Source organism: Capra hircus, chromosome 1, assembly GCF_001704415.2.
Source record: "Capra hircus breed San Clemente chromosome 1, ASM170441v1, whole genome shotgun sequence".
Taxonomy (NCBI): Eukaryota; Metazoa; Chordata; class Mammalia; order Artiodactyla; family Bovidae; genus Capra; species Capra hircus.
Window position 1 is genome coordinate 87,417,816 of NC_030808.1, and position 228,617 is coordinate 87,646,432.

The 228,617-nt window shown below is 38.6% G+C and overlaps 3 protein-coding genes and 1 pseudogene across 7 annotated transcripts; 1 reads left to right on the forward strand and 3 right to left on the reverse strand.

Annotated features, from left to right (window-relative positions):
• ZNF639 (zinc finger protein 639) lies at positions 15,198-28,601 on the reverse strand. Of its 3 annotated transcripts, none has more exons than XM_018047556.1 (6): positions 28,320-28,601; positions 24,033-24,104; positions 19,999-20,067; positions 18,885-18,995; positions 16,700-16,834; positions 15,198-16,560 (listed from the first exon to the last, which is right to left on the reverse strand). In XM_018047556.1, the coding sequence occupies exons 3-6, from the start codon at positions 20,054-20,056 to the stop codon at positions 15,407-15,409; spliced, it is 1,458 nt and encodes a 485-aa protein (XP_017903045.1). In that variant the 5' UTR covers positions 20,057-20,067; positions 24,033-24,104; positions 28,320-28,601; the 3' UTR covers positions 15,198-15,406. The 3 variants fall into 3 exon arrangements, with proteins under 3 accessions (XP_017903045.1, XP_017903046.1, XP_005675345.1); XM_018047557.1 differs by having other exon boundaries at positions 28,098-28,601; XM_005675288.3 differs by lacking the exon at positions 28,320-28,601 and adding an exon at positions 24,939-24,964.
• Positions 28,291-134,116, forward strand: KCNMB3 (potassium calcium-activated channel subfamily M regulatory beta subunit 3). Of its 2 annotated transcripts, XM_018047560.1 has the most exons (6): positions 28,291-28,381; positions 29,622-29,791; positions 104,494-104,685; positions 106,474-106,672; positions 107,628-107,918; positions 133,805-134,116. In XM_018047560.1, the coding sequence occupies exons 3-6, from the start codon at positions 104,600-104,602 to the stop codon at positions 133,967-133,969; spliced, it is 741 nt and encodes a 246-aa protein (XP_017903049.1). In that variant the 5' UTR covers positions 28,291-28,381; positions 29,622-29,791; positions 104,494-104,599; the 3' UTR covers positions 133,970-134,116. The 2 variants fall into 2 exon arrangements, with proteins under 2 accessions (XP_017903049.1, XP_013819969.2); XM_013964515.2 differs by lacking the exons at positions 28,291-28,381; positions 29,622-29,791; positions 133,805-134,116 and adding an exon at positions 96,271-96,410 and having other exon boundaries at positions 107,628-116,734.
• On the reverse strand, positions 94,407-95,189 carry LOC102188444 (annotated as a pseudogene).
• PIK3CA (phosphatidylinositol-4,5-bisphosphate 3-kinase catalytic subunit alpha) lies at positions 112,910-197,839 on the reverse strand. 2 transcript variants are annotated; one of them, XM_018047551.1, is made up of 21 exons: positions 197,385-197,839; positions 145,860-146,287; positions 145,150-145,359; positions 143,677-143,927; positions 141,587-141,832; positions 140,828-140,913; positions 137,001-137,106; positions 136,381-136,533; positions 136,155-136,289; positions 128,915-129,039; positions 127,954-128,035; positions 127,013-127,177; positions 126,693-126,796; positions 125,482-125,653; positions 123,630-123,736; positions 122,984-123,105; positions 122,085-122,163; positions 118,984-119,154; positions 118,328-118,445; positions 118,071-118,222; positions 112,910-117,286 (listed from the first exon to the last, which is right to left on the reverse strand). In XM_018047551.1, exons 2-21 carry the CDS (start codon positions 146,209-146,211, stop codon positions 117,016-117,018), a joined length of 3,207 nt encoding a protein of 1,068 aa, XP_017903040.1. In that variant the 5' UTR covers positions 146,212-146,287; positions 197,385-197,839; the 3' UTR covers positions 112,910-117,015. The 2 variants fall into 2 exon arrangements, with proteins under 2 accessions (XP_017903040.1, XP_005675346.1); XM_005675289.3 differs by lacking the exon at positions 197,385-197,839 and adding an exon at positions 157,950-158,041.

Consider the following 228,617-nt stretch of genomic DNA (forward strand, 5'->3'; position numbering starts at 1 on the left):
TAGACTACTTTAGCTCTGTGTGTGTGTGTGTGTGTGTGTGTGTGTGTGTGTGTGTGTGTGTACGTGTGCGCGCGTGCGCACGCGCGCCCTCACTTACTCGTGTCCAGCTCTTCGTGTGGACCCCGTGGACTCTAGCGTTCCAGACTCCTCTGTGTACAGAATTTTCCAGGCAAGAATACCTGACAAGGTTGCCATTTCTTACTCCTGGGGCTCTTCCAGGTCCAGGGATCCAACCTATCTCCCGCCTTTGCAAGCGTATTATTTATCACGGAGCCACTCCTTGACTCAGTTCAGTTCAGTGTTGTCCCCATGGACCGCAGCACGCCCAGCCTGCCTGTCCATCACCAACTCCCGAAGTTTACCCAAACTCATGTCCACTGGGTCGGTGATGCCATCCAACCATCTCATCCTTTGTCCTCCCCTTCTCCTCGTGCCCTCAATCTCTCCCAGAATGAGGGTCTTTTCAAATGAGTCAGCTTTTCACATCAGATGGCCAAAGATTTGGAATTTCAGCATCAACAACAGTCCTTCCAATGAACACTCAGGACTGATGTCCTTTAGGATGGACTGGTTGGATCTCCTTGCAGTCCAGGAACTCTCAAGAGTCTTCTCCAACACCAGTTCAAAAGGACCAAGTCTTCAGCGCTCAGCTTTCTTTACAGTCCAACTCTCATATCCATACATGACTACTGGAAAAACCAAAGCTTTGATTAGAGGGACATTTGTTGACAAAGTAATGTCTCTGCTCTTTAATTTGCCGTCTGCGTTGGTCATAACTTTCCTTCCAAGGAGTAAGCATCTCTTAATTTCATGGCTTCAGTCACCATCTGCAGTGATTTTGGAGCCCCCCCAAATAAAGTCCCCATTGTTTCCCCAACTATTTGCCAGGAACTGATGGGACTGGATGCCATGATCTTAGTTTTCTGAATGTTGAGCTTTAAGCCAGCTTTTTCACTCTCTTCTTTCACTTTCATCAAGAGGCTTAGTTCCTCTTCACTTTCTGCCATAAGGGTGGTGTCATCTGCATATCTGAGGTTATTGATATTTCTCCTGGCAGTCTTGGTTCCAGCTTGTGCTTCATCCAGCCCAGCGTTCCTCATGATGTACTCTGCATATAAGTTAAATAAGCAGGATTAAAATATATAGCCTTGATGTATTCCTTTTTCTATTTGGAACCAGTCTGTTGTTCCATGTCTAGTTCTAACTGTTGCCTCCTAACCTGCGTACAGATTTCTCAAGGGGCAGGTCAAGTGGTCTGGTATTCCCATCTCTTGAAGAATTGTCCACAGTTAGTTGTGATCCACAGAGTCAAAGTCTTTGGAATGGTCAATAAAGCAAAAATAGATGTTTTTCTGGAACTCTCTTGCTCTTTTGATGATCCAGTAGATGTTGGGAATTTGATTTCTGGTTCCTCTGCCTTTGCTAAATCAGCTTGAACATCTGGAGGTTCATGGTTCACATATTGCTGAAGCCTGGCTTGGAGAATTTTGAGTATTACTTTACTAGCGTGTGAGATGAGTGCAACTGTGCAATAGTTTGAGCATTCCTTGGCATTGCCTTTCTTTGGGATTGGTTTGAAAACTGACCTTTTCCAACCTGTGACTAGTGCTTCTCAAACTTTGTACTCAGGAATTTTGTACTTGAGGATCTTATTAAACTGCAGATTCTGATTCATTGGGTCCAAGTGTCCATTTCTAACATCCCTGGAGTGTTGCTGCTCCTGGTCTGCATATGACTCAAAGGAAACTCCTGGGACTTTCTAGAGTTGGCAAGTTACACAGTTTTGCAATTAAAGGCACTTCATCCTTCTGAGCCTCAGGTACTTCATCCACAAATGCAGAATACTAATACCTACTTCATGGTAAGAGTGAGTATCCAGTTATTCAACCAAACACTAACCCTAGGTATTTCTGGGAGATTATTTGTGATTAACATCTATAATCAGTTGACTATGTAAAAGATGGAGAAGCTCTATACAGTCAGCAAAAACAAGATTGGGAGCTGACTGTGGCTCAGGTCATGAACTCATTGTCAAATTCAGACTTAAATTGAAAAAAGTAGGGAAAACCACTAGACCACTCATAGACCATTCAGGTATGACCTAAATCAAATCCCATATAATTATACAGTGGAAGTGAGAAATAGATTCAAGAGATTAGGTCTGATAGACAAAGTCCCTGAAGAACTATGGACGGAGATTCATGACATTGTACAGAAGGCAGTGATCAAGAACATCCCCCAAAAAAAGAAATGCAAAAAGGCAAAATGGTTGTCTGCTGAGGCCTTACAGCTATGAAATGAAGAGAAGAGAAAGGCAAGGGAACATTTCATGCAAAGATGGGCACAATAAAGGACAGAAATGGTACAGACCTAACAGAAGCAGATATTAAGAAGAGATAGCAAGAATACACAGAAGAACTGTACAAAAAGATCTTCATGATCCAGGTGACCACAATTGTGTGATCACTCACCTAGAGCCAGACATCCTGGAATGCAAAGTCAAGTGGGCCTTAGGAAGCATCACTACGAACAAAGCTAATGGAGGTGGTGGAATTCCAGTTGATCTATTTCAAACCCTAAAAGATGATGCTGTGAAAGTGCTGCACTCAATATGCCAGCAAATTTGGAAAACTCAGCAGTGGCCACAGGACTGGAAAAGGTCAGTTTTCATTCCAATCCCAAAGAAAGGCAATGTCAAAGAGTGCTCAAACTATTGCATAATTGCACTCATCTCACACACTAGTAAAGTAATACTCAAAATTCTCCAGGCCAGGCTTCAACAATACATGAACCATGAACTTCCACATGTTCAAGCTGGATTTAGAAAAGGCAGAGGAACCAGAAATCAAATTCCCAACATCCACTGGATCATTGAAAAAGCACGAGTTCCAGAAAAACGTCTATTTCTGCTTTATTGACCATGCCAAAGCCTTTGACTGTGTGGATCACAACAAACTGTGGAAAATTCTGAAAGAGATGGGACTACCAGACCACCTGACCTGCCCCCTGAGAAATCTGTATGCAGGTCAGGAAGCAACAGTTAGAACTGGACATGGAACAACAGACTGGTTCCATATTGGGAAAGGAGTATGTCAAGACTATATATTGTCACCCTGCTTATTTAACTTATACCCAGAGTACATCATGAGAAACCCTGGGCTGGATGAAGCACAAGCTGGAATCAAGATTGCCAGGAGAAATATCAATAACCTCAGATCTGCAGATGATACCACTCTTAAGGAAGATAGCAAAGAAGAACTAAAGAACCTCTTGATGAAAGTGAAAGCAGAGAGTGAAAAACTTGGCTTAAAGCTTGATATTCAGAAAAATAAGATCATGGCATCTGGTCCCATCACTTCATGGCAAATAGATGGGGAAACATGGAAACAGTGAGAGACTTTATTTCCTTGGGGCTCCAAAATCACTGCAGATGGTGACTGCAGCCATGAAATTAAGACACTTGCTTCTTAGAAGAAAAGCTATGACCAACCTAGACAGCATGTTAAAAACCAGACACATTTGCCAACAAAGATTTGTCTAGTCAAGGCTATGGTTTTTCCAGTAGTCCTGTATGGATGTGAGAGTTGAACTAGGAGAAAGCTGAGCACTGAAGAATTGATGCTTTTGAACTGTGGTGTTGGAAAAGACTTTTGAGAGTCCCTTGAACTGCAAGGAGATCCAACCAGTCCATCCTAAAGAAAATCAGTCCTGAATATTCATTGGATGAATATTGATGTTGAAGCTGAAACTCCAATACTTTGGCCAACTGATGGGAATAACTGACTCATTTGAAAAGACCCTGATTCTGGGAAAGAATGAATGTAGGAGGAGAATGGGATGACAGAGGATGAGATGGTTGGATGGCATCACTGACTCGATGGACATGAGTTTGAGTAAGCTCCAGGAATTGGTGATGGACAGGGAAACCTGGTGTGCTGCCGTCCATAGTGTCACAAAGAGTCAGACACGACTGAAGGACTGGACTGAATGTAAAAGAGGTTAGTTCAAGTAATCTAGGTGATCCAATCAATCAAAAGATTTTAGAGCAGAGCTGATATTTCCTTAATAAAGGCATTCTGCCTGTGGACTGCAGGATCAACTGTTAGTTCCTGCCCAAGCCTTACTGATGACTTGCCCTAAGTGCTTTTTGTTTTTGTTTTAAACAAAATTTTAATTCTCTCACAGTCATATGGAGGCCATATGTCTACAATCTAAACGTCTGCAGGACTAAGTTCTCTCTGGAGGCTCTAGGGGGAGGTTCCTTCCTTGCCTGTTCCAGTTTCTAGTGGCTAGAGGCATTCCCTGGTTTACATCTCCTGCATTGCAGGCAGATTCTTCTACCATCTGAGCCACCAGAGAGGCCCTGCCTTAAAGATACATGGCACCCATCCATCTCTGCCTCTATCTTCATACGACCTTCTGCCCTTGTCTCAAATCTCTCTCTCCTTTCTTTTATATGGCCACTGGTCAGTAGATCCAGTATGGGAATTGGGATCGTGGGTCCTAAATCCAGGTTGATCTCATCTCAAGATCCTTAACTTAATTATATCTTCAAAGGTGCTATTTCTGAGTAAGATCGTATTCACAGATATCAACAGTTAGAACTTGGACACATATTTTGGGGAGATACTGTCCAACCTATTATTACACTTGTATTTTCTCTAGACCATGGTTTGCTTTTTCACCCTTTAGAAAATTCTGATAAGGAAAATCTTAACTATTCTGTGGAAGAACAATCAGACTAAAATAAAGGAAGACAAATGTCATGCTCCCTTCGTGTCAGACATTTCACAATGTGCATTGTGCATCTACAAACAGACCTTCTCAAAGCAGGAGGTTGAAATCACCCTATGAGAAAAGGTTGGCCCCTTTCTTCACAAGACAGAATTACATTGTAATTCTATATTTAATGTATTTTTTTCATCTCAGACAAGGGTACAAGGGGTGGCACTGACCAAAGCCTTGTCTGCATATTTGTAATTGAAAAAGAAAAAATACTTGGTTGATTGAACTACTTATCGATACAATGCTAACCTGTCAATGTGTTATATAATTTGCCTCAAAAATCTATAAAACTGCATCTCTAACTCCTGAACAATGGAGCAGTTCTTGGAGCTTCTGAGAATTTGTTTCCTGGGTTATAATCCTCAATTTGGATGGATTAAATTTTCTTTTCTTCTTAGCTTATTTTTTTGTCAACAAATTGAAGTTTAATTGATGTATGATGTTTTGTTAGTTTCTGGTGTATAGCAAAGTGATTCAGTTGTATATACATATATATACACACATCCGGAGAAGGCGATGGCACCCCACTCCAGTACTCTTGCCTGGAAAATCCCATGGATGGAGGAGCCTGATGGGCTGCAGCCCATGGGGTCGCGAAGAGTCAGACATGACTGAGCGACTTCACTTTCACGAATTGGAGAAGGAAATGGCAACCCACTCCAATGTTCTTGCCTGGAGAATCCCAGGGACAAGGGAGCTTGGTGGGCTGCTGTCTATGGGGTCACACAGAGTTGGACACGACTGAAGTGACTTAGCAGCAGCAGCAGCACACACATACATATACAATTCCTTTTTCAGATTTTTTCTATTACAGTTTATTACAAGATACTGAATTATTGAATATAGCTCCCTGTGCTATACAATAGGACATTTCTGTTTATCTCTTTAATAGTTTGTATCTGCTTATCCCAAACTTCTAATTTATCCCTTCTTCCCTGCTCTTTTCCCCTTTGGGAATCATAAGTTTTTTTTCTATGTCTGTGATTCTTTTTCTGTTTTATAAATGTTTATTTGTATCATTTTTTTAAAGCTTTCACATGTAAGTAATATGATATTTGTCTTTCTCTGACTTATTTCACTTAGTATAATCTCTAGGTGCACCTAAGTTGCTACAAATGGCATTACAGTATTTCATTCTTTTTATGGCTGAGTAATATTCCAGTATATGTATGGATATATAATATATATGTATATCCCTATATATTTTGGATATATATCTATATATAAATATATATATTTATGTCTATATCTATATATTTATATCTATATATAGATATATATTTACCCCTATATATTATGGATTTGCCTAGCCAGCAGCCCTCAATTCCTTGCAATAAATTTCTTATCCTCTGAACCCTAACTGACACACACTGTAACCCAGCTGACATGGAAGTAAGAGACTATGCTTGGTCTTTGTTGTAAAGCAAATTTTGATAGAAGTACAATTCTAAGGATTCCTAGCAGAAATAATTAGCATACTGTTATGTAAACATTTTGTTTATGGTGTAGGGAGGGAGGTTAGGGAAAGAGATAAAGAATTAAAAAGCACAAAACACTCTGAAATCAAAAGACTTCTGTTGTACTTCCCTGACCTATAAGTACTATAATTTAAAATCATGTTAAGGCATTAAGCAAAAAGCAAGGAAATTTTAAGGATGAATTTCAAGCATCAACCAGCATGCGAAAGGTGAAAGCTGTTATCATCCTGAGATTTTCATGTTTATTCAACAAATATATATTGAAGAAGAAATCTTTTAAAGAAAGAGCATGTAACTTAATCTGAAGACCTTGAAAGTGAAGTCACTCAGTCGTGTCCGACTCTTTGTGACCCCATGGACTGTAGCCCACCAGTCTCCTCCGTCCATGGGATTCTCCAGGCAAGAATACAGGAGTGTGTTGCCATTTCCTTCTCCAGGGGATCTTCCCAACCCAGGGATCGAACCCGGGTCTCCCACATTGCAGGCAGACGCTTTAACCTTTGAGCAGACCTTAGTTCGTATCTATACTATGCCAGTTAGTAGCTATTTGAAATCATGCTGCTGCTGCTAAGTCACTTCAGTCATGTCAGACTCTGTGTGACCCCATAGACGGCAGCCCACCAGGCTCCCCTGTCCCTGGGATTCTTCAGGCAAGAACACTGGAGTGGGTTGCCATTTCCTTCTCCAATGCATGAAAGTGAAAAGTGAAAGTGAAGTCGCTCAGTCATATCCAACTCTTCGCGACCCCATGGACTGCAGCCTACCAGGCTCCTCCATCCATGGGATTTTTCAGGCAAGAGTACTGGAGTGGGTTGCCATTGCCTTCTCCGATGTGAAATCCTAAACCACTCAAAATCAGTTTTGAACACAGGGAATCTCAAAGGTAACTTTTGCTTTATTTATATTATTTGAATTTTTAAAATCATAATAGTATCACTTTACAAATAACAACTACATGTTTAATATAATTACTGTATTTCAAATAAAAGTGACATTACATGTTATAGATTATAAAAATAAGTGTTTTCATATAAGTAACTTAATCCATCATTTTTCTTATTATGGAAGACTCATAGGCAAAAACCACATGAATAAACATAAAGAAGAAAGGAGAAAAAAATTAAATATAATGGCTAAATAAAACAAATAGAGATGAACAAAAACTAAAATTCAATTATTTAAAAACTTATGAAAAACTAGTAAGTATTCAAAAAATTGAAATGGCAATTTCCCATATATAACAAAAACAAGCCAGCCTAAATGACTTTAGAGATAACCCTTTACTAAATCTTTCAAGAAAAGATTAATCTTATCTCATACAGGTTTTTGTAAAGCATAGAACAAGAGAAAAAAACAGCCCAACTCACTTATAAGACTAGAATAACCTTAATACCACTTATAGGAGGTGTAAGTAAGGAAAATCACATGTATGACTATAGAGGCAAATATCCTGTGTGAAATATTAGCTAACTGAATCCAACATTGTATTAAAAATTTTTTTCTACAGGTACAGTTTTCCTAGAAATACAAAGATAATTCAATATTAGAAAATCAACCAATGAAATTCATATTAGCAGACTTATAGGAGAAAGCCCATGTTTATCTCAATAGCTATAGAAAAAAATCACTGCTAAAGTTTAATCCTACTTACAATAAAAAGTCTTCAAAACTAAGAAAACTGCTAAAGGCAACTAAAGAATCTAGTTATTGACTAGAAAATATACTTGACAGGGAGATTAGAGCAGTCTTACACTTAAGGCTAGGAACAAAAAAAGGAATGCCTGCTAATGCTATTCCTGCTGTTTATGGGAGTGGAGGAACTGACAAATTCTGTGATAAGAAAAAAAGAGCCATTCGGGACTCGCAGACTAGGAGTAAAAAAGCAAGTATATAATTTATGACAATTATATGATGATTTACATTAAAAATTAAGGAAAGACAGCTATTAAAACTAAAAAGATTAAAACCCAAACATTTCTATATGCAAAATCAATATTTCAAAATTCAGAAGCTTTCCTGTAAACATGCAGTAACCAATTAGAAAACAAGAAAGCATGTCAAAGCAACCAAAACTAAAGAATCTAGTTATTGACAACAAAAACTGCATACAACCTTTATGGAGAAAATTTTAAAGAACATTAAAAGAGACCTAAGTAAATGGAGAAAAATACAATGTTTATGAAAGCTAAGATTTAACACTATAATGATGTCAATTCCCTATAAAATGATCATAATTGTAATGCAATTCCAACAAGACTTTAGATAGAATTTGGAACTGATTCTAAATTTACATGGAAGAAGGAAAAGTCCACCAATAGCTAAAACAATTCTCAAAAGAAGAGCAAAGAGAATAAATTCACGCTACCTGATATTAAGGCATACTGTACTGAGCTGCACACTACTTGATATTAACACATACTGTACTGAACTGAGCTTTCTGTGCTTTATAGCAGTTTCCACTACCTATTTATTTTACACATGGGATGGGGATTGGGGAGTGAGATCCAAAAGGGAGGGGATATATGTACACATAGAGCTGATTCATTTTATTATACAACAGAAACATAACATTGTAAAGCAATCATACTCCAATTAAAAGAAAGACATACTGGAAAGCTATAATGTTTGAAGTACTGTTAAAACATGTGATACTATTGCGGGAACAGCTAGGAATATAATGAGTACAGGCACAAATTTGTATGCCAATTATGCCCATGGGGAGTGATATACGGTCAAATTGTTATCATGAATCACTGGGAGAATGCATTATTTAACAAATAGTACCGATGAAATTGGCTCACTTGAATGAACAAAAAACTTGAATCATTCTTACACACAGAGAAATTCAGACCTAAACACAAAAGTTACAACCAGAACATTACTAGGAGAAAATGTAGGAAAACAGTTCTGTGACTTTGGGTTTACAGAGGAGTTTGTTAACAAGACTGTAGAAAGCACAAAGTTGTGCTTTCTAACAAGGTGGTAGAAAGCACAACCTGTAAGGTAAAACGTGATGGATCTATCCACATGAAATGTAAAGATTTGTGTTCAACAAAAGACATCAGCAATGGATGGCAATCTGGGAATCTATTCTTTGCAGTGTGTATCATCAACAAAGGACCAATAATTAAAATTTTTAAAGAACTTCTCAAAAGTAACCAGAAAACCCAACAGAAAAGCGGACAAAGGGCAATTCCCTGGTGGTCCAGTGGTTAGGTCATTGGGCTTTCACTGCAAAAACAAACAAACAAAAAAACAAGGCATATGCAGAAGCACTTCACGAAATGAGAAACCAAAGTGTCTCATGAACATATTGAGACATTTCCAATCTTGTTAGTAATCAAACAATGCAAATTCAAACAATAGTAACATACTGCTGTATGCCCTTCAGATTTACCAAAATCAATTCACTTTATTGTCTATAAGGATGCAGGGAAACATGATCATCTGATGGGTGTATAAACTTGAGCCAGTCTGGATAATATTTTGGACGTATTTAATCACAAGCATACAAAACATATTTACAGAAAGCCCACATCCCTCCAAGGGAAAAAAAAAAAATCCCAAACACCTTAACACATACAAGAATGTTTATGGTAGCATTATATAGAAAGTGAACAGTTAGAAACACAAAACGCACTCCAGCTTCATATTTAACTGGAGTTCTGAAGAATGACAGAGAAGAGTTTCCTGCCCTGTATGATAAATGCATATGGCTCGAGAAGAGACATTCCATAGTTGTTAAACAGACTAGTAGTGAAACAGGTTTTTAAGGAGTTGAAAGAAAAACTTGGTAACATTACATCCATTGTCCTTGGTTACTCACACAATTTATGGTTAGCTAACAGGGACTAGAAAATAAGGTCTAATGCCAATGACATTAGTACCCTCCATTATATTATTTTCTCTCTTCAGTTGTCTGATATGACATTTCACTGAAAAAACAGGATACATTTTCACTTTTTCTAAAATTCTTTGAAGAGTGGTAGAGAGTTATGTCTTATTTATTATAGTTTAAAAAGCATTCGACTAACGACGTTAGAGAACCATTTTTTGAGCTATAAATAAGAAGTTTAGATAAGGATTTTGTATTCTCAAATTTGTCATCCATGTTTTACCTGCCTGTTTTTTTCCATGTCAGTGTATCATTATTTACTTCATTTTCCTTTAAACGTTTGCTTAAAAAAAAAAAATCAGTTCTGTCCTAAGTAAAAATATTCATGAATGAGATTGGATGTTACACTTTACAACATATAATTTAAAACCATAAAATAAAATTATGTACTATATACAATTATTTTTATGTAATGGGCTTTATGGGTCTAGATTAGATGATTTCTGAGGTTCCTTCCAAATTAACATTCTGTCATTCTGTGTTAGTTTTTCTACTTCGGCAATTTAGTTGTTCAATAAAGAATGCAATTAACTATAATCTTACAACCATAAAGAAGTGTTATGAGGGAACTCCCTGGCGGTCCAGTGGTTAGGACTAAGCGCTTTCACTACTGTGGCCTGGGTTCAGTCTCTGGTTGGGGAATTAAGATTCCACAAGTACAGCACAGCCAGAAAGAAAAGTGCCATGATATTCTGCTTCTTAAAAATCTAAAATAGACACATTAAAACTTACAAATTCACTACTTCTGTTAGACAGGAAATTATAAAATATTTACAGGGTGTAGAAGTGAGTGATGAGGTATATGGTATGAAAGGAGTAAGTTAACAGATTGGAGAATAGAGAGAAAGGAGAATTAAGACATCCACTGTCTCCTTGCTAACTGGGAATATTTTACTCTCTTGAGACTTTCTGAAAATCTAAATGAGGTGAGAAAGGGTTGCAAAAAGAAGGGTAATCAGTCATAGAATATAGCTTGAGCAATATATTTCAGAAACATAAGGTTATAGCAGAGAAGTGATAACCCTAAATAAAATGTGCAAGGTAGGCAAGAAAAAAGAATTCAGTACTTTCATATTTCAGCCAATCAAAATCATGGTAAATGGTCTTTAGGCAGATGATCAAAAACAAAAACTAACACCCCTCCCCCAAACAAAACAAAAAGCAACCCCATCACCCACCAGAAATGATGCTTCTGTGTTATTTTCATTTGATTCCAATTCCTAATCTTAGCTTACTCTGACGAATAAGTGCAAAAGTACCAACTAGTTCATCTGTAATGTTTTTCAGTAGCAGACACTATCTAGATATTAAAAACCAGAAAACATTGAGTTTTTATGCAAAATATACTTTTCATTAAAATTTTCAATGTATTATTCATTCAGTTCAATATTTTTAGCAGCAAAAAAAAAGATTTTCCAGGTCATATCTGTTTGCCTATTTAAAACTCAAAATAAACAACAATAAACTTAACAGTCATGATAAAAAAAATTCCTTTAAAAAAAGAATTTAGTCATTTTTAAAAAAATATGTGAATAAAACCAGTAGATAATACAATATTCCTATTTAGCAATGTTTCTTTTTACAATAAAGAAATTAATTTTCACAAATGTGATTTATTTTAGGTTCAGGGAGTTACTAGTTTAATATCAAGGTTATTAAAGAGGATGAACTTAGTAAGGAAGTCGTGGTGATGCTTTAATATGGGAAATCTTTGTATAGAAAATTATTTCAAATCACTAGTATAGAGCAAACACCATTAAAATTTTTTTAAACTTGTAAATTGAGCATGTAATTTCATATAAACATGTAAATTACATGTGACAACTTTAAGCTTTATGTATTTATATTTTACATCATAAATGTACATATTTCTTTCTCTTAGATTTGAATGTTATCTTAAGATATTAATTTATGGAAAGCTAAACCAATACAAGGTATATTTAAAATTCATAAACACAATGCCATGAATAGAAATTCTAATAGATATTCTGTATCTTCAGTCATTAGAACTGAAAGTTACAAAAGACTGTATCTTCAAAAGTTCATTTTTAATTTACAGGGATGAGACTGTTAATTGTAGTGTAAAACTGACTAACCAAATTTGCTTCTCTGTTGGGATTTACAATTAATCGTTAACTATTTATTTTCAGTTAAGTAAGTAGTATTGATTATTTTAAGTCAACCTGCTTCCCAGGAGGATTGTGGCTGGTTGATTTTTATTAGCTTTTTCAAATTATGTCACTTTAGTGCTTTTAAGTCATCAGAATTCCATTAAAAATTAATCACAGTAGTTTGGGGGATATATTAACCTGCTTGTAAAAGGTAGTAAGACTGAGAAAACAAGCTAAGACAAACTGTAAAGTGCCAGGAATTAATTAAATGCTTTGAAAATCAGATTTAAAAATTAGGAATATTATTAGTTTACTAGGGAGAACCCCCCCCCCCCGAAACCTGTATGTGCTACACCTGTGAATAATTCAGCAATCACCTAACAAGCTGTGGACCCTGTGAAAAGAAGAAACTGGTTAGTATGTGATGACACATATTCAGAGGAACCCAAGAAAGGCGATTTAAAATGTGAAAACTGGCAGATTTACAAGCAGGAAGAGAGGCTTTTGAATACCACACAACCATTTTCAAATAACACTCATTTCAAGGTGAAGATGAAAGGAAAAAACCAAAAGATCCATCACTGTTGTTCACTGCTGACAATAATTCTATTGTGTACTCTGTTATGTATTCTTGAGTCACAAGAGTACAGTGGAATTTGAGTAGATAAAGTCCAGAAGCAGTTAGAAAATTTTTTCAGGTAAGTTTGTTTTTCCAAAGAAGTTCATTAAACTAAAAATATAGACTTGCTACCGCAGCAATTTAATGGTCACTCATAGGCTTATTTGAAAGCTGAGTCAAAGCAAAAAGATTTTATTGGACAAACTGGCAATAAAATGTGGCCTCAAGCTGCAGATTCATCAAAAAAACACCAAATTATACGGTTCTAAAACTTGGATTTAATGCCTCTTGAGTTGTTCCATTACAATCTCTAATTTGATTACTAATGCCTGACCAAAAATGTAATGCTTATAAGATACACAACTAGAAAATAAAAACAAACCAAGTCATTACTTAAGGTTTGTTTTCTGAAAATCAAATTCCTGAAGCTGAATGGATATTGAAAAAGTATAAAAACTGAATTACCAAGAAGGCAATTCTTGGCTAGGATAGTCATGAAAAATATCCCAAGGACAAAGCTCAGATTTTTATAACATGGTGTAATGGAAACATCACTAGACTGGAAGCCAAATAACTTGGATTCCACTCCTGTCTGCTCTAACTGGTTTTGTGACCTCGGCCTAATGATAACCTGTTTCTATAAGAAACATAGAAAACAAGAGGATATAGATCAGATGGCTTCTAAGGTTTTCTTCCAATTTAATTACAATTTTAAGTCTTCTAAGAAACGTTTTTATCAGACAGCCCTACCTGGAACGGTATAATCAGATGGAATGGTGATTTCTAGGAATATAAGTATGCATATATGACAAAAGGGTGGAAGCTTCCCTGGTGGCTCAGAGGTTAAAGGGTCTGCCTCTAATGCGGGAGACTGGGGTTCGATCCCCATCCCCTGGAGAAAGAAATGGCAACCCCCTCCACTATTCTTGCCTGGAGAATCCCATGGATGGAGGAGCCTGGTGGGCTGCCAGTCCATGGGGTCACAAAGAGTTGGACACGACTGAGTGACTTTATTTACTTACTTAAAAATGGTTTTGAAAAACTTATTGCTGTCACTGTTTACAAAACAGACTAAACTCCCATGGGTCTCAAGGTGGGAAAACCATAGGTCACAAACCAGTCTTTTCAAATATATTAATATTCCTGAGTGACAGTAGTTTGCTAGTAGCAGTGTTTATTTTATTTGAGGCCAATGATGCGCAAAATACCATCCTCTTGATACTATTTAAGAAGCTGTTACTGAATTGTGGTGGTTGTGTCTCCCTCAGTCTCCCCGGTTCATATGTTGAAGTAATGGAATATGACCTTATTTAGGGATAGTGTCTTTATTAGGTTAAAATGAGCTTGGCAAGGTAGGCCTTAATCCAATGACTGCTTGATTCCTTGTAAAAGGGAGACAGACTTGGACACAGGGAGACCATGGGAACATGAAGATGACCACATATAAGTCAAGGAGAGTAGCCGAGAACAGATTCTTCCTTTACAGCTCTTGGAAGGAACCAACTATGCTAACATTTCAATTTTGAATTTCTAGCCTCCGCAACTGTGAGACAATAAACTTCTACTTTTTACGCCACTCAGTTTGTGATAATTTGTTATGGCAGCCACAGAAAATACAGACGCTAAGACTGATTCACCATTATCAAAAGTAATTTATACCTTCTCATAACAGCAACCCCAACCTTTCATACCTTCCTATTTCTATTTTAATACTTCAGAGGGTTTTCTCAGAAAACAAATGATTTGGTATCAGAAGTTCAGGCATGACTTTGCAGTTGCATAACTGAAAATGAACAGATTACAAATGACCTGTTTCATTTATAAATGAGTTATGAAATGTTCCTTTATCGTTTAACCCCTTTATCAGTTCCTCCCCATCTAAGATTATTTAGCACATGGATAGGGGCTAAAATAAGGATTACCAAAAAAAAGGATTGCATAGAAAATCAGATCTTTCCCTCTTACCGTAACACGGGGCTCCTAGTGTCACTGAAAGGCTCCCACAGATGGAGAGCACTGACTGTCCTGGGGATAGGAACTACTGGGGAATGCAAAAGCACGGTCTGGATCTTCTGAACGGGAGTATCAGTTGGCCTTAATTGTGCATATGTTGCACTTTAGCAACTGCACTGGAAGTGCAGTACTTTAATGACTTCATCCATGACAGACTGATCTTGTTTTGAGTTTAAAGAAGAAAAAGTTTGTAACACCTGTATTTATGGAAGGAAAACTACAGTTTCTTTAGTGTATATTTCCTATCAACTCATAAAATCAGAGCACATGCAAGAAACACAATGACAGTTACCAAAAGTGGTTAAAATCACAAATGCATTGAAAATATCACATTTAGGATACAACTATATACTGAAAAGGCAGCAATGCCAAGAAAACTGGCAATTAAAAAGATCTTGTTAAAGACAATTCTCACAAGTTGTGTTTAAAATCATTCATTTTAACATTTTCAAAATAGTTGAATTTATTACTTCACATCAACATTATGGAAGTTAAAGGAGAACAATCAAGTTGTTTCATGGACTGGAAGGTGACTTATTAATTCCCTTTCATTTCCAAACCTCATCAAGCAGTCACTACATTTATGAGGTAAATCAGCCGAATGCTTGAAATCTAGATGAATTTTAAGATCTTCAATCTGTCCTGTTGAATATTCACAGTATTGACATAAATAAATCCCTTCAGATAAATGTGAATTTAAATGTTTGCAATATTCTAGCATACTTGAGAAGCCTTTCCCACAGTCATCACAAACATGAGGAAAAATTTTAGTATGTTCAATGGCAACATGTCTGTTAACATTTGTATGAAGTCTACTCCGAAACCCACATACTTGACAAACAAAGAAGTTTTTACATTTGTCAAATGTGATTTTGCTTAAGAGGCTATACTGTCCATGTTCTCCATTGTTATACTTATCACTTAACTCTATTAATTTACATGCATGCTCATTTACCACATGGCTATGCAAGTCTTCTGGATCATTCGTTTCATGTTCACAGAACTGACACAAGTACTGTTCATCACAGCTGTGCTCCTGGAAATGTAGGTAGAGTTCACTGCTTGAGGAGAACTGTACGTCACATTGCTCACACCAATAAAGGTGATCACTAAAATGGGTGTCTGCAATGTGCTGGCTGAGGTTCTCAAAAATTACTGTCTTATAATCACAGTATTTACATATGTAGGGGTCCTCTTCATGGAGTTTGGCATGTTCAATCAGAAGCATGTTGGTAGAGAAACTCTCTTTGCATACTCGACACACGTTTGAATCAGTACGCTTGTGCTTCAAGATCATATGCTGCTTTAAATCAGAAAAATATTTGCTGTTGAACTCACAAAGTTCACATTTATAGAGGCCACTGCTGTTAGCTCTCAGTAAAGGCCATTTCTGCTGGGCAGTCACATTCAAAGCTTGGCTCTTGTCAACAATTTTGCAAAGTTTAGCTGGTGGTTCTTCATCAGTTTGGTCTTGGAGACTCTCAGAGGAATTGTTTTCTGTCTCTATATCATAGTCTTCAGAAATTGCATGCACTTCCGCGGCAATTGGAACATCTTCAGCAGTGTGAACTTCTATGGGGCTCTCCTCTTGGGTTTGCTGGTGGACTGATTCAGGGGAGTCACAGTCTTCATCACAAATTTCAATATCAGCAGATTTTTCTGAAAAACAAAGCAAGACTATTATTATTATTACTAAATAAAACCTATTAAATAGTAATTGGCAAAAAGAAATTTATTTTACTTATTATTTTTTTCACTGAACTATACAAAATATGCAGATGCTATTAGTTTCTCTTACCTGTAGGAAAGGCAGCGTGGTCTAGAATTCTAAGTACAGGACTGGGAACCAAGTAGTTTTGATTTCTATTTCTGGCTTTGATTCCATCTGTAAATTTTGGCAATTCATTTGATGTCTCTGTATCAGAATCATCATCTGTAAAAAAGAATTTGGAAAAATACCTATTATTTATATCAATCAAAACATTAAACATTACATGGATAAACTGAAATGCCAGTCACTAGAGAAAACTGGGCTTCAACATCATGTCTTTTTAAAAAAGACTGTATTTTTCAGAAGTTTCAAATTTACAAAGTAAATAAATAAATAAGAAAGTTAATACAGAGAATTCCCACATATCGCGCATTCAGTTTCTCCATTATTAACATCTTACATTGTTTGTTATAACAATGACCAAATGCTGGTAAGCGATCATTAACTAAAGTCCATACTTCATCCCGATTTCCTTAGTCTTTATCTACTATCCTTTTTCTGTTCCAAGGTCCCATCCAGGATACATAACATTTATTTGTCATATCTCTAGGCTACTGTTAGCTGTGGCAGTTTCTCAGACTTCCCTTGCTTTTGATGACCATGACAATCCTAAGGACACTGGTCAGGTATTTTGCAGGATGCCTCACCAATTAACTCTGCTTTTTCATGATTAGACTGGGATGGCTCAGACGGTAAAGTGTTTGCCCGAAATGCGGGAGACCCGGGTTTGATCCCTGGGTTGGGAAGATCCCCTGGAGAAGGAAATGGCAACCCACTCCAGTACTCTTGCCTAGAAAATTCCATGAATGGAGGAGCCTGGTGGGCTAAATTCCATGGGGTCGCAAAGAGTTGGACACGACTGAGTGACTTCCCTTTCCCTTATGGATTATTTGAAGGTAAACACAGAGGCAAACTGCTTTGTTTTAAAAATCACATCATATAGAGAGTATAAACTATTAACATTATTATGACTGCTGACATTGAACTTGATAACCTGGGGCTTTATCGGGTTTCTCCATTGTAAAGTCATGGTTTTACTTTCCATACTCTACAGTCTGGAACTAAGTTACTGAGTGCAGTCTGTACTTAAGGAGTGGAAAGTTATGCTTCACCTCCCTGAGGGAGCATTACCTACGTAAATAATCTGGAGTTCCTCTGTACAGATTTGTTTCTTATCCCTTATTTATTTATTCTATCACTTATTTATATCACTATGGACTCATGGATATTTATTTTATACTTTGGGTTATAGTTCAATTTCTCCCCCTCTCAAACTGTTTCAGCTTTGGCTACTGGGAGCTCTTTTAGTTGGCTTCTTATGCTCCTTTGGCATACTTGTATTGAATGACTCTATATGTTGAGTACTTTCTTATTTTCTGGCATAACAAAATGCTCCAGGCTCATCTTTTAGGTTTCCTGCTCCAGAACTAGAATCAGCCATTTCTCCAAGAAGCCCTCATTCTTTTTATTGGAAAATGGTATTAGAAACCAGGATCAGGGCACGAGATGTGCTCATTGCTACTGGGATGTCATTTCTGTTAGATTCTCAGTTAACAGAGCAAAAAATACGTGCATGTGCACTACTACAAATTTACTGACATCCCATAAATGTTTCTGTATGTAACTGTGTCTATATTAAGCCAAATATGAGCTCATACTGATGTCTCTGACTGAATGTTCTTTAAATGACCACATCCTTCACCTTGTGTTCTTTCCTTCCATTAGCCCTCCAAACAGAAATGTACAGCTGAGCAGAACAACTGTGTGTAACACTGTTCTTTCTGTGTGTGTTTTTTTTTTTTTTTTTTGCCACTCTACACGGCACTTAGGATCTTAGCTCTCTAACCAGGGATTAAACCTGCACCCCCCTGCAGTGGAAGTACAGCGTCTTAACCACTGAACCATCAGGGAACTCCCTGAAATACCACTATTCTTAACTTTTCATCATAAATACTCAAAACTCTGGGTCACTCCTGCTTCGCCACGAATTCCTAGCTGACTAAAACTGATAGAGGAGGATGTGTTTTTGATGTATATGTTTGAAATAATGTTAAAAATTAAAATTCACTTACCCAAAAGTCTCTTGTTTTCTTAAAACAAGTTTAGATACTTGCTCATTTTGAAATCATCACTTTCACCCACATTTTCAAATAGGAAATGAAAAATTATAAAAGCAATTTGAATGAAACTATTTTGGAAAATTTAAATATACCTTTGTTGTCAAAATATTTTAAGTCTGGTTGTCTCATAGAACAAACACTGTAACAATGATCAGAAAAAATTCCATTGAATCCATCTGCAATTCTGCTTATTCCAGAGGAATCTGAACATAAAACAAAATTTAAAAATTTTCAAGCACACCAAACACATAAACATCTAATGACAGCCATCTCTTTATCCAACATAAATACATTTTCATAGTATTGTAATAAGGTATTAATATTTCCTTCAATTCTGAAGGCTTTCATAATTCAGATATTGACTTTGAGCTTTGAAAGAACCATAAATTATACAATTTAAAATATAATACTTAGAAACACACTAAGATATAATTTTATGGTCAAGAGTCCCACAAAATATGAATATGCAATAAATGTGTTAATTGCAAAAAACGCTGAATTAACTACCAAGCAGATCTGCCATGTACTGCAGAGAAAGCATAATACACGGAGGAAGGTCTGAGGACCAGTTAGGGCTTCTGAAGACAGTCATTTCAACTCTTGCCTCGGAAGGGCCAGTTAGGTAGACCAGGTTTAATTTCCTCAGATATGAAAAACAAGTAGGCTTGGGTTGGTTACCAGGTATACCTGAGACAGCCCCAAGTATACATGTGCATAGCATAAGAGGTCAAGACCTCTTATTTGCCAAGATAGTAGAGCCATACTCAAAGAAAAGATCTAAAATTATATAATCAAAATGAAACTTAAAACATTTCTGAAAATAATGTACAGGATGAAGTTTTTTTCCAATGATGGAAAATTACTTCCATCAAGGTTATTATTAAGACTTAAGCACAAGCTTGGGAAACACAGGCAAATCTCAATTATGCTATGTAAGTACGTAACTTGGATATCTAATCTTAAATATCTATAAACTATGAAGTTGTGAGAATTAAAATAAATGTCTGTGAAATTTTGATGTCTGCCTAGCATACAGCAGATATTGAGAAATATATTTTGAAAGAATTTACTTAAAGTTTCCTCTTAGCTGAAAGTTAACCCAGATATTTAACTCTAATCAGATCATTTATGAGAAAATGGATGGAAACACAACTGCATGGGAATTGAACATGGCCTAACTTTTAAATAATTTAATCGTACACTGACCTGAATAACGAGAAGGATGTAAAGTCTTCCTTTTTCTTTTTTTAGGATATTCATTCATATCTTTTTAATCTAAAAAATGGAAAAATTTAACAAATACATCACAAATAACAAGTGTTAATATTGTTATGCAAATTTCTTCTAATAAAAAAATTGGCTGGCGATAGGAAATGTGTCATAAAAATCGACTTCAAGAGACAAATGTTAAACAATCCGGCTTATATTTTAGAATTACTTTTCTGATCAAGTTTAAAGGCTGTGTTCTGTTTTCTTTCTTCCTGAGGTTGAGAACGTTTCAAATGTTGATGTAATTGCGAAAACTAAATAATTACATAAGCCGCAAGGAGATCCAACCAGTCCATTCTAAAGGAGAACAGTTTTGCGTGTTCTTCGGAAGGAATGATGCTAAAGCTGAAACTCCAGTACTTTGGCCACTTCATGTGAAGAGTTGACTCATTGGAAAAGACCCTGATGCTGGGGAGCGATTGAGGGCAGGAGGAAAAAGGGACGATAGAAGATGAGATGGCTGGATGGCAACACTGACTCGATGGACTTGAGTTTGAGTGAACTCCAGGGGTTGGTGATGGACAGAGAGGCCTGGCGTGCTGCGATTCATGGGGTTGCAAAGAGTCGGACACGACTGAGCGACTAAACTGAACTGAATGCTTATTTTCTATAAAAGAAAAATTGTACCTATGATACCAAAAAAAGTTTTATAGGTATATTTCTTACAGTTGGGAATATTTTGACAGTTTTGAAGCCACAGTTCAGTTCAGTTATGTCCGACTCTTTGCAACGCCATGTACTGCAGCACGCCAGGCCTCCCTGTCCATCACCAACTCCCAGAGTCCGCCCAAACCATGTCCATTGAGTCGGTGATGCCATCCAGCCATCTCATCCTCTGTCGTCCCCTTCTCCTCCTGCCCTCAATCTTTCCCAGCATCAGGGTCTTTTCAAATGAGTCAGCTCTTTGCATCAGGTGGTCAAAGTTTTGGAGTTTCAGCTTCAACATCATAACTACCAATGAACACCCAGGACTGATCTCATTTAGGATGGACTGGTTGGATCTCCTTGCAGTCCAAAGGACTCTCAAGAGTCTTCTCCAACACCACAGTTCAAAAGCATCAATTCTTCAGCGCTCAGCTTTCTTCACAGTCCAACTCTCACATCCATACATGACTACTGGAAAAACCATCGCCTTGACTAGAAGGACCTTTGTTGACACAGTAATGTCTCTGCTTTTCAATATGCTGTCTAGGTTGGTCGTAACTTTCCTTCCAAGGAGTAAGTGTCTTTTAATTTCATGGCTGTAATCACCATCTGCAGTGATTTTGGAGTCCAGAAAAATAACGTCTGACACTGTTTCCCCAACTATTTGCCATGAAATGATGGGACCGGATGCCATAATCTTAGATTTCTGAATATTGAGCTTTAAGCCAACTTTTTCACTCTCCTCTTTCACTTTCATCAAGAGGCTCTTTAGTTCCTCTTCACTTTCTGCCATAAGAGTGGTGTCATCTGCATATCTGAGGTTGCTTATATTTCTCCTGGCAATATTGATTCCAGCTTGTGCTTCTTCCAGCCCAGCGTTTCTCATGATGTACTCTGCATAGAAGTTAAGTAAGCAGGGTGACAATACACAGCCTTGACCTACTCCTTTTCCTATCTGGAACCAGTCTGTCCCATGTCCTGTTCTAACCATTGCTTCCTGACCTGCATACAGGTTTCTCAAGAAGCAGGTTAGGTGGTCTGGTATTCCCATCTCTTTCAGAATTTTCCATAATTTATTGTGATCCACACAGTCAAAGGCTTTGGCATAGTCAATAAAGCAGAAATAGATGTTTTTCTGGAACTCTCTTGCTTTTTCGATGATCCAACAGATGTTGGCAATTTAATTTCTGGTTTCTCTGCCGTTTCTAAAACCAGCATGAACTTCTGGAAGTTCACGGTTCACGTATTGCTGAAGTCTGGCTTGGAGGACTTTTAGCATTACTTTACTAGCATGTGAGATGATGCAATTGTGCGGTAGTTTGAGCATTCTTTGGCATTGCCTTTCTTAGGGATTGGAATGAAAACTGACCTTTTCCAGTCCTGTGGCCACTGCTGAGTTTTCCAAATTTGCTGGCATATTGAGTGCAGCACTTTCACAGCATCATCTTTCAGGATTTGAAAAAGCTCAACTGGAATTCCATCACCTCCACTAGCTTTGTTCATAGTGATGCTTCCTAAGGCCCACTTGACTTCACATTCCAGGATGTCTGGCTCTAGGTGAGTGATCACACCATCGTGATTATCTGGGTTGTGAAGATCTTTTTTGTACAGTTCTTCTGTGTATTCTTGCCACCTCTTCTTAATATCTTCTGCTTTTGTCAGGTGCATACCATTTCTGCCCTTTATTGAGCCCATCTTTGCATGAAATGTTCCCTTGGTATCTCTAATTTTCTTGAAGAGATCTCTAGTCTTTCCCATTCTATTGTTTTCCTCTGTTTGTTTGCACTGATCACTGAGGAAGGCTTTCTTATCTCTCCTTGCTATTCTTTGGAACTCTGCATTCAGATGCCTATATCTTTCCTTTTCTCCTTTGCTTTTCGCTTCCCTTCTATAGAGAGCTATTTGTAAGGCCTCCTCAGAGAGCCATTTTGCTTTTTTGCATTTCTTTTTCTTGGGGATGGTCTTGATTCCTGTATTCTGTACAATGCCATGAACCTCCATCCATAGTTCATCAGGCACTCTGTCTGTCAGATCTAGTCCCTTCAATCTATTTCTCACTTCCATTGTATAGTCATAAGGGATTTGATTTAGGTCATACCTGAATGGTGTAATGATTTTCTCCACTTTCTTCAATTTCAGTCTGAATTTGACAATAAGGCCTTCATTACCTGAGCCACAGTCAACTCCCGGTCTGGTTTTTGCTGACTGTATAGAGCTTCTCCATCTTTGGCTGCAAAGAATATAATCAATCTGATTTCGGTGTTGACTATCTGGTGATGTCCTTGTGTAGAGTCTTCTCTTGTGCTGTTGGAAGAGGGTGTTTGCTATGACCAGTGCATTCTCTTGGCAGAACTCTACTAGCCTTTGCCCTGTTTCATTCTGTACTCCAAGGCCAAATTTGCCTGTTGCTCCAGGTGTTTCTTGACTTCCTACTTTTGCATTCCAGTCCCCTATAATGAAAAGGACAGCTTTTTTGGGTGTTAGTTCTAGGTCTTGTAGGTCTTCATAGAACTGTTCAAGTTCAGCTTCTTCAGCATTACTGGTCGGGCATAGGCTTGAATTACCGTGATAATGAATGGTTTGCCTTGGAAACGAACAGAGATCATTCTGTTGTTTTTGAGATTGCATCCAAGTACTGCATTTCAGACTCTTTTGTTGACCATGATGGCTACTGCATTTCTTCTAAGGGATTCTTGCCCACAGTAGTAGATATAATGGTCATCTGAGTTAAATTCACTCATTCCAGTCCATCTTAGTTCACTGATTCCTAGAATGCTGATGTTCACTCTTGCCATCTCCTGTTTGACCACTTCCAATTTGCCTTGATTCATGACCTAACATTCCAGGTTCCTATGCAATATTGCTCTTTACAGCATCGAGCCTTGCTTCTATCACCAGTCACATCCACAGCTGGGTGTTGTTTTTGCTTTGGCTCCATCCCTTCATTCTTTCTGGAGTTATTTCTCCACTGATCACCAGTAGCATATTGGGCACCTACCAACCTGGGGAGTTCATCTTTCAGTGTCCTATCTTTTTGCCTTTTCATACTGCTCATGGGGTTCTCAAGGCAAGAATACTGAAGCCACACATCCTCTTCAAAAAAAATAGTCACAAATTTGTATTAATCCTCTGGCTTCAGAGGGGGTAAAAAAAATCACCCTCATCATTCAGAGGCTCAGAATATAATTTTCAAGAAAATATCCTTTTCTTACTCATGAGGTCACACTCAACATTCCACTGAGAACAAAAGAGATGTGGCAGCTACTGAGTAAATATCCATAGACTGTTATAAAATTGACTAACTAGTTTTACCACATCCCACTTACTTGGTGTAATTCTTAATACTGGAGTGAGGAAAACTGAATTACAGGGAAGTTTTCGCAGATGGTGAAATATGCCTGTAGGAAAAACAGGACAAAAGTGTTAATGAGCAAAAATGTAGTTCATTTCTGAGACTCAAGGTACTGGATGTGTTTACTGGAAAGCTATACAGAATTAACTCAAGTACAACATGTTTTTGAATACATACTGCATTAAGTACTAAAACTTGTATAACTTGATAAATATGTCACTACATATAAATATGTGTCATATTTCTTTGAAGTGAATTTACCTTCTAAAGCTATTTTAACACCGAAAAAGGAACATAAATAAATACACATGAATATAAATCTCATTAATTTATTTGTGCGTGCTCAGTTGAGTCCAACCTCTTGAAACTCCATGGACTGTAATCTGCCAGGCTCCTCTGTCCATGGGATTTTCCAGAGAAAAATACTGGAGTAGATTGCAATTTCCCACTCCAGGGGATCTTTCCCACCCAGGGACTGAACTTCCTTCTCCTGCCATTAATTTATTCAGTCACAGTGAAAGCCAATATAATGAAAGCTGACAAATTAGTACAGGCTTTTTTTGGTCTCATTTTTGGCTGCACTGGGGTGGCTTGTGGGATCGTGATTCCCTGATCAAGGATAGAACACGTGCCCCCCGCTGTAAGAAGCACAGAGTTCTAATCACTGGACCACCAGGGAATTCCCAAATTACAGATTTTAAACTGTTTAAATCCTCCTTATAGATTATTAGTAGAATAATAATGATGATCATTAATTGGGCACCAATTATGTACCAGGCTGTGAACATACTTTTTTATTTAAACCTATGATTAGAAAAATCTATAACACGCTCTCCAAATCACTATTATCTATCCGTTGTTACTCATAAAGAGGGCTTACCAGGTGGCTCAGTGGTAAACAATCTGCCTGCACTGTAGAAGATGCAGGAGATACAGGTTGGGACCATGGGTCAGGAAGATCCCCTGGAAAAGGAAATGGCAACACACTTCAGTATTCTTGCCTGGAAAATCCCATGGACCAAGGAGCCAACGCAGAGTCTGACATAAAATGATGGCTAAACAACAACTGATAAGGAAATTGAGGCATAAACTTAAGTCAGGGGAATAGTAAGTAAGTGACAGGGTTGAACAGAGATCTAACTTGAACATAAGATTTTCTATGCTTTTAATCTCTTTTATTTAGGGAGATAAAGTGATTAGTCCAACTGAAGAAATAGTGTTAGAATGAGAACTCTTTCTTCCATTTCAGATTAGTGTTCTTTCTACTATAGCAGTGGGAAAATAAGGAATGTCAGAAAAAAGTGCATTGTAAAGTTTTTTCTGTGAACTTATAAGCTTCTTTTCTTATCACCATGGTGATACAGGTACACAGCAGGTAGAACTTGGCATTGTTATTTCTCATCTCAATTCTAGCAATAGGGAACTTGAGATGCACATACTATTTTTGCTGCTTTATTAAGTGCTGGGTATATCATTACTGGACTTCCTAGGAGGTTCAGTGGTAAAGAAACCACCTCCCAATGCAGGAGAATCAGGTTTGATCCCTGGGTCAGGAAGAGCCTCTGAAGAAGGAAACAGCTACCCACTCCAGAATTCCTGCCTGGGAAATACCATGGACAGAGGAGAATGGTGGGAAATACACAGTCCATGGGGTCGCAAGAGTTGGACACGACTTACCTACTGAGCAGTAACAGATTATCAGCACTATACATAATGTAATCATACACATAAAGTGCTGCTGAATTTACTGAGAATTTTCTTTACTTGATTTTCACAACAATCCTGTAAGGTAGATAGAAGGTCTACTATCAAATCTACTCCAATTTTACTGAGGAGGAAACAAATTCACTGAAAGTGAAGTCAACTAATTAGAAGAGCCAGTAATGAAAAAGTGTGTCTTCTGACTTCTGGGTTTACAATTGTGTGATTAAATCTTCATTTCTAATCACTGTCACCAGCAAGTTACATCTTGCTTCCAGTCCTTAGTCAGCCACCAACTGGGAGGAGGGTGAGGGAATCACTCAAAGAAACTGACAACCATGATATTTGCAGAAATGGTGTCAACAGGTATAATGCCTCATCTAACAACACAAATTAGCATTCCCTGAGCTCACCCCATCAAGTGCATTAAAAAAAAATAAACAGCTGTTTTCATATTTATGTAGTAAAAATCTTGACTTATTTCTACTACTTCTTTTGTACAGAATTTACACAGCTGAAAGCTTTATACTTCATGTTCTAAATGCTTTACAAGTATCAGACGGAACACTGAAAACTGTCAGTCGAGCATTTTAAACACTTCAAACTCTTTCAAAAGAGCAAGGAAACCAAGCATGGCATTAGAATTAATGTTGCAAGCTGGCTAGGATTCAGACTGTCAGGTGAAAAGAACAGGATTACCTTGATCAGGAAATGTTTGACTCCTACCTAGGGCTGAACAATATCCAAAAGTTTACCAGACCTCCTTTAAGCAAGATGGTAAAATGCCCACTCAAGACCAAAAATGCTAACCACCCTTCATTTCAGCAAATGTTTTTACGTGACTTTTGTGTGTATAACTGCTCTGATGAACTCTGGCTTTTTACCTAAGGATGTCATACACACATTTGCTCACTAGTCCTCCTCTTTTAATGGGAAGATTCTGAACATGCAATTTTTCACTCAAGTCCTCTTCCTCACTTAAAAAGCTACAGATAAAATTAATATGTCACTGTAGTAAACTCAGAAAAATAAAATAATTAAATCGCTTAGAATCTATTCATCCAGAAAAACACTGTTAACATGGTCTTCCCTGGTAGCTCGGTGGTAAGGAATCTGCCTGTAATGAAGGAGACACAAGAGAAATCGGTTGGATCCCTGGGTTGGGAAGATCCCCTGGAGAAGGAAATGGCAACCCACTCCGGTATTCTTGCCTGGGAAATTCCATGGACAGAAGAGCCTGGTGGGCTACAGTCTTTAGGGTCGCAAAAAAGCTGTACAAGGCTTAGCGACTAAACATTCCAAAGTATAGACATGTAGACATTTTCTCATGCTAAGGGATTCATACATACTTTAAATTTACAAAAAGCTAACCATGCCATCTAAAACACTCATTGAAAAAAAAAAGCAACTTAGAAGACACTTGTAATCATCTTTCCAGCTGTCACTTTTTCAACAAGACCGTCTAAGTACAAACCACAATACAGATCGGCAGACTCCTACCCGCAGTCAGCACTTGTATCAAAGAGTTCAATCTTTTTAAGACCTTTCATGCAATGTAAATATATATAAGACAAGCATTTACAATAAAAAGCGGTTCTCTACTAAAGAGTTTTAGAAGCACGTTGTTCCCCAGCCTCATTTTGAAACAAGTGTATCTTTTCCAGATTTTGAAAGACAGGAGAAAACAAAAATGCTGCAGGAAACTTTAGAACCCACCACACGTCCCATTTAGTGTCAGTGTTTGCTTTATCTCTTTGCTTACAGATAAACTGCCTCAAAGCACTCTTGTCCCTAGACTGTACTGAAAAACAAAACCAAAATGGGTTCGAAGTACCCTAATAAGTGCCTTAGACTATACTGGCTGGGGGCTTAAGAGCCTGAAGGTTGTGACTCCCGGCGCGGGCAAAGGATGCGCCGCCGGAGGGTCACCACGCCAGCCGGCAAGGCCTGAGGGCCAGCGTGGCACGGATGGGGGCCCGCGGCCCAGAGAGGCCGCGCAGGAGCCATCGGGACCCGGCTTCTCCACCCGCGCGCCACGTACTGGCCCCATTCGGGCCCGGCGACTAGCCAGGAGTCCCAAGTCCCGACCCCAAAGGCACCACTCGGAAAAAAAGCAGCGGGGGACCGAGGCCAGCCGGGGCCGAGGTGCCCTCCGCAAGGGGTGGAACTGCCTTCGGGATGGGGGAGGGGCGCGCCATCCCGCCAGAAAACGAAGGCAGGGTTTCAGTTTTAAAGGCGCCATCCGGCCTTCCCTGCCCTCTCCCGCAGGAAGCTGCGCCCGCACGCCCGCGGCCCGTGCAGCAGTCCGGCGCCCGGGCCGCTCCGCCCTCACACTCACCAGTCCCCGGGGCCCGCCCGGCGCAGCTGCGAGGCGGCGGCCGAGACGCCCGAGCGCGGGCGGAGGGGTAGCGCAGCCCTGCCCGCAGGCGCACGGCGGCGGGCGGCGCCGCTTCTGGCCCTCGAGCTCCCCGGCGCTCCGCCGGGCCGGCCCCACTCCCTCCCCGCGCGCCCTACGCCCAGCCTGCGAGGCCCCGGGCCCAGGCTCCGCGGCCACACTCACCGCCGCGCTTCGCGCCTGCGCCGCACGCCTCAGGCCCGCCGAGAGGGCGGGGAGGTGACGAGGTGAGAGTGGGGGCTGGGGAGCGAGCGGCTTGGCCTCGCCTCGCTCCCGGGCTAGGGGGCTAGGAGGGACCACCGGCCTCCAGCCCCCGGGGCGGCCCGGCGGCCCGCGCCCCCTGCAGGCACTCCGCGCCTTCGCGGGTGCCTTCCGGGAAGGGTACCGCGCGTCCCGGAAAGAGCGGGTGATTCCACCCTCTAGAATTGCTCCTAGCGAGGCTGCCGAGGGAACTCCCTCCACCACCACCGCCCCGCTCTCCCTCCCGCCCAGAGGAAGTGGGAGCAGCAGCGCGCGCCAGACACCCTCTTCCCACCAAGTTCCTCCATGGGGACAGGGGAGAATGGTCTTGGTCGGGTTAGGCAAGGCATGTGGCATTTCAAACCCCACAGAGTGGAATGCCGCCTGTTGGGGACGAAAAGGGCAGCCGTCCGCAGTGCAGAAGGGGAAATATAAAAGATCGCGGGTCAGTCTTTATCCGAATTCCCTGCCTCAAAAAATGTTGGTGGAATGAATGTGAAATTATGGCGGATTGGATTAGATGATTTCACTTGTTCTGACCTTGAGTTTCTAGGAGCAGATGTAGAGAAGATTACATTAAGTGAGCATAAATAAACTTGGGAACGGGGTGTGATCACACGTTTAATCTTTTTGACAAAGAGTTAAGGTTGTTAGTCCAAATTTACAAATTAGTAAAGTGAGCTTGTGAGGGTGTAGAGACTAGGTTTTATTCATTAATGATTGTTAAGTGGATGATGCGGCCCTGCTGGATTATCATGTGCCCAAGGTCACTAGTAGGACTGCAATGCGTGTTTTTTTCCTTTCATCGTGTGTGTGCTTTTCTTGGTTATCACATACTAACCGATCAATCACCAGATAATAATAATCATAGACCTTACTCTGACCCCATCAGCTAACTCCCAGGAGATAAAATCATATTTGAAAGAGACGCTAGTGTGTGAGGCTCAATTTTTACAATCTCATAACGTTATGTGTGTGCTCAGCCCAAATGAATATTTACGAATGCTGACATGGCCTGAATAAAGTACGAAGAGGTTTAGAGGCAGCTTTTAATCCTAGTATAGTTAGTTATGGCACGGAATAGGGAATTGACACAGGTTTCTGGAATTTGTAAAGAACAGGGTGTTTCATTCCCCTCTCTCCCGGAGGGTTGTTTCTTGACCAGATTCGGTGGAGGCCACAAGGGGGTGGTATGGAACCACCTTTAACGCTCCTCTTTGCCTGCAGTGATGAAAACCAGGCGGCGGTCCTGGGAAAGAGGAGGTGGTTTTGCCCGCCAGCGCCTTGGTTCCACTAGCGGCGTGCTCTGGCCTCGAGAGCCTTTCGCGCTGGCAGCAGCTGGACATCAGCTCACTGTTGGCTAAACCGACTCTTCTGAGAACAAGCTCATAGAAAAGGTACACCACAACTAAATTTGGACTTTATTTCTTTCACCTCTTCTCTGCCTGGGACAGTAGTGTAATGAATCTATCTTTGATTTGGAGTATGTTTCTGTTTTCTATTGCCTTGTGAATAATGACAATTCCTACAGCGAGCCCGTGTTAAATAAATTACTGACAAGGAGTCTCACGCTCTGAGCATAGTTTGCCAAAAACCTGAGCACTTTATTTTTTGTAAACTTGAATATTTTCTCATATGATTCTTGGCCATTTGTATTTCTTTTGTGAATGATCAGTTATGTCCTTTGCCCATTTTTCTAAGTTTGTCTTTAAAAAAAATTAAGGTTTTAAATGTTTTATCTGAGATATATGTTACCTGTGTCTCTTCCTGGTTTGTTTTTACTTTTTAATTTCTTTAATGGCACAAACATTTAAAATTGTGAAATCAAGTCTATTAATCTTTTCCAAGTTCTGTTGTTGCCTTACACTGAAATAACCTTTTCTCCTACACAAGATCTGGTTGCATTTTTTACTTTAACTTTTTAATTGATCTGTAATTTATTTTGTGAGATGTGATGTGAGATGAGGAAAACTTTTTCTCTGTCATTTCTTTTTTCTTATTTCTCTCCATTTTGTATAACAGCCTGAAATAAAATTTCTGAGAATAACTTCATCTGATGTTCAAGTAACTTCCTAAGGCATTCTAATTTCAACTGCATTAGCATCACTAGGAGGTTACTGTTAAAGTATAGAGGCCTGTGCTCTAGCCCAGGAGTATCTAACTGGGTAAGTCTGAGATGGAGCCTGTTCAGTTGCTCAGTTGTGTCTGACTCTTTGTGACCCCATGGATGCCAGGATTCCCTGTCCTTCATCATCTCCCAGAGCTTGCTCAAAGTCATGTCCATTGAGTCAGTGATGCCATCCAACCATCTCATCCTCTGTTGTCCCCTCCTCTTCCTCCCTTGAATCTTTCCCAGCATCAGGGTCTTTTCTAATGAGTCGGCTCTTTGCATCAGGTGGCTGAAGTATTGGAGCTTCAACTTCAGCATCAGTCCTTCTAATGAATATTCAGAGTTGTTTTCCTTTAGGATTGACTGATTTGATCTCCTTGCAGTCCAAGGGACTCTCAAGAATCTTCTCCAACACCACATTTCAAAAGCATCAATTGAGTTTCTAGCAAGTTCTCAGGTGATGTTGCTGCTGGTGGTGCAGGATCAGACTCAGAACCACTAGCCTTTAAGGATTTCCCCATCCAACCTCTCATTAGTTAAACAGTACAGTACTTTTCACTATTCCATAGACAGACACTGATGCTGAAGCTCCAATACTTGGGCCACCTGATGCGAAGAACTGATTTATTTGAAAAGACCCAGATGCTGGGAAAGATTGAAGGCAGGAGGAGAAGGGGACCATAGAGGATTAGATGGTTGGATGGCATCACCAATTTGATGATGGGTTTGAGCAAGTTTGAGCAAGCTCTGGGAGTTGGTGCTGGACAGGGGAGCCTGTGTCCATGGGGTCACAAAGAGTCGGACATGACCGAGCGACTGAACTAGATAGGTCTAACTCTTTTCTCTTTTATGTTTCTTCTATGTTTCTTCCACCTGCAGTTCCTTTCTTTTGTTTCTGTCCATAAGATCAAGCTCACACTTTATCTCTTTTCTATGAAATCTTTGATTTTTCCTAGCAGAGATCTCTGATCACTCTTCTGAGATTTTATAATATTTGGTGCCTTAGTCCTCTTACCACCAAAGATGTATTTATTGTGAAAATGATGCAGCTTTAAGCTTCAAGTCTCTGCCACTGCATGAACTTCTTCTAGGATAAGGTACTTAATTTTGCATTTATAATTTTGTTCTTTTTCTTAAATTAGTCCCCCCAATTTGCATAAGCTTCTGTCCTGACAAAATTTGACTTCACCCCTGTTTATCATATCATCTCTCCACAGGCTTTGAATTCTGGTTTTGTTATATTCCGGTCTGTTCCATTTCCCTGCTTAGCACAGTGTCTTGCATAAAGCCTCAATAAAATTATTCACTCTTTATCTACCTTATGTCCAGTACTGTGCTAGGTACTGGGGATACAGTATGAGCAAGATGGACATGGTCATTACCTTGCTAGTCTTTCCATTAGAGGAGATAGGTAATTAAACAGCACTGGAATGTGATGACTCTCCTGTGAAGAGGCTAAGCCATGTCAAGGGAAATTGAGATTAATAAAGGATGAAAAAAGCATTTCCCCAGTAAGAAAGTATATTTGATATCCCTGGGAAGAAAACTCAATGATTGTTTAGGTCTATGGTGGGCATTACTAATGTCAACAATCTCCCAGTTTCTGGTGCTCTCTACACCAAGGCATATATTTCACCCCTCATACCACTGAAGTTGGATAGAGCCGTATAACTTGCTTTGGTCATTGAAATGTCAGTAGACTTGCTGGGTTAGTCTTACACAGAGGCAGTTCATTTCTGGTGCTTGCTTCTCTAGCCCTCTCTTCCTCTGTCTGGAGAGCTATCAGGACACAAAGCAGATGAAACGAGAGCAAGAAACACACCTTTGTTGTGTTAAGTTGATAAGTTTTGGGGATAATTTCTTATAGAAGAATTATTTTTCATCACTGACTAAGACAAGTGCTAAATTTATACACCCATTCCATTAGGTCCAAGGCTTGGGAGAGGGATCCAGGTGGTTACAAAGCTGCCTAGTGGCTGCAGAGGGGGACTTCAGGCAGAAGTCCTAACACCAGAGGGGCTCCTCAAAGGCTTCTGGGCGTGGAGGCTCCTAGCTGTGCTTGCGTGCTAAGTCATTTCAGTTGTGTCCGACTCTTTGTGACCCCATAGACTGTAGCCCACCAGGCTCCTCTGTCCATGGAATTCTCCAGGCAAGAATACTGGAGTGGGTTGCCATGCCCTCCTTTCAGGGGTCCTTCCCAACCCAGGGATTGAACCCGAGTCTCATATCTCCTGCATCGGCAGTCAGGTTCTTTACCACTAGCCCCATCTGGGAAGCCCAGTTGTCCTTGAGGGTGAACCTTTCCAGGAAATACTGGCCCAACCCAGCCTGGGGTCCAGCCAGAACTGTGAAGGTTGGTCAGGCGGTCACCCATCTTCTTGATGAGTTTCGCCTGCTTTTCCAGGAAGTAGCTCTCTAGGAAGTCACAAAGGTGGGAGCCTACAGGGGCAGAGCCCAGGGCATGCAGATCTGAAATGGTGGTTCAGGTTCTTCTTGAGAGTGGCGGCTTCCATAGTGTCCTGGGTTTTACCCTACTCTTCTTGAGATGGCTTTTGCACAATCTGGAAGAGGGTGCGGCTGCCGAGCTGGTTTTGCCTTTTCAAGAGATACTTGATGTCCTTGTGCTTCTCTTGTCCAATTCATGGAGAAAGTGGCCCATATCCTCCAGAGCCACATTCTAGCAGTCAAAATATCAATAGAAGCCCAGAAAGAGATGGGGTGTAGAAGGCCAGATGTAGGTTGACCAGATGGTTGATGGTGGCTTCCACCTTGGTAGAATAATTCTGGTGAATCTGGGAGCTCATGGTTGATTGGTAATGAGGAATTAAGCTCAAAAAATGGTGTTGGCTGGTCCTGGTGACCAAGGATAGCTGAGTGGCTGATTCCAGTGGTTGCCACTGGAAAAAAAGGTCCGAGGGTGGTCAGAGGCTGGAACAAGAAGGCCTCTCTCCGTCTATTCCATCCAAACAGTATTGAAGCAAAAGAGATCTGTGGGGCTGCCAAGTGTACCAAGTGTGTAGCAATCTTATCAGGCCACACTGAAAATCTATATAAATCTGTTAGAGCTGTAATTTTCTTGGAGTATTTTCATGTAGCTCTTCTCATGTCTTATACCAAATGGTACCAAATTCTAAATGGTGACTATGGGAGCTGCTTCTGATGCCAAAAGCTCAGCTTCTTTGTACTCCAATGCTGAATCAAATCTTGGGACAGAGTTTTGGGTGAAGTAGAAAAGGATCATTTTATTGGTTTGCCAGGCAAAGGGAGACACCCTCAAAATCATGTGTCCTTCCCTTGGGGAAGATAGTGAGAAGGTTTATATTTTCCAAGAGGGTGTGATCAGTTTATGGACATTCTTCTGATGGGTTCTAGTGAGGTAAGTAGGAATCAGCATTGTCAACCTTCAGGTCCAATTCATCTGGTGTCTACATGTTTGTAGGTAGCATACCGTCATAATTATTGACTTCTTCCACCGAGAGAGGGTTTCAGTATGTGCAAAACAACTCAAACACATTGTTGTGTGGATCCATTTTGGGGAAACAGGTCCTTGCCCCAAGGCTGCTCTTGAATGTTTCTCCTGGTCTTATATCTCCTCCCTTCCTTAATTAATAACTACTTGAATCTGCCCATTGGAACCCAAAGAAGGTCATGAAGGCTAAATGAAATCTGTTTCCTATGATCAAAGAAGTGGGGACGGGGGCACAGAAAGGCTCTGTTCCCAAGAGCCCCATAGGATCCTACACGGCATCACTTTTGATGATCAGGAATATCCAGAGTTTACCTGTTTCGAACTTCGGTTAGTCTAAACTGACTAGCATTGCTTTTCCTGTTGGCAATGGGAGTGAAAAAATCAAAAGATATGATTATTTATAATGGTCGCTAATCACAGTAAAACGCCGCCTCCTAGCAGAAGTGGTTAGGAATTCTCTGGGGTCTTCCTCAGTAGACTGTGCGCTTAGTGAAGGTAAGAAATATCTGTCTCATTGACTGCTAATCTCTAACGCTTGCCTAGCGCAGTGCTGACAGAATGATCACCTAATATTTACTGTAGGAATGAAGCACAAAAGTAAAGGATGCATGAAAAACTTATGCAGTATAAATATTTGTACAAGGTTTAGTCCATTTTGTGTGTTCGAAGTATGTTTAATAGTAAAGATTACTTACCAGGCATTCCTCTCATATTCAATTTCCCCCTCAAATCTGTTTTGAAATGTTAAATCTGTTTTGAAATAGGAAAACTGATGTGAAGTCTTAAGGGGAAGGGTAACATCAAAACAAGCTTAGCTCAGTTACCCTTAAAGCTACAAGATTTTCAGGTACTTTGAAGCCATTAAGAAAAGAAAAATGATTTAAGGAGGAACATCAAAAGGAATGAAAGTCAGGATTTTTCTGTGCTTCACAGATGTAAAATCCCTTTGAGAATTTTTATGGATTGTGTATCATTGATTTACTCATAAAAATGATGAGGTTTGGCATATTCAAAGGGTAGTTTACTTGGAGAGTAATCTCACTTAAATTTATTGTTTCCATTTTTAATCTGATGTCTTTTGGATATTTTTCTTGACTTTTATAGATTTTCCAAATGTATATAAGAATAGAGAGAAGAATAAATGTACCCTCATATACTCATCATCCCATTTTCAATAATTACCAAACCATATGCTACTTGTCTTTTCTTTTTTCCTTTGGTTGTCCTGCCTTCTCTCCCTCCTTTTTTTTTTCCTTTTTCAAGCTTTTTGAGGAAATCCCAGGTATTTTACTCCTACACATTTCTCTATAAAATATGGACATCTTCTTATGTAAACGCATTTCATTTTCATACCTAACAAAAAGAACAGTTATTCCTTAATGTCATCAAGGACACAGATTTCTGTCTCAACACATGTCCTTTTTTTCAACTTGTTGAAAAACAAGATCGAAGCAAGGTCTATAGTCAAGCCTACTTGTCATGTTTTTTAGGTACGATTAACCTGGAAAAACCCACTTCCCACTTTTTTACTTTTGTTGATTATGGAAGATGAACTTACATTTTTTTAAATTTTCAAATATTGTAAATTTTGTTACAAATATAATCCCCAAAATTTGCACTTTAAGGAATTTTGCATCTCTTAGTCTTTGCTAGCTTACAAAAAGAAGGGAGACTCACAAAACAAAACAGCCAGGCTTATGGGGTGGGAGGGAGAAACTTGTGAGCTTTTGTTAATTTATCTGGCTCTGTAATATTAAACTGATTGAGAGGTCTCATTTTTCAAGGAAAAACAAAACATTATTGAGTACAACTAAGTAATTCAGTGGAGGAGGAAATGGCAACCCACTCCAGTATTCTTGCCTGGGAAATCCCATGGACAGAGGAGTCTGGAGGGCTATAGACCATGGGGTTGTGAGGGTCGGACATGACTTAGCAACTAAACAACAACAAGTGATTCAGTCACATTTTCTAAGCTTATCACTATTAACATTTCTTGTTTCTTTGGCTAATTAATTTTTATTTCTGTAAGGGCCTCTGAAAATTAGAGGTTAAAATTAAAATCATTGAGACTGAGATTTTCAGTTCCCTGTATACATATATCTAACCTTCTTCCTTATGAACAAAACCCCGACTTGAGACAGAAATGTGTCCAACTTAAAAACTGCTTTCCAAACAGTATGGTTCCTCAGAAAACTAAAAATAGAATGACCATATGATCCAGCTATCCCACTCTTGGGAATATGCCTGGACAAAACTATAACTCAAAATTATACATGCACCCTATGTTCATAGCAGTACTATTCACAATAGCCAAGACATAGAAACAATGTCTTAAATGTCTATCCACGATGAGTGAATCAAGAAGTGATATCTATCTATATGTATATCTAGATATACAACAGAGACAGAAGTCCGTATAGTCAAAACTATGGTTTTTCCAGTAGTCATGTATGGATGTGAGAGTGGGACCGTAAGGAAGGTTGGGCACCGAAGAATCGATGCTTTTGAACTGTGGTTCTAGAGAAGACTCTTGAGAGTCCCTTGGACTGCAAGGAGATCAAAACAGTCCATCCTAAAGGAAATCAACCCTGAATACTCACTGGGACTGATGCTGAAGCTGAAGCTCCATTACTTTGGCCATCTAATCAGAAGAGCCGACTCATTAGAAAAGACCCTGATGCTGGGAAAGATTGAAGGCAGGAGAAGGGGACGATAGAGGATGAGATGGTTAGATGGCATCACTGACTCAATGGACAAGAGTTTGAGCAAGCTCCAGAAGATGGTGAAGGACAGGGAAGCCTGGCATGCTGCAATCCATGGGGTCACAGAGAGTCAGACACAACTAAGCAACTGAATAGCAACAAATATATATATATACATACACAATGGAATATTACTCAGCCATAAAAAGAATGAAACAATGCCATTTGCAGCAACATGGATGGACCTTGAGATTATTATACTTAGTGAAATCAGACCAAGGCAAATATGATATCAGTTAAATGTGGAGTCTAAAAAATAATACAAAGGAGTCAACATACAAAATAGAAACAGATTCACAGACATAGAAAACAAACTTACGGTTACTAAAGGGCAAAGGGACAGGGGGAGGGGTAAATTAGGAGTATGGGATTAACAGATATAAACTACTATGCTTAAAATAGACAGGCAATAAGGATTTTCAGGGAACGGTATTCAATATCTTATAACCTATAATGCACAGGGAACCATATTCAATATCTTATAACCTATAATGGAAAATAATCTATAATAATATAATTGAATCATTTTTCCATACCCTGAAACTAATATTATAAATCACCTATACATCAATAAAAAATTTTTGCTAAATTCTTTGAAGAGAAATTCCCCAGCTATTACTGTATTGCTGTGTGTTTCTTTTTTTAGTTCAGTTAGTGCTTGCTTTATATATTTAGGTGCTCTGATATTCAGTACATAAATATTTAATATTGCTGTGTCTTCCTGATGAATTGACCCTTTTGTCTTTATATAATAACTGTTTTGTCTCTTTTGACTGTTTTTAGCTTAGAATCTTGGAGAAGGCAATGGCACCCCACTCCAGTACTCTTGCCTGGAAAATCCCATGGACGGAGGAGCCTGGTAGGCTGCAGTCCATGGGGTCGCTGAGAGTTGGACACAACTCAGTGGCTTCACTTTCACTTTTCACTTTCATGGATTGGAGAAGGAAATGGCAACCCACTCCAGTGTTCTTGCCTGGAGAATCCCAGCGACGGCGGTGGTGGGCTGCCGTCTATGGGTCGCACAGAGTCGCACACAACTGAAGTGACTTAGCAGCAGCAGCAGCAGCTTGGAATCTATTTTTTCTAGAATTTGTCTCTGCCTTTTTTTTTTTTTTTTTTTTGATTGCTGTTTGTTTAGAATATCTTTTTCCATCTCTCACTTTCAGTCTTTGTGTGTCCTCAAGGCTAAACTGACTGGTTTTAGAAAAGGCAGAGGAACCAGAGATCGAATTGCCAACATCCACTGGATCATGGAAAAAGCAAGAGAGTTCCAGAAAAACATCTATTTCTGCCTAATTGACTATGCCAAAGCCTTTGACTGTGTGGATCACAATAAACTGTGGAAAATTCTGAAAGAGATGGGAATACCAGACCACCTGACCTGCCTCTTGAGAAATCTGTATGCAGGTCAGGAAGCAACAGCTAGAATTGGACATGGAACAACAGACTGTTTCTAAATAGGAAAAGGAGTATGTCAAGGCTGAATATTGTCACCCTGCTTCTTTAACTTCTATGCAGAGTGCATCATGAGAAACACTGGGCTGGAAGAAACACAAGCTGGAATCAAGATTGCTGGGAGACATATCAATAACTTCAGATATGCAGATGACACCACCCTTATGGCAGAAAGTGAAGAGGAGCTAAAAAGCCTCTTGATGAAAGTGAAAGAGGAGAGTGAAAAAGCTGGCTTAAAGCTCAACATTCAGAAAACGAAGATCATGGCATCTGGTCCCATCACTTCATGGCAAATAGATGGGGAAACAGTAGAAACAGTGTCAGACTTTATTTTTTGGGGCTCCAAAATCACTGCAGATGGTGATTGCAGCCATGAAATTAAAAGACGCTTACTCGTTGCAAGGAAAGTTATGACCAACCTAGATAGTATATTCAAAAGCAGAGACATTCCTTTGCTGACTAAGGTCCGTCTAGTCAAGGCTATGGTTTTTCCAGTGGTCATGTATGGATGTGAGAGTTGGACTGTGAAGAAGGCTGAGCGCCGAAGAATTGATGCTTTTGAACTGTGGTGTTGGAGAAGACTCTTGAGAGGCTCTTGGACTGCAAGGAGATCCAACCAGTCCATTCTGAAGGAGATCAACCCTGGGATTTCTTTGGAAGGAATGATGCTAAAGCTGAAGCTCCAGTACTTTGGCCACCTCTTGCGGAGAGTTGACTCATTGGAAAAGACTCTGATGCTAGGAGGGATTGGGGGCAGGAGGAGAAGGGGACAACAGAGGATGAGATGGCTGGATGGCATCACCGACTCGATAGACGTGAGTCTGAGTGAAGTCCGGGAGATGGTGATGGACAGGGAGGCCTGGCATGTTGCAATTCATGGGGTCGCAAGGAGTCGGACACAACTGAGCAACTGAACTGATTAACTGACTGAAGGCTAAGCTGAAACTCTTTGTGCAGCACATCACTGGGTTTCTTTTATCCATTCGTCCCTTCCATGTCTTTTTTTGGGGGGAGCGGTGGGACTGTGGCTCTAAGAGTCTCAGTTTCTTGAACAGGGATCAAACTCAAACCATAGCAGTGGAAGCCTGGAATCCTAACCATTAGGTCACCAGGGAACTCCCATTCCATGTCTTTTGATTGGAGCATTTAATCCATTATGTTGAAAGTAGTTCTTGATAGGTGGGGACTTCCTACTTCCATTCTGTTAATTGTTTTCTGAGTTTCTGTAGATCCTTTGTTCCTTGAGTGCTCTCTTGCTGTCTTCTATTGTGATTTGATAACTATGACAGTAGGCTTTGACTCCTTTATTATGATTGTCTGTGTATCTACTGAAGCTTTTTCCTTTGTGGTTACTGTAAGGCTTACAAAAAATATCATATAGTTATAACATTTTATTTTTAAGTGAGAATTATTATTTACAGAATAATATTATTATGTGCCTGTGTGTGTGCTACTCACTGGGAAGTACAAAGTAGAATAAAAGAAAGCCCCCAGTCATGAGAAACTGTCTGGGTTAGACAAATGTTATCTGAGCTGGGGAGTGCAGGGCAGACAGGGCTTCTTGGAAGATTAGTAGGAATCAGCCATGTTACAAAGATGGGGATGTTTGTTGGCCAGAAGAAATACATATACAAAGGAGAAGAGAAACAACAGATTTGGTTTTTCTGGGATAAAGTATAAAATTTGAAGTTGGATGTGTTTTTAGACTGGATAAATGGACAGGGACCAGGTCCAGGAGGGTTTTGTTTGTCTTGATAAGGAGCTTAGACATTATCCTGTAGCCAGGAGGAAGCCATTGATAAGCAGTAGCGTAAACATCAGATTTGCATTTTAATGGTAGCTTCTAGCAACAACAGTATGAAATAAGGGTTGCTTCCCAGGAGGTAGAGAAAACAGTTAGAAGCTGTATTATTCTAGGTGGTAGATGATAAAGACTTTGAAACAAAGCGACAGTGTTAAGGACAGAGGAAGTGGACAAATTCAAGGAGTATTTAAGAGGTAAATTTGTCAGAACATGGTGATAGGATGTTTGGAGATGAAAAAGTGGAAATAATATAGAATGAGTTTCCAGTGTCTGCCTTGTGTGGCTGATTAAATGGTAGATTAACTGGCGTAGAGAATGCAGAAAGGGGAGCAAGTGTGCTGGCAACAGAGAATGAATTGGGTTTTGATACTGTTAAAACCTAGAGGAAATCAACCCTGATTATTGGAAGGACTGATGCTGAAGCTGAAGCTCCAATGCTTTGGCCAGGTGATGTGAAGAGCCTACTCATTGGAAAACTGATGCTGGTCTAAATTGAGGGCAGGAGGAGAAGGGCACAACAGTGGATGAGATGGTTGGATAGCATCATCAATTCAATGGACATGAGTTTGAGCAAATGCTGGAAAATAGTAAAGGACAGGGAAGGCTGGTGTGCTGCAGTCCGTGGGGTCACAAAGAGTTGGACATGACTGAGCCGCTGAACGGCAACAACAGTTGTTGAATTTGACATACAGATGGAGTTAGTTAGGCACATGTGATACTTTGTAGAAGGACTTGATCTCAGTTCAGTTCAGTTCAGTTCAGTCGCTCAGTTGTGTCCGACTCTTTGTGACCCCATGAATCACAGCATGCCAGGCCTCCCTGTCCATCACCAACTCCTGGAGTTCACTCAAATTCATGTCCATTGAATTAGTGATACCATCCAGCCATCTCATCCTTTGTCGTCCCCTTCTCCTCCTGCCCTCAATCCCTCCCAGCATCAGAGTCTTTTCCAATGAGTCAACTCGTCACATGAGGTGGCCAACGTATTGAAGTTTCAGCCTCAGCATCAGTCCTTCCAATGAACACCCAGGACTGATCTTCTTTAGGACGGGCTGGTTGGATCTCCGTGCAGTCCAAGGGACTCTCAAGAGTCTTCTCCAACACCACAGTTCAAAAGCATCAGTTCTCCGGCACTCAAGTTTTCTTTATACTCCAACTCTCACATCCATACATGACCACTGGAAAAACCATAGCCTTGACTAGACAGACCTTTGTTGGCAAAGTAATGTCTCTGCTTTTGAATATGCTCTCTAGGTTGGTCATAACTTTCCTTCCAAGGAGTAAGCGTCTTTTAATTTCATGGCTGCAATCACCATCTGCAGTGATTTTCGAGCCCCCCAAAATAAAGTCAGCCACTGTTTCCACTGTTTCCCCATCTATTTCCCATGAAGTGATGGGACCAGATGCCATGATCTTCGTTTTCTAAGAATGTTGAGGTTTAAGCCAGCTTTTTCACTCTCCTCTTTCACTTTCTTCAAGAGGCTCTTTAGTTCCTCTTCACTTTCTGCCATAAGGGTGATGTCATCTGCATATCTGAGGTTATTGATATTTCTCCCAGCAATCTTGATTCCAGCTTGTGTTTCTTCCAGCCCAGCTTTTATCATGATGCACTCTGCATAGAAGTTAAAGAAGCAGGGTGACAATATACAGCCTTGACGTACTCCTTTTCCTATTTGGAACCAGTCTGTTGTTCCATGTCCAGTTCTAGCTATTGCTTCCTGACCTGCATACTGATTACTCAAGAGGCAGGTCAGGTGGTCTGGTATTCCCATCTCTTTCAGAATTTTCCACAGTTTATTGTGATCCACACAGTCAAAGGCTTTGGCATAGTCAATAAAGCAGAAATAGATGTTTTTCTGGAACTCTCTTGCTTTTTCCATGATCCAGCGGATGCTGGCAATTTGATGTCTGGTTCCTCTGCCTTTTCTAAAACCAGCTCGAACATCTGGAAGTTCATGATTCACCTACTGCTGAAACCTGGCTTGGAGAATTTTGAGCATTACTTTACTAGCATGTGAGATGAGTGCAATTGTGTGGTAGTTTGAGCATTCTTTGGCATTGCCTTTCTTAGGGATTGGAATGAAAACTGACCTTTTCCAGTCTTGTGGCCACTGCTGAGTTTTCCAAATTTGCTGGCATATTGAGTGCAGCACTTTCACAGCATCATCTTTTAGGATTTGAAATAGCTCAACTGGAATTCCATCGCCTCCACTAACTTTGTTCGTAGTGATGCTTTCTAAGGCCCACTTGACCTCACATTCTAGGATGTCTGGCTCTAGGTGAGTGATCACACCATCGTGATTATCTGGGTTGTGAAGATCTTTTTTGTACAGTTCTTCTGTGTATTCTTGCCACCTCTTCTTAATATCTTCTGCTTTTGTCAGGTGCATACCATTTCTGCCCTTTATTGAGCCTATCTTTGCATGAAATGTTCCCTTGGAATCTCTAATGTTCTTGAAGAGATCTCTAGTCTTTCCTATTCTGTTGTTTGCCTCTATTTCTTTGCATTGATCGCTGAGGGAGGCTTTTTATCTCTCCTTGCTATTCTTTGGAACTCTGCATTCAGATGCCTATATCTTTCCTTTTCCCCTTTCCTTTTTGCTTCTCTTCTTTTCACAGCGATTTGTAAGCCCTCCCCAGACAGCCATTTTGCTTTTTTGCATTTCTTTTCCATGGAGATGGTCTTGATCCCTGTCTCCTGTACAATGTCACTAACCTCCGTCCATGGTTCATCAGGCACTCTATCAGATCTAGTCCCTTAAATCTATTTCTCACTTCCACTGTATAATCATAAGGGATTTGATTTAGGTCATACCTGAATATTCTAGTGGTTTTCCCCACTTTCTTTAATTTCAGTCTGAATTTTGCCATAAGGAGTTCATGATCTGAGCCACAGTCAGCTCCCGGTCTTGTTTTTGCTGACTGTATAGAGCTTCTCCATCTTTGGCTGCAAAGAACATAATCAATCTGATTTTGACGTTGACCATCTTATGATGTCCATGTGTAGTGTCTTCTCTTGTGTTGTTGGAAGAGGGCGTTTGCTATGACCAGTGCGTTTTCTTGACAAAACTTTATTAGTCTTTGCCCTGCTTCATTCCATATTTCAAGGCAAATTTGCCTGTTATTCCAGGTGTTTCTTGACTTCCTACTTTTGCATTCCAGTCCCCTATAATGAAAAGGACATCTTTTTTGGGTGTTAGTTCTAAAACGTCTTGTAGGTCTTCATAGAACCGTTCAACTTCAGCTTCTTCAGCGTTACTGGTTGGGGCATAGGCTTAGATTACTGTGATATTGAATGGTTTGCCTTAGAAACGAACAGAGATCATTCTGTCATTTTTGAGATTGCATCCAAGTACTGCATTTTGCTCTCTTTTGTTGACTATGAGGGCTACTCCATTTCTTCTGGAGGAAGGGATTCCTGCCCACAGAAGTAGATATAATGAAGGGATTCCTGCCCACAGAAGTAGATATAATGGTCATCTGAGTTAAATTCACCCATTCCAGTCCATCTTAGTTCACTGATCCCTAGAATGTCGATGTTCACTCTTGCCATCTCCTGTTTGACTACTTCCAATTTGCCTTGATTCATGGACCTGACATTCCAGATTCCTATGCAATATTGCTCTTTACAGCATCGGACCTTGCCTCTATCACCAGTCACATCCACCATCCCTTCATTCTTTCTGGAGTTATTTCTCCACTGATCTCCAGTAGCATATTGGGCACCTACCGACCTGGGGAGTTCCTCTTTCAGTATCCTATCATTTTGCCTTTCCATACTGTTCGTGGGGTTCTCAAGGCAAGACTATTGAAGTGGTTTGCCATTCCCTTCTCCAGTGGACCACATTCTGTCAGACCTTTCCACAATGACCCGCCCGTCTTGGGTGGCCCCACAGGGCATGGCTTAGTTTCATTGAGTTAGACAAGGCTGTGGTCCATGTGATTAGATTGACTAGTTTTCTGTGATTATGGTTTCAGTGTGTCTGCCCGCTGATGCCCTCTCTCAACACCTACTGTCTTACCTGGGTTTCTCTTACCTTGGATATGGGGTAGCTCTTCACGGCTGTTCCAGCAAAGCATAGCTGCTGCTCCTTACCTTGGATGAGGGGTATCTCCTCACGGCTGCCCCTCCTGACCTTGAATGTGGAGTAGCTCCTCTCGGCCCTTCCTTGTGCAGCCGCCACTCCTTGGATGTGGGGTTGCTCCTCTCAGCTGCCTCCCCTGATCTCGGGCGTGCAGTAGCTCGTCTCAGCTGCCACCCCTGACCTGCAACGGACCGCGCAGAAGCGTGGCCAAGAGGAGCTACCCCTCTACCAAGGTCAGTGGTGGTGACTGAGAGTGCCAGGCTGCATCGGCACAAAAGCGGCCAAGAGAAGCTACCCCACGTCTGAGGTCAGGGGCAGCAGCTGAGATGAGCTACCCCACATCCGAGGACTTGGTCTGAAGATACACATATGCTCAGCATTCAAAGTCATGGCTTATCCATGTACCATGAGAGGTGCTATCTCAGATTTATTCATTCCTGGATTTTTTGCCATTAACACACTCAGAAACTTGTTGCGTGATGGAAATCTGAATTTAATTTTAATTTTAGGCACTAGAATATTGGCTCACAGCAAGTGGAAGAGGAGGATCCAACTTATGGCCACCCCAGAGAGAGAGGCCAACAGTATTTTAGAACCTGGAAAATAGATACACAGGGCTTAACAAACCACAGAAAGCTGATTTCTGTCAGTGTTCACGGAACAGAGATCATCAGGGCCACACCTGGAGTTAAACAAAGTTGTTTGGTTCGCTGTGGCAAGGGAGAGCACACCCCAGAGGAGTCTTGGAAGCATCTCAGTAAGGGAGAATTGGGAAAGATTTTTTTTTTAAATTGGTGGATAATTACTTTACAATCTTGTGATGGTTTTTGCCATACATAAACAGGAATCGGCCATAGGCATACGTGTGACCCTTCCTTCTTGAATTCCTCTCCCACCTCCCTCCCTACCCTATCCCTCCAAGTTGTCACAGAGCACCAGCTTTGTGCCCTGTGTCATACATCAAACTCTCACTGGTTATCTATTTTACGTATGACAATATGTATGTTTCAATTCTTTTCTCTCAAATTGTCCCAACCTCTCCTCCCACTGAGCCCAAAAGTCTGTTCTTTATGTTTGTGTCTCCTTTGGTGCCCTGCACAGAGGATTGCCCATACCATCTTTATAGATTCCATATATAGGTGTTAATATACAATATTTGTCTTTCTCTTTCTGACTTACTTCACTCTGTATAATAGGCTCTAGGATCACACACCTCATTAGAACTGACTGAAATGCATTCCTTTTCATAGCTGAGTAATATTCCATTGTGTGTATGTACCACAACTTCCTTATCCATTCATCTGTTGATGTATGTATAGGTTGCTTCCATGTCCTAGCTATTGTAAGTAGTGCTGCAGTGAACATTGGGGTACATTTGTCTTTTTCAGTTCTGGTTTCCTCGGGGTATATGCCCAGTTACAGGATTGCTGGGTCACATGGTAGTTTTATTCCTAGTTTTTTAAGGAATCTCCATACTGTTCTCCATAGTGGTGGTTTCAGTGTGCATTCCCACCAGGAAAGAATTCTTATAGAGTTGGGTTTTTGCTGCATGATTCTGAGGAGGGATGGGAACTGCCATTTCTGGATGGGATATTGTTGAGAAATGGGGACATTTCAGCAATTGGATATCTCAGAAATCTTTCTTCCAAACACTGAAAGAAAAAAGCAGACCGGGAATTTCATTGGTAGGAAAGCACTTAGAAGAAAAGATGGTTAGTCGTTCTGTGGCATGGCCTTATATAGAAATGCTGTTTAGATAACCTTGTTCACGTCCGTTGGAAACATTGTTTATGTTCTGGAGGGATATCACAATCTGATTGCCAGCAGGACTGTTTTTCACTTTCTCAGATCTAACTGCCTGTAAGAGGGTAACTTCGAGGAGCAAGCCAGTTTTCACAGCAGTATCCTGGGAAGCTCAAATTAAGCACAACAGGCACAGGTATGAGTGGGACTGGAAATGTGAGAATGTCTATATGAACATGAATGTTTACATAAGAAGCCAGTGAAGACCTTGTTATGGACTGAAAACTTGTGTTCCCCACTTAGGACTTCCCTGGTGGCTCAGACGGTCAAGCGTCTGCCTGCAATGCGGGAGACCTGGGCTCGATCCCTGGGTTGGGAAGATCCTCTGGAGAAGGAAATGGCAACCCACTCCAGTACTCTTGCCTGGAAAATCCCATGGACAGAGGAGCCTGGTGGGCTACAGTCCATGGGGTCGCAAAGAGTCAGACACGACTGAGCAACTGCACTTCACTTCTAAAATCATATGTTATTAGTAAGTCCTAACCCACAATTTGATATTGTTAGTAGGTAGGGCCTTTTGGAAGTGATTCAGTCATGAGAGTGGAATCTTCATCTTTGGGGTTAGTGTCAAAGAGCTCCCTTGTCCATCCTTCCATCATGTGAGGACACAGTGTGAGAAAACAGTTTATCTATGAAGCAGGAAGCAGGCTCTCACCAGATACCAAATCTGCTGGCATTTTTTTTTTTAAAGGAGAACCACCACTTTATTTTGAATAGTAAACGAAACTCTATTTAAAACATGATAAACAAACCTTCCCTCAGTTTCTTCACAGTTAGTCCAAAGAACAAAGCCTCTGACTTGACTAGAATTTACATTTAATCTTAAATCTTCTAAAATCCATTCATGTCAACTTTGGAATTTTAATCTTGCCTGATACTATGAAATGGGGGCAAACCTTGATGGATGGTCAAATTCCTAATTTTTGTTGTTCAGCCATTTCTTAACCTTGCTCTCAGATTCTGTACATTCCAGGGTGTTCCGTAGAAATTTGTAAAAACTTCCGAGATGAAGAGGAATTTCTTGCTGTTTATTTGCCTGACATCTTCGCTTGTGTTCATCTTCTTAAAAAATATGCTTCAAAAATGCCTACAAGTTCAGCTACTAAAACATCCTTTCAAGATCTTTGGCAGTGGATCCATACTCTGTGCCATCCCTGGGGTGTGTCCTTGTGGGGCTCTGCTAGCATCTTGATCTAGACTTCCCAGCCTCCAGAAATGTGAGAGACAAATGTTGGTTGTTTAAAGCATTCGGTCTTCGGTAATTTTGTTATAGCAGCCTGACTGGACTAAGACAAACCTCTAGAATTTTTTCTGTTCTTTGCATGTTGTTTTTGTTGTTCAGTTGCTCAGTCATGTCTGACTCTCTGTGACCACATGGACTGCAGCACACCGGCTTCCCTGTCTTTCAAGGTCTCCTGGAGTCTGCTCAGACTCATGTCCATTGAGTTGATGATGCCATCCAACCATCTCATCCTCTGTCACCCCCCTTCTCCTCTTATCCTCAGTCTTACCCAGCATCAGGGTCTTTCCTAATGAGTCGGCTCTTTGCATCAGGTGGCCAAGGTATTAGAGCTTCAGCTTCTTTACATAGCCAGGCTCCAATTCACTGGCCCAATAGAAGACTGAAAAAATTTACTCCTCAGAAAGGTTGACTCAGAGACTGGATTCGGAAACATGGGAAACAGCAAAGGAAGGGAGGTCCTACTGAGAGTGGGCACTGGGGGAAAGTTTGCAGAGTTAATGGTTAGACTCCAGCCTCTTTCCCTCACACAGCTGTCAGGAGATTGATTTTCAGGCTTAGAAATGGGATGGTTCTTCTCTTGGGAAACCAAGGAAAACAAACTTACAGATGTTGGCAGTAGAGAATGTGAACACCCAGGGAAATAGCTGCTTTCCAGCCTGATTACTTTATAGTGAAGCCCACGCTTAGCTTCCAACTAGCTTTTTCATGCCTTACTCTTACATATGGATGGCACCCAAAGACCATGAGAGATTTGGGAAAAGCATTTAACATGAAAGAGAAAATAAAAGAAACATTTAAAAAATTTAGAAGAAGAGAGATAATCCAAGGAGCAAAACATGACATTGAATCTATGAAGGGAGTGAAAAAATACTCTTAAAGGGAATATTCATCAGTTAAGGAAGAGCTTTTGGAAAATAAAAAGGTATTAGTTAAACTAAAAAACCATTTCTTTATTGAATTATAGTTGATTTATAGTATTAGTTTCAGGAGTATAACATAATGATTTGATATTTTAATAAATTATACTCCACTTAAAGTTATTATAAAATAATGGCTATAATTCCTTATGCTATAGAAAAAAATTCTATTAAGTGAATAGAAGCTTTGGGAGATAAAGTTGAAGACATCTTCAAAGTAGGAAAAAAGAGAACTGAAGACAGAAAATATAAGCAAATAAAATCATTTGAGCGGGTCCAATATCCAAATAACAGAGTTCCAAAAAGAATAGAAAAGAGAGAAGTTAATCAAGGGGAAAAAATAAAGGAGATTTCTCAGAAGAGAAGTTCATGAATCTTCAGATTGAAAGGGTTTGCTGAATGCCTAGCAAAATGAATGAAACAAACAAAACAAACAAAAGCATCGTGAGGTTTTAGAATACTGTGATTAAAGAGAAGAGTCTAAAACTCTGAGTTTGGGAGGGGAATAGATCACATACAGAGGAGAGGAAAGCTGGCCCACAGTAAAGCAAGGCCTTCAAAATTCCAAGGAAAAATGGAAGCTAATCTAGAATTCTGCACCTACCATACTACCAATCAAATGTGAGGGTAGAAGATAAAGACTTCAGAATCCTTATGGCAATGTGCTCTTCTTCAAAAGCTCTAGAGAATGCACTCCATTAAAGTAAGTAAATCAGAAAGGAATATAAGGACCTCAGTAAATACATAAGGACACAACATAAGAGAAAGGTGTGAGTTCCCAGGATGATGGGGAAAAATCCCAGAGCACTGTAATGTAGCAGGCCTAGGGTAAAAATAACCCAGATAGAGCAGGAAGGTGGAGGGTTCCAGACATGTCTACATTTAAAAATTAATAAGTAAGTAGTACTCTACCCAGTAGACTACCAGCTATCTTTTAAAGGAGTTTGACACAGAACTTGAAAGGAATTAGAAGGTTATGCCTAATGAAGCATTTAACTCCAAGGAAAATTATAAGCTCATGAGAAAGGAAATGGCTCAGATGAGAGTCACAGTTATTTACAATGTTGTTATAAATGCTAAATATTTAGCCAAAAATCTGTATTAGGGAGTGTGTGTGTATGTGGTGGAGGGAAGTTGTTCCCTGGAAATAGATGGAGAAGCAAGAGATCTAAACACTTGTGATTAAGAGTAGAATGCCAATAAAAAATAACTGAATCTGAAAAATGAAGTTCCCCTATAATTGTGCTGTTTAGAAATACAGAGAGAAAAAAAAAGAAGCTATAAAAAAAAAAATACATAGGAAAGCATCAGGTCCAAAAAAGTTGGATTGCTTTGGGGCCAGAAACTGGGTATGGGGAGGGCTGAAGCAGGAGACTAGTTATATTAGACGCCTAATAAAACAATTTAACTTAAAAATATGCACATATATTACTTTGATATAAGTAAAACATTATTTTGAAAATCATAATAACTGAGAAAGGAAGGTGGTTAGGTGCTCTCTCTCTCCTGTTTCCTCTCTATGCAACTGCATCATTTCCCTCACTGTGAATCAGTTATGAGTGTGGAGTGAGAGGCAGGGGGATGGAGGAGTTAGGGAGAGGTGTGGCTACTAGCAGATGCATCTTAGCTAGAGATGGCTCCTAGCAGCTCTCATTATTCTCTGGCATGGCTAATTTAGAGCAAAGGATTCTTCCTCCCAACTCCAGTATAAGGATGACCTATATTTTTTCTCCATTACTCTCCTCTGTGTCTGTGACATTTAGTTCAGTGTCTTTCGGACCTTTCCTCCCAGTGCAGGTACACCTGATGAATATGGAAAAATTTGTAAAAAAATATATAGATTTTATTTGCTTGTATTTGCAAATATATTTCATTTTTCAGAACAGCTTGGAACCTCATAATGCTTTCCAGTGATAGCAGTTGCTACTACTGTTTTGGTAAGGAGATAAAAGAAAACAAGTAGACTAATGATTAGTTTTCTGATACATATTAACAAAAGCATCTCACTTATGTGATACTACATTTCAGTGTAGTGGTGATCCCTTCTGGGCGGGAATTGGTCTTTGCTTACTCACCTAACATCTTGTCGCTCAGTTGCTAAGTCATATCTGACTCTTTGTGACCCCGTGGACTGCAGCACTCCAGGCTTCCCTGTCCTTCACTATCTCCCAGAGTTTGCTCAAACTCATGTCCATTGAGTTGATGATGCCATCCAACCATCTCATCCTCTGTCACCCCCGTCTCCTCCTGCCCTCAATCTTTCCCAGCATCAGGGTCTTTTCCAGTGAGTTGGCTGTTCACATCAGGTGCCCTAAGTATTGGGGCTTCAGCTTTAGCGTCAGTCCTTCCAATGAATATTCAGGGTTGATTCTTTTAGGGTTGACTGGTTTGATCTCCTTGCTGTCCAAGGGGCTCTCAAGAGTCTTCCCCAGCACCACAGTTGGAAAGCATCAACTCTTTGGCACTCAGCCTTCTTTATGGTCCAACTTTCACATCTGTACAGGACTACTGGAAAAACCATAGCTTTGACTATGTGGACCTTTGTTGGCAAAGTGATGTCTCTGCTTTTTAATACACTGTTTAGATTTGTCATAGCTTTTCTTCCAAGGAGCAAGCGTCTTTTAACTTCATGGCTGCAGTCACCATCCACAGTGGTTTTGGACCCCAAGAAAATGAAGTCTGTCACTGTTTACCATTTTTCCCCATCTATATGCCATGAAGTGATGGGACTGGATGCCATGATCTTTGTTTTTTGAATGTTGAGTTTTAAGCCCGCTTTTTCTCTCTCCTCTTTCACTTTCATCAAGAGGCTCTTTAGTTCCTCTTGCTTTCTACCATAAGGGTGGTGTCATCTGCATATCTGAGGTTATTGGTATTTCTCTCTGCCTTCTTGATTCCAGCTTGAGCTTCATCCAGCCTGGCATTTCGCATAACGTTAAATGCATATAAGTTAAATAAGCAGGGTGACAATATACAGTCCTGACATACTCCTCTCCCAATTTTGAACCAGTCCATTGGTTCAACTTAATGAAACTATGAGCTGTGCTGTGTAGGGCCACCCAACATGGACGGGTCATAGTGGAGAGTTCTGACAAAACATGTTCCACTGGAGAAGGGAATGGCAAACCATTTCAGCATTCTTGCTTTGAGAACCCCATGAACGAACAATCTGAGCAAATCATAATTCTGTTCCTCTTCCTTTAATATTTCTTTTTTTTTTTAACTTTTGGCTAAACTGTGTGGCATGTGGAACTTCCTCAATGAAGGATTGAACGCGTGACTCCTGCAGTGGAAGTGCAGAGTCTTAACCACTGGACCAGCAGGGAGGTCTCTATTTAATATTTCTAATAGAGTTAACTGGAAAATTCTGAAAGAGATGGGAATACCAGACCACCTGACCTGCCTCTTGAGAAACCTATATGCAGGTCAGAAAGCAACAGTTAGAACTGGACATGGAACAACAGACTGGTTCCAAATAGGAAAAGGAGTCCGTTAAGGCTGTATATTGTCACCTTGCTTATTTAACTTCTATGCAGAGTACATCGTGAGAAACGCTGGACTGGAAGAAGCACAAGCTGGAATCAAGATTGCTGGGAGACATATCAATAACCTCAGATATACAGATGACACCACCCTTATGGCAGAAGGTGAAGAGGAACTAAAAAGCCTCTTGATGAAAGTGAAAAAGGAGAGTGAAAAAGCTGGCTTAAAGCTCAACATTCAGAAAATGAAGATCATGGCATCCAGTCCCATCACTTCATGCCAAATAGATGGGGAAACAATGGAAACCATGTCAGACTTTATTTTTTTGGGCTCCAAAATCACTGTAGATGGTGACTGCAGCCATGAAATTAAAAGATGCTTACTCCTTGGAAGGAAAGTTATGACCAACCTAGAGAGCATATTCAAAAGCAGAGACATTACTTTGCCAACAAAGGTCTGTCTAGTCAAGGCTATGGTTTTTCCAGTGGTCATGTATGGATGTGAGAGTTGAACTGTGAAGAAAGCTGAGTGCCAAAGAATTGATGCTTTTGAACTGTGGTGTTGGAGAAGACTCTGGAGAGTCCCTTGGACTGCAAGGAGATCCAACCAGTCCATTCTGAAGGAGATCAACCCTGGGATTTCTTTGGAAGGAATGATGCTAAAGCTGAAACTCTAGTACTTTGGCCACCTCATGCGAAGAGTTGACTCGTTGGAAAAGACTCTGATGCTGGGAGGGATTGGGGGCAGGAGGAAAAGGGAATGACAGAGGATGAGATAGCTGGATGGCATCACCGACTCGATGGATGTGAGTTTGAGTGAACTCCGAGAGTTGGTGATGGACAGGGAGGCCTGGCATGCTGTGATTCATGGGGTTGCAAAGAGTCGGACATGACTGAGCGACTGAACTGAACTGAACTGAACGGAGTTAACAGAAAAAGGGGTATTTCTAAAAACTGTGATTCTGTAAGTCACCTGGAAGTCTTATTTTTTTGAAAATTCTTCACAGGAGGTTGCACACACAATATAGAGAGGTCCTATGTACCCATCACTCAGTTTCTCCAAGTGGTTAAAGTTTTTGTTAAATTTAGTACAGTGCCCCAAGCAGGAAGTTGATACAGTGTGTTTGTATAGCCCTATGGCGTTTTATCAGCTATGGACATTCCTGTCACCATAACTGCAATCAAAATACAGAACTATACCATAGCCATAAAGATGCCCCCTTATGCTACCTCCTCAAAATCACATGCGCCCCTCTCCTCCCACTTAACATTTAACCTCTGAAAGTGAGTAATCTATGCTCCATCTGTATTGATTTCATTTAAAAAATTTTATATACATGGGATCATACAATATATAGCCTTTTGGGATTGTTTTCCTCATTCTGCCTAATGCCCTTAAGATCCAAGTTGTTGGGTGCAAAAGAGTTTTCCTTCTTATTTTGAAATAAATATAAATTCACAAGGTATTGCAAAAATAGTACAGAGAAGCCCTGTGTATCTTTCACCCAGTTTTCCCCCTGGTGCCATCTTAGATAATTATAGTATAATATAAAAAGTTGCAATCCACAGACTTATTTAGGTTTCACCAGTTTTATTTCCATTCTTTTGTGCATGTTTGTGTCTGTGTATAGTTCTATGCAATATTTTTAGCTTGTGAAATTTTATTTTACTTTTTAAGATTATACTGTACTACATTTAAATTTATTATAGTATATGCTTGTAGTTTACTTGTCTTGTACATGGTAGTTTGTACCTCTTAATCCCCTACCCCAATATTACGTCCCCCTTTCCCTCTTTTTCCATTGATAACCACTAGTTTGTTCTCTAGAAGTCTGTTCTAGAAGTCTGTTTTGTTATATTCATTCATTTGTTTTATTTTCTAGATTCCATATGTGTGATATCATATAGTATCTCTGTCTGACTTATTTCATTAAGCATAATACCCTCTAGGTCCATCCACGTTGTTGTGAATGGCAAAATTTCACTCTGTTTCTGGCTGAATAGTATTCTAGTGTGTGTGTGTGTGTGTGTGTGTGTGTGTGTATTCATATACCACGTCTTCATTTTATCTGTTGGTGGACACTTAGGTCCATATCTTGGCAATTTTAAATAATGCTGTTGTGAACTGTTGGGGTGTGGGTATGTTTTGGAATTCATGTTTTCATTTTCTTTGGATATATAACCAAGAATGGAATTGCTGTATTGTGTGGTAGTTCTATTTTGTTTTTTTGAGGAAACTCCCTACTCCTTTCCATAGTAACTGTATCAAGTTACATTTCTACCAACAGTGTACAAGGGTTCCGTTTTGCCACACACTCTCTAGCATTTATTATTCATAAACTTTTTGATGATGGCCATTCTGATCAGTGTGAGGTGATAGATACTTCATTGTGGTTTTGATTTGTATTTTTCTAATAATTAGTGTTGATGAGCATCTTTTTATGTGCCTGTTGGCTATCTGTATGTCATCTTTGGTGAAATGTCTGTTTAGGTCTTTTGCCCATTTTTTGACTGGGTGGTTTTTTTGTTATTGAGTTGTATGAGCTTTTGATGTATTTTGTTTAATTAAGCTCTCATACTGAAGCGACTTAGCAGCAGCAGCAGCAGTCACATTTGCAAATATTTTCTCCCATTCCATAAATAAGTTATTTTTTTGTTTTGTTGATGGTTTCTTTTACTGTGTGAAAACTTTTAAGTTTGATTAGATTTAATTTGTTTGTTTTTACTTCCATTTCTTTTGCCTTGGGAGGCTCATCTAAGAAGAGATTACTAAGATTTATGTCAAAGAATGTTTTGCCTATGTTTTCTTCTAGGAGTTTTATGTCTTACATTTTCATCTTTAACCTATCTTTTAAAAAATATCTATTCATTTATTTGGCTGTATTGAGTCCTAGATGCAGCTGGATGTCGTCTTCCTAGACTAGGAATTGAACCTGCATCATCTGCACTGCAAGGCGGATTCTTTACCACTGAGCCACCAGGGAAGTCCTATTATGTTGTACTCCTGAAACTAATATAGTATTATATGTCACTTACATCTCAATAAGAAGTCTTTTCCCTAGAGATATTGTTAAGCATTCTGTATCTTGTGATTCAAGAGAGAAAAATGTATTTGATGTTTCTTTTTTAAACCCAAGAAAGTATTTTAAGATAAGAATCTTACAAAGTAAAAAATCCCACAACTCATGGATTATAAATAAAAAAAGGTTTAATCTTTAAAACAATATTTTATGTAATTAGGGACCAAGTGAACTTAGTTATCATGTGAATGATTCAGAAAGGCAAATTAACTGAAGTAGGAAAAATTTTGGTCTAGTGTGGTCCTCTATATCCATGCAACTCAAATCATATGTGAAAAAGGAAATCTCTTTCTGGGGACAGCTGCATTCATTGAGCAAGCTACCTAACTAAAGTCTGTGGCCCAAAAGAAAGTGAGGGAGATAGACTCAGAAATCTCTTTGAGTAGATTATTTGAGGAGGCTGTGTGAGGGATGGTAGGGAGCATGGGATATTCATGGACTGACTTGATTTTTGGCCTGTTGTCAGATGGTTTGAAAAAGAGAGAGAGAACAGTTAGGGCTGTGAAGTTCACACTGTGAGCCCGCCCAACCTTCCCTTCCTGTCTGCTTGTCCAACAGATTTCAGATTTGCTTAGACAGTCTTCATAGTCAAATAAGCTAATTCCTTGTAGTAAATCACACATACATACCACACCCTGAAAGGGAAAGGATTAGTGGGAGCAGCAGTTTGGGGAGGGAAAATCAGGAATTTTCTCTCCGATGTGTTCAGTGTGAGATAGTTTAGACCTCCAAGTGAGGTCTAAGTAGGAGAGGTCAAGTAGGCGTTTAGGTAGCTAGTAAACGTGAAGGCTGGAGATATAAATTTTGGGATGCTTATGTTAAATCACAGATCTCCCGAAACTGGATGGGATTACCAAGGGAGAAAGTGTATGTAGAGAAGATAAGGGGAACCATGACTGAGGCCTGGGTGGTCCAACCTTTAGAGCCCCAACAGTGCAGGGGGACAAGGAAGCTACATGGAAGAGGAGCAGTCCCTGGGGTAAGAGGCCAGGGGACTGCCACATTAGAGAAGCAGAGAAGGCCGTGTTTCAGACAGGCGGAGGCCAAATAAGTCTTATGCTGGAAAGCTGTTGAGGAAAACAGGTGACCATTGGATTTGATAATAACAGGACATATTTTGGAGCACTTTTGTGAAATATGGAATGTCAGTTTTTTCTCTCACACGAAGGTATTGGGAGGTATTTATGATTATCACTATCCCTCTTTTCTTACCAAGGAACCGAGGCTCAGATAGAGTTCAGGGAATTGCTCAAGATTAAAGTAGTAGGTTGGGCTTCCCTGGCAGCTCAGTGGTAAAGAATCTGCCTGCCAATGCAGGAGATGTGAGTTCTATCCCTGGGTCGGGAAGATCCCCTAGAGAAGGAAATGACAACCCACTCCAGTATTCTTGGCTGGGAAATCCCATGGACAGAGGAGCCTGGTGGGTTACAGTTCATGGGTTCTCAAAGAGTCAGACATGACTGAGCTTGCATGCATGCAAAGTATAATAGCTAGTTATGGCAAACCTGGTTAGAAGCCGATTTCTTCATTCCAAATCTGATTCTGAATCCTGGTTGGCGTAGGAATCACTTGTCCCATTTTCTAAAAATACAAACACTGGTGACCTACCTCAAATATGTTTCATCAAAGCACTCTCAGATAAAGGCTAGGGAATGAGCATTTAAAATAAAGTAAATATGTATGACTCAAGTTGTTTTAAATGAGAGACCAGGGTTGAGTATCACTCAGTCTACAGTGTATTCTAAGCAACCTTTAAATTAGACTTCGAAGGATTAAAGTCAATGCAGAGTTTGGTTAACCAAGTTCACAAAGGTCAGTTGAAACTTCTTTGAGTTTCCTCAGGGTGGAAATGCTCAGTAACCCAGTATGTTAATGCCTCAGTTCAGTCTGCTGAGGTGTTTTCTTATAATTAGTCTCCTGCTTCTGAATGGAGAAAGCATTTCCCAAAAGACAATTCTTTCCTTTGTGGCTGAACTTCCAAATTAGACTTCATCATTTCATTAGGTGAATTTCCATGACTGGTTCCTCCAGGTTGAAAACCAGATAGTGTAGTGAGAGATATAACTGATGGAAATGTGTGGAGATAGTCACCTGCAAGTTAACGAAATAAGGATAATGTCCAAAGCATGAGCACGTCTCACCTACTACAAAAGGCAAAATTGTGCCTTACATGTAATTTTTTTTTTTTTTTTGGTTGAGCTGCATGGCTTGTGGGATTTTAGTTCCTCAACCAGGGATTGAACCCAGGGCTTCAGCAGTAAAAAGTGTGGAGTTCTAACTACTGAACTGCCAGGGAATTCCCACTTTACAGGTGATTTGAAGCAGGGACACAAACTTACTAAATTTGAAGGTACTTTTTGTCAAATTTCAGAAGCATGTGCTCACTCACTGATGGGTATTTCCAGTCTTCCCCTAGGTGTCTCTGCTTCACCTCTTCTTTCCCTGGGGTGTAGTCAGTCCAGACCAGAGTGACCCCAGCACTAACCTTGCTTAGACACAGCCACTTAGAAGGACCCTCTTGCATCTGTCTATCATTCATTATTCTCCAATATATTTCCTATCTCTTCTTCTAAGAGCCGACTGCACATTAGAATAATCTGTGAGCTTTAAAAAAAATAAAATTGATGCTTAGGCCCCTACTTCCAGGACTTTAATTTATACTGCTTCTATTACCATGTATTTAGACCTCTACACATTTAGTCTCCTACCAAACTAATCCAGTCTACTTATTCCTGACAGGTTACTCTGTCTAAAACCCATCTTGATGAATTTAGAAGATTAAAGAGTTAAAAAATGACCTGCCTCCTCACACCATGTGTTAATATAAAAATTAACTCAAAAAGGCTAAAGCTGTAAAGTCCTTAGAAGAAAACATTGGTGTAAACTTTGTGGCTTTGGATTAGATAGTGGTTTCTTAGATATAAGTACAAGAAATAAAAGCAAAAATAAATAAATCAGGCATCATTAAAGTTAAAAACTTGTGTGCCTCAAAAACATCCTGTTTACCACAGACTGGAAGAAAATTTTTGCAAATATACTCCTGATAAGGGACTTGTATCTAAAATAGAAAAAGAGTTAGAGACATTACTTTGCTGACTAAGGTCCGTCTAGTCAAGGCTATGGTTTTTCCTGTGGTCATGTATGGATGTGAGAGTTGGACTGTGAAGAAGGCTGAACACCGAAGAATTGATGCTTTTGAACTGTGGTGTTGGAGAAGACTCTTGAGGGTCCCTTGGACTGCAAGGACATCCAACCAGTCCATTCTGAAGGAGATCAACCCTGGGATTTCTTTGGAAGGAATGATGTTGAAGCTGAAACTCCAGTACTTTGGCCACCTCATGCGAAGAGTTGACTCATTGGAAAAGACTCTGATGCTGGGAGGGATTGGGGGCAGGAGGAGAAGGGGACGACAGAGGATGAGATGGCTGGATGGCATCACTGACTCGATGGACGTGAGTCTGAGTGAACTCCGGGAGTTGGTGATGGACAGGGAGGCCTGGCATGCTGCGATTCATGGGGTCACAAAGAGTCTGACACGACTGAGCAACTGAACTGAACTGAACAACTTAATAATAAAAGGACAAATAGCTCAGTTTAAAACAGGCAAAGGAAGAGATATTTCTCCAAGGACATACACCCTACTCAGTGAGCACATGAGAAGATCCTCAATGTCATTAGTCGTCAGGAAAATGCAAATCAAAACTGTGATGAAATATCAGTTTATACTTAGTAAGATGGTTATAATAATAATAAAAAAGATAATGTCAAGTGTTCGTGAGGATATGGAGAAGTTGGAACCCTCATACATTGTGATGGGAATGTAAAATAGTGAGATATCTTTGGAAAATGTTTTGGCAGTTTCTCAAAAAGAAACAGGAGTCATATGACCCAGCAATTCCACTTCTAGATGGGAGAGAGTTGGAAACCTGTGCCCACGCAAACACTTGCATATCAGTGTTCAGAGCAGCATTATTCATAATAGCCAAAAATATGGAAACAGTCCAAGTGTCCATCAACTGATGAATGGATAAATGAAATGCAGTATATCTGCATAAGGAAGTGTTATTCATCAATAAAAAGAAAGGGTGAGGACTTCCCTTTTGGTCCAGTGGCTAAGACTCTGCGATCCCAATTCAGCGGACCTGGGTTCGATCCTTCGTCAGGGAACTAGATCCCATATGCTGCAACTAAGAATTCACATGCCGCAACCAAAGATCTGTGTGCTGTAACAAAGATTAGGCACAGCCGGTTCAATAAATAAATATTAAAGGAGAGTGTACTGGTACATGCGGCCATATGAATGAATTTAGAAAACATGCTATTTGAAAGAAACCAGTTCCAAATGACCATATACTGTATTTACAGTATATGAAATGTCCAAAATAGGCAAACCTATAGTTAGAGAGTAGATCAGTGGTTGTGTAGGGCTGGAAGATACCAAGGGAACATTTCATGCAAAGATGGGCTCGATAAAGGACAGAAATGATATGGACCTAACAGAAGCAGAAGATATTAAGAAGAGGTGGCAAGAATACACAGAAGAACTGTACAAAAAAGATCTTCACGACCAAGATAATCACGATGATGTGATCACTCACCTAGAGCCAGACATCCTGGAATGTGAAGTCAAGTGGGCCTTAGAAAGCATCACTACAAACAAAGCTAGTGGAGGTGATGGAATTCCAGTTGAGCTATTTCAAATCCTGAAAGATGATGGTGTCAAAGTCCTGCACTCAGTATGCTAGCAAATTTGGAAAACTCAGCAGTGGCCACAGGACTGGAAAAGGTCAGTTTTCATTCCAATCCCAAAGAAAGGCAATGCCAAAGAATGCTCAAACTACCGCACAATTGCACTCATCTCACACGCTAGTAAAGTAATGCTCAAAATTCTCCAAGCCAGGCTTCAGCAGTATGTGAACTGTGAACTTCCAGATGTTCAAGCTGGTTTTAGAAAAGGCAGAAGAACCAGAGATCAAATTGCCAACATCTGTTGGATCATTGAAAAAGCAAGAGAGTTCCAGAGAAACATCTATTTCTGCTTTATTGATTATGCCAAAGCCTTTGACTGTGTGGATCACAATAAACTGTGGAAAATTCTGAGAGAGATGGGAATACCAGACCACCTAACCTGCCTCTTGAGAAACCTATATGCAGGTCAGGAAGCAACAGTTAGAACTGGACATGGAACAACAGACTGGTTCCAAGTAGGAAAAGGAGTACGTTAAGGCTGAATATTGTCACCCTGCTTATTTAACTTCTATGCAGAGTGCATCATGAGAAACGCTGGGCTGGAAGAAGCATAAGCTGGAATCAAGATTGCCGGGAGAAATATCAATAACCTCAGATATGCAGATGACACCACCCTTATGGCAGAAAGTGAAGAGGAACTAAAAAGCCTCTTGATGAAAGTGGTAAAGGAGAGCGAAAAAGTTGGCTTAAAGCTCAACATTCAGAAAACGAAGATCATGGCATCTGGTCCCATCACTTCATGGGAAATAGATGGGGAAACAATGGAAACAGTGTCAGGCTTTATTTATTTGGACTCCAAAATCACTGCAGATGGTGATTGCAGCCGTGAAATTAAAAGACACCTACTCCATGGAAGGAAAGTTATGACCAACCTAGATAGCATATTAAAAAGCAGAGATATTACTTTGCCAACAAAGATCCGTCTAGTCATGGCTTTGGTTTTTCAGTGGTCACGTATGTATGTGAGAGTTGGACTATGAAGAAAGCTGAGTGCTGAAGAATTGATGCTTTTGAACTGTGGTGCTGGAGAAGACTCTTGAGAGTCCCTTGGACTGCAAGGAGATCCAACCAGTCTATCCTAAAGGAGACCAGTCCTGGGTGTTCATTGGAAGGACTGATGCTGAGACTGAAACTCCAATATTTTGGCCACCTCATGTGATGAGTTTACTCATTGGAAAAGACCCTGATGCTGGGAGGGATTGGAGGCAGGAGGAGAAGGGGATGACAGAGGATGAGATGGCTGGATGGCATCACCGACTTGATATACATGAGTTTGAGTGAACTCCAGGAGTTGGTGATGGACAGGGAGGCCTGGCGTGCTGTGATTCATGGGGTCACAAAGAGATGGACACTACTGAGTGACTGAACTGAACTGAACTGAGGGCTGGAAGGGGAAGGGGTATTGAGGAGGTTATGGTTAGGTGTGTGGGTTTCTTTTTAGGGTAATGAATATATTCTACAATTAATTGCAGTGCTAAATGCCCAACTTTGTGCATGTACTGAAAGTCACAGGATTGTAAGCTTTTAAAACATGAGCTTCTGAGTTATTTTGAGTGCCCCCGGCTGGTTTTCACTATCTACCACTGGGGCTTCTACTGTGTTCAAACTTAAGTCTTATTTCTTTTATTTTCCACCTCTGTGGTAGGTCACAGTGAAACTGAATTTCTCAGGGTTTCTTCAAACAGGCCTTACATTTCGTTTCTCCTTGTAATTTTCTGTCTGCTCCCTTTAGCTGCCAGTCTAACCTTTGAAAGTCCAAGTGAGACACCTCCTTCTCCATCTCTGCTGCTGCTGCTGCTAAGTCGCTTCAGTCGTGTCCGACTCTGTGCGACCCCATAGACAGCAGCCCACCAGGCTCCCCCGTCCCTAGGACTCTCCAGGCAAGAACACTGGAGATCCCTCTCAATTCCCATAATATTTTTGCTCAATCTTCTAAGCACTCAATTATGATAGAATATGGGGAAAACCTTGCCTCTACCTTTTTATTTTCCAGGCTGCCTCCATTTGATTGCTTTTACCCTCTGTTCTTAATTACTACAAAATATGTGAGTAATATAGGCATAATTACTTTTGGCAGAGGGAAGAGTTGAGAGAACACTTGTATTTTCTGTTTTGCTTAAGCTGTTTGTGGGGTGTTTGTATGTTGGATAGTGTGCTTTTAGAATATGACCATCAAGGTCAGGTTGGCCCAACAAGAACACATCTGGGGAGAGAGAAATGTTTACTATCTCCTTTTATCCTTATACCAATTGTTTCGGGAATATTGCAGATGTGGAAACAGAGTTAGAAAGATTAATAAATTAACCACAGGGAAAACACCCTATAGGCTAGAATCTGTGCTTGGTTGGCACTTGGTTAAGTTTCAGTGGTTGAGAGCTAAGTAGGGAAGTGTATGCAGATGTTCTGTACTCAGTCGTAAGCCCTTTCAGGATAGCTGCCTTGTCTTACTCAGTCCCCAGAGTGCCCAATAGGAGCAGAGGCTCAATAAATGTTTGTTGAATGAATGAGTGATGGTTTATTTGAGTCTCTGATATACATGAATAATACATTTTGACAGTGAGATTTTATGTCTTTTTTCCTACGTGGTTTCCATTTTTTCTGAAGTCATTTTGTATTCAGACAATATTTGAAAGAGGGTTCCAGAGCTTGCCTGTATCAGGTACTTCTTAGTCAGAGAATCCTTCAGAAATAAGAAGGAGAAAAACAGATTTTGCCCTCAGAAACTAAGACCTTACTTTAAAGTTGATTGCTTGTGTTTTATAACTATAATACTATTCTTAAGGATTCTCTGACTTAGAAATGCCTAGGCTCTGTACGCAGAAGCTTGTCAAATAAATATGCAAGGATAAATATTGTTTCAGCAGTTTACCTGGAATTAAAATTTAATTCATTGCAAAGAGACACATTCATTGCAGCATTTTTTGCCTGTTGAAAATAAGCTCTGAGGCAGGAAGTGCGTAGGTGGAACAGCAGCCCATTTGTCTTGGTGCTCTCAGTGCATGTCACCTGGGATAGGACTTGGTCGTGTTGCATGAATCAACCCTGTAATGAAGAGTTGAGGACACTAAGGATGACTAAGTTGGAGAAGTCTTTGGAGAGTTGACAAGACTGCTATCTTTGTTTTTGTTTTTGTTGTTTGTTTTTGGCCACACCCCACAGCATGCAGGATCTTAAGTTCTCCAAACAGGGATCAAACCCATGCCCCCTGCATTGGGAGCACAGAGGGTTTTTTTTTTTAATTGTGGTATAATTGTTTTACAGTGTTTGCTAACTAACAAAGTTTCTTCATTGTTAGCACAATGAAGTGAATAGCTATATGTATATGTGTATCCCCTTCCTCTCCACCATCCCTCCCAAACCCCATCCCATTCATCTATGTTGCCAGAGAGAACTGAGCTGAGCTCCCTGCGCCATCCAGTAGGTTCCCACTAGCTATCTGATTTACGCATGGTGGCGCACATATGTTAATACCAATCTCTCTGTTCATCCCACCCCCCACCGTGTCCGCATGTCCGTTCCCTACGTCTGTGTCTCTATTCCTGCCCTGCAAATAGGTGTATCTGTACCACTTTTTCTAGGAAACTGCCCCAGATCTGTGTGGGACACCGTGTTTTAACCACCAGACCACCAGGGAAGTTCGAGATTGCTATCTTTGGATATTGGAAGGCCTAACCTGTAGCAGGAGAGCCAAATGAATACAAGAGTGAATGAATATGGGATGCTTGCAATAGGTGGATTTTTATTTGTCACATATCTGCAGGAAAACAACTCAGTCACAAAACCAAAACCTGGAAGAGGAAGAAGTTGCATTCTTTTTCTGGTTTTATTTTTTTCAGGGTACTTTTATGGGGCACCTCTTCCCCCCTGTTATTTATTCCCTTGTTTTCTCCAAGGTTCACTGAGTTCCCTGATTCAGCAGGAAAACTCCATCTTTCTCTCAGCATATCTGCTTTCTGGGAGAAGATGATTTTCTCTGGGTCATTATGTGCATAATTCAAGGCTTAGGAGTCCATGGCTGTAATCAGTTAAAAAATAAGATCTAAAACCATAAAAATAAGATCTAAGACCTGTGATAAAACATAAATCAATCTCAGGACTACCTAGACCTTTCCAGCATTGTTCCTGATGAGTGTCATATTGCTAAGGACTCCTCACAAATCAGCGTGAAAAATTAGTCCCTATAGACAGCACTGTGTCTGTCATCCTTGGTATTATTTGCATATTATCTTATTGTCAACATGTGTGGTATCTTGGATTACATTTATTAGTTTTACCTTGATTTTTGTTTGGATGATAAAAATCTCAATTACTGGGCTTAAATTCAGACTTCATCCCTTGTTTGGAAAATGCAAGTAATTTAAGAGAAGTGCTATGACTTAGAGAGATATACCCAGAGCAGGAACACAAAGTGTTCCAACCTGAAGTCTGCTTCAGAATCCTTATATAATCATAGGTAAACTGTCCAACTTCTTAGGATCTCATTTTTCTACCCATAAAGTAATATTAACAGAAATTTACCGTATTCTTCCTATTGAAGAATGGAGGTATGGTTAAGGATTTCTGGCATGAAAATATTAAATGGTCTTTGAAAAGGTCATATTGTTTTTTGTCTTAGTTTTAAATCTTTATTCATACTTCTAGCTTTCTTTCTCTCTTTTTTTTAATTAATGTATTTATTTGGCTGCTTCCAGTCTTAGCTGTGGTGCTTGGCATCTTCGATCTGCACTGTGGCATGTGAGATCTTTGGATGCGGCTTGCGGACTGTTTAGTATTAGCATGTGAAATCTAGTTCCTTGGCCAGGGATCAAATCCAGGCCCCCTGCATTGGGAGCATGGAGTCTTAGACACTGGACCACTGGGGAAGTCCCTCAATTATTATTATTTAACAATTATTACTATTATATAAGCTAAAGGCAAAGAAGAAAAGAAAAGATATGCCCATTTGAATGCAGAGTTCCAAAGAACAGCAAGGAGATTAAGAAAGCCTTCCTCAGTGATCAATGCAAAGAAATAGAGGAAAACAATAGAATGGGAAAGACTAGAGATCTCTTCAAGAAAATTTGAGATACCAAGGGAACATTTCATGCAAAGATGGGCTCAATAAAGGGCAGAAATTGTATGAGCCTCACAGAAGATATTAAGAACAAGTGGCAAGAATACACAGAAGAACTGTACAAAAAAGATCTTCATGACCCAGATAACTACGATGGTGTGATCACTCAGCTAGAGCCAAACATCCTAGAGTGTGAAGTCAAGTGGGCCTGAGGAAGCATCACTACAAACAAAGCTAGTGGAGGTGATGGAATTCCAGTTGAGCTATTTCAAATCCTAAAAGATGGTGCTGTGAAAGTGCTGTACTCGGTATGCCAGCAAATTTGGAAAACTCAGCAGTGGCCACAGGACTGGAAAAGGTCAGTTGTCATTCCAATCCCAAAGAAAGGCAATGCCAAAGAATGCTCAAACTGCTGCACAATCGTACTCATCTCACACGCAAGCAAAATAATGCTCAAAATTCTTCAGGCTAGGCTTCAACAGTATGTTAACCGTGAACTTCCAGATGTTCAAGCTGGATTTAGAAAAGGCAGACAAGCCAGAGATCAAATTGTCAACATCTGTTAGATCATTGAAAAAGCAAGAGAATCCCAGAAAAGCATCTACATCTGCTTTATTGATTACACCAAAGCCTTTGACTGTGTGGATCACAACAAATTGTGGAAAATTCTTCAAGAGATGGGAATACCAGACCACCTTACCTGCCTCCTGAGAAATCTGTGCAGGTCAAGATGCAACAGTTAGAACCAGACATGGAACAACAGACTGGTTCCTAATTGGGAAAGGAGTAGGTCAAGTATTGTCACCCTGCTTATTTAACTTATATGCAGAATGCATCATGTGAAATCCTGGACTGGATGAAGCACAAGCTGGAATCAAGATTGCCGGGAGAAATATCAATAACCGCAGATATGCAGATGACACCACCCTTATGGCAGAAAGTTGATGAAAGGAGAAAACTTGCTTAAAACTCAACATTCAGAAAACTAAGATCATGGCATCAGGTCCCATCACTTCATGGCAAATAGATAGGGAAACAATGGAAACAATGACAAACTTTATTTTCTTGGGCTCCAAAATCACTGCAGGTGGTGACTGTAGCCATGAAATTAAAAGATGGTTAATCCTTGGAAGAAAAGCTATGACCAACCTAGACAGCATATTCAAAAGCAGAGACATTATTTTGCCAACAAAGGTCCATCTAGTCAAAGCTATGGTTTTTCTAGTAGTCATGTATGGATGTGAGAGTTGGATTATAAAGAAAGCTGAGTGCTGATGAATCGATGCTTTTGAACTGTGGTGTTGGAGAAGACTCTTGAGAGTCCCTTGGACTGCAAGGAGATCCAACCATTCCATCCTAAAGGAGATCAGTCCTGAGTGTTCATTGGAAGGACTGATGTTGAAGCTGAAACTCCAATACTTTGGCTACCTGATACAAAGAACTGACTCACTGGAAAAGACCCTGATGCTGGGAAAAACTGAAGGTAGGAGGAGAAGTGGACGACAGAGGATGAGATGATTGGACAGCATCACCGACTCGATGAATAAAATATGAGTTTGAGCAATCTCCTGGAGCTGATGATGGACACAGAAGCCTGGCATGCTCCATGGGGTTGCAAAAGGTTGGACATGACTGAGGGACTGAATGAACTGAACTATTGTGTAAACACAGAAGACTGGTCTTTTGTGTAGCAGCTCTTCATCCCTTGCCTTATTTCTGTTAGGGTTATGTGTGTATTTGGTTTACTTTGATGCTTAAAGTGAAGAATTATAAGTCAGGGAAGAAAATGTTCTCATCTGTGACTTGTAATTCTCAATATGGTCTTAGCTCAGAGGGTAGAAATTTCAGTTACATTGTCCCCATGGGTGGTACAAGTGGGTTTCTTCTGTTTGTCTGCGAGAGTCAACCAAGGTAGCAGAATTCATTTGTTGTCCTCAGTCCCCTCAGCAAAAATAGTGTTTTGTTTTGTTTTGACCTAACTGGCATGTGGGATCTTAGTTTCCTCACCAGGGATCGAACCTGTGCCTCCTGCAATGGAAGTGTGGAGTCTTAACCACTGGACCAGCAGGGTAGTCACAGAAGTAGATATCTTTTTTTTTTTTTTTCAGACATAGACTGGCAATTTAATTCTTACATGATAGTATACATGTTAGAATGCCATTCTCCCAAATCATCCCACCCTCTCCCTCTCCCTCTGAGTCCAAAAGTCCATTATACACATCTGTGTCTTTTTTCCTGTCTTGCATACAGGGTCGTCATTGCCATCTTCCTAAATTCCATATATATGTGTTAGTATACTGTATTGGTGTTTTTCTTTCTGGCTTACTTCACTCTGTATAATCGGCTCCAGTTTCATCCATCTCATCAGAACTGATTCAAATGAATTCTTTTTTATGGCTGAGTAATACTCCATTGTGTATATGTACCACAGCTTTCTTATCCATTCATCTGCTGATGGACATCTAGGTTGTTTCCATGTCCTAGCTATTATAAACAGTGCTGCGATGAACATTGGGGTACATGTGTCTCTTTCAATTCTGGTTTCCTCAGTGTGTATGCCCAGCAATGGGATTGCTGGGTCATAAGGTAGTTCTATTTGCAATTTTTTAAGGAATCTCCACACTGTTCTCCATAGTGGCTGTACTAGTTTGCATTCCCACCAACAGTGTAGGAGGGTTCCCTTTTCTCCACACCCTCTCCAGCATTTATTGCTTGCAGATTTTTGGATCGCAGCCATTCTGACTGGTGTGAAGTGGTACCTCATTGTGGTTTTGATTTGCATTTCTCTAATAATGAGTGATGTTGAGCATCTTTTCATGTGTTTGTTAGCCATCTGTATGTCTTCTTTGGAGAAATGTCTATTTAGTTCTTTGGCCCATTTTTTGATTGGGTCGTTTATTTTTCTGGAATTGAGCTGCATAAGTTGCTTGTATATTTTTGAGATTAGTTGTTTGTCAGTTGCTTCATTTGCTATTATTTTCTCCCATTCAGAAGGCTGTCTTTTCACCTTGCTTATATTTTCCTTTGTTGTGCAGAAGCTTTTAATTTTAATTAGATCCCATTTGTTTATTTTTGCTTTTATTTCCAGAATTCTGGGAGGTGGATCATAGAGGATCCTGCTGTGATTTATGTCTGAGAGTGTTTTGCCTATGTTCTCCTCTAGGAGTTTTATAGTTTCTGAACTTACATTTAGATCTTTAATCCATTTTGAGTTTATTTTTGTGTACGGTGTTAGAAAGTGATCTAGTTTCATTCTTTTACAAGTGGTTGACCAGTTTTCCCAGCACCACTTGTTAAAGAGATTGTCTTTACTCCATTGTATATTCTTGCCTCCTTTGTCAAAGATAAGGTGTCCATATGTGTGTGGATTTATCTCTGGGCTTTCTATTTTGTTCCATTGATCTATAGTTCTGTCTTTGTGCCAGTACCATACTGTCTTGATGACTGTGGCTTTGTAGTAGAGCCTGAAGTCAGGCAAGTTGATTCCTCCAGTTCCATTCTTCTTTCTCAAGATTGCTTTGGCTATTCAAGGTTTTTTGTATTTCCATACAAATCTTGAAATTATTTGTTCTAGTTCTGTGAAAAATGTGGCTGGTAGCTTGACAGGGATTGCATTGAATTTGTAAATTGCTTTGGGTAGTATACTCATTTTCACTATATTGATTCTTCCGATCCATGAACATGGTATTTTTCTCCATCTATTAGTGTCCTCTTTGATTTCTTTCATCAGTGTTTTATAGTTTTCTATATATAGGTCTTTAGTTTCTTTAGGTAGATATATTCCTAAGTATTTTATTCTTTTCGTTGCAATGGTGAATGGAATTGTTTCCTTAATTTCTTTTTCTACTTTCTCATTATTCGTGTATAGGAATGCAAGGGATTTCTGTGTGTTGATTTTATATCCTGCAACTTTACTATATTCATTGATTAGCTCTAGTAATTTTCTGGTGGAGTCTTTAGGGTTTTCCATGTAGAGGATCATGTCATCTGCAAACAGTGAGAGTTTTACTTCTTCTTTTCCAATTTGGATTCCTTTTATTTCTTTTTCTGCTCTGATTGCTGTGGCCAAAACTTCCAGAACTATGTTGAATAGTAGCGGTGAAAGTGGACACCCTTGTCTTGTTCCTGACTGTAGGGGAAATGCTTTCAATTTTTCACCATTGAGGATAATGTTTGCTGTGGGTTTGTCATAGATAGCTTTTATTATGTTGAGGTATGTTCCTTCTATTCCTGCTTTCTGGAGAGTTTTTATCATAAATGGATGTTGAATTTTGTCAAAGGCCTTCTCTGCATCTATTGAGATAATCATATGGTTTTTATTTTTCAATTTGTTAATGTGGTGAATTACATTGATTGATTTGCGGATATTGAAGAATCCTTGCATCCCTGGGATAAAGCCCACTTGGTCATGGTGTATGATCTTTTTAATGTGTTGTTGGATTCTGATTGCTAGAATTTTGTTGAGGATTTTTGCATCTATGTTCATCAGTGATATTGGCCTGTAGTTTTCTTTTTTTGTGGCATCTTTGTCAGGTTTTGGTATTAGGGTGATGGTGGCCTCATAGAATGAGTTTGGAAGTTTACCTTCCTCTGCAATTTTCTGGAAGAGTTTGAGGAGGATAGGTGTTAGCTCTTCTCGAAATTTTTGGTAGAATTCAGCTGTGAAGCCGTCTGGACCTGGGCTTTTGTTTGCTGGAAGATTTCTGATTACAGTTTCAATTTCCGTGCTTGTGATGGGTCTGTTAAGATTTTCTATTTCTTCCTGGTTCAGTTTTGGAAAGTTTTACTTTTCTAAGAATTTGTCCATTTCTTCCACGTTGCCCATTTTATTGGCATACAACTGCTGATAGTAGTCTCTTATGATCCTTTGTATTTCTGTGTTGTCTGTTGTGATCTCTCCATTTTCATTTCTAATTTTATTGATTTGATTTTTCTCTCTTTGCTTCTTGATGAGTCTGGCTAATGGTTTGTCAATTTTATTTATCCTTTCAAAGAACCAGCTTTTGGCTTTGTTGATTTTTGCTATGGTCTCTTTTGTTTCTTTTGCATTTATTTCTGCCCTAATTTTTAAGATTTCTTTCCTTCTACTAACTCTGGGGTTCTCCAATTCTTCCTTTTCTAGTTGCTTTAGTTGTAGAGTTAGGTTATTTATTTGGCTTTTTCCTTGTTTCTTGAGGTATGCCTGTATTGCTATGAACTTTCCTCTTAGCACTGCTTTTATAGTATCCCACAGGTTTTGGGTTGTTGTGTTTTCATTTTCATTAGTTTCTATGCATATTTTGATTTCTTTTTTGATTTCTTCTGTGATTTGTTGGTTATTCAGAAGTGTGTTGTTCAACCTCCATATGTTGGAGTTTTTAATAGTTTTTCTCCTGTAATTGAGATCTAATCTTAATGCATTATGGTCAGAAAAGATGCTTGGAATGATTTCCATTTTTTTAAATTTATCAAGTTTAGATTTATGGCCCAGGATGTGATCTATCCTGGAGAAGGTTCCATGAGCACTTGAAAAAAAGGTGAAATTCATTGTTTTGGGGTGAAATGTCCTATAGATATCAATTAGGTCTAACTGATCTAATGTATCATTTAAAGTTTGCGTTTCTTTGTTAATTTTCTGTTTAGTTGATCTGTCCATAGGTGTGAGTGGGGTATTAAAGTCTCCCACTATTATTGTGTTATTGTTGATTTCCCCTTTCATACTTGTTAGCATTTGTCTTACATATTGCGGTGCTCCTATATTGGGTGCATATATATTTATAATTGTTATATCTTCTTCTTGGATTGTTCCTTTGATCATTATGTAGTGGCCTTCTTTGTCTCTTTTCACAGCCTTTGTTTTAAAGTCTATTTTATCGGATATGAGTATTGCCACTCCTGCTTTCTTTTGGTCTCTATTTGCGTGGTATATCTTTTTCCAGCCCTTCACTTTCAGTCTGTATGTGTCCCTTGTTTTGAGGTGGGTCTCTTGTAAACAGCATATAGAGGGGTCTTGTTTTTGTATCCATTCGGCCAGTCTTTGTCTTTTGGTTGGGGCGTTCAACCCATTTACGTTTAAGGTAATTATTGATAAGTGTGATCCCGTTACCATTTACTTTATTGTTTTGGGTTCGGGTTTATGCACCCTTTTCGTGTTTCCTGTCTAGAGAATATCCTTTAGAATTTGTTGGAGAGCTGGTTTGGTGGTGCTGAATTCTCTCAGCTTTTGCTTGTCTGTAAAGCTTTTGATTTCTCCTTCGTATTTGAATGAGATCCTTGCTGGGTACAGTATTCTGGGCTGTAGGTTATTGTCTTTCATCACTTTAAGTATGTCTTGCCATTCCCTCCTGGCCTGAAGAGTTTCTATTGAAAGATCAGCTGTTATCCTTATGGGAATCCCCTTGTGTGTTATTTGTTGTTTTTCCCTTGCTGCTTTTAGTATTTGTTCTTTGTGTTTGATCTTTGTTAATTTGATTAATATGTGTCTTGGGGTGTTTCGCCTTGGGTTTATCCTATTTGGAACTCTCTGTGTTTCTTGGACTTGGGTGATTATTTCCTTCCCCATTTTAGGGAAGTTTTCAACTATTATCTCCTCAAGGATTTTCTCATGATCTTTCTCTCTGTCTTCTTCTTCTGGGACTCCTATAATTCGAATGTTGGAGCGTTTCATATTGTCCTGGAGGTCTCTGAGATTGTCCTCGTTTCTTTTAATTCGTTTTTCTTGTTTCCTCTCTGATTCATTTATTTCTACCATTCTATCTTCTATTTCACTAATCCTATCTTCTGCCTCTGTCATTCTACTATTTGTTGCCTCCAGAGTGTTTCTGATCTCATTTATTGCATTATTCATTATATCCTGACTCTTTTTTATTTCTTCTAGGTCCTTGTTAAACCTTTCTTGCATCTTCTCAATCCTTGTCTCTAGGCTATTTATCTGTGATTCCATTTTGATTTCGAGATTTTGGATCATTTTCACTATCAATATTCAGAATTCCTTCTCCGGTAGATTCCCTACTTCTTCCTCTTTTGTTTGGTTTGGTGGGCAACTCTCCTGTTCCTTTACCTGCTGAGTATTCCTCTGTCTCTTCATCTTGATTATATTGCTGCGTTTGGGGTGGCCTTTTTATATTCTGGTAATTTGTGGAGTTCTCTTTATTATGGAGCTTCCTCACTGTGGGTGGGGTTCTATCAGTGGCTTGTCAAGGTTTCCTGGTTAGGGAGGCTTATGTTGGAGTTCTGGTGGGTGGAGCTGGGTTTCTTCTCTCTGGGGTGCAGTGGAGTGACCCGTAATGGGTTATGAGACATCAAAGGTTTTGGGATAATTTTGAGCTGCCTGTATATTGAAGCTCAGGGGAGTGTTCCTGTGTTGCTGGAGAATTTGCGTGGTATGTCTTGTTTTGGAACTTGTTGGCCCTTGGGTGGAGCTTGGTTTCGGTGTAGGTATGAAGGCATTTGATGAGCTCCTATTGCTTAATGTTCCCTGAATTCAAGAGTTCTCTAATGTTTTCAGGCTTTGGATTTAAGCCTCCTGCTTCTGGTTTTCAGTTTTATTTTTACAGTAGCCTCTAGACTTCTCCATCTATACAGCAGAGAAGTAGATATCTTAAAAGGCTCTGATGAACCTGGCACTGTTTCCTCTCTAGAAAATGGAGAGAAATCACCAAAGGGATTTTTAAAAATGTAACCACCTGTCGGTTTTACTTTTTCCACCAGCCAATCAGCTGCATTTTCCTGGGAAGAAAAGGCAAAAGGGATAATCAGCCCCTGGGGATGCTTGAGTCCCCTGTACCATGGGCTGTGGGGCATCTCAGGTATGCCCCACACCTTGACAGTCCAGGATCTGTGCTTTGGGAGCAGACCTGGAAGCTAAAAAGTCTTCCTTTGATCTCACATTAATTATTTTCCCAAAGTGCTTCCAGATACATAGGAATGCGGGATGCAGGAATGCCAGAGGCAGTCACACCCTGGACCTGCTGCTCCCTTAACCTGGGGGAAGCTGGGGGTATCAAGCAGGATGGATGGAGCCACCTCATTTCTTGACCAAGTTCCCATGACTCCTCCCCCTTACCTTTATTCCTACACCCATCACACGTCATTCCTTGGTAGCTCTGTCACCACTGGGGATATGAAGGCCTCTGGCAGAGTGCTAAGCTCGCAGGGGCCCCATCTACATGGTGCGTGTGTGTCTGGGTGTGCTAAGTCACTTCAGTCATGTCCAACTCTGTGTGACCCCATGGACTGTAGCCTGCCAGGCTCCTCTGTCCATGGGATTCTCCAGGCAAGAATACTGGAGCGGGTTGCCATTTCCTTCTCGAGCTGTTCCTCACCCAGGGATTGAACCTGGGTCGCTTATGTTGCCTGCCTTGGCTGGCAGGTTCTTTACCGCTTGCACCACCTGGGAAGCCCATGTGGTAGCTGGCGTGAATGGCACCGCCTGGAGGTGTACCCTGCCCAGCCTGAGTAACCCCTCTGTAGCAGCTCCGCTTGGGGATGGGGTGGAGTGGGTGGTTAATACACTGCCCCTCTGTATTTTTTTTTTCTCCTGGCATCTGGTGCATGGTTAGGTGCTCAACGAGCATTTTTTGAATGAATGAGACTGGCCTTACCATTTATTTTAAGTTGATTTGACCCTTTTTCCTGATATGTGGATCTTTCCATCTAGACAGTTTTCCTATTAGTATGAGATCCCTGCTCCCTTCATCCAGGAAAGTCCTTCAGTTTTAAAAGATTGATGTTATTGATGTTTGCTGTGCATCCAGCAAAGCTTCTAATGAGGGGTGCTCACAGGAAGAGGAGCTGGGCATGTCCAGGCTGCTCAATGCCTCTGGGGTCTCACCTGTGGGGGTAACCGGGCCTGCAGGTCCATTTGGTCCATGCTGCACATACTTTGAAGGCTGAGGAACAACTGAGTGACCTTCTGGCTTCATTTTCAGTGTCACAGATGTGGCTCTGGAAAAGAAACCAAGTTTGTATTTGCAGAATATAATAGCATTGAGTTTGGGTCACAGCTGCAACAAAATCAACCTGAAACAGATACACAATATGTAAGCAAAGTGTGGATGAATTCAATCCATTTTTCTAATTTGGAATATGGGTCTGGGGAGGGTGATTGTGGGTAGATTACCTGTCTTGGATTTTTCTGACTGCTTGAATTCATACTTCAGTGAGGAGAAATTTAGCCCAGAATGCTAATGGTATCAGACAGGGAAAGCCTCTCAAGTTCAGTGGATAAACAGTTATGGGCACTCATTGTGTGTCAGACCTGGGGTGGCCAGGATGGTCACTTCCTCTGGGTCCTTTCTTTGTGCACTGCCAGCCTCATGTCCTGGGGAGAAGAAAACATGTTGTCCTTATTGCTTTGGAGAAACTGAGCTGCCCAGACCTGAGTTCACCTGATCTGCTTCTCAATTGTTAGAAAGGAACATAAAGGCATGTGGAAAATCCTTTTTTTCTGACAAAGCCTGCCTTTCAAAATCTATTGTGTTCTTGTTGCAGAACCCAAAATCACATATTTGGGTGTCAGAGACTGACTATGGAGGCTCCTCTATTGACATTCCTACTAGGAAAATGCTATCCCCTTCTGAGGCCCAGGGACCTCAGAGAGTTGTGTGTCTGTCCGACTAGTGAGAAGGTCACTCACATGGAGATGCAAAAGAGGAAAATCCATTAATATATTTTTAAAATGTTTCCCATAAAACAGCATTTGTATTGAGGCAAGAGAATCCACAAATCCTCAGCTTCCCAGAGGACAGAAAATATTTCCTGGGGAAAGAGATGTGGTATCAAGTGTTGTTACATGAGGATATGGTTTTCTCTCCCACTTCCCAGGGAGTCTGTGCTGCCGTCTCACACTTGACCCCTCCCTCTACCCTCTTATTTACCTCCCTGACAGTGGAAGCCTTGCAGGGCACATACAAGGTTTGTGAAATCAAGTGTCTATAATTCTCTTCCTGAGGAGCAAATGGAAATAAATTGAGCTTATTAATAAAGGGCTTGTAAGACTTGACAGTCCATGCTACAAAACCTAGTTTGGAAAAGGGGAAGCAAATCTTTGCTTTTAGTGCTCAGGAGTCAGTCCAGGATTGTGATGTGTGGTTTCCTTTTCAGGTTTCTTCCTTCCTTCCTTTCTTTTCTCTTGTTAAGTTGGCAGGGAAATGTGGCCTAGAAATTTCAGCTTGGAGGAACCAGATGGGGTGATCCATGGAGCTGCTCATCGCTTTTGCCTATGTGGCTGCAAAGCCAAGTGCCTAGTAAATAATGTGCTTTGGTGTAACACATCCTTTTAAATGAGAGGCCGGTTTCCTTGCTGCCAAAATGACAGATGTCTTATCATTTCACTCTGCCAGTATAGTAGATTGTTATTGGCTTCAATTTATGATTAATAATTGACACAAAGAGAAAATTTGATTTTCTAGTCTATTTGTTCCTTCATAGATCCTTAGGCATTTAAAATGGGTGAATTGATGTATACTGCTCTCTTCATTATCTTCCCATGTTTGGGTCAGGTTTTCTGTCCAGGAAATCAGAAAATAGGAATACTTTAATATGTTGGTGAAACTGTTTCCTTTTACTGAATTGCTTAGAAATTGACTCTGTTTTCAGAGACAAATGACAGACACTCAACTCCATCCACCTTGAGCAAAAAAAGTGAATTTATTGACTGATATAACAGAGAAGTGCAGCCAGGAGTGGATTAGTTTCAGGCACAGCTGGATCTGGGGGGTTCAAACATTATCATCCAGGGCACTTTTCTCTCTCCATCTCCCTTCCTGTTCATTTCTGCTCTATAGGCAGGTTCCCTTTGTCTGGTAGTAAGACAGGTGACAGTAGCTCTAGGTACATACTCTGCAGCTTGGCAACCCTGAGTGAAAATAGAGGCTTTCTCTTCCATTGCTCTGACATTGCCCTCAGAGAAGGTGCTCATTTGCTCTGCCTGGGCCATGAGTTCATCTTTAAACTAGTCCTTGTGACCGAAGGAAATGGTACATGTGAACTGGACCATGGACCTAAGCTTCCTTGTGGTGGAAATGACAGGTACTAACTCCAGAAAAAGTTGCTTCACGTCTGATTGGCTGAAGTTCAGTCGCTTGGCCAGGCCTGAGTCACACAGCTGACCAAGGAGATGGACTGCTCTGACTGGCCAGGCCTGAGTCACCTGGGTCACCTCTGGAGACAGTTAGGATAAGAACTGAGAGCAAAGAGGGGCTGTGCCCTAAGGTAATCGGGGCACTGGAGAGGGAGAGCAGGAGTGGGCTAGTTAACTAAAAACTGTGATGACACGTCAATAAAAGCTTGTACTTACTGTTTAACTGTTGAAGGTTGGATGTTTTTTTATGTAACTCTATACTGATGCTAGGGGAGGGAGCAATAACTTTTGAATTCTAGAATGAAGAAACAAAATTTATATATTGATAATAAAATCTCATTCTGTTATGCTTTTAAGCTACATTAATTTCATTGCAATTCATTCCTCAAAGATCAGACATTATTACCCTTTAAGCACAAGCTGGAATCAAGATTGCCGGGAGAAATATCAATAACCTCAGATATGCAGATAACACCACGTTTATGGCAGAAAGTGAAGAGTAACTAAAGAGCCTCTTGATGAAAATGAAAAACGAGAGTCAAAAAGTTGGCTTATGGCTCAACATTCAGAAAACTAATATTAGGGCATCTGGTCCTAATATATGGGGAAACAGTGGAAACAGTGGCTGACTTTACTTTTCTGGGCTCAAAAATCACTGCAGATAGTGATTGCACCCATGAAATTAAAAGACGCTTACTTCTTGGATGGAAAGTTATGACCAGCCTAGATAGCATATCAAAAAGCAGCGACTACTTTGCCAACAAAGGTCCGTCTAGTCAAGGCTATGGTTTTTCCAGTGGTCATGTATGGATGTGAGAGTTGGACTGTGAAGAAAGCTGAGCACTGAAGAATTGATGCTTTTGAACTGTGGTGTTGGAGAAGACTCTTGAGGGTCCCTTGGACTGCAAGGAGATCCAACCAGTCCATCCTATGGACTAACCCAGGAGGTCAGTCCTGAGTGTTCATTGGAAGGACTGATACTAAAGCTGAAACTCCAATACTTTGACCACCTGATGCAAAGAACTGACTCATTTGAAAAGACCCTGATGCTGGGAAAGATTGCGGGCAGGAGGAGAAGGGGATGACAGAGGATGATACGGTTGGATGACATCACTGACTCAATGGACATGGGTTTGGGTGGACTCCGGGAGTTGGTGATGTACAGGGATGCCTGGCATGTTGCAGTTCATGGGGTCGCAAAGAGTCGGACACGACTGAGTGACTGAACTGAACTTAACTGATATTGAAACCTAAGGAAACATGTTTATAAATCCTTTGATTTATAGAATATGTTTGCTTTTACAGGGTTCTTCCTCCAGTCCTTATAAAGCCCCATTTGTTGTTCAGTCGTTCAGTTGTATCCGACTTTGCAACCTCATGGACCGCAGCACGCCAAGCTTTCCTGTTTTTCACTATCTCCCAGAGTTTGCTCATGTCTATTGGGTCGGTGATGCCATCCAACCATCTCATCCTCTGTCATCCCCTTCTCCTCTTGCCTTCAGTCTTGCAGCATCGGGGTCTTTTCCAATGAGTCAGTTCTTTGCATCAGGTGGCCAAAGTATTGGAGTTTCAGCTTCAGCATCAGTCCTTCCAATGAATATTCAGGGTTGATTTCCTTTAGGGTTGACTGGTTTGATTTCCTTGCTGTCCAAGGGATTCTCAAGAGTATTCTCCAGCACCACAGTTTGAAAGCATCAATTTTTCGGTGCTCAGCCTTTCTTGTGGTCTAGCTCTCACATCAGTATATGACAACAACCCCAAGGAGTGTGTAACTATTCCATTCTATGGCTGAGAAATCTAAGGCACAGAGAAGTTAACTAGCCCCACACAGTTCAGTCCAGTTCAATTCAGTCGCTCAGTCATGTCTGACTCTTTGCGACCCCATGAACTGCAGCACGCCATGCCTCCCTGTCCATCACCAACTCCCGGAGCCTACCCAAACTCACGTCCATTGAGTCAGTGATGCCATCCAACCATCTCATCCTCTGTTCGTCCCCTTCTCCTCCTGCCCTCAATCTTTCCCAGCATCAGGGTCTTTTCAAATGAGTCAGCTCTTCACATCAGGTGGCCAAAGTACTGGAGTTTCAGCCTCAACATCTGTCCTTTCAATGAACACCCAGGACTGATCTCCTTTAGGATGGACTGGTTGGATCTCCTTGCAGTCCAAGGGACTCTCAAGAGTCTTCTCCAACACCACAGTTCAAAAGCATCAATTCTTCAGCACTCAGCCTTCTTTATAGTCCAACTCTCACATCCATACATGACTACTGGAAAAACCATGGCCTTGACTAGACGGACCTTTGTTGGCAAAGTAATATCTCTGCTTTTTAATATGGTGTCTAGATTGGTCATAACTTTTCTTCCAAGGAGCAAGTGTCTTTTAATTTCATGGCTGCAGTCACCATCTGCAGTGATTTTGGAGCCCCCCCCCAAATAAAGTCAGCCTCTGTTTTTGTATCTATTTGTCATGAAGTGATGGGTCGGATGCCATGATCTTAGTTTTCTGAATGTTGAGCTTTAAGCTAAATTTTTCACTCTCCTCTTTCACTTTCTTCAAGAGGCTCTTTAGTTCTTCTTCACTTTCTGCCATAAGGGTGATGTCATCTGCATATCTGAGGTATTGATATTTCTCCCAGCACTCTTGATTCCAGCTTGTGTTTCTTCCAGTCCAGCGTTTCTCATGATGTTCTCTGCATATAAGTTAAATAAGCAGGGTGACAATATACAGCCTTGACATACTCCTTTTCCTATTTGGAACCAGTCTATTGTTCCATGTCTAGTTCTAACTGTTGCTTCCTGACCTCCATACAGGTTTCTCAAGAAGCAGGTCAGGTGGTCTGGTATTCCCATCTCTTGAAGAATTTTCCATAGTTTGTTGTGATCCACATAGTGAACGGCTTTGGCATAGTCAATAAAGCAGAAATAGATGTTTTTCTGGAGTTATCTTGCTTTTTGATGATCCAGTGAATGTTGGCAATTTGATCTCTGGTTCCTCTGCCTTTTCTAAATCCAGCTTGAACGTCTGGAAATTCACAGTTCACGTATTGCTGAAGCCGGGCTTGGAGAATTTTGAGCGTTACTTTACTAGCATGTGAGATGAGTGCAATTGCGCAGTAGTTTGAGCATTCTTTGGCATTGCCTTTCTTTGGGATTGGAATGAAAACTGATCTTTTCCAGTCCTGTGGCCACTGCTGAGTTTTCCCAATTTGTTAGCATATTGAGTGCAGCACTTCCACAGCATAATCTTATTAGGATTTGAAACAGCTCAACTGGAATCCCGTAGCCCCACACAACACTGTTAGTAACCAGGGCTGATCCTACAGCCCTTGCATTTTTTACTCTGCCTTGTAGAGAAAGATGGCTGAGTGGAAGAATTCCAGTGTGAATAGGAGCAGGGCACAGATTAAAGAGAGAGTTCTGATGAGTTGTCAGGAACAGATTGCAGTGGCTCACTGAGGTTGGGTGGAGGTGAGGAGAGGTGGTGACTCAGCATCCAGCTCCAGTGACGGGTGGGATCCATGCTGTGCCAGTAATCTCTGTAGAGCTCATAGGCTATGGTGATTCCCAGCTCCTCTGGTACCCCCAACCTTCCCACTTCAGTCCTTGAGCCATTTCTGATAACACCCAAGTAATGACCACTCCTCTTTCCCCTGTGCCCTCCCCGGTCTGGTGGGGCTCCCATTGGCCTTGGATCCAGTGGTCTGGCTGGATCTACCTTTTACAGTGGTCTAGGGGTCTGGCCTTTATGCCTTCTCAGAGTCCTCCAGGACTCAGGCTCCTTTGCTTGCTCCAATTTGGACCAAGGTCTTAGGGATCCTGAGAGTGAATCCTGATGCATGCTTGGCCTGAGTTCTAGCACATAATAAGCTGCCTCAGTTTCCCTTCCCTAGCCTTAACACTCTAGACTGCTTGAGGACCTTCCCAGTGGCTAGGCCTTCTCTTTCTGTCTGACTTGCTGGTGTGTTGATTAAGGCCATACCTCACATGGACAAAGAGCCCTCAGTGATGCTCTGTCAGCTGGCTCCTAAATATCAGCCACAGCCTGAATGTCCAGGGCATTCCTCTGCCTGAATATCTACTTGCCTGGGGGGCTTACCTCTTCCTAGAGTCTTAGCTGGCACTTCCCCACATTGGTGTTCCTGCCATAGTTATTGGGTTGATTCTTGTTTTCTTTGCTGATCAGACTCTTCCCACCTCAGCCTTTGACCTGCCCACTCTGGCAGCCCTCTGCCCCCCAGCCTGGTCAGCGTTTCCTTGCCATTCAGATTGAGCTTAAATGTCACATTTCTGTTCAGTGTTGCCTGACCTCTTCCCGTGTCTTTCTAGATTCTCACCCCATTTCTTGTTCCTTGTCACACTATAGATTTGGAATTCTTTTAGTTGGGTCATTGTTCCTTATCAGTTTCCTCATTAGAATGAAAGCTCCTGGAAGGCAGGGACCTCCGCTCTTAAGCTCACTGTTTTGTTGGAAGGCATGGGACAGGTCCTTCAACACAGCAGCTGTTCATTGAGCTACTTATGAATGATTCTTGATTGCTGAGCCCCCATTATGCCTGGTCTATGCCAGGGGGAGAAGATGCAATGGATTTTTGTGCAGGCTGAATTGGAGGCTGTCCATTTGGAGCCATCCAACTCCCTTTGCTGGAACCGTCCACCTGATCTGTTAAGCAGACCCCTAGATTCAGCTTGGAATCGCCCTCTCAATTACCTTACCTTGCCCTGACCCCCAGAGCTGTACCCCTTCTCCCTTGCCCTTGGAACACCTCTTCCCGACCTTTAATAATGCACAGGTTGCACAGCGTCATATACTTGTTCGCTGACCTGTCTTACTTCCCAATTAGACTGTGAGCTCTTGGACAGCAAGAATTCTGTGTGGGATTATACAAGTTGGTGAGTGTGTTAATAAACTGGGTGTACAAATCTGGTAAGCAAGAGATAAGTCAGGATTAGTGATGCAATAATGAAATCAACTAATACAGGGCCGTTTATCCCAAAACGATGTCACTGAAGAAGCCTTTGAAACTTTGGCCAGTCATGTGCAAAAGAGCTCGTTTCATCATTACTGTGTCAAATTAAGTCTATTTGGACCATCCTCCAATCACATGCTCCTATTCATTAGCCTAGGATAGAAATTCAGAGTTGTGTCCTGGTTGTGACATTCTCAGTTCTTGACCAACTCTATTTTCATGTAACCTGAGTTATAGTCAGTAGCTCTTGTGAGTCCAGCAGCGTTAATCAAAAAAGCATCTGTACTGGAGAGGGCGCCTATGTCATCCTACCCATGATAGATTAATGACGTAGAGCATGAGGGTTAGCTCAGGCTCCTTCTTTCCACTTTCAACTCATTGATGAGTTTATTTTGTACATCCCTTGGCCCACTATATTATCACAGATTTAAACTTAAAACCAAATTCATTTTGTAATTTTATGTATGTCATCCCAAGATGAAAATTTTCATTGTGAGAGAAAATCAGTTCTTTATTCACCAACAATTTATAAGTTGCGTAGTACATTGCAAGCATTGTGCTAGGACTTGAGGACAAGGATGAGTATGATGTGGCCTTGTCTTTGAGGAGCTGATAGTCAAAAGGGTGATGCAAGACACGAGGGAAGATGCTTTCAGTCTGTTTTGGTGAGGGCCTTGGTAGCGTGAAGTCTTGGAGGATGAATACAAACAGGTCAGATAAAGGATGGGGAACAGGGAGGAACAGCAAGAACAAAAGACAGGAAATCATGGACCGGAAGTGGCATGAGACCAGACCAGAGCCACCTCTGGATCCCATAAGGCACTTGAGTTTTAACCTGTAGACCAGCGTTTTTCAAAACATATTTGAGGGAATACTTGTTCTGTGTGATAATAATTGTTCTTGCATGGTAAAAGGGTTTCCTGATTTATTTGAGGAACACTGATTTTGAAGGACAGCATTAACACTGTTCAGTTGGTACCTGTTTTTCTCAAGTGCTGTGCACCATCTTGTGACAGCTGCAGGGAAAGAAGGGAACAATACATATTGTCATGCTTGGGGCTTACAGGCCAATAAGGAAGACAGGAATTAAGCAAATGGCTGCAAATGATTTCTTTTCCTTTTTAATTTATTTATTTTCAACTGTGCTGGGTCTTTGTTGCTGTGCAGGCTTTTCTCTAGTTGCAGTGAGTAGGGGCCACTCTCTAGTTGTGGTGAACGGGCTTCTCATTGGTGTGGCTCCTCTTGTTGCAGAGCACGGGCTCCAGGCATGTGGGCTGCAGTAGCTGTGGCGTGTGAGCTCAGTCGTTGCAGCTCCTGGGCGTAGTAGTTGTGGTGCACAGGCTTAGTTGTTCCATGGCATATGGGGTCTTCCTGGATCAGGGATTGAACCTGTGTCTTCTGTATTGACAGGTGAATTCTTTACCACTGAGACTGGAGGAAAGCCCTACAAATGATTTAAGTCTGTACAAGTGAGCCACATCCCAGAAAGGAGTTCCTGTTATAGGATATAAGCTAAGAGGTTAATAAGGACTGGAATTAACATTCTTTCAGCCCATGCTATTAGGCAGACACTGGGCTGAGGGCTTCACAATCATTATTATGTTTTCACAAAGCTAATTAGGGCAATGTTCTGGGTGGTTTTGCGTTTCCTGATGTTGAACATAGTCACAGAGCATATTTCAAATGGATTAAGCATGGAACCTTTTTTTTCTCCCCTCCTCCCCCAACAGATCACTCATTCAGTTCTATGGCAAGTTTGGCTGGGGAGCCATTGAAGGGTTCCTAGACTTGGGGAGAGATATGGTTAAGTTCAACTTTCCAAATGGCAGAAGACATGAACTTTGTGATCCCAGTGACTCAAAAATGTTCAGAAGTTTTAGAATCTTCAAACTTGCCAGTGCATAAGACTTACCTTTGCTTTCCCAAATACTGACCCATCCAATCTGAGTTTCCTGGAGAACAGTCTGTAGCTTTTATAAGCTCATGGTTACATAGAAAACTGGTCCTGTTGGTTATGACTGTGTGAGAGAGACAGGAGGAAGACTCTCCACTGTATCCTAGTGGACCATGGTTACATATTACCTATTACAAAATAAATGTGGAAATTAAAAAAGTCTCTGTAGATGGTCCAGATGTAGCCAGGATTGAGAACCACTGGTAGAGTTAAATAGTGAATTAAAAGCAAAATAGTGTGAAAAAAGTAATTAAGACTTTCTATTATAAATAAGATGTGCCAAGATTGATTTGGGCATTAGGAGGTTATTAGCTTTTAAAAAGGAAACTTTCTGGTGATGATGCAGAGAAGTCAGACCACGAGGGATTAATGAGACAGAGAAACAGAGAGTGGAGGGTTTTCTGGGGGAAACCCTGACCTGTCTACTCACTAGCTGACTAGCTGTGACACTTGGGAAAGGTTCTGAGTCCTGGATTCCTTACTGTAAGGCAAAAATAATATTAGCTTAGAGGGTGATGGGAAAATCAAATGAAATAATAAGTGAAGGCTTTACGTGTGCGTGCACACAGCAGTGGACATGGTTGTTGTTGTTCAGTTGCTCACTTGTGTCCGACTCTTTGTGACCCCATGGACTGCAGCATGCCAGGCTTCCCTGTCCATCACCAACTCCCAGAGCTTGCTCAAACTCATGTCCATTGAGTCAGTGATGCCATCCAGCCATCTTATCCTCTGTCATCCCCTTCTCCTCCCGCTTTCAATCTTTCCCAGCATCAGGGTCTTCTCCAATGAATCAGTTCTTCGCATCAGGTGGTCAGAGTATTGGAGCTTCAGCTTCAGCATCAGTCCTTCCAATGGATATTCAGGACAGATTTCCTTCAGGATTGACTGGTTTGATCTCCTTGCAGCCCAAGGGACTTTCAAGAATCTTCTCCAACACAGTTCAGAAGCATCAAACATGGTGAACGTGGTGCCTCATGTGATGTGAGCAGACAGGGTTGATGCAGACATTTTGGCTGGGAGAACAAAAGGCTAAATTATAAAAACGAAGGTACTTCACGATCCTGCAGAAGATAGAAGAGAAAGGGAACAAAAGTACCAGCTGAAAGTGTTTCTTGGAAAGGAGGGGAACCCCTTTCTTTTTGGGGAAGGGAAGGAAGGAGAGGCTGGGTGGATGTAGGGGTGACTTGGCAGGAGAGACGTCTGGAGGGAGGAGGGAAGCTGAAGGAGACACAGGTAAGAACCCTTCTCTTTTCTGCAAAGAGGCAAGGTAAGAATTGCATAAAATGTTTCAAGTGCCAACAACATTTGATGCAGGAAAGCCATGTTTCTGGTTACAATAAATTGGAGGCAGTCATCATATCTGGATATAAATACAGGCAGCCTCCCTTCTGTATCACCTCCCTGCTTCGCCTCCTTTTTGCTGCGTTACCTCTGGTACAGATACCTTCAAGGGTCATTTATTTATTCAGACCTTTTATTTTGAGGCTACGGGGCAGCAGACCAGGATGGTCATCACACTGAGGGCAGCACAGGGCAGTGGGGGTGGGGAAGAGTAGGGAAGAAGAGCGCGGTTCGCCTCTGCTTGTGCATGGTGTGTGAACTTAGAAACTCAGAGAAGGCTGGATGTTTCCAGTGCAGGAATTGTGTGGATTTCTCTTTGCAGGGATGTGTTAACACCTACTTATTTTCCCAAATGAGCTGATTGAGATGAGAATGTGAATCTACTTGAGTAGACATGTCCCATTTGGCCCAACAATGATGCTGGCACGCTGTATCAAAGAGACTGGAAAAGAATATGTGAGTCAAGCTTCAAAAATATTCCTGAAACATAATTGTCCACTTTCTTAACAAGGAGAACAGTAGTGTTCAGTCCTTTCAGACCCTTCCTAGCAAATACTTCACTATTCTGAAATGAGATTAATAGATAATATAGCTTACCTACATATGTTAAAAAAAAAATAATTCCCAAACTGTATTATACAGGAGAAATTGAAGATGAGTAAGTTCTTGTTAAGTATATAATTCTCTATTCAGATCCTTGGGCGTGGCCACATCAGGGGTACAATGAAGTACGCTCCTGACATTTATATGGATAGTCACCATGGATGTGACCTCTGAAAACATAGGCTGATTTGGGTTTTATTATATTGGTGACTCAAATACCATGCACAACTTTAGTGATGGTGATGCAAGTTTCCAAAATGGCAAAGAATATTTAATAAAGTTCTAAATAAAAGAAATACACATGTCCATCAATTTTCTCAGCAGATGCATTTTGGAAAATTCAGTGAAGAGTGAAAAAATGCAAAAGCCACTCAAAGATAAGATATTTTGTGTTCATATGTAAAATGGCGTTTGGTTTTACCTCAGATCAATATTGACAGACTTTTCACCTACATGAATGTCTAGCGGGAATGTGGAAAGTTCCATGCCACTCTAGGTGACTCTTTGTCGTGTGGGACTTTTTCTACAAACTGCAGGATTCTGCTGCATCTGGCCGTCCACTCCAATCCTGGTGACAACCGAGAAAACACCCCAGAGGTTTCCACAATGTCCACCAGGGGGTGGCACCGTCCCCTTTGAGAACCGCTGCTGTGTATTGTGTGACTGTAACTGAATTCTACAACAATTAATTAATACACTACACTATTAAATACTTGTTGGATAGAATGACTAAGAGTCTTGCCGATCCTTGCAACCATCATTTTGAACTTTATGTCACACCATGGAGAGGCTGTAGATATAAATGGAGATCCAGACAGGGATAGCCAGCCAAATGTTTTAATTTTTTCAAGCTTGTCCCAACTGGTTGGTGGTTGCTTTAATGCTATACACAGGAATAATTTCTGAGGTAGTCCCCAGCTTGTTTAATCATTCAGGAACTATTTACTGAGTGTCTGTGCTAGGCACTGTTCTAAGAGCTGGCAGTCCAGTAGTATAAAGCAGACAGATTCAGACCCTCATGGAGCTAAATTTTTGAGCTCAGGAGGAACTAACATTAAAATTGTCTGCAGTGGGATCAGGAGCCCAGTAGATACAAATTTCCAGGACAAGGAGAGTTAATCTGAATCTCTGCTAACCCAGGAACCCTCGTGGAATTTTCTTTTTAAAAATTAAGTGTCTAAGTTTATTTCTCTATATTCTGTCATCTTCTCAGAAAGAGAAACAGAAAATGAAACAAACAAACACCTTTTAGTTAGTTGAGAATTATGATTATTTGAGTTCTTATTCATAGAGTTATTTCATCACTGTATTTTATTTAAAAATGAAGCATCTACATGGCCATATCTTAATGAATTTTTGGCCTGCTGGGCTTCTGTTGCTCCGGGTGGGCTTCCAAGCTACTCTCCTGTCGTGGTGCGTGGGGCATCTCATTGTGGTGACTTCACTTGTAGAGCATGGACTCTAAGCCTGCAGGCTTCAGTAGCTGCGGAGCGTGGGCTCAGTTGCTCCACCTTCCTGGACCAAGGATCGAACCCATTTCCCCTGCATTCACAGGTGGGTTCCTGTACCAGGGAAATCCCTATTCTATCATTTTAAAGGAAGCGTTAGAATTAATGACCACATGTCACTTGACAAGAAATGAGGGCTTGGTCGAATCAGAAGCAAGAATTTATCTAAAAGTAAGATACCCAGACCTATTGTCAACTAAAAAAAGATGTACAACTTGAGAGTTGTGAGTTAAGTTTTACTGGGGGCAAAATGAGGACTGCAGCCCAGGAGGCAGCATCTCAGATAGCTCTGAGAGACTGCTCCAAAGCGGCAGTGGGGGAAGGTCAATATATAAGGTTTTGGTGAAGGGAGACTTCAATGTCATGAAGCACTCATTTTACGAAAGGTTTCTGTTAGTCATGAGAATCTGATGTCACCATGAAGGATTTAGTGATTCTCTAGATATGAGGAGATGCAAGGATTGAGATCATAAAATCTGTTCCTAAAAACATCAGTTCAGTTCAGTCGCTCAGTTGTGTCAATATCTTTGCGACCCCATGGATGGCAGCACGCCAGGCCTCCCTATCTATCACCAACTCCCGGAGTTTACTCAAACTCATGTCCATTGAGTCGGTGATGCCATCCAACCATCTCATCCTCTGTCATCCCCTTCCCCTCCTACCTTCAATCTTTCCCAGCACCAGGGTCTTTTCCAATGAGTCAGTTCTTTCCAACAGGTGGCCAAAGTATTGGAGTTTCAGCTTCAGCATGAAACTCCTTCCAATAAGTATTCAGGACTGATTTCCTTTAGGATGGACTGGTTGGATCTCCTTGCAGTCCAGGGACGCTCAAGAGTCTTCTCCAACACCACAGTTCAAAAGCATTAATTCTTCAGTGCTCGCTTTCTTTATAGTCCAAATCTCATATCCATACATGACTACTGGAAAAACCATAGCTTTGACTAGACTGAACTTTGTTGGCAAAGTAATATCTCTGCTTTTTAATAAGCTGTCTAGATTGGTCATAACTTTTCTTCCAAGGAGCAAGCATCTTTTAATTTCATGGCTGCAGTCACTATCTCCAGTGATTTTGGAGACCCCCAAAATAAAGTCTGTCACTGTTTCCACTGTTTTCCCATCTATTTGCCCTGAAGTGATGGGACTGGATGCCATGACCTTAGTTTTCTGAAGGATGGTGTCATCTGCATATCTGAGGTTATTGTATTTCTCCCGGCAATCTTGATTCCAGCTTGTGCTTTATCCAGCCCAGTGTTTCTCATGATGTACTCTACATCTAAGTTAAATAAGCAGGGTGACAATATACAGCCTTGACGTTCTCCTTTCCTTATTTGGAACCAGTGTGTTGTTCCATGTCTTGTTCTAACTGTTGCTTCCTGACCTGCATACAGATTTCTCAAGAGGCTGGTCAGGTGGTCTGGTATTCCCATCTCTTGAAGAATTTTCCACAACTCATTGTGATCCACACAGTCCAAAGGCTTTGGCATAGTAACTAAAGCAGATATAGATGTTTTTCTGAAACTCTCTTGCTTTTTCAATGATCCAACGGATGTTGGCAATTTGATCTCTGGTTCCTCTGCTTTTTCCAAATCTATCTTGAACATCTGTAAGTTCACATATTGTTCAAGCCTGGCTTGGAGAATTTTGAGCATTACTTTACTAGCGTGTGAGATGAGTGCAATTGTATGGTAGTTTGAGCATTCTTTGGCATTGCCTTTCTTTGGGATTGGAATGAAAACTGACCTTTTCCAGTCCTGTGGCCACTGCTGAGTTTTCCAAATTTGCTGGCATCTTGAGTGCAGCACTAAAACATTCAACTATCTAAAGACCTAAAAACATCCAACTATCTAAAGACCTGTCCCACCAGATTCCCTGGAGCACAGAGTGCCTCACTCCACTCTGAACTCCCTCAGGGGTTGTTGAAGGTCAACAGCTATAGTAGCATAGGGTTTAACCTCCATAGAAAGTGAAGTGAAAATCACGTTGCTCAGTTGTGTCCGACTCTTTGCAATCCCATGGACTGTAGCCTATTAGGCTCCTCCGTCCATGGGATTTTCCAGGCAAGAGTACTGGAGTGAGCTGCCACTTCCTTCTCCAGGGGATCTTCCTGACCCAGGGATCGAACCCGGATCTCCTGCGTTTCAGGCAGGCGCTTTACCCTCTGAGCCACCAGGGCTCAGTTAATCTCTGTAGAGGCAGATGGCAAATGCCTTTGTTGTTCAGTAGTTGGCAATGTTCTTGTTAAGTGTCAATTTATAGTTTACACTATCAAAACTTGTGAATATCCTGACTCTATGAAGACCTGGCCACCAACGTCCCCGGCAGACCTTGAGAGTAAGACCCACATCCTAAGCCACTGAATGAGAAGGCCACTTACTATTAGGAAAATCTCAGCTTTGTATTTGATCCCTTCTGGAGCCTTGGACTCATTCCTCCCTGCTGTGGCTTTGTGATTGGGTCTCTGTGTCTTCATCTGCAGAATGAGTGCCTCCCTCCCTCCTTGTGTGGTGTGACTGAGGGAAATGATGTTCCCAAGCCACTGAGCAAAATACCGTAGTATGGGGCTGCTCAGAGTGCCTCAGCTATTATAAGTTGTCTAAGAGAAATGGTTCGATAGCATCACTGACTCGATGGACATGAGTCTGAGCAAGCTCCAGGAATTGGTGGGGGACAGGGGAGACTGGCATGCTGCAGTCCATGGGGCTGCAGAGAATGAGACACGACTGAGCGACTGAACTGAACTGAAGAGAAGTGGGGTGAGAGTAGATGGTTGGGTTCTTTTTCTTTCTAGCTGTCACTCAGCAGCTGAGGTGGGGTTGTTCTCACATTATTGTAAATCCAGGAGGGGAAATGACTTGTCCTTGCAAACTAACTTATGGTTGCACGTACTTTGTTGTGGTGGCTAAGTTGTGTCCAACTCGTGTGACCCCATGGACTAGAGCACACCAGGCTCCTCTGCCCATGGGATTTTCCAGGCAAGAATATTTGAGTGGGTTGCCATTTCCTATTCCAGGGGATCTTCCTGACCCACGGATTGAACTTGGGTCTCCTACATTGCAAGCAGTCTCCTGCATCACAGGTGGATTCTTTACTTGACTGAGCCACCAGAGAAGCTTCATATTTTTATTGGATCTTAAAGGTGGAAAGAGATGGGAATATCAGATCACCTGACCTGCCTCTTGAGAAATCTGTATGCAGGTCAGGAAGCAACAGTTAGAACCAGACATGGAACAACACTGGTTCCAAATAGGGAAAGGAGGACGTCAAGGCTGTATATTGTCACCTTGCTTATTTAACTTATATGCAGAGTACATCATGAGAAACGCTGGGCTGGATGAAGCACAAGCTGGAATCAAAACTGCCGGGAGAAATATCAGTAACCTCAGATATGCAGATGACACCACCCTTATGGCAAAAGTGAAGAAAAACTAAAGAGCCTCTTGATGAAAGTGAAAGCTGCTGCTGATAAGTCGCCTCAGTCATGTCCGACTCTGTGTGACCCCATAGACAGCAGCCCACCAGGCTCTGCTGTCCCTGGGATTCTCCAGGCAAGAACACTGGAGTGGGTTGCCATTTCCTTCTCCAGTGCATGGAAGTGAAAAGTAAAAGTGAAGTCGCTCAGTCGTGTCTGCCTCTTCGCCACCCCGTGGACTGAAGTCTACCAGGCTCCTCCATCCATGGGATTTTCCAAACAAGAGTACTGGAGTGGGTTGCCATTGCCTTCTCTGAAAGTGAAAGAGGAGAGTGAAAAAGTTGGCTTAAAGCTCAACATTCAGAAAACGAAGATCATGGCATCCAGTCCCATCACTTCATGGCAAATAGATGGGAAAACAGTGGAAACAGTGACAGACTTTATTTTGGGGGTCTCCAAAATCACTGGAGATAGTGACTGCAGCCATGAAATTAAAAGACGCTTTCTAGAAAAGGAAAGTTATGACCAACCTGGACAGCTTATTAAAAAGCAGAGACACTACTTTGCCTACAAAGGTCCGTTTAGTCAAGGCTGTGGCTTTTCCAGTAGTCATGTATGGATGTGAGAGTTGGACTATAAAGAAAGCTAAGCGCTGAAGAATTGATGCTTTTGAACTGTGGTGTTGAAGAAGACTCTTGACAGTTCCTTAGACTGCAAGGAGATCCAACCAGTCCATCCTAAAGGAGATCAGTCCTGGGTGTTCATTGGAAGGACTGATGTTGAGGCTGAAACTCCAGTACTTTGGCCACCTGATGTGAAGAGCTGACTCATTTGAAAAGACCTTGATGCTGGGAAAGATTGAGGGCAGGAGGAGAAGGGGACGACAGAGGGTGAGATGGTTGGATGGCATCACTGACTCAATGGACGTGAGTTTGGGTAGCCTCTGGGAGTTGGTGATGGACAGGGAGGCCTTGTGTGCTGCAGTTCATGGGGTCGCAAAGAGTCGGACATGACTGAGTGACTGAACTGAACTGAAAGGTGGAAAATACTTTAAATATCTGCTCCAACCCCTGCATTGCACAGAGGAGTAAGCTGAGTTTCAGAGAGGTCTTGTGATCTGGAGCAGAAGGAATGTTTAGGATCCCAAGACCAGGCCCTCAAGACCTATTAAACCCATAACCCATGACCCAGGGTTTTCTAATGCATGAATTGTAGGACCACCTATATTAGGATCACGTGAGGAGCTTTTCAAAATGCAGGTTCCTGGGTCCTACACCTCAATGATTTAATCACAATCTCTAAAGATGGAGCCTGGGAACCTTAGGTCACCCTTGAAATAAAGTACCACTCACATAGTGATCAGTGACCTTGACTTACATTATTATAAAATATGTCTGTCCCCAGTGCCACCTGGTGAAGGCTTGGTCACAGTGGATTTCAAACAAGACCATAAATCAAGGGCTCTTGAACCATCTAACAATTTCAGCTATTGTTTGTTAGTTTCCACTTCAATTATACAATGAGCTTTTTCTATGCCAGGTTGGCCCAGTTCTGTGGCTCTTGTGAGGTTGTGTAACTCACTGTAGCCCTCTGCTCTAAAAAATGCCCAAGAAATGAATTAATGCATGTAAAGTCTTAGAACTGTACCTGGCTCATAGTAACTACTCAGTGAGTGTTAGTCATTAGTATTATCACTCGTCGGAGCAGGAAGAACATCTGTAGAGAGGTGACGCTGATTTCTATGACACAGCCTAGATCACAGGGCCCGTGTCCATCTGATTAGCAAAGATGTCTGGAGTTAGTCATTATGATGAAGGACAAGAAAGATCCCATCTGAACCTCTGTAAATGTGTAGCATGGATCATACTCCCTATTGTTTGTTTTTCCTACAAAGAGAATATAAGATCAGTTATTACCTTAGTTTTGACAGTTTAAATTGCTGCTTGCACCAGCAAAAACTACTCATACCAGGATAATTATTCAGTTTGGGGTTTATTTAATCTCTGACAAATACACAGAATCTCACAAAGAACATAAGCTGTTATATACTTTTTAGGTTGTTGGGATTTGTACATCTCTAAATTGGAAGGCAAATATAGTTCTCATGAACATGGAGAATTTCAGCTACCAAATTCTTAACTATATAGTAAGAATTCTTAACTATATAGTAAGTAGTGTGTAATTGAGAGAATATGAAAATGAATGAGGAAGTGGTTTCTCCAGCCTAGTGAAAGGGAGAGATGGTTCTTTTTTTCCCCTTGAGTAAAGCATCTGTTCAAGGAAAAAGAAAATGAGCGTGGAGCCAGGAATCCATGATGCCAGCATTTTGCAATAACATCCCCTTTCATCTTCGGATTTCACTGCCGTTTGTGGGCACTAATTAAGTTTCATCTTACTCATACCACTCACACGGAATTTTATTTATTTTTTTACTAAAGAAAACCAGGGTAGGGAATGTATAAAAGGTTACTTGAAGTTACAAAACTGGGGGAAAAGCCTCCGGTCCAGAGAGGGACGGGGCCCAAATGGTGGGCTTGATGGTTGACTCATGTAGAAAGTGATCCCCAGCTACTCTGAAAGAGTGAGCTAGGGACTCAGGGAGGGTCTTAGGGACCAAGAGTGGGACCAGAGACTCAGTCAGTCCAGTCATTCAGTCATGTCTGACTCTTTGTGACCCTATGGACTGCAGCATGCCAGGTCTCTCTGTCCATTACCAACTCCCAGAGTTTACTCAAACTCGTGTCCATTGAGTCGGTGAGGCCATCCAACCATCTCATCCTCTGTCATCCCCTTCTCCTTCCACCTTCTATCTTTTCCAGCACCAGGGTCTTTTCCAATGAGTCAGTTCTTTGCATCAAGTGGCCGAAGTATTGGAGTTTCAGCTTCAGCATCAGTCCTTCCAATGAATATTCAGGACTGATTTCCTTTAGGATGGACTGGTTGGAATTCCTTGCAGTCCAGGGACTCTCAAGAGTCTTCTCCAACACCACAGTTCAAAAGCATCAATTCTTTGGCGCTTAGCTTTCTTTATAGACCAACTCTCACATCCATACATGACTACTAGAAAAACCATAGCTTTGACTAGATGGACCTTTGTTGACAAAGTAATGTCTCTGCTTTTTAATAAGCTGTCCAGGTTGGTCATAACTTTTCTTCCAAGGAGCAAGCGTCTTTTAATTTCATGGCTGCAGTCACCATCTGCAGTGATTTTGGAGCCCCCCAAGATAAAGTCTGTCACTGTTTCATGTTTCCCCATGTATTTGGGAAATATGAGTCCTAGGGACTCAGGGAGGATCTCAGAGACCAAGGGTGGGGACCAGGGACTAAGGGAGGGTCTCAGGGACCAAGAGTGGGGACTAGAGATTCTGTGTCCAGTGAAGGTCCATGTACCTGGCCTCTCTCACCACTGCACTTCTTGTGGCTTTAGCTTGTGTGTTCCTGAATGGATGCATTGGGATGGCAATCCATACCAGCCACTCTAGGTTCTTCTTGGGTGGAGTGTGTTAATGGGCACTTGTTGTAAGGGTGGGAGGGTACTGGTGGACAGAGAGGCCAATCAGTTTCCAAGTGAAGAGGCACCAGAATGAAATCCAAGGGTAACAGGTTAAGTTACTCCTTTCCACTTACCATCATAACCCTGTGTAAAAAGGATGAAAAAAACAGCACAAGCTAGGTCTGAGGTCAATCTCAGATGGCCAGTTGTGCCAGCTATTTCTAAGACATACCAGGCCCAGACTTGTCCAGGACCCAAAATAAATCTGCCTGGATCTATCAGAACTTTTGAACTGGAACTGAAAGTAATTTAAATTAACTCACTTTCTCTGTTCACACCCTCTTAAGATGATTTTATTAAAAGATTCTACATGAGTGTTTTCACTTGGGTGGAACTAGAATCGTAAAATGGGAAGCCCCAGGCACGTACAAATTAAAATAGGAGGTCTCAAAGGCTCGAAAAGTACCATATTTCTGAAGTTGATTCAAATGCATAAAAATAGCAAATCACTCACTTCTTCAAAGAGAGTTACATACTAAATTGCAGGGAAATTTATTAGCACATCTAATCTGAAAAAGAAGGTTCTTATATATATTTATAAGGCTGTTACAAGCAGGAGGTAGATGGGAAAAAAAATCTAGTTGCTACCAGTTTTTATTCCAAATTGTATCAATTTATTAAAAACAAATAATTTACAAAGGAAGTAGTCCATAACTCTAGGGGGAAATTAATACAAATCAGAAGTATATATATTTTTCATTAAGTGATATTAATACAGTTGCAGGTAATAGTTAATATGGCTATATATACATGATGTTTATAGATGAGATTATGCTTACCTTCTTGCCAACACCAATGTTTTGGAAAATGTTAATACTGGTGGTGGTTTAGTTGCTAAGTTATGCCCGACTCTTGCAACCCCATGGACTGTGGCCTACCAGGCTCCTTTGTCCATGGAATTTTACAGGCAAGAATGCTGGAGTGGGTTGCCATTTCCTTCTCTAGGAGATCTTCCTGACCCAGGAATCTAACCCAGGTCTCCTGCATTGCAGGCAGATTCTTTACCAACTGAGCTACAAGGGAAGCCTCAAGATAATATTACCTTTACTTAAAAAACAATTCAGCAAAAGTAGTCTACTTGGCATTCTGTCATCATCATTTCGGTGAGCTGCAATGTAATAGTAATTTATGTTCATGATTTGGTAGTATTGAAAAATCCCCCACATGTCCTTTAGTTATCAAAGAAAGATAGAATATCATTTGATACAGTGTTTTTGTCTTTTTCAACTTGAAAGCAGTCAGTGTTAATTAGGGGCTTCCCTGGTGGCTCAGCAGTAAAGAATCTGCCTACAAAGTAGGAAATCTGGAAGATGTGGGTTCAGTTCCTGGGTCAGGAAGATTCCCTGGAGGAATGCCAAGTAGACTACTTTTGCTGAATTTTTTTTAAGTAAAGGTAATATTATCTTGAGGCTTCCCTTGTAGCTCAGTTGGTAAAGAATCTGCCTGCAATGCAGGAGACCTGGGTTCGATTCCTGGGTCAGAAAGATCTCCTAGAGAGGGAAATGGCAACCCACTCCAGTATTCTTTCCTGGAGAATCCCATGGACAGAGGAGCCTGGTGGGCTGTAGCCCATGGGGTTGCAAAGAGGCAGAGGACACAACCAAGTGACTGAGCACAGTGTTTATTACCTGAGCAAATTACAGAAATAATCATGGTAGATACCTTAGTTCATCCTTGTAATAAGCCTGTTGATCTGGTCTTCCCTGTTGTCAGCATTTCCACTTTCTGCAAAATGGGTGGTCTTTGTCTTCATTCCACCTTGTGGAGAAGACAGTTTGAAGGGCCACAGGAAGTTGTTTCCTTCTTTGAAACAGTTTCCAGCAGTACGGATCTCATGAATCAGATCCTCCATGCAGAAGATGCCATATTTACCAAGAGATCGAGCAATCAACTTGTTACCCATCAGGGCAATGTGCTTCTTGTTGATTTTGCCATAGCCATGCTTGCAGATCAGTTCATTTACGGACTTTAGATTTGGGTACCCCAAAACAATGTATGGTTCCACAGTTCCCAGCATGTTAACTGAAGTCTTGATGAGCTTCACAAAGGTGCCGCTGAAGATCTGTGAAAGGTGAAGAAGCTAAAACACTTTCAAACATTTGTGCTCACACCATCGACACCTCTGACCCTGATGGCAAATGCCTATTTGGGTGCACGGTACATGGATTGATGACTTTTTCTGCCACCATAGTCAGCTGAATTTCAGTTCTGCACATCTGCCTGTATTCCTTGTGATAGTGCTTGGCTTTTTCATAGATAAACTTCCTCCTTGCCTTTTGAAGCTTCTTTTGGGCAAGCTTCTTCCTCAGGCACCTGCTCTTAAATTCTGCAAAATTCTTTCACTTTTTCTTAAGGGTTTTTGGCACAGCAGCAACCATTTTTTTCTTTTCTTCTGGCACCCTTCATGGTTCCAGCTGGGAAAGAGGTTTGCTACAGTTCTGTCTGTCTTTTTTTTTTTTTTTTTAACTTTGATGTAGTTTTAATGGTGAGTTATTTTATGACCCTTGGAGTCTTAAAAATTTGTTAAATCACATATGGTCTAGAAATGAATTCTCTTAATCAGAAAATGTAATAAACAAGAAAAATCCATCCTCTAAGCTTGCACTCTAACATAAATTTTTATAACTTTATTTTTAACTTTGGAGGATAATTGCTTTACAATGTTGTATTTGTTTCTGTTGTACAGCATCGTGGATCAGCCACGAGTATACACATGTCCCCTCCCTCCTGAACCTCCCTCCCACCACCCATCATCTTACCCCTCTAGGTTGTCGCAGAACACTGGATTGAGCTCCCCCCATGTTATATAGCAATTTCCCATTAGCTATCTATTAATGTATATTCTACACACACACACACATACACAAGCTCAGACGGTAGAAGAATCTGCCTGCAATGCAGGAGACCCGAGTTTGATCCCTGGGTAGGGAAGATCCCCTGGAGAAGGAAATGGCAACTTGCTCCAATATTCTCGCCTGAAGAATCCCATGGACAGTACAGTCATAAAGAGTCTGACACGACTGAGCAACTAACACTTTCAATGTATATTCTAATGGAAAAACTTGAATAAAGGAAGTGTGGACAGGGCAAACCACTTCCTCTTTTTATAAACCTTGAACTGATATGCCCTTCACCAATTACATAGGGTCCCTTGGGGCTCAGAACTTTCCACAACCATTTCGGTCTCTATGGCGATGCATGACAGCTGAAGCCGAGCCCAGGTGTTAAGGCGACGGCAGGCTCTGGATGAGCTTGGGAAGAAAGTCTGGCCGCAGAAGCCACGGAGGGTCGATCCTGAGCCTTTTGGACGGACCGCTCCGCCTTGCCAGGAGTCTGCAGAGCCGCCTGGACAAGCCTGTCCTAACCTCCCCGCTTGCCAGAGGAGCCGGCTCGGCACACCCCCAGGGGTAGCTCTGGAGGCGCAGAGGCGCCTGAGGACCTCCCCTGGGACCCCACTTCCGCTGATGTTTAAACTTCACCCTTCTGCGCCCTCAGAGGCTATGAATCTGTTGCAAGGAGTCGATTTTGCCTAGGCCCCTGGTTTCATGCAGCCGTTCAGCATCCCTGTTCAAATTACCCTCCAGGGCGGCCGGAGACGCCAGGGGAGGTAAGTCACCCCCAGAATCTCTCAGCCTTCATGGGCATCTCACTGAACAACTGGTTAGAAGGAGAGCAGCCCAAGGAGTTCGGGGGTTGAGTCTGGTCTTTATCCTCAGAGGGTGTCCACTTGTCATGCCTCCCGAGGGAGCCTCGAGGCTTCCCCAGCAGCGCTATCATAGGGTGCATCCTTCCTTGTCGGCTTCCTCCTCTAGATGGCAAGTTTTTGGAGGCTAGGACTCTAGCCTCCCTGGCTCTGCAGCAGTAGAACTCTAGCCAGCACACAGCTGGTGCTCAACAAATGTCTGTCAGTTGAATGAAGTTACTATCAGCATTGGTTTCGTTGGTGAAAACTGCTTGGATCTTGGCGTCACAGCCTGGATTCAAATCCAGCTCGCTTAAATGGCTATCTGACTGTGGGCAAGTCACTTCACCTCTCTCTGCCCCATCCCCTTGTCTGCTAATGGAGGTAGTGATGGTCTCTGCATGCCTTAGTGTAAAAGCCAGTGCTACTTTCTATACTGTACCATTTTACATTTCAGCTGCTGTTATTAACCACCCACCTCTACTATCTAAGGGGGAAGTGAGACCGGTTATCTTGAGGACCTCTTTCCTCCCCAGGGGAATGCAAAGCAGAGGTGCTGTACATCTGCCTGCCTCCAGGAGTGAAGCAGTAGGGCACTGAAGTGGGCACCCACCTGGAGAGAGGAGCAATGCCAGAGGGTGTTGAGGAATGAGATATTAAGGCTTGCCAGCTTACTCCTGAGAGGGTCCATTTCATAGCTATGCTTGCTCGCTGTATCTGGAAACCTGGGTGGTTTGTTAGCAGCTTGAGGGGAGCTGGGAGCTGAGAAATTGGAAACAGTATAAAGATCATAATGGTCATCACATTGCTCACTCCCATCTTCTGTAACTACGCTCATGCACCTTTGAAAGAGAGAATGCAGGAAAGGAGAGAGAGGGGTTTGGATGGAGGTCGGGGCTGGAGGAGGAAGAAACAAACAGAAGAAAGAGACCGAGGCAAACACGCTCTCTCTTACAAATGAACTAATGCTTTTGTGAGAAGACAATTAAAGTGAATCATTGTATGGCAGAAGATCAAATGACTACCATGCAAGGGAACAAGTTCTAATGCCCCATTCATAACACAGTTAACTAGCAGTTAGAGCAGTTGTGTTCTCCCCAGAGCAATACAGGGTCCCATTTCCACTTCTGATATGCACAATTGGATCACCCATCTTGCCTCATGGTGAACGTCACAGACCATATTGACTTTCCTCAACCTCCTTTGCTGTTTTAAAAGAAGTTGTTATATAGATTTGTAATTTAAAAAAAAAATAGAAGAGTAAAAATAATTACCCACATCTCTGCAACGCAAATTATAAGGAAATGTTAATTTCACATGCCCAGTGCTTAAAATTACATACATATGTGAGATGAGTGTCAGCAGAGCTATCAAGCCCTGATGAACCTCAGCATCCTTCTAAGGAACATTCTGCTCAAGAAACTGTTGGAGGGAGAGGCTGCTGGCTTCCTCAGGGATCACCTCCAGATGAACATGTTCAAGCTCTTTGAGTTTGCCTCAGGCTAAGTCAGAAAGCACCCATAGCAGATGTGGTAGTTCGGGCAGGTGGGAAAGTCAGTTCTGAAATCAGAGGAGCGACAGGAAGGGGTGGGTACTTCCATGACTGTGAATAAAATCCCCCAGGTGCACACATTGGTTAGAAGTGAAGATTATTGCTGGTAAAAAGGAATAAAAATGCTATTCACTCATCTTATTGGCTGAAGAGCAAAATTAGATCACTCTTAAGCACTTTGAGGTCCTTGGATGAAAGGTACTTGTAAATACCACAGACTTAATTACAGAACTGTTTATGGCCTGGGGAAACTGGAAACAGTTTAATATCCAACAATAGAGAAATGGTTAAGGAAATTATGGTGTATCCAATTAATGGAATATTATGTACCCAGCAGAAGGGTAACGAAGAATTGCTGCCAACATGGGAAAGTGGTTATTATGTTAAGTGAAAAAGAAGCTTAAAAAAAGAACCCACTATATCCAGTATGATCTCACTCTATTCATTTTTTAAATTAATTAATTTGTTGGCTTTGCCATGCTTCCTGAAGGATCCTAGTTCCCCAGTGAGAGATCCAGCCTGTACCCCTGCATTGGGAGTGCAGACCTAACCACAGGATCACCACAAAGTTGCTGCTCTCATTCTGTTTAAACAATATAGACAAAGGGAATAACCCAGTAAGTGAACAGTCATTGTCATCACCTTTATCATTATTTTAATTAAAAAATTTAAATATTGAAATTTTATTGTTATTATTATGTGAGGTTAGTGTCCTTACTTACCTGTTTACCCTGTAATTGCTCTTCATTTTTGACCAACTCTCGGCTCTTAGACTGGATTGTTTTCTCTCTGCCTGAAGTAACTGCTTCACCTTTTTCTTTATTGGGGGCCTGTTGATGGCAAACTCAGCTTTGTGTGTATCTGAAATGCCTTTAGTTCTTACTTAACTCTTGTGAGATATTTGCTGGGTACAGAGTTCTGTTTTTTCTCAGCATAAAGGCAATATTCCTGGCTTCTGTTCTTATAGAGAAGTAAGCGCTCCGCTTAATTGTCATTCCTTTGAAGTTAATCTTTTTCTCTGGCTCTTTTTAAGAATTTCCCTTGTCTCTGTGCAAAATATCTGTGATGTATGTAGGTGTGGGTTCCATTTTATTTTATCCCACTTGGCTTCTGGAATCTGTGGACTGGGCCTTCATCATTTCTTTAATATTATTGTCTTTTAAAAATATTACTTGGCCTTTTTTCTCTTTTTTTTTCTGGAGTTCTGACTAGACTTTATGCTAGACCCTTTCTGTCTATCTTCTGTGCTTCTTAACCTTTCTTCAGCATTTTCCATTAAAGAAATCTCTGTATTATATACTTTAGCTATTTTGCAAATCAAACTGTTTACTAATTATCTTTTCAGATGTATCTAAATTACTGTTAAATCTATCCACTAATTTATTTTTATTGACGTATAATTGATTTACAATGTTTTAGGTATATAGCAAAGTGATTCAGTTATACACACACACACACACACACACACACACACACACATATGCGCTTCCGAGGTGGCAGAGTGGTAAAGAATCTGCCTGTCTTTATAGGAGATGTAGGAGACAAGGGTTCACTCCCTGGGTCAGGAAGATTCCCTGGAGTAGGAAATGGCAACCCACTCCAATATTCCTGCCTGGAAAATTCTTTGGATAGAGGAGCCTGGTGAGCTACTGTTCATGGGGTCACAAAGAGTTGGACATGACTGAGCACGCACACATATATGTATAATATGTATATATATATTTTCAGATTCTTTTCCACTATAAGTTATTACAAGATATTGAATACAGTTCCCTGTGCTATACAGTAGGTCCTTGTTATACATTGAATTTTTATATAAATTCTTTTTCATTTCTAGAAATTCTACTTGTTTCTTTTTAATACTGTCTTGGTCATGTTTTAGAGTTTCTTACTGTTTCTGATATCCACCCCCTCCTTTATTTTTTCAAACATATTGTAGATATATTTTTATATATTGTCCAATATCAGAAGGTTTTTTGGGGATCTGACTCTGTTGTGTATTTTTCTCACTCCAAGGCCCTAATTTTGTGTTTTATGACTTTGGAATGAGAGCACACACTCCTTGAAACTTTGTAGGATTCCCTAGAGACCTAGGTCGGAGGAGAGCTCCTCCAGAGAAGTTACACACTGGCTCCGACCTGCTGCCAGACGGCACCAACTACTTGAGAGAAGACTGAATGAAATTCTCAGCTTAAGGTTTCTGGATTTCCCAAATCGTGTGAGTTCTGGCCGTGAACTCTCTTGAGGCTCTCCTGAAGGTTGTGACGTCTCAGGGGAGACTGTAGTTTTCCTCCTGTGTGCAGTGTCTGGGTTTGAGAAAGGCTCTTTCCTGGCAGTCTCCTAGGGAGTTGTGTATGGACGGTGGGTACTTGCCATTCCACCTCACACTGAGTATTAGGTCTTTTGGATGCCAGCTCTAGCTGAAAGCGTTAACTCCCATACCCTGGATGGGCTCTGAGCATTATCTCCTGTCCCTGTGTCCTTCCCACAAACTGTGAGACTGAACCTCAGGGTCACCAAGTTCTGTAAATGCTCTCAAGGTCAACTTGTGCTCTGGGTTATTTTCACATAGTTTTTGTCCTTTGCATATTTCAAACTTTTTTTTCTAAGCTTTGACCAGGATTTTTATTATTTACAGTTAAAGTGGTATCTAGTTTATTTTACGAGAGAAATAGAAGATTGTTGTTATTGTTATAATAGTAAAATATAGCTGTATTTTCATTTTTAGCAATTATTGTTTATTATCTTTCCTACCATATATGAAATAATTTCTTCACAAGGTGTCTCTGAGGTTTTTAGCTTTTCATAAAGCCTTTAAACAAAGTGGACAGAAATATTAGAAAGAATAGTCTATTAAACTACTAGGTCTTATTCCCTGGTTATGCCAGTTTTGTATATCACAGGTATAATTGGGTATGTTAAATCAATAGGTCAGAAATGGCCAGAGAGGCTTCATAATAAGCCTCTCCATGCATGGATTCCACAGATATCTGACAATAAGCCTCCGGAGATTTTACAATATAGAGCAACTAAAGCCCAGTTTCAGAACAGGAGGGAAATGCCGGATGTTGGGTATTGGGAACCTGGTGGTTTAATCACTAAGTTGTATCTGACCCTTTGTGACCCCATGGACTGTGGCCTGCCAGGCCCCTCTGTCCATGGGATTCCCCAGGCAAGAATACTGTAGTAGGTTGCCATTTCCTCCTCCAGGGGATCTTCCCGACCCAGGGATTCCAACCATTGTTTCTTGTGTCTCCTGCAGGGGCAGGTGGGTTCTTTACTAATGGGAACCTGGAAAATAGCCAAACCTTCCTTTAGGGCTAAAACTCTTAATCAAACGAACATATTTGTTGAGAAACTATAAAATATGCTGGCTCAGACGTCATTAAATTTCCCCCCACTGCCCATTCTCTGAAGGTGGAATAATAGATAGAGGGTGAGTAAAATATCAAAGGAGACTAAAAATCCCTAACCAGGGCTTTGATTTCCAAAGCAGTGTAACGACAGAATTGTCATCTCCTGAAGGTAGGGCCTCCCAGAGCAGGCCCCCGGAACAAACTGGATTGCCCCACATCCCCCTCACTCACACTCTTTCGGCTGAGCTACGAGGCTTACAGGAACAGAGTCCTCCAACCATGGATTGAACCCACTCCCTCAGCAGTGAAAGCACACGGTCCTAACAGCTGGGCCACCAGAGAATCCCCCCACCCCCTCCCTGTCTCACTCTCTTGTCTGAAGATATTGCCAGGAGAAAGGGAATTAGGGAGAGAAAGGAGGAAGGATGGAAGATAAGGTATAAAATACGCTTTCAGAAGACAACAACTAGCAATTCTCTCTACAGGGTTTTTGCTTCACTTCAAAATTTTAGTAAGCTTTTTACACAGCTTGATGGAGCCCGTGTTTTTACCATTATGGCTGCATTTGTTTGGCTTAAGATTTCGTTAAGCTTCTTAAAATGGAAATACCTCTGGGGCAGAAATGCCTGCTGAGCAGGGAGCAGTGACAGTGACCGCAGGCAGTGGTGGGACTGCGGAGGATTGGAGAAGACAGCCCTGTCCCCAGGGGCAGCCTCTGCTCCACTCGCCAGCTGTTCATAGGCAGTGATGTGGCCTTTGTGATTTTTTTCAAAAGTAGAAATCTGCATTTGTGTGAGAAATTTCATGATTTTTAAAGTGTTAGCAGCTAATCCCACAATTAAAAAAACACACAGGAAAAGCCAAACAAAACACATCTGTGGGCTGGATGCTGTCCATGGGCCACCAGTTGGTGACCTTTGTGTTGGACTTGGTTCACTGGACAGCCCCCTTGTGAAAGAATTTATCACCTCCTCTGCTAAAACAGAGCAGAGAGAGGGAAGAGATGGAGGGCCTTGTTTATGGAGCTGTGTGAAGACAGAGACGAGGTGGGCAAGGGGAGAAGCCACAGCGAGACCCTCACTGTTCTGAGCAGACTGGGCCCCTGGCCAGAAAGCCCTGGATGTGCTGTCTTCCTGGCAGCTGGACATGAAAGAGCAAGTCAGATCCTCCTTCAGGATGCTGTTAATTCCAAATGGGAGCCTGCAGAGTCATTCTTCCTGTATGGAATTCATAAAGGAATGTAAAAAATATTTTCTGGGGGAATATACAATATCCCTGAGAGATAAGTAAGTTCACATGAAAGCTACTTACAGGTGATTCTTTCCTAGTCATTAGGTAAACAGATCTCTAAAGACTTTACCCAGGCAACATTCCTTGGTCTTGTTTGTTACATTAAAAATATATATATATAACATGCCATTTTAGCTTGTTTAAGATGGACTGAGCTCTGAATGTAAGATCTCACTGTGTTGCATCGAGTCTGCCCACACCCTCAGGTGAACAGCAGAGGGGATCATCCCTTCACCATGGGTTGGTAAATGTCCCACTTTTTTTCTTCCAACATTTGTCAAGAAAAAAGCAAAAAGCAAAACAAATATGACGAATGGCACGTATTTAAAGTGTACCACTTGGTAAGTTTTGACATATGTGTGTAACCATCACCCAGTAAAGATGAGAAACATACCCATCACCTACAACCATGAAAGTCTCCTTGTGCCCCTTAGCATGTCCCCTATGCTGCTTGCATGCTAAGTCGCTTCAGTTGTATCTCTTTGCGACCTACGGACTGTAGCCCACCAGGCTCCTCTGTCCATGGGATTCTCCAGGCAAGAATACTGGAGTGGGTTGCCATTTCCTCCTCCAGGGCATCTTGCCAACCCAGGGATTGAACCCGCGTCTCCTGTGGCTCCTGCATTGCAGGCAGATTCTTTACCACTGAGCCACGGGGGAAGCCCATCGCATGTCCTCCAACCCCCAGGTAACCACTTAATCTGCTTTCTGTCACTAAAGGCAAGTTTGCATCTTCTAAAATTTTGCTGGAATGGAATTATACACTGTGGCCTCTTTCATTTGCTCAGCATTTTTCACTCAGTGTAATTATTCTGAGGTCCACTATGAGTACTGTGTTTATCAGTTCTGTTGCTGCATAGTACTCCATTATACAAATGTAAGAATTTATACTTATTGATAAAAGTATATCATGTATTTGGGTTGTTTTCAGTTTTGGGCTCCTTACAGCTTACATGCCAAGAACATCTGTGTACAAGTCTTTGTATGATCGTGTGCTTACATTCTGCTTGGTAAATAAATACCTAGAAATGGAACACCTCGGTCATATGGCCCCCTATATATTTAACTTTTTTAGGACATACCAGCTGTTTTCCAAAGTGGCTATACCGTTTTATAGTCCCATCAGCAGTGCAGGAGAGTTCTAGTTCCTTATATCATCTCCAATACTTGATACAGTCCGTTGTTTTGGTTTAACCCATTCTAGTAGGGATGATGTGGTATGTTGGTGTAGTTTTAATGTACAAGTTTCTAACGTGATCTTCTTATGTGCTTATTTGCTATGTATATACCTTCTCTGAAGTGGCTGTTGAGACTGTTAACCGTGTTGTGTGGCATTATTGAATCTGAGAGTTCTTTATGTGTTCTGGATTCAAGACTTTTATCAGATATATGATTTGCCAATATTGTCCTCCAGTCTGGTCTTGTTTTTCATTCTTTAAACAGTGTTTCATTGAAGAGCAGGAACTTTAATGCAGTCCAGTTTACCAATTTGTTCTCTTTGTGCCTGTGTGTCAGATTGTGCCTGTGTTGTATCTAAGACATATTTGCCTGCACCAAGGTCATAAAGGACTTCTACTATGCTTTCTTCCGGAAGTGTTAGAATTTAAACTTAGGCTTTTAGAAACAAATACTGTTTATTTAATTTTAAAAATTGAAGTGTAATTGACCTACAACACTATGCTGGTTCCAGGTGTGCAATGCAGTGATTCAACATTTCTCTATCATGCAAAATAATCACTACTGTTCCCAACTGTTTATGAGAACTGGGGTCCCAATTTATTGAAATATCTCCTTCCCTGTTCCCACGAAGGCCAACCTCTTCTACCTCAGGGACGAGGAGAAACACAGACCGCAATGCTCGAGACCCACCAGACGTGCACAGGAAGCTGCCATCCAGTGCTGGAGAGGACCAGGCCATGCTGCTAGGGTTTGCAATGATGGGTTTCTCTGTCCTAATGTTCTTTGTGCTTGGAGTAACCATCCTGAAGCCCTTCTTGCTCAGGTGAGAACAGAGAGAGGAGACATAACATTCATCCTAGGTGTAGGCACTGGTAGAGGAGGAGGGGGCGCTGGCTTTGCTTTCTCCAGAAGCCCTGTTCCTCTCAGTGCTTGGAGGCAGCTGGGTGTGGAGGAAGGGGCGGTGAGAAAGTGAAAGATATTCCTTTGCTGCTCCCCTCCTCCAGTCTCCAAAGTCTTTCAATAGGGGGTCTACATATTCGATATCCCTGCAGGTAATACATTCTTTAATACACTAACATCCTAGGGAAGGAGATGAGCATGAGTTTCTGCATGAACATAAAATTTTTTGAGTCTGAGTTTTTGAGTTTGGTAATATCTACCTGGCACATAGTAGTTGGTCAATAAATATTAGTTTTCTTCTTTTTAAGTAGTCTCCTTATTAAACACAGGTAATAAGTTACTATTAACTTGAATATATACTGTATATCAAGCATATATTTTATCCCTATATAAACTTACAGCAAGTCCATGAAGGAAACATTATTAGTTTGATTTTCACTTTATGAATGAGAAATCTCAGGCTCAGAAGGGCCAAGGAAAATACCCAAGGTTAATACCACCACAAAGTCTTCAGGGGCAGGACATTTGTCTACCCCTTCTCACTGTATCTATGACATTCTGTGTGTGTGCTGTGTGTGCAAATCCTCAAGGAATGTTTTCCAAGTAATATTTTTAAAAATAATTGTTATTTAGGTATTTGGGGCTATGCTGGGTCTTTGTTGCACACAGACTTTTCTTCAGTTGTGGCAAGTGGGGCTCCTCTTTAGCTGTGGTGTGCGGGCTTTTCACTGCTGTGACTTCTCTCCTTGTGGGGCACCGGCTCTGGGGCACCCAGGGTTCAGTAATTGTGGCACGTGGGCTCAGTAGTTGCGGCTCCTGGGCTCTAGAGCACAAGCTCAGTAGTTCTGGTGCAGGGGGTTAGTTGCTCCGAGGCATCTGTAATCTTCCTGGATCAGGGATAGAACCTGTGTTTCCAGCATTGGAAGGCAGATTCTTTACCACTGAGCCACCAGGAAGCCAAGTAAAATTTAGTTCAGTACAACACTTATTGAGCCTCTACTATGTGAGAGGCATTGTGCTTTCTGCTTTGAGGAACATAAAGATGCAGAGAATATGTTTCTTGACCTTAAGGAATTCACTAATGTTAAAATATGGCAAGTTATCTAATGGGATTCCTCGTATGATTTGCACTTGCCTCTTAGAGAGGGTAAATGGAATGGCTAAGTTGCCTAAGAGCCCTGTGGCTGGACTCCTTCCAAAGGCACATTTTCACCAGGACAAGCCAGTGGGCAGATCTTGAGTTGATGAGACAGGAAGAGATGGTAAGATTTCTGAGTGTGAATTTTTGCGGTTATAGTATTTAGGCTAATATTGCTAAAAAGTATGTTTCCCCAAACACCTTAAATACTGTTAAATTCACGGATTTCTGGGCCTCAACTCGGACCAACTGAATCCAAATCCCTGGAAGTCGTAGAACCCATGTTTTAACAAATTCCTCATTTTAACAAACCCATTCAGGTGATTCTGAAATTCGAAAATCATTGATCTACAGTGAGAAATACGTCAGGAGGGTCATAACTGAGATGGAACTTGGTACCTTGCTGCTGTTTATCCCATTGCAAGTTTCTCTGTGCTCCTGAATCGCTAAATGTCTTCTATGATGGGTCCCACGTTGCTTTCAAATAGACAGGTGCCTTGGGTTATCACATTAGAAATATAGGACTAAATTTTCTAGGGTTGAAAATCATTTATTTACTTTTCCAAATGGAAGCACTCAGAGAGAAGAATCGAACTGCACTATCATTCATGCGTATGTCATGGACCACTGGATGGACTGTGCACTTTCCTGCGGGATGGACTGCCGAGGTCAGGGCAAGTACCCGTGTCTCCAGGTGTTTGTGAACCTCACCCATTCAGGTCAGAAAGTGCTCCTACATTATAATGAAGAGGCTGTCCAGATAAATTCCCAGGTAGTGTAAATTTCATGTGTGAAAGTGTTCTAATTACAGCAACCTTTCCATGGCAGACTGTCCCTAGCAAGGTGCAGTACCTAGGGCCATCTCTAGATAAAGCTGTTTTCTTCCAGTGAACGTTATCAATAGTGACCCAATCAGGATAAATGAAGCTAAAAGCATTCTTGGAGGAGAAATGGGGTATACAGAAAAGAGAGTTCATGTTGGTGTCTGGAATTTAGACTTGAGACAGTGAACAAAATTATTTGTAAGTAGTCTTAACTTATTGTTGGGAGATCCATTCCTCATATCAAAAATGTTAAAATGAACATACAGCCCACTTTAAATCAAACAATAATTCTTATCAAAGAAATTTAAAGATTGTCCTTTAAAGGATACTCAACAGGTTCATGGGAAAAGGCAATGGCACCCCACTTCAGTACTCTTGCCTGGAAAATCCCATGGACGGAGGAGCCTGGTAGGCTGCAGTCCATGGGGTCGCACAGAGTCGGACCCAACTGAAGTGACTTAGCAGCAGCAGCAACAGGTTCATATGATTTAAAGAGTACATTTTCACCTAACTATAAAAAGTTGACTTAAATTAGTTGACATTTTACACTTTGTGTTTACTAAAGCACTCATTTCAATCTGGTGATTTCTGTTTTGGATGCCATAACCTTTAAGGTCTCAAATGTTTTTGTAGGCCGATGGCAGAGTGTCTTGGGTGCTTAGTGGATATGGTAATAAACCTCAGTGTCTTTATTCCCACATCTTTGTTTAGTGCTCAGAAATGGCCAGTTCACTATTTGCCCTCCTGGTACCCCTTCACCATAAGCTATGTAATGGGTCTTATCACCTTCAGAGATTAAAACTCTTAATAGCTTCAGTTGTGAAGTGATTTCAGAATTAAAACTTTAAAGCATTTGATTTCAGAGCCAGCGCCCTCATTTTTCTTCCTCCTCCGTATTCCTAGTGCTTCTACACACCTAAGTGCCACCGGGATAGAAATTATTTGCTCGGTGCTCTGGACATAAAGGAATTCTTCGATCACAAAAATGGGACCCCGTTTTCATGCTTCTACAGTCCAGACGGCCAATCCGAAGACGTTATTCTCATAAAAAAATACGACCAGATGATGATCTTCCACTGTTTATTCTGGCCTTCACTGACCCTGCTGGGTGGTGTCCTGATAGTTGGCATGGTGAGATTAACACAGTACCTGTCCTTCTTGTGTGAAAAACACAGCACTGCATTCAGAGATGAGGTAAGTGGCAAAGTTCTTTACATGGCACAGCATCAATTCAAAGTGTGGCGTGTTGGGAGGAGCAAAGGAAGGAGCAGAGAAACCTTAAGACGGTGGCCAAATTCAAGTCCTGGCCTTCAGATACCTGCAGGGTCTGCCCTTGAGGACCTGATCATGCCTAAACGCAAACTAACGGTGTAGAAACAAAGCATGGTTATTTCACGTGGGAAGGAAAAAAGTTTAAAAGTCTCATTGTATATTCTATTCTATAAATAAATATAAATCCACCATCTTCTTTATTCCAAATCTCTCCCCATGAGCCAGGGAAGCACCTTTTGTTTCCACAGGGTAAAAGGCGCTCACGGTCATTGTGCTTCGTCTAGTATCAGCCCCTGCTAGAGCCTGTCACTGTCAAAGTAAGTGATGCAAGTTTCCAACCTGCTGAGCACGGAACAGGCAGTCTAGTTCCATGGAATGCAGTGTACGTCAAAACACTTGTCAAAAAAGTCTTAGTGAAGAGCAGCTCATACACTACAGGAAGATAATAATCTGGTAATTTCAGAAAACATGGACCTACCATTTTACCTCATCACCCATGAGAAAAGAGGAAAGCTGCTGCCTGGGAAATTCACTAAGCTTAGTGTTATCTGTACTTAACCTTGCTATGTACCATGTGACTTTTCTTTTAGAAACATTTCTTTCTAGTTAATTATGCTTCCCATAAGTTCATTTTGCTCTTTGTGTACACTCTGAAGGGAGTGGGAGAGGTGGCTAGAAATGTTATCAAGTTAGGGAGAAGCTGTACCAGATAGAATTTAACATTCATCTCAGATAATCCGCATCATAGAAAAGTCCCACATGGATAGTCAACAATTGTCCGTACTTTAATTAATGAATCAACCATGGTTATGAAATAGTATCACAAGACTCTCCCAACAAGTGCTTTTCAGATTAAGCTGAATATGAGTTGAAAACAGACTTCATTTTGAAAACCAATGTTCCTCAAAGTATCTTTACAATTTTACTAAAAAATCTTACATCATGGACAATAAAAAGGATGACTTTTGAAGCAACTCTGATATGTAGATGTAATCAAAACAAACTTTGATTCTAAGCCAATTTAATGCCTTTTAGCAATAATTGCAAGTCACACATTATTAAACAAACTGAATAATACAGCAATATTGACCTGACCAGCAGTGAACAATTTGGGTATTTTCTCCTCCTTCTAGTGTGGAATAGTGGAGAGAACATATGTCTCAGAGTACGATTTTTAAAACATTTGTAGGCCATAATTACAGCTTTTTAGATATGTGTCCTTGGGCAAGTCAGTTGAACTGTGCCACTCTTCTCATCTCTAAGATGGGGATGGGTCTTTTCTTTCATGAGGTTATTTTTAGGGAAGAAAAAAGTCAAAGTATGTAAAACACTTAGGTTGGCTTCTGGTACCTAGTAGATAGATAACAAAACTTTTGCTAAGTTTCAATTTTTAGTTAGCCTTATTCCTCTTCTGGGTATATACCCAAAGGAAATGAAATCAGTACCTTCAAGAAATACCTGTATTCTCATGTTAACTGCAGCACTATTCACAACAGCCAAGATATGGAACAACCTAAGTGTCCATCGATGGATGAATAAATTGTGAGAGATATATATATGTGTGTGTGTGTAAACATACATACAATGGAATATTTTTCATCCTGAAAAACGGAGATCCTGACATTTACAACAACATGGATGAACCTGGAGGGCATCATGCTAACAATCATCCACACACCGAAAGGAAAACACTGCATTTCACTTATATGTGGAATCTAAGAGAGTCAAATACACAAAACGCAGAGAGCAGAATGCTGGTTACCAGAGGCGGGATGGGGAAAATAGGGGAGACATTGGTTAAAGTGTACAAACTTCATTATGAGATGAATGAATCCCATGATCTAATGTACAACATACTGACTATAGTTAATAATACTGCATTGAGTACCAGAAGTTTGCTAAGAGAAGAGTTTAGGTGCTCTCATTACACACACACACACACACACACACACACACACACACACACACACACACACACACACACACACAGAGAGGTAACTATGTGAGTGATACATTAACTAGCTTGACTATAGTAATCATTTCACTATGTATATGTATATCAAATCACCATATTGTAAACCTTAAGTATGTACAGTTCTTATTAAAAATGAAATAATTCAACAAGCCTTGGTACCTTTTGTTGGACAGCTGGAACAGGGGCTGGGGTAAGGAGCTGCAGGAGCCGATTCCTCCCCACTTTTTCTTGGCTAAGTATGATATGTATCTAGAGTTCAGAATACGCTATTTAGAAGGCTGTAATAGATTATTTTGTATGCCAAAGACTTCCTCGTAATAAAATGTATGTATACATACACTTTTTAAGTCATTCCACAAATTGAGATTCTCTAGATTTCTTAAATTAAGGTCACATATCTATTCCATTTCTTAGTAAGTTTGACACCCACCTAACAATATGCACTTCTTTAAATTTTTCTCCTAACAAATTAAAAACAATTGAAAACCTAAAGCATATGGAAGTGTGAAACCTGATATGTTTCAGATACTATAGTTTTCCATTTATATAGTAGCTACTTGGCTCATCTCAGGAAAGAGAGACATTATGCTTGAAGAACAAAGTCAATTTACAACGTTAACGCAAATCATTTGGCAAATGAAAATTTTAGCAATTATTTGCTGTGAATTGCTTAGAAGCACTAACTATCAATGCCCATGTGCATTACTGGTCCAAGAAAAGCCCAGACTTACCTTTTGCAAGGTTTATGATAGCTGAAGGCAAAACCAGTTTGCTTCCAGACGAACTTCACTTTTAGGTTCTGGTCATCAACTGACTTGGGAAAAAGTCTGTCCACACATACAGACACATTCATACATGTATGTGTACACATGTAATCTCTGCTTAAAATACAAGCATATAATCCTTCACGTTTAAAGGAAGTTAATATTTAAACTGATATTTCTCCAATATTCATCATGTTACTGCGACAGAAAAATTGGCTTTTAAGGCATAATAGTTTCAGGTTTTCAATCAACTATACTTAGTCATTGTTGATAAGAAAAATTCAGCTAAATTTTGATTATTACCAAGAGTGGTTTGCTGTTAAGTATTAAAAAGATGGTTTGCTGTTAAGTATTAAATGGCAAATGTAATTATCACAGTTTTTTTGTTCAACATATAGTACACTAAGGATTGTTTGGACACAAGTTAAAGTAATTTTTTTTTTTTTTTAATAAACAGCGTGATGTTACAGACTGCAAAGTTAAAGCAGACATTGACAGTTTCTGATGAGCACAAACAGTAAGTGCAGTCACAGGCCAAACTTCTTGCCAGGAAGAGCATGACTGGGACGAGGTCTTAAATTTAGTGACACTGTTATTATTCTATATTCTCAGTACAGTAACACATGCACTTGCTGTGTCAAATACTTTTTTGGGCCATCATTAAAAGAACATTTAAAACATTTTCCTCCTAACTAATGTGATATACTACAGGACTCTAACTCAATGAAAGACAAATATAGATAAATAGATTTGTGACAATAAATGGGGGTAAAGAGGGTGATGGGAGCTCCTTTTTGAAGCTTCCAAAGTCTACACTGGAGGTGTCAGTAGTCTGTGGTGGTGTCACATTCCTAAGATGTTGAAGTGTTATGTTCTAAAAGGATACATTCTTTTAGAGTTTATTCAACGGAAATAAAGTCTTAGGACTGAACCACACTGAAAACATTAACTGCATTTGAAACTTTGGTTCCATAGCCAAAAACATTTCTAGAAATCATGAAGGCCAAGCTCTCCAATAGGAATATATATCTGATAAGAGTTTTTTTCTTACGAAATCAATGGCTAGTGACCACATTTGGAAATCTGCACTAGAATTAAAGAGGTTAGTCTTATTAAAGATATTCTGAGAAAATAATAGAACAGTGAAGGTTCTGCCTCCTTGCTATCCTAGAAGGATTAACAAAAGTAAGAATCACCAGAAATATACACGGCTCTTAGCATAACCACAGAATTATTATAGTGAGAGATTAAATAATATTTTAGATAGATTCATAAACTTAATGCTTACAAAATGCATTATCCTTCCCATACTTACCAACAGGAGGACTGGAGTCAACTGTTGGTGGTAGTAAAAACCAGCTACCCATTATGCTAATATGTACAGTGGACTGATCTTTTTTCTTTGTTGCTAAAACTCTTAAATGTAGTTGTGTAAAAATTGAGTCATAAGATTTTCTTATGGCTCATAACTATCTCTTCATGCGAACTAGCATGGCTGAAATATGAACATAACTAAAACCAAGCAAAAGGAATGGTGCTGCATTGACCGAAAGTGCAAACCCTTACTCAAGTGAAGTTCTTGAACGAAGTAAGCTTGTAAAAACTAACACCCCAACTTGGGAAACTCCTGATTGATTCTCAACTCTTCTGAATTTTAGAACCTTGATGTTTACACCTTTTATAAATGATGTCTCTTGAATAGGGTTAGCAAGTACTGTGTATACAAATATAAATGTCTGCAAATATACACACATCAATTTCACTAACAACAACAACAAAAAAAAACTAATTTCAAATGCTAAATTCAGGAACCTAGTACCATGAACGTCCTACACTGCTGCCTTTTCCAAATGGCTGAAGCAATGATTAAATTTTAACCCAATTTTTTTCTAAACGTATCCAATGCCATTAAAAACAGGACATGCCAACTCTGACTTTATAAATCAACTCTGACTTTATAAATCTAAAATACAGTGCTCTGCAAATTTCTGTAATATCAGAGCCAAAAGTATTGAATTGTGACTCATCTACTTTTTTTCCTTATTAACCTTCTGAGGTAGAGTTACCCATCCAATTTTATCAGGACCATAGTTATCTTGAGCTGAACCCTATATTCTTTTCAGAAAGTGAAAATAACTCTTAAGAGAAAAGAAAAAAGGCTTCCCAGGCCATGGTACATAAGATACATTTACAATTTTTAATGTGATAATTAAAAAATAAAAATGGTTTGTCTTTTATTTTAAAAAACAGCCCAGCTGTATTATTCTGTATCACCAAGAATTATTATCTGAAGATTTTGTCAGTGCTGATTTGTATAGTTCAGCCTTCACAATCCCATCCTTGATGAAGAATTAATTCCCTCATGGTGTGCACAATATACTCTCACAGCTTTCAGCCTTCTTAGTGCCCGATCCAAGCAGGACGGATATGAAGAGTGTAACTCATTCAAGCAACTCCTCCTTGTTCTGCCCCCTCCCTTCACATTCCCCTCTTCTCAAAAATATCTGAAGTATGAAAGTTGTTTTTAAATAGTAGAAGCACCACAATCCATTAACACCACATATGGTCTTTAAACTGAAATATTTTAGTGATGCCTTGGACATCAAAATCAATTTTTAAGATGGATTCTGAATGTGTGGGTCCAGCCCAGGTCTGCAGTTTGTGCAGATAATAGAAACAAAAGGAATTTATAACATTCAGAAAAAGTTAACTTGCTATGTTTAAAATAATGCTGGAAATTACATTTCTTCAAAATGTGGCAAACATGGACTATTGATCAGGATATGAATTAAATGGGTTTATAAATCATTAAGAAACAAATCCAAGTTTATGTACTGTGAAATTTCCATGGTGCCTTTAAAATACATAGGCAGCTCATAAATTTTTTTAAATAAATGCCAAATCACTAGATTTTTGATGAAAAAAGAATACAGATGGACTGTGTTTTACCTATGTGAAAATCACCAATCCATTTAAAATAAAATCCAAGAGGATATATACATTCTAATCAAGTAATTGATTATTTTCCTGATTAATAAGAACTACACTTTACACAAAATACTTTATCAGCAGCTGTTTTCTTCAAAAAACCAATAGTCATAGTTTCACAGTTGAAAAAGTTACACATTAAAATATTTTACAATTCATTATATATTCACCAGGTTCCCATTTCCTAAAGGGCTTGTAATATAAAGCAGATTAGAAGGGAAAACCTCAAAAGTTGATTACTTCGACACTAAGTTTTACAGAGGACACTAAGAACCACAAAAAGCTTAGGTTCTATCATAAAATAGTGACCAAATTCCATTCTTTTTTTAAAAATCCAATTAGAAACATCTTTTTTAAAAAACCAAATTCTACAACATGATTAACAGATTTCAAATTAACAGCATTCTGAAAGTCTTCAAAATAAATGATTTTATATAGCTGAAAATATGATAAAAAGTTAAAGCATGATTTTCAAATAGTTGATTATTTCTTGCGAGAATGTGTTTAAATTAAGTTTTATTTTCTTTAAACCTATTTTTCTTTTCTCCAAAATAGTCATTACAGGAAATATTGCTCAATTGACCAAATGAACCTGTCAAGTCAACAGTCAGTTATACCACATTCAATGACAAGGACGGTTGGTCATAGAAACTGGCCAATAGGAACTGATCTCTGATACTGAAGTACCTGGAAGTAGCTATATTATCACTGACTTACTTGAAACATATCCTAGTCATCCCATGTAACATTTAATTCAATTTTTAGTTCCTTGCCTTCTGAGTACTACTTGTCCCCCTTTTCCTTATTTTTAATGTTGTTTGCATAAACTCTGCTTGGATATGTTTGAAATATACTTTGTTTTTAGCTAGTTCACTTAATCCATAGTCTTTATAGAATCTGTCTACATTTCATCCAATGGAATTAATTTGGTTGTAATAACTCTTAAAATTTGGGATAAAGTAAGCTATGTGGCTTGTCTTTTAGTAGCAGAGAGGTCCTATGGGAAGGGACTATCTGGACTGATGTGAAAAATGCAAAAATTATATAAACTTTGTACAAGGAAGCTCAAAGGTTTTTTGGCACTCAGTAAAACACAGTTAGTAGTTCTCTGTTAAAATCTCAGTTTCCACCATCAAAACTTCTTTCAGAATTGTATTATTTTACTGAGCGTTCCTGTAATTAATCCCTAATACAGAAAATACTGGGATGTTAGTATGTATTAACTGAATAAATCTAAAAGACAAAAAACATTAATCACAAAGTTTTAACAAGTTTGAAACTTCAGATATCTGCAAAAGAATCTATCTGGTCTCCTGCTTAAAACAGAGTTTAAATTCTCCTTAACTATTCCAAGACAGTTTAGAGAAGTTTCCCTAATTTTCAAATTAATCTTTCTTATTGGCAATATTATGTACACACTTTAGTGAGGTACCTAAGTCTTCAATAATTATGCCCTTTAAGGGTTCTAAAATAGCCAAATATTAAGAATATCTGTATTAGAGTCCCTGTTTACTATCCAAGACTTCTACTATAGGTCTGATTTCATAAGTGGATATTTTTAAGTGATGCTGTATACAATATGCACTCTTCATAAAGTTGTACTTCAATAATAAGCCTAGTCTAGAAAACTGTCAGTAAATTATTGCACTTTTTCTGGTGTGGCACCTGGACATTTGCTAAAGCTATTTCCTAGGGCATTAATCATTCATTTCAAATACTCAGTAAAATATCAGATTGTAGAGTGATGACTAGCCTGAGCCCCTACATTCTGGGTTAATGTTTTTCAAAATGTTTAAGAATGTATCTTGTGCTCAAATGCTATTTAATAAAGTTGGAAAGTGAGCCCTGATGACTCGGAAATGGGACATGATCTTAAAATGGTTTAAGGTCCTAATTTTACTAGGGAGATACTGAGTAAATAGCCTTAAAAGGTAAAAAGTTCATGATTTCTGTTCCCCTTATTATAAAGTATTATTCATGAGTATACTTGGGTTGAGGGGTGAAGCAATTAGGAAAATAGTCTAAATTGTGTTAATTTGGCAACTCATTTCATATGATTGAGGCATTCTCAACTATAAAAGAGGATGGAAGATGGGCGATTCAAGTGAAAACAGAAGAAAATAAAAGGAAAGAGGAGAACTTTTAAATGTGTTTTCCTTAAGTAGTTATATACTAGTCATTGGTATGAGATAGTGCCTGAACCTTACCCACAGATCAAGAAAAAAGCTGACCATGCTGCTACAAACAATAAAAATTTGGGGTGCAAAACAATGCATGACTATGGGACAGATCATGTAAATAAAGAATATATATTAATGATAGTTTCTATAATATAAATAGCCTTTAATAAAAAAAATAATCTTTTTAATAACATTAATACTCACTTCTATTTTCTGGAAAACATGCATGAAAAATGTATTCAATTCATTGCAAAAGGAGAAAAAAAAGTCAATCTAAGGTGAATACTGTACAATTCTGGAGCAAGAATTATTCCTGCTCATTCTTTACGATGATTATTTTACTTTGTGGGAGCCCAGAATTTCCCTGGGAAGTAAGAATCAGATTCTTGTAAATACTGTCCAGGAAAAAAAAAACCACCTCAAAATACCACCTTATAACAGGTCTCATTTGTTACTGCTTCCCAAACTTTGCAGATAAGACCCCAAATCATCAAAAGGTTTGATTTATTAAAAAAGAAAAGTCTCTGTTGAAATCTCAAGAGTCCCTTACACCCCAAGCATTTTTCTTCATCAAACAAGGAGTCAAAAACCCACTTCAAACTATAAATTGAACAGCAATGGAAAAATAAGAAATTTTCATTTTTTTCCAATCTTGAAGTAATTTAACATCAAACTCCAGTTTACTTGGACCTAATGCAATAATAGGTTTTGTTGTGTCCATATTTCAAAACAGAAAACATTTGCAAGACAAGAAGAGAACATCATCCTTTTTCCTTCTCCATCATTTCTATATATTTTGGGGTTTTTTTTTTGTTTTGTTTTTTAAAAAAAGATACAAACAATCTTTAAAGTTTACCTTTTTGGACTTAAGGCATAACATGAAATTGCGCATTATTCTAAAGCTTAATTTTGAAATGAACTAGTTTAGTGCTATCAAACCCTGTTTGCGTTTACATTATTTAAATTATATAGTATTTTATTTCTGTTCTTGCTGTAAATTCTAATGCTGTTCATGGATTGTGCAATTCCTATGCAATCAGTCTTTGCCTGTTGACAGTTAACAGTGCAGTATAGAATCCAGATACTGAGCTTTTAGTTTCTTAGTTATCATTTCAGTTCAAAGCATGCTGCTTAATTGTGTGGAAGATCCAATCCATTTTTGTTGTCCAGCCACCATGATGTGCATCATTCATTTGTTTCATGAAATATTCCAAAGCCTCTTGCTCAGTTTTATCTAAAGCTAGGGTCTTTCGAATGTATGCAATATCATCAAAAGATTGTAGTTCTGGCATTCCAGAGCCAAGCATCATTGAGAAAAGATTTATGAAGAGATTGGCATGCTGCCGAATAGCTAGATAAGCCTTGTAACACATCTCCTGAAACCTACAAGTAATAAGAACAGTTTGGTCAGTATGGAGTAAATCCTGTTAATACCTTCAGGTCTCTGCTCAAATGCACATAGTTATACAGGCCTTCTTAGACAAAACTATAACATATAGCATTCTTCTCCCTAATCCTCTTACCAACACTTTCTATTCCCTGACCTGACACTAGAATGTGAACTCTATGAGTCCATAAGAAGTTTGTTTATTGCTGTCACCAACCCCCAAAATAATGCCTGGCATATTAGGAATAGAATAAGGATTTATTAAATGTATGAACTGGTCTACACTAAAACCTTTAGAGTCAGGTTAGGGCCAGGACTGAGCTATACATAAAAGATAATTTTATAAAAGGTTTTTAAAAGTACATTAAGGTTTTCAGATAGACTGATACTCCATAAGGTGGTAAGAAGAATTATGAACAAACATGATATTCATGGTTGACTGAATTCCTCACACTGTATGACTAAAAAGTATTGTATGTAGCACACTATACATGATTTGTTAATACAGAGAAGGTGGACTCCAATTTTTAAACAGCAGTAAAGAAAAACTTACTGTACAAAGAAGTTTAAAGATCACTTCCTTTTTAGGGCTTAACTAATTCAGTAAGTTAAACTGGTTTTTCTTTCCATTTCCTTCACAGCATTACACAATAAACACATCAAATATTCAGTTTATGCTACAATGTTAATACAACATATATTATTTTAAATTGCTTGAAAAATATCAATTGCATATTAATAAGAATTCTTTAGCTTGTGCTTTTGATTTCTTCAGCTTACCTCTCAAATTCTCTTGTCTTTGTGCATTCTTGGGCTCCTTTACTAATCACTATTAAGAAATCTTGTGTCAAAACAAACGGCACGCGCTCTCGTTTATAACCAAATTTTTTCTTCTTGTGATCCAAAAAGTGTCCAAAATCTATATGAAACAGCTTCCAAAAATAAGAAATTATGTTAGTTTGACAAATGCAGAAGTATAATGTCCCAAATTAGTAAATTTAAGAATGTCAATATATTTAAAAAGAGGAAGCTATTACTTGTCCATCATCTTTAACCATGATATTACTATTGTGACGATCTCCAATTCCCAAGATGAAGGTTGCAACACAATATCCAGCACATGACCGTGTAAACAAATCGATGGCTGCATCATATCTACACAGAAATAAGCATGCGTTAGTATGGACGTACAGAATGATCCAGTCCAAGCTGGTCAGAGTCTCTAGTGAAGACTATTAAAACAATGAAAACAATCACTGACATTAGGGGAAGGAAGTAATTATGTTCAAAACTCTGATGAACTTTAGGATTCTGAAGTTATCAAAGGTTTCTAAGAAAACTTCTAGATATTCTCTGACCAAAGCATAATTCTTATAGTGAAAAAATACTTAGTGTGTCATTAAAATCAAATTTTTGAATCATTTTAACAATGAATTGGGAGTAAAATTTTTCACTTTAATTTTTATTAATTTAATGTTAATTTAAACAGATTTTAGATTCTTGGATTTCACCAAATTATAAGCAATTCTGATCATTTAAATGCAGTAACCTCAAACATTTCAAAGGCTGAAGATATCTTTTTCCAAAGTAAATACAATTTTTTCTTTGGTCTGACTCGACATATATACAACCATTAAAAATTTTATCTATCAAAAACTTAGACTAACATAGAAGAAAAGGATAATAAACTCACATTTCTCCCTTGTTCTTGTCTTTGAGCCACTGATGGAGTGTGTGGCTGTTGAACTGCAGTGCACCTTTCAGGCCTCCTTTACACTGAATCTGCATTATAGTGTGAGAATTTCTCACCACCTCAATAAGTCCCACACAATCACCAATTGACAGACATCCATAAGGTAACATTCTGAAAAAGGATCAAGACATTTGCAATTAGTGGATGAGATTTTACAACAGCAAATATTTTATCTTTTTTTTTTTTAATGTGAAGATCTAATTGGCTTCATTAGGAGATTCATGAATCAAGCGGCATTCTGTCTAGCAAATAGAAGGGTGCTCCCCAAAACTGCAAGTATTTTAATGGGCTAATAAAGGAATATTCTATGTGCAAATCTGTCAAGTGGGACCCTTACTCCTTTAATCTAGTTTTAATTTTCTTTTATTACAGAATGACAAACATTCCTAGAAAAATCCTCAAATTATCTGCCATCATTTATTGTAACCTTCAACTGTGAAAGCATTTAACTGTACTTAAGCATGAAGATCACTGTGGCAACTCAAAGTTTATAAACATTTATGACTTTAAAAATATGGGTGAACTTAAAGAAGCTTAATGAACATCTAAATGATACCTTAAGGTATCAGTTCTTAAGTTTTTAGTTTCAGGACTCCTTTGAACTCTTAAAAATCATCAAGGATACCAAAGAGCTTTTATTTATGTGGGTTATATCTACTGACACCAGAAATTAAAACTTAAAAATTTCAATATTTGTTAATTCATCTAAAATAATATCTATATTTCCTTACATAAAATACTATATTTTTACAAAAGAAAAACCGAAACAAACAAAAAACCCTTAGAAGAGTGATATTGTTTCTCATTTTTTCAAATTTCTTTAATGTCTGGCTTAATAGCACCAAGGTGGCTTCTCATGTATGCTTTTGTATTCAATCTTATGCAAAGTTTTAACTGAAGCATATGAAGAAAATCTAGCCTCACACAGGTATGTAGTTGGAAAAAGGAGTATCGTAGTAGCCTATTCAGATAATTTTTCTTTTACACTGTTTTAAAACTTGATAAGTGATAGTTTCTCAAGTTGCAGTATGGAAAGTGAAACCATTTTCACACTCTGTAACATGAAGACCCACCCATTTGTTCATCTTGCCTCTGAATGGAACGTTTACCCATACATGACTTAGTAATATCCTACATTATTTGGAAGATAGTTTACTCAGATATGGAGATCTTTCAAATTATGGTACTTTTTTTCATTATATCAACTGAAAAAAAATTACAGTTGCTAACATTGTCACTGATCTCATCAGAAAAATCTTTAATTTGGGGGAAGCTCACAGCGGTAGATACAAGGTTCTCAAAATTCTAATTTTTGCTTGAAAGCTCAAATTTGATCCTTGAAAACAAATGCTGTCAGTTGTTCTCTCTGAAGAGTCTCATATTGTTCACGCTCAAGGAATTGTTCATGCTCAAGAAAATGTCTGCCAAACATCCATGTCTGAATAACCACATTCTGTCTATTAGTTGTTCTTTAAGTCAAAATGATGTTCCAGGATAAAAGCAGTTAGTTTAGCTCACAGCTCAAATAACCAACCAATGCTTTTTCCTTGATGTAAGCATACTTTGACGTGAAGCAGAAGTGCTTTAGGGATACTTCCCATTCACCACACAGAATATAAAAAAGGACAAGTAGTCTCAAGGACAGAGATGTGAGGATTTACAGAGACAATGAAAAAAGTATCTAAGTACTAAAGTATGGTTTTTCTTGCTCTGTTGTTCTCATAGGCTACTTTCCATCTTTCCTTTACTTCTTAAATTCCTAAAAAAGTAATAGTTTAACTTATTTTCACTTTCTCACTTAATTCCTTGTAGCCTAATTTCTGTGCCTACCATTTTACTGACTCTTCTAAAAACTAACCATGAATCATCAAATCCAAAGGCTTTTTCATAGTCCTTATGTTCTTAAACTCCTGAAGCAACTGATACTGTAAATTGTTTGTAACTTTCTCCCCTCTTCTGGGATCTGTGAATTACTTACTCTGGTCTTCCTACCCTTTTGATCATTTTTCTTCTATGATCTTTCCTTCTATCTGTTCTGGTAAATATAGGAATTTCTTAAGGTGGTACTCCTGACCATCTGTCCTTATTTTATTATTATTAAACATGCTCATAGTTACATAATGGGTTACATAATCCAATAAGGATTTTCTAAAGGGTTACATAATCCTATAAGGCTTATTATTAAAAAATTAAACTTTAAATTTAAACTTACTTAAGTTAAAAGACATAACAACTTTCCAAAGATCCATCTTTTCAATAATATAGCTAGCTTAACTTCAGATGCTTTTTTGCACAGTCACTAATTTGCAATTTGACTCAAGATTAAAGAGTTTATAAAGTTTTAGAATTAGAAAATTAATACCATGAAAGAAACTTTCTTTTAAATTCTTAACTTCTGAATGAAAATTGGAGCCTTTTGTGTCTCATGTCTCCTATGCCCTGTTCCTAAATACAGTTGGCTCTCCCCAGCTGTGGGTTCTGGCTACTTGGCTTCAGCAAACTGCAGATGGAAATTATTTGGGGGAAAAAAAATCCAGAAAGTTCCAAAAAGGAGAACTTGAATTTGCTACACATAGGCAACTATTTACACAGCCTTTAGTGATACTAGGTATTGTAAGTAATCTAGAAATGACAAAGTATACAGGAGGCTGTGCATAGCTTTTATGCAAATACTATGCTATTTTATATAGGGACTTGAGCATCTATGGACTCTAGAATCAGCAGGTGTCTGGGAACCAATCCACTGCAGATACCAAGGGAAGACTGTTAGTGACAGTATGGAGGCAACTGCAGAGTCTTTACTAGCTTATCAGAGACAGTTCTAACTTAGCTGAATCTCATTAGCCATTCTGAGCCAAGGAAGAAGAGGACAAATGGAAAGTACCACAGTGGACTCAACTAGTGTTAGTTATTACTCTATACATTTATTTATAGATATGACTATATTCTTTCTAATTAATATAGCTTACAATTAATATTTACTAATGATTTACTTTTTCAGGACAACTTTCAACATACATGTCGCCTTACTGGTTACCTACCGAAGATCAAGACCTTGATTTTGCCAGATATTTTCCATAATGCGAATAATCTGAAGGGTTAGCATATCCTGCCGTAAATCTGAAATTCAAATAATATGTATAGCACCACTTAATGCCACAAGCACAAATCTGAGTATCACATCATCACAATGTTTTTAAACAGAAAACATATAGAATTATATTTGCTCTTCAAAATAATCTGTAAGGAAGCAATAATCTGAGTTTTTAACCCATTTCTAAAGTATCTGCATAAACACATCTATATAACAATGTAGGATAAGCGGGCACAAATTTCACAAAAAAATTAAAATATATAAATTACTTATTTTTCTGAATCCCTAAATTTGAATGTTTATATTAAAATATTTGGATTACAGAATTCAGCGCTGAAAGGTCATTTCCTAATGAACACCTATCTATGATATATTTCAAATGTATATAGAATACAAAATATAAAAATATATTCCTCCACAGCCTATTCTCCAAATGACTTAGGACCTTCTTTTATGACTCCTTAGCAGACTATATCTACCAGGTTGTAGTTTTGTTTCTGTAGTTATTTGTTCAGTATCTCTCTTTTCCCTGCTAGACTGTAAACTCTAAGAAGGCATGGATTCCGTTTTGTGTATTCTTACAACCTCAGGGCCTAGCATTCAAATATTTATGGAGTGAATGGATATACATTTAAGCAAAATGATTTTCAGGCCTTCTGATTCTAAACCTAATACATCTTTTCATTTCAAGAATTATAAATACATATTCTAAAGGTTAAGACATCTGCTTAATTTTACCACATGCATATTCCTTAAATGGCTTTCAATAATCTTCATGGTTCATAAATATCCTGTGTATAAAAATATAGCTAAGTTCATGTATCATAAGTCCATTAATACTCTTACCATCCCCATTTTTAAAGATGATCTCATTGTTCTGAAAGAGTAATTCTGACATGATGTCTGGGTTCTCCCAATTCAACCACAGTGGCCTTTTTGCAGAAGACATAATTCGACACTCTTCAAGCCTTTAACAGAGTTGAAAATTTTACTCGGCACCTTAGCTTTGTTATTCTTTATAGTCTCAATTTATTTCAAAATACATATACTGTATAGCTTTTTGAACTGTTATAGCAATTTTAAACTTTCTCCTCAGTTTTATGTATGAAATAATTTCTAAGGGCATATAAAGAAAAAATACATAACAAAACCTTAAAAATTTCTTCTACATAGAATATGAATTTTCCACAAATATAGGTATATATCATTAGTTTTACAGATATTACATTCTGTTTCTTACCCAATGATATCACAAATTCTGGCCATAGAAAGTTTTAAATTCTATTGTTAAAGCAGTAAAAACTCATTCTGAATAAATGCAGTTCCGAACTTAAGAAAATATTATTACTCTTGTTTTGCAGGGTAGGAAAAGGAAAAAGATGCATATATTATTGAATACGATTATTATGGACATTTTGACTTTTTTCAAGATTTTCTGCAGAGAATATATGTGTTTAAATATATCAATAAAACTGCCAATTAAGTTCCTTACCTGAGATTTCCCAGCTGATGAGCAGGGTTTAGAGGAGACAGAAAGCCCTGGAGAGCATCCATGAAATCTGGTCGCCGCATTTGCTCAACTAAAAACTTCATCTGTACCTGATAGATAAGCATAATCATGGTTAGAAATTGACTTGATAAAAGGTAAAACTAACTGCTAGTATCTTTTACCCATTGGAGCCTCATTAATGTGTAATTTTTGAATCCATATCCTGGACTGGCTGCATTCTAACTAGAAGGGTCTCGCTAACATTCTATACCACAGAGCAGCACAACTCAGGCAGAGAGGTGAGAGTTACCTCCCTGTAAGAAGGTACTGTATCCTGACAGAGGCTGTGTTTTGGCTCTAGATCAAAGCACGGTCAACTATGGCTTGTAAGTCAGCTGCCTGGTTTTCTAAGTCAAACTGCATTGGAACACAGTCACATCTATTCACTTTGATAGTTGCTTTTACACGAGAATAGCAGAGTTGACTAGTTAAAACAGACTGTGTGGCCTGCCAAGTCTGAAATATTTACTATCTGATTTTTTAAGAAAAGGTCCGCAGATCTTTCTTCTAGAGGAAAAACTATGGAGACATCATGTTAGCTTAGCTTAATAGTCTGACTTTTAAGCTTTTCAGAAAACACCATATTCTTTGTTCAGTAAAGAAGGTTTAGGGGATTGTTGGGAAAAGTCTCATGCTACTAAGTTCTAGTACATAGTTGGAAAGAAATATCCTTTTTCAATCACTTTTTTAGTCTACTGTAATCGCAGCCAACCAATCATATGAAAACTTCATTTTAGAAGAATACTTAAATTTACAAATTTAGTATCTAATTTCTTTTTTCTTACCTAATTACAATATAATAAATTTTATTATTTCAAAGCAGTCTAATTTCCTCTCACTCACAATTCCAGCAGCAGAAACAGTACAATTATTTTCTAATAACCTATATTTGAACTTACATACTACAACTGCAATAAAATCAACTCAGTTACATACTGATATTTAGATTAATACACTAACTTTCTTTTAAAGTTGTTTCTTTTCAAGCTATATTAGTGATGATGTTGAAAAAATTTATTCACTACTACTAATTTACATTGTCCTTTGGGGACCGCCTAATAAACTGGAATTTTCTTTTTTTCATTTCCCTAGAAGTGAGGAATAGTCTCACTTTTTACTGTGGATGTGTTGGACTGATTAATGGATAAGGAGGAGGAGGTCAGGAGAAACCTTTACATCTTGTGTAACTAAGTTGCACAAGATGTAAAGTTACGCCAAGTTACACTAAGTTAGACTGTAGATGACTTGAATGTGCGAGCTATTCACTGCATGAATGAGTCCATTTTAAACTTAGAAATACAGGAACTAAATTTCTTTTCACTCATTTTCAGGGTCATTGCTACCAGAAAAGAAATGACACAGAGTAAGGAAAAATCAATTTCAACACTTAGGGCTAAACAACAAGGTCCTAATGTTCTGCATGGGGAACTATATTCAGTATGTTGTGATAAACCATAATGGAAGATAATATTAAAAAGGGCTATATAAAAGAGAAAGGAATGTAAAGGGGAAGGAACTAATATTTACTGGGCATCTTCCATGTTCTAGGGACTATGATAGGTACTTTGCGTATCTGGTTTGCTTTAATTCTCACATCAATCCTATGAGGAATGTATTAGCCTCATTTTATAGATGAGGAAAACGAATCTCAAGAGACTAAATAATGTGTCTAACATTACATTGCTTGGATCAAAATCTTAAACTGCCTAATTCTAAGGCATATATACTGGGCTCTCAAATAACCCTGCTCTACTGCAATGAAGGAGTCTCAAAAACACACTAAAGAGTCACATACCTTTTGTGTTTCATCCTTCTTCTCTTGTTTGAGAATGTCAGTCAAGTTAATGAGCTTTTCCATAGCCTCAACTTGCCTATTAAGGTGCTTCAGATACATCCCACATGCACGGCAATAGGACTCCAAAAGCAGGCCAAACCTCTGACTAACTGTTTTATTGTGCATCTCAGATCTAAAAGATCAATGCAAGCGAACAAGAAAGCAAGAGAGGAAGGGAGGGAGGGAAAGAGGCAGGCAGGGAGGGAGAGAGAGAACTGTAAATGAGTATACATAGAACCTTTTGTATGAAAATAAGAAAACCCATTTTCTAAATTCAAAAAATGTTATAATCATACTAATATTAACTAATATAATCATACTAACTAATTACAAAACCTATCTTTTAAGAGCAAAACAATTAAAAGAGTTTCAGGTAGTTCCTGAAAATATAAATTTTTAAAAACCTAGAATTTTAGGTTTATTTCAACTACCTTTCATTTACTACTCTTAGCACAAAATATATAAACATGAAAAAAGGAAATCAGGCAGAAAAATAATAAAACGAACAGGGAGGGAATGAAGAAATCAGTGAACGCTATTTGACTCTTCTGACATATATGTCCCTTTTCTGTACTGTGCCTGAATTTAAGTTATTTTAAACCTAGCTTCCAGATTCAATTTTTGATTTAACATTAAAAAAAAAACATGTTAATTATAAATCTGTTTCTGAATTTATAAAAACATGCATGGTTTATGACCTCTAACTTTGTATAGTAGATATATCAATCCTGCAAAATATTTTTGTTCTTAATTATCTTATTTTCTAGTAAGGTTTCATCATTATTGCTCTGAATTCCAGGGGAAGATTTTTTTGGGGGGGGGAGGGTTAAGGAATATCTTAATCCACACGTACAGTGAAATCAATTGCAACATTAATCTAGATCTAGCAAATTTTACTTTTCTTAAAGTAGAATCAAAGTCTTTAAAAATATTTCAGCTCTCATTCCTGTATAAAATTTAGTTTTAATTTTACTGCTTATTTAATGTTACAGAGAAAAAGCTGAGAAAGTTCACTGGTACAATATACTTTCAGTATGGAAAACTCTTCTGGACAAACAAAAACAATAGTAGATACGTAATACAGAAGTATATATTAACACATGTATACATTATACATTAGAATACAAGTAATATTTATATAAAGAATTAAATGGAAAAATAATTTGACTTACTTTAAATGCCAAAAGAAAAAGTGACCGATCCTTTGATTAGTTAACGCTTTTTTGAGTAAAAATCTCACAAGCAGGTTATCCAAATACTGTTCATACTTTAGTACCTATGTCAGTAAAAACATACATAAAAACAAAGCCACATCAATCAGTGTAAGTTTCTTCATGGCTGAATTTAAAGAAAAAAATTTTTAGGAAGAAAATAGATACTCCTGTTAATAAAACTGATTTTTACAAAAGTATAAAACCAGCTAATACAGCATTTTTTGGAAATTGCATGGATTTAAAATAAAACATTATTTTTCTATTTTACATTATTTTACCTGTACTAGCTGAATTAGGTACTGAGAAAGTTTGTCATCTGTTAAATATTTTTCTAAGCACCGAACAGCAAAACCTCGAACCATAGGATCTGGGTAATTGCAGTCCAGAAGCTCCATAGCCTGTTCAGGCTTGATTGGAGGCCAATCTTTTACCAAGCAGTACATCTGTGTATGAGTGAGATAATAAATTATATTTAAAAAGCAAAAATAGTTGTGAATGAGCCCTCTAAGACACTGTCTTAATTTCTCACTGTAAAATTAGATAAAAGCCCCCCTGATGAATTCAGTGCTTAAAATGTTTAATTCTAATTAATTTTTTCAGTGAAAGTTACATAAACGGTATTTTTCTTTACCACACAGATTTTCCTTGACTTACAATGGGCTTATGTCTTGATAAACTTATCATATGTTGAAAATAGCTCAATGCATTTAGCACATAATCTACTGAACATCATAGCTTAACTCAGACTACCTTAAACATTCTCAGAACACTTATATTAACCCACAGTTGGGCAAAACCATCTAACACAAAGCCTATTTTATTATGGCTGTATGGGTACAGACTAGTTGTAAGGATACTGGTTGTTTACCCTCATGATCACCTGGCTGACTGAAGCTGTGGCTCACTACTGCTGCCCAGTATCAGGAGAGACTATTTTACCACATATTGCTAACCTGAGGAAAGATCAAAATATAAAATTTGAAATAGTTTTCGCTGAATGCATATCACTTTCTCACTACTATAAAGTCAAAAAATCTTAAGTTGAACTATGGTAAGTTGAGGACCATCTGTATTAATTAATTAATACATCATTATTAATTAATTTAAAACACAGTCTATTTTATCTCTTACACTTATGCAGATTTTCTGAGAGAAAACAATTTGAACGACATACCAAATTTGTGTAACAGTTATTCAGTAATTTCAAACATGCATTTACCTGAGCTACTTCATCTCTAGAGTTCCATTTAACAGACAGAAGCAATTTGGGTAGAATTTCGGGGATAGTTACACAATAGTGTCTATGTGGAAAAGACAAGACAAAATAAAAAACATTCTTACATGTTATCCAAAAGACCTAAATGTCTAAATTTTCAACTATGCAATCTCTAAAAAGTTCCAAACATTTTAAAAATTTCTTACCATGACTAGCCTTTCTTAAAATCAAAACAAATCTTTGTTTAACACTATAGCTACACCTATATGTATTTATAGACAGTTATAAATGGCATGGAAGACAAAAGGAAAATCCAAATGGAGGACAACTACTTAGGAAAAATTATGAATTTATAACATTCTTTACATAGTTTCTCTTATTAATCATGAACCATGGGAAGAGTTCCCACTTCTACTGTGGTCAGTGGACAAAACTTATTTAAATGGACTTTCTGCAGAAATGCACTGCAACTTTATTTAAATAAACCAGTGTACACATACCAAGCTGTAGGGTAATTTCTTCAAAAGTAAAAATAGGGGATTACATTATTACTTTCAGGAAGCATAAGAAAATATGAAAAATGGAAGGAACTCTTAAAAATGGAAAATATCTAGGCTAACTAAATCACAATTAAATGGGTCTAAAACTACAGGTATTTTTGGGGGGTGGATCTTAAATTTTATTTGAAAACAAAACCAAAAAACCAAATCTAAGAAAAGGTCATGTTAAGGATTTAGAATTTTAAAAAAGCCTTCAATCTACAAGCTTAGTACCAATGCATCATGATTTTCTAGAAATACTGATCTACATCCATAATTTAAAAAAGGATAATGCTTATAATAAAATAAGTGTAAATTATGCTTTATTTACTCTAATAGGTAACGGCAGAAACATGGCAAGATCAAGCCAAAGTCAGTTATTTCTTGTGAAATGGAAGAAATAGAGACTCTATCTTAACACTTACCTGTGGCTCCACAGAAAATCTTTCTCTTGCTCAGTGATTTCAGATAGAGGATCTCGTGTACAAATTGCTCGGAGCTGTTCTTTATCATTTTCTCTTAATTCATTGTCTCTAGCTAGTCTGTTACTCTGTAAAACAAAGTAACATCTTATATAATTTTCTTTGTCATATTTCCTAACCCTCTCCCTCGATTTATGAGTGTTCTGCAAAAAAAAGATTAACTTTCAATAAACTTTACATTGATTATTAACTGTTAAAAAAGTTTATTCTCATTATAAGACTTTATTTTCAGGGATAGGGGAGAACTAGTTTAAATTCTTTCATAACCCTTGCCTAAATATATCCTTATAATCACTGCAACGTTTTCCAATTTCAAAAGTAAAAATAAGGGGAAAACAGGGAAAAAAACAAAACAAAACAAAACACAACACAACAACCCACTTTAAAATACCGCACACTGAATTTTGGAAACTAAAATGAAAATACCACAACTTTTGGTGTAATTCCAAGATTCCAAGTAATGTATTTATTCCCTTTAAATACAAATATATTAGTCACATTAACTATGAACACATTAATATATGATGAAAAACACATGCCATTTAGGATGGGCTTATTTATTCCTAATGGCTAAAGATGAAAGCAGACATCCATGCTACTTGGTTTTTATTTAAAAAGTCAAAGTGTCAGTCACTCATTTGTGTCTGACTCTTTGGATCCTGTGGACTGTAGCCTTCCAGGCTCATCTGTCCACAGAATTCTCCAAGCAAGAATACTGGAGTAGGTAGCCATTTGTTTCTCCAGGGAACCTTCCTGACCCAGGGATTAAAACTGGGTCTTGTCTCCTGCACTGCAGGCAGATTCTTTTATCATCTGAGCCATCAGGGGAGCCCCTGGTTTTTATATATTTAAGTATTGTTAATTTATCCAACAGCATAACAAAATATTACTGGCACATATTCGCTCAACAAATGTTTAATACATGGATTGTGTAATTTGGTCCTATTCTTACTGCTGGGCTCAGAAAATAGTAAAACACCCTGTATTAACAGAGACTCTATTATAGTGGAAAATTAAACGAACAAATAAAGCTATTGGAGAGTCAACATAGACAGATGCTGTGAGTGATGTGACAGAGAAGGACGGGGTGATTACTTTAGACTGAGTGTTCAGAAATGGCCTCTAAAAACACATTAATTTGTTATTCAAATGCCAAGAAAGAACCATCCACACAAAGACCAGGGAAAGATTACCGCAGAAGAAGGAAACAGTCAAAGTGCCCCCCGGACAGAAAGAGTTTGGTGCAGACCAGTGCATCTGAAGTCCAGCAGATGAGGGCGAGGACTGACAGGAGCTCACAGTTACAGCATGGAGAATTTGCAGGTCAGGGTAAAAGGTCTGGATTTTACTTTTAGTGACAGTTATTTACAGGATAAATACTGTTTTAATACTTGATTTATCTTTTATAATTTTATTATTCTGGCTGCTCTGGGTTAAGCGGGAGACCAGATAGGAAGCTACTGTAATAGTCCAGGTAAAAGAATAAATATTTAACCTTCAACTCATCAGAAAAAGTAGTCATTAACATTAATCATTTGGGTTCCAATGGACTCTTACTCTTTTACTTATTTTTGTTTTTAATATAAAATAATTTTGAGAAGAATAAAATATGGTATACACAATATAATAGACATCTTAATAAGAATTTAAACATAGTAAAACTAAATTTATAATCCGAAATGGGCAACATATGTTGAATACAACAAACTTGCTAATCAACTGTCCTGTGTGAGCCTGAAACATATCCATCTTGTGAATACTGATTCCAGATTTCAAATACGTATCTCCTAAGTTCTAGCTTATCATTACTTTTGGTTTTTCTTCTCATACTTGCAATTTTAAAATACAATACTTTTGAAAACTTTGATGACTCATAATTTTGAAGAGAAGATAACCATATTCTTTGCTTCATAAGTACAAAACATTTCTATTTTTTATACTTACAGATATCAATCAGAATAACCAATCCAAGAAGTTAAAACTTTTCTACATTACTTTTTTCCTTCCAGTAGCATTTAACTACTTACAAAGTAAATTTTGGTGTACAACATCACAAAAGTTAAAAAGAATATTGGAAAAGATGTGGTGTCCAGGTTTTTTTATTTTTTAATTTTTTTGTGTTCTTACTAAGGTGTCTTACTAAGGTTCTTACTAAGACATATTGTGTGATAAAGTCATTGCTGCAGAATGACTAACTTAAGTTAGTCATTTTTTGTCCTTGGAGATACACTGTTCACTCACTGTCTCTTGAGTTTGAGAAAATTCATCTAGGATAGTGTCATCTGATGTTTCACTTTATATGATCAATTTTAACATCATCATTTAAGTCTGGAGTAGTGGTTCTCAACTGGGGTGATTTTGTCCCATCTACCTCCCAGGAACCACTGACAGTGTTGGGACACATAACATTTATGATTGTTACAAGTTGTGGTGGTGATATTACTGACATCTCATATATAGAGGCCAGGGATGCTGCTAAACATCGTGTAATGAACAGGACAGTCCCTACAGCAAAGGAATTTTTGACCCCAAATGTCATCAGTGTTAAGGTTGAGAAACTTTGCTTTAAAGCACTATTATCCATTTCTTTGCATTCAAATTCTGATTTAATACTTGTGAAATATTTTTCTCTGTCAAGTTTTCTTCTCTTTGCCACTGTGAGTGGAAAGGGGAAAATTCTAAATTATTAACAGTGTTCAATGAAAGCCTAAAAACTAACAAAACAAAAGACTAAAGATGGTGTCTGCAGACTTCTTTATGCATCTGGAAAGATGATGGAAAACACTGAGCATTGAAATAAGACTGAAGGATGATGTACATCCACTACTGTATCATCCTAGTTATTCTATCCTTCTATATTTCCATATTATATATATATATTTTAGCATAGTTGGAATTAATTAATGAATAATGATTAAATAGTAAAATGTCTTAAGATACAAGAAAACTAAGAATCCCATTGTTGTATCTTACTTAGATTTATGACAGTTATCCATAGATCCAATGGTAACTGAAAGACAGAATCAGTTTTATTCTATTACAAAAATAAACAGTTTTTCTTTGAAATAAAAAATAATTCTTCTAGGAAGAAAATGTCATAAAATATCAATCCTTAAAAAACTTAGAACTGCTCAAAAAGGAAACTCAAAAGCTAAAATGGGCTGTGGCAAACTGAGTTCAACGACTAACATATGAATAAAATAGGAAATAAATGAGTTTTCAAGTATGTGACCTAATTCCAGTAATTCAGTTAATTTATAGGTATAACTAATTGGATAGAGTTAACGGACATTTTATAGAAATGCTTAATTTCAAAATTAAAGAATCAAGGTTATTATCCTTTTTATCTAAGTTAGAATGGTTAAGAGCAAAAGACTTAATACTTATTTAACAGTGACACTGGATAACTTATTTAAACTCCTTAAACCTTTTCTGTTCTGGTAAAATAGGAGTTAAAATGGACTTCCCTGGTGGCTCAGACGGTAAAGCGTCTGCCTACCATGCAGGAGACCCGGGTTTGATCCCTGGGTTGGTAAGATCCCCTGGAGAAGGAAATGGCAATCCACTCCAGTACTACTGCCTGGAAAATCCCATGGACAGAGGAGCCTGGTAGGCTACAGTCCTGGGGCAGCAAAGAGTCAGACACGACTGAGCGACTTCACTTCACTTCAAGAGGTAAAATAGCACCTACCTTCACTGAGGCTACTTTTAAGATTAAATGAGGGAATATGTGAAAAGTAATTGGAATGGCATTTAGTACATAGTAAGCACTTAATATATGTTAAATATATTCAAGGAATTAAATGTACAAGGTAGCGGTTACATTTTTCAAGCAAGAGAATCCCTTTTTTAATGTCTAAAAAGCTAATTGTACTTGTAGTAAATGACAGAATTCAGAAATGATTTTAAATTAATTTCTACTTAACAAAACATTTTGTACATAGCTTTGAAAGTACACAGGTTGGAAGATTACTATCACTGTTATTATTATTATTCTGTTTACAAAAGTTTGGTAAACTCCTTACTGAGAACACAACTATTAATAATAAAGTTAAACTAATAAAAGTTTCTAAGTGTAGGATTCCAGACTGCCTCTGGGTGCGCTATTACTGGGGGTAGGCATGTTTCAGGACCCACATTCATTGAATGGTCTATCTATAATCTTTAATTAGGCCAAGAAAAAGGTGACAAATTAGGAACCTGGGAAAAGAGACAGCAAAGAACAAAAATGCTCTATTCTCTCAGTAATGACACTTTTGCCTTGAAAAATAAGGGAGAGTTTATGATCCTTGAACCCAGTTACATTGTGGTTCTAAGACTACAGCCAAGATCAGACAAACAGATCAATATTTAAACTCCATTTTATATATACTGCTTAATAGCAGAGACTATATTGTTATTGTTGTTTAGCTGCTAAGTCATATCCAACTCCTTTGCAACCCCAGGGACTGTAGCCCACCAGGCTCCTTTGTTCATAGGATTTCCCAGGCAAGAAAACTGGAGTGAGTTGCCATTTCCTTTTCCAGGGATCTTCCCAACCCAGAGATTGAACCTGCATCTCCTGCATTGGCATTTGAGTGCTTTACCACTGAGCAACCAGGGAAGTCCAGCATAGACTACTGTGATATGCTATTTCCTCTGCTTCTAGGCCCAGCTAACAACACATGTACACCTTGGTTTCAAGTTCAAAGTTATTCTCCCAGAGAGGTCTCTCTTGCGCCCAAGACACACTATCCTTTCTCCCCAAATAGTTCGTTATTCTTGACACACTAACTATTATTTCCTTAATGGCACTCAGCATAATTTGTAATCTTGTATTTCTGCTTTTACCAGTCTCAGGCCTATCTTCACCAGCACACTATAAACAGTAGAGGTCTCTTCAGGTCACAGCTTTATTACCTGGTACCTACTGTGTCAAGATCAAGTAGAGACCAAAACAACACATGGAAGAACAGTACAAGAAAGATCTTAACGAACTGGATAACTACAATGGTGTGACCTGTCACCCACAGCCAGACATTCTGGAGTGTGAAGTCAAATGGACCTTATGAAGCACTGCGGTCAATAAAACTAGTGGATGTGATGGCCTTACAAATAGCTGTGAAAAGAAGAAAAGCAAATGGCAAAGGAGAAAAGGAAAGATACACCCATCTGAATGCAGAGTTCCAAAGAACAGCAAGGAGAGATAAGAAAGCTTTCCTCAGTGATCAGTGCAAAGAAATTGAGGAAAACAATAGAACAGGAAAGATCAGAGATCTCTTCAAGAAAGTTAGAGATACCAAGAGAACATGTCATGCAAAGATGGGCTCGATAAAGGACAGAAATGGTATGGACCTAACAGAAGCAGAAGGAATACTAAGAAGAGATGGCAAGAATACACAGAAGAACTATACATAAAAGATATTCATGACCCAGATAATCATGATGGTCTGATCACTCACCTAGAGTCAGACATCCTGGAATGTGAAGTAAGTGGGCCTTAGGAAACATCTCTATGATCAAAGCTAGTGGAGGTGATGGAATTCCAGTTGAGTTATTTAAAATCCTAAAAGATGATGCTGTGAAAGTGCTGCACTCAATATGCCAGCAAATTGGGAAAACTCAGCAGTGGCCACAGGGCTGGAAAAGGTCTGTTTTCATTCCAATCCCAAAGAAAGGCAGTGCCAAAAATGCTCAAACTACCACACAATTGCCTTCATCTCACATGCTAGTAAAGTAATGCTCAAAATTCTCCAAGCCAGGCTTCAGCAATACGTGAACTGTGAACTGGATTTAGAAAAGGCAGAGGAACCAGAGATCAAGTTGCCAACATCCGCTGGATCATCGAAAAAGCAGGAGAGTTCCAGAAAAACATCTACTTCCGCTTTATTGACTATGCCAAAGCCTTCGACTGTGTAGATCACAACAAACTATGGAAAATTCTTCAAGAGATGGGAATACCAGACCACATGACCTGCCTCTTTAGAAATCTGTATGCAGGTCAGGAAGCAACAGAAGAACTGGACATGGAACAACAGACTGGTTCCACATAGGAAAAGGAGTATGTCACCTAGTATACTGTCAGCCTGTTTATTTAACTTATATGCAGAGTACATCATGAGAAACGCTGGGCTGGATAAAGCACAAGCTGGAATCAAGATTGCTGGGAGAAATATCAATAACTTCAGATATGCAGATGACACCACCCTTATAGCAGAAAGTGAAGAGGAACTAAAGAGTCTCTTGATAAAAGTGAAAGAGGAGAGTGAAAAAGTTGGCTTAAAGCTCAACATTCAGAAAACTAAGATCACGCATCCGGTCCCATCACTTCGTGACAAACAGATGGGGCAACAATGGAAACAGTGACAGACATTATTTTGGGGGGCTCCAAAATCACTGCAGATGGTGACTGCAGCCATGAAACTAAGATGCTTTCTCCTTGGAAGAAAAGTTATGACAAACTTAGACAGTGTGTTGAAAAGCGGGGACATCACTCTGCTGACAAAGTTTCGTCTAGTCAAGGCTACAGTCTTCCTGGTGGTCATGTACGGCTGTGAGAGCTGGACCGTAAAGAAGGCAGAGAACCAAAGAATTATGCCTTCAAACTGTTGTGCTGGAAAAGATCCTGAGAGTCCCTTGGACAGCAAGGTGATCAAACCAGTCAATCTTAAGGAAATCAACCCTGAAAACTCATTGGAAGGACTGATGCTGAAGATGAAGCTCTAGCATTTTGGTCACCTGATGTGAAGATCTGACTAACTGGAAAAATCCCTGATGATGGGAAAGATTGAGGGCAGAAGGAGAAGAGAGCATCAGAGCATCACCGATGCAAGGGACTTGAACTTGGGCAAGCTTCAGGAGAAGGTGAGGGACAGGGAGACCTGGCATGCTGCAGTCTATGGAGTCACAAAGAATCGGACATGGTTGGGTGACTGAACAACAACCTGTTGTGTAGTAAATATATATGTGTAGTCAGTATTAAATAAAATATTTGTTAAATGAGGCAGGCTAAACTAAGAAGCAGACTGCAGAAAAAATATTAGCATACAGAATTGTATTCTATTGCAACACTGTTCTAGAGTCTGTAATACTAATGCTAGTGTAACTAAAACACATGAAACCTTTTCCATTCAAAGAGTAAACGTAGGATGCAAATGCACTGATTATGACTGATACTTAAGGAAAACTCTGCGATTCGCCTTACCAGTCCTGCATGGGAATAACTAAATCCTGCTTCACGGGATACGGACCAGTTGGCATGCTCTTCAATCACTGACATATCTGGAAACTTTACCACACTGCTGAACCAGTCAAACTCCAACTCTAAACATGGAGTTTCCTAAGAGATGGAACAAAAGTTATTATACATATTATACTTGACTGTCACACACATGAAAAAAAAATCTAATTTATGATAATAAAAAGCTTACTTTATTTGGATTTGATCCAGTAACACCAATAGGGTTCAGCAAATCTTCTAGTCCATGAGGTACTGGCCAAAGATTCAAAGCCATTTTTCCAGATACTAGAGTATCTGTGTAATCAAACAAGTTTATATTTCCCCAGGCCAATGGACAGTGTTCCTTAAGAAACAGAGAAATGTTCACTATTCTGTAGATTAAATTATAAAATGCATTTCAAAATACTTTTCTTTGCCAGAAAGGAGAATTCAACAACTGTCTTTTAAACTGTATCTATAACAAATCACATTAATTTTTTCCAAGTGTAGTTTCATTTTCCCCATTTGAAAGTACACATATTTTAAAAATTATAAACGGGAAATACAAATCAAAGCAAACGACATATTTATGTGTAGTTACTGTACTGTGCACATTAAGTTTTATCAGTATGAACTGAGGACATATTCATCATAAAATAAATTCTGGAAGCTCTACTAAGTTATTCTTCTTTAAATAAATATATTATTTTTAAATGTTTGATTTATTAATTTTTAAGTAAGGGAAAAAATATCCATTTCTTGAAAAATTCAATCAGCAGTATATTCAGGGGTTTTAAGGAGTGAATATTTCTATTCTTTCTGATACTTTACCTCTTTAGCACCCTTTCGGCCTTTAACAGAACAAATGGAAAGGCAAAGTCGAGCAGCACGAGGAAGATCAGGAATGTATATATCGTAATTCAGCCATTCATTCCACCTATGAACAATTTTAAAGAAAAAAAGAATTTACCATAGAAGACTTTATCCAGACTATCTAAATGACTCCTATAAATCACTAAGAGAAAGATAAATCAAAGGAAAACCAGCTCAGAGACTGACTGGAACAGAAACTTTACAAGATCAAATCTAAATGGCTAATAGACATGAAATAGTCAATATCATCTGTCATCCAGAAAATGCAAAAATAAAAAATAACACTATAAAAGAGAATGGCTAAAACGATAAAGACTGATGATACTGAGGGGTGGTAAGGATATTCATTAACAGGAAATCTCATACATGCTAGGGGAGGTGTAATTTGTACAACCAATTTGGAAACCATTATCTACTAAAACTGATCCCTAACTTGGCTCCATTTCTAGGTATAAAACCACACAAATGTACGCAATCCTGAACAGAATGCTAACAGAATTATATACAGTATCTCCAAACTTCAAAAAAAATCCAAATGTCTAACAGTAAATAGATAAATGGTAGTATGGCCATATAATGGCATACTGTGTATCAATGGAAATGAACACTAGTTATTTACAATATAGATGAAATCTTATAAACATAATGTTGACTGTAAGAAGCTAGGAACAAAAGATCAACTCCTTGAGTCCATTTTGTATAGAATTTAGAAACAAGCAAAACTAATAGCATTAGAACAGTTACCTTTGGGGAGGAGAGAAGATTAATGGATTGGGAAGGAGTATGAGGAGGGGTTTTTGGAATGCTGGTAAATGTTCTAATTCTTGACCAGCATAGTGGTTACATAGGTGGTTATATAGGTATTCATTTTGTGATAATTCACTGAACTATACAATCATGATTTGTATAATTTTATGCATTTGTGCTGTACTTTGGTAAAAATAAAAAACAAATTCACTTATAGAAAATGGAAATAGAAAAAGGAAACTAAAAAGTAAAAAACTAAAAACAAAAAACCATAAAATTAATTTCCTGTTATGATTAAGATTATTTTTAATTACTCTTATGCATGACATAGTTTCACTCAGAAGAGCCTGTTAATTTAAATAAGTCAGTAGATAAATAAAATAAAAGATACATAAGGAGAAAGTATTTAAATTTCAGAGTAACTACTTCACAGGAAGTAATAAAACTTGACATAATGAGAAGAAAAATGTTACTACAAAAAGTGATATAAATTATTCAAATTTTCATAAGTTCCCTTTAACTTACTGGTTGTTACACGTGAAATTATGTCTATGTTTGGTATACATACTTATAAAGAACCAAATACAATAAGTAGTTCTTTTTTCTTAATTAAAAAACAGAGTAATGGCTAAAAATATGAATTCAGAAGTCAGCTTGTCTGGAGTAAAATCTTGTTTCTACTGTTTTACTAAATGTGTAACCCTTGCTTTGTTTTCTCATCTGTGAAATGGGACTAATAACATCATCAACTCTCATACAGCTGTTGCGAAAACTAAATGAGATAACATACGTAAAGAAATTAGAACAGTAACTGCTGCTGCTGCTGCTAAGTCGCTTCAGTCGTGTCCGATTCTGTGCGACCCCATAGACGGATGGCAGCTGACCAGGCTCCCCTGTCCCTGGGATTCTCCAGGCAAGAACACTGGAGTGGGTTGCCATTTCCTTCTCCAATGCATGAAAGTGAAAAGTGAAAGTGAAGTTGCTCAGTCGTGTCCGACTCTTCTCGACCCCATGGACTGCAGCCCACCAGGCTCCTCCGTCCATGGGATTTTTCATGCAAGAGGACTGGAGTGGGGTGCCACTGCCTTCTCCAAGAACAGTAACTAGTCCATATTAAAAGCTCAAGTGTCCATTTATACAGAGAAGACTTACATTTAAAATGGGGAAACTCAGCTAGAAGGAAATCTAAAGGGAAAGCAAACAACAAATGCAGGGAAAAGAAATACTGTAAGCTTTGTTAAGTTCATAGTAATTCAAGAAAAATTAGATGGTATATCTCAAATGTACCTAGTACTTTTTATGACACTGAAACCTTCTGAACTGCTCATAATTAATGAAAAATTTTCTGCACGCTTTTTCAGAGAGCTGTCTTATTAATCTATTATAGTTATTCAGTACTGTGTTAACCAACTAAAGCATATTCTTTTCTTCTTCTAAAGTCCACACAAACACGCACAACCCAATTAAGTTCTTTAGTTTTAAGCAATGGTTATATATATATATATATTCCAAATTTATTCTGATTTTGGGAGATAACTGGTAACATTTATATGGAAATCATAAAGTATCTAATTTATTTAGCATCTAGAAAGCACAAATTTGGAAAAATCATTTAATCTCAGAATTTTTAAGATTCTATCTAATAACTTCATTTATTTTTATCTCTGATTTTTAAGTACAGAAAAGCTCAAAAATTTACTTAAGTCTTTATACTACTTCCATAGGGATTTTACCTTATAGATATTCTTAAAGAAAAGATAATAAAACAGAAATCCTTTCTAAATAGTTACTTTAATATATTAAAATTTGACATTTTGATCTTATATCATTAAATAAATTTACCTTTTACTTTTCTAAAGTCTGTTTGTTACTTGAAAGAATTAAGATAAATCTAACATTATTTTGGGGTCTTTCCTTGGGCTTGTTGAACCCCTTAGGTTGTTGGTTTTATAGTTTTCACCAAAATTTGGAAATTTCTGGCTATTATTTCCTCAAATATTGTTTTTAGGCTCCTTGCAAAAGCACCCACTTAACCTGTGACAGATATGCTGTATGAATGGGAAACAAACTTTTGTTGGTCTAACAAAAATTTTTAAAGGATTCTGGTGTTGTCTATTGCCACAGTGTAACTTCTAACCTGAATGATGTGCTTTCTGACCTACAATGGTTCAGGCAGGATGGCAATTATATTCCTTCTTCCTGGTAGAGAAGGCTACCATCTCTCTGAACTTTACCTATGGTCTAGAAGGGTGGCACCTCTAGCAATTACAAGACCAGAACTTTTCCCTGACTTTTCTAGAACTCAGTCTGAATTCATTATGAAACTTACTTCTGAAAGATCCATTAGTTAGCTCTACTGCTAGTCTAAAAAGTCTACTTTAACATTTAAAACCAATTTGAGTTCTCTTAAAATACTACTATATTCAGGAATAAACTTTTACTCCCAAATGATTCTATAAAGAAAGGCAAAGAAATGGCAAGATGGAAAGTTGCTGAATTGTACTACCTTTTTTATTTCTTCATTTTATCTAGGCAGTAATCATTTTTAAACATTTCCAATAACTCCCCCTCCCACTAAGAAATTGGTTTGTTCCCCCAAATTCTTTACTTGAATGTCATAAACAAGTATTCTTGGGAGTGCTGTAAAGGAAACTGCCTCAGAGTAGTACAGCTCTGGAGTTATTTGCCAACTCTCACTTCTCAATGGAAATGGAGTTTAAAAAGGAATAAAATGCAAGGATTTTAGATCTACTGTAAGGAATCATCGGCACAAAACGATAACCACATTCTGTTTTCTCCTCGACACAACGAAAGAGAGAATCAGAAAAACTGTTCCAGTAACATTTCAGAGAAAATAAATAAAGTGATCCTGGAATGAGGATACTTATTTGATGGAATGTCCTTATGTTCTATATTAAATGTCTGGGAATTATATATGACTTCCATAAAACTGATAATATAAAATATGCTACTTTTATTTATTATACTGTTAAACACTAATATGACTTTTGAAAATATAAATTCATATACTTCCTTACCTGGGATTGGAACAAGGTACTCTTTGAGTGTTCACATTATCACATAAGGGTTCTCCTCCATGGTAGATACCTGTTCGAACATAAATCTAAGGGAAAAAAAAGTTATGTGTATACACATACATATACGCATGTACATATACATATTAGACAAGACCAGTATTAAACATTATCAAAACAATTTAACTGATATGAATGAGAGAATCAACGAAAAGTTTTTGTTCAGATGTAGCTTTTCTGTTCTCTTTTTCTTCCCATATATAGTAAATTAATAAATCATGTAGATTTTTCACCAATATGTTGCTGCCTTCAACACAGGCCCACAATCCCTTTTTAGGCCAGTTATGTAATTCTGAATGATACAAATTTACAAATTTCAGAACGATAAATTGGTACATATACTAAATATTACTTAGTACTCTTAGCAGTTAGAGCAGCACTTCATAGAGAAATTATTAATATTTCTATAACAAAACATATGGATATTTACACTAAGTGGGATAAATAAAGACTATAAAAAACCTTGCTTCAGATTAGGTCAGGTTTTTCTGCCAAATGAATTCTATAAAAGTTTGGTTTTAAGAGCTTAGAATTACAGATATTAGAATTATTAGAATTACAGAAAAGGACTATAAACTGAGGTAGATGCTTTCTAGCCAACTGAAAACATACTGCAGGTCAACAGATTATGATATAGTTCAATAAAAAAGATTTATATAAAATAATTTATGTCAAATTATAAACAGCAATACTTGACCTTACCTTGTCAATGTCTCGAATATTTACATTCACATAGGTTGCACAAAGAATTTTTATTCTGAGTGCACTATTTATAACCCAAAGGGATTTTGTAGATGTTTCTCCATTCATATATGGCGTAGCTGTGGAGATGCGTCTGGAATACGATGGCATTGTAAAACAGTCCATTGGCAGTTGAGAGTAGAGGCTTTCTTTAGCCATCAGCATCAAATTGGGCATCCTCCCAAGCATTATACAGCTTCTTATATACTGTAAGAGATTAAGGTGGGAGGGGAGAAGCCATTTCTTGTAAGGTTTTCATTTTAAAAGCAAAATGCAAGACTATTATGAGATAATTTACATACTAATCTGCAAAGGTGATTAAACAAATCAAACATTATAGGTATTTTTTTAGCAGTTGCTATATTTATAACATTTAAAACACTAACATTTGGGAGTGAGGTTACAGCACAGATAAGCCAGGCACCTCCTGGCATATAAATTGTATAAAAGAAAAGAAAAATCAAGGTCAGCTTTTGAGACTACAGTTCTACCTTCAACTGGAAAAAAAAAAGAAAGAATTAAAAATAAGGATCAGGACATACTCATTATGAAAACACTGTACTTAAAGGAAAAGGCAACCTATTTAGAAAGCCTCTGTCATTCAACGTATTAAGTCACACTGATGTAAAATGCAAGAGCTGCTGCCCACTTGTTCTTTCGTCCCAACATTTCTTGAGAAACATTTCTTAAAAAAAAATCACACACACACACACACACAAAGAGAAGAGACTAATAATTATGAAATATGTTTTAAAAAATATTAAAATGCATTGGTTTGAACTTTAAAATGATAATCAGGATAGAGATTTTTAATATAAATGCTACTGTACACCCCTAATCTCTCAGTAGGTGAAGATCGCCTGTCAATGCAGGAGACACAGGTTCGATCCCCAGGTTTGGAAGATCCCCTGGAGAAGAAAATGAAAACTCACTCCAGTATTCTTGCCTGGGAAATTCCATGGACAGAGGAGCCTGGGGGGTTACAGTCCATGGGGTCACACAGAGTCAGACACAACTGAGCTACTAAGCACATATACACATAGCACTACTGTACACATATTTAAAAAATCTACTTCCTTACCCATAAGCCCTAGTAGAATGTAAGCAAACTAAAAGCCAAGACCATGTCTTACTTGGTATTGTAAATCAGTACTTGACATACGCTTGGTACAAATATGGTTGCTTCTTATAGTTATTTATTTAATGAATAGAAAAACAGAGTAGAGAAGTATTAACAGTACATCTTAATTAACTGCAGACCATGGATTTTGAAATGTTTAATTCCTTCTAGTGCCACTGTTTGGAAAGGGATAAAAATCACTAAATGCCCCATATTTGGGTGTTAGTGTAACTGCCTTTTTTTTTTTTTTTTTTTTTTTTTGGACAAAGAACATTTACTTTATTGCTAACACTGCGTATTCAAATACAACAAGCCCTTTTCTGAAAAGTGTGGCACATGAAAAGCCTTTTGGGCAAGTTTAATGTTATTTAAAATTCCTATTGGCTATAAATGTATTTCCACTATAGAACTGGAACAATCAGAAAAAATGAAAATGCATTTTTTGTAAAACACCTGAAATATTATTATATCTTACCTCATGGCACAATTAAATAGTCACCAAATCAAATGTTTGTATCTGAATAATGACATAACTATTGTTACAACTGTAAACTGTTACTCAGCTTACCCATATACATGTAGTCAGGTCCCCAAATATTAATCATATAAAATCTAAAAGAATAGCATTGGTCCTCTCAAATCCATCAGTCTCTCAAGCTAAATATAGTGTAAAAAAATAAACTTATTAATGCTATTTACTAATACTAATTATTTAGTTTTGGGAATTCCCTGGCAGTCTAGTAATTAGGACTTGGTGTTTTCATTGCCAAAACCAGGACTCAATCCCTAGTCAAGGAACTAAGATTCTAGAAGCCAAGTAGTGTAGCCAAAAAAATTAAATTTACAAAAACTGCATCCTAAATACAGATACCAGTTCCCAATGTTATTACCTTTTAAATTTAAATTAATATCTTTAAAACTTGTTACTCACCTTATACTGACTCAGAGGATATTTTTCTAGGAAGTATTCATCACATCCACACACTTTTAAAATATACTTGCCCTGATATTCTAAAACACAGAGTTTTAGTTGTTCAGATGATAGCAACATACTTCGAGTTTTTTTCCTGATTGCTTCAGCAATTACTTGTTCTGGCACACAGTCATGGTTGATTTTCAGAGTATACTTCTGTTTGTCATTATTTGGAGAAACTATTACCCAAATCACCACTATTATTTGCCCTAAAATAGAAAAATAATATTAGATGCAATCACCACATATATTTCATTTTTCAAGAGACAAGTTTCAAAAAGTATGCAGTACCATTACTCTAACCACAAACAGACATGACTTATAATCAACCATAATTAAATACAGGTAAATGTCAGGTAGAAAGAGCAAATCTTCACATCTGATAGGGCTGACAAACCATGCCCCAACCTCATGTTTTAAGGCAAGCACACAAAGCTGTGACTACTGTGTGTTGCAAGTATCTTGAGATCAAGCTAATTTCCATTCTAAACTGCATGACATACTTCATACATACAACCGCTCTGAAGAGTGATTCATGACAGCATCAAAGGTTCAACAGTACTTTAAGTACAAGTGTGTCTAGTAACTATGGGAAAGAACCATGGAGACTTAAAGAAAGATGCTGAATCAGAATGAGACAAAAGATGGGGGAGGGAAGGGGAAGAAAATAAATTTTCTATTTTTTTCCTTTTATGATTAATGAAGTGTAAAGCTAGGGGACCAAGAAAAAGAAGATGCAAATGAAAAGATTAAAAATATGTTGGAGTGGCCAAGGTATACACAGTAAAATTCTTTCAGATTTTCTATATGTCGGAAAATTTTCATAAAGAGTATTAGGAAAAAATGAAAAGATCATTCCATTTTAAAAACTAAGCTAATATAGAAATGAATTTTAAATGAAGATCTTATGTTATATAATCATTAAACTACTTTGAATAATATGGCTGAAATAGTAATAAGATGTCTCAATTTATTCTACTGACAGAATACTATGTTTAATAAGTAAACCTATTCTATAACTTTCCATTAAGAACTTTACTTTGTTACCTTGAAAAACACAAATATTCATCTGATACAATGATATTTTCATTTCTAAAACAACTCAGTTTAAATATTCTCATGTTCACTTAATTTTAGAAACTGATATACTGTCAATAATCAAGTCATTATTACCACTCATTATGATCAGAGTTAAACACTGCATCTAACATTTACTTTTTCTTTGTATATAGTAAGAATGTGTTAACTTTCTCCATAATTTCATAAAATTTCTATTTATAGTTGTTTTTATTTGTAAAAATATAATTAGCTGTAATTCTGTTAACAGTGAATTTGAAATTCAATGTTTTCTTTTCAGTTTTATAATGATATAGGTACAGATAGAAGTTTTCATTAGGGTGGCCATTTATGGTAGATAAATAATTTTCTTACCTTTATCCAATTTATTATATATGTGCTTTGGCAATTCTGGTGAAGATTCTACATTTGGAGGATAAACATACATTGCTCTACTATGAGGTGAATTAAGATCCCTAAGATCCACAGCTTCTTTACAAACATTGAGAATATTTCTTCGGAAGTCCTGTACTTCTGGATCTTTAACCATATCGAATTCACATACTGGCATGCCGATAGCAAAACCTTAAAGAATATAAATATTCTGTTAAACACACGGTAAGACCATGCTTGTTATAAACAAGGAATTTGGTAGATATGGACAATCACAATAAAGAATTTTCTGTGTTAATAAAATTTTTGATGAATACATATAGTAAGAATTGACAAAATCTCAAATATGTTTAACATATAAAATACGATATGCTCAGTAATTTGGAGCAAAAGTAGCAAACATTATTATCAATTATTTTTTAGAAAACAAAACTGGGATATAACAAATATAAATCATCCCTCATTCCCTCATATGATACTTCTTAAAGAAAACTTTACAGAATAATACCAAGGTGTTAAAAATAGTCCCTTAGCCTAACAGTCAAAAAATACTTTAGAATTGTAATGACTTTTATTTTGAAATCTATTTAACCAGTTCAGACAAAATATTTTATTAATGAGAAAACAGTTAAGCTGCATAGTTATTTGCATTTAGAATGGGATGACAATGCCATTTCAAAATTTTATCATACCAATTTCTCGATTGAGGATCTTTTCTTCACGGTTGCCTACTGGTTCAATTACTTTCAAAAAGGGTTGAAAAAGCCGAAGGTCACAAAGTCGTCTTGTTTCATCAAAAAATTCTTCCCTTTCTGCTTCTTGGGTAACACTTACGAAAATGTAAGAAGATTCATCTTGAAGAAGTTGATGGAGAGGGTATTTTCTTGCTTCTTTAAATAGTTCATGCTTTATAGTTATTAATGTAGCCTCACGGAGGCATTCTAAAGTCACTATCATCCCATTTGGTAGTAAACATTCTACTAGGATTCTTGGGGGCATCAAGTGGATGCCCCACAGTTCACCTGATGATGGTCTTGGAGGCATTGTTCTGATCCTTTACAAGTTTTACATATAAAAGTACTTTAAGGAATTAGATGTGTGGCTGTCCCAAAGCAGAAATCTAAATCAAAGAAAGAAAAAGTATGTTAAAGGAGGAACCATCAAAGAATACACTTATGGCATTACTAAATGTAAAATTTCATTTTCTGTAGTTTGAAATGATTAGAGTAAGTAATTATAGTTCATCTTGTATTATTGTTCCTAACTAGGCTAAAAGATGGCTTTCCTGGTAGCCCAGACAATAAAGAATCTGCCTGCAATGCAGAAGAGACCTGGGTTAGATCCCTGGTCTGGGAAGATGCCCTGGAGGAGGACATGGAAACCCACTCCAGTGTTCTTGCCTGGAGAATCCCCATAGACAGAAGAGCCTGGTGGGCTACAGTCCATGGGGTTGCAAAGAGTCAGACGCAACTGAACGACTAAGCACAGGCTAAAAGAATTGATTCCAAACCAGAAATTAGAAAAAACAATTACTTGCACTTAATTTAATAAATTCATTCAATGAAAAAATTCTTATTTGAATGGATTTTTAAGGTTAGATCTTATCAAGACAGAGCTGGACCTATGGAGAGAATAAATAGTAAGCTGCAATTGAAACAAAAATTCCCATTATATATCATTCTTTTCTATTTTATGGAACAACAGAATTTGGCCTGGAAAGGACCTTTTAGACCATGATTCCACTGTTCTTAAAGATGAGTAAAGTAAAGGCTTTTAGGCAAGAATAATGAAATGGCAACCCACTTCAGCATTCTTGCCTGGAAAATCCCATGGACAGAGTAACCAGGCAGGCTACAGTCCAAGGGGTTGCAAGAGTCAGACATGACTTAGCAACTAAACCACCACCACCACTGTTTTTCTTTTAAAGATGAGTAAAGGCCAGAGAAGTCAAATCCTTTTCCTTTTACACTACTACCTCTACTCTGTGGTAACTAGAATTTACACAGTTTAGTATTTTTTCTTTAAGAAAGAAAAATCTTTGTAATTTCCTTTTTTTGTATTGATTATTGTCTAAGTGATACCTTTGATGATTCTGTCTTTATAATTTAGTTATATATTCAGTATAATAAAAAGTGTCATCAATGCATTTCCTTGAGATAGGATGATTAATTTGCAATGATCCATCCCTTTTACCAAAAAGTAGTAGTGTTAGTCGCTCAGTCATGTCCAACTCTTTGCAACCCCATGAACTGGAGTCTGCCAGGCTCCTCTGTCCATGGGATTCTCTAGGCAAGAATATGGAGTGGGTTGCCATTCCCTTCTCCAGAGCATCTGTTCAACCCAGGGATGGAACGTGGGTCTCCCGCATTGCAGGCATATTGTTTACTGTATGAGCTACAGGAAGTCCCACGGAGCACAATTTTATTTCTTGTGGTTTATATTTTGTTATTCAGTAAGCTAAACTATAAAACTATAAGAAAAAAATAAGGTCAGAGATATTAAGAAAATAAAAAAGAAATAAAAGTTAAGCCAGAGGAATGATTCAAAAAACCCCAGACAACTTACTGTATTCAATTACTCTATCAGGCACTACAGACAACAGCTATAAATGACCCTATTCACCAACAATGTATTGGTGTCCCCAGGACCATGTTAGGTACTGGGAATATGATGATGAATAAGACAGGCAACATTGAGAGTGTGAAGGTTATGTGTATGCTGGTGTGGGGTAAAAAATTCACACGTATAAAACAGGGGGAAAAGAAAACCTCTCATGAAGAAGTACCAGGTGCTTATAAAAGTACATACAGTGGTCACCTAACTTAATGGAAGTTGGAATGAGGCAGTTTTCCATAGAAGGTAACATATAAACTAAATTCTTTAAGGATAAGCAGGAGTGGAACACACGCAGTGATAAAGAGGTGAAGAGCAGGATATACTTAATCCAGAAACTGTCTGACTCCTTTATTTAGTATAAGCCAGTATCTAATTCATCAACAAATTGTGTTAATTCTATATCTTGAATTTCTTAATGTCTTGGGTCAGTCCACTACTACTTCTTGTCTGGACCACTGCAAAGACCTAAACTGTCTTACTACATCTACATTGAAAGTGAAGTCGCTCAGTCGTGTCCGACTCTTTGCGACCCCGTGGACTGTAGCCCACCAGGCTCCTCTGTCCATGGGATTCTCCAGGCAAGAATACTGGAGTGGGTTGCCATTTCCTTCTCCAGGGGATCTTCCCGACCCAGGGATCGAACCCAGGTCTTCCACATTGCAAGCAGACACTTTAACCTCTGAGCCACCAGGGAAGCCCCTTACAATTCCTCTTTCTCCACACAGCCTATGAAACCTAGAGAGAGCAATAGGATCTATTTTGATTAGACGTTTTTGCAGTACCCATTCTCAGCTGCAAACAAGTGTTTATGGTATGCTTCAGAGTTTTAACACATAGAGGAGGAAATGAGGAGTAAAATAGCAGGAATTTCAAGCCCTCTCCCTACCTCTGGAAATACAGAGATCAGTTGAGACAATAAGGAATGTACAATTTTTTAAAAAATACTTGAAAATATCTTCTTCAAATTTATAGGAGACTCACCGAGGTTATAGGATTTAAAATATAATTATCCTATTCTCTATACTTTCAAAAGAAAATTCATTGGCTAGTAAGAAAACCAGATGGATCAATCTGAGAGCATAATTATAGAAATGAGTTAGGCTACGCTTTTAAAAAACACACACAAAAAATTTGAAAAATGCAAGGGGAAATGCCAAATGATTACTTTTAAGTGATGATCTGCCTGCAGAAAAAAGTTCAAATAAAAACAAAACCAAACCACAAACCATACCAAAACAGCAGCTGTGTTTATAGTTTTCTTTGTTGAATGGCACTAACAGGTCTATGTTATGGAATCATGAGGGCAACTATTTTATATAATAAATAACAATTCCCATATGTTTCCTGAGAACTAGCCAAAGAGAAGTCTAGTACCCAAGAGATCACTGATTCTAATCCTTATTCTACTTTAGTATATTCATGGGCAATTAACAACTATGAAATACTTGAGACACACCCTTCTCATTAAGAGAATAAATGTGATCATAGCCATAAAATACTGGAAGATCCTGGAAAGCAGGCACTGGTCCACACTGGTAGTACTCTATAGGAGGGAGAGGAAGCTAACTTTCTTATTTGTCCTCTTACCCCAGGCCTTATTCTGTTCAAACCATCACCTCAGAGCTCACAAGAACAGAAGTGTAGAAGAGACAAATGGAGCTAACACTCACTATTTAGTAGATATCTTGCACTTATGCATGCAATAACCCTTTTGGGGTAAGTAATAAACATTTTACATATGAGAAAACTGAGGGTCAGAGAAGTAAAGTTATTTGCCACCAGTAAACATTAAATATTTTGAATACAGGTCTACATGACTTGGAAGTACACATTATAACCATACAGTTATGGCAGGAATATTCACTGGTGGTGAATAACGGTGAATAAAAGAACAGGCTCTGAAGTTACACTGCATGCAGATTCTGTCTGCCTTAGTTAATAGTTGTATGGCCTTAAGCAGTTCAATTCATCTCACCAAACCTTCTATCACCACCACCACCCCCACCCTGGCCCCCTGCCCCAATCTGTTAAGTTGGGATAATAGCATATACTTCATCGGACCATGGTATTGATGAGGTAATAGATGAAAACCATGTAAGCAAAGAGACTGGCACACTGTAAGCACTCAAAAAATGTTAAATATAATTAGCAAACCCGTCAAGTATACCCATAGTATCTTTTCAAGTTTTTATGAATTATTCAAGAATGGCATCTGTTAGTGATAGGAAAAAGAGGACTGGGTTCTTTTACAGAGGGGGGCAAGTAAACAAGAAGTTTCAGCTTCACAAAGCAGTACCAGAGTCAAGCGCTGAAGCCTGAAGGCCGAGCTGGAAACGTAAGACTCAAAGATGAATTTGGAACAGTACCGAGTGGCTCAGATGCTGGGATTTTTGCAACTGTGGCTTGTTCCCCAGACCCCATGTATCCCTATTTAATTAGTACAGCTATTTATGGCTTAGGTGTGAGGAATCCCTGGCTTAATTGCCCTTTTTGGAGAAATACTTGTTTGTGCCAGGTTCTAGGTTAAATAGTATGAAAACAATGGTAAATAGATGCTTTCTCTTTGGTTGTTGAGTTTGTTGGGGAAAGACAAGACCCAGCAACAACTTTAACAATGGAAAATTGTTATAAGGCAGAATAGGAACTTTGGAAAAGTCACAAGAAATCTCCAACTGCCTGAGGAGGCTAGGGAAGGAAGGCATCAGGGAAGCTTATTTACAGCATTACAGATTAATAGGGATTTTGTAGAGAAGTGGCTTGGACATGGGGCAGCTAGGTGAAGAAGGAGTTTTAGACAGCTATAAAAGTGTGTGTACAGAGACCATGAAAAAAATGCAGCCTTTACCAGCAATACAAATTTGATTTTTTTACTACTTGAGTATGAAATGCATGGAAATAGGTAGGATATGTGATAATGAAGGAGGACTGAGAGATGCACCGGGACACAAGAAAAGTGGACAGACTCCAAGTGAAGGAGTTTGAATTCTATGTAGTATACTCTAAGTAAAAGGGAGTCTCTAAGTATTTTGAACAAAAGAATACCATAACATTTTTTCACGATTTTTAAATTCATATTTCTTAAAGTTTTATTTTCAAATAAATGATATAATCAATTAAACAGTAAACCAAGGTGTAAAAACACACCTTTAAGGACAAAATATGCAGCAGAATTGAACAGCAGAAAATAGTCTCAGACTCTCCATTGTCATTTGACTTTTATAGCAAAAGGTTTCTTAATTCAATGGGCAATTCAGTATTTGGAACACCAGATGTGCACTCTTCCAGCCAAAAAGACAATGACATTTTGACAGTTTGGTTTTTAACTCCTTAACTGAACGCCTTTCTCCATTTATATTAAAATGGTATTTCCAGATTTTCTAATTTAAGGCAAGAGTTGTCCAACTATGGCCCTAGGCTAAACCCAGCTAATCACCTGCTTTTTGTAAATAAAGTTCAACTGAAACACAGCCAAGAAACCACGTTTATGTACCATCAACGATGCTTCCGCACAAAAACAGTACAGTTGAGCAGATGCTACAGAGACCATGTGGCCTGCAAAATCGAAAATATTTACTATCTGGCCTTTTACAGAAGAAGTCTGCTACCTCTGAAAACATGTCAGAATTACTTGATATCAACTAGAGAATTTTCTAAATATACACTGGCTAATAAGTCATCCCAATCCTGCCTTTGCAACCTCAATCCCACACTTCCAATCTAAATATTCTGAAAACAAAGAGATTAATGTTATGTCCGATTCTTTAGGACCCAGTGGACTGTAGCCTACCAGGCTCTTCCCTCCATGGGATTCTCCAGGCAAGAGTACTGGAGTGGGTTGCCCTTTCCTTCTCCAAATGTTAAGCCAGTCAAGTTAAAACCTTAAAACACTAAAGTACCTTATAAGTCACCTAATTAAAGTTCAGTAGCAATTTTCAGTGTTAGGAGCTCACCTATCTGATACAGAAGTTTCTGTGAAGCAATTCTAAAGTTATTCCTAAAGGTTGTTATTCTTACACTTCTTTATTCCAACAGTCTGCCTTCTACCTCTTCACATATTGACAAAGACTTAAAATTTTCCCTAGTTCTTTTAACCCCAATTCCTTTAACCATAATTCAAGTGAGACAGCTTGCTGTCTTCTTTGCCATCACTGGATGTATTTTTCTGCTGAAAATATTCACCTTGAAATGCAGCAACTAACATCTAGTACAATACTCTACAGTCAATATCATGGAGGCAGAGTACAGATAACTGTTAGTTAACTGTGGATTATAAGTCTATATACACTGGCTAAGATAGCAGAGACTTTCTAACTTAAAATATAGAGAGAGCATATCTTATATATTTTAAATTTTAATTTCAGAAGTATCTTATGTTTAAAAATTATTTGCTTCTAAAATATCAATGCTATATCTGCTTCAGAAAATCACTAAAAATAAGGAAGCTATTTTGTTGGTAGAGTCATTATGGAGAACAGTATAGAGGTTCCTTAAGAAACTAAAGACAGAGCTACCATATGACCCTGCAGTCCTACTCCTGGGCATATATCTGGAGAAAAGCATGATATAAAAGGATACATGCATCCCAACGTTCATTGCAGCACTGTTAACAACAGCCAATAGCCAAGGCATGGAAGCCACCTAAATATCCATCAATAGAGAAATGGATAAAGAAGAAGTGGTACATATAAACAATGGAATATCACTCAGACATTAAAAAGAATGACATAATGCCATTCACAGCAAGATGGACGCACGGACCGAGAGAGTGTCATACTGAGTGAAGTTAAGTCAAAGAAGAGATACTGTGTGACATCCCTTATATGTGGAATTGAAAAAGAAATGATACAAATGAACTTAGAAAACTGAAAGAGACAGACTTCAAGAACAAAATTCTGCTTCTCAGTGGGAAGAGATACTTAGGGACTTTGGGATGGACATGTACACACTGCTATATTTAAAATGGATAACCAACAAGGATCCACTGTATAGCATATGGAACTCTACTCAATGTTATGTGGTCAGCCTGGATAAGAGAAGGGTTTGGGGGAGAATGGATACATGTAGATGTTGGCTGAGTCCCTCTGCTGTTCACCTGAAACTATCACAACATTGTTAATTGCCTATACCCCAATACAAAATGAAAAGTTAAGAAAAAAAAAGAAAGCTATCTTGAAGTATACACTTGCAAATTTAGGGGATATCTATATTGACTCTGCTGCTACTGCTGCTGCTGCTGCTAAGTTGCTTCAGTCGTGTCCGACTCTGTGAGACCCCATAGACAGCAGCCCACCAGGCTCTGCCGTCCCTGGGATTCTCCAGGCAAGAACACTGGAGTGGGTTGCCATTTCTTCCTCCAATGCATGAAGGTGAAAAGTGAAAGTGAAGTCGCTCAGTCGTGTCTGACTCTACTGTAGCTTAATCACGTTATGTGTGCTCGGTCGCTCACTTGTGTCTGATTCTTTGTAACCCCCTGGATTGTGGCCTGCCAGGCTCCTCTGTCCATGGGATTTCCCAAGCAACAATACTGGAGTGGGTTGCCATTTCCTTCTTCAGGGGATCTTTCTGACCCAGGGATTGAACTCACATCTCCTGTGGCTCTGGCAAATTGGCAGGTGGATTCTTTACCACCGAGCCACCTGAGAAGCCCAGATGGCCACAATTTGCTACAACAGGCACCCTGTATTTTCTAGATATATATACATGTCCCACAAATACAGAAGCTGCATAAATGCTGAATGACCAAAGGTTTTACATTTTTTATAACTGATAGATTTAACATGTTATCTGATTTAACTAATACATAAACAAATGTGTATCTACTTAGACATATACTGACAAGATATTTTCCACCCCATTCTCAGATAAGTCAATAGAGAAACATTAGTTTTGTGGCTAACTCAGTTGCCAAAGTTGCATCTCAGCTGCATCTATTTGCTCATAAACTGGAAATTTTATGCTCTTCTGTTTTAAAAATATTACAAATCAATCTTTAATTTATTTAGAACAAGAGAACAAAAACTTGCCTCTACACTTGCTACAGAAATAACATGACCAAAATCTCAATAATTCCATGGTCTGATTACTCTCTTTAATATTTACTTTCAGAGTTAATTACTTCCTTTCTTAATGTTAGTCAGCTTCTTACATGTATGTCTGTAATCGTACCTTAATATGTTATTATTAAAATTATCTACATCCATGTTAGACTTCCTGATAGACCATGAACTTTTCCAGGATAGGGTTTTTATTTGGGTCACTATACTCTTAGAGCATAAATGAGTAAGTAGGAAAACTAATATGTTGAAATTATCCCAGGGAAAATGTAACAAAGGCCTAAACAAAAAAGTGGTAGCAATTAGTAAAAAGCAAAAAAAGAGATAGATGAAGATACCTTGTAAAGGAAAATCAAAAGCACTGAGAGACCATTTGGATTTGAGGGATAAGAAGAGTAATTTTAAACATTTCACTGCAGAGGTTATGCAGGCATGAGAAGCAAGCGTTTTTAGTACAATTATTCTGAGTCCCAGTTAGGGCCTCTAAAATTCTCTTCCTCTAAGAGTCACTGAACTGTTGTTGAAGTGAGTCCAAAGGCACAGCTGTAATATATGCTAGCTCTGGAAGGATGCATATAATCCATTTCTTTCAAAGTGCTATCCTTCACTGACCTTTATATGCAGATCATGAGAAAACAGATCTAACATTCTTTTAGTGATTAAGAGAATATCAGGTTGGAAAATCAAGTTCTCATGACCAGGATATAGAAAATTTAAATTCCTGTAGAAGAGAATGCAATTCATTTTCACTATTAAATGTGTAGTGCTATAAAAAAGGTGTTATAACACTACATTTCAGAGATTTAATGCATTATATAAGATGTGCTTAGTTGCTCAGTTGTGTCCGACTCTGTGACCCCATGGACTGCAGCCCGCCAGGCTCCTTTGTCCATCGGGATTTTCCAGGCCAGATTACTGGAGTGGGTTGCCATGCCCTTCTCCAGGGTATCTTCCCAACCCAGGGATTGAACCCAGGTCTCCTACATTGCAGGCGGATTTTTAACTGTCTCGGCTACCAGGGAATTCTTCAGGCCAGAATACTGGAGTGGGTATCTGTTTCCTTCTCCAGGGGATCTTTCCAACCCAGGAGAAGATCCTAGGTCTTCCTGAGATCAAACCTAGGTCTCCCACACTACAGGCGAATTCCTTACCAATTGAGCCACCAGGGAAGTCCATTATATAAGATAAGCATTCCCTAACGTGAGGTCCACAAACAGGTTTAGGAAGGGTTTTGCTCATAGATTTTTAAAATAATGACAACATCTAGGTCAAGAATATCTATACTGATATAGACTTTTGATTATCAATAAAAATGAACAAGAACTTTAAAGTGGTTAAAAGAATCCAGTGTGAGAGGCAGAATCAAATGTGCTAAACATAAAAGGCATTAATAAGGTGAAATATAGATTAATAAATCTTGAAATCTGAGAATTTGATCTCAGATTATTGAATTATGAATTTTCAAATTTTATACAGATAAATGAAGAAAACATAACAAATCTCAAAATATAGTACTAATTTCCCCAATCTGAACTTACAAAAATTCAAATTTTAGTGTGACAGGATAAATTAAAATTGCTTAAAATTTAAGCTCAAAAGTAACTAAATACTAACTAACAGAGGTGAAAATCAGAAGGACAAGATTATGAAGTAAATATAGTTAAACAATGTGGAAAATACAATAAGAGATATTTCATAGTAACACACAGTTTAATAGGACAAATGATTCCATAGTGATGTAGCTTTCCAGGAAATATTTTTCTTATCTTTGTGATGAAGTCAAAACAGATTATCATAGCTTCACATACAACAAGCAGCAGGCAGTCAGAAGTAAACTGCAAATCAGGTAACTCTATAAATCCCACTTACTTTTCAGATGAAGACAGCTGTATTTGGTTAAATTACTATTCTGAAATGTAGAACTAAAAGAATGACTAATACTTCAAATAAAAAATACATTAACAGTTTGCCTTGTTTTTCCAGTTGTATAAAATAGTAAATTCTAGTTCTTTGATTCCTCTTTATAAACCAGGCCACCTTGTGACTAACAGCAAGCACTGGTAAGACAGGTGGACAGCATTAGGAGCACCCCCTTCTGCCCAAAAGGAAGCGCAAAGCTAACCATTCCATAAAGAGAATCCAACCCTGACTGCAGCCTTAACATCTTAACACCTGTAGCAAATGAGTAACGAAGGGACCAGAAACATTTTAGAAACCTCTACATTTTTTCAGTGATGCTATTATTCAGTATTTAGTAGCAAAGAGAACATATATGAAACCAGTCTTGTTCTAACAGCAGAGCAGAAATGGTCTAAACTGAAGGTTTTCCTTTGGTTCAGGTCACTACTCCATCACCCTCAGCATTACTGACCTTATGGAGAACTCTGCAATTACTAAGACTTCCTCAGGAAATTTTGGGCAGTTCCTTATTAGCACCAAGTGAAAAAAAAAAAAAGTTACTACCTCATAGTGATGTTGTAATAATTAAATAAGATAACACATGTTAAAAAATCTTAGCATAGTGCTTGGAACATAAAAATTCAATAGTTTCCCTCTCTCTTATCTGTAAGATCAATGCTTATCAATGCCTTTCTGTCCAGAAAGGGACAGAACTTTATTGTTTCAGGTCTAGTGTAAGAAGATGATAGATATTTAAAAAGATATTTTTTGATGCAGAATAATTTTATTGATATATTTGGTATCTGAACAGATGTCTCTGTCCTCATCTTTATATTTGTCTCTATTCTTATTCAAACATGAAATCCCTGAAGGGTGAAGCCTATATCTGTTTAACTCAGTCTGTACACTCTCACAAGAGCACAAGCATCAAATGGTCATCTGACACATTCCAACAATGACAAAACACAAGAGATTATTCTAAAAAAGCAGATGGAAATAGAAAAAACTGTTATTTTAGAATCATACTATACATTATTTGTAAAATCTATTTCTTTAAGTTTATACATGAAATTATATTGGTTTTCTTATTTAAAGAAAAGGGAAAAATTGCAAAAATACAACTCATGATAACAAGTATTTTTGGCTTTTTGGACTGAAAAAATAATGACCAGTGAGGAAAAGCAAGTAGTAAAGAGGAATGAAACAGACTATACTATCAAATTTCTCTTCATGCTAAAATAAATGCCTTTTAATCATATCTGAATTGACCGGAAATAAGCAGGGATGATGGTGATCTTTTGGGTTAAAAACCAACAATACAGCTCATGTACATTTAGTAAGATACTATTTAGTTCACAGAAGCAATACTTAAAGGCTGTATTATTTGGTATAATAGGGTGATTTTTTTAATGAGAAAAAAAGATACTTTTGGTGAAAAATGGTTAAAAAGTAGTATCTTTTATATAAAGAGAGAAACAGCTCTATGATATTTAAGTTTGACAGCTATATCTCCATTTAAGGGTTTAGAGTATACTCCAACACAACAGTGAAAATAGAAGCCTAATCATGCACGAATGCCTCCATGAAAATTCAACCAATATGAGATCAGTGAAGAGACCAGCCCAGTAAGGAAGCATCACCCACTATAAGAAAATGCAAAATATGGAGGGGTTCTAGAAATGTTACTCCAATTTTCTACAAAGCAAAAATTTCAGCCCATGAAAGATGAAGAGAAAAGGTCCTAAAAGTTTAATCTTTTACACCAAGTCAAAGTTTATAACCAAAAAATGGGGCTCACAGTACTTTCTAATTTCCCTTTTCAGACGAGATCGGACACAGTCAGGGTGGTACGGCCACAGACTCTAATTTCCCTTTTCAAATGAGACTCATGTCCCATATATTTAAGGAAGACCACAAGAGTACATCATCCAGGGCCCATCCAGAGAAATTCATTAAAGAGTTTAAAAATGTCCTGAGTAAACATCTTAATCAAATTAAAACATCTAGTAAAAGGTAACACTAGCAATGTGTCTTTTAGCGTTGACTTGATTCTTTTTAAAGACCTGTAATAAGCTGAAGGCAAGATGTTTCCATAAGTCATCAGGAATGAGAACTTCTCTTTCTAAAGTTCATCACCTGGTCTTTCCTCTTTCATTTTTGTTTCTCTCTGGTTTAGCATAATGCCTTCACAAGACTTTCCATAGCTTTAAATACCTCAACAGTCTTTCAAGCTCTCCCTCTACTTCGGGTGAGGATGGATGAACTTCTGGAAAACATCTGCTTCACACTGTTCCTCTTTGTCTTTCTTCTCTTTATCAAGAATGAACAGCAGGCAGATTCTTTATTGTCTGAGCCACCAGGGAAGCTCTTTGTGTCCACAGAGAAAGAGAGAGAGAGAGAGAAACCTAAATCCCCAAATAGTAAATTTTCACTCTAGTTTGATCCAATAAAGTTGGAGCTAGCAATTTTGACTGGGGATACTAGCAGACAATATATTCACCTAAATGCTTCCAGATATATCTCATTGAAAATCTCTGCACAGCATTATTTTCATTTTTGGTCAACTCAAAATTTATTCAAATTTTACAGATTTATACTATCTGTCACAAGCCCAAACTTATCTAGAAGACCGAATAAGTGGCCAATCATAAAGCTTCAACATGGTCTACAGTTTCCAACGGATTTCTCTATCTCCTAAGTTTTATGCAATGTCATAAAACTTCAGCTATGGTATCTGCGTCTATATCATATACTACCACGCACAAATGACGAACAAAGCATATATTTATATATCATTGCTATAACTGGCTGTTGTAGGGACTATTTTCAAAATCAAATGACAAGGCCTAGCATGCACTGCAACGATCATGGTGGTGATTCTGCTAGTACTCACAGGCTAAGGAGAAAGTACAAATGGACTCTGCCAATTTCCTTTATAGCAGGAAAAGGGCCTGCTGCTAAGTGAATCAAATAAAAACATGAACGTAAAACTGCGGAGTACTTCTTGCATATGTGTATCAATCTTACACAGGGACCAGGACTGGTCTTCTGCTGTCATTTTAATTTTAGCATATATTCTGTGGAAATAGGTATAATTTAATAAACTTTTACTAAAAATACTAGGAAGACCTTACCTTTAGTTTCATTCATCTCAAGGCATACTCCCCAATGTTTGTACTACAAAATTAAGCATCAGCACAATACAGTGCCATGAAAACCTATTTTAGTTTTTAATTTAGATTTGATTTAGATTACACTGGGAAAATCTGACTGAAGATGTACTGCACAATCTTGGTTGTCATATCAATACACAGGTCCCTGCCATTTTTGTCTAGCTATTTATCTATGCTAGCTATTATCCTTTCGTCCCAATATCACAATCCCACCCTTTGTCCTTGAACTGATTACCTTTCTTGGAGGCCACTACTACAATCTCTTTAAGCATTCTTATTTTTATACCATACTTATTGATATATTACTGGCATTCTTACAAATAGATACAGAGCATAGAATGCAAAGGGCACTGGCTTTTATTTCATTAAATTTCACTTAAGATGATCATATAATGTTTATTTTTAATCTCTTATTCCACATACCAAATTTACTGGCCAAAACAAAAAGTCCCTCATTTTACCAAACTTAATCAAATAAATCCAGAGAGAGCTACTTGCAAATATGTTCCATTTTCTTCAAACTAAACTCTAAAAAAAGGTAAGATAGGTATTATTTGTTTAGTGAATACTACCCAAGTCTATCTACAGATAACAATACAGTTCAAGAGGAATGCTACAACACTGGATGGACGACATGAAATAGAGTAGAAACTTAATTTTAAAAGTGGCCTTTTTCAGTGATAAAGACCAAACAATAATACTATACTCTGTAGTAACTGCTTGCCATCTGGTCCATTTTCTGGCAGTAACAGAATACTTTAGTATTACACTAGCAATGCAGAGAAACTCCCCTGCAAGCAATTATTAACCAAGTTAGTAGTGATTTATGAGACTCCAGTATTTGCTCTCTAGTATAAAGGCTACTTCACTAAAGCAAGATTTGGAGTAATTTAGGAGAGCTGTCTGGCAAGCAAAGGAATACAGACCTTTCAGTGTGCAATCAGAGAGAAGGCAGCTTAATTTCAGCACAAGCATCCCCTCGTAGAGATGTAAAGACAAGCAGTCCTATGAGTGACAGCACAACAATGTGGAGTCATGTAAGCACAGATTTGCTTTTTAAAAACTCGATTTTTCAGCCAACACAATATAGGTAAGATATCTCAGAATCTATTCAATGATGGATTAAATAGATGCGTTTCACATTGCTCTTTCAAACATTTACTATTCATTTATACTTGATACAGTACAACGCACCAAGCAGCTGGGAAATCAGACTTACTATATACTTTAAAATGAGAGCAATGAGAATGACAAACTGAAGTGGGCGTGACTGTGTATAAACGGCAACACAAGGGATCAGTAAGTAGAATATTTCCATTTTATTCATTGCTGCTTAGTATGTCACCAGTCAACTCCCTGACACATAAAGTTAAACAATAAATTACCATATAAGTCAAAAAGTTAAAGCACTTTTTTAATCTGTATCAACTGACAAAACCTTGAAAACTGACTATTTAACATAAGTCATTAGATTATTATCGAACAACTGCTTCCCACATGATGATTCATTAGTTAATTTTGCTGAAGTTAAAATAAATGCACAGAGGGAGATAAAAGAAAGTTTGAAAAAGGGAACTTAGCTTAAATTCTAAACCTTCACTAGGGAGTACTATTATCTCAAGAAAAGGAATGATTGCAAAGTTTACAGTGAAGAGATAAGGGAAAGTTTCTAGGTTAAAGAGAGCCACTATAGGAGATATTAACAGAGACTTATGTGTATGTGCCCAATAACAATTATTAGAAGAATGGATACCTTGATGGAGAATCCTGATGTGGTGAAAATTCAGCAATAACAGCATCTATTATGGAACATAAATAGCACATTTAAACCTCTATCTCTTAAACTGCAAGATTAAGGTTAAACTGGAACATAAACTTTAACTTCACCTTGTTGTTGTTCAGTTGCTAGTTCAGTTTGGTTCAGTTCAGTTGCTCAGTCATGTCCAACTATTTGCAACCCTATTGACTGTAGCACATCAGGCCTTCCTGTCCATCACCGACTCCCAGAGTTTGCTCAAACTCATGTCCACTGAGTCGGTGATGCCATCCAATCATCTCATCCTCTGTCGTCCCCTTCTCCTCCTGCCCTCAATCTTTCCCAACATCAGGGTCTTTTCAAATGAGTCAGTTCTTCACATCAGGTGGCCAAAGTACTGGAGTTTCAGCTTCAACCTCAGTCTTTCCAATGAATATTCAGGACTGATTTCCTTTAGGATGGACTGGTTGGATCTCCTTGCAGTCCAAGGGACTCAAGAGTATTCTCCAAAACCACAGTTCAAAAGCATCAATTCTCTGGCACTCAGCTTTCTTTATAGTCCACTCTCACATCCATACATGACCACTGGAAAAACCATCGCCTTGACTAGATGGACCTTTGTTGGCAATGTAATGTCTCTGCTTTTTAATATGCTGTTTAGGTTGGTCATAACTTTTCTTCCAAGGAGCAAGCATCTTTTAACTTCATGGCTGCAGTGATTTTGGAGCCCCCCAAAATAAATTCTGTCACTGTTTCCCCATATATTTGCCATGAAGTGATGGGACCAAATGCCATGATCTCAATTTTCTGAATGTTGAGCTTTAAGCCAACTTTTTTTTTTCCGGCATCCTGTTGCATTTTAATGTATAATATTTGAGATACAAGCAAGGTACATCTAACGTTGTTATAAATAAGACAGATAAGTCATCAAGGGCTCCAGAGTGAACAGCATATTCATAACTTCCGTGCTTATCATCTTTGCTTTCTGGGTGTAATTTAATAAGATCATCAATTCAAAGAATGGTAATTGTCACTTCAGTTGCAAATTTCAAGCTCTTAACTTTAACTATGGTTGGTTCAAACATCCCTGCTTGTTTGTTGTAACAGGGTTGACCAAGCCAAGACCAATCCATTTTAGATTTTTTCGTTCTGGGTTAACCTGAGCCTCATTATGAAAAGCTCTTAATTTTGCAACCAGATCTGTGGAGTCTTGGGCAGCATTAACTGCCAGAGTATTAGGAATAACAAGAAGAGATCTTGCAAACTCCGCAATAGAGAGTTGTTCCCGGGAGCCCACGCTGGATGCTTAGTTCTCAAGGTAAATAGAAAGGGCCGCCTATACAGCACCCCCACCTGGGACCACAGACTTTGACTCCAAAACTCTCTTCACCACACAAAGGGCATCGTGTAAGGAGCGCTACATCTTGTCACAGATGAAATCATTAGCCCCACGTAAGATGACCGATTCAGAGGTACGAGCCTTAGTGCTATATAAAACAATAGCAACAGTCTTGTATCAATTCAGCCGTAGTAAGTCCATGAAGAAATTCACTTCTACTTACACAGGACATTCAGACAGGGAGGCAATGTCTAGACCATGGAGAAGAGATGAAATGGCAACTTTACCTCCATTTACAAGGGCACAGTATTGTTTTATCCCATGCATATAATTGCTCATATCACTGAAGGACTATAGCAGCAAATAAATGTGAAGTAAGCCAACTTTTTCACTCTCCTCTTTCACTTTCATCAAGTGGCTCTTTAGTTCTTCTTCACTTTCTGCCATAAGGGTAGTGTCATCTGCATATCTGAGGTTATTGATATTTCTCCCAGCAATCTTGATTCCAGATTGTGCTTCTTCTAGCCCAGCGTTTTTCATGATGTACTCTGCATAGAAGTTAAATAAGGAGGGTGACTATATACAGCCTTGACATACTCCTTTTCCTATTTGGAACCAGTCTGTTTTTTCCACGTCCAGTTCTAACTGTTGCTTCTTGACCTGCATACAGATTTCTCAAGAGGCAGGTCAGGTGGTCTGGTATTCCCATCTCTTGAAGAATTTTCCACAGTTTATTGTGATCCACACAGTCAAAGGCTTTGGCACAGTCAACAAAGCAGAAATAGATGTTTTTCTGGAACTCTCTTCCTTTTGATGATCCAGTGGATGTTGGCAATTTGATCTGGTTCCTCTGCCTTTTCTAAATCCAGCTTGAACATCTGGAAGTTCACAGCTCACTTTGAAGCCTCGCTTGGAGAATCTTGAGCATTACTTTACCAGCGTGTGAGATGAGTGCAATTGTGCGGTAGTTTGAGCATTTTTTGGCATTGCCTTTCTTTGGGATTGGAATGAAAACTGACCTTTTCCAGTCCTGTGGCCACTGCTGAGTTTCCCAAATTTGCTGGCATATTGAGTGCAGCACTTTCACAGCATCATCTTTCAGGATTTGAAATAGCTCAACTGGAATTCCATCACCTCCACTAGCTTTGTTCGTAGTGATGCTTCCTAAGGCCCACTTGACTTCTCACTTCAGGATGTCTGGCTCTAGGTGAGCGATCACGCCATCATGATTATCTGGGTCATGAAGATCTTTTTGGACAGTTCTTCGGTGTATTCTTGCCACCTCTTCTTAATATCTTCTGCTTCTGTTAGGTCCAGACCATTTCTGTCCTTTATTGAGCCCATCCTCGCATGAAATGTTCCCTTGGTATCTCTGATTTTCTTGAAGAGATCTCTGTCTTTCCCATTCTGTTGTTTTCCTCTATTTCTTTACACTGATCACTGAGGAAGGCTTTCTTAACTCTTCTTGCTATTCTTTGGAACTCTGCATTCAAATGGGTATATCTTTCCTTTTCTCCTTTGCTTTTCGCTTCTCTTCTTTTCACAGCCTTTTGCAAGGCCTCCTCAGACAGCCATTTTGTGTTTTTGCATTTCTTTTTCTTGAGGATGGTCTTGATCCCTGGCACCTGTACAATGTCACGAACCTCCGTCCACAGTTCATCAGGCACTCTGTTCATCAGACACTCAGATCTAATCCCTTGAATCTATTTCTCACTTCCACTGTATAATTGTAAGGGATTTGATTTAGGTCATACCTGAATGGTCTAGTGGTTTTCCCTACTTTCTTCAATTTAAGTCTGAATCTGGCAATTGCTAAGTCATGTCCAGCTCTTTGTGACTTCATGGACTGAATCGAGCCAGGCTTCCCTGTCTTTCAGTATCTCCCATAGTGTGCTCTAACTCCTGTCCAATTAATCAGTGATGTCATCCAACCATCTGATCCTCTGTTGCCCACTTTTTGTGCCCTCAATTTTTCCCAGCATCAGGATCTTTTCCAATGAGTCGGCTCTTTGCATCAGGTAGCCTAAATATTAGAGCGTCAGATTCACATCAGTTGTTCCAATGAATATTCAGGACTGATTTCCTTTAGGACTGACTGGTTTGATCTCCTTGCTGTGCAAGGGATTCTCAAGAGTCATTTCCAGCAACACTAAGAATCTCTATTATTGGAGAGTTGCTTTATGGTCTATATGATTATAACTTGACAGTCTCATACCAAGTTTGAGTGGTATATGAAAAAAGGCACAGAAAAAAGTTCTTTAAAATCTCTCCACTGTCACTATGGGAAATCAGAAATTTACTTGTCTGTCACAAAGTCCTCAAAACAATGAAGTACTTAAAAAAAAAGAAAAAAGTATGTTCTATTTTTATAGCATAATCAACAAAATCACAGTAACTATCTTATCATTAAAAAAAAAATCTAAAAACTTTTATATCTCTAGGAATCAGCTAATTAAAACCTGTCTGTGATTCCTTTGTTACAACTGACCTTACAAGGCTAGTGTTCTCACCCATCACTAGTCTACTCACAATAGTATCATTAGCACTAAGATCCAAATAACAGTGGTATATTTATGACTGCACTTCAGTTTCCACAAAAGCAAAATTCCGAGAAGAGTGTGAGTCATTATCCCCAGGGTAAAAAAAAATAATGTTTCTTTGGTCAGAATATGAAACTTATTACTGAAACTAGTAAGTTAGCCTAGAAATTCAATTTCTGAATAAAAGGAACAGAAAGTTTATTTCCTCTACTAGAACACTCCAAAACTAGCATAACTGTCCATCTGTCTGTTTCTGCTCTTCTCCATATCTGCTGTGTGGTGACAGAAAAAAACAACCTTTACTCTAGCTATTTTCAATACTGTTCTTTTGTTCTTCTGTCCTGTCAGGATGTCATTTCCCAGGACCAAAAAAAAGACACATACACTCAGGCGCTCACTCATACATCCTCTGCCTCTCTCACTGTTTGACCTACCTATCTGTAGAAATTCTGTAATAGATCTCACTATCAATTCCAAAGTTACTACAAGACAGTATGAGAACACTCTAAAAGTGACTATTTCTACAATGGTAATTGTCAAAAAGTTCCCAGGTTCGTATGTTACATTTTACTTTGAAATACTTTCAAAATTAGAAGATTAAAATTACAAAGTGAAGAAGCTATTAATATTATAAACAATTTAAAGTTTTCTCCCCAGATTTCCCCAATAAAAAGTCAAAATAATCTTTCTGTGATATTATTCTGGTCTCTCTATTTGCTTCTTTCATTGGTAACCCTTACTCAGCTTACTATGCAAATGTGGGGACTTTTCATGACATTCCCACTCTATCAATCTCCAAGGTTAGATAGAAACTTTGGAGATGTTTCTTGCATGAGGCCGTTTCCACCCACTAACCTGTCCTGAAACCCACCTTCTGTGTTTTTCTGGCCATCTTCTCCGTCACTGTGTGCTCAGTCGCTCTGACTCTTTGAGACCCCATGGACTGTAGCCAGCCAGGCTCCTCTGTCCACGGGACTTTTTTTCTCTCACTATTAGGTCCTAAAGAGTTTTCACATGGAACAATGATTTATTTATAATTCAATGAGCATTCATAAGCAACTGCTTTTTCTAAGATGTAATGAAAAGAATGTCTGACAGGTATAGTGGGCACAGCAGGTTAAGCGGGCAGCAGGAACTAAGGCAAGAAGCCCTGAAAGCATACACTGTTTAATCTCTCCCCTCCCCAATTCATTACCCAGTGTCACTAGCCACCTAAAACACATCTATCATACAATTACTCAGTCACAATAATATGATGAATCCCTAGTATCTACAGAATATAGCTCAAACTCAAGTCTCACAAATCATTACAACAATGCTCTGCCTCTACTCGCCCACTCTTTAACCACCCTCCAAACTCTAACCTCACTGGATCAATCTTTGTTCTTCCGTTTTCTTTGTATTTGTAAATAAAGTCCAGGATCTTTCTTCTGTGTCTATTTATTGCCATTTCAATTATTCCTCAAATTCAACCTAAATGTCTTCTTTCTAGTTCCTCACAGTCTCATTAAACTTGGCTTTCCATCCCAAATGAATTTGAGAATCATTTTGTTCAAAAACAAAGCTCAAAGCAAAAATTGGTCATATTTTGATTATGAATACTTGATTTATGCTTAGACAGTACTGACATTTTTACAAAATAATCTTCCTATACAAGTATGTATCTCCACTTAACTATTGTTCAGTGTTCCCCAGTAATAACATTTAAAATTGAATTAATTTAAAATTAATACAAAATTACATTTAAAACTGAATTGTTGTTTAGTCACCAAGTCATGACTGACTCTTTCGTGACACCATGGACTGCAGCTCACCAGGCTCCTCTGTCCATGCTATTCTCCAGGCAAGAATACTGTAGTGGGTTGCCATTTCCTTCTCCAGGGGATCTTCCTGACTGAGGGGTCAAACTCTAATCTCCTGCATTGGCAGTGAGATTCCTTATCACTGAGCCACCAGGGAAGCCTAAACTGAATTATAACTAACATACGATCAACTGCTTATATCTTAAATGTTAAGTTTGATGATTTTTAACTTTTTACATCTATGCAAACACCACACAAGATATTGACTATGTCTATAACTCCAGAAAGTCCCCTCATGTTCTTTTCCAATTAACTTCTCTGTCCCAATCACATTTTGATTTTTAATCCATTAATTGATTACTAATTACAGATTAGTATTTCTGGTTCTTCATATAAACTGAATCACATAGTATATACTCTTTTGAGATTTAGACATGCTGTTAATGTATCACTAGTCAGTTCTTTTAAATCATCAGTAGTACTCCAAAATATACTACAACTTGTTTGTTCATTCTCTAGTTGTTGAATATATGAGCTTATTCCAATTTTGGCTATGGACATTTTTACATCAGTTTTTACTGTGTTGTTTTAGTGGACATATATTTTTATTTCTCTTGGTAAATACTTAGAAGTGAAATGCTGGGTTCTACAAGACTGTTTATCCCTAAAAAGGCCTGCTTACAAAGTTGGCCCATAGTTAGCGTCTGGGAAAGTGGATCTTAGATACTGAGAGGATTATTCTCAACCCCTAACCGGTAAGAGTGGCTCACTGTGTCTGAGCTGTTTATGGAAACAATATGGTTTGCATCTAATAACCTGCTTTGTGTCTGGAATTTGGGTATGTGCTGGGCAGAGGGATGAACCTCTAAGGCTATACCTGTGCACTGAATCTCTAACAAGCTTTCCTGGTTGGATACACTTCAGCGTTGTCACAACTCTTCACTGGGGAAATTAAGGTACCTTGCATGACTGCACTGAGAGAAGTCCCTTGAAAGCTTTACCTGCTCTCCCCTGGATTTCTCCCCATGTGCCTTTTTCATTTGCTGACTGATCTCTGCATCCTTTGCTATAATAAATTACAGCAATGAGTATGACCACATGTGAGTCCTCTAAGCAAAACCACTGAACCTGGTCTTAGTGAACTTCTGACACCAGAGGTAAACGTTATGTTTAACTTTATAAGAAACTGCCTACCAGTTCTCCAAAGTAGTTGGTCACTTTGCATTCCCACCGGCAATAAAAGAGAGTTCCAGCTGCTCTACATACTCATAAATATTTAGTAGTATCAGTTTTTAATCTTGGCTATTCTAGTGGGTATCTGATATCCAGTGGGTAGTGATATTTCTACAAATAAACACACAATGATTTTAATTTGCATTTACCAATGACAAGTGATGTTTAAAATCTTTTCATATGTTACTGGCTATTTGTACATCTTCCATGAAATGTTTCGCATCTTTTCTTCATTTTTATATTAGGTAGCTGATTTTTTTAAATGTTGGTTTCAGATTCTTTATATACGCTGAAAATAAGTTTTTTATGTCACCTATAAATATTAAGAATATTTTTTCCATTCTGTGGTATGTCTATTCATCTTCCTATTGTCTTTTTATAACCAAAAATGTTAACTTTGATAGTCTTATTTATCTCTCCTTTATAATTAGTGCTTCCCATATTCTGCCCAAGAAATTTTTGCCGCCTCAGTAGAGTTTTAAAAGAGTTCTTTATGTAAGTTCTGTTATGGCGTATTAAGTTTATTTGTAGATAAATGATCTTTTTGTTAACTTTTGTGAATGAGTTCTTCTTTTCCATTATATAATTGGTTATTGTTCATATAGAATAAAACTATGGTTCATTTATATATTAATGTTATGATACCAAGAAATCATACAGAAAAAAACGAATAAAATGACTAAAGAGTCAAAGACTTTTTTGGTGAAAGTTCTTCCATAAACCAAACTGTAAGACCACTGGCAAACAGGGAAGATGTGTTTGCAACATATATGACAAAGGGCTAATTATTTTTCTTTCTTGTAATTTACAAATAGCTCAGAAGGGAAAAAAAGAATGATAATTGAGGCGAGGAATATTAAATTTAAGTGCCTACAGATAAACAAGCCAATTCTCACAGAACCTCAGAAAGGTTCAGGACAGGAAATACCCGGAACTATTAGAATTTCAGGTCTCCAACTTCACTTAACGTAGTCAATGACTTGCCAATCTTTCGGAAATCAGAAGGCATAGTTTCTGGAAAAAATAAACCCAAGAGACTGTGGACTGAAACAGATACAGAAATAGCAAAGAGTAAAGTTGTGAATAAAGCCAGAGGATAATGTGAAAGTTTAAATGTGATTCAAAGTTCTTTTCTTCAGTAAAGCTCTAAAACATAAGTAGTCCCACATAAGAGATAGTCCCACATAAGAGATAGTAGATTTTTCTCCAAAAAAGGATCCCAAACTGACTAACCTAGAGAAAGAGCATGACACTGAAGTATTTCCTAAAGCACAGTCCACCAACAAACAAGAGCCCTGACTCAAACAGAGAGCTTTTTATCAGCTTTTAATGCTTTTTAAATATGAATGACAGCCAAGGATCTTTATGTATTTGAGGGAAGCCTCCAAATATTAAAGACAGAGACCAAGATAAAAACAGGAGTGCTGAGAAACACTGAGAATGATGGGACAGAAGAAAATACTGAAGAAACTAATTAAAACATCCTCATGAAAGAGAAAATATTGCATCATTTAACAAGAAGAGGAACCAGTAAGAAAAAAAAGAGAGAATACGAGCTGAAAAGAAAATTCAATAGGCATTTAAAGTCAAGGCAATTTTCCAGAAGGCAGAATACAAAGAAAGATGAGTAATAGGGGGAAAGGTAAAAAACTAGAAAAAGCAATTCAGGAAGTCTAATATCTGACTTGAAGGAATTCCAGAAACAACAAAGAAAATGAAGATAAAATATAAAAAAAAAGTAAGGCAAGAAAATTTCCAAGAACTGAAGGATGTAAGTCTGCAGAAAGCAAGGACCTACTGAGTACACCACACAATAAAGGAAGAGACCCATACCAAGAGACAGTGCCATAAAATTTCATGGAACATAATAATAACCTCTAAAGACAAAAACAACCCCCTCAAGCCAAATAAATGATCAAGAGCCAGAATGGCATCTGATCACACAATAGCAAAACTGGATACCAGAAGACAGTAGAACAGCAATATTTAAAAAATTCTGACTAAAATGATTTTCAATCTATAGAGTTGTTCACTCATCTAAAATACCATATAATTGCAGGAAGAGATTATGGCATTCAGGTATGTAAAAATCTCAAAAAATTTACCCCTAAGTTATCCCTTTTCAACATTCAAAAAACTAAGATCATGACTTCTGGTCCCATTACTTCATGGCAAATAGATGGGGATACAATGGAAACTGACAGACTTTTATTTTCTTGGGCTCCAAGATCAATGCAGATGGTGACTGTAGCCATGAAATTAAAAGACACTTGCTCCTTGAAAGAAAAGCTATGACAAAACTAGACAGCATATTAAAAAGCATAAACATTACTTTGCCAACAAAGAAACATCCAGTCAAAGCTATGGTTTTTCCAGTAATCATGTATGAGTGTGAGAGTTGGACCATGAAGAAAGCTGAATGCCAAAGAATTGATGCTTTTGAACTGTAGTACTGGAGAAGACTCTTAAGAGACCCTTGCAAGGATATCCAACCAGTCCATTCTAAAGGAAATCAGTCCTGAATATTCTTCGGAAGGACTGATGCTGAAGCTGAAACTCCAATACTTTGGCCACCTGACATGAAGAACTGACTCACTGGAAAAGACCCTGATGCTGGGAAAGACTGAAGGCAGGAGGAGAAGAGGACAACAGAGGGTGAGATGGTTAGATGGCATCTCCAACTCAATGGACATGAGTTTGAGTGAGCTCTGGGAGTTGGTAATAGACAGGGTAGCCTGGTGTGCTGCAGTCCATGGGGTCGCAAAGAGTCAGACACAACTGAGCAACTGAACTGAACTGAACTATCCTTCTTCAAGAAACCACTAGAGCATATGCGCTTATAAATGAGAGAGTACACTATGAAGGTATGGGACATGGGAAATCAAGGCTCCAACACAGGAAGCAGATGAAGGGAATTTCCAGGATAAGAGCAAGAAATCATAAGACAACAGCTGTGAAACAAACCTAGGGGGTAGTCAAGATTAAATCAGAAAAGCTGAAGGCTCTAGGAACATTTCCCAGGTGGGACTACTGGTAAAGAACCCATCTGACAATGCAGGAGACATAGGAGATGCAGGTTTGATCTCTGGGTTGGGAAGAGCTCCTGGAGGAGGGCATGGCAACCACTCCAGTACTCTTGCTTGGAGAATCCCATGGACAGGGGAGACTGGCAGACACAGACCATGGTGTTGCAAAGAGTTGGACACGACTTAAGTGACTTTGTATGCACAGGAAGGTATCTTACAAAAGTAATCAAACTAATTACCCTATGGGTGAAAGTTATTATTACAAAGATGGTTTGACGCCTCTGGGATGACAGTCTCAGATGTAATCTTAACTGAGCAGAATTTTTAAATAAGTTAATTATTTAATTAAAACAGCAACAAGAACAAAAACTGTACCAGAAAAGACATATCATATGCATTTACCATGAGGTATGATTTTGGTTGTGTTTTCATAGATATTCTTTATCAGAATGGAAAAGTTGCCTGCCAATTCACAGCCTGCTGACCTTTTTATGCATTTGTGTTGAATTCTGTCAAATACTTTTTCTGCATCCATTGAGATAATCATACAATTTTTCAATTTTATTTTATTAGCACTGTGTATTACACGGAATTGATTTCTAAAAGTTAAACCAGTCTTTCATTGTTGGGATAAATCCCACATGGCCATGATACATTTTCCTTTTCGTATCAATATACTGTTAGATTTAATATGCTAATATTTTGTTATAGATTTCTGTGTCTATATTTGTGAGGAATGTTCACTGCTAGTTTTCTTGTGATGTCTTTGTTTGACTTTGATATCTGGGTAATACTGGCCTCATAAAATGAGTTGTGATGTTCTCCTTACATCTGTATTTTCTGAAAATCTGGGTAGGAATTATAATTTTTCTTTCTTCAGTGTTGTCAGAATTACCAGTTATGGCATTGGGGCCTGAATATGGTTGTTGTTGGAAGGTTTTTAATTACTAACTGAATTTCCTTATTCTATATAAGTGTATTTAGATTTTCTATTTCTTCTTGAGTCAGTTTTAGTCATTTGTATTTTTCAGGGAACTTGTCCATTTCACCCAAGCTGTCAAACTGATTGGTATGAAGTTGTTCATAATATTCTTTCATTATCTTTTTAAGTAGCTATAGATCTGTAATGATATCTATTCCTTCATTCCTAATATTGTTAATTTGCTTTTTTATTAATTATTCTAGTTAAAGGTTTATCAATTTTACTGACTCTTTTAAAGAATGAGATTTTCATCTCATTGTTTTCCTGTTTTCTATTTACTTGAGTTCCTCTCTGATCTTTATTATTTTCTTTCTTTTGTTTACTTTGATCTTAACTATTTCTTTTTTAGCTCTTTAAAGCAGAAGCTTAGATAACTGATTTTAGACCTTTCTTCTTTTCTAGTATTAAGCATTTAAAACTATAAATTAATTTCTTAGCACTGCTTTAGCTATATACCAAAAATTTTATATACTGTATTTTTATTTTCATGCAGCTAAAAATATTTTCTTACTTCAGTTAGAAATATTCTCCAATTTCCCCTGTGAATTCTTCTTTCACCCACAGATTACTTAGAATTATGTGATTCAATTTCCACATATTGGGAATTGTCCTTCTTTCTGTATTGACTTTTAATTTAATTCCTTTAAATTAAATTGCAACTATGTAATTTCAACACATTGCATAATTTCAATCTTTTTATATTTATTAACAAACAATGTTTGTGGGCCATTGTATGGCTCATCCTGATGAATGTTTCAAATGCACTTTGAATGTGCTGTTGGGTATGGTATTCTGTAGATGTCAGGTGTAATTGGTTGACTGCCTTATTCAAGTCTTCTATATCCTGCTTTTCTGTCTACTTATTCTACCAGTTGTTGAAAGAAGAATACAGAAAATTGCAACTCTAAATATTTAACTGCCTATTTCTACTTTCAATTCTGGCAGTGTTACTTCATGTATTTTGTGTCTCTGTTGTAAGTGTATTTAGAATTTCACATTTCCCTGTTATGTTCATTCCTTTATAATTTATCTCTAGGATTATTCTTTGCTTTAAAATATATTGGGTGATATTAATGTAGTTACTTCAGCATTCTTATACTTGTTTTCCACAAAGAGGAATCACCTAGCCTCCTCACACTGTCATTACTAGAGGATACATTTATTTTGATGATGAAAATTAAAAATTTAGAAGGGAATACAATGACAAACTCAGAAGATATTTGAACAAGAAAATGTTGATTATAATTCTATACTAATAAGGCTAAAACTCTGACTTTAAAAGTATCTTTTTTACATAAATATATATTCCTGTATTCCCTTCCATTTTCCCCTTAAAATTAATCACATTACTAACAATGGCTACACTTTGGAGAGCAGGATACAAGTGGGTGGTTAGGACAGACAGAAATGAATACAGAAAGTAAAATTTGCAAATAATAATTTACGTCCTCTTTTATCATACTTGTCTCCTTTCCCTCATTTAACTGTATCAGTATTGTATACCAATACAAAAAGAGTGAGAAAATAGCTGACTGTTCCTTATGTTATTCATAACGTGAATAGAATGTGAATCCTTTGTAATTAAGCCTGTGTGAAGCTTCTGGCTTGGGATAGCTACTATTTAATATAACAAGGAACAGCTTTCTATTACTATTTTACTAAGGTTTGTGGAGGGGGGGCAAAGAGGGAGTGAAAACTAGGCAGCAATTAAAATCTGTTGGAAAATGTTCTAACCAGGAATTTTATACCCAGCAAATTATCATATGTAAAGAAAATATAAAGTATTTCCATGGATTTTACCTCCCATGACCCAGTCCTAAGGAACATGAGTTATTACTCAAGCCAACCAAAAATGGAGGCCAAAAAACAGGAAGATACATGCTAGAGATTATAGAACTGACTTAGAGGCTGAATTACATAAATAATCTTATTTATATTAAGAAAAAGCAATCCCAGGAAAAGTTTTACACCAATCATAGATAGTAATAAGCCCAAACTAGAATGAAATCTATGTGGCCAAAGTAAAAAGTATTCAGAAAAAAGAATCTCACAGCTTTTAAACAGCAGATAAAAGAAATGAGGCATCACTAAGTATTAATGGCATACTGAAGAATATAAATGCTTATTTTCACAATAGGAAATAAAAGAGAGGAAAAAACTTTAGGGAGGGAAAAAAACAACAAAAATGTATAATAAAATCAGGCTCAAAGTAAGAAGGAAAACAGCACAATTTTGAGCAACTTGTGGCATGTATAAAAAGAGTAACCATGTGATCTAAGTACTAAGGATATTCTTTGTGTGGTTCACGATGTTGAATGTAAAAAGAAATCTATTATTTGGTTGTGGAGTGAAACATTTTTATATAATCATCCCAGGTGGTGCAAGTGGTAGAGCATCTGCCTGCCAATACAGGAGATATAAAGAAACTGGGGTTTGATTCCTGAGTCAGGAAGATGCTCTGAGAAGAGAATGGCAACCCATTCCAGTATTATTGCCTGGCGAATCACATGGATAGAGAAGCCCAGCAGGCTACAGTCCATAGGGCTGCAGAGTCAGACACGACTTAGCATGCATGCAAATTAATGTAAATACTATTAATATCACGTATTACAATCTAGAGTCAAAACATAAGAAGTTTTAAGTATGGTCACAGAATAGAATGTAAAAGTTACCCATTACTTGACAATGTACTAAGTAGCTGGATACATACTGTGTTAGGGAAGGTGGGACAAGAATTTAAAGGAAAGACAGGGTACTATTATCACTGTATAACAGTGGGATATGAGGAATATTATTATAAGTTGATGCAATAGAAAATGGACATTTGACTGTATTAAAAGCACAAAGTAACAACAAAAGCTAAAGAAAGGGAGAACAAAAGGATAGTGAGATGGTAATTAAACATGTTAACAAAATCAACAGTAACAGGAAATTTTTAAAATTAAGTGCTCAAATTTAATGATTTCCATGTCCAGTGACTATTAAGAAAGGGAATTGTTCAGTTTCTCAAATGCTAATATTTACTGATGTATCTCAGCTTAATATTGGAGGTTAATTTAGATATTTGCTTTTTACAAAATCTTTTGAGACACTGACTGAAGAACTCTACTTGGAAATCTTTATAAGATGTAACAGTTTGTCAAGTGTTTAGTGTACTTCAAAATGTGGTACCCTAATTTCCATTTTCTTGATTTTAGTTCCAGAAATATTGGCAGAAAATTAAAAAGCTGACAGCTGGGTGCAAGGATATTACAAGATGACTCTAATTATCTAAAATGTTTCTTTTAAAAGAACAGTTGCTACTAAATATTTCATTGCTAACATTTGGTTTAAGCCATAGCTAGATGTGTTCTATGGCACACTGGATCTGAACTTTGCAGCTGGTCGTTGATTTCCATCAACACATCAAGACTGAAGCACCAACACTGAACACAACCAAACTCTGGAAACTGAACTTGAAAAAAAAAAACAATGCAAAACCACTTGAATACTTATATATGTACTATACGTGTGTGTATATATTTATATAAATAATTTTTGTCTTAATTACTGCAGAATAAATGGTAAGTACATTAAGTGTTGGCTGAATTTAAATACACAAGTATTTGTGGATACCCCACTAGGTACTATATTATGGTTTCTGAAAGGGATACAAAGCAGAGGATAACACCAAGCAATAAGAGCTTAATATCCAGTAATCTGTTCTTGCCCTAGAGGAATATATATTATTTATAAATTGTGAATACGATAAAAAAGTTTATTAAAACACCCCCCCAAACATGTCAAATACATAAACAGCAAAAAATGCTTAAAAGGCTGTGTGTGTGTGTAATTTTACAGTGATAATCTGTCTACCTTTCCTGTAGACTAAAACCAGAAAAGTAGCCAGGTATCTTAGGGGCAAATCTCAAGTCTATGGTACTTACAAGCTGGGTAACTGTAAGCAAATACTTAATTTTTTAAGACCTCATCTTCCTCACTGAAAAGTGGGACTAACCACTCCTTCCCTGCCTTCTTTATTGAGCTGTTATCGATATGACAAACATTTATTAGGCAAGTATGTGCCAGGTTTATGCTAAAGGTACAAGGTAAGTAAAATGATATCTATGACCTCAAGAGACTCACAGTCTACTGAGGAAGACAGATACATCAATAAGTCAGCATAACTTAGTATGTATATGTTGCAATAAGTAGAGGCTGTGCTGTGCTTAGTTGTGTCTGACTCTTTGGACTGTAGCCCCCTAGGCTTCTCTGTACATGAGATTCCCAGGCCAAAATACTGGAGTGGGGTGCATTTCTTACTCCAGGGGATATTCCCAACCCAGGGACTGAACTCATGTCTCTTGCGCCCCCTTTACTGGCAGGTGGATTCTTGACCACTACATCACCTGGGAAGCCCTGCTGCTGCTGCTAAGTCACTTAAGTCATGTCCGACTCTCTGTGACCCCATAGACGGTGGCCCACCAGGCTCCCCCGTCCCTGGGATTTTCCAGGCAAGAATACTGGAGTGGGTTGCCATTTCCTTCTCCAATGCATGAAAGCCCTAAGTAGAGGCTATAAAGGAGGGAGAGCTCTACTCTGCCTAGGAGAGTTGAGACCAGGAGTACTTCACAGAGAAGCTGAAGACAGTGTGCCAGGTCAACAAGTTACTGGGTAGGGGCAGCCATAGCAAAAGAGGCTCTGAGCAGCAGAAACAGGATGAGCACAAGCACAGGAGGCCAGAAGGGCCTAGGTGGCCCTGAGGCAGTTCTAGATGGCTAGATTGCAAAGTGTTCATGAGGGATAGCGTAGAAAATGCACAGAAAGTGTGTTGGTGCCAAGTTGTGAGAATTATAGTAAATGTATAAGAGAGCCCTTTAAGGTCAGTGTTCCTCAATATCTAGTCTTGGGATCACATGGATGAGGCTCAAGAGCATGAAGCCTTGTTAAAATGCATGTTCCCAGGCACAAAGAACCATCTAACCAGAATTTCTAGGCTTGGGTAATTCATATTTTAACAAGTTCCTCCTGGTGATTCTAATACGCCTAAAGTTTGAGAAGCAACAATGTAAGTCACAAGGAATAAGTTCTAAGCAGATCAATTTTGTATTTTATGGTGTATTTGACAGTGTTAATCTCCCCTGCTTTTCCCCCATACAACCTATTATACCACATACACAGAATTCTGCTGATGATTTACATGTCTGCTAATTTTGGTGGCAGTAAAGGTAAAAGAGGAGTAGTAAAGTGGAGAGGCTTGTTGGGATACTTCAGTGGTAAAGGAAAGGACTAAACTAAGGCAGTGACTATGAGAACAGACGGAGATGAAACCAAGAGGCATTTCTACAAGATTTTGGTGATCAGTTGGAGTTAACAGGTCAGAGATTATTGATAAGAGTCCAAATGAATAGAAATTCCTAATTTGGGCAGCAGTGATGTTATTAACAGAAAAGGATCACACAAAATAGAACCAAGTTCCTTTCTAAAACACTTTCCACATTCTCTTTAACTTAGATGTAGATTGTATTCATATTTCTGTCAAAGTAAAAGTAACCCATGCATATTAGAGATATTCATTCACTTAAATACTGACAAATGTCCATTAAGACCATGGGACTGTGCTCTGTATCTATGCAAAATACAGTGGTACATGAATCAAGGAGGAAAACAAAACCGTGAAAAATGCACCTGAGACAACCATTATTACCAGTCTCCTACAGCTTTTTCAACACAGTCTCTTACAGATTTTTTAATATGCATATTTTGTAGTTTACTTCATGGCTTATATAGTTGTGCTCAAATAGCCTAATAATTTTATATCTTGCCTTTTTCCCCACTTTGAAAACATTCCTTCAAATTACTGTAAGTTCTTCATGAACAACAGTCTTCTTCTCACTGCCTATTTCTATGGAAGATATAGCATAGTTTACTTGACTACTTCAACTGTTTTAAAATTGACATTATTATCATAATGCCCCAAATGCAATTAAGGGATCAAAAGGTATGCTAATTTTAATGGAAAAAAAAAATCACTGACTTCCTTTCAGAAAGGGTTGAATCAATTTAGGCTGTCAACAGAAATACATGAGCAAGCACATTTCCCAGCATCTTCACCAGCAACAAGAAACTTCTTGCTAATTCAAAAAGTAAAAATATATCACTGTATCTTACAGTTTCACTTCTTTATCTCTCTGGGAAAAAAATTTTCCCATATGTTTTTATTTTCTCTTTAGTAAACAAACCTGTTTTCTCAAGTTCTTTGCTCATTTATATGGATCTTGGTGTTTTGGAAAGTATTTGTATGAATATCTTAAAGTTTAAACATCTGTATGTTACATTTTTGCAAATTTCTAATCTTAGAGTGTACATCTTTTAGTTTGTTTGTTTGTATTGCGAAGTGGAACAGGAGGGGAGGTGGGAGATAAAGACAGAATAAATACCAAAGTTTTACATGAGAGTCAAATGTAACAAACTTTCTCTTTGAGAGTTTCTCATTCTTGTATGTTTGGAAGTTACTTCCCCATCCAGACAAATATCTTTCTTAAATGAGATTTGTTATTGTTGTTCAGTCACTCAGTGGTGTCCGACTCTGCCAGGCTTCCCTGTCCACCATCTCCTGGAACTTGCTCAAACTCATGTCCATTGAATTGGTGCTCCTATCTAGCCATCTCATCCTCTTGTCCCTTTCTCCTCCTTCCTTAGATCTTTCCCAGCATCAGGGTCTTTCCAATGAGTTGACTCTGTATCAGGCGGTCAAAGTATTTGAGCTTCAGTTTCAGCATCAATCCTTCCAATGAACATTCAGGACTGAAACTGGTTTGATCTCCTTGCAATCCAAGGGACTCTCGAGTCTTCTCCAACACCACAGTTCAAAAGCATCAATTCTTCAACACTCAGCCTTCTTTACGATCCTACTCTCATTTCCATACATGACTACTGGAAAAGCCATAGCTTTGACTATACAGACCTCTGTTGGCAAAGTAATGTCTCTACTTTTTAATATGCTGTCTAGGTCTGTCACAGCTTTTCTTCCAAGGAGCAAGTGTCATCTAATTTCATGGCTGCAATCACCATTGGCAGTGATTTTGAAGCCCAAGAAAACAAAAGTTTGTCACTGTTTCCACTGTTTCCCCATCTATTTGCCATGAAGTGATAGGACTAGATGCCATTATCTCAGTTTTTTGAATGCTGAATTTTAAGCCAGCTTTTTCATTCTCTTCATCAAAAGGCTCTTTAGTTCCTCTTCATTTTCTGCCAGAAGGGTGGCATCATCTGCATATCTGAGGTTATTGATATTTTCTTGGCAATCCTGAATCCAGCTTGTGATTCATCCAGCCTTACCATTTCCCATGATGTTCTTTTCATAGAAGTTAAATAAGGAGGGTGACATATACATACAGCCCTAATGTATTCCTTTCCCAATTACGAACCAGTCTATTGTCCATGTCCAGTTCTAACTGTTGCCTCTTGACCTACATTCAGATTTCTCAGGAGGCAGGTCAGGTGGTCTGGTATTCCCATCTCTTTCAGAATTTTCCACAGTCTGTGGTGATCCTCACCGTCAAAAGGCTTTGGCATAGTCAATAAAACAGAAGTAGATGTTTTTCTGGAACTCTCTTGTTTTTTCAATGATCCAACGGATGTTGGCAATTTGATCTCTGGTTCCTCTGCCTTTTCTAAAACCAGCTTGAACATCTGGAAGTTCACGGTTCACATACTGTTGAAGCCTGGCCTGGAGAATCTTGAGCATTACTCCGCTAGCGTGTGAGATAAGTCCTTTTGTGTGGTAGTCTGAACATTCTTTGGCATTGCCTTTCTTTGGGACTGGAATGAAAATTGACCTCTTCCAGTCCTGTGGCCACTGCTGAGTTTTCCAAATTTGCTGGCATATGAACTGAAGCACTTTCATAGCATTATCTTTTAGGATCTGAAATAGCTCAGCTGGAATTCCATCACCTCCACTAGCTTTGTTCGTAGTGATGCCTCCTAAAGCCCACCTGACTTCATACTCCACTCTAGGTGAGTGATCACACCATCGTGGTTATCTGGGTCATTACGATCTTAGCATATTTATTTCACTTAACCCTTCAATTAATCCAGAATTTATTCTGTTATAGAAGATGAGATAAAGATCAAATTGATTTTGTTTTTCTACTTAATGCTCTCAAAAACAATTATTGAATGTCTTCCTTTTTCTACTGATTTCTGAACTCCCATTTTACATTCAGAATGTCTGTTTCTGGGCTCTTTATTTCCTTTACCAACTTTACTATCAATGCTTATACCAGTATCCAAGTCCTTGATTTACTATTAGCATTTTATAGTATATTTTCATATCTGATAGGGTGATAGGATTAGCTCTCTGACATTGTTCTTCATTTTTCACTTAGAATCTACTTCATTTTACCTGTTTTAGTCTCTTGTTCAAATTTCTGACATTTTGAAGAATTAGGATTATGTTAAATTCATAGTTGTGCTTGAGACAAACTGGTACTTATAACAGTTGCAATGACACTCTCCTCACTGTACCCATACTCTGTCTATATTTCATTAGTTTTTAGGTTTCTTCACATGAGTTCATATATTTCTTATGAACATAATTTAACTCTCTTTGGTATATTGTTAAAAATTATTTCTTTTATATTAAATATATTTTCTAAACAATTATTGCTACCATAAATGAGAACCACTAATTTTAAACCATTTGTCTTAAATCTAGTTACTGTATATTCTTTTCTCACTAAATCTAGTAATTTCTCAATTAGTTTTCCTACAAATGCAACTACATCATACTGAAAATGGGACAGTGTGGCTTCTTTTTTAGTATTTACTCCTCTTGTTTCTATTTCAAGTCTTACTGTATTGGTCAGAACTTCCAGAACAATTTATATAACAATATAGTGATAATAGGTTTCCAAATTTTAAAAAATGGTTACTTCTCTAGTGTTTCACCATTAACCATTATTTCAGCTTTCAGTTTGATATATTTTGTTAAAACTTCTCTTTGTTCCTGGTTTTTAAAGAAACAAAAGGAAATTATTACTTTCTTTTCCATATCTATTGATATGATCTTTACTTCCCTTATTGGATTTATTGATCTATGAATTATAAAATTTCATATTAAGCCACCTCTTCATTTAGAATAATTTCTATTTGGTAATCATAAATAGACTTAATATATTGTTGACTTATTTTCCCTCCTATTTTATTTACAGTTGCTATTTCATTTGAGTTCTACATCCTTGGGGGTCCCTGGTGGCTCAGATGGTAAAATGTCTGCCTGCTATGTGGGAGACCTGGGTTTGATCCCTGGGTCAGGAAGATCCCCTGGAGAAGGAAATGGAAACCCACATGGATGGAGGAGCCTGGTAGGCAACAGTCTATGGGATTGCAAAGAGTCGGACACAACTGAGCTACTTCTACATCCTTAAAGTTTGTTTGCATAAGCTCACTTCTGGGACATAGTGTGTGTGTGTGTTAGTTGCTCAGTCGTGTCTGACTCTTTGCAACCCCACAGACAGCAGTCCACCAGGCCCCTCCGTCCATGGGATTCTCCAGACAAGAACACTGGAGTGGGCTGCCATTTCCTTCTCTGTCTGGAACATAGTACTACTTTGAAAATATCTCTTCAGTCACTAGCCACACAGCATCAACTTTTCAGGCTTATGAATCATTAGTGGCTTATTCAATGTCATGCAGTTAGCAGGTAGGTTAGATATTCTGGTTCTGATCTAGCATTACAAGCAAATTTCCTATTTCACTGTATCAAGCCTTTCCTCCCCTGCCAATGTAAGAAAGAGATCATGTCTTCATGGCCCAGGAGACACGTCTTCTGGACCAGCTAAAAAAGAATAATATCTGGCAGCTCAGCTCTTTCAAGGGACTGAGGGGAAATTCTTCTTCCTTTCAGAAACCAGATGGGAACTGAAGAAGGGGTTGTACAAAGGGAATAAATATTACATAAGGAGGTAAGAATAACACATAGATTTGTCACCCTATTTATATTTTCTATCTCTAGTCTTTCCATTTTTCTAGGTGAAAGAGCAGAAACCCATTTAGGTTTCCATAAAATAAATTCTGTCTAGTATGGTTGTACTTCCTTCAGCAAATTCATATGCATATAAAAGAACAGATGGGAGAAAGGAAAGAAACATAAACAACAGTAAGTCTAGTGGTCATATTAGGACCAGATGTTATGAGACAGTTGTAATTTCTAATATTCTATTTTCTTACTGTTCTAATATGATTTAAGACTAATCCATCTGGGGGATAAAGCAGATTTTTCAAAAGTGCCTTCAAAATCTGGGCTGAGAAAATGTGATCACCATATGTATATTTTTATTTTTAAAAAACTTAAGTTGCTGAATGATTAAACATTTTTTCCCCATTTATTCAATAAACCTTATACTTGGTAACATACTAGGTCGTGGGTGTATAGCAGCAAACATCACATACATAGTCTGTGGATTTAGTCAACATTTTCCTGAAAAAAGGTCTCTTAAATCCCCCATAAATTACAATGTATGTTTTTTTGTATACCACCTTGTACAAAAATGTTTTGTGTAAAGATAATAATATATTAATATATACATCAATTTAGAACACAAAATTATATACAGAATATATAAAATATATCTAGTATTTAAAATGGTGTGGATTTCCACATGTCCATGCATGTACCAGAGAGATGATAATTTGTTGTGGTCATGTCTATAGGCCACCTTAGAAATCAACACAATTGCTCAGCAAGTCTAAAACAACAGCCTCTTTCAATATTGGAACATGTTGCTGTTTCTTTAGTTCTACACAAGACAAATGATATTAGAGGTCATACTGCATGAACATCACACAGGTCTGAATAACAGAATCACACTCAACACAGTGAGTCCATGCCTACACACTGAAACCAGTTTGAGGTAACAGCAAATTCACATCTTTAATTTCATGTCTACTTTAAGCAAAAGCTCAGTAGTGGAATGTGACTGCAATATTTAAATGATTGCTTTCATCATGCTTTTACTTTTGGCTTAGTATTAACTGAATTCTTGTAAACTGAATGTGATGCAATTCCACTGTACTGATTAGATGTGGAACTTCAGTTTCCTAACCTGTGAAATGAAGAGAGGATGCGTATTGAAGTGCTACTGTGAAGATTAAGGGAGTAACACGCATAAAGTCCGTAACATTCCCCTTTCCCAGATTCATGATATTAAAGTTTGCTGCTGCTGGGTTTGAGGTAACTAAAAAACTTTATATATTAGTAGGTACATTTAGAAAATAAAAGAAATTTTCTCCCAGACTGTCAATTAATTCTTTGTCAGTACAAGGGCAGTCCACTGCCATTAAAAAAAAAAAAACTTTTCATTATGCGTATCATTCCCCCCTCCCCAAAGACACAAAATTCTATACAGTTTTACACGCATAAAAAGTGCTTGGGAGTATGCTAACAATTCTTTAAGAGTAAGTAATAATGAAAAATGTTGAACAATTATGCCAAAAATGATAGACACTTTCTTAAGCAATCTCCATATAAATTAATTACAATAATGTATGAAGTTTTTTTAAAGTGTGCAGGTTTTACTGCTATTATTTTCCTGTTATATGATAGATAGACTATGGGATCATCAACTTGAGAAAAATAAATTACCTTGTATGACCATCAAGAGCGGTCTAGTGAAAACTGTTAAAAGCTAAAAGAGGTAAGAAAACAAATTCACACAGAGTTACCAAAAACATAAATACTAACTAACAGTCTCAAAGGTGCCAACCATGGTACTGAAACCAGGTAGGTGATGCCACATAAACTTCCATCTATGATGCCAGGTAACTAGTTACCTTAGTGATTAAGGCAAAGACTTAAGAGATAAACTGATGAAAATATTCAGAACACATGACTGCTTTCCTTATTTTCATGTAAATAACTTGTAAGGTTTACACAATGTCCAGTCAGTGTAAACTAGGTAATGAACAGAATGATTCACAAGAGTTAAATCTGTATTCATTAAGGCGTCACAGCAAGTATAATGGAGAAGCTTTAAAACACGACATGAGAATTCTACAAAAGCTACGTAACACAACAGCTATGTGACAATATGACACAATCACCATCTAGTGCATGAAGAAAGACAGGGAAAGGAAATACCCAGTAGCATGTAACAATTACTGCTTCAATCTGTTGTTTATTTGTTAAGCTGTGTCCGATTGTTTGCGACCCCATGGACTGCAGCCCCCCCAGACTCCTCTGTCCATGGAATTTCCCAGGCAAAAACACTGGAGTGGGTGGCCATTTTTTTCTCCAGGGGATCTTCCTGACCCAGAGATCAAACCCACGTCTCCTGCACTGTCAGGCAAATTCTTTACCACTGAGATACCAGGGAAGCCCCATGGTAGAGTGCTATTAAGAGAGTTGCTAGGGGCGGGGGGCAAACAAAAGTCCAGAACCAGTGGGCTTCAGAGGAATTCTATCAACTATATAAAGAAGAGCTAATATCCATACTTCTCAAACTATTCCAAAAAAACTGAAGAGGAAGAACACTCTCAAATTCATTCTATGAGGCTACCATTACCCTGAAACCAAAATCAAACAAATAATACTGCAAAAAAAGAAAATTACAGGTCAATATCTCTGATGAATAGAGATACAAAAACCCTTGACAAAATATTAGAAAACAGAATTTATAAATAAATCAAAAGGATCATATACCATGGTCAAGTGCGTTTTATTCCAGGGATGCAAGGATAATTAATATCTCCAAATCAGTGTGATACCCCACATTAACAAAAGAAAGGATAAAACCACATGATTATCTCAATAGATGGAGAAAAAGCATCTGACAAAATTTGGCATCCATTCATGATAAAAACTCTCAGCAAAGTTGGTATAGTGAGAGCATATCTCAACATAATAAAGGCCATCTACGACAAACCCAGGGCTTCCAAGGTGGTTCAGTTGTAAAGGATCCACCTGCCAAGCAGGAGACATGGGTTTGGGAAGATCCTATGGAGAAGGAAATGCCAACCCACTCCAGTATTCTTGCCTGGCAGGCTATATTCCATGAGATCGCAAAGGACTGGATATTACTTAGTGACAGCAGCAGCAGCATGATAAACCCACAGCTAATATCATACTCAATGGTGAAAAGCTTTGAGCTTTTCCTCTAAAACCAGGAATAAGACAAGGATGCCCACTCTTGCCACTTCTATTTAACACAGTACTGGAAATCCTAGCCACAGAAATCAGACAAGAGAAAGAAGTAGAAGCCAAGGAAAGAAGTAAAACTCACTATTTGTAGACGCTGCTGCTGCTGCTAAGTTGCTTCAGTCCTGTCCGACTCTGTGCGACTCCACAAATGGCACCCATGACTCTGTGTGACCCCACAGACGGCACCCACCAGGCTGGCCATCCCTGGGATTCTCCAGGTAAGAACACTGGAGTGGGTTGCCATTTCCTCCTTCAATGCATGAAAGTGAAAAGTGAAAGTGAAGTTGCTCAGTCATGTCTGACTCCTAGCGACCCCATGGACTGCAGCCTACCAGGCTCCTCCACCCACAGGATTTTCCAGGCAAGAGTACTAGAGTGGGGTGCCATTGCCTTCTCCAATTTGTAGATGATATGATACTATATATAGAAAACTCTAAAGTTTCTACACAAAAATTATTAGAACATGAATTCAGTAAAGCTGCACGATACAAGATTAGTTTATATGAGTCAGTTGCTTTTTTAATACACTAATAACGAACTACTAGAAGGTAAGAAAACAACCCCATATAAAATCACATCAAAAAGAATAAAATATCAAGGAATATACTTAACCAAGGAGATGAAAGACCTATATTCCGAAAACTATAAAACACTGATGAAGGATACTGAAGATAATACAAAGTAATACAAAAAATCCTGCGTTCACGGACTAGAAGAATTAATGTTGTTAAAATGTCCATACTACTGAAAGCAATCTACAGGTTTAATACAATTCCTGTCGAAATATACAAGACATCTACAGAACTAGAACAAACAATCTTAAATTTATATTGAACCACAAAAGATCCCAAATGACCAATACCATTTTGAGAAAAAAGAACAGAGCTGGAGTTAAGATTACACTACAAAGTTACAGTTATCAAATCATCAAGGTATTGGCACAAAAACAGACGGATTCATGAAAGAAAATAAAGAGCCCAGAAATAAATTCATGCACCTGTGGTTAATTAATCTACAACAAAGGAGACAAGGATATAGAACAGAGAAAAGACAGTCTCTTCAATAAGTGGTGCTGGGAAAAATGAACAGCAAAAGAATGAAATTAGAGCATTTTCTCACACCATAAGCAAAAATAAACTTAAGATGAATTAAAGACCTAACTGTAAGACTGGAAAACATAAAACTCCTAGAAGAACACATAGGCAGAACAATCTCTGACATTAATTGTGTTTTCTGGATCTGTCTCCTAAAGTCAAAGAAAAGAAAAGCAAAAGTAAGTGAAACCTAATTAAGCTTAAAAGCTTTTGCATAGCAAAGCAAACCATTAACAAAACAAAAAGACAACCTAAAGAATAGGAGAAAATATCTGCAAATGATATGACCGATAAGGGGTAACATCCAAAACATATAAAGAGCTCACACAACCCAACACCAAAAAAAAAAAAAAACCAAACCCAAAACAAACAACCCAATTGAAAAGTGTGCAGAAGAGCTGAACAGACATTTTCCCAAAGACAACACACAGACAGCCAACAGACACACAGAAAGATGCTCAAGCTTGTAAATCATTAGAGAAATGCAAATTAAAACCACAACTGAGATACTACCTCACACCTGTGAGAATGGCTATCATCAAAAACACCACAAATAACGAATATTTGTGCAAATGTGGAATAAAGGGAAACTCTGTACACTGTTGGTGGGACTGTTAATTGGTGTGGCCACTGTGGAAAACAGTATGGAGGTTCCTCAAAAAACTAAAAATAGAATTGTTATGTGATCCAGCAATTCCTTTTCTCCTGGGTATATATCCAAAGAAAACAAAATTATAATTCAAAAATATACAGGTACCCTAATGTTCATGAATATTGCATGCTTAGTCACTCAGTCATGTCTAACTCTTTGCGACCCTTTGGATTGTAGCCTGCCTGTATCCTCTGTCCATGGGACTTTTCAGGCAAGAATACTGGAGTGCGTTGCCATTTTCCTCCTCCAGATCTTCCCGACTCAGGGACTGAACCCCCATCTCCTGTGTCTCCTGCATTGCAGGCGGATTCTTTACCGGCTGAACCATCAGGGTTATACCAACATTATTTATAACTGCCAAGAGATGGAAGCAACTTTAATGTCCACCAACAGATGAAAACGGATGAAGATGTGGTATGTATGCATACAATGGAATATTACTCAGCCATAGAAAGAATGAAATTTTGCTATCTGCAACAACATGGATGAACCTCAAGAGTATTATGCTTGGTGAAATAAGTCATAAAGAGAAAGAAATATTCTATGTTACCACTTACATGGAATCTAAAAAAATAAACGCCAAAATATAACAGAACAGAAACAGACTCACAAATATTGAGAACTAGCGGCTTCCAGTGGGGAGGAGGGAAGTGGAGGAGAAATATAGGGGTAGGAAGTCAAGAGCTACAAATTAATAAATAAATATAAAATAAACAGGCTATAAGGACATACTGTTCAGCATATGAAGATAGCCAATATTTTACAAAAACTTTAAATGGGGTATAATCTAGAAAAACATTGAATTTCTATGTTGTTCACCTGAAACTAATTTAATATTGTAAATCAGTCATACTTCAATAAAAAAAGAAAAAAGATATCTGTTGGGGATTCTGAGATTCTAAGAATGGACAGGGAAAATTAATCCATAGGAAGCTCAGATTAGATGTGAAAAATGTACGTCCATTTACTTAATTCCTTTCTGTCCACAAATCCCTCATTCCAATCACGCTGAATCTCTATATGCTAACTTCTCTTAGGTATGAAATAGAATTCAAATTCTCAGAGTGAGTATGAAACTTTAAAAAACTGTAATAGAACAAAAGCAAGCAGTAATGTCAAGAAGTTTGTTAGCTGCTGCTGCTGCGGCTGCTGCTAAGTCGCTTCAGTCGTGTCTGACTCTGTGCGACCCCACAGATGGCAGCCCACCAGCCTCCCCCATCCCTGGGATTCTCCAGGCAAGAACACTGCAGTGGGGTTGCCATTTCCTTCTCCAATGCATGAAAGTGAAAGTGAAGTCGCTCAGTAGTGTCCGACTCTTAGCTACCCCATGGACTGCAGCCCCGGGCTCCTCTGTCCATGGGATTTTCCAGGCAAGAGTACTGGAGTGCGGTGCCATTGCCTTCTCCGGAAGTTTGTTAGACAGGAACCTTACTCATTCTTGAGAGATAGGATCCATCAGTAAATTCTCAAAATGGCCAGGATTCAATTCACTACAAAATGTTAAAACCCCAAAATGAACTAATGAACATGACATGGTTAATGCTCTCAAACAGCATACAGATTTTTGCTGAGTGCTTACTATGTACTCGGAGAAGGAAATGGCAACCCACTCCAGTACTCTTGCCTAGAAAACCCCATGGATGGAGGAGCCTGGTAGGCTGATGGTAGGCATTGTTCTAAATGCTTTCATGTATTTGGCATTTAACTTCATTATAATATTATGATGTAGGTACTGTTGTTATCCCTCTTCTACAAATAAGGAATTATGTATTAACCCAGAGAGGCCCAGCATGCTGCGGTCCATGAAGTTGCAAAGAGTCAGACACAACTTGGTGAATGAACAAGAGACTATTTAACCTAGACAGGTAAATAATTTTGCTCTTAATTACAAAACTAGTAATTTTGATAGTCTGGTTTCAGAGCACATGCTCTTAGCCATTGGGACATATATTTAGGAAAAGAAAAATTGAAGAAGCCTACACACACTGACCATATTTTATGGATTTTCTAAGACTGTTCTGACTTTAAATATTCTGTACGGTTGTTTTTTTTTTTTTTTTAATTTTTTTTTTATTTTTTTAATTTTAAAATCTTTAATTCTTACAGGCGTTCCCAAACATGAACCCCCCTCCCACCTCCCTCCCCATTGTACGGTTGTTAAGACTACTTGACCCCATTGTGACTGGGGAAAAATATTATCTGCAAGAGGAATGCACTCAACAGATTTATGTATCTGATATTTAAACTCAACAAAACACCATCACACGACACGTTTAGCTGTGCTTTAGTCACTGCACATCAGTAGATCATTTAGCTGAGTATTAGTAGCATCTGTGAACAACACAAGGCTTTAGGCTCTCAGTGCACAGAAACAGTCAAAACTATTCACAGTGATTTTGAGTAAATCTTAAGTCCTACAATATCACTAAGAAAGTTGAAAGTTGGTCCCTTATACTGAAGAGAAAACAAACTACCAGTCTCTGAACCATAACATTACTAATATTATAAACTGCTCTGAATCTTACTACCACTGTTAATTATCAAGTACAGAAACTGCTTTGAAAAAGTCATGTCCAACCTTTACAATTGGTATATAGAAAAAGAATACAAATATCACTTTCATAAATACTTTAAGATGCTGCCTATCAAGGTGTCAACTGCAAAGAAAAAAAGAAGCCACTAGATTTTAAGGAAATCTTCATATGGAAAATAAAATGATGTTACTATTAATCTTTACAATAAGTATAAAATGACAATGTGAAAATGTAATTTTTCCTTTCTTTGCTGTCATATGTAGTTTGATTTCATACTGACTTTACAATAGTGCCTAATTTCAATCTTTTTCCCCATAATTTTTACCTTTAATGCTGATTGACTTTTGATGATATGTTCCAAAAATCTATATTCCAGAATACTAGCTTATTTGGCAGAAAACTCGAAGGATTTTGTACCTGTCAAGAGGTTAACCTCTTAAGGAAAAAACCCAAAACACACACAATTCACTTGCTTTCAGGCTAAAGGCAATCAATTGTTTCAAAATGCAATAGTACTTTCAGGTCTAGACCTGCAGTAAGTCCATCAGAAAAGCACTTGGAAAAGCATGATCTGTCAAAGAGCAACCCAAATCTGCTTAGCTTGTTGAAAAATGAAGTACATAATCAAAATAATTCTACATAATATCTCATTACCTGAACAGTTTGCTGGTTAAAACCTATTCAAAAGTTGAAAGTGAGTGACTTGAACATTTATAGAAACAACAAATCAATAGCATACACATCACTGTTTCCTGATTAAGGACAATTAGTTTTTCCATCTTTTCATACATTTTTATGTACAACAGAGGACACATCTGAAAAAAGAGCCTTACTCTGCCTCTGGAATTATGTTTCTAAGATTAGAACGTATTTTCTGAAAACCAACTAGTGGGATGGGTTACCAAAGGAAATTATGGGACATATTTTCCTAGAAGTCTTTAACTAAAGTAAGGAAGATTGCCAATGGCTATTAAGGGTGCTGAGACAGGTTTGCCAGCCTTCAAAACCCTGGCAACTGGAGTGCAACGGATGATCTGCTTTCAATGTCTGTCAGAAACTTAACTGCTCTCAGTGCCAGTAACCAAAAAGGGCATGCCTGCTATAAGTTTGATCCTCCCAAGTCCCTGACAGTTTTGGAGAGAAAGCAAAAAATCTTTCCAGTCCATTCTTTTCTGATGGCAGTTTTTTTCTGTCAGAATTTCACAGAAGGGCCTTCAAATATGTGCAAATTTATAAACAAGTAGATAAAAGAGATTTTCTCTTCTGAAGATAACAATAAACTGAGATAGGCCATCTTCTCTCTAGGGAATGGCTTACTTAGTCCTCCCTGAAATAAAAAATAGGCTTTAAAATGCTAGGAATCAAACAAGTGCTAAAAGGTCAAGATCTAAGGCCAAAGAGCTAGATAGGACCTAGATTCTCAGACTCCTGATTCAGTGTTCTTCTAGGAAATAGCTATTCCTAACCTATTAATCTTTGTTAAAAATGTCTACAAACATCAATGGAAATATGCAACTAGTTTACTTACAGAAAAATACCTCCTGTAATTCGAACATATACACAGTAAATGATCAACTAAGACTGACACATAGCAATTTATTAATTTTCAGATAGTTTAAAGTATACAGCTACTAACTGATAGAAAGATAAGTGTTTTGATCCCCAGTTATGATTCTACTGCAAAAATATCACTTACTGATCACCTACTTTTGGGTACTATGCTAGGTGCTAAGGATACAAGAATGAACACAGTCTCCTCCTGTTAAAAAAAATTTTATGCTTAAAATTATCCTCATAATATTGCTTTAAATTTCTATAGTGCTTTATAAGATGCGTCTCTCTACAGAATTTTACTAACCCCTGGTGAGTCTGGCAAGAGAATTATGATCAGAACAGAATGTTTCTATCCTAATGCAGCTATTTTTACATCACAACACTGACTTCCTTGGTTTCCACTACACAAATATTTAAAACCTGAAGTGTACCAGATAAGCATTGTCTGTAAGAATACTTAACTTCTACCTTTTGTAAAATCTCACTTATTTCAAATGGTAATGCTGGCCCTAACACAGTGACTCCTTTGTAACAATTCCAATTAATATTAATACTAAAAGATACTAAAACTTAACCTCTTATAAATGAGTGTAATTCAGATAAACTATCAAGCTAACTAGCAAAATGATATGAAGAGATGAGTGTTTAATTGTCAGACCAAACGCTGAAGTGTGTTATTCCTGTACTAGGTATAAATTTAAAATAATTAGTCTGTGACATTTTCTTTTAAATAATTGTATAGAACTGGGATTACTTAAACTATCTCATTAATTAATGAGTTACTAGCAAGTAGCATATTAAAGAGCAGCAAAGATGTGATATGGTCTGCCTCCTTTCCCCCATAGACAAATACAAAGTGGCAGTTTGGGATTGGAATTTGGTCTTTCAGCCATCCAAACCAGAGCATTATAATCCATTCTAAAAACAGTTTCACTGTAAGAAACATTAAACTTGAAGAAATAGCTCTAAGCCACCACTTTTATTATAAACTTAGAAACTGTTTATTAAAGTATTTTGACATTAAACTCCCCAAATTGTACAGTTGAGGAGGGAGAGAGAACATATAAAAATTTCTTAACCAGTATCAACTGATTCATATTAATAAAGGATTAAATACAAATAACGTAAGTGGCTATAAAACATTATCAGTTTATCTAAGGCTGAATAACCTTTCTGAACAATGGAAACCACAAGCCTTTAAGTCGAATTCTTAGACTTCACCGTGTGTTGCCTCATGCTTCTTTTTTACACCCTTAGGACTTCAGTTTCTCCACCACTATTTTTAATTTTTATTACAGTATCTTTTCTTAAAAGATAATTAATAAAGTTCACTTTAAATATAAGCTTAAGGGACTTTCCTGGTGGTCCAGTGATTAAGATTCCATGCTTCCACTGCAGGGCATGTGGGTTTGATCCCTGATTGGGGTACTGAGATCCCACATGCCCTGAGGTGTCACCAACAAATAAAAATAAATATATAAATAATACGCTAAAGTCGTTAAAAAATTAAAAACAAAACAAAGACATAAACTTAAGGGAAAACTCAGACAAGTCAATTTGATTTATAAAAAAATAAGATTGGCATTAAGAAACTTCAGCAGAGATATTGTTACACTGTGTCACCAAATAAATAAAGGTTACTAAATAAATAAAGGTTAAAATAAACACATAAAATTAAGATACAAAGCTCCCAGAGAAAAATATCAGTAATTTCAGTTTGCTAACTGACACCTGTAACTGCTAATCTGACATCGAGAACAATCTTCTGCAATTGGTCCTGACCAGAGGTATACTTCCTATATCTTCTGGAAATTACTAAATACAATTACTATTTACTAAATAATTTTTACTAAAATTTACTAAATAAAAAAACTCCCTGAATTTTAAGGCCTGGCAAACAGAGACTTCACCAAAATCTGAGTCTTTTTTGTAAATCACTCTTAGTTTTAATCTGTTCCATTCTTTTGGAATGGTCAGGTCTGATTTTACTGATCTTTGGCAATGGTATGAGGTCATCAGTTCAGATTCTCCCTTCCTGCATATTATGTATTATGATATAGAAATAGCTTGATACTTGCTACCCTGTCATGGTGGCTTAGTTGCTAAGTCATGTCTGACTCTTGGGACCCATCGACTATAGCCCGCCAGGCTCCTCTGTCCATGGGATTTTTCTAGGCATGAATACTGGAGTGGTTTATCATTTCCTTCTCCAAGGGATCTTCCCCACCCAGGGATCAAATCTGGGTCTCCTGAACTACAGGGAGATTCTTTACCCACTGAGCTATCAGGGACGCTCCTGTCATGGTTCAAACTTCAAGGCATAATTATTTCCCAGGCAGGTTAACTAACACCTGGATGTTTGACAGTGGAATAGGGTTCCAAGAAAATGAAACTAAAAGCCACGTGGTTCTTGGTCCCTAGTCACACCTGTAAAGTTAGCAGTCAGCAAAGTGGAAAACAGGATGTATTACATAAACTATCTTTTTTCTTATCTCAGATAAGTCCACTCATGAGATCTAACACTTTCAAAGGGGAAAGGAAATGAACATGTATTAGGCATCTGATCCTGGCCAAAACTTTCCTGGATCTACACTCATTTAATTCAACAAAAACAAAAACAATAACAACTCTGTTGAGTAGTAGTTACTCTCATTATACATATTAAGAAATCTGTCCAAAGTAATTCTGCCAGTAAGCATAGAAGCCAGGGTTTGAACCAAGGAGGTTCAGATTTTCCAAAGTCAGTATTTTTAGTACTCATAGTTTTTAAGGCTAATAAAGCACTGAGCAGTACCATGTAGAGCATTCAGTACAATACAGATGAGGAAACTGAGGCCCTAAAAGGTTGAGACTTGCCCAAGGACACACTCTTGTGGTGAGGTTAGGATCTGAATTCACATCTCCTGATTTCTAGCACGGTTCTGTGTTTAATTATTTGTGTGTGTGTGTGGGGGGGGGGGAGTTTGAGTGTCACTCGATATAATTTATATGTACTTTAGAACATCCCAAATGTCTCCAATTAAAATACATATGTGTGGCAGGTTAGGGATGTATATTTTTAGTGAACAAATATAGTATAAAAACTCAATAGGCATTTGTAAATTATTAATGTTGTAAAGAAGTCTGTTGTCAATATATTTATTTACTGAATAACTCTACTATGTACTGGCTACTGTACTTGACAATGAGAACATAACTGTATAAGATAAAACCCCTAGCGTTCTCATGAAATTTACATCTTGGTGGAAGATACAGACAAATAAATTGGCAATTGCCAATGCACTGAGTCAATGCTCTGACAGTAGGGGCACAAGATGTTATGGGAACAGGAAGCAAGGGCACCTGACCCAGACTAGACTTTTCAAAGGAACTGATATGAAAAATGAGTAGGAGTCAGCCAGTTAAACAAGGGGTATGGAGTGTGCAAATGTCTCATGAAAAGCAAATAGCACTGGCACATGAAGCAGGAAAAGGCCAAGGGAGCTGTAGGAAGAAAAAGGAGAGATGAAATTAGAAGAAAAGAAACAAATCATACGGGTCTTAGAAAGCAAGGGCTTTACAATCGTGTCTATTAGAATTACCTGGGGAACTTAAACAGATATCTGGGCTCCATCTCAGACCAATTAAACCAGAATCTCGAGGAACGAGACCCTGGCACTGATATTTTTAAAAAGCTAACTAGACAATTCTAATGTGTGGACAGAATCAAAAACCACTGTTTAAGCTATATGGGGAATTAAACACATCCATTTATTACTACAAATAAGGGAAAAGGTGATCTATGGGCTCTAGTTTCTTTATAAAAAAGCAGGCTGGAAAAAAAAAAAAAGCAGGCTGGAGCAAGTTAGAGGTAGCATAATAAAACGAAAGGAGTCACAAAGCATTCATTTTGTCAATGAGTCTGTCACCTGATACTTGTCTGACCTTAGATTAAAATGTCATTTCTCAGAGACAGCAGTACTGCCTTCTCTACAGGATTGTTTTGTAGCTCAAGATAAACATACTTAAAAAAACAGCTCAATAACTATACTAATATAAACCTTGATTTTCCAAGATTTATGCTTCTAAACTTGCACAAATTTAAGGATCATAAATATTTTCAGAGATAAAATCTTTTATGATGCTTAAGAAACACATTTCATTTACAGAATCACCCCTCCCTTGAAATTCAAGATATTTAAATAATAAAATAGAGGGAGAGGGTGGGATGATTTGGGAGAATGGGAATTATAACATGTATACTGTCATGTAAGAATTGAATCGCCAGTCCATGTCTGACATAGGGTGCAGCTTGCTTGGGGCTGGTGCATGGGGATGACCCAGAGAGATGTTGTGGGGAGGGAGGTGGGAGGGGGGTTCATGTTTGGGAACGCATGTAAGAATTAAAGATTTCAAAATTTAAAAAAAAAAAAAAATAGAGAAGTGATCCTTTTAATGCTATTTTTGTTGCTAAAGAGATCAAATGGGATTAAGTTAGCCCTTTTCAGATAAACAAATCAACAGAGCAAATGACTTTTAAATGGTAATAGTAAATGTTAAAAAATTCTTAATTCAATAAAGGAAACAAGTGAACTCTTTTTGGAACTGTATGACCTATCTTATCATTTAAGTATCTTACTTGTAAATTTACCTTTTTTTTTTTTAAGGTAATATTTATTTGGGATGGAGAGGCTCTTATACTGACAGGAAGGAAACTCTGCTTTAAGAAGGAGTTGTTCCAGGCAAAGCCATTGCTCTTTTACAGTCCTCCTTTCACATATATCTAGCCCATGAGAAGATACACTTTCACGCAGTAATTTCTGGGTTTGCAGCATTTGTATTTAGTGACATCTCCTTAATGCTATATTTAACTTACTAAAAATTGAGAAAAAAAACTTTAGATATATAAAAGCACTGTTCTGCATTTATATGTGGTTCATTTTTAATTTTTTTTTTCATTTTTAATTCTTGAACTAAACTGATTGGAATGTCTTTCAAACTTTATATTCACAGAATCAATGATAAAATATTAAGTTAATATTTATTCATTTTCTCTTTATTTCCCCCATGATGCTATGACTGTTACCATGTGTTATCACTTCTTTCAATCATCTATTCTGTGATTTTAATAGGAAAACACTCTATTTTACAATGATGGAAAAAACCTATAAGAAACTTTTGAAAAAACTTACAGATGAAATTTAATTTTATCCAAAAAGGTGCGATGAGAAAACTCAGAAAACCAAACAAAATACCCCCACCCCACCCACCCCCCCCACCCCCACTGGGCCCTCTTCAGATAATTCTGGCTGATGACACTGCAGAACAGTTAATCTGATAATTAAAATTTTCCAGAACATGTGATGTTTAGATAGAGATCTATGCTGTCAACCAGAATTCAATGATTCAGTCTTTAAAAATGTTAAAACAGACATATTAACAAATTCTTACACTACAGTTGCTTCTAGGATCCATTAATAAAGACGTGCTGTGATTTATATAAATTAAATTAGCAACGTGGTATCTTAAGTATTTTGCAGGTCTTTCCTTAACAACACGCAATCCAGTACATAAACAAATTTTGTACAGTGCAATGTAAGCAAATACCCAGAGAACCCAGCTTCTGAGCAGGAAAACATGCGACCGGTATTGCCCACAGTGGTTCAAATGTGGCCATAGTAATTACCCGATGACTTGAGTTAACAGAAGTTTACCTACCCAAGTTTTCCAAGGGTTCTCCCAGGCCTCACAAACTACGATTCAAAACATTATCTCGCAAACCCATGTACTGCATGTGCCCAAAGGCGCAGTGCTGGAATGAGGAAGCTTCACCAAACGAAATCACAACTCTACTTCATTAAAAAATATGAAGGCTGTTTTCACAGAAGCCCTTCTTATTGCGCTCCCCTTACCCTTTATATAACGTACGTAAACAGCTTCCCAATTAATGACATCCAAAACAGCTTTCGATTCCTAAGCCTGGTAACTAGCCATCATCACCACTATTTCTTTAGCATCCTAAAATAAACCCCTCAAGCCGCGATCAAAACACACTGGCTGAACGTCTGGTGTTTACACAGTCCAATTCTGGGCGCTACCCTACCTTTCCGAGCCACTTAGGAGCTATGAAGCAGGCATCACATATCAGACTTACTAAAGACACAAATCGCGAGACAATGTCTCAGGTCTATGAATGAAAAGATCCAATACGTTTGACTGTCTCGGTTAAAAGCAAAAAAAAAACAACTTCGAGAGGAAGGGTGGGAGAGGAACTACGGGCTACGGGGATGTAGCCTTCCAAGCCGCAGCCGGGCGATTTAAACCCAGTATGAGGCAAACGCAGGGTCGCCGGGCTGGCGCGGTCGGAGTCCTCGGGCGTGACAGCCCCTTAGGAAGAGCTCGCGGTTTGGCACCGGGGATCGCTCACGCCGCGGTGCTCGCGGGTCGGGTGGATGTGCAAGGGCGCGGGGGACCGAGCCACCGCGGCCGGGGCGGCGGCCCTGGGCGCACTTCCTCAGTCTCTAGCCGCCCCATCCCCAAAAATGGGAGAGGAAGGAAACGAAGAGGGAGGCGGCGGCCAGAGGGAGAAAAGAGGGAGCGGCGAGCCCTCGCCTCTGCATCTGGGTGAGGCCAGCGGCAGGCGGAGGAGAGCGGGGATCGCAGGCGAACTCTCCTGCGGGCCGAAGCTGGGAGAGACGACGGGCGGGCAGCCCCCGCCCAAGACGGCGGGCGCGCCCGAGTCCCCAGCACCCACCCGGCCCCATCCCGACCGCGCCCGCTCCCGGCCTGTCCGCGTTCTACTCACGCTCGGGGCTCCTCGAAGCTCCACGGCTCTAACCGCATCGGGTCCCAGCCCCGCGGGCGGCGGCGGCGGCGGCGCCGAGGGAGAGGAGAGCGGGCGGCACAGCCCCCGCCTCCCGGCCCCTCTCCCCCGCCGCTCCGGAGCTGCCCGGCCGGGCCCGAGCCCTGCCTCGCCGGCGGCCCCAGCCCCAGCGGCCGCGGCGGCAGCAGCCCGAGACCTCAGCGGCCGCAGCGGCGGCACCGGAACTGCCGCTTTCTCCTTCTCGCTGCCTCTCCCAGCTAGCCCCCGCCACACGCCCCCGCCCCCGTCTCCTTTCTCTGTCACCCCTGTTTTTTTTTTCCTTTTGTTTCCAGAATAAACTTTATTGGTCTCTTTTTCCGCTCACATCGTGTAAACAAACAACGAACTCTTCCCCACCCCCTCGACTCCCCCCTCCTCGGGTAGAGGAGGGTAAGAGCTGAGGAGGGGCCGAGCCTACTGTGCCCCGGAAGTAGAGAACCAAACGAGGGGAAGTGAAACTGCGGAGACCAGGAGGGGGAAGTGGGCAAATCGGGTAACAGTGTGCCAGTGCGCCTGCGCCTTGGTTTTGTGCCCGAAGTTTGAGTGGCTTTGTGGCTCATTTTCGTGCCGCGCTGGTATTTAACGCTGTCGTCTTTTGCATTGGCGAGGCTGTTTTGTCATCTTGTGGAGGCACAGGTGTACGAACAGCAGGGATGCGCCTATCTGTTTCTACGAGCTGTAGGGCTGGGTTGAGATATAGAAAGGCGTATCGGGAGCGAGCGGGTCCATTCACTTTTACGCCCATAGAGGAAATGAGAGTTACTCTCGTATAAGGGCGAGGGGAGGGGACGTAGTGGCTAACCGCCTCTGTCAGTGGCTAACCAGAAATGGATATCGATACTAGAAGGCCTTTTACAAAACGTTGCTTCGCGTCCTTTTGCCAACGTAAGGTTAAGTTGTAGCCCATCCCGAAAGAGGAATGCGCTGCCGTAGCCCTCTGCAATACTTTGACTCACTCAGGGAGACCTTTTGCAATGTCCTTTTTTTCAGATTTGAGTCAGCTTGTAGGATTCCATTCTGACCATTCAGAACACGTGCTTTTTTCGCGTAGTGCCCACGGAGACTTTAGAAAAACCATTTTGGTTCCAGATTAGATGCAGGGTGGTGGTTTGATACTGCGTGCCATAGAAGCTTCTTTTTGCTGGAGAGTAATAAGATCTGTTACGTTTTGAGATCACTACTGATAAGGGTCAGGTTTTCGGCGTGTTTCTCCCCCTAGTGGCCTTTCATTGTATTAAAAAGACGTAGAAACTGATTAGCAGAAATCTGCAATACAAGTCCTCAAACTAGGGCCCTCTCTTGCATTTTAAGGAGTAGAGGACTTCAAAGTGACCCGCCCTGGAGATGTTACAATCCAGCTTGTCATTCAGTGCAGAAAGCTGACCGATAACCAGTTTTGCTCAAACACCACACATCCTTACCAATCCTAAAAAAGAACCATTCCTTTATGTGGTCATAGTTTCATTTGACTGTGTTTCTGTATTTCCTGTGCTTTTTCTCTTTTCTTAAGCTCTGGTTTTCATCTCATATTTCAGGGGTCTAAGTTTCTAAATATTTTCCTTGAACCAGTGTGTTTCAGCACTTTCAGAACACTGTTACTCAAGAGAAAGGAATTTAAACAAACAAAAAAAAGCAATGATATTGAATTACTAGTCAAAGGAAACATTAAGGCATCATTTCCCAAATTTGTGTTCCCAGGCCCAGAGTTTAGTGAGATCTTAATAGGTGGTCCATAGTGGGGAAAAATTGCAGTAAATACATGTTTTTTCCTAAAATTTGTTTTAATAGAAAGATGGTACATGCATTATATGATTTTTGTTGTGTAATAACCTGCCTTTGAGGCTTCCCTGATAGCTCAGAATCCGCCTGCAATGCAGGAAACTGGTTAGATTCCTTGGTCAGGAAAATCCACTGGAGAAGGGGTAGGCTACCCACTCCAGTATTCTTGGGCTTCCCTGTGGCTCAGCTGGCAAAGAATCTACTTGCAATGTGGAAAACCTGGGTTCGATCCCTGGGTTGGGAAGATCCCATGGAGCCCGGAAAAGCTACCCTCTCCAGTATTCTGGCCTAGAGAATTCCATGGACTGTATAGTGCATGGGGTCACAAAGAGTTGGACAGGACTGGGCGACTTTCACTTTCTTCCACTTTTCAATCTGCCTTTAAGAAATCACGTGTCACAACATGTGTCATGCTTCCCACGTGGCGCTGGCGGTAAAGAACCTGCTTGCCAGTGCAGAAGACTTGAGACTCAGGTTCCATCTCTGGGTCGGGGAGATCCCCTGGAGGAAGGCATGGCAATCCAGTCCAGTATTCTCACCTGAAGAATCACATGGACAGAGGAGCCTGGTGGACTGCAGTCCATGATGTCGCTAAGAGTCGGACACAACTAAAGCAACTTAGAACGCACGTAGGTCACAACAGAAAATGTCATACCTGGTACTTGTATGATTACTCAATGGTACAGGATTAACATTTACTGCTGAATTCACAATTGCTGTATTTGGTTTATATGGTGACCATTGATATGTTGTTTGCTTTATCTTGTTTCTGAAGTTGTCTGCACTGTTCTTCAGTGTTTACGTTAGGCCTCTATATGATGAAATGTGTTGCATAAGGTCCTGAGACTGAAAGAAGAATGTTTTACAGGAATAATTGAAATTGTGATTTTCAGACTATAAGACAAAAAAATGGAATACTTTAGAATTAAAGAGCTGTTTTCTAAAGTAAAGAGGTAGAATGTCCAAGGTGACACTGTTGTTTCATTCTAACACATAGGAGGTATTTAAAATAGTTACTTGCCTTTTGGTTTTATTTCCATTGAAAATAAAGATAACTGATACTCAAATGTGTATTGTGCACTGAAACATACTCTGTAACAAACACTGAAATTATAGCTAAGCTTTGAAGTCATTTGGAAACAAGAGTCAACTTGATTATGAAGCAATATACTCTGGATTTATAAAATTGCCAAGTCAAACAATAAAAACACACCAAAGAAAAACAGACTACCATGTAGCACTTACTAGTTTGGTTATGATCAGAAAACATACTTTAACGATTTCAGTTCTTTTCTATTTGTTAAGGTTTATTTTGCCTGAGTATCTTGGTAAATGTCCTTTTGTTGCTTACTTGCTAAGTCGTGTCTGACTGTTTGTGACTTCGTGGACTGCAGCACGTCAGGCTTCTCTGTCTTTAACTGTCTCAGAATTTGCTCAAATTCATGTCCATTGAGTTTGTGATACTATCCAGCCATCTCATCCTCTATTGCCCCCTTCTTCTCCTGCCCTCAATCTTTCCCAGCATCAGGGTCTTTTCCAATGAGGCAGTTCTTCGCATCAGGTTGCCAAAGTATTGAAGCTTCAGCTTCAGCATTTGTCCTTCCAATGAATATTAAAGGTTTAATCTCCTTGCTGTCCAAGGGATTCTTGAGAGTCTTCTCCAGCACTGCAGTTCAAAAGCATCAATGCTTCAGCCCTCAACCTTCTTTATACTACAACTATCATATCTGTACATGCCTACTGGAAAAACCATAGTTTTGACTCTATGGACTCTGTTGGCAAAGTGATGTCTCTGTTTTTTAATATGATGTCTAGGTTTGTCATAGCTTTTCATCCAAGAAGCAAGTATCTTTTAATTTCATGGCTGCAGGCACCATCCATAGTGACTTTGGAGCCCAAGAAAATAAAATCTGCCACTGTTTCCATTTTTTCCCCATCTATTTGCCATGAAGTGATGGGACCAGATGCCATGATCTTGGTTTTTTTGAATGTTTTTAAGCCAGCTTTTTTGCTTTCCTCTTTCAGTTTCATCAAGAGGCTCTTTAGTTCTTCTTCTCTTTCTGCCATTATGGTGGTGTCATCTGCATATTTGAGGTTGCTGATATTTCTCCTGGCAATCTTGATTCCTGCTTGTGATTCGTCCAGCCTGGCATGTCACATGATGTACTCCACATTTGAGTTAAATAAGGAGGGTGACAATATACAGTCTTGACAAACTCCTTTCTTTATTTTGTACCAGTCAGTTATTTCATATCTGGCTCTAACTGTTGTTTCTTGATCGCACACAAGTTTGTACCCCTATAATAGAACATTTTATGTGTGTTATTGGGTGCAATGTTCTATGTCAATCATGGCAAATTAGTTGATAATGTTAGGTCTTCTATATCCTTACTGGATTTCTGCAGTAGTTCTATCAGTTTCTGAGAGAAGAGCATTGATGTCTCCAGCTATAACTGTGGCTTTGTCTATTTCTCCTTTCGCGTCTGTGTATTTTTGCTTTACATATCTTAAAGCTCTGTTGTTAGTACACACATTTAGACTTATGTGTTTTTGATGAATTGACTCTTTTTATCATTATGTACTATCTTAATCCCTTGTAATATCCCTGATCTGAAATCTACTTTTTCTAATATTAATATAGTCACTCTACCTTCTTTGGTTAGTATTTGCATGATATATGTATTTCCTATCTTTTATTTATCTATATTGTTATATTTAAAATGAATTACTTGTAGACAACACATAAGTCTCTCTTTTTAATCCAGTCTGACAATCTCTGTAATTTCTGTATTTAGATTATTTACATTTATATTAATATAATTGTTGATAAGATTGCCGTTAAGCCTACTATTTTATTGTTTATTTTCTGTTTCTTCTCTATCTTTTTCTATTCCTACTTTCCTACCATTTTATGGATTATTTGCGTATTTTTAATAGTACATTTTAATTAATTGGTCTATTGCCTTTTTGGATATATCTCTGTATTTTTTTAATAGTTGCTCTATGGCTTACAATATATATACATAAGCTTTCACAGTCCACTGAGTGTATTACATCACTTCAAGTAAAACGTGGAAAGACTCCTTGCAGTCACATAGGTCCCTCTTTGCCTCACTCACTGATCTTTAAGGTATAGTTGGTATATGTATAAATTTATATATATGGAAATCCCATTAGATAATTTTATAAGTTTTGCTTTCAACAGTTAGCCAGGCATACTGTATTTTATCATGTTTCATTTTATTGTACTTTGCAAATATATTCTTTTTTTTTTTTTTTCACAAATAGAAGGTTTGTGATAACCATGAGTTAACAAGTATATTGGTGCCATTTTTACAATAGTATTTGCTTACTCCATGTCTCTGTGTCACATTTTGGTAATTCACATGATATTTCAAACTTTTTAAATATTATATTGTGATCTGTGTTCTGTGATCTTTGTTGTTACTGCTCTCATGGAAGGCTCAGATGATGGTTAGCATATTTTAGTAATAAAGTGTTTTAAAATTAAGGCATGCATTAGTACATTTTTGATATGCTATTGCACATTTAATAAACTATAATATTTCATGTAAACAGAACTTTAATATGCAGTGGGAAACCAAAAAATTCATTTGACTTGCTTTATTGTGATATTTGCTTTATTGAGGTGATTTAGAACTGAGCTTGCAATACCTCTAAGACATTCCTGTACATATTTTAGAGAGCCTATGTGGAAAAAAAATAATCGTTTTGACGTACCCATCCATTTTCATTTTTCTTCATTCGTTCCTGAAAACCCATGTTTCCTTCTGGTATTATTTACTTTTTAGTCAGTTCAGTCACTCTATCATGTCCGACTCTTTCCGACCCCATGGACTGCAGCATGCCAGGCCTACCTGCTCATCACCAACTCCCAGAGTTTACTCAAACTCATGTCCATTGAGTCGGGGATGCCATCCAGCCATTTTGTCTTTTGTTTTCCTCTTCTCCTCCTGTCTTCAGTCTTTCCCAGCACCAGGGTCTTTTCAAATGAGTCAGTTCTTCACATCAGGTGGCCAAAGTATTGGCGTTTCAGCTTCAGCATCAGTCCTTCCAAAGAATATTCAGGACTGATTTGGTTTGTTCTCCCTGCAGTCCAAGGAACTCTCAAGAGTCTTCTCCAACACCACAATTTAAAAGCATCAATTCTTCGGTGCTCAGCTTTCTTTATGGTCCAACCCTCACATCCATACATAACTACTGAAAAAAACCCATAGCTTTGACTAGACGGACCTTTTTTGGCAAAGTAATATCTCTGCTTTTTAATATGCTATCTAGGTTGGTCATAACTTTCCTTTCAAGGAGCAAGCATCTTTTAATTTCATGGCTGCAGTCACCATCTGCAGTGATTTTAGAGCCCCTCCAAAATAAAATATGTCACTGTTTCCACTGTTTCCCCATCTATTTGCCATGAAATGATGAGACCAGATGTCATGATCTTTGTTTTCTGAATGTTGAGTTTTAAGCCAACTTTTTCACTCTCCTCTTTCACTTTCATCAAGAGGCTTTTTAATTCCTCTTTACTTTCTGCCATAAGGGTGGTGTTATTTGCAGATCTGAGGTTATTGATATTTCTCCCAGCAATCTTGATTCCAGTTTGTGCTTCATCCAGCCCAGCATTTCTCATGATGTACTCTGCATAGAAGTTAAATAAACAGGGTGACAATACACAGCCTTCACATACTCTTTTCCCGATTTGGAACCAGTCTGTTGTTCCATGTCCAGTTCTAGCTGTTGCTTCCTGACCTGCATATAGGTTTCTCAAGAGGCAGGTCGAGTGGTCTGGTATTCCCATCTCTTGAAGAATTTTCCACAGTTTGTCGTGGTCCACATAGTCAAAGGCTTTGTCATAGTCAACAAAGCAGAAGTAGATGTTTTTCTGGAACTCTTTGGCTTTTTATATGATCCAACAGATGTTGGCAATTTGATCTCTAGTTCTTCTGCCTTTTCTAAGTCCAGCTTGAACATCTGGAAGTTCATGGTTCACATACTTTTGAAGCCTGACTTGGAGAATTTTGAGCATTACTCTGCTAGTGTATGAAATAAGTGCAATTGTGTGCTAGTTTGAGCATTCTTTGGCATTGCCTTTCTTTGGGATTGGAATTTTTACTTTTAGCCTGAAGAATTTACTTCAGTATTTCTTTTAGAGCAGGCCTGCTGTTTGACATACTCTCTTAGTTTTCCTTCACTAGAGAATATTTTTATTTTGTTTTTTATCCCTGAGGGATATACTCATTGTTTATAGAATTCTGATTTAACAGGATTTTTCCTCTTATGACTGTGGTCATTCAGATATCCATTGTTTCCCCCTTATATGTAATTTGTCTAGAAAATTTTCTCTAGATTATTTTAAGATTTTACATTTCTTGAGTCCAAGTTTTCTTGTTTGTTTTGTTTTTATTTGAGTTTATTCTATTTGGGTTTGCTGAGATCTTGAGTTTGAAAATTTATGTATTTTACTAAATTTGGGATGTTTTCAGCAGTTATTTCTTCATGTATTTTCCTGCCAATTTGCTTCTCCTTTTCTGGGAATCCAGTGATGAGAATGTTAGACATTTTGAAGTTGTCCTCCATCTCTCTAAGACTCTGTTCATTGTTTCAATCTTTTTTCTCTCTCTTGTCCATACAGGATAATTTCTACTGATCTGTCTTTCAGTTCACTTACTTTTATCTCTTTTATATTCATTTCTGCTTTTGAGCCCACCAAGGAAATTTTAAAATGTCTGATATTATATTTTTCAATTTTTAGTTTCTAATTGGCTCTTTTTTATGGTTTCTCTTTCTCTGCTAAGAACCTGTATTTTCTCATTCATTTCAATTTTTTGTCTTTAGCTTAAGGAGCATAGTTACTAATATGCCTTGCAGGTATTTTTATGAAGTTCAACGGAGAGAAATAGCTCTTCAGGGAAAAATAATCAGTTTTACAGCATTAAAAATTTAAACATTGTTAAAAGACAAATTTTGCATGTAGACCACAAAGAATAACAATATTCTTATACTCAATAGCTATGATTAAAATTAATTCTGCAGCTGCAAAGATACTTTCAGTGCCATTGTTCAGTTCAGTTCAGTCGCTCAGTCATGTCCAACTCTTTGCGACCCCATGAATCGCACCACGCCAGGCCTCCCTGTCCATCACCAACTCCCAGAGTTTACACAAACTCATGCCCATCGAGTCGGTGATGCCATCCAGCCATCTCATCCTCTGTCGTCCCCTTCTCCTCCTGCCCCCAATCCCTCCCAACATCAGGGTCTTTTCCAATGAGTCAGCTCTTCACATGAGATGGCCAAAGTGCTGGAGTTTCAGCTTTAGCATCATTCCTTCCAAAGAACACCCAGGACTGATCTCCTTTAGGATGGACTGGTTGGATCTCCTTGCAGTCCAAGGGACTCACAAGAGTCTTCTCCAACACCACAGTTCAAAAGCATCAATTCTTCAGCACTCAGCTTTCTTTATAGTCCAACTCTCATCCATACATGACCACTAGAAAGTAATGTCTCTGCTTTTGAATATGCTATCTAGGTTGGTCATAACTTTCCTTCCAAGGAGTAAGCATCTTTTAATTTCATGGCTGCAGTCACCATCTGCAGTGATTTTGGAGCCCCCCAAAATAAAGTCTGACACTGTTTCCACTGTTTCCCCATCTATTTCCCATGAAGTGATGGGACCAGATTGTAGAATCTACTATTTGCACACTGCTTTGTTTATGTGTTTCTACCTAAGAAACAACAGGAATGTTTGTATTGTGAATCCCTTATATTAGTTAAAGTGGTTGTGTTAGAAGGGTAGTACCATGAGGTTCTAATAGAAGGGAAGTACCATGAGGTTCTAATAGAAAGGACATTAAAATATTGAGCAAGACAAATCTTTTAATATAGCTAAGTGATTTTCAGTGCACCCTAACTCAGGAATACCTGAATGTTGAAAAACATGCAGTTCATTTTCTTCTTCACTCGGTGTGCCATTAATTTCACATTGAGAACAATTTCACATTGTTTCTCATGTGAAACAAAATTTTTATATTGTGCCACAATAAAAACAAATTATAGAAATAGATTCAATTTTGCTGTAAGAGCATCCATTTCAGTGACATCATTCCTGATAGTTCATGGGTGCTATATGATAATAAGGCAAAAACTACTGTTCTCACTTAAATGTTGGCAACTGTAATTTTTAAAAGACTGCTTCACTCAAATATTACTTTTACTCTTTAAAAATAATACATAACAATAGGACTTCCCTGGCAGTCCAGTGGTTAAGACTTCATATTTCTACTGCACCGGGCCATGCATGGATCAATCCCTGGTTGCAGAACTAAAATCCCACGTGCCTGTCATGTGACATGGCCAAAAACAAACAAAAAACAAAAAATGATAATAAAGAAATGTGTAAAGGAAAAAAATGAAGTCTCCCTAGAAGATTAAAAAAGGTCATTTTTACTTTGGTATACCTCCCAGCAATTTGTCTTTTAGTCTTTTTTTTGTGTGTGTGTGTGATATATTTATACACAAAACTTGTTTTAAAACTTATATGAAATAAATAGTCAAAAATCACAATACCATGGATGTCCTTCAATAAATACATAGATAAAGAAACTGGTACACCCATGACATGTAATATGAATCAGCAATAAAACGGAACAAACTGCTGATACACACAACTTGAATGAAGACTGAGGTTCTTGTTCTTTGGTAAATGACTTATTCTACTCTTGGTCATTTTTCTAGTCTCTTCACTTATTTGAAATGCTGTATTTATCATATAAAAAATTCCTATATACCTCTGAATCTATTTCTGAACTTTACTCTGTTCCGTTAATCTGTCTATGCTAGCATGGAAGTATTTGAATCATGATAGCTTTATTATTCACTTTGTTATCTGAAAGATCAATTTTACTCTCATTATTCTCTCCAAAAGTGTATTGGCTAATCTTTTTGAGAAATTTTAAATTCAGAAAAGTACAAAAAAAATTATATAACACCCATTTTCCTTCTACCCAGAATTAACAATTATTTAACAGTCTTTTTTTATCTGAGTGAAATTTATTGTTTCACATCTAATAAATAAAATACTACAATAAAGATAAGTATTATTGATCCTCCATCCAAGCCTAATTCTTTCATCCCTAGAACCAACCACTATTTTTATTTTATTTTTAAAATTGGAAAATAATTATATATTTCAGAATATTTTAAATAAACAATGGGAAAGGCCATATGATTACTGGAAAGCCATTCTTTTTAAATTTAAATTTATTTTTAATTGGAGGATAATTTCTTTACAATATTGTGTTGGTTTCTACCATATATCAACATGAATCACTCATAGGTAGACATGTATTTCCTCCCTCTTGAACTTCCCTTCCACCTCCCATCCCAACCCACCCCTGTAGGTTGTCACAGAGCACCAGATTTGAGCTTCCTGTGTCATACAACAAATTTCTACAAGCTGTCTAATTTTACATATGGAAATGTATATGTGTCAATACTGTTCATGGGGTTCTTGAGGCAAGAATACTAGTGTGGTTTGCCATTCCCTGTCCAGTGGATCACATTTGATCAGAAGTCTCCTTAATGATCCATCTGCCTTGGGTGGCCCTGCACAGCATGGCTCATAGTTTCATTGAGTTACTCAAGTTCCTTCACTACGACAAGGCTGTGGTCCATGAAGGCGTGAAACATATTGCTGACAAAGATCTATTTGGTCAAAGCTATGGTTTTCCAGTAGTCATGTACAGATGTGAGAGTTGGACCATAAAGAAAGCTGAGCACAAAAGAACTGATGCTTTCAAATTGTGAGAGCTTTCAATTGCTTTTCAATTGCTGGAGAAAACTCTTGAGAGTCCCTTGGACTGCAAGAAGATCAATCTAGTCAATCCTGAAGGAAATCAACCTGAATATTCATGGGAAGGACTGATTCCAAAACTGCAGCTCCAATACTTTGGCCACCTAATGTGAAGAACTGACTCCTTAGAAAAGACCCTGATGCTCGGAAAGATGTGGCAACAGGCAAGAGGGTGACAGAGGATGAGATGGTTGGATGGCATCACTGACTTGATGGACATGAGTTTGAGTAAGCTCTGGGAGTTGATGATGGACAGGGAAGCCTGGCGTGCTGCAGTCTATGGAGTAGCAAAGAGTTGGACATGACTTAGTTACTGAACAACAACAACAACAACAACAACTATATGTTTCAATGCTGCTCTCTCAATTCATCCCACCTCTCCTTCCCCACCTGTGTCCGCAAGTCTGTTCTCTGTCTGTGTCTCCATTGCTGTCCTACAGATATGTTCATCAGTATCATCTTTCTAGATTCTATATATGCATTAATATATGATATTGGTTTTTTTCTTTCTGACTTACTTCACTCTGTATAATAGGCTCTAGGTTCAGCAGCATTGCAAATAATACTGTAATAAACACTGGGGTGCATCTGTGCTAAGTTGCTTCAGTTGTGTCTGACTTTTTGTGACGCTATGGACTGTAGCCTGATAGGTTCCTCTGTCCATGAGATCCTCCACTTAAGAATTCTGGAGTGGGTTGCCATGGCCTCCTGCAGGGGATCTTCCTAACCCAGGATTGAACCCATGTCTCTTATGTCTGTTGCATTGGCAGGTGGATTATTTACCACTAGTGCCACCTGGGAAATCTGAAACACTGGGGTACATGTATCTTTTTCAATTGTGGTTTCCATAGCATATACGCCCGGTAGTGGGATTGTTGGTTCATATGGTAGTTTTATTCCTAGCTTGTAAAGGAATCTCCATACTGTTCCCTGATAGTTCAGTTGTTAAAGAATCCCCCTGCAATTTGGGAGACCTGGGTTTGATCCCTGGGTTGGGAAGATCCCCTGGAGAAGGAAAAGGCTACCCATTCCAGTATTCTGGCCTGGAGAATTCCATGGACTGTATAGACCATGGGTTCGCAGAGTTGGACACAACTGAGAGACTTTCACTTTCCGCACTGTTCTCCATGGTGGCTGTATCATTTTGAATTCCCACCAACAGCGCAAGGAGGGTTCTCTTTTCTCCACATTCTCTCCAGCATTTATTGTTCGTAGATTTTTTTATCGATGGCTATTCTGACTGGTGTGATGTGCTACCTCATTGTAGTTTTGATTTGCACTTCTCTAATATGGAGTGATGTTGAGCATCTTTTCGTGTGTTTATTAGCCATCTATATGTCTTCTTTGGAGAAATGTCTGTTTAGGTTTTCTGCCCACTTTTTGATTGGGTTGTTTGTTTTTCTGCCAACTGCTATTTTTAAATTGGTATTTTTTTCTTCTTAGTTTTATTCTCAGATTCCATATTTTTATACTTTACTTACCTATATCTCGGAACAAGGAATAGTATTATTACCTTAAAATTATTTTGAAGAATAGTGTTTTGGTACATTTATAGCCATTTTTACTCAACTTTATCTTTTTGAGATCTGTCTTGGTATATAGCAACCTAGCTTATTTATTTTAAAGTCCTGACACACTCCCAACTTCTGTATTCATTTGACTTGCTTGATCACTTTCAAGTCTTTATTCAAAAATCGAGTTCCTTGAACACCCTTTTAAAAGTTAAACATACACTCCTTCCCAGGGCTTCTGTTACCCTTTCCAGCTTTGTTTTTTCCCATAGCTGTTATTGCCATCCAACAAATTATGTACTTCTTTGTTTATATGCCTCCTTCTACTAGAATGTAAACTATTTTAGTTTGTATCCATTACTGCTATGTTTCTAGTTTTAAGAACAATGCTTGGCACATAGCAGCCACTTCATAAAGCATGCGCTGAATGAACCAATGAATTTTAGTGATATGTCAATAAATGTTCAAATTATTTTCAGTTTCTCCAAATTATAAGAAATATTGCTTTGGATATCCTTCTAAGGCTCATGCATGAATGTAAATTTCTAGGTAGTAGTGTGCCTATGTTTTCAATTTTGCTGAACTGCTAAATTGCTTTCCCCAGTTGCTATACCAATTTACCATCCTACCAGTTGCAAATTACCCTTCACCTTTTGTAACTGTTTTTCATGTAAGAAGTTTTTTCATGTAAGAATTTTTAACTTTTGCTAATCTATTTAGTAAAAACTGAGTAAAAAATTGAATAAGAAAATCAGTTTATTTTCTTTTAACATTATTACTCATGAGTTTCCTTTTGCTCCTATTTTTTAAACATTTAGCAATTTAAACATGCACATAGTTTAAAAAATGTAATATTAAAAAGATTATATATAAAACAGTAGTTCCCCATTCCTTCTACCTTGTAATTAGTATTATAGCTCTATTTTGCAATTTCTTTTCTAAAAAATTTTGCAGTTTATTGATTTAGCTCTTTTACATAGATATACATACACCCTTTCTTCCCCTCTTTTTATACACTCGAGGTAATTATAATTTTAACTTAAGTATCAATATTTACATTATGGCCACATTAACATTGTTAACTGCATTGCCAAGCAGTACATACTTTTCTGTCTTGAAAAGCTTATAATTTTTCTTGAAGAAAATAATCACATCATTTATCAAATGTATAAATTTTCTTTGCACCTATTTTTACAATTTTTTCCAATTATATATCAGTTCTGTCATATGCCTAATACTAGTTCTCTTCATCTAGTGATCAGAAAGATCTGATGACTGGGACTTCCCTGGTGGTCCAGTGGTTAGGGCCTCATCTTCTTAGGCAGAGGATGCAGGTTCAATCCCCATTTGGGGAACTAAGATCCTACATGACTCAAGGCCAAAAACCCAAAACATAAAACACAAGTAATACTGTAACAAATTCAGTAAAGCTTTTAAATGGTTCACATTTTTAAAATCTTTTAAAAAAAATCTGGATAATCTACTAACTCCACTTGTTTTTTCTGAGACCTCATCCTGGAGTCCTTCATCCTCCTTTTCCAGTTCAGACTGGTTACTTCCTGGCTCCTGCGGTCTGTCATCTGGGGACTTCCCTCTGTAACTTCCTGTTTTAGAATCCTTGCTTCCTGGATCCTATGCTTTCCTTGATTACAGCCTTATTTCAGAGCTTCCCGAGAAAAGGCAAATGGGAAGTAAATTCTTTGAGATCTCGGATATCTGAAAAGGTTTTCATTCTACCATATTGGTCTTCATCCCCGGTTGCACATTGGAATTACATGGGAGAGCCTTAAAAACAAAAGCAACATCTTTTCAGATTGTGCCTCAGACCAACTAAATGAGAATTCTGATCCTAAGATTGAATATTTCCCCAGGAGATTCTATTGTGATGCTAGGGTTGAAAACCCTTAAACTCCAAATGAAGGTTTAGGTGGATGTGGCAGGCTGAATCCTAAGATGGTCCTTGAGATTTCCCTCCCCTGATGCATAAATATCTTTCTGTTGAGTGTGGATGGTACTAGTACATATGATGGGGTATTATTCCCATGAATAACTTACTAATAAGTTGACTTTGAGTGAATAAAAAGAGGGATTATCCTGACTGAGTCTTACCTAATTAGGTGAGTCCTTTAAGAGAAGGTTCAGAGAGATGTTCTCCTACTGGCCTTGAAGATGAAGCAAATTGTTATACTGTGAGAGGAGGGAGCCATATAGCATGACATGGGGGAAAACTATTAGGAACTAAGAACAGTCCCAGGCTGACAGCTAGTAACAAAACAAGGACTTTGGCCCTACAACGTCAAGGAACTGACTTCTGCCTATTGCTCAAATGAGACTGGAAGAGGACTTTTAAGTTTCAGGTGATAGCAGAGCTTCAACTGACTCTTTCATTATAGCTTTGTAAGACCCTGAATAAGAAACCCAACTACTCTGTGCTTAGACTTTTCACCTACAGAAACAATGAGATAATACATGGGTGACTGAGATTATGGCAATTTGCTCTGCAGCATTTGACCAATCTAGATAGCATATTGAAAAGCAGAGGTACTACTTTGCCAACAAAGGTCCATCTAGTCAAGGCTATAGTTTTTACAGTAGTCATGTATGGATGTGAGAGTTGGACTGTGAAGAAAGCTGAGCGCCAAAGAATTGATGCTTTTGAACTGTGGTGTTGGAGAAGACTCTTGAGAGTCCCTTGGACTGTAAGGACATCCAACCAGTCCATTCTAAAGGAGATCAGTCCTGGGTATTCTTTGGAAGGAATGATGCTAAAGCTGAAACTCCAGCACTTTGGCCACCTCATGCAAAGAGTTGACTCATTGGAAAAGACTTTGATGCTGGGAGGGATTGAGGGCAGGAGGAGAAGGGGATGACAGAGGATGAGATGGCTGGATGGCATCACCTACTTGATGGACATGAGTTTGAGTGAACTCCGGGAGTTGGTGATGGACAGGGAGGCCTGGCGTGCTGCGATTTATGGGGTTGCAAAGAGTCGGACACAACTGAGTGACTGAACTGAACTGAACTGAATAGAAAACTGATGATACAGCTGCCTACAGTATTCTGGGAGGGAAATCATGTTCCCTGTGAATTTTAAGAGGATGCTCCATTTGTTTTTAACTACATTGCTGTCATGAAATTAGATACCATTCTAATCTCCATTCTTTTGGAGTCATGTGTGAGTATACTTCACAGAATACATCCCTTTACCATTAAATACTGACGTGTGTGTGTCATAAAAACAAAGACATTCACTTAAATAGCAGCAGTGAAGTTATGAAAATCTGGAAATTTCACTTTGTCACAATACTTTTATCTACAGATTTTATTAAAATTTCACCAATTATTCCTATTAATATCTTTTGTAACATTTAAAAAAATGACCAGGATCCAACCCAGGGTCACACATTGCATTTGATTTCCAAGTTTTTAATGTCTCTTTAATAATGAACAGTTCCTTAGCATTTCCTTTTATTTTATGACATTGAAATTGACATCATATTTTATGACATTTTTGAAAACATCAGGTCAGTTGTTTTGTAAAATGTCCCTCAATTTGGGGTTGTCTGACATTTCATCATACTTTGATTCAGGTTATACATTTTTGGCAGGAATACTGTTAGTTTGATGCAAACATAATTGTGGTTTCTGACCATGAATTTTAAATCATTATAACTAGGCTCAAACACAGCTTTATTAATCAAAACAGTAACCGTTTTAATCAACACATTTTTGCTAATGAGAAATAAGTTTGTTTATTCCTGTAGCATAAAAATCCATGCTTCAGGTTTCAGTGAACTCTTGGAAGGCGTTTTCTGGCTCCTGCTGGTTGTGGAAGCATTTTCCCTGAAAAAAATTGTTGAGATGCTGAAGAAGTGGTAGTCTGTTGGCAAGAGGTTAGGTAAATATGGCGGATGAGGCAAAACTTAGTGGTCCAATTCGTTCAGCTTTTGAAGTCTTGGTTGTGCAATCTGCAATTGGATGTTGTTGCAGAGATGAATTCGGTTGATCAAAGCCTGCTGCAGGCATTGCAGTTTTCAGTGTATCTTATCAATTTGCTGAGAATACTTCTCAGATGTAATGGTTTCACCAAGATTCAGACAACTATAGTGGATTAGACTGACCACCAGTGACTGACCACAGCAGACCCCCAAACAGTGACCATGATCTTTTTTTGGAGCAAGTTTGCCTTTGGGAAGTGCTTTGGAGCTTCTTCTCTGTCCAACCACTGAGCTGGTTATTGATGGCTGTATGAAATCCACTTTTCATTGTACATCACAATCCAGTTGAGAAATAGTTCATTGTTGTTGCATACACTAAGAGAAGATGACATTTCAAAATGACTTTTTGATTTGTGGTCAGCTCATGAGGCACCTACTTATTGATCTTTTTCACCTTTCCAATTTGCTTCAAATGCTGAATGACCATAGAATCGTCAACGCTGAGTTATTCAACAAGTTTTCATTTAGTTATAAGAGAATCAGCTTCAATGATCACCTCAATTGGTCATTGTCAACTTCCAATGGCTAGCCACTAGACTCCTCATTTTCAAGGTTCTTGTCTCCTTTGCAAAACTTCTTGAACCACTAAGCTGTATGTAGGTTAGCAGTTACTGGGCCAAATGCAATGGCTGATGTTGCAACTTGTCTCTGTTGTTTTATGACCCCTTTTGAACTCAAATAAGAAAATCGCTTGAATTTCCATTTTGTCTAACATCATTTCCATAGTCTCAAATAAATATAAAATAAACAGCAAGTAATAACTCATTAGCAAAAAAAAATGTAAGGTGGGAAATGTGCATTAAAATGATGTATGACAGCCACATTTAAGAATGTATTCCAATATTAAACAGCAAATTCCAACAGTGCAAAACCACAATTACTTTTGTACCAACCTAATACATAAGTGTTCTTTTTAGTACACATCATCAGGAGGTACATGTTGTCAATTTGTCCTATTATTTGTGATATTAACATTTTAAAATTGAAGTATAGTTGGTTTACAATGTTGTGTTAATTACTGCTGTACAACAGTGTGATTCAGTTACACACACACACATACACACAGTGATGGTGGTTTAGTTGCTAAGTCATGTCTGATTCTCGTGACCCCATGGACTGTAGCCCACCACGCTCCTCCGTCCATGGGATTTCTCAGGCAAGAATACTGGAGTAAGTTGCCATTTCCTTCTCCAGGGGATCTTTGTGACCCAGGGATTGAACCTGAGTCTCCTGCACTGCAGGAGGATTCTTTATCACTGAGGCACCTCTGGCATACACACACACACACACACACACACACACACACACACACACACACACACACACACATTTAAAAATATCCTTTCCCATTATGGTTTACCACAGGATATTGAAGGTAGTTCTATGTGCTATATAGAAGTATTTTTTTGTTTGCCCAGTCTCTATATAAAAGTTTACATCTGCTAACCCCAACCTCCCACTCCATCCATTTCCCAAACCCCTCCTGCTTGGCAACTATCATGTGTTATCAATTTTGATTGCTTGGTTAAAATGGTATCTTCCAAATTTCTCCACTAAAACTTACTATTTTTCCTTTTATAATTAATAAACAATATATGTGAAAACTTTTGACTAGATAATTATTTTGTTCTCAAATTACTTCACCTGCTAGCTTTAGAATTTTTGTCAATTCTTGCCTGATTCAATTGTCACCATTTTAAAATATGGTCTAAATTAATAGTTTCATTTTCTGTTAAGCAATCTGTTTTTCTCCCTGAGAGCCTGTAAACTCTCTATTCTAAATGTACCATAATTTATGATTTTTGGTGCTAGAGTTCAGTGATACTGCTGTAATCTTCCTTTATTCATACTCCTAGGTACTCAGTAGCTTCTTTTAATCTGAGAATTCTTGTCCATTGGAAAAACTTCCTTTGATTATTTTCTTTGTTTCCATTTTCTTCCTTGGAATTCTTTTTCAGTCAGATATTTATACCTCCTGTATCATTCTACTGTTTTGGTTTTGTTAATATTTCTTGTTCAGTCACTCAGTCATGTCCAACTCTTTGTGACCCCATGGACTGCAGCATGCCAGGCTTCCCTGTCCTTCACCATTTCCCAGAGCTTGCTCAAACTCTTGCCCATTGAATCGATGATGCCATCCAACCATCTTGTTCTCTGTTGCCCCCTTCTCCTCCTGTCTTGTATATTTCCCTACATCAGGGTCTTTTCCAATGAGTCAGCTCTTTGCATCAAGTGGCCAAACTATTGGAGCTTCAGTTTCAGCATCAGTCCTCCCAACGAATTATTCAGGACTGATTTCCTTTAGGATTGACTGGATTGATCTTGCTGTCCAAGAGAGTCTCAAGAGCCTTCTCCAGTACCACAGTTCAAAAGCATCAGTTCTTCAGTGCTCAGCTTTCTTTATGCCCAACTCTCACATCCATACGTGACTACTGGAAAAAATATAGTTTTGACAATACAGACTTTTGTTGGTAAAGTAATGTCTCTGATTTTTAAAATATTATCTATATTTTTAATATTATCTGTACTATAGTCAATGTATCAGTCTGATCCCTCTATTGAATTTTTAGTTTTTATGATTATGTTTAAAATTTCACAGTTATTTCTTGTCCTCTGATTGTTACTTAAAAAAAAAAAACAACACCTGTTCATAAACTTCTGGTTATCAGGGAGTAAGTGGGGAGGAGGAAGGCATAAATTGGAAGACTGGGATTGACATATACACATTACTATATATAAAATAGATAACTAATAAGGACCTACTATATAGCACAGGCAACTCTATCCAATACTCTAATGGCCTATATGGGAAAAGAATCTAAAAAAGAGTGGATATATGTATATGCATAACTGATTCACTTTGCTGTACACCTGAAATTAACACAACATTGTAAATCAACTTACTCTAATAAAAAAGTTTTTTTTTTAAATCACACACACAAACACAATGTTGTCCCTTTACACATCAATGATCATAACAAATTGCCTGAATGTTTTCTTGCATCTAGATTGGGGTTCTTTCCCCCTACACTCACTCCCACCTCTATGTATTGTTCATTTCAGTATTTATTACCTGTTAGAAAGTATCCTCTTGAGAGTCCCTTGGACTGCAAGGAGATCCAACCAGTCTATCCTAAAGGAGATAAGTCCTAGATGTTCATTGAAAGAACTGATGTTGATGAGTGACCTTTATCAAGCCAGACACTCTTCTAACAGTTCACACACATTAACTCATTCAATACTCAATATAATCCTAAAGAAGAAATGTTGATTCTGAGCATAATGTATGAGTTGACTTTATTAGAAAGAATCTTGCTTTGAAATAAAGATGCTGATCGGCTGTGTGTAAAGCATTTATATACTCACACAGACCTATTTGTCTGCGATACACATGTATGTATTTATTATTTTATTTTAGATTGTTTGCAAGTCTATAAATCTAGAAAGAGAAATACATGAGAGGTATCTCATATAATTTTCTATTGGTATCTAAATAGAATTATGATGATTTTATTTTATAGTATGAAAACTCATTTGTGATTGGTTAATAAAAACTAAGTCACTATAAGCAGATTTTATTAAAAAAAAAAAAAGAACTGATGTTGAAGCTGAAATTCCAATACTTTGGCCACCTGATGTGAAGAGCTGACTCATTTGAAAAGACCCTGATGCTGGGAAAGATTGAGCGCAGGAGGAGAAGGGGACGACAGAGGATGAGATGTTTGGATGGCATCACCGACTCAATGGACATGAGTTTGGGTGAACTCTGGGAGTTGATGATGGACAGGGAGGCCTGGCGTGCTGCGGTTCATGGGGTCGCAAAGAGTTGGATGTGACTGAGTGACTGAACTGAACAGGTATCCTCAAATGTTCAGTGACCCAGAGTATCCATTTATATTTTAATTAACAAAAATTTTATTTATTTATTTGGCTATGCTGAGGCTTAGTTGCAGCACTTGGGATCTTTGTTGCATCCTGCAGTCTCTTTTGTTGCAGCCTATGAAGAGGAACTAAAAAGCCTCTTGATGAAAGTGAAAGAGGAGAGTGAAAAAGTTGGCTTAAAGCTCAACATTCAGAAAACGAAGATCATGGCATCCGGTCCAATCACTTCATGGGAAATAGATGGGGAAACAGTGGAAACAGTGTCAGACTTTAATTTTTTGGGCTCCAAAATCACTGCAGATGGTGATTGCAGCCATGAAATTAAAAGACGCTTACTTCTTGGAAGAAAAGTTATGACCAACCTAGACAGCATATTCAAAGGCAGAGACATTACTTTGCTGACTAAGGTCCGTCTAGTCAAGGCTATGGTTTTTCCTGTGGTCATATATGGATGTGAGAGTTGGACTGTTAAGAAGGCTGAGCGCCGAAGAATTAATGCTTTTGAACTGCGGTGGTGGAGAAAACTCTTGAGAGTCCCTTGGACTGCAAGGAGATCCAACCAGTCCATTCTGAAGGAGATCAGCCCTGGGATTTCTTTGGAAGGAATGATGCTAAAGCTGAAACTCCAATATTTTGGCCACCTCATGCGAAGAGTTGACTCATTGGAAAATACTCTGATGCTGGGAGGGATTGGGGGCAGGAGGAGAAGGGGAGAGAGAGGATGAGGTGGCTGGATGGCATTACTGACTCGATGGACGTGAGTCTGAGTGAACTCCGGGAGTTGGTGATGGACAGGGAGGCCTGGTGTGCTGCAATTCATGGTGTCGCAAAGAGTCGGACATGACTGAGAGACTGAACTGAAATGAACTGATGGAGTCTGTAATTGTGGCACATGGGGTCAGTAGTTGTGGCATGCAGACTTAGTTGCTCGGTAGGGTGTGGACCTTAGTTTCCTGGCCAGGGATCAAACCCATGTCCCTTGCATTGCAAGGCGGATTCTCAACCTCTGTACTACCAGGGAAGTCCCTATGTTTTAATTTTTCTGATGTGGACTATTTTTAAAGTCTTTATTGAAACTGCCACAATACTGCTTCTGCTCTGTGCCCTGATTCCCTGACTTAAGGCATGTGAGATCTTAGCTGCCTTACCAGGGCCTGAACCCATACCCTACACACCCAGGAGGTCAAGTCCCAACCACTGGACCACCAGGGAAGTCCTTTCATATATTTATACATAAATATATAAAATTTATATTTTAGAATGAGATGCTAACAATGCTGAGTGGCAGGCTTCAGAGTAGAGTGATTCAGCTATTAGAATTCCTAGATATTAGCATTAATATTAGTAAGGAATTGCCCCCAGAGCTACTTAGTTTCTTAAAAAAAAAAAAAAGATCCTCCAATCTTCTGCTTGTGAGATATGTGTCTGATTCTTGGAATTCCTACAATGAAGGAAAGATCCTGGCTCCTCACTACTCGGAACTTAGGTTTTTACAACGTAATTCTTTCCTACTCTGCACTGTACCTGCTTTGTCTAAGCATAGAGACTTTCTGATTTCAATTTCTTCTGAGATGATGGTGATCTGGCTATGCTGAAGTGAGGAAATAACCTTTTTTAAAAAAAAATTTTTTTTATTGGAGTATAGTTATTTTACAATGTTGTGTTAGTTTCTGCTGTACAGTAAAGTGAATCAGCTATAAATATACATACATCGCCTCTTTTTTTATTTTGGATTTTCTTCCCATTTAGGTCATTGCAAAACACTGAGTAGAGTTCTCTGTCCCATACAGTGGGTTCTCATTAACCATCTGTTTTATGCATAGTATCATTAGCATGTATGTGTCAATCCCAGTCTCCCAATTCATCCCATACTTCTCTTCCTCCTGAAATCTACAAATAACAAATGCTGGAGAGGTTGCGGAGAAAAGGGAACCCTCTTGCACTGTTAGAGGGAATATAAATTGGTGCAACCACTATGAAGAACAGTATGGAAATTTCTTAAAAAATTAAAAATAGAACTACTATATGACTCAACAATCCAACTACTGAGCATATGCCCAGAGAAAACCATAATTGAAAATGACACACGCATAGCAGTGTTCATTGCAGAACAATTTACAATGGCCAGAACATGGAAATAACCTAAATGTCCATCAGCAGAGAAATGGATAGAAAAGATTTGGTACCTATATCAATGGAATATTACTCAGCCATAAAAGGAGCGAAATTGGGTCATTTGTAAAGGTGTGGATGGAACTCAAGACTGTAATACCGGGTGAAGTAAATCAGCATGAGGAAAAACAAATGCTGTATATTAATGCATATATATGAAATCCAAAAAATTGGTATAGACAATCCTATTTACAAAGCAGAAGTAGAGACACAGACGTAGAAAACCTGCTATTCCAGTTATTCTGCATACAAACTTTTGACCAGTTTCTCTGTTTTCATCCCTGACTTTCATCCCCAAAACCAGTGTCTGATTCATCCATATCTTGAGCCTGTCAGGAATTCAGTAAGGTAAATTGACATGCTTCTCTTTGAGAGGCATCTTAACTTACGGTATCTTCTTCTCTATTTGTTTTATTTATCATCTCTATTTGTTTTCCATCTTCCAAAAATCATCTCTATTTGTTTTCCATCTTCCAAAAATTTGCTGGTATCATTTGCCACTGTCCTTTCCCCTATTGCCCTCCTTTTCCCTGGAATTTTATTTATAATCTTTTTCAAGAATTCACTTAATGTCATTTTTAGGTGGGACTTTGGAAGAAGAGAACTTTAACTTCTATGATCAATGTGTCATCCATTTGTGTCTATTTTGATGCATTTATTCTTCTTGATGAATTTATAATCAGTTTTCCATATTGTACAAAGTCACCTGCTCATCCATATGCAATAAAATTGCATTGAATTATAGGTTAAATTGAGAGGAAGTGATATTTTACAATACTGGAACTTCCATTCTCCATTTATCAAAGTGATCAGTACACGATGTATTGCTAACTGGTTATGGAAAAGAACAGATTTGTATATTTATCTTATACTGATGACATTGATGAATTGCAAGTTCTGAAAGAGTATAGTTGATAATTTTATGTAAATATAATTTATAAATGTGTATCATTTTATAATAAGAATATGAAATGAAAACTATTTTAAGCTTGATTAATTTTGTGAATAAATATTTTTTATTTTCTTTCAGCAATTCATCTATGAGACTCTTTTTTTGTTTTCTTTTTATACAAATAAGCATTATATATTAGAAGTTCCTCTTGGTGAAGATCTAGTCACACATTTTCATTGGAGTATTCTATGATCAAATAAATTTGAAAAACGCTGTCTTAAAAATACCCCCCAACATTTAGCATAGTACAAGACACTTAGTGGTAGTTCAACAATTATTTATTGAGTAAACAAATTTATTTAGCCTTTCTGGCAGTCTTCTTCTCTTCAGGTTTATCCTCTAAACTTAGACAGATGGGAAGCATTTTCTAAAAACTCTCCAAGGTGAATATTTCATAACATCCCTAGAAACCCATGTTAGTGTTTGACAAATCTCCAAATGTCAGGAAACTTCCTTACTCTAAAGGCTATTTTGTTATAGTTTAAAGTTATTTCCTTTTATTCTTTTTTAATGCTGTTAGAAAAGAGGTTTCCATTTCTAGTGTGTAAATCTAAAAAGGTTACATGGAACTAAAATTTAGTGGTAGATGTGATTTAGAAATTTTTTTCCCCCTCTTTCCACCATGATACTATAAAATGAAGATAATTCTACCACCCACAAAAAACTGGATTCATTTATAGAAGAATAATGGGAAAATATATCCAACTACTTTAGAAAAAAATAACACTTCAATATGAAAATATGTATCTCACTCTCCTCAAAACTCTTTAAACCAATGATTTCCAAACGTGAATAATTTAAAAAAATAATTTACTTTTTATTATTAATTTTGGGGCTCTGCTGAGTCTTTGTTGCTGTGGGGCCTTTTCTCTAGTAGCGGAGAGCAGGGTGGGAGGCTGCTCTCTAGGTGTGGTGTGCAGGCTTCTCATCGCAGTGTCTTCTCTTGCTGCTGAGCACAGACTCCAGGGCGCGCAGGCTTCCGTAGCTGTGGTTCCCAGGCTCTAGAGCGCAGGCTCAGGAGTTGTGGCACATGGGTTTGGTTGCTCTAAGGCTTGTGGAATCTTCCATGATGACGGATTGAACCCATGTCTCATGCATTGGCAGGCGAATTCTTCACCCCTGGTCTACCAGGGAAGCCTTAAATTTGACTAATATTTAAAAAAACACTTGGGGAGCTAAATAGATACAAAGACTTTTGGTCCCATGCAAATAATAAACACTGAAATTTGATTACCATATGGGTGGTGCTTGGAAACTTGTAACTTAAAAAAAAAAATCCGCTGTGGGAACTTTTAGAATCTTCTCTTTATTTCTAGTGTTATCATGTTTTGGTTTGGTCATTTTTCATGCTTTGTGCTAGGCAGTGGACATAACTTTCCACTCTTAACTTTCATTAAGTTAGAGATGTGTGTCCTTCAATTCTGGGAAAGTTTTTAATTATCTCCCCTTTTACTTTTTTTGTTTTCTCTTCCTGAAATTCCAATTAGTTGGGAATTTGAGCATCTGGATTAAAGCTTTATAATGTTTTTTTTTTTCCATTTTTTTTGAGAGTAACCATCCCTGACTTTTTGTTAACTATTCTCAACCTTTTAACTTGGATATTAAATTTTTATTCTGATGGTCATGCTTTGATCATGTTTATAATTTCCTAGAGTTATTTTTCTTCTTTTGTGGTGGGTTAAAGTATTTCCACAAATTCCTTGATGCAGCCATCTAAAAGTAATGTGTAACAATCCTGCCTTTGAGTGTGTGTGGGACTTTGTGACATGCTTCTAATGAATAGGAAAAAAGGTGCAGGTGAAAATGTGTGACTTTTGGATGCCAGTTCATAAAGGGCAGTGTAGCTTTCTTATTGCTCTTTCTTTGGATTACTTGCCCTAGGGGAAGCCAGTTGCCATTTGTGAGAACACACAATGTGTGTGTGTTATGGATTTACGGAGTTATGGAGAGTTCTATGGACTGAGAAATTAAAGGCTCCTGCCAACAGCTGTGTAATAAATCATGTGAAAGAGGATCCTCTAGCCCCAGTCAAGTCTTCAGAAAACTGCAACCCCGGCTGATAGTTAGGCTACAATCTCATGGGAGACTCTGAGCCAGAGCTGATGCCAAAAGCTCAGCTTCTCTGTGTACCAATGCCACACTGAATCTTGAGACAGAGTTTTGGGTGAAGTAGAAAAGGATAGCTTTATTACTTTGCCAGGCAAAGGGGGCCACAGCAGGCTAATGCCTTCAAAACTATGTGTCCCAACTTGGAGAAGATTGTGAGAAGTTTTATAGTAAATGTTCAAAGAGGGTGTGATCAGCTCATAGACAGTCTTCTGATGGGTTGGTGGTGAGGTAAATAAGAATCAACATCATCAACCTTCAGTTCCAACTGGTCTGGGGTCTACATGCTTGTGGGCACACCATTTCAACTTCTCCCACCTGCAAGGGGTTTCAGTATCTGCAAAACAGCTCGAAGACATTGTTGTGTTTATCTGTTGATGAGGAAACAGGTCCTCCCCCCAGGGCTGCTCTTTACTGTTTCTCCCTGGTCTCATATCCCCTCCCTTAATTAACAGGTGCTTGAATCTGCCCACTGGAACTTGGGGAAAGTCATGGAGGCTGAATGAAGGCTGTTTCATATGATCAAAGAAATAGAGGGTTACAGAAAGACTTTGTGCCAGAAGTCCCACAGAGCCACGCTTGGTATTAGAGCCATGCAGCTAATTTGCTCCCAGACCCGCAGAAGTTGTGTAAGATAGTAAAGGTTTCTTGTAGGTTGCTTTGCTCGGGGGTAATTTGTCATGCGGGCTTCCCTGGTGGCTCAGATTGGTTAAGTGTCTGCCTGCAATGCGGGAGACCCGGGTTTGATCCCTGGGTAGGGAAGATCCCCTGGAGGAGGAAATGGCAACCCACTCTAGTATTCTTGCCTGGAAAATCCCATGGATGGAGGAGCTTGGTGGGCTACAGTCCATGCAGCAATAGATAACTAACATATCTTGCTTCTGAATGTTCCTTTTTATTGCATCCTATTCTTGTTTCAGATGCCTTATCTCCTGTAATTTCACAGGACAGGACATTTTATTTGCTTGTTGTTTTTTTTCCCCTCGCTTCATTGTCTCTGCCTGTGCGCTCAGTCGCTGCAGTCCTGTCCAACTCTTTGTGACCCCGTGGACTGTAGCCCACCAGGCTCCTCTGTCCATGGGGATTCTCCAGGTGAGAATACTGGAGTGGGTTGCCATGCCCTCCTCCAGGGGGGTCTTCCAGACCCAGGGATCGAACCGGCATGTCTTGTGTCTCCTGTATTGGCAGGTGGATTATTTACCATTAGTGCCACCTGGGAAGTCCCTCATTGTCTCTAATGCCTTTGGAATTTTATTTTCTGGATTCAGCATAGGTGACAAAGTTCCGAAAAGAATGAAGAGGATACAGATTCTGGACATGAGGTCAGGGGAAAAGAGGTAAACAAGTGGCTAATGTTCTTGTAGCTCAGTCGGTAAAAGAATCTGCCTGCAATGCAGGAGATCCGGGTTTGATTCCTGGGTTGGGTGGATCCCCTGGAGAAGGAAATGGCAACCCACTCCAGTATTCTTGCCTGGAGAATCCCATGGACAGAGGAGCCTGGCAGGCTACAGTCTATGGGGTCACAAGAGTCAGACATGACTTAGCGACTAAACCACCATCACAATGTGTGCTGTAGGAATCAAAAGTAAAGGAAAAGGGAAAAAACTAAATAGCCTATAAGAGAAAGAGATGTATGAATATATTTTAGAGAAGTTTGTTTTGCTCATCGTATCATCAATTATCATCAGTACTCAAGTCCCTTAATCCACACCATCTTTCACATAGGTTTCTAATATAGTATGTTAGAAGTACTCAATGGTGCCTCTATACTATTTCACTTGAATTGAATTCTTCTGTTCCTAAAGCTGCATGATAGACAAACCAGGGTGTTATACAGCTGTATTAAGGACACCTACATGTTGCTTGTGTAACTAGTAGATATGTATAACTTTTATCTGAAGGTAGTTTTCAGAAAAAGCTAAAGGTCAATAGAATCATTGTGGACCCCATGCCTTGTCTACTGTTTGTCATTTTGAGTATGCTTTTCAAGTGGTAAGAGGCTCTTTTGTAAAATGGGAATAATAATAGACTCTGGCCTTTCCAAATGATGCCTGTAGTAAAGAATCTCCCTGCCAATGCAGGGAACACAAGAGACACTGGTTCAATCCCTGGATCAGGAAGATTCCCTGGAAGAGGAAATGAAAACCCATTCCAGTATTCTTGCCAGGAAAATTCCATGGACCGAGGACCATAGCAGTCCATAGGGTCACAAGGAGTTGGGCATGAATGAGTGACTGAGCATGCACACACACACGCAATAGACCCTACCTTGGAGTTGTTGGAGAAGAGAATGGCAACCCACTCTAGCATTCTCGCCTGGAGAATTCCATGGACAGAGGAACCTGGCAGGCTTCAGTCCATGGGGTCACAAAGAGTCGGACATGACTGTGTGACTACCACTTTCCACTTGGGGTTGTTATAAAGCTTTAATGAGATAAATTGCTTAGAATAATGCCTGGCACTGTGTTCCCTTTTTTTGGGGCGTGGCCGGGTCATGCCACAAGGCATGCAGGATCTTAGCTCCCAGACCAGGGATTAAACCTGCCTGCTTTGCATTGAAAGTGCAGTCTTAACCACTGGACCACCAAGGGAAGTTCCTCCCTGTCTTTCATCCTCTTCTTCTCCATCTGCTTCCCCTTTCTCCTCTTTATTCTCATTCTTTTTTTTCCTTCTCTGTTTCTCTTTCTCCAGTTTATATTTCTCTTTATTACAGGCGTATCTCATTTTATTGCACTTTTCAGACAGTATGTATTTTTGTTTGTTTGTTTTATAAATTGAAGGTTTGTGACACCCTGTGTTGAGCAAGTCTTTTAACACTGTTTTTCCAACAGCAGTGGTCCACTCTGTGTCTCTGTGTCTCTGTGTTATTTTGGTAATCCTTAAAATATTTGAAATTTTATTTTTATTATTATTATATTTGTTGCAGTGATCTGTAATCTGTGATCTTTGATGTTATTGTAATTGCTTTGGAGGACCACAAACCAAAACGCCTGTATAAGGTGGCAAACTTAATGGATAAATATTGTGTGTATTCTGACTGTTCCATGCACTGACCATTTTCTAGTCACTCTCTCTCTCCTTAGGCATCTCTATTCTCTGAGACACAATAATATTGAAATCAAGCCAATCAATAACCCTACCAAGGTCTCTAAGTGTTCAAATGAAAGGAAGAGTTGCACGTCTCTCATGCTAAATCAAAAGCTAGAAATGATTAAGCTCAGTGAGAGAGGCATGTTGACAGCCAAGACAGGTCAAAAGCTAAGCCTCTTGGGCCAGTTAGCCAAGTTGCAGAAAGGTTCTTGAAGGAAATTAAAAGTGCTACTCCAGTGAACACACGAATAATTAGAAAGGAAAACAGTCTTATTGCTGATATGGGGAAAATTTGAGCAGTATGGACAGAAGATCAAAACAGCCACAACCTTCCCTTAAGCCCAAGGTTAATCCAGAGCAAGGCCCTAATTCTCTTCAATTCCATGAATGCTGAGAGAGGTGAGGAAGCTGCAGAAGAAAAGTCTGAAGCCTTTAAAAGAGGTTGGTTCATAGATAACACAGTTTTATATTGAAAGATGATGCCATCTAGGACTTTCAAGGCATAAGAGGAGAAGTCAGTGCTGGGCTTCAAAGCGTCAAATGACAGGGTAACTCTCTTGTTAGGGACTATGTAGTTGATAACTTTAAATTGAAGCTAGTGCTCATTTACCATTCCCCAAATCCTAGGGCCCTTAAAAATTATGCTAAATCTACTCTGCCTGTGCTCTGTAAGTAGAACAACAAGCCTGCATGACTGCAGATCTGTTTATGACGCGGTTTGCTGAATATTTTAAACCTACTTCTTAGACATGCTGTTCAGAAAAAAAATTCTTTCAAAATATTGCTGCTCATTGGCAATGCACCTGATCACCCAAGCACTCCAGCGGAGATGTACAACAGAGTAGTGTTTCCAAGCTTGTTAACACAACATCTGTTCTGCAGCTCTTGGATCAAGGAGTAATTTCAGCTTTTAAATCCCTTTATTTAAGGAATATATTTTTTAAAGGCTATAGTTGCCATAGATAGTGATTCCTCTGATGGATCTGAACAAAATAGGTGGAAAATCTTCTGGGAAAGATCCATCATTCCAGATGTCATTAAGAACATTTGTGATTCATCAGAAGAGATCAAAATATCAACGTTAGTAGGAGTTTGGAAAAAGTTGATTCCGACTCTTATGGATGACTTTGAGGGGTCCAGGAGGAACCCTGGACCTCAGAGGAGGAATTGATTACAGATGTGATTAAAATAGCAAGAGAACTGAATTGGAGGTAGAGCCTAAACATGTGACTGTATTGCTACAATGTCATGATAAAACTTCAAGGATGAGGAGCTGCCTTTTATGGATCAGCAAAGTCTACTCCCTAGTGAAAATGCTGTGAAGATTGTTGAAATAACAACAAAAGATTTAGGATATTGCATAACTTTAGTTGATAAAGCGGTGGCAGGGTTTGAAAGGATTGTCCAATTTTTAAAGAAGTTCTACTGTGGGAAAAATGCTGACAAATAGCATTGTCTACTGCAGAGAAATTATTTGTGAAAGGAGGCGTCAATAGATGTGGCAAACTTCATTATTGTCTTATTTTAAGAAACTGCCACAACCACAGAAACTTTCAGCTATCACCACCCTGATTAGTCAGCAGCCATCAAAACATCAGGACAAGGGGCTACCCTGGTGGCTCAGTGGTAGAGAATCCCCCTGCCAGTGTCAGAGACACAGGTTCGATCCCCGGTCTGAGAAGCTTCCACATGCCACAGAGCAACTAAGCCCCTGCACCACAAATATTGAGCCTATGCTTTAGAGACTAGTAGTGGAAAATGCCACTACTGAGCCCTTGGACCACAAATACTGAAGCCCAAGTGCCCTAGAGCCTGTGCTCCTCAACAAGAGAAGCCACTGCTACAAGAAGGCTGTGCACTGTAGCTAGAGAGTAGCCCTGCACGCTGCAACTAGAGAAAGCCCATGCACAGCAATGAAGACCCAGCACAGCCATAAATTAAAAAGAAAAAATCAGGGCAAGACCCTCCACCAGCAAAAAGATTACCACTCGTTGAAGGATCGGATGATGGCTAACAATTTTTAGGAATAAATAACTTTAAAATTAAGTTATGAAAATTACTTAAGATTTTCTTATATATTTGGCTGCATCAGGTAATTGTGGGATCTTCTGTCTTTGGTGAGGCATGCAGGATCTTCAGTTGCAACACGAGGGATATTTTTATTGCAGCATGTGGAATCTTTATGTGGAACATTTAGTTGTGACATGCGAACTCTTAATTGCAGCATGTGGGATCTAGTTCCCTGATCAGGGATTGAACCCGGGCCTCCTCCACTGAGAGTGTGGAGTCTTTGCCACTAGACTACCAGAGAAGTCACAAGATATGCATTTTGCTTTTTTAGGCATAAGGCTATTGCCCTCGTAGTATTGCTACTGCTACTACTGCTAAGTCACTTCAGTTGTGTCCAACTCTGTGCGACCCCATAGGCGGCAGCCCACCAGGCTCCTCCGTCCCTGTGATTCTCCAGGCAAGAACACTGGAGTGGGTTGCCGTTTCCTTTTCCAATGCATGAAAGTGAAAAGCGAAAGTGAAGTCTCTCAGTTGTGTCTGACCCCCAGCGACCCCATGGACTGCAGCCTACCAGGCTCCTCCGTCCATGGGATTTTCCAGGCAAGAGTACTGGAGTGGGGTACCATTGCCTTCTCCCCTGATAATATTGCATTATGTGTCAACTAAATTTCACACGTACTGGAAAACTAAAAATTTCAGGTGACTCATTTTATTGTGATACTTGCTTTATTGCACTGGTCTAGAACTGAAGCCACAATATCTCAGACATATGCCTGTATTAGGATTATATAACAATGTATCATCATGAAC

Bases quoted from the DNA above. Each gene is read 5' to 3' on its own strand.
- KCNMB3 (XM_013964515.2), top strand. From the start codon at position 96,349: ATGCAGCCGTTCAGCATCCCTGTTCAAATTACCCTCCAGGGCGGCCGG. The intron at 104,686-106,473 runs GTGAGAACAGAG...TCCAAATGGAAG, and splicing joins CTGAAGCCCTTCTTGCTCAG to CACTCAGAGAGAAGAATCGA. The intron at 106,673-107,627 runs GTAGTGTAAATT...CCGTATTCCTAG, and splicing joins CTGTCCAGATAAATTCCCAG to TGCTTCTACACACCTAAGTG.
- PIK3CA (XM_018047551.1), bottom strand. From the start codon at position 146,211: ATGCCTCCAAGACCATCATCAGGTGAACTGTGGGGCATCCACTTGATG. The intron at 136,290-136,380 runs GTAAGCTTTTTA...TCCATCTCTTAG, and splicing joins CTGGATCAAATCCAAATAAA to GAAACTCCATGTTTAGAGTT. The intron at 122,164-122,983 runs GTAAGAGTATTA...TTTGAATTTCAG, and splicing joins CATCTTTAAAAATGGGGATG to ATTTACGGCAGGATATGCTA.
- ZNF639 (XM_018047556.1), bottom strand. From the start codon at position 20,056: ATGAATGAATATCCTAAAAAAAGAAAAAGGAAGACTTTACATCCTTCT. The intron at 18,996-19,998 runs GTCAGTGTACGA...TTTTATGTTCAG, and splicing joins ACATCCTTCTCGTTATTCAG to ATTCCTCTGGAATAAGCAGA. The intron at 16,835-18,884 runs GTATATTTAAAT...TCTTTTTTACAG, and splicing joins AAAATATTTTGACAACAAAG to ATGATGATTCTGATACAGAG.